At 34.7% G+C, this 262,929-nt stretch overlaps 30 protein-coding genes, 3 long non-coding RNA genes and 4 other non-coding genes across 62 annotated transcripts; 20 read left to right on the top strand and 17 right to left on the bottom strand.

The window, feature by feature from the left end:
- Positions 1-5,056: 5,056 nt before the first annotated feature.
- Positions 5,057-8,269, top strand: LOC130991313 (3-ketoacyl-CoA synthase 11-like). Its single transcript, XM_057915444.1, has 2 exons — positions 5,057-5,957; positions 7,329-8,269. Exons 1-2 carry the CDS (start codon positions 5,232-5,234, stop codon positions 8,109-8,111), a joined length of 1,509 nt encoding a protein of 502 aa, XP_057771427.1. The 5' UTR covers positions 5,057-5,231; the 3' UTR covers positions 8,112-8,269.
- Positions 8,270-13,545: 5,276 nt separating this feature from the next.
- Positions 13,546-16,705, top strand: LOC130991312 (GDP-mannose 3,5-epimerase 2). The gene is made up of 7 exons (XM_057915443.1): positions 13,546-13,858; positions 14,613-15,023; positions 15,305-15,398; positions 15,484-15,613; positions 15,693-15,825; positions 16,025-16,232; positions 16,329-16,705. The coding sequence occupies exons 2-7, from the start codon at positions 14,614-14,616 to the stop codon at positions 16,482-16,484; spliced, it is 1,131 nt and encodes a 376-aa protein (XP_057771426.1). The 5' UTR covers positions 13,546-13,858; position 14,613; the 3' UTR covers positions 16,485-16,705.
- Positions 16,706-27,124: 10,419 nt separating this feature from the next.
- Positions 27,125-29,280, bottom strand: LOC130991311 (uncharacterized). Its single transcript, XM_057915442.1, has 3 exons — positions 28,309-29,280; positions 28,013-28,205; positions 27,125-27,879 (listed from the first exon to the last, which is right to left on the bottom strand). The coding sequence occupies exons 1-3, from the start codon at positions 28,687-28,689 to the stop codon at positions 27,353-27,355; spliced, it is 1,101 nt and encodes a 366-aa protein (XP_057771425.1). The 5' UTR covers positions 28,690-29,280; the 3' UTR covers positions 27,125-27,352.
- Positions 29,281-37,961: 8,681 nt separating this feature from the next.
- Positions 37,962-43,884, bottom strand: LOC130991310 (pyruvate kinase isozyme A, chloroplastic). Its single transcript, XM_057915441.1, has 6 exons — positions 43,131-43,884; positions 41,032-41,122; positions 40,725-40,918; positions 39,801-39,922; positions 38,973-39,451; positions 37,962-38,573 (listed from the first exon to the last, which is right to left on the bottom strand). Exons 1-6 carry the CDS (start codon positions 43,659-43,661, stop codon positions 38,272-38,274), a joined length of 1,719 nt encoding a protein of 572 aa, XP_057771424.1. The 5' UTR covers positions 43,662-43,884; the 3' UTR covers positions 37,962-38,271.
- Positions 43,885-46,424: 2,540 nt separating this feature from the next.
- On the top strand, positions 46,425-46,544 carry LOC130996460 (U5 spliceosomal RNA). Its single transcript, XR_009092633.1, has one exon. It is a non-coding gene; the product is annotated as a U5 spliceosomal RNA (small nuclear RNA).
- A 986-nt stretch (positions 46,545-47,530) lies between these two features.
- Positions 47,531-47,691, top strand: LOC130996473 (U1 spliceosomal RNA). Its single transcript, XR_009092643.1, has one exon. It is a non-coding gene; the product is annotated as a U1 spliceosomal RNA (small nuclear RNA).
- A 6,116-nt stretch (positions 47,692-53,807) lies between these two features.
- On the top strand, positions 53,808-55,747 carry LOC130991309 (carnosic acid synthase-like). Its single transcript, XM_057915440.1, has 2 exons — positions 53,808-54,796; positions 54,941-55,747. The coding sequence occupies exons 1-2, from the start codon at positions 53,927-53,929 to the stop codon at positions 55,544-55,546; spliced, it is 1,476 nt and encodes a 491-aa protein (XP_057771423.1). The 5' UTR covers positions 53,808-53,926; the 3' UTR covers positions 55,547-55,747.
- Positions 55,748-56,538: 791 nt separating this feature from the next.
- LOC130996485 (U1 spliceosomal RNA) lies at positions 56,539-56,699 on the top strand. Its single transcript, XR_009092654.1, has one exon. It is a non-coding gene; the product is annotated as a U1 spliceosomal RNA (small nuclear RNA).
- Positions 56,700-66,128: 9,429 nt separating this feature from the next.
- LOC130991308 (carnosic acid synthase-like) lies at positions 66,129-69,558 on the top strand. The gene is made up of 2 exons (XM_057915439.1): positions 66,129-67,027; positions 68,621-69,558. The coding sequence occupies exons 1-2, from the start codon at positions 66,158-66,160 to the stop codon at positions 69,224-69,226; spliced, it is 1,476 nt and encodes a 491-aa protein (XP_057771422.1). The 5' UTR covers positions 66,129-66,157; the 3' UTR covers positions 69,227-69,558.
- Positions 69,559-70,758: 1,200 nt separating this feature from the next.
- Positions 70,759-75,338, bottom strand: LOC130991307 (mRNA export factor GLE1-like). The gene is made up of 13 exons (XM_057915438.1): positions 74,635-75,338; positions 74,411-74,531; positions 74,111-74,259; positions 73,781-73,940; positions 73,492-73,648; positions 73,314-73,414; positions 72,688-72,758; positions 72,496-72,577; positions 72,331-72,411; positions 71,746-71,829; positions 71,492-71,623; positions 71,280-71,402; positions 70,759-71,180 (listed from the first exon to the last, which is right to left on the bottom strand). The coding sequence occupies exons 1-13, from the start codon at positions 74,730-74,732 to the stop codon at positions 70,950-70,952; spliced, it is 1,590 nt and encodes a 529-aa protein (XP_057771421.1). The 5' UTR covers positions 74,733-75,338; the 3' UTR covers positions 70,759-70,949.
- A 71-nt stretch (positions 75,339-75,409) lies between these two features.
- On the bottom strand, positions 75,410-78,619 carry LOC130991305 (exportin-2-like). The gene has a single exon (XM_057915436.1). It carries the CDS (start codon positions 78,438-78,440, stop codon positions 75,513-75,515), a length of 2,928 nt encoding a protein of 975 aa, XP_057771419.1. The 5' UTR covers positions 78,441-78,619; the 3' UTR covers positions 75,410-75,512.
- A 1,983-nt stretch (positions 78,620-80,602) lies between these two features.
- Positions 80,603-88,267, top strand: LOC130991306 (alpha-mannosidase I MNS4). Its single transcript, XM_057915437.1, has 17 exons — positions 80,603-80,788; positions 81,701-81,820; positions 81,921-82,013; positions 82,769-82,855; positions 83,800-83,890; positions 84,374-84,429; positions 85,036-85,108; positions 85,201-85,310; positions 85,493-85,543; positions 85,999-86,087; positions 86,179-86,260; positions 86,359-86,472; positions 86,570-86,649; positions 86,732-86,867; positions 87,127-87,197; positions 87,286-87,526; positions 87,602-88,267. Exons 1-17 carry the CDS (start codon positions 80,672-80,674, stop codon positions 87,881-87,883), a joined length of 1,893 nt encoding a protein of 630 aa, XP_057771420.1. The 5' UTR covers positions 80,603-80,671; the 3' UTR covers positions 87,884-88,267.
- A 3,841-nt stretch (positions 88,268-92,108) lies between these two features.
- Positions 92,109-93,710, bottom strand: LOC130991304 (auxin-induced protein 22B). Its single transcript, XM_057915434.1, has 4 exons — positions 93,460-93,710; positions 93,178-93,374; positions 92,968-93,067; positions 92,109-92,638 (listed from the first exon to the last, which is right to left on the bottom strand). Exons 1-4 carry the CDS (start codon positions 93,591-93,593, stop codon positions 92,563-92,565), a joined length of 507 nt encoding a protein of 168 aa, XP_057771417.1. The 5' UTR covers positions 93,594-93,710; the 3' UTR covers positions 92,109-92,562.
- An 8,252-nt stretch (positions 93,711-101,962) lies between these two features.
- LOC130991303 (uncharacterized) lies at positions 101,963-105,571 on the bottom strand. The gene is made up of 2 exons (XR_009091121.1): positions 105,477-105,571; positions 101,963-105,201 (listed from the first exon to the last, which is right to left on the bottom strand). It is a non-coding gene; the product is annotated as an uncharacterized LOC130991303 (long non-coding RNA).
- A 1,402-nt stretch (positions 105,572-106,973) lies between these two features.
- Positions 106,974-111,079, top strand: LOC130991301 (protein transport protein SEC23 G). Its single transcript, XM_057915432.1, has 2 exons — positions 106,974-107,930; positions 109,188-111,079. Exons 1-2 carry the CDS (start codon positions 107,214-107,216, stop codon positions 110,841-110,843), a joined length of 2,373 nt encoding a protein of 790 aa, XP_057771415.1. The 5' UTR covers positions 106,974-107,213; the 3' UTR covers positions 110,844-111,079.
- Positions 111,080-113,644: 2,565 nt separating this feature from the next.
- On the bottom strand, positions 113,645-116,093 carry LOC130991302 (auxin-responsive protein IAA14-like). The gene is made up of 5 exons (XM_057915433.1): positions 115,433-116,093; positions 115,124-115,347; positions 114,703-114,838; positions 114,541-114,602; positions 113,645-113,959 (listed from the first exon to the last, which is right to left on the bottom strand). Exons 1-5 carry the CDS (start codon positions 115,657-115,659, stop codon positions 113,922-113,924), a joined length of 687 nt encoding a protein of 228 aa, XP_057771416.1. The 5' UTR covers positions 115,660-116,093; the 3' UTR covers positions 113,645-113,921.
- Positions 116,094-127,343: 11,250 nt separating this feature from the next.
- On the top strand, positions 127,344-132,037 carry LOC130991299 (uncharacterized). The gene is made up of 15 exons (XM_057915431.1): positions 127,344-127,815; positions 128,176-128,352; positions 128,435-128,559; positions 128,638-128,773; positions 129,093-129,242; positions 129,323-129,379; positions 129,469-129,564; positions 129,640-129,699; positions 129,804-129,878; positions 129,958-130,011; positions 130,104-130,205; positions 130,318-130,917; positions 131,001-131,099; positions 131,358-131,465; positions 131,618-132,037. The coding sequence occupies exons 1-15, from the start codon at positions 127,420-127,422 to the stop codon at positions 131,765-131,767; spliced, it is 2,385 nt and encodes a 794-aa protein (XP_057771414.1). The 5' UTR covers positions 127,344-127,419; the 3' UTR covers positions 131,768-132,037.
- Positions 132,038-136,101: 4,064 nt separating this feature from the next.
- Positions 136,102-142,300, top strand: LOC130991298 (phosphatidate cytidylyltransferase 1). Of its 3 annotated transcripts, none has more exons than XM_057915429.1 (12): positions 136,102-136,356; positions 137,308-137,505; positions 138,400-138,650; positions 138,856-139,007; positions 139,318-139,459; positions 139,547-139,703; positions 139,974-140,021; positions 140,112-140,198; positions 141,447-141,575; positions 141,641-141,697; positions 141,793-141,876; positions 141,952-142,300. In XM_057915429.1, exons 2-12 carry the CDS (start codon positions 137,407-137,409, stop codon positions 142,039-142,041), a joined length of 1,296 nt encoding a protein of 431 aa, XP_057771412.1. In that variant the 5' UTR covers positions 136,102-136,356; positions 137,308-137,406; the 3' UTR covers positions 142,042-142,300. The 3 variants fall into 3 exon arrangements, with proteins under 3 accessions (XP_057771412.1, XP_057771411.1, XP_057771413.1); XM_057915428.1 differs by having other exon boundaries at positions 136,351-136,682; XM_057915430.1 differs by lacking the exon at positions 136,102-136,356 and adding an exon at positions 136,419-136,633.
- A 286-nt stretch (positions 142,301-142,586) lies between these two features.
- LOC130991297 (DNA-directed RNA polymerase V subunit 7-like) lies at positions 142,587-144,376 on the bottom strand. 2 transcript variants are annotated; one of them, XM_057915426.1, is made up of 2 exons: positions 144,058-144,376; positions 142,587-143,262 (listed from the first exon to the last, which is right to left on the bottom strand). In XM_057915426.1, exon 2 carries the CDS (start codon positions 143,242-143,244, stop codon positions 142,702-142,704), a length of 543 nt encoding a protein of 180 aa, XP_057771409.1. In that variant the 5' UTR covers positions 143,245-143,262; positions 144,058-144,376; the 3' UTR covers positions 142,587-142,701. The 2 variants fall into 2 exon arrangements, with proteins under 2 accessions (XP_057771409.1, XP_057771410.1); XM_057915427.1 differs by having other exon boundaries at positions 144,062-144,255.
- Positions 144,377-144,701: 325 nt separating this feature from the next.
- Positions 144,702-146,711, bottom strand: LOC130991296 (DNA-directed RNA polymerase V subunit 7-like). Of its 4 annotated transcripts, none has more exons than XM_057915422.1 (3): positions 146,560-146,711; positions 145,835-146,011; positions 144,702-145,715 (listed from the first exon to the last, which is right to left on the bottom strand). In XM_057915422.1, exon 3 carries the CDS (start codon positions 145,704-145,706, stop codon positions 145,149-145,151), a length of 558 nt encoding a protein of 185 aa, XP_057771405.1. In that variant the 5' UTR covers positions 145,707-145,715; positions 145,835-146,011; positions 146,560-146,711; the 3' UTR covers positions 144,702-145,148. The 4 variants fall into 4 exon arrangements, with proteins under 4 accessions (XP_057771405.1, XP_057771406.1, XP_057771408.1 ...); XM_057915423.1 differs by having other exon boundaries at positions 145,882-146,011; XM_057915425.1 differs by having other exon boundaries at positions 144,702-146,011.
- A 311-nt stretch (positions 146,712-147,022) lies between these two features.
- LOC130991295 (uncharacterized) lies at positions 147,023-148,469 on the bottom strand. Its single transcript, XR_009091118.1, has 2 exons — positions 147,709-148,469; positions 147,023-147,196 (listed from the first exon to the last, which is right to left on the bottom strand). It is a non-coding gene; the product is annotated as an uncharacterized LOC130991295 (long non-coding RNA).
- LOC130991294 (CRM-domain containing factor CFM3A, chloroplastic/mitochondrial-like) lies at positions 148,467-152,751 on the top strand. The gene is made up of 9 exons (XM_057915421.1): positions 148,467-149,587; positions 149,978-150,458; positions 150,537-150,667; positions 150,864-151,214; positions 151,332-151,488; positions 151,563-151,855; positions 152,063-152,122; positions 152,224-152,310; positions 152,423-152,751. Exons 1-9 carry the CDS (start codon positions 148,664-148,666, stop codon positions 152,561-152,563), a joined length of 2,625 nt encoding a protein of 874 aa, XP_057771404.1. The 5' UTR covers positions 148,467-148,663; the 3' UTR covers positions 152,564-152,751.
- Positions 152,752-153,357: 606 nt separating this feature from the next.
- LOC130991293 (40S ribosomal protein S15-4) lies at positions 153,358-155,127 on the bottom strand. Its single transcript, XM_057915420.1, has 4 exons — positions 154,974-155,127; positions 154,743-154,888; positions 154,262-154,319; positions 153,358-153,894 (listed from the first exon to the last, which is right to left on the bottom strand). Exons 1-4 carry the CDS (start codon positions 154,974-154,976, stop codon positions 153,646-153,648), a joined length of 456 nt encoding a protein of 151 aa, XP_057771403.1. The 5' UTR covers positions 154,977-155,127; the 3' UTR covers positions 153,358-153,645.
- Positions 155,128-156,532: 1,405 nt separating this feature from the next.
- LOC130991292 (calmodulin calcium-dependent NAD kinase) lies at positions 156,533-163,914 on the bottom strand. Its single transcript, XM_057915419.1, has 10 exons — positions 163,738-163,914; positions 161,829-162,050; positions 161,506-161,685; positions 161,197-161,420; positions 161,032-161,090; positions 158,924-159,148; positions 158,327-158,456; positions 157,919-158,244; positions 157,678-157,822; positions 156,533-156,919 (listed from the first exon to the last, which is right to left on the bottom strand). The coding sequence occupies exons 2-10, from the start codon at positions 161,836-161,838 to the stop codon at positions 156,677-156,679; spliced, it is 1,542 nt and encodes a 513-aa protein (XP_057771402.1). The 5' UTR covers positions 161,839-162,050; positions 163,738-163,914; the 3' UTR covers positions 156,533-156,676.
- Positions 163,915-166,416: 2,502 nt separating this feature from the next.
- On the top strand, positions 166,417-175,481 carry LOC130991291 (F-box/LRR-repeat protein 4-like). 5 transcript variants are annotated; one of them, XM_057915417.1, is made up of 4 exons: positions 166,501-166,701; positions 170,980-171,062; positions 171,249-173,079; positions 173,354-175,481. In XM_057915417.1, the coding sequence occupies exon 4, from the start codon at positions 173,973-173,975 to the stop codon at positions 175,392-175,394; it is 1,422 nt and encodes a 473-aa protein (XP_057771400.1). In that variant the 5' UTR covers positions 166,501-166,701; positions 170,980-171,062; positions 171,249-173,079; positions 173,354-173,972; the 3' UTR covers positions 175,395-175,481. The 5 variants fall into 5 exon arrangements, with proteins under 5 accessions (XP_057771397.1, XP_057771398.1, XP_057771401.1 ...); XM_057915414.1 differs by having other exon boundaries at positions 166,417-166,701; positions 170,980-173,079; XM_057915415.1 differs by having other exon boundaries at positions 166,417-167,003; positions 170,339-175,481.
- Positions 175,482-176,180: 699 nt separating this feature from the next.
- On the top strand, positions 176,181-176,251 carry TRNAG-GCC (transfer RNA glycine (anticodon GCC)). The gene has a single exon. It is a non-coding gene; the product is annotated as a tRNA-Gly (tRNA).
- Positions 176,252-176,367: 116 nt separating this feature from the next.
- Positions 176,368-178,605, bottom strand: LOC130991290 (upstream activation factor subunit UAF30-like). 2 transcript variants are annotated; one of them, XM_057915411.1, is made up of 3 exons: positions 178,426-178,605; positions 177,292-177,497; positions 176,368-176,702 (listed from the first exon to the last, which is right to left on the bottom strand). In XM_057915411.1, exons 2-3 carry the CDS (start codon positions 177,463-177,465, stop codon positions 176,574-176,576), a joined length of 303 nt encoding a protein of 100 aa, XP_057771394.1. In that variant the 5' UTR covers positions 177,466-177,497; positions 178,426-178,605; the 3' UTR covers positions 176,368-176,573. The 2 variants fall into 2 exon arrangements, with proteins under 2 accessions (XP_057771394.1, XP_057771395.1); XM_057915412.1 differs by having other exon boundaries at positions 177,292-178,591.
- Positions 178,606-181,226: 2,621 nt separating this feature from the next.
- Positions 181,227-187,371, top strand: LOC130991288 (uncharacterized). 5 transcript variants are annotated; one of them, XM_057915406.1, is made up of 8 exons: positions 181,227-181,586; positions 182,541-182,637; positions 182,869-183,243; positions 183,345-183,434; positions 183,525-185,493; positions 185,585-185,700; positions 185,809-185,921; positions 186,926-187,371. In XM_057915406.1, the coding sequence occupies exons 3-8, from the start codon at positions 182,895-182,897 to the stop codon at positions 187,031-187,033; spliced, it is 2,745 nt and encodes a 914-aa protein (XP_057771389.1). In that variant the 5' UTR covers positions 181,227-181,586; positions 182,541-182,637; positions 182,869-182,894; the 3' UTR covers positions 187,034-187,371. The 5 variants fall into 5 exon arrangements, with proteins under 5 accessions (XP_057771389.1, XP_057771388.1, XP_057771392.1 ...); XM_057915405.1 differs by having other exon boundaries at positions 182,541-182,727; XM_057915409.1 differs by lacking the exon at positions 182,541-182,637.
- Positions 187,372-189,951: 2,580 nt separating this feature from the next.
- LOC130991289 (uncharacterized) lies at positions 189,952-190,659 on the bottom strand. Its single transcript, XR_009091117.1, has 2 exons — positions 190,365-190,659; positions 189,952-190,191 (listed from the first exon to the last, which is right to left on the bottom strand). It is a non-coding gene; the product is annotated as an uncharacterized LOC130991289 (long non-coding RNA).
- Positions 190,660-195,268: 4,609 nt separating this feature from the next.
- On the top strand, positions 195,269-197,814 carry LOC130991287 (DNA repair protein XRCC4-like). The gene is made up of 5 exons (XM_057915404.1): positions 195,269-195,518; positions 195,600-195,742; positions 196,618-196,746; positions 197,015-197,137; positions 197,205-197,814. The coding sequence occupies exons 1-5, from the start codon at positions 195,374-195,376 to the stop codon at positions 197,661-197,663; spliced, it is 999 nt and encodes a 332-aa protein (XP_057771387.1). The 5' UTR covers positions 195,269-195,373; the 3' UTR covers positions 197,664-197,814.
- Positions 197,815-208,369: 10,555 nt separating this feature from the next.
- On the bottom strand, positions 208,370-210,097 carry LOC130991286 (syntaxin-111). Its single transcript, XM_057915403.1, has 2 exons — positions 209,237-210,097; positions 208,370-208,830 (listed from the first exon to the last, which is right to left on the bottom strand). Exons 1-2 carry the CDS (start codon positions 209,840-209,842, stop codon positions 208,501-208,503), a joined length of 936 nt encoding a protein of 311 aa, XP_057771386.1. The 5' UTR covers positions 209,843-210,097; the 3' UTR covers positions 208,370-208,500.
- A 575-nt stretch (positions 210,098-210,672) lies between these two features.
- On the bottom strand, positions 210,673-216,456 carry LOC130991285 (uncharacterized). The gene is given in 12 exon segments (XM_057915402.1): positions 210,673-211,223; positions 211,435-211,647; positions 211,798-212,161; positions 212,264-212,343; positions 212,840-213,223; positions 213,448-213,612; positions 213,686-213,877; positions 214,560-214,698; positions 214,800-215,188; positions 215,190-215,279; positions 215,565-215,631; positions 216,305-216,456. Coding segments are annotated over 11 exon segments (2,391 nt in total). The 5' UTR covers positions 215,610-215,631; positions 216,305-216,456; the 3' UTR covers positions 210,673-210,893.
- A 5,816-nt stretch (positions 216,457-222,272) lies between these two features.
- On the bottom strand, positions 222,273-231,235 carry LOC130991284 (TNF receptor-associated factor homolog 1a-like). Of its 6 annotated transcripts, none has more exons than XM_057915396.1 (13): positions 231,099-231,235; positions 230,163-230,395; positions 229,267-229,378; positions 228,678-228,766; positions 228,530-228,598; positions 228,284-228,413; positions 227,832-227,990; positions 226,953-227,301; positions 225,717-225,829; positions 225,033-225,183; positions 224,409-224,878; positions 224,129-224,327; positions 222,273-223,922 (listed from the first exon to the last, which is right to left on the bottom strand). In XM_057915396.1, exons 2-13 carry the CDS (start codon positions 230,350-230,352, stop codon positions 222,546-222,548), a joined length of 3,408 nt encoding a protein of 1,135 aa, XP_057771379.1. In that variant the 5' UTR covers positions 230,353-230,395; positions 231,099-231,235; the 3' UTR covers positions 222,273-222,545. The 6 variants fall into 6 exon arrangements, with proteins under 6 accessions (XP_057771379.1, XP_057771382.1, XP_057771378.1 ...); XM_057915399.1 differs by having other exon boundaries at positions 225,033-225,180; XM_057915395.1 differs by having other exon boundaries at positions 230,163-230,433; positions 231,099-231,200.
- Positions 231,236-232,058: 823 nt separating this feature from the next.
- Positions 232,059-239,383, top strand: LOC130991283 (uncharacterized). The gene is made up of 6 exons (XM_057915394.1): positions 232,059-232,349; positions 232,921-232,990; positions 233,742-233,989; positions 234,973-235,086; positions 236,265-236,316; positions 238,361-239,383. The coding sequence occupies exons 1-6, from the start codon at positions 232,263-232,265 to the stop codon at positions 238,840-238,842; spliced, it is 1,053 nt and encodes a 350-aa protein (XP_057771377.1). The 5' UTR covers positions 232,059-232,262; the 3' UTR covers positions 238,843-239,383.
- A 931-nt stretch (positions 239,384-240,314) lies between these two features.
- On the top strand, positions 240,315-245,946 carry LOC130991282 (uncharacterized). Of its 6 annotated transcripts, XM_057915389.1 has the most exons (7): positions 240,315-240,612; positions 240,830-240,887; positions 241,754-241,995; positions 242,331-242,444; positions 243,007-243,058; positions 243,323-243,412; positions 244,698-245,946. In XM_057915389.1, exons 1-7 carry the CDS (start codon positions 240,517-240,519, stop codon positions 245,765-245,767), a joined length of 1,722 nt encoding a protein of 573 aa, XP_057771372.1. In that variant the 5' UTR covers positions 240,315-240,516; the 3' UTR covers positions 245,768-245,946. The 6 variants fall into 6 exon arrangements, with proteins under 6 accessions (XP_057771372.1, XP_057771374.1, XP_057771375.1 ...); XM_057915391.1 differs by lacking the exon at positions 243,323-243,412; XM_057915392.1 differs by lacking the exons at positions 240,830-240,887; positions 241,754-241,995 and having other exon boundaries at positions 240,436-240,612.
- A 1,197-nt stretch (positions 245,947-247,143) lies between these two features.
- On the top strand, positions 247,144-252,469 carry LOC130991281 (cellulose synthase-like protein G3). The gene is made up of 8 exons (XM_057915386.1): positions 247,144-247,851; positions 248,929-249,015; positions 249,199-249,327; positions 249,739-249,951; positions 250,282-250,381; positions 250,576-250,772; positions 250,865-251,212; positions 251,857-252,469. The coding sequence occupies exons 1-8, from the start codon at positions 247,216-247,218 to the stop codon at positions 252,319-252,321; spliced, it is 2,175 nt and encodes a 724-aa protein (XP_057771369.1). The 5' UTR covers positions 247,144-247,215; the 3' UTR covers positions 252,322-252,469.
- A 1,397-nt stretch (positions 252,470-253,866) lies between these two features.
- On the top strand, positions 253,867-262,372 carry LOC130991280 (cellulose synthase-like protein G2). Its single transcript, XM_057915385.1, has 8 exons — positions 253,867-254,866; positions 256,315-256,404; positions 257,699-257,818; positions 258,405-258,614; positions 258,990-259,092; positions 259,181-259,347; positions 260,269-260,616; positions 261,684-262,372. The coding sequence occupies exons 1-8, from the start codon at positions 254,279-254,281 to the stop codon at positions 262,230-262,232; spliced, it is 2,175 nt and encodes a 724-aa protein (XP_057771368.1). The 5' UTR covers positions 253,867-254,278; the 3' UTR covers positions 262,233-262,372.
- Positions 262,373-262,929: the final 557 nt, after the last annotated feature.

The following is a 262,929-nucleotide window of genomic DNA, read 5'->3' as shown; positions in this document are numbered from 1 at the left end:
TCAAATTGCAAATTGAGTGGTAATTAATAATTATAGAAGGCAATTAAGTTGTCATTAACCCACAAATTGAGTAACCTAGATTTTTCAATCTTAAATAAAAATTATTATTTCTTAATGAGACCGTGACACCTAACGATTACTCAATTTTGTAGTCTCATGTTTACATTATTAGATCGGAAATGCAAAGTAATTTGAAAGATCACTGTGTTTGTTCCTTATATTTTTTCTGTCTCTTTTGTCTATAACTATAAGTGAATAAATATGTAAATTCAAATTCAATTTTTCTTGTTGGACTGCGACGTCTAACAGCCATTAAATGTGAAGAGTCCCATTTCTTCAAGATTTCGAAAATGTAAAGTAAAATTAAGAAATAGCCTCTTTTGTTCCTATTATTTCGCAGTGCTTTTTCTTTAAAATTAAATACCTTTATATAGTTTGCCGACCAAATTCTAGTAGTCAACTATAGGTGCAGAGAATTAAATGTTTTTCTTACATATACAGATAAACAGTTGATCAAAGATTTAAAGAAATCGCATTCATCACATATATATATATATATATATATATATATATATATATATATACTACAAAGATATGTCAAAGCTAGGGCTGTCGATCGGTTCGGGTTCGGTTACCCATACCCGAATTTTCGGTTACCCGAATCCGAAATTGCCATATTTCACTAACCGTTCCCGAACCGTTTTAGGTGTTCGGTTATCCAATAACCGCTTCGGTTACCCGATTCGGTTATTTGGGTATCCGAAATACCCATTTAAAAAATTAAAATTCAAATAATTTGCTAGATAGAAGATTTGAACCTTAGTCTCTAGAAAATACACAAAACAACTTATCCACTAGACTAAAGTTTATTCTTATACTTTAAACATATCATAATTTTATTTTAGCTAAGACTCGATTTAAAAAAAATAAAAAAATTAATGAATTAATAATTAAAATATATATAATATATATATTAAATAATTTATTAAATAATTTTCGGTTATTTCGGTTAGCCCGTTTCGGTTATTGGGTTAACCGATACCCGAAATTTTTCTAAAAATGATACCCGAAACCTAACTGATAACCAAAAAATTCGGTTATTGGATACCCAAACCCGGAAATTTCGGTTCGATTAACGGATTATCCAAAACCCGATAACCAATTAGACAGCCCTAGTCAAAGCCATAAACATGGAGTAGCTACCATAAATTTACATACATGCATATAATTAAATTAATTATGGGGCGTGTTCTTCCTCGCGCTTGTAAGAACTGTCACTTTTATTCATAATTGTTAATTTTATTTAGAATAATTGTCACTTTTATTTATAAGAATATGCTGTCACATTTTCCTGAGAATATAATAAAAATGGATATTTATCGTAAAATACACGAATTTTCAACAAATTTTGATTTTCCCCATGATCTTTTAGTTTTTTTTTTTTTTTAAGAAAAAAACAAACTTTGACTTAGATTATTTCATAGCGAGAGAGAGAGGGATTATAAATCATAGGAAATGAAATCGTGTCATTTCAAATCAAGCCTGTACGATGTCATTTCATTTGTGATCCACAGCGACGACACGTTGACATTTTTATGCCACCTTAGCTTTAATTCCATAGGAAAGAGTCGACGTGGAAAACATCAGAAAAAATTAGAAAAGTGTATCTTTTTTCAAAATTAAAATATTATAGAAAAAACCAAAATTTATTGAAAATTCGTGTATTTTACGGAAAATATATATCTGTAATGAAAAATAACTCATGCAAGTTTTTGTGTTAAATAATTGATAAAACACTCTGTAATAAGCAAGTGCGACAATACATCGATAGGACCATTCCGAATTTATTCCACAACGAACTCGAATAAATTCACCTACATATATAACAAGGGGTAGCTCCTATATTTAAATACATACATACATACATATACATAAGTATTATTTTATTTATATTAAAGAGAAACCTTTTACAGAGGGACCATGTGATCTCTGAGAAACATTTACTAGTATTGGTGAAGTGTTTCATTTTAGAAAGGTACAATAACCTACCTAGCTTCAGGTATTAAATTCAATGTCTATTGCATTCAGGAAAACTTATACTAGACATTTTCATAGGGGAGATATTAATTTAAACATATTCTAAATTGGCACTCATTATTAAATTATATCACATGTTATCGATTAGTATTCAAATTAATACTCCATCCGTCCCGGTTTTTGGTATCCAGTTGAGAACGGCACGGGTTTTAATAAAGTCATTGATGTGTTGTGAGTGGAATAAGGGTCTCATATTATATGTGAGAGTTAAAATAATTAAAGTGGAGTAAGGGCCCCACCTATTTTTACTAAAAATAGAAGTAGATACCAAAATGTGGGACGGCCAAAAAAGGAAAGTTGAATACTAAAAGCGGGAACGGATGGAGTACATAAAACATATTTATCGGTATCTAAAGGCCAAAAAAGATTGTTAGGATTGTTTTGTTTGTACTTGTGGTACCTTTAGCTTTGTTAATATATTTGCAGTACATGCTGCATGAATAGTTGGATTAGGGTTTAATTCAACTTTCATATCTAGCCATCTAGAATAGTCCATGCACTAGTATATATAGCTTATACCCGTTTCCTTGTGTGGGTAAGTTTTCTGAAAATTATAATGAATACATAAGAGTTCTGCTTCAGGAGTAGATCCTTAGCATGTTTACTTTCACTACAAGAAAACACGCAATTAACGATCGAAATTTTCGGTCGTTAATTTTGCGGCCTTAACGACTGATTTACGACCGTTGTACGACCGATTTTATTTTTTATTATTTTTTAATTTTTTAACGATCGAAAATTTGGTCACTAATTATTTTTTTACTAATATTTAATTTTTCTTAACGACCGAATTTTTTATCGTAAAAATTATTTTTTTATATTTTAATTATTTTTTACGTTAATATATATTTTTTTATTTTTAATTTTTTTTTTAAAATTAATTTTTTTTAACGACCGAATTATTCGGTCGTTAATATTATTTTTTTAAATTTTTTATTTTTTTAAATAAAAAAATATTTTTTTATTATTTTTTTTAAAGACCGAATTTTTCGGTCGTTAAAATTAATTTTATTTATTTTTGATTTTTTTATTTAATTTTTTTATATTATTTTTTTTATTTTATTTATTAACGACCGAATAATCGGTCGTTAATATTAATTTTTCAATTTTTAAAATTTTTAAATTTTGTTTTTGTTTTTATTGATTTTTACTTTTATTTTTATTTTTTGATTATATATATATAAATATTTAATTATTTTTTTATTAATTTTCTATTTAATTATTATTTTTAAATTATAGAGAATATTTTAAAAATGATTGTTATTTTCATAATATTATTCAAAAAAAATAGATAATATTGATTGTTAATAAAAATGTGATATTATTTGCAAATAGTAATAAATTATTAGATTTATGAGATTTATATTATAATAAATTATTAGACTTATTAGATTTTCAAAATTATTAGATTCATTATTTTCAAAATATTAATATTATTTTTCAAATATTAATTTTATTAATATTGATTATTTGATTTAATATTGATTTTGTTGTATATTTGATTGTTATTTTTCATACTCATATTTTCTTATCTTTTTTTAATTACGATAATATTATTTTTTTTATTATTTTAAATTCGATCGTATATTTACCTTCAATGTTTTGCCGGCACCACAAATCTTAGTTATTATCTCGACATATTATAAGGTTATGAATGATTAATGATATTTTATATTGAATTAGAGTTTAAATGAATTAATAGGTACTATATATATCAATAATACGAGTGTTCTGTACTGGTGACTACTCGAAAGGAACTTTAAGGTTAAGCGTGCTTGACTTAGAGCACAAGTAAGATGGGTGACCTACTGGAAAATTCGTCAAATGGTATGCAATTAAGGTCAAAATACATTAGAAATACACTAAAAATACTTGTGGGATACAAAGATATTAAATATATATATATATATATATTATTAATTTTTAACGACCAAAAATTCGGTCGTTAAAAAAAATCGATCGTTATTTAAAAAAATAAAAAAATATTTTTTTTTATTTATATTTTTTATTTTTTTTCTCTTTTTAACGACCGAAATTTCGGTCGTTAAAAATAAAAAAATCGGTCGTTAAATTTAACGATAGAAAAGACGGTCGTTAAAACTCGGGCGACGATGCAAACAACGACCGAAATTTCGGTCGTTACAGCCGCATTTTCTTGTAGTGTTTCATGTGGCATTAGAAGAAAGGTATGTCTTTACACATACATCAACAATGGCGGAGCCAAGAATTTTGTTTGGGGAAGGGGGCTGAATTTCTAAGGGGGTGATAGCCCCAAGATTTATGTTTGAGGCATTCAATATATTTTAGACATTTTTTTACTAAAATACAAATATAATAGTACGTAATAATCGAACAATATTTTCATAGATAACATAGTTCCAATACATTACAAATAACATATCCCATTCTATTTACATTTATTATTTATGAATAATAAAAATAATTTTTTTTTTAATTGGGGGTGGGTTTCAGCTCAGTCGAAGCCCGCCCTAGCCCATGAAGAGCTAGCTCTGCCACTATACATCAAACATGAGCAGATGCAGGCAAAAAAATATTGGTAGGGGCTCCATTGTTAGGAATACAAATGTATTTTATAGTCCATTCGTCCACAATATCGTTGCTATTTTGGTCTATCTACAATATTTTTTTCCAATAAGCCACTACACATCGCATGCAGACGGAATTGAACTCAAAACCTCACAGAAAAGAGTCTTTTAATTTGTCTTTTGTTGCCGCAACCTTGCCACTTAAACTAAGCCTGAACGGGTGGTATATGATAATACGAATACACATTTAAATGTGTATTTATGATATATATATATAATCCAAAATACAATTATACCATACCCAACAAACGTGTCATGCATCGTTGATAGTGGAAACATATACTACATACTATATAAGACCACATTAATGTGTACATCAACTCAAAATTTCATCACCCTCTACTTCACGAGTATTGAATATGTGCAGGTGACAATTACTATAAATTATACTAAATTAATACACAAAAATGCCCACCCAATTAATATAAATCGCCACTGTCTCAACCGTTACCTCTCTCACTCCCTCTCCTCCCTCTCTCTCTCTCTCTCTCTCTGCGAAGAAGAAGAAGAAGAAGAAAAGAAGCAGACATGGGAGAAGAGAAAATGGCGCCGGAGGGGAAATTCCGGCGGTCAATCCGCCTGAAATACGTGAAGCTGGGCTACCACTACCTCATCTCCAACGCCATGTACCTCCTCACGATCCCGCTCCTCCTCGCCGCCGCGGCGAAGCTGTCGACGACGCAGGTGGAGGCGATGCAGCAGCTCTTCAGCTACCACCTCCGCTACAACGTGCTCGGCGTGGTGGCGTGCACCTCCCTCATGGCGGTGCTCGCCACCATCTACCTCATGAGCCGCCCCCGGAAGGTCTACCTCCTCGACTTCGCGTGCTACAAGCCCGACGCGGCCCTCGAGTGCACGCGCCACACGGTGGCGGAGAAGGTCTCCGCCATCGTGAGCGAGGACAGCGCCGCCTTCATCCGGAAGGTTCTGGAACGTTCCGGGCTGGGCGACCGCACCTACGCCCTCGGGCTCAAGGACTTCCCGCCGCAGCGGCCCTTCGAGTGCGCCATGGAGGAGGCCGAGATGGTCATCTTCGGCGCCATCGACGCGCTCTTCGCCAAGACCGCCGCCGTCAACGTCAGGGACATCGGCATCCTCGTCGTCAACATCTCCTCCTTCAACCCCATCCCCTCCCTCGCCTCCATGATCGTCAACCGCTACAAGCTCAGGGGCGACGTCGTCAGCTGCAACCTCGGCGGCATGGGCTGCAGCGCCGGCCTCATCTCCATCGACCTCGCCAAGCGCCTTCTCCAGGTATTAACCAACGAACTTTCAGCTCAGATCAAATTCTAAAAAAATAGTATAAAAAATACGTTTATGTTTTTTTCGAATATTAGACCTGTTCATAGACATAGACAGAAGTTCGCACCTGATGTCCTTTTATTAAAAATTAAAATATTATTATAGTTTGTATATCTATATGGAATTAACCTAAATTTTTAATGCAAATACGAAGAAGCACGTAGCTTGGCGCTTTCATTATAGCTATAGCTAGGATTAATTAGGCCCATTTTGGAATATTGTAAATTAATTTCAGATGTGTTGACTTGATTCAGAACAACAACTTTTAGTTAATTAATTAATTGGAAGTGTAATGCGTCTGCAAAAAATAAATATCGTGGGGTATAGTATGGTGAGAGACTCGTGAGTCAAGATCCAAATTGAAACACAAGTAAACGTCAATAGATTTATAGATATCTCTGGAGATGATTTGGATTCAGATCTTGACCTTTTTCACAATTTACTTTTTGTGAGACATACACAATATATATAGGAGCAGATCTAGAGGATGAGAATATTTTTACGACAATAACTTAGACTGATTTGGAAATTATGATGAGGATATTTTTAGGACAATAATTTAGATTGATTTGAAAATTAAGATAAAAAAATTTCAGGGTTGCAAAAGTAGGACATTAATTCATAAGTACTGCATTCACAGAGTACAATTCTCGTTCCATTTTAAGAGTTCCGAGCTTACTGGAAACTAAAATAAATAGAAAATTAAATTTCCGGGCTTGCAAAAGTAGGACGCTAATTAAAATGTGCCGAGAATTATTCAGTAGGTGCATTGCTTATTAATTAATGTTCTACTTAATTTTGCAATCCCAAGAATTTTTATCCTAATTTTCAAATCAATAAGTTATTGTCCTAGAAAATCATCCAACTCCGATGGGGACATCATCTAACACCCCTAAATCAATTTTTCTTTTACCTTAATATTCAAGTATTTTAAAAATAATACTATATACAAAGAGACATTCGATACCAGCCGAGCCAACCAAATTAAATACTCTCTTCGTTCCTCAAATTTATACCCCTTTTGTCATTTTAATCAATTTTATAAATTATCATTCGTTTCTATTTTTTTAATAAAATTATTCCACACAGTTCCATAATAAAAGTGGTTTCTTATTCGAATTTTATTTACAACACGTTCAATCATTTTATTAAAACACGCGATATTTTCAAAGATTGGGGAGACTAGTATACTTGAAATTTTTAATGATATGCTAGCTTGCATTTGAAGATGCACCAATATCAAAACCAAAAAATTACTTAGAAAAATAATCCCATTCATTCAAACTAATTAAATCTCATTAATTTGACCTAATTCTAAAACAGGTGCAACCCAACACATACGCCCTAGTGATGAGCATGGAATGCAACACCCACATCTACTACGCCGGCAAGGAGCGGTCGAAGCTCCTCCCCAACTGCCTCTTCCGCATGGGCGGCGCCGCCGTGCTCCTCTGCAACAAGCCCTCCGACCGGCGGCGCTCCAAGTACGAGCTCTCCCACACGCTCCGCACCCACAAGGGCGCGGACGACCGCGCCTACAAGTGCGTGGTCCAGGAGGAGGACCCCGAGGGCCACCTCGGGATCTCCCTCTCCCGCGACCTCATGGCCGTCGCGGGGGAGGCCCTCCAGACCAACATCACCACCCTCGGCCCCCTCGTCCTCCCCATGTCGGAGCAGCTCCTCTTCCTCGCCACCCTCGTCGCCCGGAAGCTCCTCAAGATGAAGGTGAAACCCTACGTCCCCGACTTCAAGCTCGCCTTCGAGCACTTCTGCATCCACACGGGGGGCCGAGGGGTGCTCGACGAGCTCGAGAAGAACCTCAACCTCACCAAGTGGGACATGGAACCTTCGCGTATGACCCTGTATAGGTTCGGGAATACCTCGAGCAGCTCGCTCTGGTATGTCCTGGCCTATGCAGAGGCCAAGGGGCGGATCAAGAAGGGCGACCGGGTCTGGCAGATCGCGTTCGGGTCGGGTTTCAAGTGCAACAGCGGCGTGTGGCGGGCGCTCCGGACCATCGACCCGGCCCACGAGAAGAACCCGTGGGTCGATGAGATCGATGAGTTTCCGGTTCATGTGCCCGCAACACTGCCGCTTCGACCTTGATATATATTATATATATATATTATAATCGAATTAATTTACACCAATACTTTTGTTTTTAATAATCAAAGATTGTTAATTAACAAACAGAATAGGTGTAGGTTGTGTTGCTTAATTTCGATCTTTTTAATTAATCTGCATGTGTTTGATTTGATTTTTCATGCACTTTTTTGTTTGATTTTAGGAGGTGATCTTAGGATAGGGGTGGTTGCAGGTTCTTGGAGAATTTGATTCTATATAAGGGTGGCATTTTTTATTTTTATTCCTTAGTTTCGGAAATGATTATTAAGAATTTAATTATATACTATACAGGTTTGAGTTATTAAAGAATTAGGGTTGATAGTGTTTTTATGTCTCGAACTTTCAGCGTTTTTCATAAAATGTCCCGTTATACAATATTCAGTGACGGAAAGATGACATATTTCACCTGATGTAATATTTTGGAAACCGCCATTGTTGGAAAATGGTATTAGGGACCACCATTGTTGGAAAACGCTGAAAGTTCGAAGTTTTTTGGTTATCGAATTTTGTATAGCGAGTCATATTATGGAAAACGCTGAAAGTTCGAGATTTTTTAGAAAAAGATAAAAGTTCGAGGCATTTTACAGAAAATGCTAAAAGTTCGAGATATAAAACACTATTAATCCTTAAATAAATTAGATCTATTGTACATAAAATGTGTTCCGATGAAACATTATGAATTTATTGTAAAAATGATAGAGTAGAAGACAAAATAGAATTCAAACCCTAAACCACATATTCCCTTAGCAAAGTGATGAATCCACCATAAATTTTTACAATTTAAGACCTAAAAATAATTCATAATTTATCCATGTACATGTGAAGAATGCATTTCGAAGGAGTTGGGAAATGATGCATTAGATATGTGGGCCATCCAACCTTCTAGCATTGGCTTTATTTTCCAACACCACTTAATTTTTTGATCCAATATTGTGTGAATTTATTCATCCATCATACTTTTGTTTCATTAATTGTATTAATAATCTCGACATACTTCTTGCTCTTTGTAGGCACACGATTTTTGTAAAATTTGTGTTTACACTCTTACCAAACTTGTGTGTTTGTAGCCATCATTGTGAAAATATCTGTTGGTTTGGGCCATTTATATGAACTCCAAATGAAAAAATATTCCTAGGTTATTAATTATGTATCTAACAGTTTTGAAAGACCTTCAAACATTAGCTGATGTGGCTGTTTAATAACCAAATGAAATGACAAATATGTAAAGAAATGAGATTGTGATTCTTCATTTCATCATGGGCTTGTGAGAGATATAGATTGGGCTAGCATTTCATCATTTCTAAACTTGAAAATATTGGACTTTATTTTTGTGCTGAATAATAAGATTGGGCTCACATAAATCATCACAAAAAATTGGGCTCAATTTATACACGGGCCCAAATTGGGCTCAATTTATCTAGTTACGCTATTTCTTATATACGTTTTTTAATATTACGAAACAAAATCTTAGAAGCAAATCTAAAACCCCAAAATTTCCCCCAATCATACTTCCCCAATCCTATAGTCACTTATTATTATTATTATTATTATTATTATTATTATTATTATTATTATTATTATTATTATTATTATTAAACATTGCGCCTACAAAGAATAAAACTAAATACTTTCAACAATATTGGATGAGGTGAAAGATTCTAACAAAAATGATTAAAGATGCGATCACGTGAGTGATGTTAAACAGTCATGTTGTGGCTGCCCATACACGAGAAAATTTTAATTTATTAAATTTATTTTATAAATAAAAAATGAATTTAATTATTTTATTGTATTGTTCACATTATAGTAATTTTTTGTACTTTTATAAAAATAAAAACTTTTTAATAAATAGTAATATAGTAAAATAATTAAATCTATTTTTTATTTATAAAAGTAAATTAAAACAAATAAAAAATTCATATTAAACTAGTGCATATGTGGGCATCCACGATATGCTACATAGATTTAATGATTTATTCTATCAACAATTCCATGAATCATTGTCACGACCTCGTGTACAAAATTTGCATTACGAGATCTCACCATCAATGTGGCAAGCCAGATTGTCCTTTCACTTTCGTGATGTATTAAAATTTGCAAATTTTCTAAATTTGATAAAATAATCCCAACAACTATGCTGTCATTGGAAAGCAATGCAAGACCTACGACAATATAAAAATATTCATAATTAAAAATCAAAATCACCCTTAGTTTATTATATTATGAAGAAAATGTGACAATTTCTTTGGTAGAGGAAAGAGGCACGATGAGAATTATAAACTTTTAATCTCACTCTTAACACGGATAAATCTCCTTTATTCTGGTAAAGTTGAGATACTCAAAGACTCTCATTCGTTACATGTCTTGGGTTCAATCCCGCCTGCGTGCGGTGATATTTTCCCACTTTAGGTGGTGTTGTATTGTCGCCTACGTGCGATGTTGTATTGTTTGGTGTTGAGGTCTCACACGCAGGGCGTTTTTCGGCTGCGTGCGATGATTTTTTTTCCACCGTTTGGGTGGTGGTGGTGAGGTCTCGTCTACGTGCGGATTGCATAATTAATTATATTCAGATACATCTTATAATTTCAAAAAACACGGAGCAATCTCACTTTAAACCCTTTTTAGCTGCTCAATTATTCAAATATATACGACTTTATTAAAAACCATATGTTGCATTAGGTTTTATGAATTTGTATGACATTTTGAATCATCCTTTTTGGCACATTATTTACTCATTATAATCATGAAATCAATATGGAAGCCCTTTGCGATGATCTAATATGTGGCGTTCTCTCATGCTAAGAAAATGTCTGTCACTGATTTTCGATATGTCCGAAAGGAAGCTAATTATGTACTTTATAGTTTAGCGGATTTTTCTATATCTTGTAATGATGTTATGATTTAGAAGTCGGGCTTCTCAAATTGAATTTCAGATCTGACTAATCGAGATTTAATATAAGCGTCGTTATTGAATCTATCTCAATCTTTTTATTTTGTATCAATTTTATCAATTCTACCTAAATGCATTTCATGCGAAACACTTGTCAGCCCATAAATTAAACTTTATTCTATATTTTGTATTTCCTGAATTATATAAGGTACACTATTTAGTTCTTAGATTCAAGATTTCGAAAAAGATTCAAGATTTTAATTAAATAATTAAATAGACTTTCGCACTCGTACAAAAAGTTACAATATTAATACATCCACTGCAATGGACCCAACTCAAACACATTTTCTTTTTCTTTTTCTTTTTTTTAAGGGGGCAGCATTTTAATATTATATATTGTCACGTCACGATTAATTAGTTATTTCATTTTCAAAGTCGGTTGCACAAGGAAAAAAATATTTGTCATCATTTCTGAAGGACAATTATTTCTGTCTTTAATTATTTATGTAGGACAATTATCTGCCTCACCTAAACTTTGAATTTTTAAAAGTTATAAATTATAATATTAGCTTAGTTTAGTTGATATAACTACTGATATATTGAAGCGCGCGACCTATATAACTACTGATATATCAAATTATAATAAATCCAAATTATTATCAACTTAATTGTCAATCGTTTTGCTAGTTTATCATAAGATTAATTTGAATGATTTATTCTCGAGTGTTGGAAGGGAAATATTATAATTAACAAAAATTGCATAATCATATTCATATGCTTCAATTCGTCATTTTATTTTGGTGACGTAATGGTGATATTGTAGAATATACGTAGAATCTTTTATCTTGAAAATGTTTGACGACAGTGGGTGCAATAATTCACAAATTGATATATAAGATTATTCAATATATAATTTAACTCATGATCTAAAAAGTAAGATTAAACATATTTCAGGTACCACTTAGCTATTACAAATAAAAAAAAAGTATACTTCCACTATCTTGAAACATCTTCCTAATAAGAGGTGGTACGACTTTTAGTAAAAATTAATTGTGTATTTAATAATAAAGAAGGGGTTCCACGAGTTAATGAAAGTGTGAAGATAATAATTAGTAAAATTATTTCTAAAAATATATTAAAAAGATGTTTTGGGGACAGATAAAAAAAAACATATTTCATTAAAATAAATTAAATTCGTGATTTTATCAAATTTAAGGCTAATATAACATATAGGATTTTTATGAAGACAAGTATTAAAAAAAATTGGCCGCCAAGTGACTCCGAGCCCACTTATAAATCAAATATTGTATTAATTTGACTCATCGTATTTACTTATATGAAATAGTTGACATGAATCTCTTGTTTGTGGTATTAGTTGGCTCATCGCAGAGTCGACTTGAGCTAGGCTCATTCATACGAGTCACGCCTCGAGTTGCCCATGCCTACATTGGGATTTTTCGCCAATGTCGACGATCGACGATGAGCCAGCACCGATGCAAGTGCTCTTAGTCTTAGACATTCATATAAGTTTAATTAGATCAAGGGTGGAAACCACTAATTGGCATTCATTCCACAATATTTTAGCACTAATTAATTACCATAAAGCAGGGAAACTCCCCAATAAAGATTACCATTAACGATTAGTATGTTAATTGCAATTTCGAAAAAGATTACCATTAACACACTAATCGTTATCACATTCGTCAATGATGTAACGCTAGAAGGTAAAAGGTCTACGTCCACTCATCTTTATCTAGTGATAAAGGAAAATAAAATAAAATTGCCATAGTACATATTTAGTTTAAAGAAAAAAAAATCATAGTTCATATTCTAAAGCTATTGGTGATTTAATAAAAGTAATCTAAACATTTGACAATTACAATATACATGAACTATTTGAAGATTAACATGGGTTAATTGATTTCTATGGTCCAAATTTTGGAGTCATTTATAAACATAGTTTGTATTAAAAAAATATATATATATATGAACTTTAAAGTTATATATAAAAATGACTTGAATAAAAAAATTCGAAAAAATTACGTGAACTCTGGAGTCATTTGTAAAAACAATCTAAACTTTTGTGTTTTTTCATAATGACATAAACTTTAAAAGATATAAAAATGACATGGGCTTCGAATTATGACAGCATGGAAGGTCTGAAGTTAAAGTGAAAATTACGTGAAAATTGAAAATTGACTTGAATTAGTTTCAATAAAATATAAAAATTCTCTTCTCTTACAAATCCTAAGCTTGCACATACAATTTTTCTCTTGTAATATTTTGGACATCATCCGCGATCATAACAATAGGGATTTTTTAAATTTCAAACTTGTAAAATCTTAATTCGGCATGTGAGTGGAGAAATGATCTCACGTTCATTCATTCTGAAGTTCAGTGAATGAATTATTATTATAAATAGGCTATTTATATTTTTATGGCATAGATAAAAAAGAAAATTTATGCATATTTTTATGGAACGGGGGTATTTATTAATAAGGGAATTCAACCAGAATTTCATAGATTATTAATTGGATTTTCACAAACATATCAATACGATTTTTTTGTGAGAAAATATAAAATTATAGTATGTTCGAAGTTAGGGTTCAAGAATCAAGAAAGTGAAATTATTGGTTATTTATCTTTAGTGAAATTCTTATTTTACTCAAACCAAACATATCCATATAGGGACCCATTCTCTTTCTGTCCTCACAATTTGGAAAAAAAAGCTTCTTGTGTATATAATGCTCACTCACATAGCAGAGATCTATTCAAACTTATAGAGAATTCTTTGCATCAATTCTCCTATATCTGCATCTCCACTCTAATTTATCTTGAGGTAATTTTGATTCTTGCCCCCTTTAAATTTATATTGTTAAATTTTTGTTTTTGTTGATTGTTTTAGAAATTCATGCCTTTTACGTGGTAATCTATTTCTTGTTTTGGATAAGACCCTTAATTTCCGAGTTAGGTTTTGTAAAATTCATGTCTTGTAAGCGGCTGTTTCTCTCTTTTGATTGATGGGTGAAGCAATGGCTTAGAATTCTAGTAGTATTTGTTTTCTTCATACCGGTTTAAATGAATTTGAAATTTGAGCTGCATTTTTGTATGTGTTTATGCTGTGTTTCTGGGAAAAAGGGGCAATTTTTTCTAAACTAGCCTTGTATTGAAAGAAGTTGTGTAAGCTGTTATGAGTGTGTTGTTTTGCATTGTCTATGTAAAAAGAGTAATGCTTTAATTTGCATCAACGTGTAAAGTTGAATGCTAAAGCTTTCATCATTTATCAGCTCCTTTTTCTTAATCATATTGGTGCATATGTCTTAGGTTTGTATTTTAGTGACTTTGAGTTCTAGCATGGTAACAAACTTTCAATGATTTTAATGTTTCTTGTTATGTATTTCCGGTCTCATAAAGTTCGATTTTTCCGAGGGTTCAGTTGTGTGACATTCTTATGTTTATGATTTGGTGACTTATTCGATCCGAGTTTGGTGTTAGCTTGTGTTTTCTCATCAATAGATTTGGTTGTGTGGATGTTTCTATCTTGCTTTGTTTACTTCATTTGGTGGGTAAATATTTGCCCGTTGTGATTGCAGAATGGGAACTGCTGGTGAAACCATATATGGGGCTTACACCTACCAAGAGCTGGAGAGGGAGCCCTACTGGCCCTCGGAGAAGCTCCGGATTTCCATAACAGGAGCTGGTGGGTTTATTGCTTCTCATATTGCTAGGCGTTTGAAGAGCGAGGGCCATTACATCATTGCTTCCGACTGGAAGAAGAATGAGCATATGCCCGAGGACATGTTCTGTCACGAGTTCCATCTCGTGGATCTGAGGGTGATGGATAACTGTTTGAAAGTTACTGAAGGAGTTGATCATGTGTTCAATCTTGCTGCTGATATGGGTGGGATGGGATTCATCCAGTCGAACCACTCGGTCATCATGTACAACAACACAATGATCAGCTTTAACATGATTGAGGCTGCAAGGATTAATGGGATTAAAAGGTTTGCCTTCTTAAAACTGCTATCCTTTATCTAGAACGTAATTTTTAAGTGAAGAATCACCATATGATGCAAAACATGTTACTGAGTTACTGAGATGCCAATGAGTTTAACATTTTAATTTCTGCTATGTAGTTCAAGATTGATTCGTTTAGACAAAATGCTTGCACATTTACAGTGTTCCCTTCTTTGACTTTTGATGTTCCGTTCATATGCCAAAATTGACACACTAAGGCACACATTTGAAGTGAAGAACTGAAACGGACTTTAATTTTGTGGTATAGGTTTTTCTATGCCTCGAGTGCTTGTATCTATCCTGAATTTAAGCAGTTGGAGACCAATGTGAGCTTGAAGGAGGCTGATGCATGGCCCGCTGAGGTTTTCATCTCCTATCTCGATGAATTCGTTTTTTACTTCTTATTTTACATGACTGACATGAGCTGCATTTTGGTTATTGGCATAGCCTCAAGATGCTTATGGGCTAGAGAAGCTGGCTACGGAGGAGTTGTGTAAACACTACAACAAGGACTTTGGCATTGAGTGCCGGATAGGAAGGTTTCATAATATTTATGGTCCATTCGGGACATGGAAGGGTAAACTCGAACACTAGTTATTGTTGTTCAAATGAAAAAGGAAAAAGTTGTGTAATAACTATATCATCTGTTGGCATAGGTGGAAGGGAGAAAGCGCCAGCTGCTTTCTGTAGGAAAGCCCTTACCGCTACTGACAAATTCGAGATGTGGGGAGATGGCAAGCAAACACGATCGTTTACCTTTATTGATGAATGTGTTGAAGGTGTTTTGAGGTATCTTACCTAATAACCGGAGCTTTGTTGCATTAAAATTTCATTGCTGAATAAAAGTGTGGTTTTTTTATACCATAAAGAGTGCCGCATGTAGAGAATATTATTTGTTCTTTTTAATTACTTGAAGGAGAGATCTATATCTTTAAAATGCCTCAGGTAGGTGGTAAGCTTATCATATGAACTTTTGTCCCATTTTCAGATTAACGAAATCCGACTTTCGGGAGCCTGTAAATATTGGAAGTGATGAGATGGTGAGCATGAACGAAATGGCGGAGATTGTCCTGAGCTTCGATAATAAGAAGCTTCCAATCCATCACATTCCAGGACCAGAGGGTGTGCGTGGTCGAAATTCAGACAACACTCTAATTAAAGAAAAACTCGGTTGGGCACCTTCTATGAAACTTAAGGTACCTCGATTCCACATTTTCTTGCTCGTCAACTTTCATTTTATCTCAAACCCGACTCGTCACTCATATGCCCAACTCCCTTCTGCATCTTCACAGGATGGATTGAGAATCACTTACTTCTGGATCAAGGAGCAGCTCGAGAAAGAGAAAGCTAAGGGCATCGACCTCTCCACCTATGGTTCGTCCAAAGTAGTGGGGACGCAAGCTCCTGTTCAGCTCGGTTCTCTCCGTGCTGCTGATGGCAAAGAATGAAGCAAGAGTCGCGAAAAAGCCTTCCCCCCCTCCATGCGTGTGAGCCGCGTTTCATATATTGTACTATTTCGTTACCTGTCTTCCGGGCTCTGAATTCGTTTTGAGTTCGAGCACACAGTGCATTTCTATCCAATAACCATGATATGATGCCTTGTATTATGAATTTGCTGCTGCTTCATTCTTTGCTGTTCAATGTTATTATTATTAATACATTCCTCCCATCTCTTGTTATTACATGATTGATTCAATTGGATTGTGTTGTGTAAGAGTGGCTTTCTTGATTTGTGCACATGGTGCCTAAATGTTCATCATTTTTTAAGAGGTTTTTAGCAGTTAGATGTCAAAGTCTAAGAAATATTGCACTTTTATGTTGATTGTGAAGTGGATGATTAGGGGTGTAAATGAGCCGAGTCGAGTCGAGTATTGACATACTCGAGCTCGAGCTCGGTCTATATGTATCAAGCTCGAGCTCGAGCTCGACTCGCTCGAGTTTGAGATTTTTGAGCTCGAGCTCGACTCGATTGCATATTCGATGAGCTCGAGCTCGACTCGGTTCGACTCGATTATTGAATCTTAATCGAACTCGAGCTCGTTTAGGCTCGGTGAGCTCGAGCTCGTTTAAGCTCGTCTCATACATGCTTCAACAAATTGTATATATTATGAGCTATATTAGTAATTAAGCTATAATATAGGGATAAAATCGTAATTTGTTTGAAAGCTCGATTAGGCTCGCGAGCCTAACGAGTCGAGTATGGTGAAACTCGAACTCGGGCTCGATACCTAGTCGAGTAGCTCGAGCTCGAGTTCGACTCGACTTATACCGAGTCGATTTCGAGTAATTTTCGAGTCGATCCCGAGTAGCTCGCGAGCTAGCTCGACTCACTTACACCCCTATGGATGATGTAGCAAGATAAAATCCCATAAACATTGTTGCCTTTTGAGGTGGTTGATGAGCCATTCAGTTGAGATAAGGGTTTCAAGATCTTGATGAGCATCTTTTATGGAATATGGACATATGCTTCTCATTTGTGAGCATTTTCTGTGCATATTGAGGACATATTTAGTCCACGTCAGTGTATTTTTTCTTTTCTTTTTTCAGTAAGAGAGTATCACTCGGGGGATGTTATAGGTTTTAAGAAATACTTGGTAGATAATACGTTGAGTAGAGAAGTGGACCCACTATTTTTAAAAAAAATTGATAATGTGTAGTAGATAATGTGTGGGGTCATGTTTCAAAAAAAATTATATTTTTATTGCTTATTATAAGCTTTTTAGGAGCTTATTTTATCAAACACTTTGAAGGAGTTTATAAGCTCCTAAACAACTTATAAGCTGTTTTAAAGGACTTATAAGCTCAGTCAAACACCCACTAAGCGTCTCAATTGCTAATAATTATTGAATTGCTATTTTATTAAAAAGGAAAAAAAATAAAAACCTGTTCAAAGCACAAAACGCAGACTAAGGGTCGGCCCTCATAAAATAACAAAACTCTTATGATATTATGTATATATGATGTAATTTTATTCACTACCAAAACCCTTATATCAATTAGGTATGTATGAAAGTCATCATGAAAACTTGAGGTTTTGGTTCACATTTTTCATAAACTCTTTTGAACTACACTTGTAAGCCCAAAGCATGTTTTTGTCTAAACCTTTTCAAGATTAGCCCATTTAATGCTCTACTTTAGTGGATATAATATTAATGAATTCATCCTTGTAAAAAAATCCATGTTTTTGTCTAGACTTTTTTTAAGATTAGTCCATTTAATGCTCTACTTTAGTGGATACAATATTAATGAATTCTACCTTCTAAACAAATCTATATCTATATTGTGTCACGAATTCAACACACCACGTTAATTTATATGCTTATATAACAATTTTTTATTTATCTTAAATCCCTATTCTCACAAGCTTATATATTTTTTATTCTTATTTATCTTAAATAATTTTAAAGACCGCGTGATGATAAACTTAAAAAATAAAACATTTGACTCAAGACATTAACCGCTCTACTATCAGATCAACACACATCTTAACTACTCCCTCCGTCCATGATTTAATGCCCTATTTGGGTGTGAGCACGGAGACTAAGAAAGCTGAAAAAGGTGATGTGGATTGAATATAAAGGTAGTTGACTAAAATGATAAAAGTGGTGTGAGTGGGTCCACTAATGATAAAGTTTAGTAATTATAGAATATAAAAATGATAAATGTGTTTTAAGGTTGGTCCATTAGTGACAAATGATAGGAGTAGTAAATATAGAAAAAGAAGAAGAGTAAAAGGGTACAAAAAGCAGAATATGACATTAAATTGTGGACATATTTTTAAAGGCAAGTAGGGCATTAAATGTGGACGGAGGGAGTAATTATTTACTCTATTTAAAAGAAGAAAGAAAATAGAAAAAATAAAATATTAGCAATCATTGATTGATCAAACATTATTTAAATCAAAGCAACATCTTGCTGGCTTATTAAATTATAATCCCATTTATTAATTTGCACTTATATGATTGCTGATGATCTACTGGCTTAATTAAATTGGTACATTTAATAACTATTTAGTTCCTTCAGAGTTGGTGAAAGATATCGAACCTAAATATACCTTCCTTTTATCTAGTTTTCTCAACCACCCCAAGAAAAGTATAAATTAATTTGTTAACCTCAATTAGTTCAGTTAATTATAGAAGCAGCCAGGTCGATTAGGGGTTTTGGCAAATAAAATCACGAACTACTTCGAGGTTACAATTTTAACGTGACTTTTGTAGTGTGGCAAATTAAATCACCATCTTTTCAATTTTTTGCAATTCCGTCCCTTTTTATCAGGTCGTCGGATTGTTGAGTTGGAGTTTACGTTGATTAATTCGCCGCGTAATATTCATGTTACAACATCGTTTTCCATAAAATTGCTGAATATTGAAAATTATGGTGCAAATATCGGATGCAATCCCTTTATAATTTGGAGAAATTTTTAATTGAAATAATATGAAACGACGTCGTTTAAGCCTCACAAAAACGACACCGTCTTTACTAATTCACATAAGCTCCAATTGAACTGGCGAGCGAAATAAAAAATTTGGGGGGACGGAATTACAAAAATTGAAAAGATGGTGATTTAATTCGCCACACTTTAAAATCGCGTTAAAATTACAAAAATTTCAAAATAGCTCGTGATTTTATTTGCTAAAACCCATAAAGATTATCCTTAAAACTAGCTTGGGATATCTCATACGGCCAAGTTAAAATTATTATCCTATCTCATTATTATTTATATATTATCTTCAAACAAGTTAATCATCTCTTACACTTCACCGTGGATTTCGGCTTAATTTATTAAGACACCTACCGATTATTCTCCTAATGTACTTTACCTAGAGATGCTTGCTTGATATAAATTTGATTATTTTGAAATTTAGCATTATATATTTATATATCTTAATTAATCAACTTGTCTCTATTTTATCAATAAATCAATCAAGGTCTAATCAAAATACCAAATAATTAACTTAACGACTACGACTAAAGCTTGATTTTAGGGGGTTTTAATTAGATTGGTGAGGCTTATTGAACTAAAAAATAAAAACTTATTACATGCAAAACGAAATTGAGTTACGTAAGTTTGAACTCTTTATCGTCTAATTAATAACAATACCCCATTTTAATATAATCAAAACACATAATTATTTAACTTGAAAAGGTCCGTTTAAGAAAAGCCAAAAGCAAGTATTTGTGGCGTAGCCTACTATTTTGTCACGTTGAAAAGTTATAATAATAATAATAATAATAATAATAATAATAATAATAATAATAATAATAATAATAATAATAATAATAATAATAATAATAATAATAATAAAATAGAAAAGACGAGAAATGTTATGTTACATAATCTTATGTGAGCACCGCTCATGTTCAGTTCTCGTTAACGTTATTTTTTTTATATATTTATTTTTATTCTAATACTTCATAAATTATTATTGAGATCATTAATTTTATAAATTATATAAAAATTAAAATTTGTTTTTTTATTAATTATTTGAAATTAAAAGGAATATGAAATTTCCAAGTGACTATCTTGAATAACTAAGAGATGAAATTGTGACCATTAATTGGACCAATTATGAAATGGGACCTAAATTGCCAAGGTGAAGTTTAAATTCATGGTCCCATAAAATCCAAAATTTCATCTTTATGTAGTAAGTGGTAAGTAAATTTTTGGTGGTTTTTCTGTAGATGGGGTCAGTTGAGATTATTTAGTAATTATTCTGCATCTCTATAGATTTCATAAATGGTACCAAGAATATATAATTATGTTCTGCACTGTTTGAGATTCCCATTCTTAATTCACAAGTGCATCATATTTCTAAATTAATTTGCTATTTCATCAATTTATTCACCTATGCAAATTTCAAATGCAGTAATATGCCAATAGTGGTTCAATTATTGTACTTTATTTCATACTGAAAATTGCATTTACGAATTCCCATTTGAAAAATACGTAATCAACTATAAGTATGATTGATAAAATAATTCAATTTAGTTAAATGTTTAATTTGCATAAGAGAGAGATATGAAAGTGAGAGTTAGTGATTTCTTTTAGAGAGAGAGAGAGAAAGAATCAAAGGGTGAAATAAAGAGAAGAAGACCAAAATAAATGTGGGAGAGCAAAGAAAAAAAAAGATTTTAATAGACTAATAAATTGGGTTTGGTTTGGTTATTTAATATTTAATTGGGGGTTTTTTTTATTGGGCTTATTTATATTAATTTTAATAAAATATTGGGCCTTAGTGTGTATATATTATTATTATTTTAGTATAATCTAAATTATAGTTTGGTGATTTAGTTAAATATTTAAATATAATATATAGTTTGAATCTTATATAAAAAATAAATTTAATAGACACATATTAGGATTTTTATTGTTCTTATTTTTCTACTATTAAGGGGTTCCGTTACCCCTAATCATTAATTAATTTTTAATGTGAGAACTTCAATTATGCTTTCGAGAAATATAGATCATTATAATGAACTTTATAGTGGAATCAAATTGGCTATTATAAGACTCAGTATGATGATAAAAATTATACGTCAATTTGTATCTCAAGAAGTTTTCAAAATTTATGACAGCAAGACATTTTCATAAGTTGTATATTAAAATATTGCTCTTTATTTTTATAATTAGATTTTATATGTATATAAAAATCTACAAATTTTAATATCGTGTATAGCACGGGCCAACTGCTAGTTTTATGATAAGTATCTCAATATTAGCTTATTAATTAAACTATACAAAATATCATTTCTTCAGCTGACCCATTCAACAAAACACAATGAAAACAATAATATAAGTGAATTTTTTGACAAAAACAAGAAAGAATATAAGTGAAGTGATTATTAAAACAAAATAAATATGGAAGGACTTGGTCAAATATAATTAAAATATGAAGCTAGAGCTTAGTCAAATAACATTAACAATTTGGGGACCGGATTAAAGTTATTTAAATTCAATAAAAAAAAGTTAAAGTTATTTAAATGTATATAAGGACCGGAAATTAATTTTGCATATAATTCATTTTAAAAAAAAATCGCATTTAAATCATTTAACGACTGCAATGATATGAATCATGAGAATTCGAATTTGAAACAACAATTTGAATAAAAGTGAGAAAAAAGCAAGAAAATAAAGATGAAATTGAAATTGAAATTGAATTTGGGGAAACATAGTGACCAAGATTTGGACCACTTGTCATCCAACGGTAGATAACTTTAGGCTTCACTGTAACGGATAAAAATGAAGCAAACATCTTATAATATAGTAGTATTATATTATTATGATTTGATTTAATAGGATGAAGATACCCCACAAAGTTTTTTAAAAAAGGTGTTTGATTTAGTAGATGAGAGTATAAGATTACATGATAGAATAGTAATGAATTATTTAAATTATTTATAATAAATTAAAAGATTATGATTTAGTCTAAATTGACAAAAATCACAAAATAGCCTGAATTAATCTTCATTATTCTGTTTATAGCCCAAATCAAAACTTCAGTCAACTGAAAGTGACGTATTTAGTCGGAGGCTGGCAATTAAAAAAAATTACATTAGTTTTTTTTTTTTTTTGTCTTCATATTAGCTTCCCCCAATGCCATCGTTTCATATGAGATTTTACGACTTAGCGAGAATCTTAATATTTAACATGGTAGAATTTTGAGGTAAATATGAGATACGAGTTTATATGCATATAATAATTTTTAAAAGAGTGCGACAACTTCCGATGATTCAATGCTTTATCGCGAGATGCTTTAAATTTATGATGTCACACATAAATCCAATTCCAAATTAAAATGCACATGAGCCTTGAGTTCAAGTTGTTTAACTACTAGCTAATTATAAAGAAAGTCATTAAGTCAAACATTAATAACATAACAAAATATAATTTGCAAGTTTCTTCTTTAAGTTCCCTACAGTTGAAATCCATGTGGTTACTTGTGGCCTTGGCAAACCCTCTCTTAATAGTATGAAATTTATACTGCACAATCACAAGCAACCTTGTAATTAAAATAAAAAATAAAAAAAAATTAAAATTAAAATTAAGAAATCCATAACCATGAGAGAGATAGTAGGTGGAGGGTTGCTTTCCTAAAGACATTATTATTGTCAAACTTTGGGGGATTGCTTTTATTATTTGCTTTGGTAACATAGAGAAAAAGGGGGACCCACAACCACTAAATTATAAAGAGAAAAAAAAAACTTAAGAGAAAGTGACCCCACAATTCCTAATTTAGCCCTGAGTTCTTGGGGCCCACCCAACTTTGTCTATGACAACAAAATGGATTAATCAAGCCCCCACACACAAATCATTATGGCTCATTTATAAATCTTAAATAAAAAAGGAGAATACTATTACCAAATAATGGCTTAATTAAATGAATGAATGTATGATTGGACAATTCCAATTACTTAAACAGAATGATTAGCAACTTGTGAGGAACTCTGGCAGTAGCAAATTTAATTTTATTCTGAATTTTTGGAATCTTTTTAGATTTGAGACATATTATTTTTCTTATTAATTGTTTGGGATAAGGGAAAAAAGAAGAAGAAGTAAAAGTATGGATATATAAGTGGCGTAAAGTAGTTTCAGCGTCACGATAAAATGCAGTCTGTTAGTAAGACGCTTCTCTTTATAAAAAGTTAGCGTGTGAGTGTATTTTTTCTTTTTAAAGTAATACAGTAAGGGGCCGTTTGATTTGCAGTTTAGGATTGATTAGGATTAAAATTATCTTGAGAAATTAGTGTGGATTAGTGTGGATTTATATTATTTCATGGGTGTTTGATATCATGGCTACTTAATCCTATATTATGTTTGATATCCATAGGATTATGTTGGATTATATTATCTAATACCAAAACTATCCTCACATAATTTTAAAAATATCATGTGTGTCCACCATTACTTGGGCATTTGCATCGATATACGTGAGGAATGGTAGCAGAATTTTTATCCAACTTCTCAGTATTAAATTTATCCGAGGGGGGGGTGGGCGGATTATTAGTATGGGTTAATCCCACAAAATAGCATGGAGAAGTAGGATTAAGTAGGAGTTGACTATATTAACTGCACATGATATCAAACATCACACTAATCAGTATTAATTTAATTTATCCTATCTATAAACTCATATGAAACAGGCCCTAACATTTTTTTCAAAGGTGGTTTCAACATATGCCCTGATTGGATGAATTTAATTTGGTGGATTATTAGGGTTAAAAATTATCCAAGGAATATGCTATTTTGGAGATGTAGCCAAACAGAGGCATATACGTATTGGGGGACAAAAAAGTTGCAGGATGGGAATAAATAGTGATTAATGTTCAAAATAAGCAGCTTTATTGTGAGTATAGAGTGGCATGAAATTGAAAAGATTCATAACTTTTATGTTGGGGTTTTTAATTGATGTGAGATCTGTGAATGATGTTTCATATTTATTTCATTTTGATATTGTAGGTTTCAAATAAATATATTATTCATGAATATCGGTCTCATTATTGATGTTATTAATTTTATAAATTACATAAAAAAAATAAACTCGATTAACTCATTTTTTTATAATTTTAAATAAATAAATAAATAAATAAAATAATAAAATATGCTTTAATTTTTATACTTCCTCCTATCCATCCTTCAAATATCTTTTATTTCCATTTCGATTTGTCCCCAATACATCCTCTTAACTTATACTCTCTCTGTCCATGAAAGAACTTTCTAGAAGGGAGTAGCACGGATTTTAAGAAAAAATATTGTTGAGTATATTGAGAGTGAATAAAAGGTAGTTGAGTGTATTGGGAGTTGTGAAAAAGTGTTATAATTAATATTGGGAGTTGTGAAAAGTGAAAAGTGAAAAGTGAAAAGTAAGAGGATTATAAGTGGTGGGGTATAGTCCAAAAATAAGTAGGAAGTTCTTTTGTGGACGTCCCAAAAAGGAAAGATAGAAAGTTCTTTCGTGGACGGATGGAGTATTTGGAAATAATCTCACTAACAATTACTCTTACAATCCTCTCTTTCCGTGGAATCCATTTTTCACTTATCTACAAAATTAATTTTTATTAAAACTTGTGTCATCTTCTCTAAAAGAAGCTGTTTGAGGGACGAAAAGAGTATAATTTATAAAATTAATAAAGTAAATAATAATCTTTAAAATATTAAAATTGAAATAAAATTATAAAAGAAATACTAACATATTCTCCTTTGTGAGAGGTCTTGGGTTCAATCTAAGTTTTCCCACTTTAGGTGGTGTTGTATTCTCTGCTTGCGTGCGATGTAATTTTCTCATAATTGGGTGGTGTTTAGGTTTCACCTGCGTGCAGATTGCATAATTAATTATATTCAGATATCTCTTATAATTCTAAATTAAAAAAAAAATGAAACTCAATAGTAAAGGTAAAATTGCAAAATATTTTGTCAGTGATTACAATGATTAAATACCTGCAATCTTTAACTTCTTTTGTACCCAATAAAGAAAAGCTGACAGTACCTGGCTCAACTTTGATAATGTAATAATGTTAGGTAATTTTCCAGTTATAATTATTTAAATTCATAAGATAGATTAATATTAAAATGGGTCTTCACCTGATTAAATTCTTTTCCTGTGACTGCAAGCCAACAAACAGTCAATAGATACAAACCCAAGAAAGTCAATATTCTTTGCTTGGGACCTCTAAATTTTTAAACTTTTATTTTGTTTATTTAATTTTTACCCAAACCAATGAAGCAAATGCTTACGTACTAGGTTGAAAGCTTCTTTAAATAACTTTTCCCAATACATATTATCTACATTATAATTTTACCGCCCATTCTCTCTTGTCTGGTCAAAGTAAAAGGCTCACAGGAAAAAGTATTAATAAAAAGAAAAAAAGTAAAATAAAATTGAGAGAGAGTTGAGCAAATAATACACAAATTTTAAAAAATATTTAACAAAAACATTGAATAGAGAAAGAGATCGCTATTTTTTTAAAATTAGTAATGTGTGATAGATTACGTGTGAGATCATGTCAAAATAAAAGTGATAGTATTTTTTATGAGATAGACGAAAATGAAAAAAATGCGGATCTGTCACATATTGTAATAAGACACTTAAGTATTTGATAAGGGAGTTGTTTGGTTTTGTGGATGAATTTTAGGTTGATGAACACTTTATTCGTCCACAAAAAAATTATCATTATTTCATTTTCGGTGTCCGTTCATAAAAAATTGTCATTTTCATCTACAATAGTAGCGCATCTAAAGTGAAACCCTTACTTAACTAATGACTCCACTCATGTTTTATTAAAATATTCGTGCCATCCACAATATGTCATTTTTTTATGAACGGAGGAAGTAATCACTTAATTGAATTGTTAGGATGCAAACCGAATTATACAAACCAAACACTCAATTAAGTTGATTTATTTTATCAATCATGCATTATCACTCAAATCAAATGTTTCTTTAAAGTCTCTAATAAAATTATAAAATATATGAGTGATATACACGATACGAATGTCGACACGAAAGAACTCCGCTTTACGAATTACTACCGGACACGTATATTAAACATGGACGATAGATTACGACGTTCTTAAAAGCAAAAGAGAAGGGAATTCTCTCCACAAGATGAGAGTTGTTGCATCGCACCAAATACGCCCCACGTAACGTCTCACAAACTCCTTAACAAACTAGTAGTATTTCTTTCGTCTCACTTAATTTGAACTGTTTTTCTTTTCCAGTTGTTCCATTTAATTGGATATATATATATTTTTTAAATAATTAATTTCACTAAAATAAATATAAACCCACATAATTTTACACATTTTTTACAATATAAAGTAATTAAAAAAAAAACTGACAGTAGCAAACACCCAGAAAAAGAGAATATCACGTTATTCAAGTGAAGCCACGCCTTCCGAGATGGCACGACCTTCTTCATCATCCCTCACCCCCACGCCCTCCTCACTCTTTACAATCAATTTTAATCCAAAAACCAATAAATATTTCAATATATATATATATATATATATATATATTCCTTCTGTTTCCTCCCCAGGAAACAATCGGATTATCATTGCATAATATCAACAAAATAAATCGAAATTTGCGACATTATAGTAATAGTACTTAATTTCTATTTTTCGGTTTATTACAAAATGGCCTTTTTTGGGATTTTTTTTACATAGCCCTTCTGCATAAAAAAGAAGGGAGAGAGAAGTCCGAGCTTACATATATATATATATATATACGAAGATTTTTATATTTGAAATTTTGTAAATCCAAAAAAGAAAAGAAAAAAAGAAGTTAGATAATTCTAGGTGACAACAAAATTTCTCTTCATTAGAATTTCTCTTTGAGGAGAGAAGCTAATCCGGTGACCACCATTTTATTCCCTCTCTCTAAACTCTTCGGCTTCACCGCCGGCAGCTGCCACGTCGCCGGCGGCGGAGCTTCCTTGGCCGGTGGCGACAAGGTCTCCTCCGTCATATCCTCACCGAAGATCAGGTCTAATTCTCCGCCCTCGCACTCCAACACCTCGCGATCATCGGGCCGGGCCTCCTCGCAGGTGTCGGTTTTGGGCGGCGTGAGGCGGGCGTGAGGGCTGAGCCATTTCGATTTCATGTAATCGGCTTTCCGCCACGGCGCGATGTGCATCCCTTTCTTCTTCAGGCTCTGCCGCGCCGCCTCCGACGCGATCGCGACGATCTGAATCAGCCGGTCGGTTTTTCCGACGAAAATGTAGGGCAAGTTCTGCAGCACCGCCTTGTAACTACTGGTTGATCGGGCGATCTCGAACTCCGATCGGAAATCCACGTCGATTATCACTCTCTCGCCTTCCACCACCACATCTATGTATTCATACTCGCCTGCACATTCCGAGAATCAACAGGAAGAGGATGAGTTTCATGACTATTGAATTGATTATCTAAAATTAGCTGAATTTAGGAGAAATTGGAGTATTGAAAAGGAAAAAGGGGGGAAAGTGGAATTGAGAATTACCAGATGGAATAGAGGGAGATTTATCCCATTTGGATTTGCAAAGAGAGGCGTTATAACCAAGAGAGATTAGATCATCGGTGACTATTTTCCTCAAATCGTCTTTTCTTTTGTAAGTTTTGTTGTTTTTTTCGACGATTTTCGAAGTGTCTGCCAATAGATTTCTCTCCGCCACAGTCGCGCACGGCGTCAAACTCTGCAACAACAAAACGCGAACTTCAGATTGATGACCAATTAGGAAAAACCGCAAAGAAATTAACAGAAAAAAAAAAAAAAAATCGAATAGAAGAATTCTGTACCCTGAGAGTATCGGAGGGGTCGCCGAAGGAAGAATTAGCGGAAATCGAATCGGAGAAGAAATCGAGCTCGTCATCGGAGCTATCGTTGCTGTTGCCGTTGAAGCAATTGCAGCGGTTGCGGGCGCATTTCGCGGCGGCGGAGGAAGGCTTCTCGTTGTTATCCTCCATGAAATTCTGAACCATTTTATCCAAACAGACCGAGCTCGGCTCGAACTCGGCGGCGCCACCGCCATCTTTGTCTCCTCCGGCGACCGGCTTCTCAGCGGATGAAATCCGCAGGACGCCGTTGAACGGACGGTCAAAAAGCCGCTTGAGCCGAGACTTAAGCACCGGCGGCTTGACGGCGTCGCTCGGGATCGAATCGATCGGCTGGATTCTCATCGGAGAAGTTGGATTTCTCAAAACCAAGCCTCTACTGTTAGACCTAATAATCCTCTGTCACTCAAAAAAACTGCTCCACTCACAAAATTTTACAAAATATTCCTCCAAAACTTTCAATTCCGGCAAACGAAAGGCTAAACAAAATTATTTCAATCTCAAACTCCTCTCAACATTATTTCAGCTTCACAACACCCGATCATCAAGCACCAAAGCATCACAACAAAATATCCACACTAATATTTACTCGACGAGAAAATTAAACAAAAAAGAAGTAGAAAATCTCTCTCTTTCTCCTTCCACCGAGAGTAAAATGAGGTATCAGCAGCTTTCGGTTATTGCTTTTCGTGAAAAACGTGACGGCGATGGAAGGAGAGGCGAGCATTATGAGTGTAGCGGGGGGAATCGGAATCAGATGCCGGAAAAGTAATTTTCCGGCGGAACTCCATCGGCGGAGGTCGGATGTTGAAATCACGAGTGTTTTTGTTGTGTGAAGTTTCTAGTTTTTCTCTTTTTTTTTTTTTTTTCCTTTTGTTTTTCCTTTTTGAGGTTGCTGTTTCCTTTTTCTTTGTTTCGTGTATTTTTGGGCTATTTGGGTGATAAAAATGGGAGGGTTTATATAGGCACCTGGACTTGCTGACTTGGACACACTGCCACGTGGAGTGTGGCGTGGCGTAGATTTACCCTGAAATCCGGGCTACAATCTGCTATGACGACGTTGTTGCGGGGTGATCTTAACCTGCTTTGATCTCGACACGTGTCCATCATCTTGTCAGATCTCTGCACCCCCAATTTGTATTTTCTACAATAAAAATATTTTCAAACAAAATAGTTTGAGTTTAAATGCTACACTAAAATTGAACTACGAAAACACAACACAACAAATAATTTAACATGGATACTTCACTAATATCCAGATCAAATGACAAATGACGAGATTATCTATATCTAGACAAATAGTTAATAAAAGAAAATAAAAGAATCACATAAAAATTAAGAAGAAAATACTAACTAAACGCATGTATTAAGCCTATTACGTAATTGCAAATGAAATGATGGCTTCTAAAAAAATACTCCCTCCGTCCACGAAATGAGTACTCATGTTTCCTTTTTCGTCCGTCCACGAAATGAGTACCCATTTTCCTTTTTGGCAAGTGTACCCCACACAACCCTTTAATTAATACTCTCAAAAAGTGGGACCCTTAAACTATTCACACTACACTCCATACATTTCTTAAAACTCGTGCCATCCACAAATGGGTACTCATTTCGTGGACGGAGGGAGTAGTATACAAAGCAAAGGAATAGAATGTAATAAATCACTATTTCATTCCATCATACCAAACATCATCTAAGGGTTTAAAATAAGGACGAAGAACCATTCTCAACACTCGGATCATAAAGATTTACGGTGGATAAATGCACCACCTGGATTCGAATCCATAAAGGGATGAAAATTTTAGTTTATTTTCATTTTCTCCGAGTGCAATTATTTTCACAGCGTATGAAGTATGAACTAACTTTATACGTCAGTGCAGACTCTGAAGTAAGAATCTAAAATGCGCCAACGTGGCTCTAAAATTGAACTCCAAATACCCAAAATCCGAATCAATTCTCATAGAGTCTTATAAATTGTACTTCTCAATCAAAATTCATCAACACAAAACTTCATGATCTTCTCCTTTTACTATTCTCGACTTAGGCAACATTGTTTTGAGGATTATATATAACAACAATATATATACTATTCTAATTTAGGCAATCTTTTTTAGATCAAATTTCGAAGTCATGAGCCGTTTTTAGAATGATCCACATGCAAATTAATTAGTAGCCTTCTATGTTGTAGTATTAAATTTTAATGTATACCTCAAAAATCTAAACCAATCAAAATGAAGGCTATCAAGTGCCTACCACTCACATCCCATTAGGGTTTGTTTCCTTCAAAATATAGGCAACATATTTTAGTTATATCTAATTCTTTTTTTAATTTGGGCAATCAACACCCACATGCATATTATTTTTCATATGCATTTTTCATGGATATTATGGTAATATGCAATGAGATACTTTCCATATGATTTCAGTAGACAAAATTACTTGCAAATAAAAATTCATGAAAACCTAACTATATATCAACATATTGCAAGAAAAAGAAGAAGAAGCTAACATATAAAACTAAAGTTAACCATGTAAGAATAAGATATACTCAAAAAATGCGAGTATATACTACTTCCTCCGTCTCCACTGAGTAGCTATATAGACTCTCTTTTTTCTGGAATAATTGGGGCCCATACTAATTTATCAAGGATATTTATCACATTTAATAGCAAAAATAGATAGAAAACTAATTTTTTTAATGTGGCTGTTTTTTTTTTTTGGAAAATAAATTGGCTATTTAGAAACCACACAAATCTCTCTAAAATAGGCTTTATATATAATTGTATATAATTATGTGCATGCATGTTGTTGTAAGAGGATATGACTCAAAACAAATATATGCACATATATGTGAATAATGGCTACGGATAGTTCTTAAAAAATAATTCTAGATGTGAATTTGGACAAGTGCCCCTATGCATGCGAGATTTATTTAATTTTATACTAAAAATAACGATTTATTTTATTATTAGTATTATTATCTAGGACAAAGCTTAAATGCAATACAAATGCGTTCTCTTTAATTAAATTTATTATGAAAAATTAAATTATAATTAAGAAAATATGAATAAATATTATCACACTTTAGTAGTATTTTTTTAATCTCATGTTGTTTTAGATTGGAAAAGAAAACGCTTATTTCATCTTTTTCTAACGTTGGGAATGAGAAAATATTATAACATCAATATCCAATGATAATATTAGTATGAATTGAAATGGAAACGAAGGAAAATAGATCGTTCGAAAAAAAATTATGTATTTTATCAAATATATAAAAGAAAATGAAAATATATATTTTTCAGAATGAACTTTAAAAGGGTTATCACAAAATTTTGGGTACACCTGGGTGTACCGTACAACCGAGTTGACCCGTACCCAAAATAGTTATTTATATGGGTTAGGTTAAGATATGCGTTCAAATCAGGGTGCAGGTCAAAGTTTAAGTGAAGGTATAATCCGGTTGTACGGTACGCCCGGACGTACCCAAGACCCCATCAAAAGTTATTTAATCGATTTCCCTTTCAAAAGATTGGCTTGACACATGGCGATTAATTATATGCTTAATTTGTTACAAATAATAGACATTTTAGTTAAATTATTTGGAAAATAAGGCCAAGAAAGAGTCAATTTTATGAAAAGGCTATCCTAATCGTAGGCATTATGGGGTCCCCCTATATTTTAATTATTGCATTAACAGTTTCTCATAAATGGACAGCCAAGTTTACTTATTGTTCTTTATTTATTTCTACCTAAACGCGTATTTAATCAAAATGTATGGTAATTTATTTAAAATTGAATCATTATGAGTTTGAAAATTCAAAATCGTCATTTAATATATCTAAAAGAATTTTCAGGAAAATTTATTTTTGAAAAACAAGAAAAGTTTTAATTTGCATAATTTTTGGAGGATCAAAACGTGACGCGGCTAGCTTTTTTTTTTTTTTTTGATCGGACAAAGTCATGTTAGATGTTAGTAATTAGTTCCCCATCCACTCCAAGAACCACCTTATCTCTCCATTCACCAAATCCACCTTATATCTCCAATCTCCAATTCGCTCCCAAGAGGGATCGAACCCGGGTCACTTCACTTAAGTGAGGACCCGGTGGCCAGTGGGCTAAGCCCCCTGGTTAGCTTGACACCTCTATTTAACAATATCCAATGATGGAATTATTGACACCTCTATTTAACAATATCCAATGAAGGAATTATTAATTCCATTTTGATGGGATTACTAATTGTTGCTAAATCGATGATTTTTAATTACTCCCACCGTCCCGGCTTTTGGTATCCAGTTGAGAACGACACGGGTTTTAATAAAGTGATTGATGTGTTGTGAGTGAAATAAGGGTCCCACATTTTATGTGAGAGTTAAAATAATTAAAGTGGAGTAAGGGCCTCACCTACTTTTACTAAAAATAGAAATGGATACCAAAATGTGGGACGACCAAAAAAGGAAAGTTTGATATTAAAAGCTGGGACGGAGGGAGTATAAGATTATAACAATCATGAAATGATGTAGGTATTGACATTTCATTTTCACCTCATTGCAGCATATATTAACTAACATTTTCAATTATATTCTTATACCCGCTGAGAATCAATGCTATCTTTCGTGAGAAATGATAATAACTTAGCTAATATAAATCTACGAATAAACTATTTGTAATGCATAAATAGCCGGAATTCGGTTAATGTGATGAATTTTTCATCCTCTCTAGGATTCAATCTCATGTTTGAATTTCTATTCATGCATTACAAGAAGCTTATTCGCAGATTTTCTTAACTTATTCGTTATCAATTCTTATTCTCACGAAAGCTTGCCGAATCCCTTCTATGTGTGTGTGTAGGGTATAGATATCAAACCCAACCTAATTTTAAACAAATTTATTCGTTATGGCAATTCCTTAGGACCAATGGTTGGTAGTTTAACAAATGTTTCATCTTCCCCAATTGAAGTTGTAATTAGCTACAACTTTTTTATACCTCAATGCATGCATGTGATCAATTAATCAATTGTTGGTTACCTCAAAACACACAAATTATAGATCGTTTTTAGTTTTGCTCAGTGCTATTTATTTTTTAAAATATTTAATCATATTTGTTTTGGACATATTTTGTCTAAATAGTATTATTATTAATGTATTTTAAAATTTGTCCCCAAAATACACGTTTTTTACTTTAGAAAAGGTTCATTTCCTATAAATGCATGTAATATACTCCCTCCGTCCCATGAAGCATGACACACTTCTTTTCGGCACGAGAATTAAGAAATTAGTATTTTGTGTGTTAAGTGTGGTAGGTGAAAAAGTGAAAATGTGAATAAAGGGTAAATTTTTTGCCATTTTTAGAAACGTGTCATGTTTCGTGGGACAGCCCAAAAAGGAAACTGTGTCATGCTTCGTGGGACGGAGTCACGGAGGGAGTACTTAAATTCTGGTTTTTGACCAATGCTATTTTTTGATTGATTAATACATAAACTTTAAATTTTTGAAATTTGATCAGAATTACAATTCCGGCCAAATTCAACCCTACGTGAACGCCGAAATTCTATTACGTGGGTTGGCTATGACGCTGAAATCAGAGTGACAATTTGAATTGATACCACATAATAAGATATATTCTGGTAACCAGGGGGCTTAGCCCACTGGCCACCGGGTCCTCACTTAAGTGAAGTGACCCGGGTTCGATCCCTCTTGGGAGCGAATTGGAGATTGGAGATATAAGGTGGATTTGGTGAATGGAGAGATAAGGTGGTTCTTGGAGTGGATGGGGAATTAATTACTAACATCTAACATGACTTTGCCCGATCAAAAAAAAAAAAAAAAAGATATATTCTGGTGCCCATATAAGATTAAATATGGTCGGAATTTTATAGTGATGCTTCTTTTTTTATAACTGTAAATAAAAAAAAATGTGACCCTCCTCTCTCAAAAAATTTATGATCAATTACAGCCTTCACCACCGAAACATATATATTTGTCAAAAACCCTAATTTTTGGATGCCCCCAAAATAAAAATTCCCCAATTCTCTCGTCCTACTCTCAAAGCACCAAAAACTTTCCGATTTTGATATATCAAGATAGAGTGGGATTCAAAAAAATCAATGTCATTTTCCCATCAAAGTTGAATTGAATTGTGAGTAGTAGGTTTTGTTAATGGGTGCAGTTGTGATGTGGGGCATGTGTTTGTTTATCTTTATATAAAGGCAAACGATGCATCCAAATCCCACTTGACATTTCTGATAGTACTTCTTAAACCACATTTCCCATCACATTGATAAATCCACCATGGTCCCTATACATCTCAATTATTGCATGCCCACCAATAATGTCTATTCTAATTAATTTTTCCCAATTTTAATTATATATTATGCTTTTTTTTCATCTAAAAAGAATAATACTTTGTTGGTTAGAAACTTAGAATAGATTTTCTGAGCTTGGAAAAATTAAGAGATGATTTGGAAATGGGTATGTAAGTGTTGCTATATATAGGGTTCTATTTAGAAATTTAGGGTTCCCATTTTAACAAATTAGTGGACCTATTGTGATTAGGGATGAAAGGGACTTTGAAAGGTTCATCTTTGTAGGGACCAGAGGTAATTGGGATTTTTGCAGTTAATTAATCCCAAAATTAAATTTGGAATAATATCTATAATTGAGTACTCGAAGAAGAAATGATACTATTGCAGAGAATCTAACATAGCTTGGTGATTTACTTCATACAAATTCTCTTGCGCAAACGTTTGCACCATTTCCGTACTCCAACAGGACACTTGTAACTTCGTATTTTTTATAAATTACATAAAACTTAATTCTAATTTACGCGTTTCTCCGTTTACTTTAAATGGAAGAATAAATTATTCAATAGGCAAGACTTTTTTTTTTAGAAGCAATAGACAAGACTTTGATTTGTAAGTATGATAGATCCTAATATCTAAGATGAAAAAGAAAAAAAAAGGGGCAAAAAAATGCTAGTATGCTCACGAATGTAGTTCTTTAGTTAATCTCTTGAAATTTCATTCAATAAAATCTCACTGAGTTATTTAATTAATTTTAGTTAGAGACATCTGAGAATATTGATTCAAATTATTTTGATTTAAATAAGGGAAATATAGTGTGTTAATTTATGTGTAATTCATTGATACATTTTGAGTGGGAAATAAAGTAGTTTAGGATCAAACATAAGCAAATTAGATCTCTTTCTTTCTTTGCCCCCTAAATCAAAGCAACAATAACCAAGATAATTTTTTATGTTACGATTAGATTGGAGTAAAAATAAATTTTAGAAATGAAGTAACAATTAAGTCGCAATAATACTATAATATTTGTCTTTTACAAAGGTCTCTATAACATAATGTAGGAGTATTAAATTAATGGCTTCCGACAATGCGTTGTTTCGCCTCGTAATTGTCTATAAATGTGCCATGGAACATAGGAATTTCCCCTATATAAAGTTATTTTTATTTCTTTTAGTAATTCTTTTTTAACTTTACATTGTCATGCTTTTGATTCTTACCGATTGCAATATTAAATTATTGTCAATACTTCATTCGTCTCTCGATTTCATGCCCCTTTAAAAATATAAGAATTTTAATAAAATAATTGAGTGTGTTATAAATAAAATAAAGATTCCAACTTTGCGAGAGTGTTAGTTAAAATGGGAATAAGATCCCACTTTTATGAGATCGTATAGAGTAATTTTACTAAAAAGGTGTATAAAATTGGTGGACGGAGGAAACAATAATAAAAATTCATAATGTGAACACGCGTACTAAATTGTACAGATACAGTTTCATTTACGATTTAGACCATAATGTGAATACTCGTACTCCTAACTCCTTACTTCAACTAACCAATAGCGCACATATGAATAAATGTTGTGGATTTAAAAAGGAGATAATTGCAAATAAATACTGAACTTTCAAAAAATTCTCATTTTATACATCAGTTTTAAAATTCTCATCAAAATTATTGAAATATTATTTATTTTTTTCTCTCATTTTGCATACTCCTCCATTTTTGAGTCAAACTTTGAGTCTGAAACGACGCCGTATCCATCCAACTATATAATACGATGTTAGTTCTTAGAAATAATTGAGTATATTTATGTTATATCACCACGTTGAAAAACGAGCAAGTATGCAAGTATTACAGATTTTAATAATGTCGGCGTGCAAAGTGAAAATTTGTTGAAAATTCAGTGATTTACAATCAACCCTTTACAAAAAAAATTATATTTCTAAGAAATTCTTGTTTGGAGCGCCTTCTATCTTCAAATTGGTCGATCACACTCCTAGACTACTAGTAGAGAAATTATAATCCGTGATTCAACATGTTAATAACGATTATTTGTCAATCTTCACTTAATTGATATCATAATCTTCATATCATAGTTTTCAATTTATAATCTTGTGTGTGTGTGTGTGTTATTTCTCATTATTATTGGAATGTAACAAGAGAGATAAGTAGCCAAAGCTAGTGGTTTGGCAGGTGGGAGAGGTCAGTTTTCTGTATTTATTTTCTTTATGAGATTGTTTTTAATGTACAGAAAAGCGATGAAGAAAATTAGGACCCATCACCCATATAGCATTATGAAATTTTTGGTACAAGTTTAGATGCCATTTTCATCATTACTATTCTTGTTTTGTTGTGAAATATTTGTATACAGACATAGTGTGACGTCCAATTAAATATCTATGAAGCCTCATCTTCTCCCCACCACAAAGTCAAGATGTGCATGTTGCTAAATTAATTTGAGAAAATATGTAAAATATTTGGTAATTATATAAGTCTAATAATAGATCTGCATTGTGTCTGAGTGACCATAAATAAATTCCACGTTTGAAGTATCCAAAAAAAAAAAACTAATAAAAAAACTGCAATTCTACATTCTATATTTTAACAAAAGGAAAAAAAATCCCAAGTTCTTCCACAAATTATGTGAAAATCACAAAAAAAATCAGATAAACATGCTCTGATTTCTAGCAATTAACCAAAAATAACTTAAAAAGTTAAAACAGTAGCAACTTGGTCTGAAACAAGATATAATTATGCACATGCTGGAACTGAATTACTGAACCCAGAAAACAAAATACAAAGCATATAACAGTGACACAAGATCCAAATAATACAAGAAGCCAATCCTTATCTACTATTTTTAGGGGGAAAACATTCTCCATTACTTAGCCGAATTCGAGCGTACAATATCTAGAAGTCAAGACGGATAATCCTTATCTACTACTTCCATACGAAGCTATTCGTATACGTATACTTGATGAAATATATGGTTGAAAAAGTCAAATTGATGTCACTACCAGTAGGCCTAAGGAATCAGAAATTGACATTAAATAAACCACATAAATATTGCCGTATTGAGAAATGCAAAGAGGTAAACGCCAAACCTGTCTGATTCACCTTCCTCAAGCAAATTTCACTTCTTCTACACCTGGGATTCATGACTTTATCAGATTGCTGTTACCTCAATAAATGGTGGCTCTTTGTCAAACTGCAAGATTATATCACCAAAATCAGTTATGGAGAAAGAGCCAAATGTGGAGTATATGTTAGAACAGACCAACATCGACAGTTGTTCGTAGATATGTGTTACTTGGTCCAGATAACAAAACAAAGCTTCTAATTTAAAAGTCGATTAACATATATCCCGATTCTAGACCTTCAGAAGCATGAAAACAAATGGAAAATACAAGAGCCTAGCAAGGCATCACTCGATATTTTCTATAATTAAAAGCTCTCCTTCAAGGCTGAGTTGCCTTCTGGCTGACAAACATCCGGCAAAGGGAGTCGCGAGTTCTCATTCTTCGAGAAACAACAGTCGAAGTCTTGTAAATGCTAAGGCCACAAACACCAGTCAAGATATGGAGATGATGACGTTGAAGCAAGCCGTCCCCTCTATGGAAATGGGATGTCTCATGGGACATTCATAACTTGAATAGATTGCAACATGTCAGAGACAGCAATAACCAGGTCTCCTGAATTTATCATTCCCCGGGATTTTAGTAAAGAGAAAGTCTTGTTGAGGTTGCTATCCATATCCTCCGAAAAGCTCAAGCGGAAAGGTATAAGACCCCATTGCAGGTTCAGGCGTCTGCGCACAGATGTTGTTGTAGTAAATGCGAAAATGGGGCAGTCTGGACGGCAGCGTGACAGAAGAGATGCCATGTGACCTGCTTTAGTGTACACGAAAATGGCATCCACACCCAGATTGTTGGCTGCAGTATAAGATCGCATATCAACACGTTGCACTATGAATATACAAGTTCATGTACAATATGTGTAGGTACAGCTCCAGATATGTATTGCTAACCAGAAATCATAAATTGTGAGACATAATAAATGTTAGATTAACGAGCACCAAGTTGTTGACACACCAAAACACCTAAACGCTTGAGCTGTTTACACATTTATAAATCTGAGAAGTGAGCACAAGAAGTAAATTATTAGGAGTTCAATTCAACAGCATTGTGCTAGAGCAATTATGTCATGATTCCCTCATTCAATACGTCAGGGACTCGTTGTTAACAGCAACTAGTCACTGTGGCCTCCTTAGTTGAGGCAAGAATTATAAAACAAATTATATTATATTAAATAAAAAATTAAATACTTCTTACCCATCTTAGCAGTAGAGTTGCAAATCTCTTCTGAAATTCTGTCTCCAAAAGAAGATGCTATGCCAGGGAGTTCCATAGCTTCATGGCGTTTCTCATCTCTCCACCATTTCTCTATTCTTAGACTAACACTTCTGAGAACAGTCAATGCTTTGTCAGGGAACTGGCCCATGGCAGACTCACCAGAGAGCATTAAGGCATCCGATCGCTGGCGAACTGCTTCAGAAACGTCAGCTACTTCAGCTCTGGTAGGTGTTGGGTATTCTATCATCGACTCAAGCAGCTGGCTGGCAACAATAACTGGCTTGTTTAACTGCCTGCAGAGCTGTACAATTTTTTGTTGTTCTGATGGGACCTGCTCCAACGGGATCTGTGCCCCAAGGTCTCCTCTTGCCACCATAGCTCCATCTGATGCCAAAATGATTTCCTCCAAGTTCTTTAATGAGTCAATACTTTCTATTTTTGCAATCACAGAAATGTCACTGCATCATAGGATCGCTTAATTACTTTGGCGTCGATATATTTACGCATCTTAAAATGAGAAAAATAATATAAATTAGGAATACAGTTTCAAAGATTCAGAAGAACACGTATGAATTTCCATATTTTTTTTATGGATATGTCACATTTGGGTGCACGAACAAAATGGGAGCAATGTAAAAGCATGAGCATCATTTTCAGATGGTTATCACATCTGAGAACAAATTTAATGAATTGAGGACTTATAAACCAAGAGGCACGCCGATAATTCCGGCTAAAGAAGATTGACAGATATTACTTACCTCTACAACATAAACTAAAAACCCGAAATAAATTGAGAATGTCTCTCACCTATCACGAGCCCGTGCTTGAATATAGCTCCTGAGATGCTTTATAACTTCCGCAGACTTAACAAATGATATAGCAATAAAATCAACACCCTCAGCGATCCCAAAATCAATGTCCAGCCAATCCTAAGAGTCAGACCAATTAATCAAACATAAGTGTTGGCACTCAAAGTAAATTATTCTCCAAGACTCCAACAACAGACAAATTGCACGAAAAATAAGGATTATGACAATGACAAATAAATGTATATCAGCACAATGGCCAACCATATATCCTTTGTCCACCGCTCATAAACAATAGGTCCAAATCACCCCAACATGTGTTTCATGCAAGCCCCAAAACACCGACCATCTTAGATATGATTATATGAATTAATATTTAGATGTAGACTCTTCCTATAACATCATTTGACGGAATTGAGAAACTATTACCTGCCTATATAAGCAGTGACGTAGCCATAGAAACTTGTCATGAGGCCCAAATAATAATATTAAAAGCAATAACTAGAAGTTTCAAATGACGACGAAGCGTATGTCAGTTGATAAGACGCTTCCCCTCCGATCAATAGGTCGGGAGTTCGAGCCATCACGGGGAATGGGGAACCATTATGATTCTCTTATAAAAGGAAAAATAAAAACTAAAACTTTCAAATAAAGTTAAAAGTTAATTATAACTATAAAAATATTGACTGATGACCGAAGCATCCACAACATGAGACATTTTTTATAAAATCAATCCATCAAAGAAAAAATAAAACAAATTAAATATTGAACAAGGTATGCATAACTTAAGCTAGAAAAATTTTGTGGAAGGTATAACTAATTCAACATCCAGCAAAGTTATATGATCAAGTCTTTTACATAAATAGATAGTTTAATAGCACAAAAGTTGGCTGGTTCAAACTTTAAGAAAGCAAGTTGAAAGAACCTTTGAGGATATTGTGGGGAGCATTGCATTACGTTCTCGCACTAAGCTCCCATCTCTCCAGAATGTGAGATTAGCACGAGGTAATAAAAGTCCAGGATCTGTACAGCGACACTTGACATCTGGACCGATTTTCTCAATCACCTCAAACCTCACCATTCCACCATCTACTAGAAGTTCATCGCCTATGTTTACATCTGCCATGCGAGAATCAGACATTTATTAGCACAAGATAAATAAATTTTGTACACTACAAATCAGGTAAAAAGCAGTAGTTTAATATAATAATGTATGAAACTGGGTCTTTAACCTTCGGCAAAGCCACCATAGTTCACGATAATTGTGTGCTCAGGAAGACCAGAATCAAATGCTCGAACACTGAAAGTCCAAATTTCACCATCCTGCAAAAGATTAGAGAATCTTAGATTCAGCTTTAGATATATCATGTGCTTGAAACGCTTAAGGTCAAATCATTACTTTTTTCTACAAAATGCAAGGTTCCATGCAAGTTCCCAATACTTGATGGAGAAAGAGAGTTCTTGCTTATTGAAAATCTCATAAATGATGGAGCTTCTGAGTTATCCATCAGTTTAAAAGATGGTATATGCTATCTTCACTACAATCTCAAGGTGTGTAGATAAATTTAAGGTCTGGGCTTATATTGTACTCCCTTCGTCCCACTAGAATTGGCACACTTGCCTTTTTTGTTTGTCCCACTAGAATTGACACTTTCCTAAAATGGTATGTGGTCCGTACATTCTCTACACACATAAAATAAGTGGACCCTACCTACTTTACACTCTTAACCCTTTGTTCTTAATCTTCGTGCCCAACTCAAAAGTGTCAATTCTAGTGGGACGGAGGGAGTATATGATACTTTATTCCGATTTTGAAATTACAATCTACAACTGCAAATAAAGTGCAACCAAGAAGCATGAAGTTTGATTCCTCCTCCGAAGGATCATGTTCATAATATCTCAGTGAAGGACCGGTGGTTTGGAGCATATAAAAGAATGCCATCATTGAGATCTCAAGACTGGCCCCAACCAATTATTCATCAGTTGAATTTCTATAATTATTACCACAACATTTAAAAATTTGATTCTGAACGCAAGTATTACACTTCCAATGAAACATCTTTTTTACTTCAACATTTATTACTTCATTGTGTACAATTTCCATTCCCCCCCCCTCCCCATTATCACTTCAATTATATAAAACATCACTAATTAAAGAGAGTGGGAGGAGCTGGGTGAAGATCCCTATGAGAACAACTGGTGGTATTTATTCTAAAGCCAGAAAAGACCAATCTATTTCATTCTTACAAGAACAATGCTTTGTGTAACGTGTCTGGAACTTATGAATAAGCCAGAGTTACTTGTATAAATCTTGAGAATCTATGAATCAAAACTAATCAAATGCATAGCTATTGTCCCATGAATCATACAATAAATCATAGTATTCCATCAACCTCAATGACCCATCTTTTCAATCAAGGATGAGAAGTCAAAGAGTTCATTTTGTTGGAAAAGTGACATCATTAGCACAAATGCCGTGGTATGGAAAAGAGACATCATTAGCACAATAATATTCCTCAAGTGAGATGTAATTTCAAGAAAGACATTTCTAATTTCTAGGAAACAATATATTTGTTCCTGACAATGAGAAAAAAAGACCCATCTTTGGCCAGAGATAGACTGAACAATTTATATATCACTAAACATAAGAAGATTGAAGGATATTTTTTCCAGACAGTAACTCAAAACATATCGAATGCCATGTAAAAGAAAAGTTGACATCAATTTCCAGTCTGCTTCAGTAAAACCCTCACCACTGGTTCAAACAAATATGCTAGTTCATTGCCAACGACAACATCATTTGGTAAAATATATATTATCCTTTTGATTCTTCCTTTTTCCCAATATACAACTTCCTTTCCCAAAATTTTGCTCTGGTATTTTGCTACAACAAAACCAAATTCACACAAAAGTATGAAGGATACCTAAAATTTCTTTTTTGGAGCTAGTCATCTTTCTATATATAAGTAACTGGCTAATTGTTCTGAAAAAACAAGTAAAACTTCACAGCCTCGTTGAGAAGTATTGCATCCTTCCACCAACTATACCTTCTTATATCAAGTGATAGCTCAAGCTTAACCAAGAACAAATATTTCTAAGTTCTATTTATCAGCACTAACCCTATTGCATGGCAAAGTAGTCCCATAATAACAGCATTGTTCCCAAACCTCTAACAAAATCTCCTACTTACAACTACCTGTAAAAAAACCTCGTCTTTAGCATCTACAGTCTACAATTAATCCTCCCACCGAATTCTCTGTCTTTGAGAAATAATAATTAACCCAATGTCAGTTCAAAAGAAAATCAATGTTCATCAAATATCTATTAGTACCTCAGCTTTGGCCGACGAAGCGCCGCCAAGATCCCCCATGTGAATCTCGCTCCCCTCAGTATCCATCATAATGGCAACCGCATACCCCTTCTCCTCATTCAATCTCCTCACACGCTGAATCACCTCCCGATGCCACTCCCTCGTGCCGTGGCACATGTTAATCCTCGCGACATTCATCCCCCCGACGGCCAGCGCCTCCAGCTGCTCCGGCTTGCACGTGGCGGGGCCGATCGTGCAGATGAGCTTCGTGCGCCGCGTGCTCCGGAACCCGTTCTCCTTGAGCTCCGCCTCCGTCACCGCATCCACCTCGATCGAGCTGGAATCGGCGGCCGCGGCGAGGGAGACGTGGTCCTGCACGCCGGTGCCCGCGCCGTTGTCGGACGCAGATGCTCTGATGAACAGCGAGGTTTTTCTAGGGTTTTTGACGAGGGCGAGGCGAGAAATGGAGTGAGAAAATTGCTGCGAGCGGTGGGGGATTAGGGGTTTGGCGGAATGTGAGGTGGAAATGAAGAAATTCAGTGCCTGCGCCATTGCCGACCGATTGAATTGCTGCAAATTCTCCTAGAAGCAGAGCGCCGCCGTTGAAAGATGGCGGAGAGAGAAGAGAGGAGTTGAGCTGGATGAAGAATTTTGATGTAATAAAGGAAGAAGGCGGAGAAAGCGAAGTTAGAAGAAGACTCACTTAGGAAATCTCGTTGGATATGGCGATTTATTTCTCACACGAATATTCCATTTCTGCATATTTATTTCTTTTTATGTTATTTTATAATTTTATAAGGAAAAAAAAAAAGTGAATATACCATTTTATATTGGGGTATTGGCCCGTAAATAATCGAACTGTTTCAATTTTTCAGTTTTGCACCATAATTTTAGGGTTAATAGCCGAAAAATACACGAACTTTCACCGGATTTGCATATTGACCTTCAAAAATAGCCCCAAAATACATCACCTTTTAATTTAATCGCAAATTGCACCCGCGTTGACTAACACCTTGATCGGTGATGACGTGGCTGTCGGATTTTGTTGACGTGGACTATTTTCCGATGTAGTAAAACGACGCCGTTTTGTCAAGCTCTTTTAAATTAAAAAAAAATCAAAAAATGGAAAAATCATTTTGTTCCAGTTTTTCCAGATCCAGCCGCGTCGTCTGCGTCAACCAATCTCTGTTCTCCACCGTCTCCAGCCAGCGCGTGGTCCGTTGACCACCGCGCACCGCCTCTTCGCCCACCCCTCTCATCACTCCAGCGCCACCTTTTTCCCCAGCCCAGTCGTGAAAGGCGCGGCCTTGATTTTCGACGCCAAGCAACTCCACCGCCACTACTGCTCCACCGCCATTCACCACCACCCTCCGCCTTGATTTCACGAACATCATCGGACCTGTCAGGAATAATTGTAACTTAGCTTCTGCTACGATTTCATCATTTGTGAATTTTGCTTTCGATTCCGCATCGTATTCCTTTACAACCAACGGCGTTACAAGATCGAATTTTTCGACTGTAGACGCCATTGTTTTTTTCTCTCTCTCAATTTCTCTCCCTCCTTACTACCTCGGTTTGACACTCTTTAGTGTAGTGGGCAAGCAATAAAATCAACATCTCACTTTTTATACTAAAGCTGCTCGCTAGGTTCCAGTTTGCAATGAGGGGAGTTTTTCAGCGAGATTCCTCCAATTTTTCTTGGCACATTTCCTTGATTTTCGTTCAATTTCCTGCGAGATTCGAGGTGGGCTGGGGATGAGAAGGGAGGGCGAGGAGAGGATGATGGTTGTGAATCGCGCCGCCTAGGGTTTCATTCAGGCTGCGAATCGTGCCGCCTATGGGAGACGATGGAGCAATTGAGGGAAATCTTCTTTGGGCTGTGCGGAGTCCGCCGGGGAAGGGTGCAGAGGAGTCGGATCTGGAGGCGCTGCTGCCGGAGGGGTTCCTGGAGAGGTGGCGTTGCCGGTTGAGATGGTGCTGCCGGGAGAAGATGAACCATATTACTTTGTTTAATTAATTAATCAGGCTTTGTGTAATTAAAATCACCTTTTAATTTAATTTCTGGGCAAAACGACGTCGTTTTGCCCACGTGGCTTGCCAGCATGTAAAAAAAGCCACGAGTAATGCCATGTCATCGCCGGTCAAACTTAAGAGCTGCCGGAATTTTCGCCGTGTGCAATTTACAACTAAATTAAAATGTGATGTATTCTAGGGCTATTTTTGAAGGTCATGTGCAATATGCAAATTCGGTGAAAGTTCGTGTATTTTTCGGCTATGAACCCATAATTTTAAAATATGTTTATAAATACTTAAATTTTATATTCTTTCTAATTTTGCATCAGATGAATTTTTACTTCAAAATTGTTGCTAACATGGCAACAGAATTAACATCTCAAAATCTATAATTACATGTTTTATATCCCACATTGATAACAAATTTATCGGCTTCATTACGCACTTCAAACTTCTCTCTCAATCCGACTGTCATGTAGTAACAATCTGAAAGGTAAAAATTCATCTAGTGTAAAATCAGAAAAATACAAAATTCAAGTATTTATATGCAGATTTTAAAATTGAAATGCAAAAATCAGAAAATGAAAAAAAGTTTGAGTATTTACATGTCAATGACCCTTTTATACTCAAACATCTGAACTTCTTCATGAAGAAAAGGTTAATTTAAAATCTTCAAACCTTTTGGAACTTAACATAGGGCTTAATTACAAGAACAATTTTCTCTTTAATTTTTTATTAAGTGACTACTTTAGCTGAAATTGAATTAACCTATTTTTATTGATGAAAAATTAGTGTGATTTTAACATGTCATTTATTATTTTCCACATTGTGAATAACGACCAAATTTGATTATATGTGGTTTGAACAATTGAACTGGCCTATGCCGATTGCCGAGTGGTAGGAAATTGTGTTCTTGTATAAATTGCAAAGTTGCAAACTGTCATATTTTAAGGGAATTTTTTATTTTTTTTTTTATTTTTAGAATGACTTACTTATATTTATAATTTAAGGTAGTAGCTAAAAAACAAGAAGAAAAAAATAAACAGACTAGTTGTCTACTACCATAAATTAGGTAGGATTTCATCTACATAACTTATACTACTAAGTATATTGCTTTTTATTTTTTTGTGTGACAAGCTTTCTATTTTAATTTTTTTCACACCTTCCACTATTTTACATGAATTGAATATAAGAGAAAGAAATAGTACGAAAAAGAATAAGAGGTGTCCCACACCGAAAAATATCAAAAGAGTTGAGCTTCGCAGCTATAAATTGGATGAGAAAGTGCTGAGTTACATACGCAGCTGCGCGTCGAGCACATAGCGAACTATTCTTTCGCCTTTTACTAAAGAATACCGTGTGCTCGTCGCAATTCAAGCAGCATACGCCATTTTTTGGAGGGTTTTTTCTCTTTTGGAGAAACCCAACAATTCTTATCATCAAATTTTGTTACTTGTTTGGAGCAGTCTTGTAATATGCTACGTTTGTTTATATTATATGAAACAATAAATTGCTAATCGACGTGTAATAAACCCAGTTTCTCTTTATTATTGAGTGTGTGAAAGATAGTAAATATTCAAGCCAATACATTCTTTCACAAACAAAATGTAAACAAATAACTCTCTAGGTATGAACATCAACCTTAATAATTTTCATTTATTTATATGTATTCAAACACAAAATCTCCTGTGCACTCGGGTCGTACCCGACCCGGATACTGACCCGAATCTAACCCAATTAGACTATCCTACTCAAATGTCAAGTGTTACTGTTATTTCGATATAATGTTAGTGTCATTTACACGTAGTGTTAGTTTCATTTCTTATTTTTGAAATAGTGTCATTTATAAATCAAAATAGTGTTAGTGTCATTCCAAGATCGTGTTACTGTTAGTGTCATTTCGTGTTAGTGTTAGTGTCATTTCAAGAAAAATGGGTCAGGATAGTCCAACTGAGTCAGGATCCGGGTCGGATACAACTCGGGTGTACGGTACACCCTGGTGTACAGGAGACCACCTCGTATTCAAAAGGTAGGCTTAGTTGTATGAGTGGTGACAAAATTCCGTTAAGCACGATTTTTTAAGGTTTCCTCATTTAAATTACATATAATTTTTCTCATGTTCTTAGTCCAAAAACGAATGTCAAAGAATGAGATGTTGACAATCGCGTGCCTTTAGCAAATTATTCATTTCAATAGCCTATATTGATGACCCAAATGCAGTGGTTTGCAATGATACATTCTTGTCTAATGTTGGTGTAATCGTAGTTGGATACACACTTTTATATATTCATATCATATGTAGAACAATAGGGCATAATATATTTATTTAGCATATCCCACATCGATATGTTGGTATAAGGAGGGTGGGAGGAATACATACATAAAATGAAGAAAAAAAATGAGAATCCATACTTACCTGGATGGGGTCGATGGGTGATCCATAAGGCCCATGGCCTAGATTGGTGACCTTCATTGCACTTTGAAGGGGTGCCCGTCTAAGGTCGGCCCAAGTGGTCGAGCCTACATCATAATTTGTGATAGTGGGGGCTTGCGTTCGCGTAGCCCCTTCCCAATTTTAAATACAAAATTTATACTAACTTGTTTGTATTGTTTTTTCTTTTGATAGGATTAATTTATCAGATTGTTTATACTAGAAATGATTTTCAATTTTAAATATAATTTTTTTATTAATTACTAGTAATATTTAACACAATAGGGCATAAGGGCCTTTATATATTTAGCAAAACAATAGGGCATAAGGGGCCTGCCAAGAGATGGGCTTGGTGTGTGGGCTTTTTAGAGTTGGGCCAAATAAGATTTAGGACTTCTATATATTTTCCTTTATCAAAATAATGAAGAAAATCAAAATGATGTCGTTTTGATATTGAAGTGGAAAAGTATATATTTCCCGACATAACTTATAAATAAATCAAAATATCAATGTTGTATTTGAGTCTTCCACGTCAGAATTTTCAATCCAAAAATATAGGCTTGGACCATATTTGCCACTCAAAGGTCACACCATTTTTGCAATATTTTTCAAAAATACTCGGCCCCAAAGTCAAGCTATAAATTACTCCTACACAAGAAAATCATATTTTTATTACTTCCTCCGCCGTCCCAACTTAAATGGTGCACTTCTTTTCGACACATGATTTAAAGATAATAAGATTATAGTGTAAAATTGTGTGTGGTCACATTGTTTGTAGCATAAAATTATTACCAAAAAGAGAAATGCAACATTTTAATCGAGACGGCTCAAAAACGAATACACATCATTTAAGTTGGGGCGCAAGGAGTACTATTTTAGTTTGTTTACAAAAATTGTAATATATTTTTTTTGAAAATTATCCCTTATATTTTAAATTGTATTTACACTTACAAAGAGTCTAATCATTTAACACATCAATTTTGATAGATCTATTTCTTTACTCAACTTTAATTAATCACTTTCTCCATTTTATACACATCTCTTTCGATTGTAATTAAAATTTGTACTTAGATTTTGGTCTAGGTTTGTTGAAAGGGAAATAAAAAGGGTACGGCTGAAGTTTCTAAGTAGTCTATCATTCATTAAACCAGGGGGCTTAGCCCACTGGCCACCGGGTCCTCACTTAAGTGAAGTGACCCGGGTTCGATCCCTCTTGGGAGCGAATTGGAGATTGGAGATATAAGGTGGATTTGATGAATGGAGAGATAAGGTGGTTCTTGGAGTGGATGGGGGAACTAATTACTAACATCTAACATGACTTTGCCCGATCAAAAAAAAAAAAAAAAGTCTATCATTCATTAATCCAAAAATTAATATTTATATCAATCGGCAGAAACTAAGAGCTCCATTTTTCCTATATGTTTAGAAACTGATTCGTAAAAAATAATTAAGAGCTCTATTTAATTTGTTGTATGTTTAGGAGCTGACGTGATGTAGGGTAGGGCAATCAAAATCGAAAAGTATATAGAGAATTATTTATTTAGTTTTTTCGAATTGGAAGTTGTCTTATGTTTTGGAGTGAGACTGCACCCTAATTTTTCTATTAACACATAAGATCTTCACTATTTGAATATCATCGGAGATAATAAGACACATACAAAATGAATTAAGTTGTATAATTAAGGGTTAATTGTCCACAAAATACCGAACGTTCATCCAATTCTGATTTTGCATACAAACTTTAAACTGTAGCGTGATAATTACTAAACTTTTGATTTCATTTGATTTTGTTACTAATCTAAATTCCGGCCAAATTTCGTCCAAATTCCATGCCAATATTTGACGTGTCGTATTTATTCTTGTGTGCCAAGTAGTTCGACTCATTTACTTTATTTAAATATTTTATTGCAAATAACATGTACAAATCAAATTAGTCGAATATTGGCATGAAATTTGGACGAAATTTGGCCGGAATTTAGATTAGTAGCAAAATCAGATAAAATCAAAATTTTAGTAATTATCACGCCACAATTTAAAGTTTGTATGCAAAATCAGAATTGGATGAAAGTTCAGTATTTTATGGGCAATTAACCATATAATTAATGGTTTGGGTTTGCTACTTCGTAGTAGCAAATTTCATTCTGACATATGTCAATTGTAGATGTTTTGTGTATGTTATAAAATATAATAAAACGATGAGCAACAAATATAAAATAATAAATTTTATTTTAATTTTATTTTGTGTGTATCAAGATCTTAAGTTCAACTTTTGTTTATACACATTTAACTATTTATTATAATTAAGTTACTAGAAATCAAGTCACAATTATAAAACTAAGTTAACATGTATCATATGCTTGTCCATTTTCCCGATTTCTCTATCAAAATGTAAATATGCCAAACATATAGTATTATTTAACAATAAAAAAACTACATATCACATAAATCTAAAGATGGCACTTTATTTCCTTTGTCTTTATAGTTTGGAGTTAGGATCTGAAGGCGTCTTTATGCTATCAATGGGTTTATAGAATTTTTTTTTCAATAAAATTTAATTCGATAGAGAAGTGGTCGTCTTTAATGCAATATGTTGCACCATGCAACGTAATGATGTAAAAGGTATGGGTCGGAGCTTCATGTCGGATCGATTATGTTGCACGATGCAACTTGTTGCACTCAAGTTTTTGTCTTCGACAGATAATTTGGAGTTATGATCAGTTTACGGCTTTTAAAATAAAATATAAATTGTCATATATATCACCCAATTGTGAAGTCTAAATTTCATTAATTGAGATTGACTAAAAAGGTAAGAACAACGAAAAAAGTTCCCAAGAAAAAATATGGGACAAGAGTAATGGCCAAAGTAAACACATGAATAGAAAATCTCGAGAGTTCCCTATTTGAAGACGCCACTATGAAAATATTTGAAAAATAATTATGAACCCTAATAGGATTAGTAAACCTTAGTCCTTAGTTAATTAATCTTAAAATTATACTAATATATAATAAAGTAAACAATTATAGAAAAAATTTAAAACTTAAAAAAAAAATTAAAAGCGTGACACCTAAAATTCGATACAAGATCTCATGTGACATGTCGAAATATTATTCTTCTTAACTTAGGGATATTGTAACTGATGATAATTTTTAATGAAATTACTCCTTTTTACCTAAAAAAAAAAAAAAAAAAAAACTCCTACGTAAACTACCTGTTCAAAAGGGAATCCATGACATAATCTTTTTGTTTGACCAACTAAATTTTTTCTAATTTATAGTGCTTGCCAGTAAAGAAACTCTGCAGTGGAGTGTGGTGTTGGTCGTTGATCATCATATGCATTAAATTTCTTCGTTAATAGTGTTTTATGTCTCGAACTTTTGGCGTTCTCCTTAAAAATCTCGAATTTTCATTTTCTCCTAATTTTTTTTGAAACTTTTAGTTTTTTTTTTTTCATAAAGTGTCCCGTTATACAAAATTCAATAACGAAAAGATGACAGAAAACCTCGAACTTTCAGCGTTTTAACAATAGTGGTTCCTAATATAATTTTTCAATCATGACGGTCTCCAAAATATTTCTTTCGGCGAGATAATTCATCTTTTTGTCACCGAATTTTGTATAGCGGGACATTTTATGAAAAAACCCGAAAGTTCGGAGTTTTTTAGGAGAAAATGAAAGTTCGAAATATTTTATGGAAAACGCTGGAAGTTCAGTACATAAAACATTATTAACCCATGATTAAAAGTCAAGGAAAATGAGAGATATCATATTATTTGATAATTATTTAACAATTTTTATACGTCATCTATCTTAATTAATACAATAAAATCATTATGCAATTTTATTTCAAACCCTTTGACCAGCCTTTCATTTTAGTGGAACTTCATTTGACGGGCCTTTCATTTTAGTGGAGCAAGAAGTTCCACGTTATTCGAAAGAAATAGACGATATAATTATTACTCCATTATTTTGAAGGAGTGGACTATATAATTATTATTAATTAATCGCCATCGTATTTCTAGAATGTCTATTTTTGTTGTGTTTGCAATTGTATTAGGGATAATTGTACTTGATCATCACAAGTGAGATGTAGTGATTATCACAATTAGGAATAATAGTTATTTGTGATGGACACATGGATGTTTTTTCAGAGAATTGGTATATATATATATATATATATATAAACTACTTGGTTTTAGGGTATGTGATGATCTTTTTTTTTTTTGATCAAATGTGTGGTGATCTTTTGTCTAGAGGTCATATAACATTTTATTTTTAGAGGTGATCTTTGACCAAGACCAAAGCTTGTCTCACTATATATATACGGGGAACGTTTCAATGAAATCTTCTATATGTGATGATCTTAGATTGATTTATAGGTATTGATTTCATATATCTTATAGTTGATATTTATCTAGATGACGGATTTTTTTATCAGGATTCGAATTCTAGAGAGAGCGGAGATTTTACCAATTTTTTTTAATATCGTTATTAATCAGTATATAGTTTCTTATTCAGCACTATATACTGTCTTATTCATTGTACTCATGATCTCACGAAAAATAACAATCTCACTTGAGTGCACCCCCTATATATATATATATATATATATATATATATATATATAGGGGTGGGCTACCGTGAGAGCACATCTTAAAATAAGAAATAAGAGCAATTTTTAATGTATGAATTTTATGTACAACACGTATGAATTTGTTGTATAAAGGTATGAATTGTGAAAAATAAATATTTGCTACATTTGGGATTCGAACTCAGGACCATAAATTCATCCAATAGGATTACGAATCAACCGTAGATTTTGATGATCTAAAGGCTGAAAATGTTCTTATTTTATATCTTAAGAAATGCTCTTATTTTAGCCATTCCCTATACATATATATATAGGGTGCGGTTATAGTGAGAACCACACTTATCGTGAGAACATAAGAACCATTAAAATCAATGCATCTACTATATAAATTAATGCATTCGCTATTAAATTTAATGCATCCGAAAATAATAAATTTTTTGCTCCCTTCAAGATTCGAACCCAGGATCTGCATTCATCCACCAAGATGATACATCCACCGTAGATCTTGATGATCGAATGGTTTAAAATGGTTCTCTGTTCTAATTTTATTTAGTGGTTCTTATTTGAACCTATCCCTATATATATATATATATATAATTAATGGTTTTTAATTTGAATATAATTCAGTTTGATTTTAGTAATAAAGAATAAGATTCTGTCCCATAGTTTTTGATATATATGTTTTATCATGTCCCACTATTTATTTTATTATTTTATAAAATATTATTATAAGAATAAAAAATATTATTATATAATAAATCATAGTTAATATTTATAAAAAATAAAATTTAAAAGAAAAAAAAAACTATATAATCTCACATGGAACCTTTTCCCTAAATGGTTACATGTGAATGCATGGCTCAAAATTATAAGATTGTAATTGCGAACTCTAAATTCAATGTTTTATTTAAATTCTTCTAAATAATGTATGAGACGGAACATAATTTCTATGAGCATGTCATCCACGCCACGCGAATAACGTGGTCCCAAAAAATTTAGATATTTTTTGTGAAGTAGTAGTAGGATGTAATAGTTGACGATGAATTACAATCTATTGGCAAGAGTCGGGGCGATCAGTCGAATTTCAGATTGAATTTTTGCTCAGTTCAATTGATATAATCTGAAAATTTGAAATTTCCCTAAAACTGATTTAATCCAAATTATATTATCCAAAAATAATTTTCGAATAAAATTTGATTCGAACCGAAAATTTTGAAATGTGAAAAAAAATATGAAATACATATCAACTTAACCAATTAAATAATTACGATTGAAGTAAGGTCCTAATTAACAAACCATTATATTAATTATAATCAACTAAAATGAGAATGTATGGTTAGAATTTAGAAATATTTAACTATTTAAAAACTAATATATATATATATATATATATATATAATAATATTATTATTATTTATATCATAAATATAAATTTTGAATTTCTAAAGTATCATTCCGATCCGGTTCGAAAAACAAAATTTACATAAAATTTAATTCGATCTGATCTGATCTGATCTAATTCGATCCAAAATTTCAAAAAATCTAAACTTCATCTCAAATTTTGGTTTGATTCAGATCGAATATTCGAATTTCGAATATTTTGCTCGTATCTAAGTAAGACGCTTCCCTTTTGATCTATAAATAAAAAATTTAAGTCAACTAAAAAGTTAGAGTTTATTTCTTTATTTTATTATGTCAACGTAATAACACACTACACTACTTAAAAAACTCATGTTATAAATAGCGAGATATTAGCCTTAAAGGCATCTAAGTAAAAACTACAAACATGCAAATTTTTATTTTTCTTTCGCTAGCCCTCGTGGCCGCATGGGCCACCTACTCACGGTGGTTGGAGCCGAGGCGGCGGAGAGTCCCTCCGGGGCCGCCTCGTCTCCCAATCGTCGGCAACATCCTCCAGCTCGGTCCAAACCCCCACAAGTCGTTCGCCCACCTCGCCAAAACCTACGGCCCCTTGATGTCCCTCCATCTCGGGAACCAATTCGCCGTCGTCGTCTCCTCCCCGGAGATGGCGACGGAGGTGCTCCAGAGGCAAGGCCTCACCTTCGCCAACCCGTTCAACCCGGTCGCGCTGCGCGTGCTCGGCCACGACGAGAACTCCGTCGCCATGCTGCCGTCGAGCTCCGCCACGTGGAAGAAGCTCCGGCGGGTGGCGAGGGAGAAGCTCTTCTCCCACCAAGCCCTTCAGGCCAGCCAGGGCCTCCGCCACGAGCGGCTGCGGAGGCTGATCGACCGCGTCGGAGAGTGCCGCGGCGCCATGAACGTGGGAGAAGTCACCTTCGCCACCATGGCCAACATCACGTTCGCGACGCTTTTCTCGGCGGATTACGGCGGCGGCGCGGCGGCGAGCAAGGTGTTGAGGGAGCATGTGAACTCTTACACGAGGTATATAGGGCTTCCGAATATCTCGGATTTCTTCCCCATTTTTGCTCGTTTTGATCCACAAGGAATCAAGAAGAAGGTGATTCATCACCTCGGGGGATTGCTGGAGATCGTGAGCGGCATGATCGAGCAACGGCTGCAAGCAAGAAAGGAATCAAATTACCAGAAAAAGAATGATTTTCTGGAAACGCTGCTGGATCTCATCCAAGGACATGAATATGATTTGAGCATTGAAGAAATTAAGCACTTGTGTGTGGTGAGTGAGCACTCTTTCCTTCTTCTTTTTTTTTTTTTTTTCTCTTTCTATTTAGAAATTGATTGAATTCAGTAGTAGCTATTTTGATGTATTAACTCGTTAAAAATGAATGAGTTGTAACTCAATCTACTTCACCTTGTTTAGGACCTACTCATTGCAGGATCAGATACAAGCGCAGCCACAACGGAATGGGCAATGGTGGAGCTCCTCCTCCACCCCGACAAACTCGCGAAGCTGAAAGCAGAGCTGAAGAGCGTCATCGGAGATCAAACAATGGTGGAAGAATCCGACATCTCGAGGCTCCCATACCTGCAAGCCACCATCAAAGAAGTGCTGCGCTACCACCCCGTCGCGCCTCTGCTCGCGCCTCACGCCGCCGAGGAGGAGACGCAGGTCAACGGATACCTAATCCCCAAAAACACAAAAATGTTCGTCAACGTCTGGGCGATCGCCAGAGATCCCACCATATGGAAGGATCCCGAGCGCTTTGAGCCCGAGCGATTTTTGGATAAGGACATTGATTTTTCAGGGCAGCATTTCGAGCTGATTCCGTTCGGCTCGGGGCGGAGAATCTGCCCCGGGCTGCCGCTGGCTAGCCGGATGCTGCATTGTATGGTGGCGGCGCTGTGTCACAACTTCGATTGGGAGCTTGAGAGAGGGAATGAATGCAAAGCGTTGCAGAGAGAGGATGTGTTTGGGCTGGCGCTGCAGAAGAAAACCCCTCTTTGGGCGATTCCCATTAAGATTTGATAGTGGTTTGTGTGATTGATTTCGAGTATTAATAAGAAATGTATATATCCGTTGGTTAATGTATTTGGAGAACTGCGCAGAAGGTGTTTGTGAAAATGCCTCGCAGAGATATTAGCAAAGAGTTGTCATTAAAATGAACTGCAGAAAAGGTGAAGGAGAGAGTTGCTCAATTTTATTTTAACTACAAAATTACCCCTTTAATTTCTAAGGTTTTAAGATTTGGAGTCCAAATCCCCAGTTTCCCTTTTAGTGAAACTTAGCCCGTTTCTAAAAATAACAAAAAAATTGGGGTTGGACTTTTAAATAATTTGGGGTTTCTAGTGGATAGGACTTGTGGGCTTAGCCTTTAACAATAAGTGGGTTAGGATAATTTTAATTAGTATAGATTTCTTTTCTTTTTGGCAAATCAAATTGTATAGATTTCAATTAGGCAATAAATTACATACTTCCTCCGTTCGCGATATCGTTTCCACATTGTGGACGGCGCGAGTTTTATAAAAAGTTGTGGATAGTATTGGATATGTAGTGAGTGGAGTTTGAGTCCCACTATTGTTGTGAGTGAAAGTTTGTGGACCCTATTTCTATAAATGAAAGTGGAAACGATATCGCGGACGGACCGAAAAGACAAATGTGGAAACGATATCGCGGAGTATAATTTTTCTCAAGTTCTTTGTCCAAAAACGAATGTCAAAAGAATGAGATGTTGACAATTGCGTCTCTTAGCAAATTATTGATTCTCTCTCAAAAAAAAGAAGAAGCAAATTATTGATTTCAATAGCCTATATTGATGACCCAAATGCAGTGGTATGCAATGATACATTCTTGTCTAATGTTGGTGTAATCGTAGTTGGATACACACTTTTATATATGTTCATATCATATGTAGAACAATAGGGCATATTATGGTTATTTAGCATATCCCACATCGATATGTTAGTATATGGAGGGTGGGAGGAATACGTACATAAAATGAAGAAAGAAAATGAGAATCCATACTTACCTGGATGGGGTCGATGGGTGATCCATAAGGCCCATGGCCTAGATTGGTGACCTTCATTGCACTTTGAAGGGGTGCCCGTCTAAGGTCGGCCCAAGTGGTCGAGCCTACATCATAATTTGTGATAGTGGGGGCTTGCGTTCGCGCAGCTCCTTCCCAATTTCAAATACAAAATTCTTATTAACTTGTTGAATTGTTTAATTTTTTTTATATTTTTTGAGAATATTAACTTAATTGATTATTTATATTAGAAATGATTTCCAATTTTAAGTATAGATTTTTTATTTATTAAATATATATTTTACAATATATTTAGCAAAACAATAGGGCATAGGGGGCCTGCCAAAAGGTGGGCTTGGTGTGTGGGTTTCTCCAAGGAGTTGGGCCCAATAAGATTTAGGACTTCTATTGAGATTTGCTTGTCGTTTTATTTGGGCCTAATGTTGAAGTTGAAAATATATATTTCCATAAATACCTTACAAATAAATCAAAATATCAATGTTGTATTTGAGTCTTCCACGTCAGATTTTTCAATAAAAAAAATATATAGTCTCGAATCATATTTGCAACTCGCATTCAAACGTCACACCATTTTTTCAATATTTCAAAATTTGAATTATTTTGCAACTTGGCCCAAAATCAAGCCATAAAGTCATTTATAATTAACCTGATTTATAATCATTTCTCTTTCCAAAAAAAAAATTGTAGTTTTATTATTATTTTGATCTATCTACAAAATTGTTAGTAGTATTTTTTTAAAAAAAACTATCACTTATATTTTAGAATATAAACTGTATTTGCACTTAATATTTATAAAAAGCCCAACTATTTAATACTATATTACTTTTGACGAGTCTATTTCTTTACTCAACTTTAATGAATCACTTTCTCTATTTTATACATATCTCTCGATAATTTATTAAAATCTGTAGGCTATCATTCATTAGTCCAAAAACTAATAATTTATATCAATCGGCAGAAATTAAGAGCTCCATTTGTCCTATGTTTAGGAACTTACGTGTTAATTTTTATACCAATTCGTATACTTTTTTGACAGAATCAATGCGTAAAAATTTAAGAGCTCTATTTGTTGTATGTTTAGGAGCTGACGCGATGTAGGTAAGGTCAATTAAAATTAAAATTTAAAAATAGATAGAGAATGATTTTTTTATTTTATTTTTTTTAATTGGAAGTTGTCGTATGTTTAGGAGTGAGATTGAACCCTAATTTTTCTATTAATACAGAAGATCTTCACTATTTGAATATTATCAGAGATTTTTTTTTTTTTTTATCAAGAAGACAGGAAGGGCGATGGATTGGATCCAAATGAAGTCTCTCTTCATGATTTATTGTTGAAAGATTGACGAAAGAAGTTAGGATTTAATTAATGACATGTTTATTATATTTATTTATTTTTATTTTTAAATTCCAAGTGTACTGCTGACATGGCACTTGGCCGAAACCCGTCATTTACCGATGGCGGAATATTTTTGCATGCCATAAACGAGAAAAAATGAAACGATGGGTATTATTTTATAATTATGCTTAGGGTGAGATATATTTGAGAAAACACCCAAACGATAGACCAAAAACTGATATTTACCCAATAATTAAGAAAAAATATGGGAAAGAGTAATGACCAAAGTAAAAACATGAATAGAAAATTTCGAAATTCCATGCTTGATGTCTGCACCATGAGAATATTGGCCCAGAATAAAAGTCCAAGTCAATTACCGTGAATAAGAAGATTAATGACATATAAATTACTCAATTTTCAATAAATTCTCGTTTTGCATACGAACTTTAAATTTTTTATTAAAATTACTCAGCTATTAATTTTTTTTTCTCATCTTGCATATTTGCTCATTTTTCATCGTGGTGACATGACATAAATATACTCGCTTGACATGAATATGCTTGCGTGGCATAAATATGACCACATGAAAAAATAGAACTGACGTTGTAATGTATAGTTGGATGAAAACGACATCATTTTAGGTCCAAAGTTTGGTCGGAAAATAGATAAATATGTAAAATGACAAGAAATTAATAGTTGAGTAATTTTAATAAAGATTTTAAAGTTCATGTGCAAAATGAGAATTTATTGAAAATTCGATAATTTACACGTAATTAACCCTAAATTTTAATAACCTCTTAAGTCTTAATGCACCGACCAAATATCCACTAATCCAAGATAAATCGAGGAAATTATCGTTTCTATTTTCCGATTACAAATGATAAAATCCCCTCCTTCTAGTAGATATCTCCCATGCATGGCTCTTAAATATATCCTTAATTATAGTATTTTCTAATTTTAAGATTGCAAGTCCCTCTCCATTCTCTATTTTTGTCTATCAAGAGTATATTTACTTTGACGTATAAAGAAGAAATAAACTCCATTTACAATCTTATACAACGTAATAAAAAATTCGGGCAGATAGTATAAATTTTCGGACAACACCTTTTCCCTTAGAAAATAGATAATTTTATATCTGAGGGTAGATATGTGGTATAACTTTATACCATCTTATGTGGAGTGAATAAATATATTATCATTCAAATCAAATAAGATATAAAAGATATGATCTCCACTTTAATTAATAGATTTATATATATATATATACTTTATTATATCATCCCTCCATTTATAGGGATAAAAAGAAAACACACCCAAGTAGAGAAGAAAATGAAGAGAATGCATTTAATCTTAACATTAAGATATGAGTAGAGTTGAAATTTTAACTTAATTTTATGAAATCATGTGATCTGAAGATGATGAGAAATTATTCTTCTTAACTTATATTTTTTAAAGGAAATTACTCCTTTTCCACCTAAAAAACAAACTTCTGGGTAAACTACCTGTTCAAAAGGGAATCTATAACATAATCTTTTTGTTTGACCAACTAATTTTTTTCTAATTTATAGTGCCAGTAAAGAAACTCTGCAGTGGAGTGTGGTGTTGGTCATCATATGCATTAAATTTCTTCAACCTAAATGAAATGATTAAAAGGTTAACAGTGTTTTCCGTCTCGAACTTTAAGCGTTTTTTATAAAATGTTATGAATTTTTATTTTATTTTTTAAAAAAAATTAAACTTTTAATTTTTTTTCATAAAGTGTCCCGTTATACAAAAATCGATGACAAAAAACCTCAAACTTTCAGTATTTTCTAACAACGGTGGTTCCTAATATAGTTTTTCAATAATGACGGACCCCAAAATATTTCTTTCGACGAGATAATTCATCTTTTTGTCACCGAATTTTGTATAGCAGGACATTTTATGAAAAAAAAAATCGAAAGTCCGGAGTTTTTTAGGAGAAAATGGAAGCTCGAAACATTTTGTGGAAAACACTGAAAGTTTAGGACATAAAACATTATTAACCCATGATTAAAAGTAATAATAAATTTGACTACTTTAAAAATTAATTAATATATTATAGTATTTTGAGTTTTTGACGATGAAGCACGAGTTAATTGTATCTTTTAGGCAAATTACTAATTAAACTATTGTGTTTGAAAAGCATAATAAGAAAGTAAATATATCTGGGGCCGGCATTCGTACATTCGTCTGTACATGATATATATGATGCTAATGTTTTCGCTAATTTAAATGAATAAAATGAACAATCAATTTGAATTATTTTATAGTTAATTTTAATTATAGTGATTTATAATTATAATTATCTAATTAAGACTAGCAGCAGTAAAGTCAAGGATATCATATTATTTGATAATTATTTAACAATTTTTATACGCCGTCTATCTTAATTAATACAGTAAAATCATTATGCAATTTTATTTCAAAACTTTTGACCGGCCTTTCATTTTAGTGGAGCAAGAATTATTATTATTTTGAAGGAGTGGACTATATAATTATTATATTAATTAATCGCCATCGTATTTCTAGAATGTCTATTTTTGTATATTCTGATTTTTTCATACACAATATAATAATTTAATAGTTTCTGTGAAGAGAGGCGTGCAGCAAAGGTACAAACGAGAAATGCATCTTTTTGTTGTGTTTGCAATTGTATTAGGGATAATTGTACTTGATCATCACAAAGTGAGATGTAGTTATTATCACAATTAGGAATAATAGTTAGTATTTGTGACTTCATATAGTCAAATCGAACGAGAGGTATGAAACGAGCATTTTTGTGTACAGACACTGGCCGGGATCCCGAGGATAGGAATCGGGCAAAGGCATTCCGGGGGCAGGCTCTCTCTAAGCATTTCTTTTCCACCTCGTTTTCTAGAGCTTCAGGCTGGTTCAGTATCCGCGAAAACTCTATGCATGCCGGTTGTAGCTTATCTTTGGACACATGGATGTTCTTCTAGAGAATTGGTATATATATATAGGGGGCCGCTCCAATGAGACCCCTTAATTTTAGTGAGATCTAGGGCACGATTTCATGCGTTTATTTTATCAATCTTATGACTGATATTGTATCTGGAGGAAGAATTTTTTTCGCAGGGTTCGAATCCTGGAGGGAGCAAAATATTTTAAATTTTGCGATTCATCTGTATATATTGTATTGTTCATCAGTATATATGTCTTGTTCATTACCAATTTTTTAAATTTTATTTTTCATCAGTATATACATCTTGTTCGTTAGATATACATATTGTTCATTAGTATTATATGTCTTATTCATTGTCCTCAGTGTTACACGAAAAATAGGAGATCTCACTGGAGCGCCCCCTATATATATATATATATATATATATATATATATATATATATATATATATATATATAGTGAGAACCACAATTATCGTGAGAACATAAGAACCAATAAAATTACTGCATCTGCTATACAAATTAATGCATCCAAAAAAAATATTTTTTTTGCTCCCTTCAAGATTCGAACCCAGCATCTGCATCCATCCACCAAGATGATGCATCCACCGTAGATCTTGATGATCGAATGGCTTAAAATGGTTCTCTGTTCTTATTTTATTAGTGGTTCTTATTTGAACCTCTCCCTATATATATATATATATATATATATATATATATATATATAGGAATTGGTTCAATTGAGATTTATATATATTTTGAGATTTTGAGATAAATGAACATATAAGTACATTTTGATGAACTTGTCAATTAATTTTTATGAACGCGCGTTGGTCTGAGGTTCAATCCCTACAAGTGGCGTGTTTTTTAAATAAATTAAATAGATTCATATGTTCATGAGTTATATTGGTTATGTTCAAAGAATTTATTGATATGTTCATTTATCTCAAAATTTCAAAATATTTAAAATCTCAATATAAGCTAACCCTATATATATATATATATATATATATATATATATATATATATATATATATATATATATATATATAAACTACTTGGTTTTAGGGTATGTGGTGATCTTTTTTTTTTTGATCAAATGTGGTGATCTTTTGTCTAGAGGTCATATAACATTTTATTTTTAGAGGTGATCTTTGACCAAGACCAAAGCTTGTCTCACTATATATATATGGGGAACGTTTCAATGAGATCTTCTATATGTAATGATCTTAGATTGATTTATAGGTATTGATTTCATATATCTTATGGCTGATATTTATCTAGATGACGATTTTTTTTTTACCAGGATTCGAATTCTAGAGAGAGCGGAAATTTTACCAATTTTTTTTAACATCGTTATTAATCAGTATATAGTTTCTTATTCATCACTATATACTGTCTTATTTATTGTACTCATGATCTCACGAAAAATAGCAATCTCACTTGAGTGCACCCCCATTATATATATATAATGGTTTTTAATTTGAATATAATTCAGTTTGATTTTAGTAATAAAGAATAAGATTCTGTTCCATAGTTTTTGATATATATGTTTTATCATGTCCCACAATTTATTTTATTATTTTATAAAATATTATTATAAGAATAAAAAACATTATTATATAATAAATCATAGTTAATATTTATAAAAAAATAAAATTTAAAAGAAAAAAAACTATATAATCTCACATGGAACCTTTTCCCCAAATGGTTACATACTTACATGTGAATGCATGGCTCAAAATTATAAGATTGTAATTGCGAACTCTAAATTAGTAAATCCAATGTTTTATTTAAGTTCTTCTAGAGAATGTATGAGACGGAACATAATTTCTATGAGCATGTCATCCACGCCACGCGAATAACTGACAAACATGGTTTTCGTACCTCAATTCCACATGTTTTGTTGTCATTTCCCTTCATGTTTTGCTTGTGAATGCTTGTTTGTGCCCGAATATTTAGTTTTATGAAGATTTGATATCTTGGTGTAGTTTTGGAGTAATTTCAGGAACCATCAATGATTAATTGGAGGATTTTGAAGATATGAGATTGAAGTACGTCTCGAGAGGAATCCGTGAGCGCAAACGGCGACCAAATCCGAGTTCGGACGAGGGAGAACGGAGCAAAACGAGCGGCCTGCGCAATACGCCCAGTACCCCCGCGGTCACCACCCGCGGCCGCGGGGTGGGACCGCGGGTCAGCTGCCCCGACTCCAGTAGACACCCGCGGTCACCACCCGCGGCCGCGGGGCGGGACCGCGGGTCCCCTGACTCTCCCCCACGTTTGCCGGCCGCGGGCGCGGGCCAGGACCGCGGGAAAAGGGCGGAGCCTCCCCAAGTGGGCCCCAGTCGGGTTTTTCACCCCTTAAACCCCTTTCTCCCCCTTTTCCTCACATTATTCATCTTCCCCAACCTCATACTCACCCATTTCCATCTTCCCCAATTCATTCACACCAAACCCTAGCCTCCATTACCACATCTTTTTACCAAGATTGAAGGCATTGAAGAGGAGAGAAGATTGAAGAAAGCTCATTAATAGGATTTGTCACTTCTTACTCTCTCTTTCATTTATGTATTTCTTTGATTTTGGTTTGTTGTTTGTGAACATGTTTGGATAAAATGCCCCATTGGTTTGGGGATTAGGCTAGTTGATTATGTGATGGATTGATTATTATGCTTAATATATGTCTTGATTATTTCCTTGTTATTATCTTTTCAAGCCCTAGCTTTAATTCTTGTATGGATTGTTGGCCACTTTCTCTGCATTTCTAATTTGTGATTTGAATCGGGAGAGGATAATCACAATAGATTAGGAGCTTGAAACATATTGACTCAATAAACCGGGAGGCTGAGAGTTGGGTGAGAGTTTACCGATCCTTTGTGCTTTTGGGAGTTATAGGTTAGAAGTTGACCGGGGACGGCAACTATGACCCGTAATCTACCGTTTTAGTCGTCCGGGAGGGGGCTAGAACTAGTGGGGAGATCACTCTAGATAAATAGGAATATCAAGACTAATATTGAGCTAATTTGAAGTCCATTGCTAATCCATCGATGCCTAATCCCTAAACCACCTTCATCACTTAATTAATCCACTTTGTTTGATTGTTCTTATTTTGTCTTTGAATTTGTTAGTTAATCAAACCACTCACCTCCTTGTTTAGTCTAAATAGCTCTAGCATAATGAATTAGGATAATCACTAGATTGAACTACTAATCCTTGTGGGATACGACCTTGCTTCCATATATTACAACTACCCGTATACTTGCGGCGTGGTGAAAATATTAGCGAACAATAACGTGGTCCAAAAAAATACTATATGTAAAGTAGTAGTAGGATGTAATAGTTGACGATGAATTATAATCTATTGGCAAGAGTCGGGGCGAGCAATCGAATTTCAGATTGAATTTTTGCTCAATTCAATTGATATAATCTGAAAATTTGAAATTTCCCTAAAACTGAATTTAATCCAAATTATATTATCCAAAAATTTGAATTCAAAAATAATTTTCGAATAAAATTTTATCCGAACCGAAAATTTTGAAATGTGAAAAAAAATATGAAATACATATCAACTTAACCAATTAAATAATTACGATCGAAGTAAGGTCCTAATTAACAAATCATCATATTAATTATAATCAACTAAAATGAGAGTGTATGGTTAGAATTTAGAAATATTTAACTATTTAAAAACTAATTTATATATATATATAGGCCAAGGTTCAATGAAGAAGGGCTAAATGTAAGAAAGAAAAGAGAAGTAATCTTATTCGTTGATCTTATCTAATCTAACGGACATGATTTATTCACGCTATGTTCAACGGATTTTTTCGTTGAACATATGGGGGCTCAAAACCCAGAACCCCCAAAAATATTGTATATGTTCATGAATGTTCAACGAAAAAATTCGTTGAACATGGTGTGAATAAATCATGTCCGTTAGATTAGATAAGATCAACGGATGAGATTACTTTTCTCTTCTTTCTTACATTTAGGCCTTTTTCATTGAACCTAACCCTATATATATATATATATATATATATATATATATAGGGTTGCGCTAAAATAAAACCAAAGCTTAACCTATAAAATAAGACTAAATATAGACCATTAGATTTTCTTAATTCAACGGTCTGATCTTGATCATAAAAGTAACGCTAGATTTGTATTAGGATATAAAAGTAATTTCAATATTTTAATAACTAATCTTTCCTTAATTAATGGATTGTGTTTCAACCACTATCCCACATTCCATAATTCATACAAAATAATTCATACATAGACCAAAAATAATTCATGCAATCAGATTATTCCAAAAAGTAAAAATTCATACATAAACCAAAAATAATTCATCCAACAAATAAAAATTCATACATAAACAAAAAAAATTAATGCAATCAGATTATCCAAAAAATGTAAAAATTCATACATAACCAAAAATAATTCATGCAACAGATAAAAATTCATACATAAACCAAAAATAATTCATGCAACAAATATAGATTCGTGCATATTTTTGGTTAAGAAGGTTTGATGTACTTCTAATAGAAGTATTAAATCATAATCGTAATCCCCTGTATATCTTCAAATTGATTGCGTTCAATTTTTGTTTCAATTCATTTAATTTTCACTAGCGTCAATTGCGTGCAGAAACTGAGCGTAAATCATTTTAAATCTTAAATTCCATAATTAATAGGCGTGAAAATTGGAATTATGTAGTTGTAGATATGGAAGGTCAAAATCATTTCTCAATTATACCCTCCAGCTGTGAATGTGTACGAATTATATGAATTTGTATCATGAACTACATATTATTCAAAATTTTGATCACAACCGTTAACTCCCTTATGATCTATGATCAGAAATTAGTCTTATTTTATAGACTAAGGGCAGTTTACTGAATAGCGGCCCTCTATATATATATAATATTATTATTTATATCATAAATATAAATTTTGAATTTTTAAAGTATCATTCCGATCCGGTTCGAAAAACAAAATTTGCTTAAAATTTAATTCGACCTGATCTGATTCAATCCAAAATTTCAAAAAATCTGAATTTTATCTCAAATTTCGGTTTGGTTCAGATCGGATATTCGAATTTCGAATATTAGATATGATTCGAATATTCTGCTCATATCTATGTAAGACGCTTCCCTTTTGATCTATAAATAAAAAATTTGAGTCACCTAAAAAGTAAGAGTTTACTATTTCTTTATTTTTTTATGTCAACGTAATAACACACACTACTTGAAACTCATGTTATAAATAGCTGAGATATTAGCCTTAAAGGCATCCAAGTAAAAACTACAAAGATGCAAATTTTTATTCTTCTTTCGCTAGCCCTCGTGGCCGCATGGGCCACCTACTCACGGTGGTCGGAGCCGAGGAGGCGGAGCGTCCCTCCGGGGCCGCCTCGTCTCCCGATCGTCGGCAACATCCTCCAGCTCGGTCCAAACCCCCACAAGTCGTTCGCCCACCTCGCCAAAACCTACGGCCCCCTGATGTCCCTCCATCTCGGGAACCAATTCGCCGTCGTCGTCTCCTCCCCGGAGATGGCGACGGAGGTGCTCCAGAAGCAGGGCCTCGTCTTCGCGAACCCGTTCAACCCGGTCGCGCTGCGCGTGCTCGGCCACGACGAGAACTCCGTCGCCATGCTGCCGTCGAGCTCCGCCACGTGGAAGAAGCTCCGGCGGGTGGCGAGGGAGAGGCTCTTCTCCCACCAAGCCCTTCAGGCCAGCCAGGGCCTCCGGCACGAGCGGCTGCGGCGGCTGATCGACCGCGTCGGCGAGTGCCGCGGCGCCATGAACGTCGGGGAAGCCACCTTCACCACCATGTCCAACATCATGTTCGCGACGCTTTTCTCGGCGGATTTCGGCGGCGGCGCGGCGGCGAGCAAGGTGTTGAGGGAGCACGTGAACTCTTTCACGAGGTATATAGGGCTTCCGAATATCTCGGATTTCTTCCCCATTTTTGCTCCCTTTGATCCACAAGGAATCAAGAAGAAGGTGATTCATCACCTCGGGGGATTGCTGGAGATCGTGAGCGGCATGATCGAGCAACGGCTGCAAGCAAGAAAGGAATCAAATTACCAGAAAAAGAATGATTTTCTGGAAACGCTGCTGGATCTCATCCAAGGGCATGAATATGATTTGAGCATTGAAGAAATTAAGCACTTGTGTGTGGTGAGTGAGCACTCTTTCTTGTTCTTTTTTTGTTTTTCTCTCTTTTTCTTTTCTTTCTATATTTAGAAATTGATTGAATTAATAAGATAGTAGGAGGTTTAAGATATTATATATATAAAAAATAAAATAGCCGCTCTTATTATTTTAGAAAGAATTAACGATTAAGAGCACTCCGAGTACAAATCCCAAAATTATGCTCCTATATTCCTCTCTAAAGCTTTCTTATTTAATTTTAGGATCTCGATTTTATAAATGCTTACACCAGATCTCCTATTTTCTAAATAAAAATAATAATTATGTGTGGACCCTACTAATTATAAGCTTAAAATAAATTTTGGGTGAGTGTAAATTTAAGATTGAATTTAGGTAAGTGTAAATTTTTTTCTGGATGTGTTTTTTTTTTCTCATTTTTAATTATTTTAGCCTAAATTTAAATTTAGTGATGCATTTAGGTGATCTACTGGGAGTGCTCTAAGTGGCCATGAATGGACTCTATTTTATCTACGATTCACTAACCAACACCTTCCGAAGCTGTGAATAACACAGATTTTAAGAAATTAATTATGTGTGGGTAGATTATGTGGAGTACACTTATCAAAACAAAGAAAAAAAGTAGACGAACCAAAAAAGAAATATATATATTCATTTGGTGGATAGATGGAATATTTCCTTATCTCAGAATATTAAAATAGACATTTTTGCTTATATAAAAATTTATAACAAGCATAAAAATAATAATATACTCATTTCGTCCCCCATAGTTATCCCTATAGTTATGCTTTCCTTTCCTTTTTGATACACCCCCTAAATTTATGCACACCATATTTTTTAACACTACACAATTTTCACTATTTTAACTTTGTAACTTACACTATTTACCCATAATTTATTTAATAATAACTTTAATGTGAAATCATTTCTCCATTATCAATACTTTAAACAACTTTTCATTAAAACTCGCCCCAGAAGCATGCACCTACTCATATTTATGGGGGACTAATGAAGTATTAATTATAAACCTATTTCTAAAATACCATTTTTTAAAAAAAAATATATAAATAGTTTAAAATTTTAAATTTTAATTAAAATTAATATAATTTTTATACCAAAAAAAATTAGTTATTTCTAATATACTCCCTCCGTCCCAATAAAAGTGGCCACATTTCCTTTTTGGGTGTCCCATTAAAAGTGGCTACTTTCTAAAAATGGCAAAAGTTTACTTTAATTAAGTCAACAATTACTCACTAATTTGGTCAACAATTGTAGACCACTTTCTAAAAATGTCAAAATTACTTACTAATTTGGTCAACAATTGTAGACCACTTTCTAAAAATTACTCACTAATTTTGGTGGGTCACACTCAATTAAAACATAACAATCCCCTTCTTAATCTCCGTGCCCAAAAAAAAAGTGGCCACTTTTATTGGGACGGAGGGAGTAATAGTTTAAAATACCTATTTCATTTTGTTATTAAAGTTAAAATAGTCAATTTATACCAAAAAAAATTTAATTAAAATTAGTAGCTATTTTTATGTATTAACTCGTTATAAATGAATTACTAGTTTCTAACTCAATCTACTTCACCTTGTTTAGGACCTACTCATTTCAGGATCAGACACAAGCGCAGCCACAACGGAATGGGCAATGGTGGAGCTCCTCCTCCACCCCGACAAACTCGCGAAGCTGAAAGCAGAGCTGAAGAGCGTCATCGGAGATCAAACATTGGTGGAAGAATCCGACATCTCGAGGCTCCCATACCTGCAAGCCACCATCAAAGAAGTGCTGCGCTACCACCCCGCCGCGCCTCTGCTAGCTCCTCACGTCGCCGAGGAGGAGACGCAGCTCGACGGATACCTAATCCCCAAAAACACCAAAATGTTCGTCAACGTCTGGGCGATCACCAGAGATCCCACCATATGGAAGGATCCCGAGCGCTTTGAGCCCGAGCGGTTTTTGGATAAGGACATTGATTTTTCGGGGCAGCATTTCGAGCTGATTCCGTTCAGCTCGGGGCGGAGAATCTGCCCCGGGATGGCGCTGGCTAGCCGGATGCTGCCTTGTATGGTGGCGGCGCTGTGTCACAACTTCGATTGGGAGCTTGAGAGAGGGAATGAAAGCAAAAGGTTGCAGAGAGAGGATGTGTTTGGGCTGGCGCTGCAGAAGAAAACCCCTCTTTGGGCGATTCCCATCAAGGTTTGATGGTGGTTTGTGTGATTGATTTCGAGTAGTAATAAGAGATTAGAATGTGAAACGTGTTTGTATAATTCAATCAAAACCAATGCTTTGTAGAAAAAGAACAATAAACAAGATATGTATGCGTTGGTCAATGTATTTGGAGAACTGCGCAGAAGGTGTTTGTGAAAATGCCTCGCAGAGATATTATTAGCAAAGAGTTGTCATTAAAATGAAGTGCAGAAATTTGGAGAACTGCGCAGAAGATGTTTGTGAAAATGCCTCGCAGAGATATTATTTGTAACACCCCGATAATTTAGATTTATTATAGTATAAGCTTAATTATTAGTATTTTCTTATATAGCGAATTATTGTTTAGATTGAGGATGTGGTTCCAGAAGTTGGCAACAACTTTGGTTGATCAAATTTGTTTATTCAAATTCAAGAGGCTTGAGAGAGATATACACCCAAGAGTGGTCTCACGAAACATGACCGAGTTTCATTTTTAGTGAAGCTTAACCCGTTTATAAAAATGGCAAAAAAATTATCCTTTATTCACATTTTTACCTTTACACCTACTACATTTAACACACAAAAATACATTCATTCACAATAACTTTTTTTTTGGGTTATTAGCCTGTAAATACACGAACTTTTTATATTTTCTGAAATTTAACATGATTTTTAATTTTAGCCCACAAATACAAGAACTTAGCATTTTTTCTGATTTTTTACATTGACAAGAAAAAAATTCTAATTTACTATTAACGTGAAGGCTAGTATACCATGTCATTTACTCTCTAATCGAAATAATGAATCAAATTACTCTATTCAAGTGCATATTTCGTAGTCCACGTCATGTATTCCGGCCTCCACCTTAATAATAAATAGAGTTTTTCTTGTCGATGTCAAAAAAAAAATAATAATAATAATAAAAAATAAAAAAAATGCTAGTTTCGTGTATTTGTGATCTAAAAATAAAAATCATGTTAAATTTCAGAAAATATAAAAAATTCGTGTATTTACATGATAATAACCCTTTTTTTTTGCATCTTTTCAGTAAGTATATATGTTTTGCATCCACATTGATAAAATTAGATTCTTCTATTGATCATTTTGAATATTTAGTATTTAAAAAAATGGGCCCCATTATTATTTAAGCATTTCGAATATTTTGAAGGCGGCGGTCTCGTGTGTGTCAAATTTTGTACTTGAAAATTTCTAAACTTTATTCTTAAAAGGATATCTCATTAATACACGATAAATTATGCCGATGATGTCTTGCTTTAGTGGTAAAGTTGAGACACCCAAAGACTCTCTTCTGTAAAAGGTCTTCAATTCGATCCCGATTGGCGGCAATATTTTCCCACTTTAAGGTGGTGATGTATTATTATTTGTTTGATTGTTTGTTGATCCCACACGCAGAGCATTCTCGCCTTCGTGCAGCTCACCTGCGTGCGGTGATATTTTCCCACCGTTGTGTGGTGTTAAAATCCCGTCTGCGTACGAGTTACATTACTGATTGTGTATTTAGATACCTTTTGTAGCTTGTAACTTCAAAAAAAAAATTACACGATAAATTATACTAGTAGAGAAGCCGCGGGCAATGGGTGATACAAAATTGGCTAAAACTCTAATATATGCCTAATTTTCCTGAGATAACATAAACAAGCTCTATAGGGTGACCAAACCAATTAGGCAGAAAAACTGCATATATACATAAATGGATGATCAGCAAACAACCAAAGCATCAACAATGGACATGTGAGTCTAGATGGCTTCTCAATTGCAATCCTTCAGGTTCTTTCATGTACTGCTTCGACTCGATATAATTTCGAATCGACATCTTCACCTTGCTGACCTTGGCGCTCCTCGACTCTCCACCACCTTCTTGTAACGCACTCAGATAGTCGCGGGCAATGGTGCTCAGCAGCTTCTCAAATTGATTTTTGTATCGACAGTACATTCCGTATCCAGCCATCTGGGCGGGCGCAACAAAATCATCATGCTTGTTCGATATTAAAGAGGCAGAGGATTATCATATTTCGAGTAATAAAAGATGTGTGCGTTGTTAACTTACACCCAGAAAGGAATCCAGGGCAACTGCAGTAAACAGATTCGCGGGAATCGTGTTCAAGAATCTTGCAAGCCATGCCCAACCTTCCTTGGTTCCATGCAGGTTGTGGAAGCCTCCAACTTCAGCCTGCCATACCAAGACAGAATGTAAAACTAGTGTACGGCATATTGCAATGGCAGCGAATAGGATAGCTCGTATTAGTAGGAGCAACGAACCTGCACTAGAGCTCCGTATAGTTTCATATAAGAGCTCAACCTTTCTACATACTCATCGAGGCCCTCAATCTTGCCATCTACTTCCATGTAACCAATAGCTTTGAAGTAATCATCTTTGGTTCTGAATGCTTCCTGAATGAACGAAACGAAGGCAGATCTTTATATTAATGCAAAAATAAGCACTATATGCATCAAAGATTAGAAAAATATACTCCGTATCAAATAAGCACGAGAAAAAATTGCAGAAAAATCACCTCTGAGTAACTTATGTGCTTTGGAACTGTGTAGGTGCAAGCTCTGTTCAACTCAGCAATGACAATATCCATGGCTAATGGGATCTGTTTTCACAAAAGACAGACATGTATCAAAATTTATAGCACAATCGGCAGAAAACTATATTTTACAAGCATACACTAAAAGCAAACTCCCCCAACCACTAAATCCAAGAAATATTTATTCACATGTATTATAATATTTTTTTGTCAAATATGTAGAACAAGGTAAACTCTTGAATAAATACATTCAATTAAAAATTAATTTCCTTTATAGACATGTCACAAACAGATATGAGAGGCGAAATTGTGAGGTGGGAAAGAACACTGACAGACATGCACCATATAGGTTTAAAATATAAAATGGTCATTCCTGCAGTACCAATTGTACGTTGTAAGATATAAACACTAGTTGTATCTTATTTATTGTCAAATAGCAAACCACAAACCTCATAGTAATAAAGACTTTCATTTGCAAAGTGAAGTTAATTTACCTCTTGATACTGCAATAACGATTAAAAGTTGAAGTAGCAAGAGGAATAGGAGATTACTTCGATTATATTGTACCTTAGATGTCACAATAACAACAACACGACTGGCGGCGAATATGGCATTAGAGCTCCTTTGATTTGTGCAGTTGGAGACAATCTGAAATAATAATGTGCTCCGTAAGTATGAGTAACTTCAAGATTATAATCAGTAACAAGTTCCACTAGATAAAATAATAAAAACCTTTTCTGCAAATAATTTTATACTGATGGACTGCGGATATTGTGGACTATTAATCAGCTTCACTATTTCTTCTGCCCTTGTCCTGAATCATAACAAGACCAATATATCAAGTGAATTCATGGATGAGAAGATTAAAAAAAATAGTTTGACAGCATATGATTTTAAATGGTACAAATGAATAAAACATTCTACCAGATATTTTCCATGGTAGCTGAGATTGTTCTAATTAGTCTGCCTATAAGTTTTCCAAGGCTGTGATAATCCTGCAAACAACAAACAGAAGTTAGATGAACTGATAGAATAAGGGTTTATATGGTATCTTCTTCAAACTGGACAATACCATTTCTGGATGTGTGGATAATCCATTAAAAAACAAAATGTAAACATGGTTAAAACAATATATATATTATCTTCTTCATCGAGAACGTGGAGTTCTCAATATATATTATCTTGTATGTAGTTATTTTATTTGAACATTAAAAAAAATGTAAACATGGTTAAAACAATAGATTCACCCTACATAAAATAACTAAAACAGAGATTGTAGAAGGTCCCTGTGACCCATTTTTCTAACAACTCCACCAAATATCTCAAGATAAAGATTGCAGAAGATCCTGTAATCGATCTCTAACATGAACTCGAACACTAATCATAGGTTATAGGAAAAAGGCAAAATAGATCATTTTAACATATAAAAAATCATCTGCTCATAAATCATCTGTTAACTTATTTTGTATATCAGTTGACCGGCAGTTTTGATAACTTTTAAAGCAGAGGCTGCAGTTTCAACTTAAAATCAAATGTTTATAATGATATACCTGATTTAGGGCCTTGTTTTTTGTAGACAATTCTTCATAAATTTGCTGCCTCCTCTTTTCCAATTCAAGAGCATTTTCTGAAGCTCTAATTATGTTTCTTACTGCCAAAGACAAGTCAACACAACATGAGAATCAATCAGCAAATAATGTATTCTTTTTTGCAGAAAGTAAAGAGAACCTGAGGGCCTGGGGGCTTCCTTGGAATCTTTCCCTGCATTAGGAGCAGTGTCTAAGCTTTCAGAAGCGAGTTTGGCTGCAGCCTCTTCAGCAGCTTTCTTCTCAGCCTCTAGAGCCCCTACTTTAGCTATCTCAGCCATTTCAAATTTTAGTTTGGCCTGCTTTTATGCAATACAACTTTGTTAAAGCTAGAAAACACATAATGTAAGTAGCAAAGGATGGAAAGCGTGATATCAATGTGTTGTGACAAAAACATAAAGATGAACCAGATAACGTGAACAAAGACAGACCTCCTCTTGTGCTTTGATCCTATCTTGCCGTATCTTTTCTTCCTGGATTGCCTTTTCTTTTCTTTGAGCAATATCATCTCTAATTCTTCTTTCTTCTACTTGGGAAATGTACTCATAATCCCTCTGTACAGATCCCAAGTAATTATCCAGGGCTTGTGCACTGTAATAGTTAAGGCCAGAGAGACGTTAACAACATTGAGGAAAATAGACATCACATTTTGCAAGAATGTTACAGAACTCTCAGAATGGATGGAATCATGGAATCAACAAGAGCCCACATCTCAATTCTATCAGCAATTGAGATTTGAGACACAAAATTAAATAACTTACATTGTGCGTTGATACTGCAAGTCTAATTTTGTCTCCCTCTCCTGCTGTAGTTCTGTGTATTTCTCAATTTCAGTTGTCACTGAGCAAAATTGTTCATTTTCATTCAGCAGCTCGATCTCCAAAGATGAGATTTTGGATCTCACTGCATCCTGTTATCAAGGCAACGATGACCTTAAAAAGTTGCTACCACAAATAAATAAATAAATGCTAAATCATAAACTGTTCAAAACTTAAAATGTCCAACATAAGTTGGACTAGCAATTCTAGATGAACAGCAATTCTAGATGAACTTCTTCATACCGTGATACTAAGTCGAAGCTCATTTGTTAGCTCATAGACCGCACCTTCAGCTAATCCGGCTTTATCCATCAGTTGGTGGCATTGCATCCCAAGAGTTACACCACCATCTTCAGAATCATCACTGCCAAGAGATAGAGAAAGATGATGTTAGGGTGGGTTCAATTTGTTAAATTTTTTTGTGTTCTATGCCTAAAAAATCATGTGTAGAAGTGAATGGGATTGACCATGGGAAGACCACCACCGGCGGCGCCGACCATACAGAAGAGTCTTCGGAGTACGGAATCTCCTCGTCCTCCAGATACAGAGCCAATTTCAATTTCATCGATGGAAACGGCGGCGGCGGCGGCGCGATGGGTATCACGGCGGTGGAGAGGGACGATGGAAACGGCGGCGGCGGCGGCGCGATGGGTGGAAGAGTGAAGGGAGGGTCGGCGCTAGTGTTTCAATGGAGGAGAGCCGATTGGAGTGGTGGAAAACAGGAACAGCAACTCGGGCCAAGTAAATATGAAAATTTATAGCGGGCCGGCCCGCATTTTTGGGTGGGCTTTTTGCATTGCCCAACAAAAACAAGAGTGCTGAATGATTGGCGGAGAAGATGCCGTAAGCTCGAGGAAGAGCTGAATTGGCGAAGGAGGTAAAGTTGAATTTGAGATGCTTCAACGCTCAACACCAACTGAAAACCCTTTTCTTTTTATTGTTAATTTGTTGTTTCTTTCTCTATATATTCAACAAGATTTGTGTTTCAGTAATTTTATGAATTGGGTTTGTTGTAAGTAGTAATTGAGGTTGAAATGGAGCTGATCTTATTAGAAGATGACCGTTTCATATGTGTTTTGGCGCTTTGTTTTGTATGCATATTACCTGTTCGATAAAATGCCTAGCTGATCATGCTATCAGAAACTGCAGAAATCCATAAAGAAAACCCATTGTTTCCTGTTTCCGATTATTTAGCATACAGATTTAATATATTGAACATCAAAGAGTAACATATAATCAAGAAATCTCAACTGTTCCAAATAATATAGGCAATAAACAATTCTCAATCTGTAAAGGGGAAAATGAGTGTTTCAAATGGTAAGACTTGCACAAGGTAAATTACTCCTCAAACTATGGTAAAATTGTAGGAGCTGCAAAGTTGAAGCAAAGCAGTTTGATTAGCCGGATCAAGATTTCCGGCAATGATCCGAGGCAACGTTCCAGGGGAGCGAGCAGCAAGATTTGCTAAAGACGCGACCAAAAACTGCCTCGGATCTTTGATGTCCGGCACAGGGTCCTCGTCTTTCCTCCCAGCATTGCGCAGCAGGAAACGTGCAGCATTAGAACCAATAGTTTCACTAAAATCCGGATCCTCGGGCTCCTCCTCGTCCACTCTCTCCTCCTCTGGCCGCGAAACGAGTGTAACAATGCTGTCGAGCAATTTTCCCCAACATTCTGAATGCAATGGTGACAGACACTCACATAAGATCCTGGTTGAAGCCACTGAAGTTAACTTCAGCTCCATTGGACCTGTGATTGACTTGACGTCGCGTATCCAAACTTTCTCCAGGATTTGGATGAAAACATCAGCCTGCACAGCATTCATCGAACCAGCAAGTTTCTCAGGACCATGTTTCACCAGAAAAAGTGACATAAACACGATAAGAGACGTGACAATCTTCGTTGTCTTGTTGCTCTGCAGCCGCTGAAACAGGGTAAGCCATATATGGCTAATGTAGGCAGACACAACATCATAACCAAGATTTTCAATCACGGTGTTGAGCACATAAAAACCTTGCTCAGCAGTAGTCCGTGACGAAACTAAACTTTCAAATATTCCAAGGATGTTGGATAAACACCCCTGCTGATTTAGCTCGTGTGGAGCCTTCCTAAGGAAGGCCTGAAGCAAGCGAACAAGAGAAGGTACGTTCGCAGACTTTTTCCACGAATCTTGAAGAAGAAGTATTTCAAAAAATTTCATATAATTCTCTGGTAAAGGAGATCGAGTGAAGTCCACAAGCAGAGCTAGCAGCTGGAATGCATAAGGAAAGAACTCAGTAACATCTTTCCATAAGATCTCCTGCAGGATGGGCAGTAGCCTTGTTTCAAAAGCTGAAGCAATAGACGGGTCTTGCTCACAAGCCCTCCTGATTAAAAGAGCCACCGAATCAAACAGATGATGATTAAAGTCGGGGTTCTTTGGGTTTCCACAAACTCTGTTTAGAACAGTTGCCAGCTCGTTGATGCAAGTTACTGCATCCTCATGTGAAATATTAGCAACTCCAAGAACCCGAACGATGCACTTCATCACGTAACGATTCTCCTCAGATTCTGGCCTTTGTAAGGCAACAAAAAGATTGGTCATTAATGTTTCCAGAAATTTGCTGCTGATATCTTCAGCTGAATATCTAGCCCTCCCCCCCTCATCCTTGACTAGAAGGAGCTTCTCAATGCAGCTGGCTGCATATGAATGAACCACATTCTTCTCAGTGACCAGAAAGCGGGCAACATCGTGGAGCAGTGAGACTGCAACAGCTTTGGGGATCTGGTTCCTGAACATTGTGAAGAACTTTAATGCACCAGCTTTCAACATCGGAAATCCATCAACATCTTGCAGCTCTGGCACAATAACAGACCCAAAGAAGCTCTCGACATCAACAAGATCAGTGGAAATCGAGGTGCCACTAGCTTTCTTTGTGGCAAGGGACACAACCAAATAAATAGCACAATCCTTGTGCTTCCAGTTAGCGGCCGGATTCTGTGAAAATGAGACGAGAAGACTCTTAATCTGAGCAGAAGCCTTTTGAGCCACCCTCTCCTTATAGTTCAAAGCAATTCCCTTGAGGAGTTCACAAGCTATCCTCCTCCTAGTTTCTAAGTCACTGCCTTCCATATCTCTTCTAATGAACTCAATGTAATTCATCTCAAAAAGCTCCTCGTCCTCATCCCTGAGCATCACATTAGGAATCACTATACTCTGACAAATCTTCTGCAAAATATCATCCCTTGCAAACAAAGTATGATGAACACTTGTGCTAACCGTAGTCAAAAACTTAATAGCAGTCACGGTGAGACTCTCCCGACTAGAAGAATTAGAGGCAGCCACTAAGAGTCCCCACACAGCTTCCACAAACCCCTTCAAGTAATACTTGTGAAATGTCTCCTCATCTCTCTTCATATACAGGCTAATATTCTCACAAACCACAGCTCTCAAGTCATCAACTACAGCAAGCCCATCACTTCCACTATCTTCCAAGGCAGAATATTTCACTGTCAAATATTTGTTGAACTCAACCATCCATTCATTCATATGATCCTCAAAAAACTCAGGCAAATCCATATAATTGAATGAATAAAAGATCCAACAACATAACGTCTGTGACTCTATATAACCCTTTAGAACAACAGCATTCGCAGCCCCAGAACCCACAGCATGGTCTAGATAACAAGCAGTCCGCTGAAACACTTGTAACAGTGGCCGCGCAAAGCTATCAAGACAATACTTGAGATCAAGTAAGAGGTCATTTGTCTTATACTCGTATCTAAACTTCTTCAGCAATGAATCAACCGCAGCTAAAATCCCATTCACAGAAACATAATCATTTGCCTGACTCAATTCATCCAATTTCACAACTAACTCAGGCAACAAAGCCCGCCATTGTCTTGGGAAATCATGGTTCCCAATGACGGTCAAAGCTTCACCAAGCTGAGGTTGAATTTTCGGCGTGGCAGTAACCATCACCCTAACTATCGAACCTTTGATCTGCTCCTTCTCAGTGTCCGGCATAACAATCCGGTCCGGGTCATCGGGATTCTGCGCCGCCCAGCGAGCTTTGAGGTGGTTTTTGAAGTTAACAGCCGCGGATTGGCGGATCTGCTCATCCACAGCGGGCTCCGCGACGAGCCGGAGAACCGCCAGCCCATAGTTGGCCCGATCGGCGGCCTCCGCCAATGCCGCTTCCGCGCGGCGGCGAGGCTCGGGGAGCGGCGACAGCGTGTTGATGAAACACTGGGACAGGACTTGTAGGGCATCGTCGTTCCACTCCATTGCCATCTATATCTATAACAATTTCAAGAGTTCAAACGTGATTTCAACAACGGTTTTACTCAAAAATATGGATTTGAGCAATCAAAATAGCAAAATTCACGGGGGTCTGCCTAGTGGTGGCTCCTAGGGTTAACAGACAGCGCGGCGGAGCGCGGCTGGTGGCAGGCGGCGGGATTTGTGTGAAGAGAGAATTAGGCGCGAGTTTATAGGGATAGGTTAGGGATATTTCAAATCATTTTTTATATTTTTAATTATGTAATTAAATTAATTAAATAATATAGGAGTAAATATGAAAAACATTAATCAAGTAGATGATTTGGGCTGTCCAAATTTAATAAATATAGGCCCATTCTTGAGTCGAAAGTATGATGTGCAAACTCAAATACAAGAATTTCTTTTTACGAGTTTAAACTAACAAATAAATTTCGAAACTTATTCATTTTCATTGACAATTTGTTTATGAATGAATTGAAGAACAAATTCACTAATACGAAATTATCTTAATATGCAAGGTGCCCAGTGAGGTTCAAGACATTCTTCGTAAAAAGTTACGTTATCATCTGAGCTACGTCAAGAGACACAATGACGAAGGACTGGATGACAAGTGGCTCTGCCGCAACCGCAGGCAACGCATATGTCGTTGGAATTACAGTTGCTGCATTTGTTGCTACATGAATCCACTAACTTCCTTGCCTGCGATACTGCACCTCCTTCGACTTGCGGCATTCCAATGTCCAATCCTGAATTCCACGAGAGAGAGATGTTAAACTGTATTTTAATTTATCGTAAAATTAACACCATTATTTTTTTCAATTATTAAAAAGTTGATGGTTGCATACATCGATATTTTCAACTTGATATGTCAACTTTCGCTTAACTAAAAAAAAAATGTTAATTTTGCAACGAGTATAAGATGGTGATGTTATCGCAACATTCATATATCGTATAAAAATAGTAAAAATATGAGTGAAAAATCATGCATTCAATGTCAATTAACCCAAAAAATTAACATACAAGTTCTTGAATATGAGAGTAGTTGAAGGAATATTACCTGATGATGTGAGCACAAGGAGAGTGAATAAAATAATCTTAGGAGAAATGCTTCCCATTTTACTCTTTGATAGAATTTGATGTGTTTCCTAATATTTGTGAAGTGATTAAGAAATACTCGTATAATTTATAACGTGGCAATCTATGGGCAAGCATGAATGTTTTTTTCCTTTTGTCCAATTATTTTCCTCAATTTAAAATTAGGTTAATTACATATATAAAGGAATCCAATTGATACTTGTGAAGTTGATTCCAATACACTCATACACTAGCATACATGTATTATTACAAACAAATTCAAGCTAATTAATATTGTAGGCCTATATGCAAAAACACTAATAAGATACAAATTACACACAACAAAAGCAAAATTCCAACATAATAATAAACAATTCTCAAGGTGCGCGTGTGTTGGTCAAACGACAAGGGGTAATATCACTTCAGAAACATCTAAACGATGAATACCTTCTGTATTAATAGAGAGTTCTACGATTCAATCTCCACACCGTTGCCATTCCCTCAACTTAAAAATAATTACTCTAATTCCATTAATTGTTATTGTGCAATAGTTTTCCCACCTAGGTTTTCGTATTAAGATTAAACTGAAATCGTTAAAATTGTGCTAATCAACATTTGTGATCGAAATTTAATTTACATAAAGGGCCGACTTTAATTTGAATTTGATATGAGTGAGCATTCGGATTTTGGTTCAATTTTTCTGAAATTGAATCGAATTAAAAAAAAAATCGATCGGAACCGAATTGTTCGAAAACTAAATCGAATTGAAAATTGAGAATAAAAGTAAAAAAAGAAAATTGAAATCGTTTTTTTTTTCTTGTGATTTTATTTTAGCTTTTTTTTAATCCCATTTCCAACAAAAATACTATATACAACCTAATTAATTACAAGCTTCATAAAAAGCTTACCAAATCCTTTATTACAATAAATCAAAATTTCAATTTCAAAAGTGGAAAATTTTAAACGGTGAATTTGTACATATTTACTATTAATGCAGTGCTTACCAAAATACTTTAAAAAAAATGCTTAACCAAAATAGCCCACTTGTTTTTGAAAAACCCAATTCAGCCCACAAAAACTACATATTTACGATTTCTGCCCACTTAGCCAAATTACAGAGTCATCTTCTCCCTCCTCAATTCACACACAGTCACACACACTAGAGATCTATGGGTGCTGCAAACAAGACTCTATTGCTAATTCTCCTACTATTTTCTGATCTTTTTGTATGCGAGATTCTCGCTGAAGGCGTCACTAAGGAGGAAGCCAAGCAGCTCAGAGATGAGGTCACACATTTATTCATTTCGGATTCAGTTTTAATTTCTGAGATAGTTGGATGACTAGCTGCCAAAAGAAGCTAATTTTTACAATGCGAAACTGTTTTGGGGCTGAATTGCTTGTTTGTCTGTTTGAATTGTTGTGGTTTGAGTTCTGGATTATTGTAAAAGACGGCAGTAAAGTGAGGAGTAAAGGTTTAGGTTACTATAATGTAAATTTCTTGATCGGTGGCCTTTGTTTAATTTTGTTGTGGACTTTGTTAATTTTTGAATGATGATGTTTGATTTATTGATTATGTGAGGGATTAAATGAGGCTTAAAGGACTGGAGGGGTGCAGCTATTTTTATTTCTCAACAAAGTTAAACTTATAATTTTCAATATAAATTCAAGTTACATTTTTCTTGAGAAAATTTTATTTCCGGGATGAACTTTTTGTTTTCTTTTGTGGGATATGGCAGTGTTCTTCAGTTTTGGATCATTGTATCAAGCAATAATACTACACAGTTTGATGTTTATTATTGGTTTTATTTTTATTCTAGACGTTGTTAATCTTTGAGTAATTGATTAAGTGTGGGATTAAATGAGGTTTAAAAGTTTGGAAAAGAGAAGGAAATGGGTGGTGCACTGGGTGGGAGAAAGGTGTGATCTTTTTATGCCTTTGGTGAAAGAGAATCCATCGGATGGTATATTATCTTCTATTGTTCACTTCTGAATTTTTGATTGCACCTGGTTTGATCCAAAGAATCAACCACATTTGATCCTGTATGCATGTATCTCCAAAGGATGAAATTGAATGAAATTTGTTGTTGATTCTGCGGCAGTCTTCCTGCTTTTCTATGTTTAGTACAAGTGCATCCTTTTCACTTTCAGTAAATTTGGTGTGGTCTCGGTCACTAATCCAGTAAATCTGGATGATTTAGGTGCGCGAAATGTTTTATCATGCCTTTGATGGATACATGAAGCATGCATTTCCACATGATGAACTGAAGCCTTTATCGTGTGGAGGGGAAGATACACTCGGAGGATATGCATTAACATTGGTGAATGCGATGACTGAATGACTCTTTTTTAGCGTAATGATTATGATGTTGTATTTTTAATGTATGTGTACTTTTTGGAATCTCTTGTTTCCTACCTCAGATTGATTCATTGGACACACTGGCTTTGCTTGGTGATCGAGAGCGCTTTTCTACATCTGTTGAATGGATTGGTAAAAATCTTCGATTTGATATTGTGAGTACAGGTTTTGTGTTTGTTTTGCATGAAATTGAACTAATCAATAATCTCTTTTCCACCTGTCCTCTAAAACTTCAATTCGTTCATATAACTGAGCATGATTTTGTCTGTGAAATTTTGTTCTTAGCTAACTGGGTGACTGGTCAATATGGTAATCTGTGTTGCATATGATGCACTGATATGAATTCTGTCTATCTGGAAATTCTTTCATTTTTCCATGTACATCTGAAATGATAAATATGTACTTGCAACTTCATTGGAGTATTCTTCTACTTCTTCATTCCCTTTCCTTTTTTTCTTCAGTTGGGGTGCGTGTTTTGTTTCGTGTAGGTGTAATTAACTGTATTGGCTTATCGTTTATTGGTTTTAATTATATTTTCTATTTTCACCCTCTTTAAGGCCATATAGTGGTAGTGACTTTATAATAATGATCATGATATTGTAATTAGAATTCTTTTTTATTGTCTTTTACTAGATTAGTCTCTCATTTATGTTAGGAGAGAAGTTATATGGGAATGCCTGGCAGCTCCCAAATTATAACTATTAGTTGTCCAGTCACTTGAAGGTTGACTTCTAAGATATGTTGATCTCGTCACATATTAGGTTCTTGAAAAGTAAGTTCCTGACTACTATTTGGAGTCAATTTTAGCAGTCATTTCAAAGCTGACTGCTAAATATGTTGATCTCCTTGGCATATCTGTTTCCTAAAAAGGTTCCTAGCTAAAATTTGGTGTTAATTTATTGTTTTGCAGAATAAAACAGTATCCATCTTTGAGACTACAATAAGGATACTTGGAGGCCTTCTTTCTGCTCATCTTATTGCAAGTGATTATAACACGGTATATTCATCGATATATTATCTTTATTGTTGTTCTTGTTTCTAGTGCATATCTTTGCTGGATATATATTAATTGTCATGGTGGCTAAATTTTGGAAGCATTAATTCAAAGGTAGAAACTGGTTTCAACTTTGTGCATCATATGATATCCTCATGTAATGGATGAACACAGCTTTAGTATGGATATCTTAGCATGTTCCATTGCATTTCTTATTGGAAAGTGTGATTAGATAGTGTGGTCCACTTTCTAATCCCAAACAATTTTCAACATGAGACCTGTGAAATGGTATGTAACCATTTCGACATGATTTTTTTATAGTATATTATGCTTCATATATACATCCGGATATTCTGCTATATGCCAACAAGTATATAAACAAGCACAAATTCATTGATTTTTCCCTATTTTGATATTCTAATTATGGTTGGATGCCTTGCTGTTTATTGCAAGTGGCAGATATTGTCACTTGCAGTCTTTGTGTTGATATTCTTATATCCTTGTTCTTACTTGTGCGAAGGAATGAATGTGCATCCTGGGATTTCTTTCCCTAGATAAGAGTTGTATTGTAGTCTCCAGTCAACTGCTTCAAATGTACTCCCTCCGTCCCTGAAATGGCTTCCTCTTTGGGGACGGCACGGGTTTTAATAAAAAGTTGTAAGGTGTATTGATAGTGGAGAAAAAGTGATATAATTATTATTGGAAGTTGCGAAAAGTGTTATAATTAGTATTGGGAGTGGTGAAAAGTGAAAAGTAAGAATAAATAAATTATTATTAGTGGTGGGGTAGGTTTCCAAAAATGGAAAGAAAGAAAGAGGAAGTTATTTGGGGGACGTCCAAAAATGGAAAAAGAGGAAGTTATTTTAGGGACGGAGGGAGTATTAGTATGATAGATGCTTCATTAGTATCTAAAAGCTGCAAATGATATTAATAGATTCTTCTTACAGGGCATGAGAATACCCTCATATGAGGATGAGTTGCTTCATTTGGCTGAGGATTTAGCTCGTAGAATGTTGCCTGCGTTTGATACTCCTACAGGTATTATCAGTGGATGTTGTTGGCTTTTAATACCAGCTAAGTAAATCCCCCATTTAACTTGACTTATATATATTAAGCATATCACACATGCTCCTTCATTTAACGTGCTGGATGCATAAGATCCAATATAGCTGATCCCCTATGAAATGCTAACAAATTTACATACTTGTATAATTCTAACTGGTACATATTGAAGCTAGATCGATCAATTTGTTCCATTTTTGTTTAATAATACGGCTGCTTGGTGTAATTTTCATCGCTGGGAAGATTATTACAGTTTCTTTCTGGTCCATGTTGTTTGTTGTTCTTCAATGATTTAGTAATTTAATTAATAAATGTGTTATGTGTAATTTTCATTGCTGAGAAGTTTTTTTAGATCTAACTTTATTTGCTTTATGATGTAACAATCTATGATAACCTTCATCTTTTTGCATGTGTATTGTGTAGGAATTATCTGATGTTCATGAATAATATTTGCTGCAGGAATCCCTTTTGGGTCAGTAAATCTAATGCACGGTGTAGATGAGAATGAAAGCAAGGCAAATCCTCTTTGTATTCTCTTCACCCTTTCAATGTGCTATCTTTTTACTTCACTAGTAGATCAGTATAAGAGAACAGTAATGGGTTTGGTAACTAGGGAACTAGTTCTCAACCAACCTTTCTTATGTTGCTTTCATGTTTTGGTTTCTTCAAAATGCAACTGTTGTAATTTTGACGGGGACATAAAAAATGACTGTTGGTGATTTATTTTGATATCTTAGAGTTTAGATTTTGATGTTATTCTGATGTTTGTATTTAAGCGTGTCGTGTGTATCTCTTTAGTAAACTATGTGGATTTTAATTATTAATTAAAATAATTTTTATTTGTATATAAATTGATATGACCTTAGTTTTATGATTCTACCGTGATTTAATTGACCGTCCAATAGTCCTAGTTGAAGAACTTATTTTAAAGACCTTCATAGTTTAGACACTTTACGCATAAAAAAATGAATTCAGGCCATGTAGTATCGATCAGAAGTCGAATTGTCTGCTTGTAAGAGATTTTCTGGTTTTTATCTTATATAATCATTTTGTAATGATAGTCTAGAAATATTTTTGTCTGCATCAGGATTTGAATGATATAAAAGATCTCTTCTGTGTAGATCACATCAACAGCTGGTGGTGGGACCCTGACATTGGAATTTGGGATGCTTAGCCGTCTGACAAATGATCCGAGTAAGAGATTAAGTCAGACAGACCTGGATCTCAGGATTTTACCTTGTTTCTATGTGGTGCTAAATTTTTCAATGTTTGGCTTGTTGGGGCAGTTTTTGAGGAAGTCACAAAGAATGCAGTTCTAGGACTATGGGCTCGTCGTTCAAGAATCAACTTAGTTGGTGCTCATATCGATGTTTTTTCTGGAGAATGGACTCAAAAGGTCATTTCTCAACCCAGTACCTTTCTGACAGGAGAAAAACATATGTAGTTAAAGGATTGTATACATATATATTATGTGTAGGTTGTTTGCAAGTATATCTGATGAATGGATTCGTTTGGCAATTTTTGTTTATCATTGGGAAGAGAGCTAATTTGCCTCTTCTTTTCTCCGTTGAGTTGCAGGATGCTGGAATAGGAACCAGTATAGACTCTTTCTATGAGTATCTACTCAAGGTGAGTTGTTTTCTGCTGGAACTGTGAAGCTGTATTGCAATAACTGTTGTTTTATGTAAGCCACTTCAAAATTCTGCATTCTTTCTCCCTGGCTCTTACGGCATGTTGAAAATCACTGTGAACTCCGAAACTTCTGCAAGAGAAATCTATGACTTAACACCTTTTATTTAAGAAAGAGTCTTCTATCCCATTAAGGCGACACAATTGGCTGCAGTCTGGAATTTATTTTATCTGATCTTTCGACAAAATATCTTTATTTATTTTTTGTTATGATCATTAAACCTCGTGATAAACTTATGATAACATTTCTCTTTCATATTTATTGTTACTCAAGCTCATTTGTTTTGAATTTGCACAATTTTGGGCATTATTGAAAATTTCAATAAACCGAGAAAAATGTGTGTGATGAAGTGTTTAGTCCTGCCATTTTCTAACCACTGTGTAATGAATTTCAGGCTTATATATTGTTTGGAGATGAAGAGTACCTTTTCATCTTCCAAGAAGCTTATAGGGCTGCAATGTTATATCTTCATAATGATCCTTGGTCAGTAAATTCATTCAACCGATCCACGCTTCTTTTCACCTCCTTAATTCATCGAAAATAATACCTTATTGATGTCATCAATTATCTCTAGGTATGTGGAGGTGAATATGAATTCTGCTGCCCTCGTTTGGCCATTATTTAATAGCCTGCAGGCGTTTTGGCCTGGCCTTCAGGTGGGTTTTGTTTTATTTTCCAAGTTGGTTTTATCTCAGTACCAAGACTTAATTTTTTTAATCTTATATATGTAAACTGCTTGTGATGATTGCGTAAGGTTCTAGCTGGGGATATCGAGCCTGCCATAAGAACTCATGCGGCCTTCTTCAGTGTCTGGAAGCGATACGGTTTCACTCCAGAAGGTTTCAATTTGGCCACTTTTAAAGTTCAGGTAGTTTACTTTATGCCTTCGTTTCGTTTCTGCACATTGATTTATACGCTTATTCAGTTTGTCGATTCAAGGATATTTCTGTTTGTTGATCACCCAGCAAGGTCAGAAAAGTTATCCTTTGCGTCCCGAATTGATAGAAAGCACGTATTGGCTATACAAAGCTACTCGAAACCCCAGGTTTGCTTTTATGTTTCTTAAACTAACTGTTGATCCTTAGGAACTTCTTTTACTAAAACGCGATCATCCGATTATGGCTTAGATTTCTTGATGCCGGAAGGGACATGCTTGCTAGCTTGCAATACGCTGCTCGATGCACTTGTGGATATTGTCATATTTCAGATGTAGAGTTTCACCAGCAAGAAGATCACATGGAAAGCTTCTTCTTGGCCGAGACTGTAAGTCGTCAGAAATCCAATCAAAACACGGCGTGGCTTCGCTAAGCCAGTGAATTAAGCATTTAAAGAGTAGAGAAACTAGTTAAATGAAATATCATTTCATTGTGGAAACTTCAATTGTGATTTTTACCCCACCAACTCTGCTTTGCATGTGAAAAACCAGCTTTCATTTTCTGCATTATGTTTTATTGAAAAATGACAGCATTTTTGCTCAATAGATATGCTCCCTCACTTTCATCTTTTTCATTAACAATTTTAGGTCAAATACCTGTGGTTGCTATTTGATTTAGCTGCTGGTCCAGACAACTTGGTTGAGAATGGCCCATACCAGTAACTCTCTCTCTCTCTCTCTCTCTCTCTCTCTCTCTCTCTCTCTCTCTCTTTTAGAGTATTCATGTTAAGTTATCTCCATTTACAGGTACATCTTTAGCACTGAAGGCCACTTGCTTCCGGTGACTCCACAGGTATCGTTAGTAAGCGAACATTGTAGCTATCTCGGAGCATACTGTAGAAGCAGCAGCTCGAGACACGAAACGTACTTTTCAGACGCTGCAAGGGACTCTGCAGCCACAAATACCTCAGAATCTTTCACAAACACAAATTCAAACACTCTATCACGCTCCGATTCCCGAAAGTCGCGCTCCTCAGGATTGATCAAGGTCGGTCTAGATTGCCATATGCATCTCTATACACAGATTCTACTTATATGTTAAGCCACCATACATTCATGACAGGGATACTGTCCCGGACTAACTCACGGGCAAAGGTACGGTATATCATACGTTGCTTCGGATGATAGTCCCGAGGAGGAGTCATCGAGCACAAAGCAGGCCGCTGTGGTTCAAAATTCTTCGACGATCTTGGTGGTCTCAAACCAAAGTTCGGATTCTCCATCGTCAGATGCTGATGGGGATCATCATGATAATCATCATGAACCCGGGGAGGATCAGAGCGCGCCCCAGCTGGACAACGAAACATCACAAATCATCGATGTAACAAACGAGGAGGAGGTATGATTTTCAGTGGGTTTATTGTCAACTTCGAAGATGCTAACTTAAGCCAGCATGCACGTCGATTTGCGTTTGGAGAGCTTCACAGAGTCGACTCGTTCGAGAGCTGGAAAAGCTGACGAGGGTCGAGGAATACGCCTCTATCTCGCCGGTGAAAGATACTGACCTTCAAACACTTATCAAGAACCTGCTATATATACCATGTATGTATGATATATGTTATTTAAAATTGATAGTGAAATGCAAATTGCAGATAGGAGTTAAGCTTCAACTGTACAAGATAGGCAGACATAGTTAAAAGGCGATTGATTTTACCCCCATTTTTTGTTTTTTTGCTGTGTTTATCTAAATTCAAAATGGCTTAAGGCTAATATAGTTTAATTAATGTCATTCTTTGTCCAGTTTTCTAGTTGAATTGTGTATTTGCTTAATATCTACCAATGAAATCTAATGATCATCAATCAGCTGGGTTGAATCTTTTAATTTTATGCTATATCATATTTGCCTTGTTTCTTGAAATATTTCAAAAATCAAATCCAGATACTTTGTAACGGCAAAAAACGTAAATAAAAATATAATCTTTCAAATTCATAGTATTTGCTTTTTCTTGAGTTATTGTATGAGTATTTTAATTATTTCAAAAATTAAAACTTTTGAGTTGATTCTGTAATACTTTGAGAAAAATTGATATTGGTAACTAAAACTATTTCACCATAGAGATACTTTATAATTAAGGACATATAATGACATAAATTCATTAATTAGAGTTACTAATTCAAACTCTAATTGCTATAGTGATACTTTGTAATTAAATAGTACTAACTAATACTATGTAATTAAATGGTAGCTAATACTATTTCACAATAGTGTTACTAATTCAAAATCTAATTAATAACAAACACTATATAATTTATTAAAGTATTATGGGCCTGGTAAAATTCGAATCCAATTAATTAGAGCTCGAATTAATTTAGATATATTCCCTTGTTATGAATTGACCCTCATTGTTCTTATAAGTGTTAATAATTACAAATTTAATTCTCTAATGAAAATCTACTTGACAACCCCCTTAGACGTAGCCACAAATTTTCATAGGGGGCTGAACTTATACGAGGTTTAGGGGTGGTAGTCCTCGAACCAAATTTTTTTTTGGGCATTTCGTATAATTCACGTTTTTTTTTTCTTGTTTAAAAAATAAGGTGTGATAATAATAATAATAATAATAATAATAATAATAATAATAATAATAATAATAATAATAATAATAACAACGAACAACTGTTTTTTATTATATTTTCTCTTGAAGTACGATTTATCTCGACGTTTTTTTAATCAATGGATTATGTACAGTCCACCTCTAATAATAATAACGAACAACATTTTTTCGTTCCATTTTCTATAGAAGTACAATCTACCTCTACATTTTTATAATCAATGCATTATGTACAGTCTACCTCGTTGCTTTTTTTTTTTTTTTTTTGGAAAAAACAATTTACTTATATATCCTACATCTAGTGAAAACAAAAGTCCAGATACATACACCCAAATAAAGATTGAATGCCAAGAAATTTTAGAATCATAATCTATTATTCTGTAGCTTTGTGTCGGATTGTTTTCCAAAGTTGAAACATCAATACTATTACACTGTATACTCCTAACATGTGTAATGTTCTCAAATTCGATGAATCTCTAATTAACAAATTTAATTGTGACACATATCTCAAAGATAAATTAAAATATTTTAATTTATATAATAAATTAATAATACATCTTTTCATGAAAAAAAAAGATAGCTTTTTTGTAGCACAGGGCTCCAAATATGTACTCCAAATCTTATACTATCTGCACCATGATTTTAATATTCAAAACTCCACAAAGCACAAAATATTTTCTACTTTGCTCAAAAAGATTCTTAATAGTGAAAACTATTTCTCATGCTTGCCAATAACCTAGCATGATTGTTTTTTCATTTGGAACTACTTTGGATTCTCTCTCAACCACAAACATTATATAATACTATTAAATCACATTCTCATCACATGAAATTTAATGGACATGGAATCTTTTTTTTCTTGATCTTGTTCTTCTTTTTATTACTTTGTTTTTTGTTTTCCACAAATAAAATTAAAGTTCCATTAATCTATGCTAGACCTAACAGGCTAGGACCGACCTGTAGATCTAATTTATTTATTTTATCACATTTATAAAGCATTTCCACTATTATATGTGCAATATGTAATTAGGTGGGGAAGAGATATTAAATATTTAAAGAATAATATTTTGATACTTAATGTTTAATTAGTGTGAAAAAATTAACATCGATCAAAATTTCTTCGTGGGGGAAAATCTAAATATTATGTGCATGTATTTTCTTCGTGTTTTGTCGTGCGGTCTTCAAATTTTTTTATTTTTTTTATAGTATAATTTATCAAAAAAATTTAAATTGACAAATAATAATCGCAAAAAAAGTCAACTTTCGACTTGACACGTTAAATTTTCAAGATCAATTTTTTTTTAAAGGGTAGTACCAAAATAAAATACTTATGTTTTCAACAATTGAACATTTTTGATAAGACACTTCAAAACATTTGGACAATATAGATATTTTCCTAATTGGGTATATGCTTAACTCATAATTATGAATCAAAACACTGTAACTATTTGCACATGACTTTTTCATTTATGCACGATTTTTTTTTTTTTGCTTTTTGTCACGAGGAGAAACTAACTATTGGCGAATGTATTTTAGAAATACCTTCAAATTTAATCTTTCAACCATATATTAATTGGCTTACTAATTCCACCAAATAGAACTATCAAAAAAGCCACCTGTCAACCTTGATGATATATAATAATTGCCTCATAATGAGTTAATGGGCTCAATTAGCACTTCTTGGATAAGAAAAGGAAAAAATGTCCACCCAAATAAAAATATGGAAAAACTAGCCTTTTTTAATGTAAATGTACAATTATACCCTTAATACTGTTACACACTTTTTCGGAAAAGTGTGTAACAGGGGCGGGGCTAACCTACGGAAGGCCCGGTGCGAAATTTAAAATCGGGCCCTTTTTATAGCTAAAAATGTATCAAAAATATAAAACAAAAAAATATATATTACCGAGCGATAGTTTTTTTTTTTATTATTATTATTATTATATTATTACACAATAAGCATGTAAAAACTAAATCATTTACTTGAGAAGTGTTGCTCTCCTTGTAAATTTTGAAACAAAATCACTAATAACACTTTGATCATCAATTTCACATGCCACTTAATGAAGGAAAAGAGCCCCAAAGCAATAAAAATATAAAATTATAAGTAAACAAAATCACTAATAACACTTTCATCATCAATTTCACACACCACTTAATGAAGGAAAAGGGCCCCAAAGCAATAAAAATGTAAAATTGTAACTCTCAAGAATCGAACCTACATCAACAAGATTCCACATAACTTGAAGAGATCATCTTTCCATTGAACTAGTTAATAAAGTTATTTATTTTTTAATTATTTAAATATATATAAATATATAGACCTATATATAATCGGGGGCCCTCAATTTTTCGGGGCCCTGTGCGGTCGCCCACCCCGCACACCCTCAGAACCGCCACTGGTGTGTAATAACGTAAAAGTGTGTAATTGCAAAAAAGTGTGTAACAGTGTAAAATACACTGTTACACACTTTTTCAAAAATCGTGTAATAGTGTATTTTACAATGTTACACACTTTTTCTCAAAAATGTGTAATTACGTAAAAGTGTGTGATTGCGAAAAAGTGTGTAACAGTGTATTTTACACTGTTACACACTTTTTCGCTTATAAAATGTGTGTAATAGAGTATTTTATACTGTTACACACTAAAAGGGTATTTCAGTCAAAAATGCTATTATTTCCATATTTTTATTTGTATGACTTAGAATTTCCTATAACTAAAAGGTTTTGACTAGAGTAGGGTGCTGCCTCATAATTTAACTTAACTTATAGTAATTCTTTGTAGTCCATTTTTGCAGATGAATGAGCTGGAACAATGATTAACACATCTATGCTTAAGATCCTCAAATCATGAGATACTGTTAGGTATACAACATTAGATTTTGAAGATTTTTAATCTAGGTAAAATTCAACTGCTCCAATTAATTCAACTAAATAATAATAATAATAATAATAATATCAAAATCAACTATTGCATAAGAATACGATCGAAAAACACAAAAATTTTGAAACAATGAAGATATATAATACGTATATCTCTATATTCCACTACGCCTAAGTATATGATTTTTTTTCTTTTGGCTTTGACAGATTTATTACAAGTAAGCAATTCAAAAAACACAAACATTACATTGATCCGAAAACCGCCGAGGTTTTTCACACTCTAAAATGAAAACTGTAATTTAATTTTACTATATATATATATATATATATATTCCAGTTCGACCTCTCAAACGAGGTATATATTGGAACCAAAAAAAAAAAAAACTACTGTTTTGAACGAATACATGCAAATCAATCAATCTCAAAATCTAGATCAATTTCGACAACCCAAGCTGCAGCAATCGATGATTATCTCTTCCCCTCCCATCATCATCTTCCTCTTTCATTTCTTCACACATACCTCTCTCTCTCTCTCTCTCTCTCTCTCTCTCTCTATATATATATATATATATATATATATATATATATATTACTGAGCACAGCCCAATCCCCTTGCGTCTGCTCCTCTCATGATTCTCAGTCTCTTGCAAGACGACATGAACATTCTGCAACACAAGCAATCCTCATCTTGATTAGCATGCATATATATGTCTCATTAATTCATCAATATATTTAGATAATATATATAGATAAAAATATGGAAATAGTAGTCATTTCGACCTATTATGCCTTACACAGTTACACGATTTACACGAATTTTGTGTGTAACGAAAAACAATTTTCGTTAGATATATACAAAAATCCGTGTAAATCGTGTAAGGGCGTAATAGTTCAAAATAGCTACTATTTCTATATTTTTTTTTACATATATATAGGCATAATTTCCTATTATTATGTATCTATATATCTAGAGAGAGAGAGAGAGAGAGCTTACTCCCATGGAACATCTCCAACGAGCATCAAATCGCCATCTTTGTCTTCGTAAGCTGGCGCATATTCCGATCCTTTGTAGCCTTCCCTCTCTGAATATTCACCTGATAAAAAAACATAATGCAAAGGTATTAATATTAAATCGTGAAAAAAATGAAATAAATTTGAAGAATCTGTACATATAGGTATATATGTATGTATAATGTATGTATACCTATGGAGAGCTTGAACATGTCTTCCAAAGCAGTAAGGAGGTGAGAATATCCATCGTAAAGCTTGATATCAATCTTCCTGAGATAAGGCGCTCCATCCATGCTCACTTTCACATACATCCCGCTCTCCGCCTCCGCCTTCCTCGCCGCCGTGCTCTTCCGGTACGACTTCACCGGCGGCCACCCCACTATCTGCGCTCTGCACATCCGATCCGCATCAAATCAATACAGATTCGGCGAATTAATCAAGCGAATTCGACGAATCAATCGAGTAATTAACTTACTTCGGCGCAGGCGCGGACTTCGCGGCGGCGTCCTCCGCCGTCTCCGGCGAGGCTCTCTTGTTGCTGGACTGGTCGGAGCCGGGGAGGCCCAACCGGAGCTCGGTCGCCTCCAGATTTAGATCGGAAGTAGGCATGATTGATTGTTGAGATGTTTGTTGAGGTTGAAGATTTGAGTGTTGATGAATGATGATTGAGTAGAGATGAGAGAAGGAGAAGATGGAGAAATATATAAGAGAAAAGAGGTAAAGGTGGTTGTGGGTGCATGAATATGGATGTCGAGGGAAAAGGGGACAAGCGCAGCCACCGAGATGGAAGACTTTTTTGGGAAACCCACGGTGGAGATGCGTTTTCGGGGTGGAGCTGCACCCCATGTGAACATTCCCCTTTTTATTTTTATATATTTTTTTTATATTTTTAATTATGCTGAAGCAATCACTAATACGAGTTAAAGGAAGTTGTTTAGGTGCTTGTAAGTTTCTTCAATTGGTAAAGTAAACTCGTAAAGAGCTTATAAGTTGTAAAAATAAGTTCTGAGAGCTTAAAAGCTTTCCAAAAAATAAGTTTATCTACCTTAATTTATTTTCTCACTATCTTATGAGCAATATTTATTTTACAAAAATAACTCAACTATGATTTTTATTTTCATCATATGTCATTTTAATTTCATCTATCTTCGATTTTTTCTCTCTCTAACTAAAATGTTTATATATAGCTTATAAGCTCAATGATCCAAATATTTTGATAATTTATAAGTTCTTATAAAAACTGTATCTTATAAACTATTGAAGCATTTTATAAGCTTCAAGAGCTTGTAAGCTCTTTAAGATTAGCTTAGTCAAATACCTTCTTACATGCCCAAGTTTCGTTGCTTGATTTTGTCGCCTTCATTTGGAATGGAATTGTATATCCAACGGTCGTTCGATTGCTTGAGACTGAATTCTCTCGAGATTAATTTTGTGTTGGATGAACTTTTGGAGAAGAAGTTTGCATTAGGACCAAATGCTAATTGTGCAATACAATTGTGGGAGATTTTTAGATGATATATGCAAGAAAAGATTTTGAAATTTAAGAAAGAAATAAATTAATGATTTATTGGGATAAAATTATTAAAATGTTATATTATGAGGTTACACTTATGATGTATTCACCTCAACGAGAAATATCATATCATATTATTTGTGTCTTCAGACGCTGGAAATTACTTTTGAGCTTAATATTATATTCCCTCCGTCTCACGAATCTTGACATGTTTAATTTCGACACGGGAATTAAAGAGTTGTAGATTAGTGTTGTAAGTGTGTAATTAATAAAAGGGGAAGAATTTAAAGTACCCACTTTGGTTAGTTATCTTACAAAATTACCCACCCATATAAGATGTCTTATAAAACTACCCACTTTGCAATTTAAAATATAAAAGTGATAAAGCAGGAGAGAGAATGTAATAATTATTACCTTATTTGAAAATGTGTCAAGATTCGTGGGACGGAGGGAGTACATATTTAATGATGTTATATCAAGCAAACTCAGTATATTTTGACGAAGAAGCATAACTCAGTTAATAAGACATATATAATACCCTCAATCTAATAAGTCGAGAGGTTCTTATCACCTAATATATGCGAGCATGAATTGTAACTCTGTAACTTAAAGAAATTAATGTAATTTTCATTTAATATCTTATGTTATTAAGGATGAATTTGATTTTTTTTTTCTTTTTTGAAAGATGAAAGACGATCAATTTTATTCAAATAATATCAGTTATTACAAAATCTCTAGATCATGTAAGAAAATCATATTTTCAACTCATCGATTGCACAAGAGTCCTAGCAAACTGAGCTAGACTATAAACGATTTTGACTTCAAATAATGAGAGAAAAAAATTAAATAAATGAATAACTTTTTTTTAGAGACCAATGCCCTTACATTATGCACAAATGCAACGCATTGGTTCTTAATCCAAATACTAATTCAAATACATTCTAATAAACGACTCAAATTAATGCGATTAACGCTAATTACGCTTCTATAATTTATATGCGTACCATGATGATCTGTTAATATAATAATATATCTATATAGAATTTCACCTATTCTGACTATTTTTGTTGACTTTAAGTTCTTATTTTTATTTTTTTATGTTCTCCCATTTCATATATATAAATATCGGTGATTAATTTTATCTTATTATAGCCTTTTTTTAATTTATTTTGTTATTATAGCCTGGTAGCACAATTAATACAAGAATCTCCATAATTAAACGCGGTGCAAAGGAAATGTTGTTCACCATGAATATAATAAATTAATTAAACCAGCAACATGCAAATATTATTCCCCAACATAATTATTTCGCAAACACTTCTTTAATTGTGAATTAGATTAAATTAATCACGAAATAACTTTGGTAGCACGGAATAACTTTGACTAATTATAAAAGGCATTTTCTTCGGCAATTCAGAAAAATAAAGATGATTAATTTATGAAGATACCATTTTGTGTCTCATCTTTGAGGAACAATTACTACTCTTTTAAATTATTTATTCTCTCTCCTTGTCAGGTTAAAAATGATTACTACAATTTATATACAAGAGCGCGGAGAATCTATCTTTCTTTTTTATTGCAAACGATTAAACGAAATAAATTATAGGTCGAAATTAATATTGAAAAAAATAAACACCTTATTACTTTATCTAAAGTATCTATGATCATTTTTATTTTTGTAAAATAATATAGTTATGGCCCACAATGCTACCACTTACATTAATAAACATCGGATTAGATTGAGTTAATTATATGATAGACATGGAATATAATTAGATACATAATTGAATCAAGATTATTAATTTCTTATCGTTTACTAATAAAAAAATTTATTATTAGGTAAGTCGCTTTAAAGTATACATTATAAACATCTTATGAAGAAACTCAAATAAAGACCCGTTTTCGAAAAATATATCGTAGCTTCTTTACCATATAGTATTTCGAGATTCATGAGTCTATTTGAATTTAATCATGCCTAAATTAAATAAGCTTTATAATTTTGAATTTACGTTTAATTAATTATTTTTATGATATATTATTTTCATTAATTATTTTTCTATATCAAATAAGGTTAGTCAGCGATGTATAAAAATATAGTAATTAATTAATTCGTATGGTTACAAGCTCAGACAAACTTTTATTGAGTCATGTCAAGATCCAAGTGTTTTGAAATTGATTCTTTTAAATCACTATATATGTCTACGTCTCCATTCAACAAATCCTAATTTTAGGACTTTCTAGTTATTAATGAAGGAATTGTCATTAATTATATGTGCTTATATTCTTATATTTTGTATTTTACTATATATCCTCCCAAAATCTCATTAATCTATTTATAAGCACATCATCAAGAACTTTAACATGCATGCATGACAAGACATTAGTTTAAGCATGATTTTTAGAGGAGACAAAAGGGCCCATCACGTCCAATCAAGATTTGAATTTAATTTATGGTATATACTACAAATTAGCAAAATTATAGGTTATTTATAAAGGTTGATTATTGTGAATTATTATTTTTTTTTCAAATCATTAAAATATTGCACTTAATATATTTATATATAGAGAGAGAAATGATCCAGTGAAAATATTATCTTTCAAGAGAACAAGAACTGATATAAGCATGTAAAATCTATGAATAAGCTTCTTGTAATTTACGAATAACCATTCAAATTTGAGTTCAAATTCTTAAGGGGTCGAAAATTTTATTATATTATTTGAATACGTTATTCATGCATTGTAAATAGCTTATTCGTAAATTTGTGCTAGTTTATTCGTTATTCTTATTTCTAATAAAAAATAGCATTATCATTATAGTGTGTGTGTCAGTGTGTGTGTGTGAGAGAGAGAGAGAGAGAGAGATTTGTTTGATGAAGATAGTGATGCACAACAAACAAATTTAAAGCATGCATGGCATGGAGCTTCATTTTGTGGTTTAGGATGCTACATTTTTTCCCCAAATTTTAATTGCGCGACAAAAAAGAAAGGCTACATAAATGCACCTGCTGATATAGACCTCTATATTTGGAATTTTCTTGCCACATTAATTACTCCATGCACTATTAAAACATTATGAAAATAATTGGTTAATTGCATTTTTGCAAATAAAACTAGAATTTTGAAATATTGATGAAGCAACGAGCTGGCATTGCCGTACGGCAGCAGGATTTTAAAAAATGAATAGCTGCAAGAATTGAAGCGCCAATTCATTCTAAATCCTAGGATTTTTTTTAATGTAACCCAACGAGCTAACCCGTAACCCGATCGTTGACCGGACCAGACAGATTAAACCGATTGACCCGATATTTTATATATGAGTTATGATTTTACAGTCCTAATCCTCTAATTTTATTGGTGATGTAAAGATGAGAAATTTTAATCAAATATCAAAGAGATTGTAGTTTAATTAGTAGGTAGTTGGTTGGTACGTTATATATTGTTAAACATGGTCTAATGTTTCAACCTTTTGTTTTGTTGTAAATTCACCCATTTCAAGAATTTTGCACGTCCAATAATAAAATTGACAACACCATAGAATAATTTAGATAATAGACTTTGAAAGTTCTCGACAAATTTTAAGTTTCGACATAGTATAGATATCTAGATATATCTCAACTTGAAATTCATGCAAAATTTTAGGAGTGAGTGCTATGAATCGAAAATTGAGACTTTATTGCAATGTTTTTTTTTTTTTAAACGAGTTTAATTTGTAAAAATGCTGAAAAAAAAAAGATTTAATTTGTAAAAACGCTGAAAAAAGATTAAGATTTACTAATTTGCAATTTATAACTTTATAACCCTTTAAAATATACTTTGTCCGTTGTTAATCTACGTACTTCCCTTTTTAATTATCTTAACAACTTACGATTTAATTACTACTTAATTTTCGACCAAATTTTATTCACAAAAAAGAAAAGAAAAGGAAATACCCGTGGCCTTCTTTTGTCTGTTGTCAGCACATAGACAAATCCAAGAAGAAAAATAGTATCTGGTTTAAACTTGAGGTGACATGAAAATCTCCCATAATTGATATATCAAGTAATATACTCCTTTAAGGAGAGATTTAGATCCATGTTATTAAGGAGAGATTTGGAGGACCAAAAACCCCTTTAATTATTTAGATCCAACACCTTCAAATTTAGTGAATATTAAGGAGAGATTTTACGTCTTACCGTTAGTTTTCAGCCCATTTTAGCTTCGAGTAAGTCCGAAACTCTTAAATAGGCCGAGAATTATCCAGCGAATGCAGTACTTATTAATTAATTTTTTATTTTTACAAACGGAGAGAGTATATATTCAAGAATTAGTACTTAAATAAAATAGGCGGAAATTTTTTCTTGACTATTTATTCTATTTATATTATGTGAAGCACTAATTCTTGAATATACTCTCTCCATTTATTAAAAATTATAGTCTTTATGTCTAGACCTTTATATCATAACTCTTAATTTGTTGTTCTAACTTCTTGTCCAATTTTAATAAATTCCTTTCACTATTCAACTTTGATCGATCTATTTCATCACTTTATAGAAAGAATGAGTATATAACACTATTCTTCTGCAGTGAAATTAATCAATGCATATATTTGGACAAAGCAAATAGTCAAAGACTGGCAATTATCATATAGGATGAGACAAACATATATAAATTGCCATTTTTGTTGCAATAAATCCGTGGGTATTCCCTACGCAGACCCTTAATATATTTACACATTTGTATCTATTATTTATGGGCCACATAAATCCCACTTTAATTTATTTTGCTGCGTGCAATTTACCAAGTCCATGTAATAAGATATTATTCTCAAAATCAACTCATGTGTTCTCAATTCAGTCACACCCCACGCACTAATTCACTCACCAACCCTACATTCATTGTTCACTTACACCCCTAACTCAACCCTACCTCGTGTTCAACCACGTGTTGATTCTCCCAAATCATATATTCCCTCCATCCCGACTAGGGCCGTAAACGAGCCAAGCTATTCGTGAGCTATTCGACGTTTGACTCGATAAAAGCTCGATCGGTAATTTAATGAACAACTCGTTTAGCTAAACAAGTCAAGCTTTGAGCATGACGATGCTCGACTCATTAGCTCGTGTACAAGCTCATTAAGTGATTGCAATTTTACTGTGGCTTTCAAAGCGCATCGAATTACAATTACTGTCTTTTTAATTTTTGCAATTACGTCCCCCCAATTATTTTCGATTGTCAGATTGTTGAATTGGAGCTTACGTGAATTAGTTCGCCGCGTGATATATAATTAAATACTCCCTCCATCCCATGAAGTATGACCTAGTTCTTTTCGGCACGAGAATTAAGAAATTGATATTTTGTGTGTTAAGTGTGGTAGATGAAAATGTGAATAAAGGGTAAATTTTTTTGCTATTTTTAGAAACAGGTCAAACTTCGTGGGACAAACCTAAAAGGAAACTGAGTCATGCTTCATGGGACGAAGGGAGTAAATCATACTCTTGATAATAAAAGTACTTAATTAATCAGGCGTTTTATCAATCATATAAAGTAAACGCCCCTTAATTGCCTATAATATCACGATATCGGAAGTGATCTCGATCGGAGTATAGAGACAGTATGACACAAGTTTTTGCAGAAGACGGCAACCCCACGGGACATGGGCAGGCACCATCGGTGTCGAGAGAGGGCCGGGCCGTGGGTGCGATCGCGGGCCCTAAATGTGATATCTGGGAACACAAGAGAAGCAGACGAAATTGGCTTGTAATCTGGTTGTCATCATAATTTAAATACAACCATACTTTTTTCTCAGTTGCAACTTCGGCCACGTCCACTTTCCTCACACCATTCAAATTTTCAATCAAAATAATCAAATAATTTTTTTTCCATTTTTGATAATTTGACCTTCAAATGTTCATCAATTCCTATCTACTTTGTGATAGTTGCTTGCAAGTATAGTTTATGTGAGTCGAATTTTGCAGCTAATTTAAAGAAATTAGTTATTATTAATTATATAAGCAATTACTGCATGCATTTATATTAGTATAGATTATCTGTTTATTTATTTATTTTTTAAAAATATGAAATTTTGTAGAAAGGTTCAATTTTCACCCGAGACTGAGAATTCGGTGTTGGAAATTAAGTTGAATCAGCTCGCATGAGATAATAATATGAGTAAATCCTAATACATGTTTGATTAAACCATATGTAAATCGGTAATTTATTGTATGTTCTATTATTCTATATATAATTCAGCAAGCTGATTCAGCTTTTCTACATTGAATTTCCAATCGCGAATAAAAACTAGTGAAACTTTATGTAAGTTCTAGATTTTAAAGAATAAGCGAATTTTGAAGTCGTATTTAAAATATGATCCAAAGTTCAACTTATAAATTATAGGGTTAATAATAGTTTATGACCTTAACTTTGATGTTTTTTTTATTTATAACCTTAATTTTGATTTATTTTTAAATAATATGAATATTACTCTCTTCGTCCCATGAAGCATGACCCATTTCTTTTCGGCACGGGAATTAAGAAATTGATATTTTGTGTGTTAAGTGTGGTAGGTGAAAAAGTGAAAAGGTGAATAAAGGGTAAATTTTTTGTCATTTTTAGAAACAGATCAAGTTTCGTGGAACAAACTAAAAAGGAAACTGCGTCATGCTTCGTGGGACGGAGGGAGTAATAAACTTGTTCAATAATGTCCCACATCCAAAATTCGAATACCATTTGATTAAGTTAAGTTCAGTCAATGATAAAATGAGGTGAAAACAAACATCAAACAAATTTCAAAAATTAAGGTCGTTTTAATCTGATATATACCCCAATGTTAGAATCTTTGGATATAGAACACAATCAAACAAATTTGAAAAAAACAAGGTTATATAAAAATAAATTAGAATTGAAGTAAAAAAAAATGTCAAAATTAAGGTCATAAACTACTCATCCCAAATTATACTTGATTTTTTTTTTATGAATTTATGTATGTGAATGAACTTGGAATTAATTTGAACTCTTACATGTGTTATTACTCCCTTAGCCCACCCCACCCCACCCCACCCCACCCCACCGTCATCTCTTTCTACATATTAATTTTTTTAAGAACTATAGCTCATAAATATTAAAGAACTATGACTAGAAAAATAATTATATGGATACGATTAAATTTCCAAGGAATAATAGCCCAGAAAGATTATTATCAATGTTGCATGAGAAGTTGATATGATAAAATTGGGCCATCAAAGCCCAAGAATTTATGTAATCGAGCTAATTAATGGGCTTTAGATTGGTTCATTAAAACTCCTATGGATTTTAGTTTGAATCCAAGAAGTATATTACATAGTATTTTATTTAAATAAAATAAAATGTGAGTGATCAATCCACAAAGTGAAAAAATTCAATAACGATTAATTTAAATTTTATATACATTACTATTATATTAAATTCTCCTTAATTTAGAGTAATTGCTATTGAATCTACTGCTGTATGTAACGAACTTTTATTGAAAATCTTATTTCGAGCTGTTTTTTTATTCCGTAGTCAGCTCTGACAAAATCAACGACCCACGAAATGTCTTCACCGGCGGCGCCACCGGTCACCACCACCAGCTCCGCCGCGCTCCGACCGTGGCCGCAGTTCCTCGACTTCTCCGCCCTCAGCCTCCCCATCTCCCTCTCCGAATCCACCTACCGCGTCAACCAAAACCTCCGTTATTTCCTCCCAAACTACGTCGTTCTGACGCTGATCATCTTCCTCCTAACCCTAATCACCCGCCCCCTCACCTTAGTCTTCTTCCTCTGCCTCTTCGCCGCCTGGGTGTACCTGGTCCTCGCCCGCGACGAGCCTCTCTCCGTCTTGGATTACGACATCGATCAGAGATTCGTCGTCGGATTTCTCGCCGTGAGCACTTTGGGCGCGCTCTTCTGGGCGCACGTCTGGATGAAATTGTTCGTTTCCTTGGTAATTGGGGCCGCCGTCGTGCTCGTGCACGGCGTTCTGAGGGCGCCGGAGGATTCGCTGGAGGACTCGCCGTACGGCTCCTTGCTCAACGTCGTGGATAGTCCGAGAGGGGGATACGCCAGCGTTTGAGAGGTGAATTGTAGTTCAGTGTTGCAATTGAATTCTGTGTTTACTACTGTTGCCACTGTTCTGATTATCAGACCTTTGATTAATGGAAGTTGCATTCATTCAACCTTTGTGGCTAAAATAGTTTGATTTTGTTGTGAGCGACTGAATCGCCTGTTGTTTGATGAAATTTGAATGATTTTGCAAGCTGGGATTGTGTTGATCACTGTATAACTGTGTTATTGTTGCTTGCTACATTGGTATTTGGAGCTTATTCTTTGCGTTGGGCATGATGTTCTACGCGAGCGTTTCAACTGATCAGGAACTTAGAATAAGTAGAGTTCAACTGATCAGGAACTTAGAATAAGTAGAGTACGGATAAGTGTGTGCGAACGAGCTTCTGTCGTTTAGAGTAACATGTGTAGGAGGATAGCACTCTTGATATGGCATTTGAAGATTTTGGTGATTGCATTAGATATTTAGATTACATCATATGATTTCGTTGGTCGTGCCTTGCATCCAGTTTCACTAACAAATGTGTTCATTTGTTTCATGATCTAAATCAAGATGCACGCATAAACTGTTGATCACAGTCTGCAACTTTATATGAACTGTGTATCGAGTTGGGACTCGAGCTGCCTTTATGTTTGTTTATGATTTTCCTGTCACATTACCTGAGTTTAATGCGAATGCATGAATATTGGGTATGCAGTTGAAATGCAAGAGTTGAGGTTTTGTCGTTTGCAGTAACATGTGTAGGAGATAGATAGCATTCTTGCTGTGGTATTTGAAGGTGTAATGGATGTGTTAGTTTACATTATGTGATTCTCGTAGATCATGCAAGTTGAGACCAGCAAGAGGCGATGATGCTCAATACTTTATCTACAACTAATAGGGCGACGCGTAGATGACATCTTTTTGAAGCATTTGAAGATGTGAATGATATAGCAGCTCTGTTTTCCCTATCTTCATAGATAGATTTCTTCTTTTATGTTGCTGATAAATTTGAGCTATATATCTCCTTGTTGATTCTTGCTGATTTAAGTCATCAAGATTCTTGACTAATAGGAACACTTTAGCAAATGTGAATTATGGAGATTTAGGTGATGTGGCATGGGTTGAGACTGTCACCTTTGTTTACACCTTATGCAAAAAATGACAAATTGATGTGATAATCCAAGACTTCAAAACAGCACTTGAAGCAACATTTTGAAAGATTTAGAAAAAGGTAGCGAAGACGAAGATAGAAACGTTACAAAAAAAAGCTCAAACTGAAGTTCATAAAATTTTTTGTGTAGTTGGTCTAACGGTTGGTGGTTAATGCCCTTTATTTATTCGTGTAATTTATCAAAAGAAAAAAAAAAATGCTTCATATTATTGCTATAAGTGTACTCCCATTGCTGTTAATTTGGTAAGTTTGGCAAATCGTGCTCAATTTTTCATTATTCTTACAGTTGAGATATGTGTGTAAATCTTTATTTATTTATTAGTCATAAAGCGTAGGTTAACTTATAAAAGGCTATAATATGCTCATAAACAAAAAGAAAAAAAATAAAGAAAGGGGAAAAATAATAGATCATCCAAAGCAGGAAAATTGCATTATCTTTAGCCCGAAACAAACTAACATTCGATAACAAATCAAATAATGAAATATGAACATATCAGCTATAGGTCCTCGACAAATAGGCTTCTCCAATACAGTTTTCTAATCTATGACTTGCTCAAGTTAAAGATCCATCAGATCAAACAGACGACTCGGTCTCCCATATAAACATAATCTAATCACTTGTGATTAAAGCAGCAACACAAGTTGCGCCGCTTGCGCTGAAACCAAAATACATGTCCTCGTCGTCTAAGGTATTTAGCGACGAAGATGCAATAACGCTGCTAAAGAGGCTCGCCGATTTCTGGGCTCGTGGAAGAAACAATAAGTGGGCAGAATTCCACCAATTCGTCAAGAACAAACTTTCAAAACCAGATTTCACGCACACTTACATATATTTGAAAGGGCAACATTTTTAAGCTCTAAGCAATGCAGCTGTGCATTGAATTCCCTCCACTCGTATTCAAGTTTCTCTACATTGTCTCTCCCAATCAAAACACATTTCTCCATGGCAATCTTGGAACACCCAAACATGTTAAACGAGACATACAAGTTTGGATATGCAGACTCGAATTCATCAAATGCTGGAATTCTAAGTGGAAACAAGAGATAATTCCAGCATTGGATGAATTTCAGTCTTCATATTGTATGCCTGGTTTAACATGTTTGGATTTCCCAAAATTGCCATGGAAAGATGTGTATTGATTGGGAGAGACAATGCAGAGAAGCTTGAAGTTCGAGTGGAAGGAACTCAATGAACAACTGCATTGTTTAGAGCGTAAAAAGATTACCCTCTCAAAAATATCCAAGTGCGCGTGAAATTTGGTTTTGAAAGATTGTTCTTGACAAATTTGTGGAATTCAGCCCACTTGTTGTTTCTTCCATCAGCCCAGAAATCGGCGAGCCTCTTCAACAGCGGTATTACATCTTCGTCGCTAAATACCTTAGACGATGACGAGACATGTATTTTGGTTTCAACGCATGCGGCACAACTTGTGTTATTGCTCTGCTCTCAGAATCATAATCGCTTCCTTGCTTTCGCACCTCGCTTTCTGCTTTCGCTGTCATCGGAAAACACAGAGAGTCACATATGCAAGCATAAAAAAAAAGTATTAAGAATAAATTAGATCTCAAATAATAATATTGCTAGTACACAGAGAATCACATATGCAAGCATAAAAAAATATAAGAATAAATTAGATCTCACATAATAATATCGCTAGTGCTTTCATATCATAATCGTTGTTGGAACTAAAAGAAATTAACTAGAACTCATAATAAAAATAAACAAAAGAAATAAATAAATGAGTGCGAAGAAAAGATGAAGAGAATATACCTTGAAATATTGCTCCAAGAATTGCGTCCACAATCTGCCTTCAGAGATTGGCGAGAGCCGTGAATGATAATCTAAAGTTATATGATGACTCTAATATATAACCGATGAAATAATAATGACCTAATCTAATAAGGTAAATAAGTAGGGCACAGGCCCATAAAGCAAAGTTAAAGCTTTAGTTAAGCCCAAAAACAAATAAAATAAGTTTAAGCCCATGATTAATGACCTAATCTAATAAGGTAAATAAGTAGGGCACAGGCCCATAAAGCAAAGTTAAAGCTTTAGTTCAGCCCAAAAACAAAAAAAAAAAATAAAGTTTAAGCCCATGATAAAGTCAAACACGGCAGTCCACTATGTATCTAGCAAATTCAGCCTTTAATTTCGGACATGCGAGACAGTATGGGAATCCCGACTAGCGCACGCGCAATCGTTTCAAATTTTATAGTTCTAAGACTTCAAAATTCTTCTCAAAATCAAGTATTTTCTTCAAAATCTATCAAAAACCATCAAAATTCACATAAGAACTGGATTCATGCTAAAATAAGATAAATATCAACAATAAAGCATAAAAATCGCACCAAAATCCCCCAAATAAATGCGTATAAATACGCCAAATCAAAAATATTATCAAATTAAAGCTCTTATCGTGATCTTTAATTTGATATGCATATTAAATATTTTATAATTAGTTAAATTTCATAAATTTAGAAAGAAATAAAAAATAAAAAGGTAAAGAAAATGGAAATAAAAAGAAAAAAAATACAATTTACAAATAATTATTAGAACTACAAAATTGCCATTAAATTTTGAATTTGATTTCCGATTGAAAATTGCTTTTTTAATATAGTACTAGCATTTGTATAAAATCGAAATCAACTCAATTATCATATGTATAAATATAATTAAAAAATTATTTTAACTGAATATAATTAAGCTGAATATTGAAAAATAGAAAATAATTTTTTTTAAAAATCACAACATTAAAAACAGATATTATGAAAAGGCAAAAATAATAAGTCAAAAAATAAAAATAAAAAATAGATTTATTCAAAAACAGATGAGAGAGGAGAGAGAATTGTAAAAAAAATCTTTAAATAAATTTAACTTTTACATTTTAAATTAATTATTTATATAAAATATATCAAATTAAAACTCTTATCGTGATCTTTAATTTGATATGTATATCAAATATTTTATAACTAGTGAATTTTAAAATTTTAGATCAAAATAAAAAAATAAGAAGATAAATAAAAATGGAACAAAAAGAAAAAAAAAATAGTTTATAAATAATCTTTCAATTTTATTATAACTACAAAATTATCACTCAATTTTGAAATTGATTTGAAATTCATTTCAAATTGGAAATTGCCTAGATAGATAAAATATAGAGTAATTCTCTTTCTGTTTCAGCAAAAGAAGACTGATTAATATTTAATAAATGTTTAATATAGTCACTAATTTTATTATTATTAGTAAGTAATTAAAAATTGGATTTTTGTTCACGTGACTCGGCACGTGACTGGACTGCACTTTCCCTCACTTCTGCACTTTCCCTCTCCGGTCGAAAGCCGGCCATCACTTTTTCAATTTTCAAATTTTCAACTATAAAATCATAAATTAAACCCTAATTTTTCACAAATTCCCCAAAATCACAAAACTGCTGGCCCCGATCCCGATTAGGGTTCATCAACTCCTGTTACCCCCGATGAAAATCCCCTAAAGCCTCCTAAATCGTCGATGGATTTCACCGAATTGGAAGCGATCGAGGGTTTGCGTTGGCCGTGGCACTCATGGCCGCTCTCGAAGCCCGAGGTCTCAGCTTTGGTCGTTCCACTATCGATTATGTGCACTCCGCTGATGCCGTTCAGCGAGCTGCCGATCCTAGCTCACGAGCCGGTGAACTGCTTCCAATGCGGCGCGGTTTGGAACCCCTACTCCCGCATCGATTACACCACTAAAATCTGGGTTTGTCCCTTTTGCTACCGGAGGAACCCGTTTCCGAGATCGTATGATCATATCAACGAGAACAATATACCGGCGGAGCTCTTTCCGACTTACAGCACCGTTGAGTATCATCTGGGTCCGGCGCCGAGCTCGGGCCTGGGCCTGGGCATGGATTCGGGCTTAGGGCGGACTGCGAGTGGGCCGTTGAGGTCGAATAGCGGTTCGTTCTCGAATGTTTCTGCTGCTTATTCGGGCACGGGGGAGTGGAGTGGGGTTAGTGGTGGAGTCGGGGTTGGACCGGCATTTGTGTTTGTCGTGGATGGTTGCTCCTCGGAGGAGGATTTAGGGGCTTTGAAGGGTGAGTTGCTGCATATTATTGCACGTTTGCCGGAGAATGCTTTGGTTGGTCTTGTGGTTTTTGATGCAATGGTGAGGGTATATGATTTGGGATTCACAGATTGTTTGAGAGCTGTGGTGTTTCATGGAGGGCGTGAGGTTTCGTCTGAAAAGGTACGGTACGTTCAAAGATATTGAATTTATACGTCTAGATGGATTTTATAGTTATTATCTGAGCTTCATTGGTATATATGATAATTCTCTATATACAAACTATCACGTTTGCTGCCTATGCAAGAGTTGCGCCTTCGATTTTTGTTGCGTAGTTGTGTGTTTCAATGTTGAATAGAATGAGCAGTATCCCATTCTCAAAGATACAGTTCGCATTGCTGTGATAAGCTTACCTGTTCTCAAAGATGAAACAGAGTGTTATATTTTTGGTACATTTCTTGCCTTTTCAGGCTCCATGTCTGATGCTGATCAATTAGGGTTGGCAGCTGAAAACTTATTTCACCTTTTCCACTTTTAATCATGTGATGAAAGGGATAATTTCCGTTTTGTGCTTCAGTTCGTGCTAGGTGATATCTGTACAGTATGTTTGCTTGACTTTAGAATCCATGAACTTGTTATCTTCAACATTATGTGCTTTATTTCCTCCAACGATTTCAAGTAGATGGATGTTAAAATAAATAGTGATGTTTCTCCAGCTGTTCAGCAGTTGACCAATTATTTTTTTCACGAATTGCTTAGCTAGTAAATTCTGAAAATATTGAGATAAAGTGACAAGATGCTTCGGAATTAACATTTTTGTCTTCCCTTATTTGTTGAGAACTTGAGATTAAAATAAATGATGCAATCTCCAATCTTCATATGAGAACGTGATTTGCATGTCCATTAGCTTGTGGTTTATTTTAACGTACCGATTATCATTAGTTACTTTAACTTCTTGTGACAGGAAAAAGTATAGCATAGTTTATCCATGTCTTCAAATATAGTATTCAAAATCTTGATATCCAGTGTCAGATCATGCAGTACCCACATCCATGTCTGAGCCAATGTGTTCGAGTTGTCACCTTTTGCCTCTTGGCTTAAGCTTTTGTTCGAGTAGGCCAACAAAAAAGATTCAGAACGAAGCATAGAAAGTTACTTGATATTTGGATTGACCTTAGGCAGTTGCCTGTGTTACTGCTGAATTGTGTACATAATGGGTTCAGGTTAGGACATGAATACGTCTTTGCTGTTTGGTAGTGGGGGTTGGTCAGAGTTAGATAGTGAGGCCTTTGGGGGTTGCTAGTGTTAGAAGCAAGGATAAACTTATCAGAACTTTAAAACAAAGTGATACTTCCTTTTAAATTTGCATTTGCTTGATATCAAAATGAAAGATTTCTGTAAGTTTATTTTGGTGAAACGCTTATCTACTTATGTTATCAGGCCAAAGAGCTTCTTGGGCTCCATCACATGAAGCAATCTATTGGAAAGACTTCATCAGTACAAAAGCAAGGCTTTCTAGTTCCAGTATCTGAATATGAATTCAATATCATCACAGCAATTGAAGATATCCATTCTTCACCTTTGGTCAAGACAGGACATCGACCTTTACGGTGTACAGGGGTTGCGATCTCAGTAGCTGTTGGATTGTTAGAAGGATGCTTGATAAATACTGGTTCACGTGTGATGGTCTTCACAACTGGACCTGCAACAGTTGGCCCAGGAATGATTGTTGACTCAGATTTTGGCACTGCTATTAGAACTCACCGTGATCTCAACAACGGTTATGCTTCCTACCCTAGAAAATCTTGCGAATATTACAAGCAAATATCTCAAAGATTGTCAGAGTCGTCCATCATTCTTGATCTGTTCGCCTGCTCTCTGGATCAGGTCGGAGCAGCTGAGTTAAAAGTCCCAGTTGAAAGCTCCAATGGTTTCATGATGTTAGGAGAGTCGTTCGAATCAGAGGAATTCAGAAAAAGCTTGCGCCACATGTTTGATCGTGACAGTGATGGAAATTTAGAGATGGCTTTTGATGTGACCATAGAGATAGTGACTACCAAAGACGTGAAAATTTGTGGAGCACTTGGACCTTGCATCTCTCTCCAAAGGAAGAATGATACAGTGAGCGAGAAAGTGATTGGTAAAGGTGGTACCTACATTTGGAAACTGGGTACAATCACCAGCAAAACATGCATTGCTTTCTTCTTTGAAGTTGCAGACGAACAGAAATCTCAACCGAGCTCGGCATTTTTCATTCAGTTCATAACACAATACAGATATAGTAACATGGGAATTCGGAAGAGGGTGACCACTGCTGCAAGAAGATGGGTGGTGAAACACTCCCCAGAAATCGCTTCAGGATTCGACCAGGAAGCTGCTGCTTCAGTTATGGCTAGACTTGCCATCAACAAGACAGAAGAAATGTTCGCTCACGATGTTATCAGATGGCTGGATAAGATGCTGATACGTTTTGCATCTAAATTTGGTGATTATGTGCCGGAAGATCCATCAACCTTCCGCCTTTCCACCAACTTCTCCCTCTTTCCACAATTTATGTATTACTTGAGAAGATCCCAATTCATGGATGTCTTCAACAGCACTCCAGATGAGACGGCTTATTTCCGGCTGATGTTAAACCGTGAAGGGGTGGTGAATTCTCTTATCATGGTGCAGCCAACCCTGTTCCAGTATTCATTTGACGGGCCGCCTATCCCAGTTGTTTTGGATGTGTGCTCCATCTCTCCCGATGTAATCTTACTTTTCGATTCCTTCTTCCATGTCGTCATCCACCATGGCTCTAAGATTGCACAATGGAGAAAGCTCGGGTATGACAAGGATCCGAGCCATGAAAGTTTTAGGGAACTCTTGGAAGCTCCGGAGCTTGATGCCGAGCAACTGGTGGCCGGACGGATCCCAGTCCCAAAATTCATCAAGTGTGACCAGCACAGCAGCCAGGCAAGGTTTCTTCTTGCTAAGCTAAATCCATCCGTCACTCAGAATTCGACGTATTCTGAGGGTTCGGAGTTTATATTCACCGACGACGTGAGCTTGCAAGTTTTCATTGAGCACTTGCAAGCCCTAGCTGTGCAGGGTTAGGGTTGATTGAAAAATCATACACAAAAACGATGATTGTATATGTATTCAAAAAAAGTGTGTCGATAGTTTTGGCCTTTGTTGTAGATTGGTTTTCTTGGATTTTGCTGGTTGTAGCTGTTGCACTTGATGAGATACATTAGAGCCATGATTAGCCATCAATTTGCATGCAAAAGTTTTGTAGAGTGGAAAATCGATTATAAGACAAAAAAGATATGTGAAATATATTTGATTTTTTTGTGGAATCAGGAAAGACAAAGGGCACCACTATACATTTGATTTTTCTGACTTTTAGTATATACTAGTTGAATACTCGCTCTATCTCATAAATCTTGACGCGTTTTCCCTTTTGGGCCGTCCCACGAATCTCGACATGTTTTCATTTTGGGTAATAATTATTTCCTACAACTTTTTAATTCCTGTGCCGAATCCAAACGTGTCAAGATTCGTGGGACGGAGGGACTACATATTATTTTGGGGTTATGGCAAAAAAAATACTAAGAACTTCGAAAAATACGTGAATTTATATTTTTGTTGTAATTTTCACTTAAGTTTGACTTTCGACAAAATTAGAGCTTAATTGACAGTCGAAATTAAGTCAAATAGTATATCGCAGACTATATAGTTGTGTTTTCTCTGTTTTTAGTGAACAAATTTAGTATTTGGCATTATAATGTTGACATATTTAAGGATTTAAACATATGATGTTTTTTTAGTTGAACAAGGAGTTTTCTTTTCCCTTTTTGGACATATTGCATAATTTCAACATTTTCGTGGGGTTCCGTTTTTTCAATAAATATGTGACAATAAAATAATGATCCACTAAAATAGATATTTCTAGCTTTTTCTTGAATAAAATACTAATTATTTATGTGTTGCAAGATCGTCTGGGGATTTCGTAGTTATTGAATTGTCTGATGACTTTGAACTACACTAATTAGCCTTAAAGATTATGTGTCTGCCTACTTGAACTTTAAAAATTATGATTACATTTGAAGTTCGTTGCATCCAATTGAGATAATGGGTGGAACTTAGTATTTAAATATTCACAACTATCATCTTTTCCGATTTCTTAACAAGACAATCATAATCACAAGATCTTACAAGTACACACGCGCAAATTTGTTAAAATAAAAATTTATTTTAAAACATAAAATAAGAATCATTTTCAGTCTTCAGATCATCAAGATCTATGATTGGTTCATCACTTTATTGGATGAGTTTAAGGTACTAGGTTCGAATTCTATAGGGAGTGAATATCTAATTTTCGAATTTCAGACATTTAAATAGCGAATTCAGACGTATTCTACATAGAATTTAGGCATTTAAACATGATTTTTCAAAGATTAAATCTCAACCGTTAGATTATGAGTAGATCAATGGTGTAAATATGTTCCTAATTTATACTCTAAAAGTGGTTTACAACCTAACCACTCCATATATATTGAATAGAAAGGTATTCAAATGGAAACTATAAATTATTATGAGAATAGAGAACTATTTTCATCGCTTCGATCGTCAAGATCTATAATGGATGCATCATTTTGATGTAATATATAGGTTCGAATCTTGTAGGGGCCGAAAATTTCATTTCGCCAAGATCTATGATGGATGTATCATCATGATGCAATATTGAGTTCAAATACTAGTTCGTAAGCAATTTTTTTTTTCGAGTACAGTAAATTTCATACTATACATATAAAATTACTGTATTCGTAACAAATTTTATTACACTTCTGAAAATAATAAAAATTCGCTCTTTTTAGGATTCGAATCCAATAATATGCGTATTTATATGATAATTTAATTGTGATATTTAGAGAACAAGTGGATCCAATTACCTGAAATTGGTTGAGATCCTAATAATAATAATAATAATAATAATAATAATAATAATAAGAAGAAGAAGAAGAAGAAGAAGAAGAAGAAATGAGAGAAAACATAAGTTTTTAAAATAAACGGTCGACAATTTATACTTTAATGCTTCTACTTCACACCACTAATACATATTGAAATTTATGTTTCTTAATTGCCTTGCATATACACAACCATAATATTAATCACATAACATGATCATTAATGTAGCACTAATTGCATTGACTACAAAAATAAGACATACAGTACTAATCAAACACATTGACCAGAAAATGTTATAATTAATACTATTAAACTTCAAATTTACTAGTAAAACTTTAAAATCCATTGACTAAAAATTCATGCTTAGACCACTGCATCTTTTTTTTTTCCAACTTTCTTTGAATATGAAGTTCAAATGCCATTGACCTAAGTTAAAATTCAATAATATCTTCAAGAAAATAAGCTGAAAACTTATAGTAATATCTAGAAAATTTTCCAGCTGTGAACATATGCATATGCTCCCAACCACCATTGCTGTGTATTTTTAAAATAAAAATTCCTTCACATCCAAGTTGACCATGACCAACATTTACCATCTAGACAAACAAATATTAAATTCCAAGAAAAATGAAAATTAAATTTAAAATTGAAAAAGGTGAGTAAATAATTAAGTATTGGTAATGAAAGGAATAGTCCCATGAACATGCACATGGCCTTGTTCCCTACAGGCCTCTAGTTGGGGGACTATAATATTCAAGAAATAGTGGTTTTGCAATAATCAATGAATTTAAAAATTAAATATCAAGATATGGAGAATCTGGTGAAATAATTAATAAACACTGAATTTTATAGTACTATGTGAAAGAGGAAGACATAAACACAACTGTGACAGCAGAGATGTAGCAACAAAATCAAGGGTGTAATTATTAAGCCAGTCAATAATCTAATTAAAAGTCAAGTAGTAATTAATTATAATAATAGCAATAAAGATCACAATAACAAGCCAGACACATATGAGTGTATTTTGCCTTCTTGTCCAATACATATGCTTCTTTTTTCAATATCTATATACTATAACAAAATACAGACACAGTCACAAAAAACCCAGAAATAAAATAGGAAGACACAACAAATTTTAAAAAGAAAAAAGAAAGATTACAAGAAAAACAAATACTGGGCATATATCAAACCAAGTCTCACAAGTAGTAAAATTAACTGATTGCTTCAGCACCTGCTCTTGCATTTCTCCATAGCTCTTGGTGCTGAAATACAAAAAATAAATACAAAAAGATACGATTTAATTATTGTTAAATTTTTATAAAAATGACATCAATTAGTTAAAAATGTCATAAAGAAGCGCTCAACCATATTCATATATACTAATATGAAATATCTTTAGCTACAATAGAAACTTATTATAATGCTAACATGCATGTAAAATAAAGGGTTATTACTGTTTAAATACACCAACACCATTTTCTCTAAACTGAATCTGAGGTGGCATATCTGAAAGATGATTATAGCTCGTAGGCGAGGGCGACAATAATCTTTCAGATATGCCACCTCAGATTCAATTTAGAGGAAATACGGTCGGTGTTAAAAATCAAGTAAGTATTAAAGTGCATGTATTTTAATAAAAAGAATTAAAGTTCGTGTTAAAGTTCAAAATAAAAGAAAAATTGATGTATTTAAATGGTAATAACCTAAAATAAAATACAGACACATAATAATATGGATATATATATCTCATTGCACCAAACCCTAAATTTCAAAAAAGAAAAAAAAAATTAAATCAAAGTAGACATTTAAAGCAAAGGTAGCTAGATTTGATTGAGACACATACCAAGTCCAATGGCTTCAGATCCTTTCATAATGCGGAGGCGCTTACAAGATTCAACAAACATCCTGCAGATTTATAAGTGACATTCCATTAAATTTCAATAATTTTGCTATAATCAAATAAATTAAATATAGTGGATAAATAATAATAATAATAATTTCTTACTCCCATGGAACATCCCCCACGAGCATCCAGTCCCCATCCTTATCCTCATAAGTGGGAACATATTCAGAACTGTTTAACAAATCCATCAATTTCCTCTCATTCATGAAATCTATCATTCCTTGGCTCCCATAGTTACCTATTCAACATACATTTCACAACACCATAATTAAAATAATGAAATAAATTATAGTTTTTATCAAAATTAAGTTAAAAGATAATATCTCATTCTAGCTTCTTCATATAGCAAAAAGAAATTATAGTCACGTAGACAAAAATATGGAAATTCGTGTACATCGCGTATGTGTATAATGATATAATAATCCAAAACCAGTATTATTTTTATATTTTTATTTACATGACTATAATTTTCTGTTATTATACGATATTTTTGGATAGATTAGAGTGTTGACTCGTAACGTACCCATGGTGAAGGAGCTGAACATCTTAGCTAAGGCGTCGGAGAGCTCCTTGTAGGTGGCGTACATTTTGAGGTCCACCTTGCGGAGGTACGGCGCGCCGTCCATCGACACCTTCACGAACGCCGCCCCTCCGCCGCTGCATGCCGCCTCCTCGCCGCCGCTCTTCTGCTTCGCCATCGCGTTCTTCCGGAAGGACCGCACCGGCGGCCATCCCACCACTTGCGCCCTAGAAAAACCAGTAACATCACAAATTTCTCAATTAAATTCACAAATTATTCGTGTTCGCGCTCGTGCTCGTGTATTCTGCTTACTTGGCAGGAGGCTTGACCGGATCCTTAAGAGGAGCGGCGGCGGACGAGTTCTCGGCCGCCTCCTTCAGATCCGCCTCGTCGGAATGGAGATTGAGCTTGAGATCAACCGTCTCGGAGAAGCCTCTCTTGCCGGAGGTCTTGACGGCGTCGCTCTCGCCTCCGCCTCCACCTCCGCCGGGGAGGCCGAGGCACAGCTCAGTTTCCTTGAAATTCAGTCCAACTTCCATGGATCCGCCGCCGTCTTCGTCGTCGTCGTCGATGATTTCTCCTTCTTCGTTTCCGAATTCCTTCTTCAAATTAACGCTCAATCGATTGAAGATTATGAGAAAAAAAAAAGTGTGTGTAGTGTGTGTGATAATATCGATATCAAAAGGGGAGCAATGTGTGTGAGCTTGATGTGCATATATACCATAATGCGTGCATTAGTCTATCATATTCGCACGGATCGCGTGCCGACACGTGGCATGCGTATTACTATATTGATCTTCTAGGATCAAGAGCATGTTACTAAAATAATTAAAGTTAATTAATTTTGTTTAATTTGCTTGCCCGAGATGTAGAATATATTATAATTAGTGTGATGGTGTTAGATTAATGGGTCAAGTGGAAGGTTTATTTCGTATAAAATTGAAAGAAAACAAATTAAATGGGGGAATGGCATGATTAGGGGAACAATTAATGGATGTGGTCCAGAAAAGAACAATCATCGACCTTCTCCTCCAATTAATCATGCCAGACGCCAGATCCTCTTCTATTATTTATATTTCAATATTGTATATTAATACTCCCTCCGTCCACAAAAAATAATCATAAAAGTAGACGACACGAATTTTAACAAAAATATTTATTGTATTATGAGTGGAAAAAGTAGTAATATTTATAATGATAATTAAGTATATTGTGAATGGAGAATATGATCCATTATGTGATAGATAGTAACTAAAAATAAAAAAGGATTAATTTTTGTGGACGGATGGAGTATAATTAACTTTTTTAATATATATATAGGATGCCATGTACCGATGGTAACTAGTACTCCCTCTGTCCCAAACGAAATGTCCTGTTTTCCTTTTTGGGCTGTCCCAAACGAAATGTCTTGTTTTATTTTTTGGCAATACACTCTCTCTATTCTTAATAGTATTTAAATAATTTTCATCAACCCACTTTATCTACTTTATACACATTTCTTAATCTCCGTGCCGAAAAGAAATGGGACATTTCGTTTGGGACGGAGGGAGTAGTAAATAGAAGGGGGATTTTCAAAATTACCGAATTTTGTAAAAATGAGTGCTAAAATTATCCATTTTTTTAATAAAGAGAGAAGATCAAATGAGAATGGATAAATAAGATGAGAGATGAGAGATGAGGGATGAATTAATCTGTAACGTTAATTTTTTAAATCATATGGCTGATATTTATATAAAGGGGCAAGTTTTTATTAGGATTCCAATGAGGGAGCGGAAATTTTATCACTTAATTAAATTTCTGTTATATATGCAATTAACTTTCGGGTTTTATATTTTTTTTTATTCTCCCTTCCACTTGAGTTGCCACATTAATTTTTCACGTGTAAATATAACAATTTCCCGGTCGTAAAAATGAATTTTATGCTCATAAAATCATGAGCGAAAACCTAGTTATGAGTTGAATTTTTTAATTAAAATGTAGTAATTTTAAACCAACTAATAATTTATATTTATGATTGTTTTTATTTTATTTTGCATCCATTACATAAGTTGTTTGTATTTTTTGAGCGGAAAGTTCAAAAATTATTAATCTACTATCTAAATTACAATATTTCGGCGAAAATCTAACTTTCCACTCCCAAAAAACAAAATTCCATTGACAAATCACTTTTGTCTAGCTTGAAATACATGAATTTTATGTATAACACGCATGAATAAACTGTATAAAGGTATGAATTGCGAAAAATAATTTTTTGCTACCTTTGGGATTCGAACTCAGGACCATGAATTTATCCAACAAGGTGATGAATCAACCGTAGATCTTGATGATCTAAGGGCTGAAAATGGTTCCTAATTTATATTTTAAGAAGCGTTCTTATTTTAGCCTTCCCCTATAATAGTGTACAATGAAAATAGTAATTTAAAATTAAAATAAATATGTAGTGAAGCATATTTTAAAAAGTAAATAATTTTGATATAAAATTCCCCCAAATTGGATAGTTTTATATATTTCCATTTGTACATATATATACAGTTTTCCACAATATGTGTTAAGACACTCTTTTGGTAGTATCGCACTAACGAAGAAAATTAGGTAATAGGAATAGGTTGTCTATGGTGATTGATTAATAAGGGCAAAATTAGGGAAAAGTCTATAATTGTGGGAGTGCTTGTTATGGCTAAATGAAGAAGTTGTAGTTCTGATATTAGGCAAGGCTTAAAAGCATTATAAATTGTCTACAATTCAACTATTTGTTAAAGCCACATTTCTGTTGCGTAATGATGTTGCGAATTAAAGAATTCAATAATGCTACTTAGACAAAATATACTATGTTTGGACAAAAATTAGTTAATGTTTAAATATATATATTTATTTAAAAAAGATATTCAAAATAAAATAGGATTTAGTTGTTTTTATGGGTTCCTCCGTATTGTAGTTTTTTCGTTTTTTTTTTGTTTTTTTTTAAGTACAAGAATTACAAAGAAATAGTAAAAATTAAAATAATTAGTATTAAAAAATTACATGAAAAAATCTGTAATGTGGAGAAAACAATAAAACTAACTAAATCCTTTTTAAATTTGAACCAAACTTTTTAAATAATTTTTTAAGTATTTAATTATTTTTTTTGTGCGAACAAATTTTGTCCAAATAACACTACTCTAAAGAATTTTTTGTTAAGTTGCGTTTCGGTAACCGCAATTTACGATTACTGATTTTGACAGTTAATTAAATATGAGAAATTCAAAAGTGAAAACTTTTTGTAAATAGTAGAGAAGTTTAGGGTTCAAATTCCACCGTCCTCCTCGTTCCCCAACTAAAAAAATATATATTTGAAGTTAATTAAGTCGTCACCACCTTTATGTTCAACGTTATGCATCTTTGTCAGTTTGCATGCATCATTTTACTAATATCTTTAGTAATTTTCCTTGAGTGTACATTTAACAATCACATGCACATATCAAAATTCAAGAGCAAAAATGCTATGATATTTCCAGAATTTTTTTAAAGTTTTCAAGAAGAAGAAAAAAATAATTTTGTTGAGAAAATGTGGATGAGTGTGAAAGCAATATAATTTGAGATGGTAAGGGTTGAATTCATCTTCTCCTCAGCTCCCCACCATCAGTAAGATGTTGGAGGGAACATATCATAGCAACTCAAGCAATCACTCTGCATTTTTTGCTATATTAATTATAATATATATATATATATATATATATATATATATATATATATACACACACATATATATACATTTACTTGCATGTGTGTGTGTGTGTGAGAAAAAAGATTCTTCGAAGAAGCTGCCCACCAGCCTTTGTGCCTATGCACACATGAAGAATTAAATATGATACAATCAAATCACTTTTGTCTAGCTTGATATATATAATAGTGTACAATGAAAATAGTAATTTAGAATTAAAATAAATATGTAGTGAAGCATATTCTAAAAAGTAAATAATTTTGATATACAAAATTTCCCCAAATTGGATAGTTTTATATATTTCCATTTGTACATATATATACAGTTTTCCACAATATGTGTTAAGACACTCTTTTGGTAGTATCGCACTAACGAAGAAAATTAGGTAATAGGAATAGGTTGTCTATGGTGATTGATTAATAAGGGCAAAATTAGGGAAAAGTCTATAATTGTGGGAGTGCTTGTTATGGCTAAATGAAGAAGTTGTAGTTCTGATATTAGGCAAGGCTTAAAAGCATTATAAATTGTCTACAATTCAACTATTTGTTAAAGCCACATTTCTGTTGCGTAATGATGTTGGGAATTAAAGAATTCAATAATGCTACTTAGACAAAATATACTATGTTTGGACAAAAAATAGTTAATGTTTAAATATATATATTTATTTAAAAAAATATTCAAAATATAATAGGATTTAGTTATTTTTATGGTTTTCTCTATATTATAATTTTTTCGTAATTTTTTATTATTTTTTTAAGCACTAGAATTACAAAGAAATAGTAAAAATTAAAATAATTAGTATTAAAAAATTACATGAAAAAATCTGTAATGTGGAGAAAACTAACTAAATTTGAACCAAACTTTTTAAATAATTTTTTTTGTGCGAACAAATTTTGTCCAAATAACACTACTCTAAAGAATTTTTGGTTAAGTTACGTTTCGGTAACCGCAATTTACGATTAATGATTTTGACAGTTAATTAAATATGAGAAATTCAAAAGTGAAAACTTTTTGTAAATAGTAGAGAAGTTTAGGGTTCAAATTCCACCGTCCTCCTCGTTCCCCAACTAAAAAAATATTTGAAGTTAATTAAGTCGTCACCGCCTTTATGTTCAACGTTATGCATCTTTGTCAGTATGCATGCATCATTTTACTAATATCTCTAGTAATTTCCCTTGAGTGTACATTTAACAATATCACATGCACATATCAAATTTCAAGAGCAAAAATGCTGTGATATTTCCAGAAGATTTTTAAAGTTTTCAAGAAGAAGAAAAAAATAATTTTGTTGAGAAAATGTGGATGAGTGTGAAAGCAATATAATTTGAGATGGTAAGGGTTGAATTCATCTTCTCCTCAGCTCCCCACCATTAATGGGGTCAGTAAGATGTTGGAGGGAACATATCATAGCAACTCAAGCAATCACTCTGCATTTTTTGCTATATTAATTATAATATATATATATATATATATATATATACACACACATACATATATATATATATATATATATATACAGGGACAGAGCCAGGGGGCTAGGGGGGGCTAGAGCCCCCTCCCAAATTTTGAGTTTTTTTTTTTTTTAAATTAAAATATATATAGATATATATAGATATATGTTTATACCTATTATAAAATAATTTTGTTTTATAAAAAAGTATTTGGTTATTATATTCTGGTTATTATATTCTCTCATATATACTTAATTTAAGGATAATTTTGTTTTTTAAAACTATATGATCTATGAAATATTGTTTGTTATTATTACTATTATACTTGTCTTTTAATAAAAAATGCCTAATATGTATGAAATGCTAAAAAAAATTATAATGTATTTGTAATATATAGAAAATATATAATCTATGGACATGTTGTTTGTTATTAAAGTATTATTATTATTATTATTATGCTTGCCTTTTAATAAAAAATATCTTAAATATACGGAATTTCCAAAAAAAGTTTTGTGATATATTGAAACTATATAATTTATGAAAATATTGTTCGTTATTATTAGTATTATGCTCGTATTTTAATAAAAAAAAAATACCTTAAATATACTGAATGCCCAAAAAAAAATTCTCGGGGGCGATACAGGTTCAGCCCCCCGAACTAAATTCCTGGCTCCGTCCCTGTATATATATATACATACATTTACTTGCATGTGTGTGTGTGTAAGAAAAAAGATTCTTCGAAGAAGCTGCCCACCAGCCTTTGTGCCTATGCACACATGAAGAAATCATTCATTTGCCTTGCACGGATTGTTTCACATCTCTCTCTCTCTCTCATACAGAGAGAGATGATTTCATGCATGACATAAAAGAATTGAACATGCAATAATTCAATGAAATAAAATATATAACATATATATATTAGGGGATATGTAATGTCTATTACATTTGATTATACGAGGGCCCATTAGCTAGATATATTGGTGTCAAGAAACGGTTGAGTCAAGAAAATTTGAATTGATGATACAAACACATGCATAAACACATATAAAATTATTTTACTTATAAATTAAATGGCGTATATATATTTGACTTCATCAAGAATTTCCGAGTTAAGAAAAACACAAAGAAAAGAAGTGGAAGCTGAAAATAGACCGGGAAAAACTAGTGGAATACTACATATAATTAATTAACTTTTATATTTTCCATGTTAATTTGTTTGACGTTAAAGATATGCATGAATATTTGGAAGGAATATATATATATATATGTATATGTAACATTTAATTAGGTATATGTAATGTAACAATGTAACATAGAGATAGAAGGAACCCAAAAAAAGATTAGTATATAAAAATTTGACAGCCTATTTTTAAAATAGTAACCCTCATTTTTAGGTTCAACTAAAAGGGGCCATATAATCTAATTTCATTATTGAATATATGTAAATATAATTTAACAAATATTCGACTCTTGAATCATGATCAAATACAAAATAATTTAATTATAATTTAACGTTTTGTTTTTTCGTTCTCGCAAGTCTTCTTTCTCCTTCAATATACTATCATATTATCATATATTTACATATGCAAATGCTTGAACAATTAATTAAAATCGTTTCTTCTAATATTTATTATGTGTATGGTGTTGTACACATCGTTTGAGTTTTACATAAACTTACATATTTGATTTATTTTATATTAATTATATAAATATTGTGTTTGTTTTCTACTATCAATTTTTGATGATGCGATCGTTTCCATAGTGGGGCATGGCATGCTGATTATACACATGGAAGAAGAGTCAAGTTCCACTTAATTTGGTTTTTAACAACTATTCAAGCCAACAACAAAAAAATAACTACAAAAAAAATAACAGGTATTAGCTATAGATTAAAAAGTACAAATAATAATTACTAGTAGACATAATGATCAACTCTAATTAATAGTATCAACAAAGAAACTAAAAAATAAGTTCAAATTACTCATAATTAAAAGCTACAAATAATAATTAGTAGACACTAATAGTTAATAATGATCAACCCTAATAATTAAGAATCGATCATATTAATAATTTATTATTTAAAAGGTTTATAACGATAAAATAATATTAACCCCTACTGTTAACTAAAAATTAAAAGTGAAAACTAATAACATAATTAATTCTACATCCGAAAAAAAGCATAGCATTACACAATTAATTAAACATCTTTGGATTAACGCAATCAACAACATTGTTTTCTCCCTAACTCCTAAATGAGCTAAACGCCTAATTAAACCTATAAATTAATTAACTTGATGAATAGCGCCACCAATACGGAATACCGTCGCACTCATTAAATAAAATACATTTAAAAAAAATCCCTTTTAAAAATAAAAATAAAAATCATAGCTTTAATAGATTTGAAAAAAGCTATCTTCTGCTAAAAGGAGGATTAGAAATGAGCAATGCTATTGTGTAAATGAGACATTTGTTGGGTTTGTTTTAATGGAACAAGATTAGCTTTATCTTTTTTTTTTTTTGAGATAAGATTTACTTTTTCTCTAGGAAAACTACAATTAATTAAGGCCCTCAGTGAGAGAGAGAGAGATGGGAGCTATTCGAGGAAATTAGGTTTAATTATAGCCATATTTGGGAGCCATTACATGATCATGTTTAGATCGTTTGTGCACACAATTTTATTTTATTTTTCAATCTCCAAATTATGGGTCCAAACTAATGGATTGAATTATTTGGAATTTTTGTATTACTTATTTATGTTATTTATTTATATCAATTCATTGACTTGAGTGTCGGAGACCCTTCCATCCACTGGCGAATCTACATGAGAACAAGGGGGTACAGTTGCACCCCCAAAAAATGACAAAAAGAATTAGTATATATATACAATATTGGTAATGGGTGTTTTGACACTGTGTGTATGTGTTTCTTGGTTAACTGGGATATTTATTTTGTTGTGGGGTTGAACTAAGCGTGTGTCTTTAATTTGCTCAATGAATTTATGCGGTGGATTTGTGAATTGATAATTTGATTGAGCGCATGCAAATTGTTGTTTAATTTTAATTATATATTTGTAAATTATAGATCGTTTTTTGAATGATTTTTTGGTCACCTTAATTGAAAATTAAAGATGTGTTTCTACAAATTTCTAGTGATGAGGTTGTCAATGGCTTTCAACAAACGAAGACTCGTCAAAAAAATATATAATTATGTTATTTTTTTTTGTATTTTGAAGTATATATATAACTTTAAAAGTGAAAAATGTTATGGAATGTACTATTTTTATTATTAAGTATATATTTTATATGTTTATGATTATGTCAATATGTAATTATTTGACGCACCCCCAAATGCAAAATCCTGGGTCCGCCACTGCTTCCATCGACACCTCCACCCGTGCTCATCGGAAGAATCTAACGTTGCTTGTGGTTTTAGGTTGCTGGTGTCCGTCGATCCAGACGTAACTGCCGCCACTTCCGTAATTATTGGATTCACCCCTGAACACATCATGATCACGATCATCATTCATTCAAATTTCAAAAGCTTTATTAGCATGGTGGTAACTTCGAGACAAGTCACATCCTCAAGAGAAGGAAACATCCCCAACCCTAGCTGTGCCCTTGCCCCATCACTATCCCCCTCCCCTAAAACACCAAATTCCCGATTCTTCTACTCCATAACTCAACAAATAAATCCCTCCCATCCACATTTTCCTATTCTAAAAAATATAAGGCCCCCCCAAAAGATAAACACCTCTTCTTTCATTTTCATTATTATTATTGTTATTTGTATTTGGAACTAGGTGCAGTCAAAATCACATAACATTACAATCTTGGGTTCTTGCAAAGCTTTTGAGTTTGGAGAATTCAAAAGATTCGATACATAACGTATAACTAATTATTGTAACAATTTTTTATTTATATAAGTTTGAATATATTCAGATATTTAGTGGCTAGCTATACGAGCTTGTGACGAGAAAATATAGTAAAATTTATTTTTAATCGTGTTCGCGACGAGTATTGGTATGATACATAAATTTTTGAACATATAAGTTGTAAAAAAAATCAAAGAAATGTGATCTCTTTTACCTCATTTTCTATTATAATTTTATTTGACTTTTAAAATATTGATTTACTTTAAGTTCACACTTATAATTTATATAGATATTCATATATTTAGCAAATATTACTATATGAATTTGAGACAAGAATAAGAAATAAAATCACTTTTTAATCGAATTTGTAACGAGTACTGATATATAGATTAAAAAAAAAGTAAACATATAAATTCAAAAAAAATCAAAGAAACGTGACCTTTAACCTATTTTTTTAATATAATTTTATTTTTACTTTTAAAACTTTATTCGATGAATTACCGAATATTGTTGTATTAAAATAATATATTAATTTATTTTTTAAATTCATAAACATAAAATAATTATTCCTCGAATTTTAATTATTCATTTAATTTGCAATAAAGGCAATGAAAGATAGCGACCCATACTTGAGTTTACTTTTGGAGTCTTGTATAAATTTTTTATAATTTATTTACATATTTGAACCCAGTTTTTGAGTTGAGTGGTATTTTTAATGTGGTCCAAACAATCCCCACTGAAATATATATAAGTATTGTGTAGAAATCATCAGGTACATGTCCTGGACCACAGCGGATTTCAAATACAATTAACGCGTGTTTGGCTTGGTTTTATTAATGTGAAAATTGGAAAAATAAAAATAAAAACTATGCATCATATATATATTGGTTTTTTTTTAGGGATGCATCATATATTGTATGATCATAAATTTGCGTTTTCTAACTAACCATAATTTATAAAGAGGTTCCCACTATGTTATGTGATTCATCTTTTTTTTTTTTTCTGAGATTTATGTTATATATTTCATTAAATCCCTATACCACAATATTTTATCTCGTAAGGTCATTGCCTATTTCACATTTTCCAATTGAAATGAAATGAAGATCCAAAATATTTTTATCAAATTGCTAGTGGATAATTTGTTTTGTCACAATAACAAATTATATTATGGGTTAAGGTTGTAGAATGATCTATATAATCGATAAAATATTTAAATTCCTGGTTAATTGTCATAATAAATGTAAGGAGAGAGTATAAATGAAATATTTCATTGGTACGTGTATATATTCAATCATTCGATATCTGATGATGAAATTGACGACACAAGATAATTGCCCGGACATGAGCTTTGAAAACCCTCGAGTTTTTATGTAACACGAGTGACTAAATGTAATTTAATATTGCACAAAACATTGAATAGGTCTAAATTACAAACATGTTGAGGGTAAAATATAAATAACCCTAAAAATCGAATAGCAAATAACCCTAATTGAAATTATGCAAATGCAATTGACTTCATTCACCCATCAAGTTAGAAAATTTTGCATTTAATCATTTGTTTTGGACATGAACTTGATTATTCTTATATATGCAAAATAAATTTTACATTCAATACCAGTCTTTCTCATCTTAAAGAGTTTTTCCTATTGAATTTTCTTCGAATTTTTTTTAACAAGACTCAACCCTTGTTTTCAAAGGATGACTGGGTTTTTTTTTTTTCTTTCTTTCTTTGTTTTCAATAATATTGTAATTTCATTATATAAAATAAAAAAATAAAAAATAGAAACATAAAAGGAGAAACAAGAAAAACTCTTTAATAGTCAACTGATCCAGATCTAGTGATGCATGATTTTCGTTTTGATTACCCCATTTTGAGGGGACATCTTACATTAATTGAGCAAATATAAAATTAGATCAAGCTAATAAAATGGTTGCCATAAACTTTATTTTATATCTTAATTAATTTTGTGGGCACCCACCCCTGCAATATATGAGAATCTTGGGGCACAATAATAATTATTCCATATGTTGGTTGAAGTTGGGACAATGGATCCCCCGTGGTAGGGACTAATCATCCCACTTATTGCTTTCGAATATCATATTTAATCAAATTAATTATCATCATTTATTTATAATTTTTGTATTGTTTAATTAGTTTTGTACACCATATATATGAGAATTGAAAAAAAACACCTCCTCTATTTTTCAGCATCTAAACGCGGTTTTTTGGTACCATATCAATTAAATAATCAACTCACTCTAATTATCACCACATATCAAATAACTCAATTAATAGGGGGGAATAACGAAATATTAGAATTGGAATCCAAACTAGTAATACATTTTCAAATGAAAGTGTCTATCAATATGTTTAATTTAGTTGCCGAGTGATAAAGATCGAGGGATATTGAAAGGGTTAACACCAAGTACATATGTTTTTGTGGCTAATTGGATATTTTTTAATTAATTATCGATTTTAGTAATTAATATTCGAAATATAACAAATTATGCAAATTTAATCCAGATAAAAATGATCGATAATTGAAGAAATGAACTAGTGAGATAATGACAACAAATTAAAATCGTCACTACAACGTGACAAATAATCTAGTCGCTATAAATATAAGTTAGCGGTGGAACATTGAACCATGCATAATGCTCGTCGCTATAGTTCATTTCTTTACTAACATGAAAAAATTGTCACTAAAACTCAATAATTTAGTCGTCAATAAGGTCAAGCTCGAGTGGTAAAATTGAGGCACCACAAAACTCTAATTTGTTAGAGATTTTGGATTCAATTTCGTCTGCGTGCAATATTTTTCACTTTTGTGCGGCGTTGAAGTCTCGTGTTGTATAGTGATTTAATTTGATTCTCATAGTCGCATAATGGTTGACAAAGATCAGTTTTCTTATAAAATGAAAATATTTTTTCAAAATCAATTATAAACTCAGGCAAAAATCATGCATATTATAAGATATAATTAATAATAATAAAAAATAGATAGTGTTTAGAATTGTTGAAAGTTAAATGTATGGCCCAACCCCCTCAAAAAGGAAAAAATATATGGCCCAATAAGCAAACTAACATAATCCAATTAGGTTTATTATCAGCGGTGGGCCTTTTCCAAATAATAATGCAACAGCCCATACTTCCAAAATTCATGAAGTCTTTTAGAAATAATAAATAAATAAAAAAGGAAAACAACAAAAACAGAACCCTCAACTCTAACCGCAGCTGCCGCAGCTGCTTCTTCTTCTTCACTTCTACTTCTCGGCCATGGCGGCGCCACCGGCCAATGAGATATCTGCGTCGGGACGGACCTCAGAAAAGTTCAACCTCACATCACTGCAATCCATGATGAAAGTTGACCCCGAAGGATATGGTTCCGAGCTGTTGCTTGTTTACGATCAATTTAAATCGTCTCTCGACCTATTTCAGCAGCAATCGGCGTTGAATTACACTTCTATTAGTGGAATCTCCGTCGACTCGTCCGTCGCCAAGGACTTGGGCGACCGGGCAATGTTTTTGGCTCATGTTACGCCGTTTTACCCCAAGGAATTGGCCCAATTTCCGGCTGAATTGGTCCGCTTTCTGGAAGCTTCCGCGCGGAGTCTGCTCTCGGGTCTCAGGGTGCAAGTGACGCAAGCGTTGATACTTTTGATGAATCGGAAGGTTAACTCTTTTCTGGTTTGATGGAATGCATTTATCGAGATTTATGTGAAAAGTGAAAACTGCAGGAAGATTGCTTTGTTGCATTTTTAGTGTTTTTTTTCATTGTGTTATGTGCATTGCCTTATACTTAGGGGTACACTGCGGCATTGCTCTTGTTCTGTAGTATTAATTTATAATATTATTAGAATTTAGTAAATTAAATGCCATATTGTGCCATTTGCCACTTGGTGTTTGCTGTGCTATTTGGCCATAGTTTTGCAAAATGTAAATGATACAGGAGAAAGTGATGGAATATGGTGTTATGATCAATGTTTCTACTATGTGTGTCTAAGTTCTTGGTGTCGATTTCTTGTATTCCAGATCATAGATATTGCTGAGACACTAGAAGTATTCATGGTGCTCCAGACACTGGGGGATAAAGTGCTACAGCAATTGGCATTTTCCCATGTTATTCAAAGCATTAGGCGCATGAATCAGAAACATAAGAACGATCCGAAAAATAAGGCACTTCAGAACATTTTGTTTGGAATGCTGCAGGTATATTGTTTACATGTTTGGCTGTCTCACCTCCGTTTTTCATTTTTGAAGTGTGATGTAAATTATTTTTGTGGGAAATCAGCAAGAGGATGAAGCAAAAGCTAAGCGAGCACTAATTACCCTGTGTGATCTCCATCGGAGGAAAGTTTGGGCTGATGATAGGACGGCAAATGCTATATGTATGGCATGTTTTCATCCATCGACAAGGTTGTAGTTGTCTAGTTATTTTTTTTTGTGCTGCTTGATAAGTTTCTAATTTTTTCTCTATATATTTTAACTTTGCAGGATCATGATTGCTGCCTTGTCGTTTCTTCTTGATTTTGAGAAGATTGAAGATGATGATAGCGATGATTCTGACAGTGAAGATGACCCAGCAACCCCACAGCCTCAAGTATTACTGAATAAAGAAGCTATGTACAAGGTGTGTGTCATTCTTTCAACTCTTTTATAGGAATATTGCTTCAAATGATTAGGGAAACTGACTGATCATAACAGATTAGCTAGTAATACATTTACATCCTTGAGCACTTGACTCATGTTTTGCTGATTATGGTTTTTGAGCTCAGTGGCTTTCTCCAAAATTTGTTTGTCTAATATATTTGGCTGGTGCTTGATTATGTGCTCCTTCAATTTCGTTTATGAACTCTCTAGAATTAATTGTTTGAGATATCCTTGATCTGTACTATTTCTACATTTTTGTATGCATACCAAATGTTTAAAATTTATTTTGAGCAATGTAGGCAAACCATAAAGGCACAACATCAAGCAAAAAAAAGAAGAAGGCAAAACTGCAGCGTATTGCCCGAAGTATGAAGAAGCAGCAGCGTTTATCATCCGAGAAAAGTAACACAAATTACTCCTCACCACTAAACCATTTGAAAGATGCACAGGTATGCTTAATACTTTGTATCTTCTCTAATTTATTATTTCTTGAAATGGTTGGGAGACTCTCATCAAATTTTGCCCACAGGGTTTTTCCGAGAAGCTGTTTTCTCGCCTGCAGTCTAGCAACAGTGAAAGGTTTGAGGTAGTTCATTTTGGAACTTCCAGCTCAGGCAATGGTTGTAAAATATGTGCTTTACTGACATGTTCAATATTTTGTTTGTTTTCTCGTAGGTTAAAATGATGATGCTTAAAGTAATTGCACGAACTGTTGGCCTTCACCACCTGATTTTGTTGAACTTCTACCCGTATCTTCAAAAATATGTCCAGGTATGCTGATGCACTACTAACTTGAGGAGGCTATTCATCCTGATATTTATCCAGGTCTGCTTGTATTCACTGTAGCCACATCAACGTGATGTTATAACTCTACTTGCAGCAGCTGTTCAAGCCTGCCACGAAATGGTAACCTCTATTTGATCATGTATTCTTGTTCTTGACACCTCATGAGCTTGTCTGATTTCCTGGATAGATATTCTTATCGACACATTTTGGATTCTTTTTACTAGGTACCACCTGATGCAGTTGAACCATTGTTTAAGCAAATAGTAAACCAATTTGTACATGATCGATCACGACCGGAGGTACCACTGTGCTTTGATAAGAGGAACCTCTTGTTTATTGTATATTGAGCATGTGAAAATTTCATCTTTTATTTTCCAGGCCATCACTGTTGGGCTGAATGTAGTTCGCGAAATATGTCTTCGCATGCCTTTGGTATGTTCAGAATAGTTTTGAAGTATGTTCTTGGCCTTCTTTTTTCTTCTTAGTCACATAGACTGACTATGCATTTGTATCCTTATTTTCAGTTGATGACTGAAGAACTGCTCCAAGACCTTGTCTTATATAGAAAGTCACATGAGAAAGCAGTTTCTGCTTCTGCTCGATCGCTTCTTACACTATTTAGAGAGGTATATCTCTCCCCTCCTCGTGTTTGTGTTTACTCAAGTAGGCACCTTTATTAGAAAATCATTTGTGCTGTGTTGGGATTTATTGCTTGGAATCTGAAATTTTGTTTTATAGGTTTGCCCATCATTATTAGTCAAGAAGGATAGAGGGAGGCCTGCTGAACTGAAAGCTAAACCTAAAGCCTATGGTGAGGTCCATGTTCCTAGCAATATTCCAGGCGTTGAGCTATTGGAAGAAGAAGATCAAGGGAGTAGTGATGAGGACATTGATGGGGAGACCTATGATGATTCTATAGCTGATGATAGTCAAGAAGATGATTCTGTTGATCTTGTTGAAGAGGATGGAGAAGGTGAAAGTAATGGTGGGGGCTCCATCGGTTCTGATCATGAACCGGATGATGGCAGTGACGAAGATGAAGTCTCTGATGGAGATGATTCTAATTACAGTGTTGATGGTGCTAGTGAAATCGGTGATGAAGAAGAGAGTGAAGATGATGATGATGATGAGCATAGTATTGGGAAGGATGCCGATGTTGATAGCAATAAATCAAAACAAAAGAAAAGGAAGTTCTCTGATTTTGAGGGACAGTTGAATGCTGCCAATAGCAGTCTTCGTGCTTTGAAGAAATTAGCAGGAACGACCGAGAACGTCTCTTCATCCACAAATGATGGAATTCTTTCTAATGAGGACTTCCAAAAAATCAGAGAGCTGAAGGTTTGTGCTGCTTAATGCTGAATGTAACAAAGGGTTGTATGTTTTCTATATGAATTTAACATGTCATTGACTTTGATTATTAGGCTAAGAAGGACGCAAGGACTGCTTTGACACAACACGGTTTCAAGCTTCCTAGCTCAGACCGACTTAGCCTCAAGAGGGTAGATGCTGCTACACTCGAGGTGAGCTCTCCTGTGCAGTATTTTCCTTACCATCATATCAATCATGCGAAACATGATCTTGGTCTCAAGTACATGATAGGAGAAAAGCAGTTTTGTTTAGATATCCACCTTTAAAAAATTCAAACATTATTAATTTGTATGGTAATGCAGTTATGCTGAAATTGAATATTCAAGTTAGAGCTTTATATTCTTGATTCTTTATTGGTCTTCTCTTATTCTAGTGAAGACAAATCTAATGCAATTGCTACTTCACATCAGGCACACATAAAGAAAAAGTTAACAAAGGAAGAGAAATTGGCTTTGATAAGAGAAGGAAGGGAGGACAGAGGGAAATATCAGGCTCGCAGCGCTCTAAAAAAGAAAAAGGTATGTTTCCGGCACTGCAAGAACTTCATTTTTAGAGAGGCCTCTTGGTTCCACACTGTGCTCATTTTTTAATCTTGTGGAGCAGAATTAGAGTGTAGTTTGCATTTGTCATTATATACTATAGTGTTTTTATACGTATCGTTGTTGGACAGACTGGTGGGTTGAGCAATCGGCAAAAGGAGCACAAAAAGCTCATGCCCGATGCTGCAAGAAAAGCCAGGATAACAAGAACTCGGCAACAGAAGAAGATAAAACAAAAGCATTCTGGCAAACAATTCCGCGGAAGGAAAGCATGGAAATGATTTCTGCAGTCTGGCAATAGGTTCGTGTTTTACTCGTTACCTTTTCTTCCAAATCTTGACATGGAGGGTATCTGGAGACGAGTATCGTGTCGTGTAGAAGTAACAAGATCTTTTAAATTTGGCTTCAAATTTTGTTCTTCATATAAAGGAAGATATCTAACTTGCCTTCAGATTGAAAATGAAGGCTTGTTGAAGTTTTGTTGAGATTTTTTAGGTTTAGGGTATTGAATTTTGTTTATTGATTAATGATAGAAGTATTTTGTTTTGGAATTTTGGGAGATGAGACTGGTTTATAAATATTTGCAAGTATTTCCATAATTGGGTAGAACTAATTGAAAAGTACTAAAATTGGGTATTTATTGCTAAGTCTTGATAATTGAGTCTATAAATTACAAATGTTCTCATAAATTAGGTATTAAATTGCAAATATCCCATAAGAGTATCTGATTGATTGGAGCATAAAGTTAAAAGATGGTATCAAGCTATCATATACTCCCTCCGTCCCAGCTTTTAGTATCCAACTTTCCTTTTTTGGCCGTCCCACATTTTGGTATCCATTTCTATTTTTAGTAAAAGTAGGTGGGGTCCTTACTCCACTTTAATTATTTTAACTCTCACATAAAATGTGGGACCCTTATTCCACTCACAACACATCAATCACTTTATTAAAACCCGTGTCGTTCTCAATTGGATACCAAAAGCCGGGACGAAGGGAGTACTTATTTATTGGTATCAATTCTCCACCACGTAAATAAAAAATTATGTACTCCCTCCGTCCACCAATCAACTACCCATTTGCCTCTAAAATTTTGTCCACCAATTAACTACCTACTCTGCTTTTTGGACTTATATACCCTCCCTTACTTTTTAAATTACTACACTTTACAAATTGGACCCACCACACTCTACCATTACTTGTCTACTTAATCCAATTTTGATGTTAATTAAATGGAGTAGGATATTTTAAATTTCCAATTTATTTATGTCCTGAAAATTTTATTTCCAATTTATTTATTTTCGAATTGTTCAGTATATTTATTTTCTAAAAAATTTATTTTCCAGTTTTCAGTTGATTTATTTATTTATTTTCTGAAAATTTTAATTCCAGTTTATTTATTTTTCAATTTCCAATTTATTTATTTTCGAATTGTTCAGTATATTTATTTTCTAAATTTTCAGTTTATTTATTTTTGAATTTTCAGTTTATTTATTTATTTCAAGTTTATTTATTTTTCAGTATTCACTTTATTTATTTATTTATTTTCTGAAAATTTTAATTCTAGTTTATTTATTCATTTATTTATTTCCAGTTTATTTATTTTCTGAATTTTCTGTTTATTTATTTATTTTTCAGTTTTCAGTTTATTTATTCATTTATTTATTTATCTTCTAAAAAATTTAATTCCAGTTTATTTATTCTTTTATTTATTTCCAGTTTATTTATTTTTTATTTATTTTCAAATTTTCAGTTTATTTATTTATTTATTTCCAGTTTATTTATTTTCGAATTTTTAGTTTATTTATTTATTTAATTCCGTTTTATTTATTTTCTGAAGTTTCAGTTTATCTATTTATTTTCTGATTTTTCAGTTTATTTATTTATTTTCGAACTTTAAGTTTATTTATTTTCTAAAAAAAATATTTTTTCAGATTTTAATTAATTTATTTATTTATTTTCGAATTTTCAGTTTATTTATTTATTTAATTCCAGTTTATTTATTTTTATTTATTTTCAAATTTTCAGTTTATTTATTTATTTATTTATTTCCAATTTATTTATTTTCGAATTTTAAGTTTATTTATTTATTTTCTGAATTTTCAGTTTATTTATTTATTTTGAAATTTTCAGTTTATTTATTTATTTAATTCCATTTTATTTATTTTCTGAATTTTCAGTTTATTTATTTATTTATTTTCAAATTTTCAGTTTATTTATTAATTTCTGGTTTATTTATTTTCAGAATTTTCAGTTTATTTATCCATTTTCGAACTTTAAGTTTATTTATTTTCTAAAAATAATAATTTTTCAGATTTTTATTTATTTATTTATTTTTGATTTTTCAGTTTAATTATTTATTTAATTCCAGTTTATTTATTTTCTAAAAAAATAATTTTTCAGATTTTAATTAATTTATTTATTTTTGAATTTTCAGTTTATTTATTTATTTAATTCCAGTTTATTTATTTTCTGAATTTTCAGTTTATTTATTTATTTATTTCCAGTTTATTTATTTTCTGAGTTTTTAGTTTATTTAATTAAAGAGTAAAAAAAGAAAGAAAGAAATAGTTTATTAAAAAAAGGAACACTTTAATAAGTCAAGGCATTAAAATAATGTTCTAGTGAAAGATTAGTAAAAGTAATCAAAATATATTAACACTACCCTTTTAGTCATTTACACCATTTTTACACCACCTTTTTCAGCTTTCTTAGTTTCCGTGCCGACCATCAAATGGGTAGTTGATTGGTGGACGGAGGGAGTAATATTTTAAAATGCATGATTGCAAAATAAAAAATAAAAAAAAAATTGTAATTTCTATAAGGGGGCATCGAATCAATTTGAGGGTTTCATGTTAATATATATTTTCTCTTATTTTAACTTTCCCTATTTAACTAACTTTCCAAGATTCCCAAAGTATAAAGGTGGCAAGGAACCTGAATAACTTTGCACGTGATTACCATGTGTTGCACACCATTTTTAGGGATTAAAAATTGTGTGGTCAAAAATTTAATTTCATCGAACATGCGGGTCTTTTTTGCAAAAGAAAAGTTATAAATTTGCAATTCATGTACCATCTACACATTAATGCACACGTCTAGATTTGGTATTTAATATTGTGTGCTGAAATTTTGAAAATTCAGTTTTCATTGTTCGATTCATCAATGATAAGAGATTTACAAAATAGTTCACATAAATTATTAGTAATTATACTTTTTTATAAATAAAAAGGTAAAATAAAAAAATTGTTTGGTAGCACATGGTCATTTCAAAGTAGATATATTTATTTTCAAAGACCATAAATTTAGATTCTACTAATAATTAGGTTCGATTTACAATGAGATAAATTTGAGATGTATCATTGCAATCCACTGAATTAAGATATATTGATAAACTATTTGTTTGATATATATAAATCTTTATTCTATCTTGGCCGGTGGTATTATTTTATTTAATCATTTTTTAACGATAAAAGGTGAGGTTGTAATTACAAAGGAGTGAGTATGAAAAAATAAAAATAAATAAATGAGCCTACATTAAATTTATTTTAGTATTGTGACTTTTTGCTTAGATACGTCTTATGACTCTTATCAACCATACTTCTCATAAATATATGAAAATTTGATAGCTTATGGACATAGTAATAAATAGCACAAATACCCTCATGGTCTATTTAATTCGTATATAAAGTGAAAGTTGTAAATAGTTATGATATTGGCCCCTACAAGTACAACCTAATCATGCATTTACTTGAATTTAAATGCCTACAATGTGACAATTTAATTTAGCTAATAATTATGGTGTCCTTTAGCTTACAAGAAGATTTGATGTAAGTGCTGGTCAAATTAAAATTAGCATTTGCACTCTGTGCACCGCACGAGAAATATTTCTATATTTTATATTTTATATAAAATTGATATTAAATCAATTATTATATTTATAAATATAATAAAAAAGTTAACTAAATATATTTCAGTTGAATATTGAAAAAAAAGAATTCACAATAACAAAAAGTGATATTATGAAAGGCAAAAAAAATTTAAAATAAATAAAAAAATAGATTTATTCGAAAAAAATGAGAAAGAAGAGAGATTTTTTTTAAAAAAAATTAACTTTTAAATAAATAGTAACTTTTACATTTAAAATCAAATATCTACATAAAATATATCAAATCAAAGCTCATATTGTGATATTTATATTAAATATTTTATAATTAGTAAAATTTCACAAATTTAGAAGGAAATAAAATTAAAAAAATATAAGTTACAAATAAACCATCAATTTTATTATAACTACAAAATTGCAATCAATTTTAAAATTGCTTTGAAAGTGATTTCAAAATTGGAAGTTATCTCTTTAATATATTATCGATTATTTATTATAGGTTGTAGATTTATTCAATGAAATTTGGTTTGATTTGCATGAAACGAATTCAAATGTAAAAAAAGTAGTGCACCTTTTTCCAAAATCATGAAACTCGTGGACTAATTAGTCTAATATAGCGTTAATTTATCTCAAAAATATACAATACATAATTAAATTAATAGTAGTTCTTTATACTGCAATTGTAAATCATACAATTAGACACCTGTCACACCTCACACTCTCACTTGAATAATCACGTTTGATTAATGTAATTAAGTTTGATTTAATCAACACCTACGACAAAACTTCACATAAGGCCCTCTTATTTATAGTTAATCACATTTTCAACCCCAAATCTCTTTTAGCGAAGAATCCCACCAATCCTCACGCATTTCCCCACTCCGTTGGACTTCTCCTTCTCCCTCTCTAGAGAGTAGAGAGAGAGGCGAAGGTCAGATCTCCCTCGCTCTTCAATCTCACTCAACGCGTCACCTTTTTATTGCTCAGGTTTCGCTTTCTCTTCTCTATTCTCTGCTGCTACTTTTTTATTGTACGATTATGTGTCCATTTTTTTTGGAGCAATGCAACGTAGTTGCTGTTAATGGCGGCTGAAATTTCTTTAGCTCCGTGTTGTGAAGTTATTGCATATGTTCCGCCATTAATTTAAATTTAATTTTTCGAAATAAAAAAATTGGGTTTAAGTCGTGAAGATTTGTTGTTTGTCAGTTTTGATTTATGTTTTGCTATATATAACTGTGGTGAAGTGGCTCCGGTGTTTGTGGCGGTATGAATTCTTCGATTGTATGAAACATGTAGAGGCATAATGAAGATATGTTAAGTTTCAGAAAGCTTCTTGAGTTTTTTTGGCAGTGCATTTATTGCTTGTATAAGCCGAGATTCTGTTTCTGGTTGTTGAAGTGTGTTTATTATGAGAATGTTTTGTTGCTTTTCACTTGATTAACATTTTCTTTTTCCAGTAGTTGCAAAAGTGTGCTTCTGCTGAATTTGGTTGCTTAAATAGGACTGGGAGGTTTAGAATCAGGATGAGTGATTGAGAGAAGTTTGCGCACTATCTGCTATGTTTCGTTTACTTTGGTCATTATGGAGAGACTGCTTTGGAGAATATGTCATGATAGTAAGATTGGAGAATTGTAGATAGTACATGTGTTGCAAGCATAAATATGATAGATCATAGATGCCTCTTGGGGAAACTCTCCACATGCTGTTTTATTTTGGCTTTAGAATTGTTTAAATTTTTATAATGAGTAGCTGGAAATATGCAGATATGTATCCTAAAAGTATTAAAAGCAAAGGAATTTTTGTTGCTGGATAAGGGAACTAAACATAGTCACTGAAACTAAGTTGATGTTTTATTTTCCTTAATCTGTTGAGAAGCTTCTGTATTTGTGGGTTGATATTGACTGTACAATGATAAGGACTTTGTTTTGTTTATTCCAGCTACTTGGAGATTCAAGTGGGTTTTAACGTTCCAAATTCCCAATGCTAGCTCTCAGTTCTTGAGACTTTTGATTCTAAAGTGAATATATTCTAGTGGGCATGCATAGAGAAACAATGGACAGGGATAATGGTTCTGGTGGTCCATCCACACCTAGTGGGCCTACTGCACGGTTACGTCGGCGGAAAGGCTCAAATGAGGTTAGTCCGGGCTTGTTTGGTTATGTTTTCAGTGTCAATTTCTGATATTTAGTATTGACAGCTGAATATATGAGGCTGTATTGATTTATGTATGAGAATGACAATATATTTCGATCAGTGATTTTGAAATTTCAAAGTTATAACTTTGAAAATGAAAATATGTTTGGTTATTTTATATTTTATGTTGGGTCCACTTTAAATTTGTAGTTTGAAATGAATAAGAATATGTAAAGAGGCAGCCCATTGAAATGATTGCTTATGATTGTGGATTGATGATATAGGGTTGCAAAAATTTTAGTAGGTCCAACATAGTGATTCATTGGAATTTCTAAACATAGTAACATTAATATGATTTTAATGTTTGACACAGTAGAACACTGAAAGGTTCCTCTGGAGAATAGGAGATATAAATAAACATGGCCTTTTTGTTAGATATAATGTGATGTTGCTTAGTCTTATGATATCCATCAATAATTCATAAAATTTAGTTTCCATCTCAATGCAGTGTTTATAAAGAAAATCAATATACTGCGTACTTCTTAGTGTGAGAAGAACCTATGTTCAAGCACTTAAATTGCCACTAATATTGTACATCAGCGGTATCAATCACCCCACTGTATAGGTGAGATTTGGGATCCAGTGCCCAGTCACCCCCTCCCCCGCTCTTGCTTCTTAAGAACGGCCCTCAGAGGAATAAAACTGTAGCAATGCAGATTCAAGAAACTAAAATAACTCTAAGAAAAACTGTACATCCATATTGCATTTTTTTCCTTTTGCTTACGCAATCTGCATTCTGCAATTATCCTTAAGCTATTTTAGCTTTTGACTTCTACTAATTGCTTTAGAACTGTTTTCAAAAGTCTCATATAATTGCCTTTTATGTTACAACTCCAGGTTCCTCCAGAAGTAGAAACAAACAGTGATCGTTTACTTTTCAATGACCGTAACAAGTACAAGTCAATGTTAATCCGCACATATTCAACTGTTTGGATGATTGGAGGATTTATCTCGATAATATACTTGGGTCACCTTTATATTTGGGCCATGGTAGTGGTTATTCAAATATTTATGGCTAAGGAGCTGTTCAATTTACTTAGGAAGGCACATGAAGACAAGCAACTCCCTGGTTTTAGGCTCTTAAATTGGTGAGTATCTTAGCTTTTTGCCAACTCTGCCATATTTATGTTAATGGCATTATCTTTTATGTATTTCAGATTTCATCAACCCCATAAATTTGGATTGACTGAGCTTGTTCTATGTCACTAATTCTGATCTCCCTCTCTTTCTCTCTGTCTTTTTTTTTTCTCATCTCTTTCTTTCTCTTACATGACATCACTCCATACTCTTCAGGCACTTCTTCTTCACAGTCATGCTTTTCGTATACGGTCGAATTCTCAGTCAAAGGCTTGTGAATACTGTGACTATGGACAAATTTTTATATAAGCTGGTGGGCAGACTTATAAAGTATCATATGGTTACCTGTTATTTCTTGTATATCGCAGGTTGGTAAATGGTAGTTGGTACTACATTTTTCTTCTGTTATAGTTTCTTGAATGCATTATTAGGCTGTATTTAACTATTAATCTTCCTTTTTCAGTATGTTGTATGTCTGTTCATGGATTCCCCTTCATGCCCTATGTTTTGTCTGTTTTTTTTTTTTTTTTTTTCATGCATAATGGTGTAATCAACACTTCATGATTTGTACAGTTTCCGATGTACTTGCTTATATATTATCATTTAGAAGGAGTAATGTAAGATGTCCTGTACATATTTGAATAAGAAACTGAGTATTACTACTCTTGGTCGGTTCAGGTTTTATGTGGTTCATTCTTACATTAAAGAAGAAGATGTACAAGTATCAGTTTAGCCAATATGCTTGGACACATATGATTTTGATTGTGGTCTTTACACAATCAGCCTTCACAGTGGCTAATATTTTTGAAGGAATATTCTGGTAAGAGAACTTTGCTTTTTCCTGATTGTATCATATAAATTTGAAGTAGTATGAACAACCTAAAGCACAAATTAATGACAATTGCAGGTTCCTTCTTCCAGCATCACTTATTGTCATCAATGACATTGCTGCTTACATTTTTGGGTTCTTCTTTGGGAGAACTCCTTTGATCAAGCTCTCACCAAAGAAAACATGGGAAGGCTTTATTGGAGCGTCTTTTGCTACTATGATCTCAGCCTTTGTGGTGAGTAAACCATCCATTCGTCAATAAAAACCTGATACAATAAAAAAAAATGTTTTGCTATCAAGGTCTGTTTTTGTTCTTCAAATTTATATATCATTTCGGATTTCCAAAGTCTTCATGGATAGTGATTAATCTGTTTATTACATGTCTCTTTTCTATGTTAGAGTAAATTCATCTTTAAACCAAATATCTAAATCTACCTTTAATTGTGATAGGCGAGTTAGTTCTAAAAAATTTGGTGGTAAATTTATTTCTCATTTTTTTCTTCAGCTGGCAAATATATTGGGTCGCTTTCAGTGGTTAACATGCCCAAGAAAGGTAATCGTGGTGTTTCTTAGTGGAAGATTTTTTATTATTTTTTTGTTGTTGTAATTGGAAAACTTGAAACTTTCTATTTGAATTTTATAGGATTTGTCTACTGGGTGGCTTGAATGTGATCCTGGTTCATTGTTTAAGCCTGAATATTTTACTGTGCCACAGTGGTTTCCTGGATGGGTAAGCACTTAAGCTATTGTTTGTGCTTCGATAGCTCTTATCATCTAATATTTTTACTTTTATCAAGATTTAACTTTATATGCTTGGAAACTTGAGTTATTAGTTGCTTGAAACTGTCTACTTTGCATCAATTGTATATCCAATGTAGGGATAAGTTCCAATTTATCATTTCTATTTCTTAACAGCTCAGTGGGAGGGCTGTTCCTGTACCTTCCTACTTTTTAAAGTAACTTGAGTATCTATTCTACATAGGATAAATAAGAAGTGCGTTCATGTCTTTAATTTAATTCTATTCTCCTTCCATTTTGAAAAAAAATACCATTTAGGGTAAAAAGTAGTTTAAACATTAGTACATTACCATTAAGCAACATAACAAAGCCATGCTGAGCATTCTCATTTTGTTAGGGATAAAAAAACTAATTCAGGACCAAACTCGTGCTAACTTTGCTACTCCTCGACTCCTTTTCTTATGATTCCAACCTCCTTTATGATAAAATCATCGAAGTTGAATTTGAAGTAAATAACAAACTCTCAAAACTCTCTTCACGTGGAAAAGTGCACTAGACAGCCCTTAATTTAACATTTGTATTTTCAAGTGGTGGCCAGTAGAAGTGGTGTTTAAACACAAGACAAATCCACTTCTCTTGGCCACCACTTGAAAATGGAAAATGGAAGAAGAATGCAAAACTTTAAAACAGGGTCAGCACGAGTATGTAGCTTTTTCACACCTTCAGAATTAATTTGCTTGATATACTGAATTTTGAGCTGTAACTGTGCAAGTCGATATTCTGATTATAAAATGGGATGTTAGTGGGGTTTCTTGTTAGACACATAATAATCCACCATTTATTACTATTATTTCTTGTCCTTTTGTTTAGTTGATGTCCATGAACTCTTACATCTGGCAATTTGGGAATGAGGATCATGACCACTGTTAGTTTAACTGGAGGTAGTTGTTGTCGGGGAAATAATAGATGGCCTTTGTTTTCTGATTCGAAGATTTTGGCACCAGTACCACCCAGGACACCTTTATTATACTAGCAGCCCATTGTCAATGACAAGCCAGAATCCTTACACATCCCTTTACCTACTCTTAATTGCTTAATGTTAATCCTTTTGCTGTTAAATGGCCATTCAAATTTTGATTGAAGATCAGCTGTTTGCCGAACTTTTGTCATCTTTATACTCTAGCTGGTGATTTCCCAGTTTAATGTTGGCTAATTATGAGCTACAATACACTTCTTGCAGTTTCCTTGGAGAGAGATTTCTATTTTACCTGTGCAGTGGCATGCATTATGTCTTGGTCTTTTCGCATCAATTATAGCACCTTTTGGAGGCTTTTTTGCCAGTGGCTTTAAACGGGCATTCAACATCAAGGTTCGGACATCATTCTTCTCTAATCCAAGTTTTGGTCAAACTCATGCTGTACATGTTTGTTCCAGGATTTCGGAGACAGCATTCCTGGACACGGTGGTATCACGGATAGAATGGATTGCCAGGTGGGTTCGAAGAAGTTTGTGATTTATGAACTGCAAGTTAACATTATACCATTTTCTGCTCGTTAACACCATGGTTAACCGTCACCAATATGCAGATGGTGATGGCCGTCTTTGCATACATCTATCACCAATCGTTCATTGTACCACAGAGCCTTTCAATCGAGATGATCATGGACCAGGTACGTACCTGTGATCGTCTACAGAGAAATACGACTATTCAGTGCTTATAACTGAAAGCTATATCGATGTTGTAGATACTAATGAACCTCACGTTCGAGGAGCAGCGAGCCCTGTACACGAAACTTGGGCAGATAATCATGGAGAAGCAGTTCGGAGAATCCTAAATCTCAAGTTTGAAGAAGCTGTTGCTTTCACTAGCCATGTATTATTAGTTTATATTTTGCTTTTTCGTGAAACTCGCGTGGCCATGTACATGTCTTGTTTTCTTTTTCTTTCTTTTTTCCCTTCATTTCTATATGCTTTGTGATGATATTGATTTTAGCCATTTAGGTGCCGGCATCCAAACTTCTTCGTTGCAGTGTATAGCACTTTGATAGTTGATTTAACTACGATGCATTCTAATAGTTAAAAACGTTTCAACGATGTTGGCCTCCGTCGATTCCTTTGAGTTTCATTCTTGCGAACGCACTTGTTAAGTGGTATATTTCTTATCAATCTTATCTATCTTATTCATCAAATTAAGTGGCGAAGTATGCAAGTGTAGCATATGTATCTTTTTGGTTTTTTTATTTTCTTCTGATAATTAAAATGGCGATAAGTTCGAGATATTTTATGAAAAAGGTTATAAGATGGGGGGTTTTAGAAGAGAAACGAAAGTTGAGGACGTATCGTAGAAAACGCTGAAAGTTGATGACATAAAACATGAACCGGAACTCCAACCTCTTACTATTCACCTAGAAATGTCATCAGTTTCCACATTCTAAGTGGACACATACAAATATACATGCTAAGAAGTTGCAGATAACAACACTATGGTGAGAGACCTAAACGGGAGAAGAAGAGACAGGCCCGAGATAGTCACCTTCCAAGCTGACAAGGGCTCGAAAATCTTTCTCAGCCTCATCGTACCTCTCAGCAAGCACCGTGACCCGCACCAACGAGCCATTCTCAATCTTCGACAGCTTCTCGTTCATGAAGCACGGGTTCTCTCCGGGGACATACTCGTACCCGGCCATCTTGTGGTGAGAGATGTACACCTTCTCAGCAGGCCCGCATCTCAAGAAGATGCCGTGCTTCAGAATCTTGTGGACAACGCCTTCCAGGGTCTCGCCCGGGAGCATCTTGAACGTTATGCAACTGAAGTCCACCGGGAATAGGAGATCCCCGGACTGTTGCCGGACTAAACCCTCCCCAACGCGGTCCAGAGTGGTTACGGCAATGAAGTAACCTATGTCTTTGAAAGCCTTCTTCATCGCGAAGTCATCAAGGAGGCGAGTCAATATGGCCCTCTGAAGCATCAGCCCTTCAGCATCGAGGTTCTCAGCAGGAATCAATACATTCCAAGACAACTGCGTTTTAAGAAACATTTTCTCCCCTCAAAGCACCTGCCATCAACAGATTCTTTGCAGTTTAGCTTTAGAATTATTACCAATGAAACCAAAATTGTAGGCCCTTTATATAATAAGCTTATCATCACCAAGAAAAAAGGTAATAGCAGCATGTGTGAGAATATAGACTGACATGAATGATGAATCTAATCAAGAGATATTTACTTTGCATGATTGAGTATTGTTATCCTCGATACTAAGATTTCTTCAATTCCATCATTTCAATGAGACATGAATCAAGCAAAACTAGTATTTTTATCCTCAATACTAGGATTTCTTCAATTCCATCATTGCAATGAGATATGAATCAACCAAAACTAGCTCAAATGGTAGAAATTATCAAGAGAATTGGAATATCCCAAAGTTTCAATCCATCAAAGTAAACAAGAGATTAGCCTTACTATTATCTATCAAGATCAATCCTACTTCTGAGAGCTTGCTGTTGCAGAATCGGGTAAGATATTCCTAAAGTAGTAGATGATGATCAAAAGCTCACTACAGCTATCACAGTTCAACAATCAATTATTCAGTGAAAAGGCTTACTAGAGCAATCGATATTCATCAGAAAAGGATAATCATTTCTGATTCTAGGGTTGAAAGAATCTGAGATTTCTTAGGATTTCTCAACTCTTGGTAATTTCTTTCTTTCCAAATTCCAATAATAAAAGAAATTCAGTTGCAGAAAAAGAATTTCGCTCTTTTTATACATTACTTTCACGAAAATACAGAATACTAAGATTAAAAACATAGCAAGCTACATTAATAGAAAATGGAAGTCAGAAAGAAATTCACCGACAAAGTGCGCCCCGGCGGCGAAAGGCGGCCGCCTCGACGCGCGGAGGCGCTGAGGCGATGCGAGAATGTAGATTTTCAGTAGAAGAATGCAACAATCAATTTCTTGCGAAGCAGATTTTCACCTTCTCTGTAAACCTTCACCCTTATTTGGAGTTCAAACAATCAGTGAGCTTTTATGTTTCCTTCTTTTTCCTTGAAGCTCCTTTGAGATTTAGGATATTCTGTTATTTACCCACAAAATAATCGAGGTATTTGCACTTCGACCCCCCAAAATAGTTGAATTTCAATTTTCGCTAACCCCTCTTTTAATCAAACTTTTTTGGGGGATTAATTGCTTATTAAGTCACCATTTTGGGTATAAATTTGATTTGCAACTTAGACTTTATGATCAATAATTCATAAACCATTTTTAATGAATCATTATGTTTTTATTAAATTAAAAATAGTTTAAAATTTAAAATAATATTTCCCTCTAAACAAAAGTGGGCATTTAAAATTCTCAACTTTTATACATTTTCTTTTTTTTTCAAACTACTACACCACTACTCTTACAACTACATAACACAACCTAGGAAGATTGAAAATTTTCAACAAGAAAGGAAACATTACATAGTTGCTTCCTACAATGGCACACAACAAAATTGTCATAAAAGGGAGCTTTGTTCCTAATTTAAAGAGAAAATAATACATATGCACAAATATAGATACTTGTAGTCTTGTAGATTTTCATCATAATTCCTAATTAAAAATATAAGAAAACCATCTCAAATGACAAGATAATTAAAAATATAAGATACTTCCTAATTAATCTTTGCAGTTTCTCTGAAGAGCTTCTTCACTTTCTGTGTTTCTTCTTCAATGACAAGATAACCTCATCTCTAAGTAAAGCTTCATATTTTTCTCTCCCACATTCCCATTCCAATCTTCCAGTCGCAGCCGCGGCCGCGGCCACTTGCCGTAGCAGTCGATTTTCCACATAGTCGAAGGATGAATCAAAGCAATATCATCAGCACCCACAAATGGTTCACAGAGAACTTGTAAGCATATACACACTCCCCTTTCTCCCCTTTACAGTATCTCTTGCATTTTCAGATATCTACGCCGTCTAATCCGTTCAAAGCAACTGGCCCGAGGCCATCGGAGTCAATAGTTGCAAGAACCCTAAATTCCCTCCGTTTATCCTCAATCCATCTAACAGCAAAGATCGAGTAACGGACCACCACGCCAATCTCAATCTTGGATCCATCGTCCCGAACAAAGGTTGGACTTTCCCCCAGAACATAAAAGTAATCTGGCATCTTCCGGGCCGACAGATAAACCATGTTCATCGGTCCAGATTTGAGAATGACACCACGTTCGAATACTTTATGCACTATCCCGGTGAAGACCTCCCCAACCACAGGTGTGAAGGTTCGGCAGCAAATGTCCACCGGAAAAAGAATGTGTTCTGAACTGAACTCGGTATTACCGTGCCCTATACTGATCAATTTGGTCACTGCAAGAAAGTAACCATATTCACAGGCCTTTGTGAAGGATAACTGCTTTAGAAGGCGTTCAGTTATATAGCTTGTTAGGACCTCTTTGTTTTCGCCCATGTTTTTAACAGAAATCAACACATGTTTGGTAATCACTATTTTTCGCAGCATATCCGTAGCCTGCATATAACAAGCAAGTACATAATCAACAAGCTTTCCAAGAATCTCCAATGATAACTTAGCACCAAAATTAAGTAAAAGACTATCACAGATTAAACAACTTTCACATAAAGAGCCACCTTAAGTTCATGAAACGATTGGATTCACGAAGGGTTAGATTCAATACTCGGTAAAACCTTGCACACGATAACACAACGAAGAAAAGGGTGTCGTATCATTGCTTCCGAAACTCAATCTGGATCCCTCAGATATGATGCACATTCATCCGAGTTTGGAAGTCCATTCTTCCAAAGCTTCTATTGGAGAACAAAAACACAACCTTTCAGTCTTCCAAAATGGAAAAATGCTCAATCATTTTGTGCTTGAAAATTCATAGAAATGCAAACACATGTGGTAACTGTGAAGCACAATCTCCATTGCATACAAATTATAACACAAATTTTTATTATAGTTGAAGCATTTCCAGTGGATTACAGAAAAATAAGGTATATACGCAAATCGCCATGGACAATAAGCATGTTTTTACACAGATTAACAATTTTACAACGAATTTTTATTTTTATTTTTAAAAATCTACTAACTGCACATAATCGCAATGCTGCGACACGCAAACCTAATCAATCCACTGAGCTACATCTCTCGAGGGGGGAAAGCGGGAATTTACCAATATTGATGAATTTAAACCTCAAATAAACTGAAATCCAAGATAAAATACACATTACACAGTTTAGAAGCACTAGGAAATTAGCTCTAGCATAGAAATTGATATGGCAGTCGGAGCTCATTCATTTCTGTATTTCATACATTTGTACATGGATAGGATGAGAGAAAGCGAAATTCTTACTTGATCGAAACTTGAAAACGCGCTGCTTGGATTGAAATCAAAGCTGATACTCTGCTTCGAAGGAAATTTCAGACCAAGTTTTAGAGAGAGAGAGAGAGACCCTTTTTTTTGAGAAAGAGAGAGAGAGAGAGGCCCTTTGCCTACATACGTTGTGGGAGTTTGATTTTGTATTTATATTCACCACAGATTCATTAATTTAATTAAATAAAAATGAAAAAACTGAAAATAATTTTTTGTATAATAGTAATTTTTTATTCTTAAAAAATGGAGTGTGAGATATCTTGATTAGGGATGTCAATCGGGCCAGCCCATCGGGTTTTCGGGCTAGCCCTATCGGGTTCCGGGTTAATCGAGTGCGGGCTAATCGGGTTGGAGGTTTTTTCGGGTTGTAAATCTCCAACCCTAACCCTAAACGTTCGGGTTTCGGGCTAGCCCATCGGGTTGGAGGTTTTAAAGGTGTAAAAATAAAATTATTATTTGTATTACATTATTCCTAATGATCTAATGTATAATGTATAAAATATACATAAATATTAAATATATAAAGTCTAAATGTTTGAGTAACACTCTTCTTCAACGTTAATAACATTCGGTGCTCCAACTTGATCCATGTTTTCTTGCTCATCATCTTCACCATCTATTAAAAGAAAATAATATAATTAAAGCATAATATAGTTCGTTTTCATGATAGGGAATTCAAAATGGTGAACAGACCTAAGTGGAATTACAGTTAACCTCTAGTTCCAACAGCATCACTTGAATTCAAATCTAAAGTAATCGAGATGACTAAGATGAGTTATAAACAAGCTGTACATGAGAGAAAATTGATGAAAGCAATCTACAACAGCCACATAGAAAACAGAGATGACATATATATTCCTAGTTTCTATGACCTTTTATGAAGCAGTTGATATTGGTGGACCTGAAACATACCATCCATACAAAATGATGGGCCAGAAACGAGGAGAAAGAGACAAAGCCACACAAAAAGAGAAACACTCAGTAAATTAAAACATCTGATTCCATTAAGTCCAAAGAATCTCTCTAAACCATTAAAACCAGAAGCAATAACCGTGTAACTAATCCCAGAAAAGCAGGTGCAGAATTCAAACAAGAAAAACACAATAGAACCAAAGGTAAAATTAGTACCCAGATCTACGAAATTCAAGGCAGCGGTCCTCCAAATCTTTCACGAACACCAATTAAACGCAACCATGCTAAATCCCGGCTGCCAATTCGAAGCTGAGGAGCCCAAACTCGTCGGGAAAAATATCAAATTGAGTGGACAATGATGGATTATATAATTAGGCGGATTGCAAGCTATGCAATGAATGAAGACTGGAATTGAGGAGTAGTGAGCAGCAGTTGCCGCAGACTAGAAGCAGCAGACGGCGACGAGCCGGCGATGGCCGCTCAGCGCAGGTGGGAAGAGGCGCGGCGGTGGCAGAGGAGTGGAGGCGCGATGGCGCTGGGCAGGCTCAGGTTGGAAGCAGCGTGCTTCTCCGGTGGGAGACAGATTGGAATGGATGCGCCGGAGGGGGAGGCGCGGCGCGGCGGCGCGGCGGCGTGGCTGGAAGTGGTGCGGCAGAGCAGTGGCTGAAGGAATGGAAGAGACGAAGAGAAGAGTGGAGGTGGTGCGGCAGAGCAGTTTCTATTTTCTAACTTTGAAATTGAAACAAACCCTAAAATTTAATATTTTTAATTTCATTTTTTTTAAAAAAAAAATCATCAACCCGACGGGCTGGCCCGACAACCCGACGGGCTGGCCCGCTTCAACCCGCCAGCCCGAACGGGCTAGCCCGATAAGCCCGATTTGTTATCGGGTTGCAATTTTCCAGCCCTAACCCTCTACTTTTGTCGGGTTATTCGGGTCGGCCCACGGGTTTCGGGCTGGATTGACATCCCTAATCTTGATGAATACAAGATGATATTTGAAGAGGAGACAAAAGCCCACCATTAAACCTCCCCAAAAACCTTCAAAAATCGTCTTGTTTATTTCTTTTTGCAATTCTTCATCAATCTCTTTCTAAAATATCTGCTTCAGCAAACTTCTGTTCAAAAACAAGCTCAATTTTTCATGTCTAGTTTTAAATGTGCGTAGAATATGAGAATTGCTGTTGTGCCCAGCTACCAATTCTATCCACAAAATACCTTCTTGATGGATTCATTGCAGAGCTCAGCGTGCAGATTCCATGTAAGAAAAACCCTAACCTTTTCGAATTCCACTTCTTACATTCCTGCCAAGAAACAGTTTTTTTCTGCAATTCATCACAGTGGCAACTCAGATTTCAGACCTAGGAAAAACCCTCGTAAAAGATTCAATCTTTTGCAGAAGAACAATGGTGGGGTCGGTTTTCCATGTGAAGGTAGTATTAGTAGTAGAAGTAGAGTGATTTCGTCTCGTGGTTCTTGGTTGGATAGTTGGAATGTAAGTGGTGGGGGGAGGCCTCAGGCAGTGGTGAATTATAGGCATAGAGGGGATGTTTCGAGCTCGGATGCCGAAGAGGGTACGAGTACTAGTAGTGGTGGTAGCACAATGGAGAGGATTGTTGAGAAGTTGAAGAAGTTTGGTTACATTGATGATGTTAGTGAGGAGAGTGATGATAATAAGAATGTGATTGAAAAGGGATCTGTAGAGGATATATTCCATGTTGAGGAAGGATTGTTGCCTAATACGAGGGGTGGATTTTCGAAAGAGTTCCCTTTTGGGGATGAGAATGCATCTGTGGGTGGTAATGGGGAGGTGAGTTTCCCTTGGGAGAAAAGTAGCACTCCAAATGTACCAAGGAGGAGTGTGGATAGTCGACAGAACCGTAGTTTGGCAGAATTGACTCTTCCTCAATCGGAGCTAAGTAGGCTGAGGAATTTGGCTCTTAAGGTAAAGAATAAAACAAGGGTTGGTGGAGCAGGGGTGACAGAGCAGGTTGTGGAGATGATTCGTGAGAAGTGGAAAACGTCTGAGGTCGTAAGGTTGAAGATTGAAGGGCCTCCTGCACTCAATATGAGACGTGTGCACGAGATTTTGGAGGTGAGGCTTTTCTTGCTTTACAGTTTTCAGTATCCTTTGTCTTTTATTGTTGATGGTGTCTCTATTTTACTGTGTTCTGAAGTTGCTACGCGTTGGGCGATAACTGCTTGAAGTGTAGTTCATACCAAGGTTGTAATTGGTGAATTGATTTATTGATTGTCATTTCTTATTTTGAAAAACATATCTCTTGATCATCAACTCACTATGGATTGATTTTGGATAGTTTTCTGTAATTTCTTAGGATATGTAGAGACTCTAGATTTTGAAAGTAAATATGATAATAGTCTGCAATGTGAAAACCCTTATTTCTACCTTTTATAGAGTTCTTTCGGAGTTGTTAAGTAAATCAATACTAATCGTTCTAGTCGACACTGTATTTCTTCTGCTTAGAGAAAAACCGGTGGATTGGTTATCTGGAGATCTGGGACTTCCGTTTCACTCTATAGAGGCGTGACTTATGAGGATCCCGCGCAAAAGATGAAGAAAAAGATATATAAAAGACATGAATTGCCTCAAAAGTCTCTACCTACCACTGAGAAGACAAGTTGGGATTCTTCCAACGTGAGTCCTTCAGCTAATGAGGACGCTGCTGAAGCTGAATCAGCGAGCATCATGAAGCCGGATGATACAACGTCTGAAGTGAGATATGAAGATGAAGTGGACAAGTTATTAGATAGCCTCGGTCCAAGGTATGAAGATTGGCCAGGTGAGGGTCCACTTCCGGTAGATGCTGATTTGCTCCCAGGTGTCGTCCCTGGTTACCAGCCCCCGTTTAGATTACTTCCCTATGGTGTGAGATCAACACTTACAATGAGGGAGGCAACTGGTTTACGAAGGCTTGCTAGAGTGCTGCCACCACATTTTGCATTAGGTATGCAACTTTATTATGTCAAGTAGACGTTCTATAAAAAAGAGTATTGTTATACTGTCGATGATTCACAATCTGCAGGAAGAAGCAGGCAGCAACAAGGATTAGCTGCAGCCATGGTAAAGCTATGGGAGAGAAGTTCGATAGCGAAAGTTGCGCTTAAACGTGGGGTTCAGCTAACAACGAGTGAGAGAATGGCGGAAGATCTCAAGGTAACCAAAATAGGCCGATTTAGTTAGTTTCCCTTAAAATGAAATTTGAAGTAACAAGCTAAACAATTAACTGATGGTTATGAATGTTGAGAAACCAACTCAGCATATGATCATGTTAATGGCTGAAGCCAAATTTTATTTTGAGAAATCGACAAAAATAAAGGCAGATGAAGTAACAACGTCCTACCTGTTACAGAGATTAACTGGGGGTATGCTGCTCTCGAGAAACAAGGACTTCCTCGTCTATTATAGAGGGAAGGACTTTTTGGCACCGGACATCGCTGAAGCATTGCTGGAACAGGAGAGGTTAGCCAAGGCTTTACAGGATGAAGAAGAACAAGCACGGTTGCGAGCCTCGCCCTTTGCCACACCACGTTTTGAACGGACTGATGAATCTGGATTCGCGGGTACACTTAAAGAAACTCTAGATGCAGACAATAGATGGGGCAAACAACTGGGTGATAACGAAAAGGATAAGATGATGAGAGAAGCAGAATTGTTGCGACATGCCAGCCTTGTGAGGAAGCTCGATAATAAGCTTGCTTATGTAAGTCTCTCATAGTCTTGGTTTCAAGTGGGTGTTTTTCACCAATACCATTATATTCTCATACTGCTTCAAGTTCAACTTATTCCCTAGTAAATAACTTGAAGCTACTCTAAACAGGCTGAAAGAAGGCTAACGAGAGCCGAACGAGCCTTGTCAAAGGTGGAGGAGTCATTATATCCAGCTGATCAAGCAGAAGACCCAGAAAGTCTCACTGATGAAGAAAGGTTTATGTTCCGGAAGCTTGGTTTAAGGATGAAGGCATTTTTACTTCTCGGTAAAAACATGTCTACTACACTATGCATTTTGGGTTTTATCTATTGGCATCTTTGTCAAGAAGTCTCGTTTCAGGGAGGCGTGGAGTTTTTGGCGGCACAGTAGAGAACATGCACTTGCACTGGAAATATCGAGAATTAGTCAAGATCATTGTTAAGGCTCAAAACTTTGAGGAGGTCAAGAATATTGCACTAGCTCTTGAAGCCGAGAGCGGTGGTGTCTTGGTTTCAGTAGATAAAATATCCAAAGGATATGCAGTAGTTGTTTTCCGGGGCCGGGAGTATAAAAGGCCACCATTGCTGCGGCCTAAGAACCTGTTGACGAAAAGGAAAGCATTGGCGCGTTCAATTGAACTTCAAAGGAGTCAGGTACCGTGCTGTTTCTTTTTTTTCGTTTCCACAATGTAAAATATTAATGGCTAAATACTCGACGAATATGACCTAAACTATCTCCAATTTTTTATTATGACAACATTATGTACTCCAAAAAGATTCCTAAATGTTCGTGTTCGTGCTTACCCTCACGGTGTTCTGACATATATTGCAACTGACGTGTTACGTTGCATTTTCTTGCAGGCCCTCTTAAACCATATTGCAACCTTGCAAACAAGAGTGAGCCAACTAAGAAGTGAAATTGTATGTGGCCTTTTTGCTCATTATGATCCAACAATCAAATTGGATTACTATGCTTTTTTTTTCTTGATTGCAATCTCAAAATCATTATTTGGTAATTGTAGGAACAAATGGCAGCTGTTAAAGAACAAGGCGACGAAGAACTTTACAATAAACTGGAATTAGCTTACCCTTCTGAAGATGACAGTGAGGTTGGTAGTTTATTTTTTAGACTTTCATAAATGAAAGTTTTTTTCTTGTTATTGTATAAAAATGTTTTCTGCAATTTGTATTTTCTCACCATTTCTACTCGAATTTTGACAGGAGGAAGGAGATGACAGTTATCTTGACACCTCAGACAGCGTGGTTGAAGGTAGTAGCAATTCAATTGAAGACGCGTATTCAGAAACAAGTTTTCCTTACGACTTTCAACAGGAAGTCGAAACAGAATCTGCAGAGGTGTGAGAGATGGACGCCACAGCACTGTTGGGACGGCGCTTGTGGCCGGAATACGCCGTTAAGATGCAAGAAAACCTCACCTCGTTCTAGTTAGATATTTTATTCGATCGAGGGTAAGAGCATGGCTAGGCTGTGTGAATGTATAGAAATTTTTTACTAATGAAATTATAGTGCATTTTGTTGTGCTTTCATCATTTTGAAGAGTGAATTTCTGGTGGTTTTCTGCTTGAGATTGAAGAACACAACAGTCTTGATTGATTCCCTGCCAGCAGATGTTCATCTCAGGTTGTGGGAGCAAAACTTTGAGTGAGATTATATACATCTCTCTGTCTACGATCAAATTTTCTAAATTTTTTTCTTGGAGCATCCACAAAAAAAATTCGTTTTTACATTTGAATTATACTCCACCACTAATATAATACTTCATTTACCCTTTTATTTTTTCATTTTCACCAACACAACACTAATTACTACACTTTTTCATCACACCTGATACACTCAACAAGTATTAATTAATAATTAAATAATACATGTATTTTATATTTCTTTTTCTTAATTTACGTAGAGTTGTAGGAGCAACACATTGAGTGAGATTATAGAAAATGAACATGTCCTACTCGTTTGTTATAATTAACTACAACTTCAAGAATAATGAAAGTAATTTACAATAAGACTTACAAATCAACATCCAACAATATATAGGAACAATAAATTGGAGCAAAGACTTTGATTTTCATACATCAGATAGCAAACCAAAGAAGCAATATAGACAGATATGTCAAAACGGAAGAAGACACACGTAATTGAAATGTAAACTTCTTTCAACAAAAGTCGAACAAAATAATTATCCAATATGCAAAAATCTGCATAAAGATCCAGTAGATAAAGAGTCTTTTACTAGATTTGTAGCAGAGCTAAGAAAAGTAACTAATAGAACCACAACACCAAAACTTCAGAAATGCAAATATTTTTCCTTTCCAACATGAAGACGACTTCCCTCATAGACCTCTTAACAGGGACCCAAGTAGCTAACCTAGCCAATGCACAAGCACTCGAGTCTCTGGTTGCCCGTCCACCATGCAGAGTTCTTACTTCAGAGGAATGAAACGGGAGGAGTGGGTGGCACCAATACCAGGCCTACCATGCTTGACTGGTTTGTATGAGATAGAGAACTCAGCAAGGTAATGCCCAATCATTTCGGGCTTAATTTCAACAGGGTTGAAGGTCTTTCCATTGTACACTCCGAGAACACTTCCTATCATCTCAGGAACAATGATCATGTTCCTCAGGTGGGTTCGGACTAGAGCGGGCTTCTCACCTGCTGGGGCTTCACGTTTCTGCAGAAGTTAGTATCCCACCAATTAGAATAGAGAATACTAATCAATGGTCAGTAAACAAGCATGTATGCAAAGGAACATCACAATAGAAAGGAAATTATTCTAATAGCAGAATTCATGGGCATGATAAATCATAATGCAGTAATCCCTTCTCCCAATAAGCCTAAATTTGTGGATCATAACACAGACATAGTGTAACTACTACAAAGAACACCAGAAAAACTTGATGGGCTCAAGGAGATTTAAAAAAGAATTTCTGTAAGTAAGTATAGATTTACAAAAACAGAGGCACAAGCAAAACATGCAATTAAAATAATGGCAAAGGCAGCAATAGGTGTTATATATAGTTCAAACAATGAACACTTACAGCCTTGCGCAACTTCTTGATCAAGGCCATGGGCTTCCTCTTCAAACCTCTCTGGAAGCTGCTCATTCAACATTCAAATGAAAGAAGTACAAAATTTTATTCCAGATGAATCACAACTAAAATTATTTAACAAACAGAATAACATGATAACTTATACTCTTGTATGATATTAATTTTTTGACATCGTAATCTATTAGCTGGGCAGTTATATAATTTCTACACTGATTAAACAAATTCAATAGACGAAAACCAACTCGAAACTTAACAGTCTAATAAACAAGTGACTGTGCATGTTACAAACTAGCTAAATGCCGGGGCAATTTACAGAAAAATCTAAATTCCTGTCATCACAAGCGACATAATTCCAAATTCGAAAAAGCAAACATACTTCTACACGAAAAGAACCAATTAAACCAACAATTTGAGTACATCAAACAACCATCATCAAAGCGGAACGGAATTACGAAATAAGAAATTCTACCGTCTTCTGGCGCGGGCATTGAAAAGCTTGACGAGCTCATCAGTCGACATATCAAGCAGAGCATCGAGATCAACGCCGCGGAAGCTGAACTTCTTGAATGTTCTCTTCTTCGGCTGCCCAGCCGCTACCTCGGGGTCGACGTCCGCCTGCAAATTGCAACATAAACATACAGTAAGCGAAGGTCGCACACACTGAATGTGATGGAGAGGGAGACAGAGATAGGGCAGTCACCATGGTTGCCGGTGGAGATTGCTGAACTACGGCGTGAAGGTGTGTGCTAGTGTGAGCTCCGCAGCTAGGGTTTCTGACAGTAATTGGGAGAGAGAATGGTGGGAGAGTGATATTTATATGTGAGGGTTAGGGCGGAATACTGATAATGGGCTTTGGGTTAGTATAGAGCGGGCCCAAAAGCCCATAGGCATTTTTTAGTTTTTACGATAAGCCCAATTAATATATTTCTTAGTTAAGTTCGATATGTCATATGTTTATAAATACCTCACTCTTTAGATAAAAAATAAGAATTTTTTTAATTCCATAAATGTACATTGAAATTACAAGTAGTATCTGAATATAATCAATTATGCAACTCTCACGCAAACGAGATCTCATCACCACCCAAACGATGGAAAACATCACCACATGCAGACGAGAAACGTCGTACGTGTGGAACCACAATACAATCATTTACTATATATATACATGATACATCTAATATTTTATCTTTATGCCTTTATTCTTTTATAGGACAAAGAGAACATCAAATAGGTTGCTTTCACTAACCATTTCATCGATAGAATTGATAAATTATTATTTTGAAAAAAAACTAGTCCATGGCTATTTATATTTGTATTATACTTAATTGTGTGATTTTGTTGCAGTTACATTAGTGATGCTTTGTTAGCTTAATTAGAGTGAATCTACAAGATCAATACTTGTCTTATAGAGTAGTTTTTGGTTCATGTGTTGTTTGGATTTTGTAATGCTCTTCAAGCTACACAAAACTTTTTAATCACGTTTGAATTGTTGTTTGAATTATGCTATTTTGGAATGCTTGTATGATTAGAATTGTTTTGTATTCATATTGATGCTCGAGGCTTGTTTTGGACAATTAATTAGAAAAGTTGGAAACTAGTTTTTCTACGAGCTCAAGCACTTAAATAAGTCTAAGTTCAAGTTCAAGTAACATGTTAATTAAGAGTGGATTTCGAGCCTGTAACGAGCTCCAAATCGAATATCTAACCAAAGCATATTTCAATTCTACACGAACCTTAAAATACAAATCACACGAGTTGAGCTTGAGTTCAATATTAATGAATAAAACATTAGGCGAACTCGGAATCGAGCTCGATAATTAGATATCAAGATTAACTCGATCATGAATATAAAAGGTTTATCCTTTGTTGAATTTGTTGCTAATCATCTTTCTAGGCATCATATTACCTTTTTTTATTATTATGTCGTTTTTATGTTAGATTCTTAATTTCCTATTTATTTTTTTTTAAATTTGTTCAACCCTTCACCCTTATATTCGGACAAGTATAAAGAATTGCCGCTATATATTACTCCCTCCGTCCTATTGATAATTTATCACTTTTCTTTTTCGTCTGTCCCATTAATAATAGTCTGTTCCAGAAAAGAAGATTATATTCTCTTACAAAAAGTCGTGGGTTTCACCAATTTTTATCACTTTTATGCTTTAATTCATCTTCTTTTTAATAACCGTACCGAACAGTAATGAGTCATGCATTATCAATGGGACAATTTCTTACATCTTAATGTAAATCTACAAGTTTTAGATAAAAAACCCCTATTATTGTTGAAAATTGATTTCTTTCCCAAAGAAGTAGAAAATGGTAGTATTTTCAAACAGATTTGGTCTGCAACTCGCACCTATACAGTTAAAACAATGCAACTTACAAACAGACACAAAAATGTTACGAAGAAACATGAGTTTCGATTTTCTTGACAGCAGTTCTGAGCTGCAGCTGAAGACTAGATCTAGTAGAGTGCATCACTATCTCATTCCACACTGAGCCAGGCTCGTACATTGTGCTCGGATTCTTGTACAGCTCGTATATCGACTCTGCTTCATCGTTCAACTCTTTCACTGATGTCAAACATTTTATTTCATCTGTATCCACCAACAGGTTGCTCACTCCATCTTTCCATGCTATCAACTGCACAAAAATGGCTCATATTAAGATCCTCTATCGTAAATTTGTGCGACATTATCTATTACATACATAGACGAAGAGTTAGAGAATTTTTTAGGACAATATCTTAGAGGGTGTTTGGTTGAACTTATTTTAAAAAGCTTATATTGAGCTTATAAACTAGATCGAGAATTTTTAGGTAGAGTGGAAAATCAAAGAGAGAAGAACTTGAGAGATTATAGGATGAAAATAACAAATTATGATTGAATAATATTTATAAAATAATTACTATTTCATATAGGATTATGAAAAAAATAAATTGAGGTAGATGAATTTATTTTTTGAGGAGCTTATTTTTACAGATTATAAGCTCAGCCAAACATCCTCTTAATTAAATTGATTTGGAAACTATGACAAAAAAAATCGGACTTGCAATGGTAGTACACTAATTAATAAGCAATGCGCCCGCAGGACAATTCTGTACCCATTTTAATTATTACTCTACTTTTGCAAGCCCAAAAATTTAGTTTTCGGCTCATCTTAATTTTGAGTGAGCCTAAAACTCTTGAAATGGGCCGATAATTATCGTGTGGGTGCATTTACTTACTGTATTAATTAACGTCTTACTTTTACAAGTCCGGAAATTTTGTCTTAATTTCTAAATCAATTTAATTTAGTGTTCTAGAAAATCTTTTAACTACATAGATGAATGACGTGTATATTTTTCCTTATATTAACACACGTCAATCATCCACGAATGCAATAGAAGTATATCAACGTACCCTCGGAGGGCCTCCGGGTGCGTTGGTGCAGTAGAGCCTAGCATTATCAACAAGATGAGTGTATCTTGGAAATGCATTAGCAAATCTCTTATGTGATTTCAGCTGTGATTGCACCCTCACTGCTCTCCCTACTTGTATTGCCCTCCTGCAACAAGAATTGAGACATGAAATCATGTTTAAAATCACATGAAAATGAGGTGAAATTGTCAAAAAAAAATATATGCAAATCAATCAAACACACCTTATGCCTCTAACAACAGCAAGATATGGATCACAAACAACTCCCACCAACTCAATCCTATACGGCTTCCTGTTCCTCATCGTCTCCTCGTCCCCCTCGCCCTCGCCCTCGACACGAGCCCAATAGTTCTCCGTGATGGAGCCGTCCTCTTCGACCTTGTAGCCCACCCCCATCCTGTACCGGTGCCTGTGCACGTTCCTCGCCATTGCAATCGTCTCCTCCACGAAGGGCTCCCACGACAGGGTGCCGTCCATGATCACATCCCGCCCCTCGTTCAACGCGGTCACTAGGAGCGACGACGCAGCATCCGTTGAGGATTGGTGCACCTGTGTTTGCATCAAAATTGTGAGCTAGGGTTTCATTTCATCCCAAGTGATAATCAATCTCGGAAAATGGAGGGAAAATTACGAGTTCAGCTGTTTGAAGCATGTCTTGATGATGCCCTCTTGAGCTCAAGGCGCGGTAGATGACGTCTGTCTCCTTGAAAGCATCGGCCTCCACAACCACAGCATTTGTGGCGGCTCCCGACCAGAATGATCTGCAAGATTTCACCAAGCGTCCAACGTTAGAGGAATCGAATATAGGTCATAAACTCATGCTTCAATACATTCTTCTAAAAAACCCCGAACTTTTAACATTTTTCATAAAATTTCCCGATACACAAAATTTAGTGATGAGAAGATGACAAAACTCTAGAAATTTCAACGTTTTTCAATAATGACGGTTCCCAAAATAAATTATCTTTCTGTTACGCTGAAAGTTCAAAGTTTTTTTAGGAGAAGACTGAAAGTTCGGAACATTTCATGAAAAATGCTGAAAGTTCAGACATAAGACATTATTAATCCTAGAAAATAAGAAATTTACCGCTAGGCCAACACACGCACACATACTTAATTTATATACTTGAGCTACAATAATACTGATCACATTTCAAAATATCATAATCATCAATTAATCTAGACGAATAAAAAAGAAATGGTAATTAAAAGAGGTGAGGTAGATTACTCTTTCATGATATCCTTAAGGACGGTGCTCTTGCCGGCGCCCATGCCGCCGCCCATAAGGAGGAGGACGGGGCTCCGTTGGCTCAGGGCCACCGGAGCCATCACATCGGAATTATTCAATGCATTGTTTGATGATATTGTTCCGATTGCTTTCAGCTCCTCCACTAATGTAGAAAATACCCTCGTCACTTTCAGGTCCTTCGTCATCTTGTCGAACCTTAGCTTCCTGCAACATTTCACGAAAACATCTTCCTCGATGAAATGGACGCGAATTTTAAGAAAAGTTAACTGTGTATTTGGTGAGTGAAAAAAAGATCGCGCAAATTAGAAAAAGTGGTGATAGTCGTGGTTTTAAAATGTTGCATTTGTGTATTTGGAGGAGAAAAATGACTCCCATGAGCTATTAAACAAATACAAATATATTACAATTTATTCTTAATTTGTTAATTTGTTATAATCCCATAAGGTATCAAAAATAATCTCATGACTGCAATTAGGTGGATTTAGAGCATCTGCAACGAGGCTCGCGGAGCGTGCGCGCCCAGCTCACTCGAGCCCTCTGTCACTGAGAAGCCCGATTGGTGTAAGCAGTGCCTACAAATGAGCTTCGGGTGCACGAGTGAGAAGAGCGTGGGGGACGGCCCAAAGAAAAATAAAAAATATGAGAAAAATCTTGAGTTATGAGATGGGACTCGTTGTTACAGAGCCGGTGGCTAGACGTATGGGGCCCACCTACGAGCCCGAAAGTTTGGCTCGCGACCGTGGATGCTCTTGCATATAATGACTTCAGAATAGGATACTTTGATGAAAGTGAGAGCTGAACTTATCTTATATTATCTTCTTCCAAAATTAATTGCTTACAGCCAAGATGTGGGGCATTGAGTAATTTCAATTTCAATATTTGTTTCGTCTAAAAATGGAAACCAATGTGTCCTTCTCATTGATGAAAACTACATATGGGACCAGTTTCTTGAATTTCATTTTCAAAATTGAATTGAATACTAAATTAAATTTGTTACTTTTGTCCCTCAAAACAAATGATTGTGACTGTTGTCAATTTTTGGATACTACTTTTTTTTACCCTAGGTCTTCGTCTAGCCTCGACTACTCTATTTTTAGACTTACGGTTTATTCCAAACTTTCATGGAAAAATCATTTAATTTTATAGTTGGATAAGAGTTTATTTTCAAGTCTTTCTACCAATATCCGAATTCGATAGTAAGTTCAATCTGATAAATGCCAACAATATCTCACCGTTGGCAATAAATATTTTGTTGGTTATTAAAAATTAGTACTACTACGTAGGAAATGATCCTAGGAAATGATCCCATATAATACATACAATATCACTAGAATGCTTATGTATTTGGAATATTCAAAAAAGAGTCTATATATATAATTGGGAAGGATGTAGTACATAAGCACAATATATACTAGTATAATTATTACTCTCTCTGTCTCATTATTAATGGCACGTATTCTATGTTGGGGTGTCCCAAGTTAAATGGCTCAATTCTATTTTTGGTAATAATTTTACATTACAATCATATGGGTCCACACACTTTTATACTACAAATCATATGGGCTCACACACATTTACGTACTTTTACACTAATATCTTACTTTTTTTAATCTCCGTACCAAAAATATATGTGCCATAAATAATATGACGGAGGTAATATTAAGCAGGGAAATAACAATATCTGATTTTATTTAGTTTATGGCTAGCCAGTGATTCAATAATACTTAGGTATTTATTTTGCTTGGGTTACAACTTACAACTAACAATGGACCAACTTATAAGATTATCTATCCTCTCCCAAAAAAAAAAAAAAAAAACTTATATGATTATCTAGTTGTGGTCCATCTGGCAACCAACTCCAAATATGACCTTTAATAAAAAAATGAATAAAAATCTGTATTTTATCACGATGAATACAAAAATATTATTATCATACAAAATGTCTACTTCAATATTTCGTGCTAAAAGTCTAATCTCTTTATCAAACGTGTATCCAATTCAAAGTCCGACACCTAACCCGAATTATTTATTCATGCCTTTAATAATTGATGATTAAAAAAGTTAATTAATTAAACAGTTAAAGTCACCTTGTAGCTGCCATCACGAGCTCCTTCAGCCTTTTCTGCTCAGAATCAACGCTCAGTATCTGCAAATTCATCTCCACACCATTATTAAAAATAAAAAAATAAATAAAAATTGATGAAAATTTTCATAAAAACTATTTTTATTTTTTTAAAAAAAAGAAGAAAAACCTGGCTAATTAAGAGAGGGGCGTGGCTCCAATGAAAAGCCAAGTATCCGAGAATGCATCTCTCGAATTCTTCAACCAAATTCACATACAAATCCTCTGCAGTTGGCTGTTTTGCGAAATATTCATATATTTTATCATCAACTCCTTTGGATCTCTTGAGATATTCATACGCCAATTTTATTAGCTGCGGGCAGTCGCTTTCATCCTCAAATCCCATTTGCCTTGCTGCGAAATCAACCATAATATATGTTTCATTATAATCTATATATCTATAGATATTAATTAAATATATATATGTATATATATATACCGAGATAATGGGAAAATCTCTCGATTTTTCCGAGGCGGCCGGACTCGGTGCGGTGGAGGAGCGGAGCGAGGTCGTCGGAGGGTTTGGAGTGGCGGCGGTGGAAATGCATGACTGCGGCGGAGGCGAGGCCGACGACCGTAGCAGCTGCCACGTGCGCAGCAACGATTTTACCCAAACCGTCTATATGCAGAGAAAAAAAAATAGATTTGAGATGAAATGAAGATGATCTCTATGATTATATGTTTGTATGTGCAGAAATCGAATGTTTATAATCTCGAGAAATTGAGTGGAAATTGAGTGGGGGTCAAACAAGGGGGGCTTACCTCGATGCATCGCCACTTCGACTTGGACTTAGACTTTAGTGGGAAGGAAAAGTCTTTTAAAAATGGAAAGCGGCTTTAGACGTGGGCGGAATTATGTGCTATATATAGAGAACTCGATCGACTCAACGTGTTGTCAGCTTCATGTACGATGAATTACAAATATATCCACTTCGGCTCAAGTGACAAAGTCGAGGCATTTAAATGCTCTTCTTTGTGGGAGGTCTGGATTCAATAATACTTTTTTCGTCCTTATAAAAAGTATATGTTTGTAAACGACACGAGTTTTAATAAAATAGTTGAATGTGTTGTGAGTAGAGTAAGGGTCTCACTTTATTATGAGTGGAAAACTTATTATAAATAGACTGGATACATTTCATGAGGACGAACAAAAATGATAAATTGAATACATTTTATGAGGACGAATGAAGTACTTCATTCCTTCCAGCTAAGTAATCAATTTCTTTTCCAACGTTGGATTTAAGAAACTAGAGTTTTTTGATAATAAAGTGAATAAGTAATTACATGTTTCATTGTTTATATTTATTCATTATAAGGAAATCGATCAGCTTAATTGGGACGACTCAAGAAAAAATTGATCAAGTTAATTGAGATGGAGAAAATATTTGTATAATGAGATAAATATAATATAATGCACTTTTTTTAATGTATAATATGATCATTGGTTAAATTTTACAATTATATATACAAGCATTTACAATCATTTATATAAATGGTTCATAGTGAAATCAATAAATCAATCAATTATGATTATATTTGTTAAATTTCATGTAGCTATGAAGTTCATTCCATCAAACAAATTTATTAATGGTATCACCACGCATTGCATGAGGATTATTTTATGTTATTAACAGTGGTGGAAAAAGTATGCTTTTTTTCATTTTATTTATTTGAACGTGAGGACAAAAATAGATAATAAATTTGTTATCTCTTGTATTATTATATTTTGCGCAGTAATTATGGTGATGACCATTGACCAAAATTATAATACGAACGAATGAGACGAAAAAATAATTCTGATGGATAAAAAATGATTTATGATTCTTCGCCCAAAAAAACACGACATTTTATGAGGACGAATGAAGTACTTCATTCCTTCCAGCTAAGTAATCAATTTCTTTTCCAACGTTGGATTTAAGAAACTAGAGTTTTTTGATAATAAAGTGAATAAGTAATTACATGTTTCATTGTTTATATTTATTCATTATAAGGAAATCGATCAGCTTAATTGGGACGACTCAAGAAAAAATTGATCAAGTTAATTGAGATGGAGAAAATATTTGTATAATGAGATAAATATAATATAATGCACTTTTTTTAATGTATAATATGATCATTGGTTAAATTTTACAATTATATATACAAGCATTTACAATCATTTATATAAATGGTTCATAGTGAAATCAATAAATCAATCAATTATGATTATATTTGTTAAATTTCATGTAGCTATGAAGTTCATTCCATCAAACAAATTTATTAATGGTATCACCACGCATTGCATGAGGATTATTTTATGTTATTAACAGTGGTGGAAAAAGTATGCTTTTTTTCATTTTATTTATTTGAACGTGAGGACAAAAATAGATAATAAATTTGTTATCTCTTGTATTATTATATTTTGCGCAGTAATTATGGTGATGACCATTGACCAAAATTATAATACGAACGAATGAGACGAAAAAATAATTCTGATGGATAAAAAATGATTTATGATTCTTCGCCCAAAAAAACACGACATGCGATTAATTTGTCTTTGCAGCTATATATGTTAGGTTTGGGTTTATGCGTGTTAAAATAACTAAATATAACTTGTCAAAATAAATCATACTCCTATAATTATTAAATTTCACATAATATGATCATCTTGACAAGCTGCGTTGGCATATACTATAATTAATTTTTTTTATATAAATTAATAATATTAAATAAAAAAAATTTAAAGACCTTGCCACGATGGACTCGAACCTAAACTTTTGGCCTTAAACATTAACTACTCTAACATTTGACTAATACTAACAAATCAAGATTTAGATCGATTCAAATTTATTGTTTACCGGCATGCATGCATGTATGTGGTGTCAAGATTTACATTGATTTAAATTTATTCTTTACCTGCATGTATGTGAACGAACGACATGCGATAATCTAGAGATTAAAATTTAAAGGTATTAATTTGATGGTGTTAATCAATTATAAAAAGTCTTAATTTACCTAATTAGACTATTGTATAATGGAAAAGATCGACACAAAAATGATTTTTTAAATATGAATATTATCCTATTGCCTTTTTTTAAAAAAAAAGTTAAAAAAATATGAGTGGGAGTATTTTAATTGAAATTGACCCGGTCACTAGAATTGACCGATTAAATTTCCTTTAATTTGCTTTCTTCGCTTCTATTTCATTTCGATACAAAGTCAACAAGACTTCGTTATAATCAAGGTCGTGTGGTTCAATCAGATGCTACGCACCAAAAAAGGAAAATAAATAAATATTGAATATACTAAGCCAACCACACAATCAAAATTAAAAAAATTAATTCAGTTATATTACAAATTTACTTTGGAATTATTTATTTCAATTTGATTCTATTTAACATTTAGTTTTGTTTAGGAGAATTTAAGTGAAAAATGAATATAGTCATCGACGGATAATGCACTAGATAAGGTGATTTTAGGCATGAAAATTTAACTAATGATTCACATGTGACAAAATGTTAGCTTACCCACACATTTAATTCATGTGCATACTATGATAAATATGAGACAAAATCTACTTTTCTTTTCGAAATATACTAGATAAATACTTAATAATTAATACGTCATAACTTAAAAAGTGTTTGACTAAGCTTACAAGCTCTTTAAAAGTGTTTGACAAAATAAGTTTTAAATCATAAAAATAAGTTTCAACTAATTATAAGCTTTCCATAAAATCAGATCCTCAACCCAATTTATTTTGTCATAATCTTACAAATAACAATCATTTTACAAAAGTAATCAACTATACATGGATGGTTATTCTACAATATAAACCTTCTAATTGTCTCTTTCTAGTTGTGATTTCATCTCTTTAACACACAATTCTCTTGAGAAATTATTTGAACTTATAAATTATTTAAAAATAAGCTTGGCCAAACACTATGTTAAAAAACTAGTAATTTTTCAGTTCACATGTTGAGTGCTTTTGTTACAACTCGTATAGTAATTTTATAATATCAACATGCTCTTAAATAATTAATGTGCTGTTCAATTCCCTTGATGAGTATCTTATGGCGTGAATCATGCCAAATAATATAATAATGTGCAATGAATCTCTTTAATTATTATTATTCTTAATAATTACCGAGAATGATAGAGCAAGTGGGGGTGGAGTGGATAAAGGCCACAAAATGTGATGACACATTTCAATTCCACTTGTGGGGAGAGCCCATCATTTTTAAAGTTGATTCTATTTTATGATTTGATATTCAATTCGAATTTTACAAATGGCATGGTTTATAAAAGATGTAAAAACTTTCCACCTTTCATTTAATATTCTAAAATAATATAAAAATGACTTTTAATGAATAATTACATTTTAAAATCGTATGATTTGAACTCGAGATTTTTTTTTTCAAAGAAATTCTTAGACTACTATTATTAGCCACCATCCTAAGCATTCAATTTATGTTATATTTAATTAATATATCTTTCTCCTATTTTATCTATGATTACTTCAATCACCTTAACCACAACATAAGGAGAAGTTCAAATGAGAATGAATATTGGAGGAAGCATGTTATCATTTTTTTCCCGAATGTAGTTAATTTCACAGAGAATACAGTAACTTTGCACGTCAATGCAATGTTTTTAATTATAATTATAAATTGTGATTTTTTACAAATATGAAATCTAACCGCAATAATTAAAGTTGATAATGATAGATAGTTGAATGAATACAATCTTTTATAATTAATAATGTGGAATAACCAAAGGCAATAAAATGAACTAGCTAGTGATATCCAATCACAATAACTAAAGCTGAAAATGAGAGATAGTTAAATGAACAAAAGCTTTTGCAGTCTCAATAATGTAGAATGACCAACAACAAAAATGAGATAGCTTGTGAAATCCAACCACAATTACTAAAGCTGACAATGATAGCTAGTTGAATGAACATATACTTTTGCATTCAATAATACTCCCTCCGTCCACGAAAGAACTTCCTACTTTTTCCTATTTTGGGACAATACCCCACCACTTAAAAAATACTCCCCTTTTAAGACAATTCCCACCACTCAAATAACATTAATTAAAACAACACAATAAATTATTAATACTTTTTCACAATTCCCAATACACTTTACAACTTTTTCTCCACTCTCAATACACTATACAACATTTTATTAAAACCCGTGCCACTCCCTCCTAGGAAGTTCTTTCATGGACGGAGGGAGTATGAAATAACCAATTAACAAAAAATTGAAATAGATAATGGGATACATAATGATAGAAATTAAAATCATTTTAATTAAAATAAAAATACATAAATTAAAAGTTTATAAAAGTGAAATTACATGAATTGAAAGCTGAATTACATAATTTCAAAGTACTAAAATTACAATATACTATAAAATAAATATAAATAATATTTCAAACATAAATTATAAATATATTTTTATTTTGTTTCAAATTAGTGGTTAAAATTATGAGCTAAATCGAGTGTCATCACACACACTGTATCAGAGGTTGGCAAAAGCTCAACGCCGAGCGGCGATGGCGGAAGTTTTATCCGTCGTTGGATCGAAGCCGCGACCTATTAATACGATTACTATCACGCCGGCCTTCTTCTCATTTCTCAGCCTCTTTTTGTCAGGTATGTTATGCTATGTAGATTTCGAGAATTGATGGAAGATGATTAATTCCTTACCATGGAAGAGTTGGATTGAACTTTCAGCAATTGTGTTGCATAGCTGGTGTTTGCGTTAATGCCTGGCAGAATTTTACCTCTCTCTATATATTATTTTTCACATTAGGACGAGTATTTGCTTGTGAGAATTTACAGTGGCTACTGCACGATTAAGTAAGAAATACTCAAATAATTTATACTGTGTGTGATGCAGATATGCAGCGAAAATGCATAATAGGAAAATGAATATGAAATTGCGTTGCATACATGTCACAGCCCGCAATCCGTAAGGATGGCTTAACCGGGGTTATGACTCGGGAAGGGGATTAAGAAGCGGGGAAAGAAAGGGGCATTTACTTAACAATCAAACATTTTACGAAAAGAGACATTTATTATATAACACTAGGATCATAACTGATCACTTGGGCAAATACAAGACGTTTGTTCGGGAAGGCCCGTCGAAGTGGATTATCAACAAAAGAGTATCATAATTAAAATAAAAACCTTAACATAATCAGAGTATCTTGCAGCGGAAATACGTGTGAGATATACATATGAAGATGTATACTCAAGGTTACATTATTATTTTATGTCAAAAGGTACTTCCGCTCAACTCCACTCCATTCCATCACCCGCTCAACCTGCACATTAGGGAAAACAACATGCAGGGCTGAGTAAAAATACTCAGTGAACATATGCCGAAAACATAACATTTTATATCTTTTATTGAACTGCCAACAGTAACACACAGGGTTTTACTTGAAGGACCCGTGCTTACTAAACATTTTCTTTCATTTCATAAGGTTGGATGCGCATCCCATTTTCAGTCTATATGATCCTTATCTGTTCCTTTTACGCGCCGGGAAGGAGGCCTCCTTCCACGGACGCCAAGACCGGTCGCAAGCGACACACAGTCTCCATGAGTGTACACGTTAACCCTTACTAGCAAACCTTCGTCTAGCGTAGGGTCCGAATTCGATTTCCTTTATAGTTGGCGAACCAACACAGATAGGATGCATACATAAAACATAAACATTTTTGGCAGACAATCATTTCATAAACATTTCCTTTCCTTTCATAAGAACCATTCATCAATTAATCATTTCCATAAACATTTCATTTCATAAGAACCATTCACCATTTGAAATAATACAGTCATATCATGTCATTCATTTCATTTCGTATAAGAGGCCTGTATGCAGGGGATCTCTATATACGTGTTTTAAGAAAGCCCACCTTATTCGTTCCCACAACGGGCGTAGAGTTACTTCCCTCTTTAGCTATCACTTCCCGTCTGGACCTTTATTGACGAAGAATCGATAAATTCGAGGAGAAGTCGTGAAAGAAAGGAAGATAGGTCTCTAAACTAAACTATCTCCTTTAATGATTTTAGGGTTCTAACATCCATATTAATCTTATCTCGTCAAAACCTTAAACTCAAAACATTATCACATAACTATCATTTAGGTTCGAAACTATTTATTCGAACATCAACATGCGCATTAATCATAACTCGTTCTATTTATGTCATCAAGTCAAATATTCCGTCATTTAAAAACAAATCCTATAATATCACATAGATAAATTATATCATCATAGATCATGCTTTCTTATATTTAAAATCATTTAATCATTTTCAAATAATCCATATTAATAAGTCATTTGAAAAGAATTAATTTAAATGAGAGTTTAACTCAAAATATTTTATTTTATAATCCATTTATAAATACTTGAAATAAAGAACTCCATTTAAATAATTAATTTAAAGGTCAATATATAATTAAATTAATCAAGCTCAATTTAAATTAATAATTAAGAGCTCAAATAATTTAAATAGATATAAGCCCAAATTAATTAGATAAATTAAGTCTATCATGTTTTTCTTTGAATAAGGCCCAAACAATTAAATTAAAGAAGCCCAAATATTTAAATCTAAGCTCATCAATTAATTAAATAAGGGCCCAAGTCTCGGCCCAACAACAATTAATAAAATGGCCCAAGTCTCGGCCCAACAACAATTAAATTTCAGCCCAAACATATTGAAGCCCAAGCCCACTTCTCACACTAACCCTAAATAAACACACACTTAAACACATTTTCAGCACACACACATGCGCCTCTCATCTCTCTCTCGGACCTCTCCCGACTCTCTCTGCTCTCTCTCTGATCGGTCGAGTGCGGCGCCGCCTCGCCGGACGTCTCGCCTCTCCCTCTCACCCCCTCGGTCTCCTCTTCTCACTGACTCACACACACACGCACGCAGACACGGCGAAAGCCGCGCCGCCGCGTCGTCCTCCCCTTCGCCGGTGGACAGACGGCCAGGAGCCGCCACCGTCGCCGGAGAGCCCAGGTAAAACCCTAACTTCTTTCATTTTCCCCTTCTTTCCTTTTTAGATTAAAACTGAAAACTCCTCTCTCTCTCTTTTGATTTGGCTGAATCGGAGCAACGGCGACGTCACGGCTGTCACGTTACCGCCGCCGCCGCCGACGACGAGCCACCATGGCTCCGCCGCTGACCGCCGTCTGAAAACAGGTAACTCTAATTTCCTTTCTCTCCTTTTCTTTTTCCTTCCCTCATCCTTTCCCTTTTCTAAATTAAAATCTGAAAACTTATCTCCCTTCCCCCTCTTTGGCAGATCGGAAGCCACCGCGGCTCCGTCGCCGTCCGTTGACCGCCGGCGACGAAGAGTCACCATGGCTGCCCTCTCCCTCTCTCGACTCACACATACAAAACAGGGGTCCAAGCCTCATTTTCAGTTCAAAAAATATAGGATTGTTCTCATACTGTAACTACTCAATTGTAAAGTGTACTCAAGCATATATTCATGTAAATATGAATTTCTTTTCTTCCAATATAAGCTCTCTCTAATTTCAGTTCATATATAGCATATCTTGTAAACACATAAAGAAATATTCAGTAATTGTATGTGGCTTTGGTGGTTCTCTGCACAGGTTTAATGAAATAAGCTTAAGGAGAAAAACCTTAAGATTCTGGTGTATGTTGTTGTCTGAACTTGCTGCAGGAATTTAGAAATGGTGAAGTGGTGAGGTTTGGGTGAAGAATGGTGTAGATTATAAAAGAAAAATGGGGTGGTGAGGATCGTGGAAATGTTGGTATGAACATGAAATTCTTTTTCGGCATATTTAGTATGACTGAAGAATTTCTTCAGCATGCGTAGTAAATTCTTCAGCATGCGTAGGATTTATTCAAATTTAATCATTAAAATATCTAAGAGATTAATATATTATATGATTCCAAACTCTGACACATACAAGACTAATTTTTATTTGAAGTATAAAATCCATTTGGGCTTGTCAATTTAATAAATTAACTAACCACATGGATCAACCTTAGAAATAAATAAAAATTCATTTTTAACACTTCAAGGTTAAATCCTCATTAATAAATTAATGGACTCAAAATATATTTTGAGTGTCACTCATTAAAAATAAAATAAAAATAAATCATCACGTATATAAATCATCAATTTCATATAAGTGTATTTTATTAATGGATGCCGAACCCTAATTATCATAATAAATCCTTAAATCAGTTATTAGAAGATTTTAATCCTCAATTAAAAGTCGGGTCATTACAATACAGATCCAGTTGAAATTTGGATTTAGTTTTTGTTTGCAATTTAACTAGTTTTGCTTGATTCGTATCCCATTGAAATGGTGAAACTGAAGAAATCCTACTCGTGAGAATAAAAATGCCCAATCATACGTCTTATCAATCATGTAAAGTAAATGCCCCTGACGACATGAAATATTTTTCGAAGAACATCAGCATAATATCTGAAAGATGAGTTGGTGTAGTTGTTTTTTAGCAAACAACAAGCAGATGGGGGGCTATGCTATATTATATGGTTGTTCCTCCATTTCTTCTTCAAAAATTTCTCCATAGTGGATGCTCTAATATCGTTAAACCAAGTGATCACTAGCTTGATCCTAATGGTATTTATATGCTCTTTCTCCATTTTCTTGTGCTAGTTGCTTTATTAATATCTATGTTTTGATTTTTAGTTCATGAGTTCTGAATAATCTTCTTGAGAAGTTTCATTTGTCCTTTTTTCTGTAATGCTGCTGCTCTTTTTACAGCATGGAACTGTCTTTATGCTGCAAAAACTGCTCTCATTATCTATTTGTGGGGTGCAATTGTAACATTAGTTCGTTATTTCCTCTGCCATTTTCCTAATTCCTCACCATCGATCAGCCTTTTAATGTGGATCACTTCTTCTCTAGTTGGCCTCTTCTTCACATGTGCAGCATCGCGTGTTTTACCTTTCATAGGGGCTTTGTCTCACCCTGATTGCAACATGTTATTGGTATTCCTCCAGCTGCATTTCTTTTGTTCAAAGGTGCATTTAGATTAGATGACTTGTGGAATTGGATTGAGTGCCTTAGGTTATGGAGCAGTGCTACTTACATCTTCATTTGCATGAATCATGATTAATCTTCTCCCCTGCTGGCTTCTCTGTGTTCACATTCATCCCTCGTTGTCTCGGTTCAAGACGGAAGACATTCGTCTCGCTTAAGCTTTGCAATGGTCTTGGCTTGGAAGCTTTGTTAGGCAATTGGGATTGTGGTTTTAATTAGAATATATTCCCAGAGGTGGAGCTTGAAGCACAACAAAATCTCCATTGCTTTGTGTCCAAGTGCCCCATTCTCGACAAGGTACGAAATCATTTCTTGAGTATGCTACTTAACTATGTCATCAAAAAGATTCATTTTTTTTTCTGATCCTTCGAAAAAAAGATTCATTATCTTCACAAAAAGATTGGAGGCTTTGATTCGATTGTAGGACTTGATGAAAATCAATGGTGCTCTTGTGTGTGGGTGTGTTAAATAATACTGTAGTAACTTCTAAGGAATGATTGCTTATCAACGATGATTATGCTGAAGATAGGAAGAAAATGTTGAAAGACATGGGATGTGACCTGGTGTTACATCTCCTCTTTTTGTTCCACTAATGCAAGTTATGTGAAATAGAATAATATAGACACAAATATGCTGGTGCGCTTAAATGGGGACCTTCTAAATCTTTTGAAATGAAATGTTGTTTTGCTTTAAAAGATTTAGCAAGTGAGTGTCAAGTCATGTTGATGTTTTATCCAAGTTGAGTTACAACTCACAACTCATTTTATTTACCCTGCACGCTATGTGTTGCGCGTCATCTTGACTATAACCAAAATATACATTTGAAGGGATAATTGATCTAGTTTGTCTCATTTATAATACTCCCTCCGTCCCGTGAAACTTGAGTAATTTTTTTTAGGCGCGAATTTTAAGAAGTGAAGTAGTATTTTGTGTGTTAAGTGTAGTAGTGAAAAGGTGAATAAAATGAAAAATTTTTGCCATATAAAGAAAGTGCTCAAGCTTTGCGGAACAACCCGAAAAAAACTACTGCTCAAGCTTCGCGGAACGGATGGAGTAATACTTTCTATAAATAATATGTGGTCCTTAAACACATACTCTTACCATCTTATTTTTAAATCTATGTGTCAATTTCTACTGTGCCATTTAAAGTGGGACGGAAGGAGTAATACTTTTAGGTAGCGTTGCAATAGACAGACAACTTTAGGATGCATTCTCTATGACTATGATGGAAAACAAGTGATTAATGTTTGAGGTCAAACGTCTCAGATTCGAGTTCACTATAATATGATCTTTAAAATCTATGTTTATACAACGAAGAAAAAGAGATGGAATATATATTTTTACAATTTTTCGTTCTTCTCACATTCCATAAGGTGGATAATTTTTCTCAAATACGATGATTTAATTTCGAGTTCCAGTGGATTCAAATCTGAAATCTTTGACCTTAAACATTAATTATTCTATCATTAAACCAACACACGATGCCAGCATCTCCTTTCTCTCTCTTTCATTTTAATTCACTACAATATCTCGTTCAAAAAAAAAAAATCATTACAATATGATCAAGGTTAGTAACATGGATATCAAAGGAGCACCAGTGATGACTGATGGTTTTAGCGTTTCTTAGATTTTTATATCTATGATTGATTTCCTAAAACCTGTCTGAGCACCTTATTTTTTGTATTTGATCTAATTAAATTTTTGGTTTAAATCAAATACCCCAAGTCAACGTATATATATCTACTTTAAAATATCAAATTATGGCAAATCACCCGTCACAGTTAATACAAAATTTTCTCATTCAAAAATCAAAATCAACAATTACTCACAATAATTAAATTTCCTTTTTTTTTTTAAAAAAAAAGAACAATAATTAAATTTCCTGTTGACTTATAATACTATTACCATAAAATAATTCCAATTACCAAAGAGGATAAACACTTAATTATTTTGGTATTAGGAAATGTATTACTCCCTCTGTCCGCCAAAAGTATTCCACAATTACTATATTTGGCGTCCGCAAAAAGTATTCCACTTTCCTTTTTAAGTCATGGTCCCACCATCCACCTTTATATTTTATTCTTACAAACACTCTTTATTTACAAAAAACTCACTCCAAATTCAATCTCAACCACACATCTCATAAAGTGATGGGACCCTTTCTCCACTACATCAACATCATCTCCAATTTTATTAAACTCCGTGCCCAACTAAAGTGGAATACTTTTGGCGGACGGAGGGAGTACTATTTACCTTGCTACTCTATTTCCTAGTTTGGAGATTTTAAATTTTTAATCATGACACTTTTTCGAGGCAAAAGATGTAATATGTGAGTAGATTCATATATTAGAAATGTTTTTAGTTTTGACCCCTTTTTAATGCACTTTTACTTATCCAAATGAACAATAATATTATTTGGACAAAATATATTTAAATAAAAAATAATCAAATATATAAAAAATTAATTTACTTAAATCTTTTGGTTTTAAAAAAATAAATTATTGTATTATCCACTTTTTTTATTTTTAATGTACAAAAATTACACAAAAAATTACAACAAATTTAAATAAGTATAAAATTTAGAAAAATAACTACAAATGTGAACAAAGCAGTAAAATTAACTAAATCTTCTTTTATTTTAAATAAAAAATTAAATAAATTCATTTTTATCATGTTTTTTTGTCTAGATATATTTGATCTAAATAGCGCTACTAAAAAATGCAAAATGTTAGGTAAAATGTAGACTTGTTGTATTGAATAGTCAAATTCAACGTCATAACATCAAATCCTCAATTATAAAAAAAGACTAAAACTACAAAATCAATCCCAAAAAAAAGAAAGACACAAAAATCTTCAAAATGGACACGCATCTCTGCGATGAGCTCCTCGAAGAAATCTTCCGCCGCCTCCCTCCGCCGTCCTCCGCCGCGGTCTCCCTCGTCTCCAAGCGGTGGCGCCGCCTCCTCCACTCCTCCACCACCTCCCTCTCCCTCAATTTCCCCCCTCCCTACAACCCCACCACCATCACATCCTTATCCACTTTCCTCTCCCACCATCCTTATCTCTCCTCAATCTCTCTCTCCGGCGGCGGCGACCCGCTCCTCCTCGCCGTGGCCGATTCCTGCCCCAACCTCCGGCAGCTCCGCCACCCGAGCGATCCCGTTTCCCCCTTCGCCCTCTACACGCTTTCAGCTTCTTGCGTCCATCTCTCCTCCATCTCAGTTTCTCTCTCTAGACCTCTCTCTTTCCACTGGCTGCCCTCTTTCGGTTCATTGAAATCGCTGTCTCTTTCCTTCACCGGCACATCGACGGAAGCTGATAATCTTGAAATTGAAGAAAACAGAGACGCTTTTGATTTGGAATTGGATTTGGAGAGCCTCTCCCTGCGTGGGATTTTGGCCGGAGACAGCGGGCTGAGCTGTTTGTGGAGAAACTGCAAGAATGTGAAGAAATTGCAGCTCAAGAGCTGCGAAAGCGTCGGAGATTCCGCTTCGTTTTCGAATTTTCTGAAATTCTTGAACGGTATTCAAGAACTCGAGCTAAGAACTTGCAGAAGCATCGTCGATTCGGTGCTGCTGAAATTAGCCGCCGACTGCATCTCTCTGCAATCGCTGCTGGTCTACGACGGCGGCAGCAAAGAGGGCCTCCTCCGCTTCATCAATCAGAGCAAATGCAGCTTGAAGAAACTCGATCTGAGGTTGCCCCTCGATCTCGACAACTCACATTTAATAGCCTTATCCGAAAACCCCAATTTCAAAAATCTGAAAACCCTAAGATTGGAGAGCTGCTGCCTCGTCAGCGGCGAAGGGCTGAAGGCGGTGGCGAGGGCGATCGGCGATGCGGTGGAGGAGCTGGCTCTGATAAACTGCGACGTGGTGGAGAGGGAGGCCGGGCTGCTGGCGGCGCTGGGGCAGGAATTGGGGAAATTGCGGAGGCTCGATCTGTCGCACAACGAGATGATGGCGGATAAGGATCTGGTGTCGATGGTGGTGTCGTGTGATGGATTGGAGGAGGTGCGGCTGAGGGGCTGCGGCAGATTGAGCGACGCGGCGGTGGTTGCGATGGTGAGGAGTTGCCGGAATTTGGGGGGAGTTGATGTGAGTTGCTGCGGTGGGATCGGAGGGGAAGGGGTGGAGGCGCTGGTGGTGGAGGCGGCGGCGGCTTTGAGGAGAGTGGCGGTGGAGGAGAGTAAAGTTACTGGGCTTGCGAAGATGGTGGCGCCAAAGAAATGTATACACTTTGTTTCTTCATCGATTGGTTTCTCTTCGAATTTTTTGTGATTTTGTGTGAATTTATTATGTGGAGAATTAATCTGTTTGGAAATTGTGGATACACTCGTTTTAATTAATTTTACAGTATTTTATTTCTTTGATTTTTTACATACTTAGATGGATTTGGATGCGGTGGCATGACATAAATATGATCACGTGAAAAAATTGAAACGTCATCGTTTTAGGTTGCTAACCAATTAGAGGACCTAAAATTCTTTTATCCCAATTTCGTTTCCTCCCAATCCCTGATTATCTAATTGAAATTATGGTAACAAAAGTGTTTTCATCGATTCTTTTTTGTCGCATTTTCTTGTCAGCTTCAATCCTCTTGCTTTCTCCGATTCAATGCATTAATCCTTGATTTATGACATAATTTAGTTATATGATAATTTTAAACTCAAATGAGACGCGTAGGATTTCTGATGATCATTTCAACACCAAGTTTGGCCGGAAAACGATGAAGTATGCATATTCAATTTTAATTTCATTTAATTGGTGAATTACGTAGCAAAAAAGAAATAAAATTGTTCCAATAACAAGTCTAAGGAAGCGTTTGGTTTGAGCGATAAGGCATGATTGATAAAATAATTCACCTTAATCAAGTGTTTGGTTTGCATAATTGAGCCTGTGATTGATAACTCGGTCCGTATCTAATCGCTTAAATGAGTGATTATTTATCACCCTAAAATTGAGTGAATTATTTAATCACCCCTCCAATTCTATTAATCTTATTTATCTCATCCACCAAATCGAACACCTATTAATAATATTACAATAGTGAATGGTGAATAAGAAGCACCAGTGGTCTAGTGGTAGAATAGTACCCTGCCACGGTACAGACCCGGGTTCGATTCCCGGCTGGTGCATATATTTATTTTTTTATTTTGTTGATTTTTCCTTTTTCTTACTCTGTAAAAAATGCTATACTAAATTTCTTGCTACTTAACAAACACTGATCATTAGCAAACACTGATGCCAAAGGTTTCACAATCTTTGAAATTATTTGCTCATCAATAAAAGAAGAGAACTACAAGAACATATATAAATATAATGCTTTCTGCCAGCCAATATTTTTAAAGGGCAAAAAAGAAAAACAGATGTGATATTACTAAAACTGAAATCCAACACTCCAACCAATATGGAAACAGATTCTAATGAATCTTGAAAGAAAATCTCAACTTCCAGGAATCACTTAGGCTGCTTTGGAAAATGCAGCTTGATCAACGGGGGAAGTTCGGTGAGATCGATCGTGGACTTGCCCAACAGAATGCTCTTCAGCTTCGGATCGCAGTTGACTACGTTTCTATTGACTGGATCCTGTAGGAAAGGAAAAGCATTGGCTATCGAGGCAAAGATCGCAATGTGATTAAATTTTGCAAGAAACTCAAGCAGTTTATTACTACAGCCAACAAAGGAATCGTGCTGATTTTTATGATTTCTCTATCACAAACAAAGACAGCAATGTATCTGACACCATCATTTGAATTGAACAGTTGCTAATCAACACATCAAAGTCATGTTAAGACGATGCTCGTGCTATCATTGGCTATTTTTGTGGACATATCTAAAGATGGAAGTTGGATTTCACTATATGAAGAATTTCAACGCGTTGTGAAAGAGAGGTATTATTTAGGAACAGAGACCTTTCGAGAAATAACGCTTGGAATTTCATTCTAAAACTCCCCTTTCACCCAACCTGATAGTAGAACTAATAACTACAAGCACAAGGGATCTTTCCTATATCATACCCTCAGAAAACGAGACAGAACGAATATGAAAACACAACAGTAGAAGAGCACAAACTTCATATTATAAACGTTGGATAATAAGTGGACACAACCAATAACAGTTATCATAAAAAATAGGCGAGTACGAATGTTATGATGATGTGGATTTGGGAGCTGACCTGGAGATTGTTGTCCCTGATATAACCCCAAACGCGCTTAAAGCAACCGAGCTGTGAACTCTGAGACTGGCCCATGAAATCTCTAAGCACGGTGGGCAAATTCACAATGTCAATCAAATTTGCAACTTTCTTGGGATTGTCTGCAACAGCCTTTTTCAACCTTTGTGGAAGCATTTTCCCCAAGTTTACTAGTATATTTCAAGCACCTGCAGCCCCCAAACAGTTGCAATAAAACCATCAACATCATCTATTGTTATACAGCACGGTCGATCCATGCGTAACTGATATTATGTGCTCCATACTTGGTCACTCAAACTACCATATCCCAAAATGATTTGCTTGAATTTGTAGAAAAAAGAGTCGTAATCAAATCAAAGCATCTTGATATAATCGAAGCAAAAAGGTCATAACTGTCTCATTTCAAACTCCTTCAATTCAACTGACCATTTTCTTAGGACGACATTCAATTGCAGTCCAGTATATAAATCAATCGTCAATCAAAACTATGCACGCGCGCGCACACACACACACACATAACTCAATTAAAAACTAGCAGCCTAAGCCATTCCACAAATTAAATCTTAGGTGACTTAGAGAGTAGCTAAATCTAGCAACGTATTCGAGAGTTTCATCACAGAAACCCAATAGGAAGGAGAGCAGCTTGAAAGCTTCACCTAGCAAGATGTTTACTGACACACATCAATTGCAGTAGCAAATGTATATAGAGTCATCAAATCCAAACTTTTAAGGGCCATCACAGTATACAACCAACACAAATCAACATCACATCTTATAGGCTCTTTTCACCAAAAGATCAAAACTTAAACAATTAGAATCCACAACTAACTAAGAGTTGCATTATTGAATATAAAGATGAAAAATATGAAAAGTAAGTTAATCCCAAATCCGATTCCCCCTCCCCTCAATTTCTTAATTTTTTTTTGCAGCCCTTCAATTAATTCCCTCAAAACCCTATCTTTCTGCAACTCTTCTTGACAAACACTGCTTTGAATCGGTCGAGAGAGGGAGATGGGCATTTGCAAATTGGGTTTTTGTTGGATTATTGGAGCTGTTAAAGAATTGATAAAGCATGATTGATTGGCAATAAGAGATGAGCTGTGAAATGGGTATTACCTGAACTCACAGCAGCTGCCTGATTCTGATTGTGAAATGATTGATTGTGAATTTTTAACAATTCAACCGTGAAAAGTGAAAATGAAAGTTCGAATTTACTTCCCTCAAAAAAAAAAAAAAAAAAGAAAGTTCGAATTTACAATTCATCACACAGGGCCAGCCCTTCTGCGCAGGAAGGGGCAAAGGCTTGGGCTCTAAATTTGTGGGTCCTAAATTTCAAAAAAAATCCTAATTTTTTAAACATGAACTTTTAATAATAATATAGTTTGAAATTTTAAGACTCCAAAATTATTATATTAAATGATGGTCATTTATATCGATGATTTAATATTATTTGTTCAAACTAAATTTAATTATTATTATTGCTATATAGTACTCCCTCCGTCCCACTCCAATAGGCTCGCTTTCCTTTTTGGGACGTCCCACTCCAATAGGCCCAGTCTAAAATTGGAAATAATTAGGGCTTTAATAAAATTCAATAGTTACTTAATTAAAGGAGATATACCCCTTAATCTACTCATTCAAAATAATTTCACTTCAGATTTTTCCCCTCTCTCTCTCCGGGAACCTTCCCCTTCCCCTTCCCCCTTGCCCTTTCCGTCAACTTCCCCACCGCCGCCGTTCTCAGTCACCGCCGCCCCCTCCCCCTTCTCTATCTCAACCGCTGACTCTCCAGAGCTCCTCCGCTTCGCCGTCGTCTTCCTCCTCCTCATCCTCCAGCGGCTCCTCCTCCGCGGCATCTTCTTCGTCCTCCTTCTCGGCCAGCAGCAGCGCCGACGAAGATGAAGAAAACGACGCCAATCGCGGCGAAGTGAGGTCCGGCCACACAGATCCGCCGCCGCCTCAAGCCGCCTCCTCTCCACCCTTTTCTTCTACCTCTGCCGCCGTCTCTAGCGGCGAGCGCCTCCACCGCGTGTACCGCCTTCACCGCCTCTACCCTCCACCGCATCTTCGGTCTCCACCGCCTCCATCAGCCTCGTACACCGGGATCCCCAGATCTGGTGAGGGAGACGATGATTTCTTAGAGTGGGTTGCAGATCTGGGTTCTTGATTTGTTGCTATAAATGAGTTCTTAGAAATTTTCATGAAATGGGTAATTATCAATTGATTTTCGTTGATTTTTGTGAAATGAGTTATTGTTTCTTGATTAGTTGGAGCAATTTTCTGTTCTTGAATTTTTTGGAATTTTCTCTCATAATTTGCTGAATTGTTCCCTGCTCAATTTGATCTTCCGTTTTGCCCTAACGCCGGAGAAGCACCTTCTGGCTTTGATCGGAGATGGTTTCACCTGAGAACACGAATTGGCTCTACGATTATGGCTTCGAGGATATCACTGTTCCAGATGCCAATTTCGCAGGCTTTTCTTGGCATGTTCAAGCCCTAACTGGCTCGACGAATGCTAGTGTCGAATTGATGGATCATTTGGAGAATTTGACTCGCAGAAAGAAAATTTGCTGAATGATTTTTGTGAAATGGGTTCTTGATTAGTTGTTGCTTGAAAAACTTGAAGAATAATGAATTTCGGCAGTATATGATGAAGAAAGGAAGAAAGGATTTCTGCATTTAAATGATGAAAGTAATCAAATGAGATTAAGGAAAAATAAGGGAACAGTTAAATCCTTAATTATTGGTGGACCACATCATTTACCTACTAAAAATTGAGTTTCTTAATCTCCGTGCCGAAATGAACTGGGCCTATTGGCCTGGGACGGAGGGAGTACTCATTAAGTTGATAATATTGTTATGATACATTGTTTTAAATAAAATACTAGTATTCGAATTAACATATTTTTTTTTGTTATCAATTTATATAACTCATAAATAATGATATTTTCATATTTTCATATGATTTAAGATTTTTAAAATAACTAAATATATCGTGACCCGTGCATCGCACGGGAGAACACAATAGTTGATTTTAAAGATTTATTTTTTAAATTGTAAGTGCTATTAATGTGTTATAATTAGAATAAAATGGTTAGGTGACATTGTTGATTTTGTTAAAACTACGAATTATTTTTTTAAACCTTTTTATTATATATAGTATCCAATTATTGTAGCCTCAACAAAATGATTTTTCCCATTAAAATTGAGGTATTAAAAATACTTGATGAAGATGTTATTAATGATTTTCACCTAAGAATCTAAATTTTTATAACTATTTAATAATAATTTTTTGATTTATTACCCTTTATAGATTAAAGTTATATAATCACATCAGAGGATTACCCACTATCTCTAATAAATAACAAAAAAAAAAATCAATTTCATTTCTTAAATAATTCAATTTTTCGTTTTGGCCTAAACCCTCTGAAACGCCACTACAAAAAAGTTTCTATTAGTGACATGAGAATGGGGCTTGGTAGTTAATACACGTCTCATAAAAAATAGTGGAGTTTGAAAATGTAATTATTAGTGATTAACTATATCATCAAATATTACTAATTTTTATGACACGCATAATAACTACCAAATCTCGTGTTATAGGTGATTTTTTTTTGTAGTGCGTACATAATTAGAACCTACACAATCCCATCAAGAGGACCACAATATTCTAATCTTTCTAAACACCTCGTGTTAGGAGTTTTTAAAATTTAATAAAGCTCTTAATCATTGATTAAGGGATGAAGAATCATTCCGATAGAGACTACCAAGTCCCACTACTTTATTATACTACAAATAAAGTCCTCTTAAAAATTACCAAAATCAGATGAATATAGTTAATTAATAGCACCATGTACACATCTCCTAACTGCAGAATCACAAAACTGTTAGGCAAAGTACAAAACATCTTTAAACTCTGCACTTTTTTATTATGATTAAATTAAATAATGTTGTTTGATCATTGCATACACCAACTATTTAATACTCCTATATAGACGACTGGGATACCGTTATCCACGTGGCAGCCTCTCAGCCACTTGCCCTTTGGCTCCCAAACAGTTCTGGCAGACTTCTTTCAATGGGTTGAGAATCTTTTAGATCCAAAGCGACTGCCTTCATGATTCTTGATTTCTGCTTCTTTGTCTCCCACTATCTGTGTTTGAGATAAATGCTTTATCTTTCTGATTTGGGCTCTCTGCGTTTATGGTAAGAGAGAGAGAGAGAGAGAGAGAGAGAGATGGTGTGATTCAACTGCAATGAGTTGTGGAGAGAGAAAGGTATTGTATCTGCTTGATATATACTGATAATAATTCTTGCTTTTTTTGGCATGAAAGCACATGTATGGAATATTGATATTTTGCAGAAAAAAGTCATTCTTGATTGTTGAGGTTTTATGGATAACTCTTTGACAAGACAAGATTTTTTTTGAGATGCATGTCTGTAATTTAAGAACCCAGTATTCCCCATATTTTGGTTTTTTTTTTAGGTCTTAATATGTTAGGTTTTCACTTCAAGCATATAGAGTATATTTATTCAAAATCCCTACATGATTATCAGATCTTGCTGGTTGAATTGTTTTAGTGTCTATTGTTGGTTTTTTCATGCTGCTAGTGCTCAAGCTTAGTTATGAGCTGTGTATGTGTGTGTGTGTGTGTGTATTTAGTTATTGAGAACATAATAGTAAGAAGAAAATAATAATCAGGGATGTTTTGGGATTAGAACTGATCATGATATGCTTGCCCCTTTTTACAAAAATTTTGTGGGATACTGTTTTTTTAAGTTCATCTAGCTCCAGAAGCAATGATAATAATTTACTGAATGATTTTTTGTGGTGATTATTGGAGTTGAAATAATGCTCTCATTTTAATGTAATATAATAGATTTAGGGAGTATTTACTTTCGAGGATTAGTCTTGATAGATAAAAACAGTAAGGATAATCCTTTGTTTACTTTGATGGATCGAAACTTTGGGATATCCAAGGCCCTTGATTGTTTATACTCATTTTAAGCTAGTTTTACTTGATTCTTATCCCACTGAAAGGGTGGGATTGTAGAAATCGTAAATGCCCCCTTTAGAAGAATGTTAGTTCCAAGCATTATATATAGGCCATACGGTTAATCTAAAGTTAATGATTTCATGTGTGATGCTAATTTCTTGTTGAGTATAGTTTTTAAGCTTCCCTATAAGGATTGCTGATGAGTTTGTCACCATGAATATAAACGCGTTGCAGGATTTTGTGGTGAGACGAAGCTGAGAATGAATAGAAGTGATGAAGATATTGATTTGAGGCTTGCTTTGGGTTCTAGAAACTACAGTGTAGACACGAGGTTGAATAGCAGTTTAAGCTAGTTTTGCCTGATTCTTATCCCACTGAAAGGGTGGGATTGTAGAAATCGTAAATGCCCCCTTAGAAGAATGTTAGTTAAGCATTATATCCATACGGTTAATCTAAAGTTAATGATTTCATGTGTGATGCTAATTTCTTGTTGAGTATAGTTTTTAAGCTTCCCTATAAGCACGGCCATGAGTTTGTCACCATGAATACAAACGCGTTGCAGGATTTTGTGGTGAGACGAAGCTGAGAATGAATAGAAGCGATGAAGATATTGATTTGAGGCTTGCTTTGGGTTCTAGAAACTACAGTGTCGACACGAGGTTGAATAGCAGCTCGGGTGCAGGTGTAAATGCAGACTCACCAGTGGACATGCCATTTGCAGCATCCGACCCCTTGTCCGAATTAGTATGGTCGCCACACAGGGGTTTGTCTCTCAAATGTGCTGATCCGGGCTTCCCCGGTAACAGAGCTTTTCTGACTTGGAGGGAAAACGCAGACGAGAATTTAACATCACGGGATATTAGGCTAGGTAGTGCAGGGGAGGCAATGCTCGACGAGGCTACTGGATTGAGGTCTTCCGGAGGCAGTGCTAGCTACGGTATACTTAGTCGTTTCTTGCATCCTTACCTGCATCTTTTCTATTGATTGCTGATTAAGAGCTTCTTTGCAAAAAAAAAAAATGTGATGGCTATTGTTTAGGTGGAAGCAAGGGTGGTTTAGCCGATAAAGCGATCACTGCTGATGCTACTATTCAGCAGGGTATTGCTGAAAGCAGCAAGATGAATGCAGGTGAATTTTGCTGATGTATCACTTTGTTCGTTTAGTTGATCATCGTGTTTTCGTGTCGTTTCATCCAATGGGGCTCTTGGTTGTTTTCAGAACTTCATACTGATCTAGTGGAGGCAGGGCACGATAGGAAATCAGAGACGGCGATAAACTGGAAGTTCCCTAGTAATCTTCTTAGAGGTAGACTCGAAAGGGATGCTTCTAGAAGTGGCGTTAGGGGCTCGGCTGTCCCTATCCGTTCCGAGCCTCTGACAGCCAAGGTGTCTGAAGCTCTGGTTTGCTCGCTTCCGAACTTGCAAGCACGTTATCAGGTAGACGATGAGGTCACATCAGCCTCCTCAGATGTGCACAAGACTAAAACTGATGCAGCAGCTCTGTTGATCCCTTCTCCCACTTTGGTGAACGTGGAGTCGTCTGCTGAAAATGACTTGGGCCATCTGGCTGCAAACGAGGCTCGGAGTTTAGGAGAGGCGGAGCTGCCACGAGAGGATCCTCTTCCTGTCGACATAGCTCCTACGAGTAGCAGGATCTGCTTGTACCAAGGGAAAGGGAAAGGGAAAGGGAAAGGGAAAGGGAAAGCCTCATCTGATGGAGATAAGTATGGAAGATCGTCGTCTAATGATGATGACGACAGCCACAAGACCGTGGAGAGTTGTAGTAGTGCCGGATTGTTCCCAAAAGGCGTAAAGAGACGGCATGATGATGATCAAGAGCAGGAATTAGGAAGCAAAAGGGTGAAAAACTATCTTCAAGATAGCTCTTTCATGAAATGGATATCAAACATGGTCAAGGGTCTCTCAGATTCTAACAAAGAAGAGCCTTCTCTGCTCTCTCTCACGCTTGCTCGTTCCAACAATGTCTGCAGTTACGATCTTCAGGAGAGTTTCGTATGCAACAAAGCAACCGAGTTTGCAAAGCCGAGGACGGGTTTCCAAAATGTATTTCAGTCCTTGTACTGCCAAACCAGCAGGAAACCAATCTCCGGAGCAGAGAAGGATGGCCAGTTCGTGGCAGAGTCTCGCGAGCTTATGGTTGCTGATAGGAAGTTACTCGACAAAAGTCCGGAGCCGTGTAACAGAAACAGCGACAGCCCTTGCAAGCAGATTATTCTTTCTGATCAAGAAGCTACTCCACATGTATCCAAGAGTCCAGTTAAACCATGGATATTTTCAGCAGATTATCTTACTCGAAATCCTTCTGAATATAGTAGGAAAGTAATCGAGGGCAAGCCGTCTGGTTCATTGTGTAGAAAGGCAGACATCCCTTTGCCAATGAGTAGTGTTCCTGAAAAAAGTAGGCCTCTTCCTAGTTTGTGGATTACGCGTCTTTATACCAAAACTGCTCAGTTTGAAAACTCCAACTCTGAAAACGACGTTTCCTCCTCTGGTAAGAAGGCTTCGGAGGCGAGGGATGATTGTGGTCGAGACCAGGGTCATGCTTCAGAATCTGTTGATCTCGAGTTCAGTCATAAACAGAGCACTATGCAGCCTTTCGAGGAACTGAGAAGCTCGGAGGCGATGGCATCGGTGTTTGCCAAGCGACTGGATGCCCTCAGACACATTATGCACCCTTCGGGAAGGAGAAGCCCTCCAACGTTCCCACTAACGTGTTTCTTCTGTGGTAGCGTCGGCCATGATCTACGTAGATGCCCAGAGTTAACCGATGCTGAGCTCGAGAATCTCCTTGTGAACACCAGCTCATTTAACAGGGTGGATGGATCCCCTAGCTTTTGCATTAGATGCTTCCAGCTTGATCATTGGGCAATCTCGTGCCCCTCGGCACCCTCACCAGCTAATAGACGATCACAGCAGAAGGCTGCTGCTGTCGAGCTACAAACTAGTAGCCGTCTGCAGCCTTCTGCTGATGATCGTACGAGAAAATTTGCTGGTGAGGTAGATTGCAGCAGGAAACCAGTCTTTGGTTCCTTTCTCCAAAAGAGAAATTTGTCGATTTCAGGAAACATTCTAAAGGACAAACAAATATGTAAACTTTTCGACGCTCAACAGGAGGAGGTGTTTCGTGTAATAAGGAGATTGCGCTTGTCTCGTGCCGACGTTCTCAGGTATCAAAATCTTCAGACAACACCTTCTGATAAAGCAACTGTTTTATGAAGATAGGAGTCTTGAAAATATTTGGAATGTTGTTTGTCTCAGATGGATGGATTCTGACGTCTCTTTGTCGCATTTAAACGGTTTTTTCTTGCGTCTGCGCCTCGGAAAGATGGAAGGGGAGCTAGATGGGACTGGATATTATGTTGCTTGTATTACAGGTATGTAATCTCTGTTAAATATGAGACCATAACACACAGTTATGTCCAAAAAAGTTTGTAGTTGTAATAATTTTCTTGATATTTCTTGTTTGTGTTTCTCCCAAATAGGAGACTCAATAGAGAATATTGGTTGCAAATCCAAGAAATCTGTGTTGGTAGATGTTGGAGGGCTGAAATCATCTGTTGGGAGTCAGTATATCTCCAATCATGATTTTCTTGAGGTTAGTTCATTTACTAAGATTTTTTTGATAATTTATTGAGATGATGTTATTTACTTATAAAGTGTGTATTCTTACAAATTTTGATATACTTACGATGAGGATCGATATGTTGCTCACTATTCGTGAGAACCTTTCATGAGCACCGCTTACATTTAGGTCCACACGAACATTTTTCTTTTTAAATTGTTATCGGGATTGATTTGTTCTTCGTAATAGTTGTTTGGGGGAGTATAATAAAAGTCGATATAAGACGATGAAGCGCAGTCTGTTGGTAAGACGCTTCCCCTCCAACCAATAGGTCGGGGATTCGAGTCACCCTAGGAGCTAGAGTGTGAGTGAGTTTTTTCCTTTCTTTGGTTGTAATAAATTTTAAAAAAATAAAAATAAAAGTCGATATAAAAAATAAGAATGCTGACGTGGACTAAACGTGAGCGGTGTTCACATATGACAGAGGACATACCCGTCCTCTTCTAATGATATTCTTATTTATTTTTAATTTATGATGATAGTTTTGTAAAATTTAATGTATACATATATATAGGTCTAAGTTATTGGATATAAGATATGAGTAGAAGACCTTTCGTGAGCACAGATCATGTTTAGTCCACTTTAATTGCTATAGGTTTAAGTTGTTGTTTTATACATTTATTTTGATTCTAATACCTCAAAAATTGCTATAATTAGCATCGTTATTTTTATAAATTACATAAAAATCAAAAATCGATTTGTTGCTTTTATTCATTTATTTGAAGTTAGTTTGTATAATTGATGACATCAACAATCTCTAATGCATTGGAATTCAAATAAATGTATTTGAAACAAAAGAGAACGATGTTAAAGTGAATTAAACCTGACCGGTGCTCATGGAAGGCGAGCGCGTATAACTTCTTTATAAGATAAGGATCTTTTTATGTACAAGTTCTTCAAAATTGTACCAAAATTTGTCTATTTTTTATTATTGAATCTAGAACTTTTACTTACTATTTTGGTGGTCTATTTTGCAGGAAGAGATCAAGGGTTGGTGGAGCAGAATAGTGAAAACTGGTGGGAAGATTCCTTGTTTAGATGAGTTGAAGTCAAAATTTGAAAGTAGAGAATGTTTAGGTTTGTAATTAATAATTATTAGTCCCTTAAGAAAATTTTGACAGTGGAAGTAAATAGGCTTTGATCACTTTACTTATGTGAAGCACTTGTGTTGTAAGAAAATAAAAAATTAGGGTATTTTTGGATGTGTTTATACTGCTGGAAAACATTACTACTTTGTTTGCTTGTAATAGTGCTTGTAAGCCTCATTGATTTGAAAATCATAGTGTCAATCTTTCTTTCTTCTCCTCGATTGAAGCTTCGAGGAAATCCATGTATCTTCTCGAACTGTACCCATCGATTGAAAATGTTGTAATTTCTTTTCGTTATTAATGGTTGAAAAAAATATTATCATCCTCGATATACACGATCAAAGTATCATTCATTCACTTATTTTTAATATGATTTCGTGAATCACTCTTGACAATCTTTCATGCAATTCTGTCGAAATGGGGAAGAAGAAAGAGGCGGGCCCCTCTGTCCTAAATGTTAAGTGTGAAGACATGAACTTCTTTCTTTTTTAGTCTCTCTTTCTCTTTTCATACATATAAAAAAAGTGAAAAAATTGGGGGTGGACTCCAGCCCACCCAAGCCCGTGTGTAGCTCCGCCCCTGCATGCACGTGTGTGTTGACTTAACGCTATTTAAATTTAATGTTGTATCATTACTAAGGAAAATTACTTCATGCATTTGCATTATTGTTTTTAGCAAAATATTGTGTACATCTAGGTACAATATAATTAGCTCAATTCAATGAAATATAATTATATCAAATAAAATTAGCTCAAATGTTAAAAATTGAAATATCCCAAAATTTGAGTTAATCTTAATAAATAATGAATTAGTCTATACTATTTTTATTTTTATTTTTATGGTAAACCTCAAATTAATAGAGAAAGATGACGTATAAAACCAATAAGTATAAGTGCAAATGATGCAAATGAAACTGATCTATCTTGTCAATAACCAACTTTCTTAAACATTTTGGGTCACAACTCACAACAAAAATTATCTTTTATGTATCCAATAAACTTTCGTTATCTTTTGAGAAATTTCTTTTGGCTGCTTTTTATGATTTTTAGTCAAGTCACAAAAAGCAAAACAAAGCCCATTTTGAACACACAAAACCAATTTCTTTTTTCCAAATTGTGAAGCCTTTATTGATCATAACACTGCCTTTTCTCATTCAGGATACTCAAGTAGTCTCTTCTCCTCTTTTGACTATTATTATTATTATTATTATTATTATTATTATAGGAGTAATATAATATTTGTATGATGGTTTCAATAATGGACTTCAAATTGATAGGTAAGAAAAGCTGCTAAAATAAAATAGACGGCTAATTAAACGGGATTTTCTTGTGATTAGACGTTTAATTTGTAAAATTAAATGAATCTACGTTTTGAATATATGATCTTCGTATATCTACTTTCTCAAATTCGATTTTCGATCAATAGAAATAGTAGTGAGTTGGTCACTTGAAAGTGAAGTTATAGATAAGTGGATAAATATCATCAGAGCATTGGCAACGCCCTTACTCGAGTGCCTACTCGAGTAGGGCGTTGCAGGGGGCACCTACTCGAGGGATACTCGAGTCTTCGAGTATGCACAAACGGGGGGAGAGGGAAGGCGTGTGCAATGCACGCGCCTTAATTTAATAAAAAAAATAGAGAAATTCGAATTTTGATTGTTTTCCTCGATATGCGTGCTTTGACCGACCGTTTCCATTTTTTTTTTAAATTTTATGTAATTTTTTATGATGTTTTAGGTGTTTTTAAATTTTATGTTTAATGGCGTATTTAACTATTAGAAAAATATGTTATTTAAATTTGAGCAATTAAATTTAAATGAAAAACATAAAAATCAAAACTAATGTTATCAAGTAGGCTATCAAGTAACCCTAACGCAGCACTACTTACTCAATAAACAACTCACTATCAAGTAGGCTATCAAGTAAGTCCATTGTGGATGCTCTAAGCATTTAATTAAAATTCGAAGACATGATTAATAAAATAAACCAATTTAATCAAATGATTGATTTGTATGATTCTATCAATGATGAATAACTTGATTTGCGCTTTAATCACCCCCATCAGATGATTTTATCACTCTAAAATTAGATTGATTATTAAACCATCCTTCAATCATATTCTATCCAATTTTGAAAATGATTAATGGTTATACCATATGGATTAGTTAACATTAAATAATTTCGTGGGACATTTATTTTGTATGATTAATCAAATATATATATTTTTATCTTCAAAACTAATTTATTCAATTTTGATACGAATCAAGTAAACTAGCTCAAATGATAAAAAATTATCAAAGATATTAAGGGATATGGGTTCTGATAGAAATTATTTCTTGAGTTATTGCTTTACAATCAACCCCTCACTTTAAGTCAATTTTTTTGAAAGTTCAAAATCAACAACCACAAAAAAAGGCTTTAGAAACTTTATTGATTCCATAGTGTGATGAAATATGGGTTCTGATATTTTTCTTTGAAATTGTTAGATGATATTTTCAATCAATACTCGTAATTCACTAATTTATTTTATTAACGATAAATACATACTCCATATTTTTCATTTGTTTGCTTTACTTTAAAAGTTATCATACTTTATTCATTAAAGTTGGATTTTATGCAGTTTATTTGCATTAAATAGGAGTGGCCACTACACTATTTTTTTTACCATATTTGTTTGACTACATATATTTTGCATATTAACTTTATTTCTTTTCTTATCATTGTAATTACAACGAGTGCTCTTTTTTCTCATACAAAGTTTATCCTAATGAATTTTCTCTAGTGAGATTTTAACCAGGCTCGACCCTTATAAGTGTCCCCTTTCTCTTCAAGGGTTAATTGTTTTTTTTTTTAAATAATAAAATCGTATTTCATCATATATTTTGCATATTAAATCCGAAGCACAACTCCAAGAAATAAAATCTCTACAAACTCACTTTATAATAGTAAAAGCTCCAATAACAAAGGAATGCTATCATGGCTGTCAATAAGGTGTAAATACAGTTAAAAAAAATAATTTAACAAACTAAAGTAATAAAGTTACACATTTATATTCCTTGCCAATATCTACAAGCAAAGTCCAATAGAGAGAATCAACCACAAAAAAAGTGTCAAAACCTAACCTAATTAGTCACATTTTCACACCATCTCCTTCCCCTGTTTTTCAAAGAATTTGGTGTAAACGTTGAAACATAAACTAAACAACAAAAATCTAAAGCAAATGGGATACAGGAGAAAAGGAATTTTTTGGCTATTTCTTCCACATATTAACAAGAAAATTCAGTCTAATTAATGGCTATTTCTTCAAAATCACAAAATCATATCATTACCTTATAATTCCCAGAGTAGCTTGAGCTCCAACAGCAAATCTTTTGAACAAATTGATAACAAAAAAAAAAAAAAATCAGAAAAATCTGTTTCTCCAAAAACATCATAGTTTTAAGTTTCAGAAGAGCTGAGGGGAATGAAGCCTGGTCCGAGATCATTCGACAGAATTAATGTGTGCAGAAATCGAAGCTAGAATGGTCTCGAACCAGACAGCATTCCCCTCAACATCTCATCACAATATGCTTGGGGGTGGGGGGTGGGGTGGGGGTGGTTGAAGAAGTTAAACTTGATGTGGCCATGCATTGATTTTTCATGGGGTCTTATATATATACGTGAAGGAGAGAAGGAGGCTTTCTTTTTTGACAAGTATTTCCACTTTCTACATCATGCTTTTCACACACTACAATTTTCAATCAAAACACCATTTTTGCCACACTCCTCACTCACGCAACCTTAATCATGGTATAACTAACTATCAATCGAATAGAAATATATTTTGTGGGAGTGCGTTGGCCCAGCGGTAGGAGATTAATGCCCAAGATCTGAAGTCCTGGGTTCGAGTTCTCCGTCGCGCACGTCTTTGAATTTCTTTATTTACTTATGTAATTTATCAAAATATATTTTCACATAATTTATAAAATAAATCAGAACATCCGTGTTTCGTGTCTTCACATATTAGAATTTCGAACGCGGAAAATGTGATTGTAAAATTTTCATTGAAAAATGATAGATACAAAATATTAACTTTTTCTCCTTTTTTTGTCATATGTTTATTAGAAATTAAAACAAAAATGAGAAAATGAAAAATATTTTCACACCACTACCCAAAGATAATACTCCTTATCCAATATTGGAGAGTAAATGAGTGAAAATGATGATTTTTTTTTTTTTTTCTGATTTTCCATCAAAATAAACGGACCCTTAACAATATAGTTTGGTGAGGGAAATTAAGGCCACTTTCCAACAAAAATTATTATAGCCTATGAGTTCAATGAATTGCCATTTTGAGCTCAATATGGAGCATTACACAGATCAAAATCTCATTTTTTTTTGGAAATATTACTCCATGATCTCAATGCAGTCTGGTCAACAAAAAATAGAAGTTATTATTACTAAAGACTGTGGCTTAGCATTTAATCAGTCATTAATTGAAATTATTGTGTGAGGAGTGTTTCTTCTGCATTCCCCCAATAGGAAAAAGCAGTCAGTTAAGGCAGCGGTAGACGACTTTCATAAATGAAGCCGTTATTTACCAGATTCGAGGGATTCCAAGCTTAAAGATAAAGCAACAATTAAATGGTGTGGTGATTAAAAATAAATTAATTAGTAGGAGGTGATTATATTTAGGGTGTAATTGAGTCAAGTCGAGTCGAGCCGAATGCTGCTGGAAGTCATTTATTGTTGAGACGAATATTTATCGAATATATTTTGGTGGTCAAGATAAACCCATAATATACTCCCTCCGTCCACAAAAAGTAGACCATTTTTGTCATTTTGAGATGTCCATAAAAATTAGTCTCTTTCTATTTTAAGAAACTATCTATCACATGGTGAGTCATATTCTCTACTCACAATACAATTAATTATCATTATTAACATTATCTTTTAAGTGTGACCTTTTCTCCACTTACAATAAACTTAACCATTTTTGTATTAAAATGAGATGGTTGTGATTATGGCCAAAAGGAATCAGCGTTGACCATGCAGTGATATCAGAATATCCATGCATTATACGCGGGATATAAATATTTACCTTTTTATCATAATATATTTATTAATCTAATTTGTATTAATAAACTTGGCTGACGGTTTAACAAGTCGAATACTGCTAAACTCAAGTTTGAATCGTGCAGCTAACTTTCTATGTGGAAAATCACAAAAATTAATCTACAAATCTCATTGTAATGAAAGGGGGTTTGACAAGCTCATGTGGGCAAGTAAAGATCAATGTGTTGCCCAAACTGTTAAGAAAGTTAATTTGAAATTAAAGTGGTCCCAAACATGTCACAACCCAATGTCTACCTACATAGAGAACATGAATATCTCATCCCCACATGTAATATAAATGCTTTTTCTTGAGATGCTTGGCAAAACAATAACATGCAAGTCCCCACCTAATGCTAAAAAGGGAAATATTTTAAGCAACTTGCCAATGGGGACAAGGAACAAAGTCTCAAATGTGGAAGTTAAGCAACTACTCTATGTGGAGACAGTTAAAACTTCATAGGATAAAACTGAAACTCTGATCATTGTGTACCTTAACTGAGTTGAACCCGGTTCAAGTTCGCCGTCGTCGACCTCACTATTCCGTCGTAAATTCCTGAAATTTCGTCGCTGACAGCAACGAATCGGATCTTAATCCAAATCGCTTGTTGCCAACAATTTTAGGAGTGAAATATTAGTTAGTCATTGGTTTTGGCGACGGATTATCGACAGAAAATGTCGTGGCTCGATTATCATACACTAAGAGGGTGTTTGGCTGAGTTTATAAATTACTTCAATGTGTTTGGCAAAATAAGTTTCCTAAGCTAACTCAAAGGCCTTATAAGCTTCTAAAAAATAAGTTCATGTACCCCAATTTAGTTTTGGGTTATTATCATTTAAATACATCAACTTTGGGGGTGATTTAGTTTTGCACATGAACTATGAAAATGATTTAAAAAAACCATAAACTTTAATACTAATGTAGCAATTTTACTGCAAATTCAATTTTCGCTCATATTAAAGCTAATTTGAGAAGTCGAAATGTCGATGTGTACTCATCAAACATTTTAAAAACGATATCGTATAGGTCGTCTCTAAATGATATCGTTTTGTGAGGATTTACAAATCACTAACCTACAAATCGTAGGGTTTTTATAGAGTTTGAATGTATAGAAATTGACTTTGTGGTAAAATTACTTCTATGACATTAGAGTTCATGTATTTTTTTTACTCTTTTCAAAATTAATGTGCAAAATTAGACTACCCAAAATTGATGTATTTATACGCCAAAGTTGACGTATTTTCTCTCTCTAACTTCAGTAACAAAAAGATGCTGATTTACATTTTCTTGTTCTTGCAAATATATGAATAAGGCAGTGCACATGATAGAAACCCCTGCATTTATTATTAGTCGGATTAAATTAGTATCTTTCCACCATTAATTCAATGAGCAAAATCCCCACATGTTTCTCTTCGATTTTAGGTTGTATTTTTCCTAATTTTGTATATACAAAAATGTGATTTCTCCTATCTAATTTATTCATAAATACAAAAATGTAATTGATTAAATTCAATTGAAAAAAATTTAGATTATTACTTGCAACCAATTGATTAAATTCAATTGAAAGTAAAATAGATAGCATCTCAAAAATTTACAGCAGAATATGATCCTTGAATACAGTTCGCGAGCCTTAGAAAAATAAAATTACAAATTTTTATTATTAATTATTGGGATATTTGCCGTAAAATACACTAACTTTCAACAAATTTTAGTTTTTCCCACGGATATGAAATACTCCTAAATAGAAGTTAATTTTAGTGCTTTGACTTAGATTTTTTGATACCTAAGCGTGTATATCGGCTTTATTATAACACCTTTATTATCCTTCACGCTTAGGTATAAAAAAATTTTAAATCAAAAGCCCCTAAAATCGGCTCCTATTTGAGAGCACTTCATACTCGTGGGAAAAATCAGAAACAATCGAAAGGTTGTGTACTCCCTCCGTCCCCAAAATAAGTTCCTCTTTGGGGACGGCACGGGTTTTAAGGAAAATGGTAAAGTGTATTGATAGTGGAAAAAAATATGTTATAATTAGTATTGGGAGTGGTGAAAAGGTAAAAAAATGTTATAATTAGTATTGAAAGTGGTGAAAAAGTGAAAAGTAAGAATAAATAAAGTATTATTAGTGGTGAGGTAGTTGTCCAAAAATAGAAAGAAAGAAAGAGGAACTTATTTGGGGGACGTCCCAAAATGGAAAAAGATGAACTTATTTCAGGGACGGAGGGAGTATTTTTTTTTCAAATTTTAAAGGTAACGGGAAAAACCAGAATTTGTTGAAAGTTCGTGTATTTTATGGCAAATATCCCTTAATTATTTGCATCAATAATATTTACCAACATTAAGTTATATTAGATGTGGATAATATATAAACACACATTTATGATCATAGTAAAGGTTGCAATTAGACGAGCTACGAGTTGAGCTCGACAAATATATTATCAATTTTTAATTAACTCAAAAATCAAAGTTTTTAACTAATTGTGTTTGAACTCAAATTCGAATACAATATTATCGAATAATTCACGAGGCAAACTTGAGTCTGCAAATATCTGAACGATTTGAATTCAAGCATGGTGTTATTCGAGTCGACTCATTTAAAGCATCCACAATGGCGAGCCAACTTTAGGAGCTCGCAAGTGGGCCTCTCCATAAGAGCCACCACTCACCAAGCTTGGCAATGGTGAGCCCATCTCTACCGAGCTCACATCATCTGTAAATGCTTCATTATCTTTTTTTTTTTTTTAATTCGCTGTAATATTTTGATTGGACGGTACTATGCACACGACCCTTTCTCTCTCCTTCTGAATCGGGCTCGGCGATGGAAGTTCAGAGCAAGTCAAGCCGCGACAATGGGGTTGGCTCTCGCGAACTCGGTGCGCTTCGCTCGCGAGCCCGCCACTGTGGATGCTCTTAGAAACGTAATTAGAAATCTATAAGACAAAAAAAGATTGCATTTTGAGTATACAATCATATGATTTTATTTTTATTTTGTTGCAATTTTGTCTTTAATAAAAGAAATGAACCATGTTGGGCTTAATGGATTAACAAATGGGTGACCCGTTTTGATGGGCTGTCAAAATTTTGGGCTTGTAAAAAATTTGGGCTTTTTATACAAATTGAAATTGTGAATTACACAACACAAAGCGGGAACTCTCCTCTCTCTCTCTCTCTCTCTCTCTCTCTAAAAGCTTCCTCCACACACCGCGCGCAGTGAGCTCAGCTCGCAGAAATTCATCGTCGAGGAAAATGGAAGCGCCGAAGCACACATGCTTGAAACTCGAAATAGCGATGGGCGGCGGCGAACCCGTACCCATTTTTGTGAAGGGTACATGGTACCCGACCCGCTTCGACCTTGCCATCACCGACGGCCACCGAGCTTGGACTTGCAACGGTAGGGCACATTAATGGTAACTGAATTTTTTTGATTAATAGTGTTAATTATTTTTTTAATTTTTTTTGGTATATGGTGAAGCTACTGAGGAAGCGGTGGAGGAGAGAGCGTCGTATTGGGATCAAACGGCGTCGTACTACATTGACTTGGCCGAGAGGTATCTCGGATTTCAGCAACCCGGGTCGGTTTACGGGTTCTCGGATGCTGGAGACGGTTGCAAACGGGTTTGTTTGAGTTTTCATTTTGATTGTTTCGAAACTGTTGGTTCGAGTATTTAATGGACGTTTATGGATTCAATTTTTATGTAATTTGTAGGGATTTGTTGTGATTTATGCTCGATTTGGGTGAATCCGATGCTTTTTTTGTAGTGATGATTTGTGAAAAGACTGATTAAATTGAAGCCTTTGGTTGTGATTTGAAAAAGTTTGTAGCAAATTATTCATGGTTTTAATGTGATGATTCAATCTCAAAGCTTATGAAACATAGTGGTCATTCATAACGAATGCTTAGAACATTGAACTGAAAAAGAAAAAAAAAATGTATTTTTCTGGTTAGAGTTATAGCTTTCTATGGCTGAGTTACTCTATTGATTCTGAAATGATAAGAGAATGATCAATTATATATCTGTGAAGCTTTCTATGTGCATTCATTCGCGTCGCGTATCTTGATTGAGCATATTTGTGTAAGTTTTTTGTGTGAATTTCTTGGACGAACAAAATCTATGTAGATAGAGTTGCTTGTGTTGTTTACTACAAGAATTAAGTGAGGTTTCGCTACAATACGAACACAAAAACAGATGAAAAGTTTGGAGCTTTTGTGTTCTTCACACGAATGATTTATAATGGAGTTAGACTACTTGTGTAATATTTCATCATATGATGCATTGATCAATTGAATGCAATTTTGTTTGTGCAAAGTTGTAGACTACTCTGATACATGCATTACATTAGCATATGTTTTCTGGCTGGCAATCAAGTTTTTTCATTCTCTGAAATATTTCTTCTCACCAAATTTGAGGATAGTAATAAGTGGAAACAAGGTTCCTACTGAAGGGCTATAGGAAAAATATCCATTGATTGCTTTGTTTCTCGTTTTGCAGTTATCGTGGACGTTTGAGAAGGAAGGTATGAAACTGGAATGGCGGTGGAAATGCCAGCCTTCGCCCAATAGCAAGGCAACCACAGTGGAAGTGTTGGACTTTCTTATGGATGCTAACATAAAGCTGAGTGTAAGAGACGAGATTCTGCATCATATATTACACTCTTACCGCATTATTTTCCTTGTGACCGTGCTTAGATTTATTTCCTAATTGTCAAGAATGAGTTCATATTTGTGCAAAATTGCCACTTGCTTAGTTTTTTTAGAATGAGGAACTAACTGCAGACTATGATAAGATGATCTAAGTGACGTTTAAACGAATCTATCACGCTTGGAGCATGCGTTTCAGTAGACCGTATGATGTTTGTGTTGACAAGTTGGTTCTCTTGTTTGAATAGGAGGAAGTTGTATGGAAATCGCAATCGTTCGACAAGCTCAAACTGGAGGCTGAAAAATGCCTAGCACAAAGTGAGAAACTCAGCAGTGACAAATCAGAGTTTGAATCTGAAATCTATGGAAAGGTAATTCCAGTCTCTTACAATGTAATCAGAATTTTTCTATAACATGTCTTTTTTTTTTTCCTTTCAGTTTGTTCAGGTCTTGAACTCCAAGAAAGCGAAACTGAGAGCGCTACGCGATAGGCTCTCGAGACAACCCTCGGCTGAAAATTTTCCTCAAGAAGATGAAGTGTCCTCAGACAGGACTGAGAGCTTAGACGAAGAAAGTGATGAAGAGCGCGACAGGCACTCCAGACGACCCCCAGCTGTCAAAAAAACCGATAAAGAAGAAGTGTCCTCAGACAGGACCGAGAGCTTTGACGAAGAAGGTGAAGACACGGCAAAGAATGGCGGTGTTTCCTCCTCTAAAAAGGCCGATAAGCTCTCCAGACCACGCCCGGCTGTCAAAAAACCCGAAAACGAGGAAGTGTCCTCAGACAGGACTGAGAGCTTTGGCGGAGAAGATGAAGACGACGCGGCAAAGAATGGCGGCGTTTCCTCCTCTAAAAACGCCCCAACCATTAATTCCCGTGGTAGAAAAAGGAAGTAAGCCTCCATTTTAAACAACTGAAGCTGCTTCTTACTTTAGGGAAATGTATGTAGTGAGGCAAAAAAATATTATAGCCGTATTAAGCTTAGTAATAACATAAATAGTAGCCACTAATTTAAAAATTTATAAATGCTAGCCATTCTTACCAAAATGTGAAAATATTTCAAGTTTCATGGTTAAGCGATAATCGAAGGTATATTATACTGATTGCATGAACCTTTGATTTTTGCGGATGCATTATCAAATCCAACAAAAAATATCTTATTTAACACGCGATACTAATTTAAAACAGAAATAATCAATTGAGCAATATTAGTAGCATTATATATTTCATTAAAATCTCTAAATGCAATTAAACGATTTTGAATTAACCAATTTTCATCAATTCAATTACAAGTAACACTCATATAAGAATTTTTTTTGGTAAGAATCACTCAATATGTCGAAATATATAGAAAAAATTTGATTTAAAATTTTAAAATATTTTCTTAAATCACATTTTTTTCTTCGGCTTGTCGCTTAATAACCTTGCTCATAGTAGTTCAACCAATTTTTTTGGCGGCCTGATTATAAGCATTTTTCATAGTATGTTCAAAAGACATTTTATCGGCAACATAAAAGGCAAATGCTCCATTAAAATAAAACGAGCCATGTAATTTTGAGTATTTTGTGGATCAAATTTTCATAAAACATTACCTTATTCATTACCTTCGCCTTGGAAAACTTTGGGATGTAGTTGAGTTTGAGTTATATGGATTCCATACTCGACGAGGTGCTTACTCTCCATGTGCCTTGAGAGGGTGCCATAAGCCCCTCCTGCTTGTCATTGGTAAGTGGTAACTAGCGTTGCAATAGTTGCAATTGGCAATGAACCTCTCGGGAGCATTTGGACCATCCTTTGGTTTTTTAGGAGCGGGTTCCCCCCTAAAATATTTTGTGAAAATGTTATAAGTAAGTTATTTACCCTTACCATTACCTCTAGTGGGAGGGATTTCCTCTTCCACGCTGTGACGTGCTTGCTCGGCTTCCTCCCCCGCTTCTTCGCTATGCAAAGTACGTGCATAGGCTTCATATATATTTCACCCGTCAAATCAGCAGCCTCTCAGCGTGCGTCGTAAGGTCTTCGTTCAACAGACACTTTCCACCCACTTTTAGAGGATGATGATGAAACTTGAACATTTTGAGTAAAAGCGAGAGAAGTGGGAGTGCTATCAATATCTTCTCCAACTGAGCTGCCCGATCCACCATCTTCTCCAGAGTCGCAGTATTCAAGTGATCCCCGTTAGCCCAAACACCGCACTTAAATCCTCACTCGTCAATCAAGTAACTTACCGTCTCCACATCTCTAAACGAGCGGACCTCCAAGCGCTCCAAAGACATGTGAGGGGCCAGCAACAGATGCACCTCGTCGGCCAGCTCAGCAGCTTTCTCACCCGCCACATCCAGTTTAAGCCTCAGCCGCGTCTCCTTTCTAGACAAAATTCGATTTTTTTTAGTTAATTTAAAATTTATAAATGTTTTAAAAGAGTAAAAAGTATGGATCTGGATCTGGACCCGAGACCCTGTGGATCTAATGGATCTGGGTCTGGATCTTATTTTTTTAGATCCAATGGATCTGGATCGGATCTGGACCTAAGTAAGAAAATTCGGATCTGGATCTGGACCAAGCAGGATCCGGTCCAGATCCGGCCCATTGCCATCCCTACCAGCAACTGCTCCATCTCCCTGTTCAGCTCAGTAGCTTCGTGATTCGCCGCCTCCAATTTAAGATTCAGTCGCGTATTTCTTCCACCAGCCATCAGCGACTTCTGCGCCAGACGCTCTCGCTCCTTGAGGTTCCACTTGATGCGGCGCCGGAGGTCACGAACCCGTGACAGCGATAGCATTTTGAGTGAAGTGTGAGGGTGTGAAGTAAGGCTGCCATAGGCCAACCTGGGCTCGGCGGTTCGGCCCGATGGTCAACGGCCAAAATTTCAATTTTTTTAAAAATTCAAATCCTACATTTTTCAATGTGAGATAATTTCAACTAAATGTAGATTCACTATTTATATTGTACTGCACATGGTAGAGCTCCAAACAATGCACTTTCTTTATAGGTGATTCGACTGCATGTGGTAATTGTCATTTGTATAAAAAACCATATTAGTTAGCATAAATGGCCTCTACGAACATTTCACCGAAAAATTTACGGAGAGGAAATTCAATTCTGACCATACCTTGTCGTAGGCATTTGGATATATTTTTCAACAACGTTGGATTCATCCAAATCAGACAAGTAACCTAAGAGATATGATCCACGACATAAACGACACGTATTTGTTCGTTTAAACTATTGCAACTTCGTTACAAGTCTGATTGAGTTAATTTTTGGGGCATTGGTCTTCATTAATGATGGGAAATAGGTGATGGAATTCTCAAGACATTCCGTCACGGGTCAAAAAATAGGAATTTTGCTTCAAAAACCATATTAGTTAGCATAAATGGCCTCTACGAACATTTCACTGAAAAATTTACGGAGAGCGAAATTCAATTCTGACCATACCTTGTCGTAGGCATTTGGATATATTTTTCAACAACGTTGGATTCATCCAAATCAGACAAGTAACCTAAGAGATATGATCCACGACATAAACGACACGTATTTGTCGGTTTAAACTATAGCAACTTCGTTACAAGTCTGATTGAGCTAATTTTTGGGCATTGGTCTTATTAATGATGGGAAATAGGTGATGGAATTCTCAAGACATTTCGTCACGGGTCAAAAAATGAAATTTGCTTTAAAAACCATATTAGTTAGCATAAATGGCCTCTACGAACATTTCCCCGAAAAATTTACGGAGAGAAAATTCAATTCTGACCATACCTTGTCGTAGGCATTTGGATATATTTTTCAACAACGTTGGATTCATTCAAATCAGACAAGTAACCTAAGAGATATGATCCACGACATAAGCGACACGTATTTGTCCGTTTAAGCTATTGCAATAGCATACGTGTTCGGATTTACTTTATTTTTTGCAGATTGAATTCTCACACGTATTTGTCCGTTTAAGCTATAGCAATAGCAAAATATATTCTTCATAAAACTCAAAGCACAGGCAGCAGTCCGAAATCTGACATACAAACACAGCAGTGTCGAGAAACAACAAGAAGTTGATACACACTCAACAATTCCTACATTGCAGCTGAAAAGATACAATCTAATGAACGAAACAGAGCATCTTAAAACCAAACGGCCACACTACAATTAGACAAGGAAACCATATCCATACCAATACTAAGCACAATCATTCCTTAAGCTAAACTTGAGGCGTAAAAACATATCGTCACCGGAAAAAGGCTATATAATAATGCCAACCAGAAAATACCTAAACAAAACATCAAACTATACACACTGTGTCAATGTGCTATTCAATATTTCAATAGGAGAAACCACAACTTATTACATAACAAGCCCAATCGAAGGAAATAATTGTTTGACAAACCCAATCGACGGCAAAATTCAAAACATAACACCTAAACAATGATTACAAACTCAATTTGCAATTGAGCTGCCCAATCGGCCATTTTTTCCAGAGTCGCAGCCTTCAGCTCATTGCCGCTAGCCCAAACACCGCCCTTGCACTTGAATTCTCGTTGTTCCATCAGGTAGCTGACTGTCTCCACGTCTCTGAAGGAGAAAACCTCCAAGCACTCCACGGATGCATGAGGGGCCAGCAAGGCAGCAACTGCTCCATCTCCCTGTTAAGCTCAGTAGCTTTGTGATTCGCCGCCTCCAGTTTAAGATTCAGTCGCGTATTTCTTCCACCAGCCATCAGCGACTTCTGCGCCAGACGCTCTCGCTCCCTGAGGTTCCACTTGATGCGGCGCCGGAGGTCACGAACCCGCGACAGCGATAGCATTTTGAGTGAAGTGTGATGGGTGTGAAGTAAGGCTGCCATAGGCCAACCTGGGCTCGGCGGTTCGGCCCGATGGTCAACGGCCAAAATTTCATTTTTTTTAAGAAAAAGGCTATATAATAATGCCAACCAGAAAATACCTAAACAAAACATCAAACTATACACACTGTGTCAATGTGCTATTCAATATTTCAATAGGAGAAACCACAACTTATTACATAACAAGCCCAATCGAAGGAAGTAATTGTTTGACAAACCTAATCGACGGCAAAATTCAAAACATAACACCTAAACAATGATTACAAACTCAATTTGCAATTGAGCTGCCCAATCGGCCATTTTTTCCAGAGTCGCAGCCTTCAGCTCATTGCCGCTAGCCCAAACACCGCCCTTGCACTTGAATTCTCGTTGTTCCATCAGGTAGCTGACTGTCTCCACGTCTCTGAAGGAGCAAACCTCCAAGCGCTCCACGGATGCATGAGGGGCCAGCAAGGCAGCAACTGCTCCATCTCCCTGTTAAGCTCAGTAGCTTTGTGATTCGCCGCCTCCAGTTTAAGATTCAGTCGCGTATTTTTTCCACCAGCCATCAGCGACTTCTGCGCCAGACGCTCTCGCTCCCTGAGGTTCCACTTGATGCGGCGCCGGAGGTCACGAACCCGCGACAGCGATAGCATTTTGAGTGAAGTGTGAGGGGTGTGAAGTAAGGCTGCCATAGGCCAACCTGGGCTCGGCGGTTCGGCCCGATGGTCAACGGCCAAAATTTCATTTTTTTAAGAAAAAGGCTATATAATAATGCCAACCAGAAAATACCTAAACAAAACATCAAACTATACACATTGTGTCAATGTGCTATTCAATATTTCAATAGGAGAAACCACAACTTATTACATAACAAGCCCAATCGAAGGAAGTAATTGTTTGACAAACCCAATCGACGGCAAAATTCAAAACATAACACCTAAACAATGATTACAAACTCAATTTGCAATTGAGCTGCCCAATCGGCCATTTTTTCCAGAGTCGCAGCCTTCAGCTCATTGCCGCTAGCCCAAACACCGCCCTTGCACTTGAATTCTCGTTGTTCCATCAGGTAGCTGACTGTCTCCACGTCTCTGAAGGAGCAAACCTCCAAGCGCTCCACGGATGCATGAGGGGCCAGCAAGGCAGCAACTGCTCCATCTCCCTGTTCAGCTCAGTAGCTTTGTGATTCGCCGCCTCCAGTTTAAGATTCAGTCGCGTATTTCTTCCACCAGCCATCAGCGACTTCTGCGTCAGACGCTCTCGCTCCCTGAGGTTCCACTTGATGCGGCGCCGGAGGTCACGAACCCGCGACAGCGATAACATTTTGAGTGAAGTGTGAGGGGTGTGAAGTAAGGCTGCCATAGGCCAACCTGGGCTCGGCGGTTCGGCCCGATGGTCAACGGCCAAAATTTCATTCTCTTTGTCCTACAAGATTAGTTGTAGATTTTTTTTTTTTTGCAAAATTCCTATCTTTTTATTTTCCATTGTTATTGCTGCTTACAAAAAAAAGTAAAAAATAGCATATAAATTATTGAAATTTTAAGAAATTCTCACTTTACACACAAATTTTGAAATTTTTATTAAAATTATTAAACTGTTATTTTTTTCTTATTTTGCATACTTACTACTCCCTCCGTCTGCCAAAAGTGGGGCACAATTACTAAATCGGGCGTCCGCAAAGAGTGTACCACTTTCCTTTTAAGGAAATGGTCCCACCATCCACTTTAATCTTTTAGCCTTCCAAACACTCTTTATTTACAAAAAACTCACTCCAAATTCAATCTCAACCACATATCTCATAAAGTGGTGGGGCCCTTACTCCACTACATCAAAATCATCACAAATTTTATTAAATCTCGTGCCCACCTAAAGTGCCCCACTTTTGGCGGACGGAGGGAGTATTTTTTATCCTGGTTACATGTCGTAGATATACCTGTTTGATACAGATATATACTCATGGGATATAGAGATATACCTGTTGATATAGATATATACTCGAAGAGAAAGAGAATGCGGTAAGTGTGAGGGGTGTACATGCCTTTTAAAGGAGTGACGTGTATATGTAGCAGGTAGGCCTGTAACAAATCAAGCCGCTCGCGAATTATTCGAAGCTCGGCTCGAAAAAAGCTCGTTCAAGTTCGTTTAGAGAAGCTCGTAAAATAAATAAACCAAACTTGAGCTTAGTAGCATTCCACTCGTTAGCTCGTGAACATGTTCGTCAAGTGATTTAACTTGAAAAATATAAATTATTAGTAGACATAACTTATATTTATCCACTAAAATTAATAATAATTGTATTAAATCTCTAATTAATTTTATTTTTTATAAGGAAATAATTAATATATTTATTATTTTAAATAAAATAATCAATATTTTGAATATAAATATAAATTTAGAAAGTTAGTATAGGCTCGATTAGGCTCGTGAGCCGCTCATGAGTCTCAAAGTATTCGGTAAGTAAAGTTCGGGATTCGATTCGATACTTAACAAATCAAACTTGAGCACACCACTATTCGATTTGGCTCGGTTCGATTACATCCCTAGTAGCAGGTATGGTAACTAAAATTTGTTGATTAATATTAGTATGGGTTAATTTGTTTTAAATCCACATGCTTTACATAATTTTTGATTTTTCCTAAAACAAATAAAAATATGTTTTAAATACAAAAACTTTCGCACTTTTTGAAATTTCTCACGAAAGTCAATTCAGATAAATTTAAATTTGTTGTGGAGTCGAATTTTGTTGTCGTGAAATATTTTAAAGGTTTAATTTGGTACAATTTATTTCACAGTAATTAAACTATCCAAGTTTTATACTCCCTCTATCCACTAATTCAAGATCTTTTTTCCTTTTTGTTCGTTCACCAACTCAATTCCTATATATTTTTAGTAAGTTTTTATTCATATTTTAATTGGTGGGTCCCAATAAATAATGTTCCGTACATTTTTTCTCCACTCGACTAATAAACAATACACTTTGTGGGTTCCTTTCTCCACTCAACCAATAAACAATACATTTTGTGGGTTCCTTTCTCCACTCAACTAATAAATATACATTTTTTCTTAAAACTCGTATTTTGCCTCTTAGGTCTTGAATTAGTGGATGGAGGGAGTAGTATATAACATCATATATATCTTCTATGTCAGCAAAACTCAGCATCACGCCATATCAGTTTTATCTTAATTGACTTTATGGGAAATTCCAAAAATTATGAAAGTTTATATATTTAGAACAAAATTTTATTTATTTTGGGAAAAACCAAAAATTGTGTAAAGTTTATGAATTTAAAAAATCCTATTAATATTGAACTGGAAAAAAATAAGTCATTTTCTAGTTAGATTTAAAAGATGTTTGACTGAGCTTATAAACTGTTTATGAGCTTATAAGCTCCTTCAAAGTATTTGGCACAATATAAGCTTCCAAAGAATTTATAAGAGCATCCACTATGGAGAGCCAATGTGAGCTCTTAAATGTGGTTCTCACCATTTAAGAGCTCACCCTCCACTATGGGAGAGTTAACCTCTTGGCTCTTTAATTTGTATTTTTATTTTATATTTAATTTTAATGTGATTTTTAATTAGAATTCACATTAAATTTAACAACTTAAAATTCATTAAAATAAAAATCAAACATTAATTTAAATTAAAAAAAAAAGAGAAAAATATTGAAACATTACATTAATTTTGATAAAATTAAATCTACAAATTATGGCTCGACGAGACCAAAGCGTGCCCATATATTCTCCACTAAATCATCTCGGAGATGAGCGTGCAATTGGCATTGGGTTGGGCAAACTATATTGCACGGATTCGCGGAAAAACAAACCATAGCGTGCAGTATCGGATACGCCGTGGGTTGCGGTGTGCGGGTGGATTCGCGTGGATTCGCACGGATTCGCCCAAGTGGGCGACTCCCTCCAAACAAAAAAAAAAAAATGGATACACGAATCGGATTTCGCGAATCGGGAGTGTGGGGCTGCCGCCGGAGGGAAACGAGGGCAGCGGCCGTGGCCTGTGGACCTTCTTGCAGTCGCCGGAGGACAGCAGATGAGGCGGAACGTGGTCTACTGTCGGCGGTCTGTGAGAGAGAGGGAGATAGAGAAAAGAGAGGGTTAGAGGCCGGATGGGATAAGGCGGACGACCCTGTGTGTGGGTGCGTTTTGACTGTGTTGTGTGCGTGTGTTTGGGGTGGGGTGGGGCGAGCGATGGCGCTAAGGAACACGGAACAGATGAGGGGAACAGGAGAGCGGCATGTGACTTTGGGGGCTGGAGGTTCGTTGTGTTGTGTGCGGTGTTTTGACTTTTGAGGTGGAGGTTTGGGTGTTGGGCCATAGCTATTGGGCCTTTTTTAATCCAATTCATTTAATTCGTTGTTAGCCAACTTTATTTAATTGCATTTTTTCTCTTTAAATTATTGAACTTTTGTTAATTTAGGTGAATCATTTGACCTTTGAATTATATTGTGAGTTCATTCTTGTGAATGATCAATTATATATCTATATAATTATATATTATATATAATATATTATATATATATATAACACAGACGTATCCTTCACGAATTCGCACCCTATAATTTTTTTGCAAATTCGTATCCCCGTACCCGAATCGTATCGATCACGCACCCGCCCCCTCGCACTGTTGCCAATCTAGGTTTGGGAAGATAGATGAGAAAGTTGGTGGGTTTGGAACTTCTTCGTCACATGAAGAATTGTTGGTAAGAATTATTTGAAGAATTATTGGATAATGACCTTTTTTGTAGGATGAAGATTAAGGAGAGTAGGTGAATGGAGAATTGAGATATATAGAAGAAAATAATAATAAATAATAATAATAATACTAATAATTAATAATAATAATAATAATAATCATAATAAAATACAAAACAGCAGTTTGAACGGCTATATCAATGTTCAATTCCAACGATAATCTGAAGGAAACAAAGTTATTAATTCGACGAAAACATCAGAGATTGGACGATGCACAACACGCGCCCAACCAAATACACTTTTGAGCCCCGAGAGCATTTTCGGGGAGGGGTGGCGTTGCCCTGGGCGCGGCAATGGGGTGTTCGCGAATTGGGATGCTCGAGCCCAATTTCGGAGCCCCCATAATGAATGCTCTAAGCTGTAAAAATAAGCTCCCCAAAAATAAATTCCTTCATCCCAATTTATTTTCTCATTATTTTATAAGCAACATACATTTTACAAAAATAATTCAACTATAATTTTTTATTTCTATTATATATTATTTTAATTTTATTTTTTTTCGATTATCTCTAACAAAGATTCTCTTGCTAATTAAAAATTCTATCTGCATCTTATAAGATTAATTACCTAAGTTATTTGATAATTTATAAACTCTTAAAAATTATCTTATAAGCTCTTGAAATATTTTATAAATTTATAAATTATTTAAAATAAGCTTAGCCAAACACCCTACCTTTCTATGGCTGAGTTACTCTATTGATTGCGAAATGAGGAGTGATTGATCAATTATATCTGTGAAACTTTCCATGTGTATTCATTAGCGTCGTGCTTGCGAAAGGAGAGCTCCAAACAATGCACTTTCTTTATAGGTGATTCGATTGTATGTGGTAATTGTCATTTGTATCTAGCAGGCACTAATTTTTTTGTTTTTGTTTTTTATTTTATTTTTAGCAGGCACTAATTTATATAAATTCTAGCCATTCTTACCAAAATGTGAAAATAATTCATCATGAATCTTCAATCTCCAACGTTAAAAAACGGGTTGTGCTCACTAGCAATTCATACTCAAAAAACATATACATCCAAAAAGAAAAAAAAAGTTCAAATTTCTATATCATTTTGGTTATCAGAACAATCTAGTATTATTTCAAATTTTATCTTTTATTTTCTTCCTATTTTCGTACGTCTTATTTTCATTCTTTTTGTCCTACAAAAATAGTTGTAATTTTTTTTGCAAAATTCCTATATCTTTTCATTTTCTATTGTTGCTGCTGCATATAAAAAAAGGAGAAAAAAAAAACATATGATTAATTGCATATACGTGGCTGAAATTTCAACAAATTCTCATTTTGCATATTTGATTATTTTTCGTCATGGTGACATGGCATAAATATACTCGTTTGATGTAAATATACTCATGTGACATAAATATGACCATGTTAAAAATCAGAACTGACTTCATATTGTATATTTAGATGTAAATAACATCATTTCAGACCTAAAGTTTTGAGGGAAAATGAGCGAATATGCAAAATGGAAAAAAAAAGTAATTGAGTAATTTTGTTAAAAATTTTAAAGTTTGTGTGCGAAATGAAAATTTATTGAAAGTTCAATAATTTATATACAATTAATCCAAATATATCTGAAAAAAAAAATAAAAAAAAAATCCAAATTTCTATATCATTTGTCAATGGCATCGTCTGAATCGAGCATGAAAGATGAATTTTGTTGCTATGTTTTCAATTCATGCAAAAATCATGTTGATTCAGCATGATAGCGTAGAATATGCACTATCATGTGAAATTGTTCAATTCTCGCGATTACGTTAATATTTTAATATCGATTGTACTGGTTCATAAAATTGAATTATTAGTTTTCACAAATACATTCAGATGTACCGTACAATCAAGTTGATCTGATAGTGTTATTTATACGGTTCGAATCAGGGGTTAGGGTCTAAATATGAGTGTAATCCGATTGTACTCAAGACCACCTCATTAATTTTTATCATTCATAAAATCTTAATAAGAAAAAAGAAAAAAGAAAAAAGAAAAAATACAAAAATTAACACAAAAAGTTTATGCAAAATATATTCTTCATACTTGCAAATATTACACGAAATTATACATTAAACACTAGATTCATCTCACGAGAGTGAAAGCAAAAAAAAACAAAAAAAAATGAATGAATAAACAATTGCGCATGAAATCATGATTTAGTGAAGCTGGTGGCGATGGGGATAACAACCAGAAGAATCAGGGCTAAAAGCAGTATGATTCCGATGCACAAGCACCGCCGGCTGCTCCTCTGGTGATCCTTCGCCACCTTGAGGCTCTTCGTCCCGTCGCCGACGTACTGCGCCGCGTTGACGACGTGGTGCTCGATGTCGTCCATCTGCTCCCCCTGCGCCTCCACCATCACCGCCATGTCCAGGAATATCTGGTGCAGCTCCAGCAAGCTCCTCTCGATCTCCTTCGCCGCGTCGTGCCGGTCCTGTATCTCCGCCACCGTCTCCACCACCTTCCCCCTCCCGTGCTCCTACAACAAAAAACCACAAATTCAATCAATAATCGAGCTCCGATTTACAGATCTGGACTCATCAGCTGACTAATGCGCAATGATTCATTCATTTATTTATTTGTTTTTTTGCTTTCACTCTCGTGAGATGAATAATCTACTTTTTGCTTTCAGCCGATTAATCAGCTGATTAATTTTACCTGAATCTGGACTCATCAGCTGATTAATTGAGCTCCGGCCTGAATCGATGCGCAATGATTCATTCATTCATTTATTTGTTTTTTTGCTTTCACTCTCGTGAGATGAATCTAGTTTTTGCTTTCAGCTGATTAATCTAGTATAATTTCGTGTAATATTTGCAGGTATGAGGAATATAGTAATTGAGCTCCGATTTGCAGATCTGGAGTAATCAGCTGATCAATTTTACCTGAATGGCTCTTGAGAGCAGCTCTTCGCCGCCGTTGCCGTCGCCGCTGTGGATGATCTTGTCGATGACCTCGTCGTCGGGGTGTTCTCCGGTGACGGTGAAGTAGCGCCTCCCGACGGTCTCCTTGTACTCCGTCATCATCCGCTGGCGCAGCACCTGGAAGTCCATCATCAGCTCCTTGAGCTTCTTCCTCAGCCCGTTGGTGACGGCGGACCGGGTCCGGTCCACGGGGGTGCCCTCCTTGCAGCCGGAGAGGCGGCGGTTGGCCGCGTTGGACCGGTCCATCTCCTCGAGGCGGGCCCGTATGCCCCGGGCCCGCTTCAGCACGGACAGGATGTCCGCGTTGACGCGGGCGCGGAGGGACTTGAGGGCCTCGGGCTTGTGGAGGGCCTTGCCCTCCTCGTTGGAGGCGTGCAGGCGGGCCAGGATCTCTCTGATCGAGTTCATCTCCTGCTTCACTTGCTCTGCTTCTTCGAGGAATGCGGTGAGGTTGCGGTCGGGCTGGGCCACGCCCATTTCGAGGTCGCGGCCCGATTCGAGATCTTTCATGGCTTCTTTCTTTAGATCCACGTAGCTGGTGAAAGATTTGGTCATGAGATCGTTCATCTTGATTGAATTGTGTGTGTGTGTGTGTGTGTGAGAGAGAGAGAGAGAGAGAGAGGGAGGGATGATTGGGGGAAAGAGGTGAGAGTGAAGTACTTAAAAAGTGAAGAAATGTGATGGAGCTATTTGTATAAATGGAGATTTAAATTGGAATAGCCGTTGTAGTTCAAAGCCAACGGCTAGTTTGCTGAGTACTAACATGGGGAGCAGACAATAACCTTTGCTAAAAAAAAAAAACACATATACTGACGTGTGAATGTTCCAATAAGTTGTTTTAGTTTTTTAAGTGCATATAAATAAAATCAAGAAAGTGTGACAAATTAAATCACGATATTTTTCAATTTTTGTAATTTCGTTCCTTCAATTATTTTTAATCATCGAATTATTGAGTTGGAGCTCAAGAGAAATTAGTTCATCATGTATTTTCATGTTACGACATAGTTTGCAATGAAATTACTGAATATTGACAATTAGGGGGCATAAACATAATGCACTTTCCTTTATAATTTTATTTTTTAATTGAAATTGTACGAAACAATGTTATTTAGACCTTATAAAAATATCATCTTTACAAATCCACGTAAGCTCCAGCTCAACACTCCAACGACGGAAAAAAATTTAGAGGAACGGAATTACGGAAATTGAAAAGATGATTTAATTTACCATACTTCAAAAGTCACATTAAAATTATAATTTCGAAATAGCTTAGTAATTTTATTTGCCAAAACTACTTAAATTAATTATGCTTTTTTTATGCAACCCTTTAAGATAATGTTGTAATTGATAACAATATTACCCTTGGATTAAGTATGTAATAGTAGAATAAAGCTATCTATCATGAGTAGAATTCTCTATTTTACAGTAAAAATTTACATCCAAACCAATCCACAAAATGGTGATATACAATCTTGCACTCAACCATGAAGCACCATACAAATGAAGTCTTATCTCCCATCTTATTTCCCCAACTAATATTCCATCCCATTTTGAGCATAACACGAGATAACAAGCTTCAAATTGCAGGAAACTCGATACATCTGCAAACTCACCAGATTTAGTCGAGTTGCTTTGTCCAATCAAAGGGTTGCCAGTCCTTTGCAAAACTGGCAACTGCTTGCATTTGTGCATCGACAGACTCATTCCTCCGACGTCGATGCATGTCTTCTGCTGGCAGCTTTAGCATGCCCCGGACTACGTTGAGGCCGAAGCTGCCTTGAAATTCTTTTTCGTCATCTATTACGTGAACAAATCCCCTCTTCAGTCCAAATTCAACATGAAAATATGGGAAGTTTTTGGGGATTGAACCGCGCAAGCCCTTTTCACTCGTGTCAATGAGCTTCTTAGCATTATGCTGGCTCCATTCATCTTCAGCTTCATCGATTGCCTGCAGCATATATACATTTTGAAAATAAGCATTCCTGTAAATTTCAATTATTTGCAAAGCATCAAAATTATCAATAAGATGCAATTGACTATTGGAAAAATAATTCAGATTTCACTTTTCAAATGACAACAGAACATGGGCAAAACAAGCCTCTAATTTCTCTAAATCATTGATACAACATAAGTTTAATGGAAGGAATAGATGAACTGACCTTCTTAAAGTAAAGAGGTGCCTGCTTTGCAATATCCCGGGGCATAGGCACACACTCAACCAAACAATGCCGTCTTTGTCGTGACAACCCCATTACAGTCTCAAAGAAAACTACATCTTTCTCCTGCTTTGCAAACATCATTATCAAGCATTTTTTGAAATTCCGTATTTCATCCCACACATTATCATCAACAGTTCTCGTGGAAGACTCGTGCTGTAGAGGTGAAAAGAACATGGATTAGGTAACAAGTAGTTTTAATGACTGACAGTTGATTCATAAGAGCAAGATATTCTCAAAGTCAAAACCAGAAAAGCTGTGAAACAAAAACGCATACATAAAAAGATTGGAACATTTCCAAGTCACCTGCAAAGTCAAAATGCAACAATGGCCTGGGACGACAGGTTGCTGATGAGGTATCGACAAATAGGTAAAGTTTGCAATGGAAATCACTAGATGCTTGGGCCTTGCCGGATTTTCAAAGCAAAATTGGCAGCGCTCCTGCTGAGTCAAAATGCGATTTGCCGAATTAGTTATCTCAGATGACTTGCGACTGCTATCCCCTCCTTTCTTTCGAGTCTTTTTCCGAGGTCCATCGTCGTAGTCATATTCTTCATCGGCTTGATTAGATATGTTGTACCGTTGATTCTGCGCGATTCTCTGAGCTAGATGCAAATCACCATCATCCTCTTTCCTCTTTTGCCTTGCAGATACATCATGCATAATAAACCTAAGCAAATATATAACCCATTAAGGATATAAGAGGCAGATAAAAAGGACCAAACCAAACATCAACACATCATCAAGAATGAGGCATAAAATGCAAATGCACCTGCTTGTGGTTCCATCAATTTTCGGTCTACTTGATTCATTACCAGCATCCTGTTTTCCTTTGATATTATCAGCTTCCTTCTGAATAAGGGGTTGAAAGGTCAGACAAAAGAAGGGAGGTAAAAGAAGACATTGCTAATTAATTGAAAAAACAAACAGAGAGAGAAAAGCTGAAACTGTCAAATCAAGATTTAAATGTTTACACATTCAAATTGCTCCAACTAAGATAGAAGGAAAAGAAACGTGGACGTATATGCGACCACATATTGGCTACTGTACAAGATTCGCTTGTTAAAGAGTTCTACAAAACTAATTTGCCTCACAAGGTGGAGCAAACTTCGTGCAAGAGTTTCAGAAGTATATCAACATCATTGAAATTACTTGAATCAGTATCAAGAAAACAGTACACCCAACAATTTTTACTTGAGATTAGAATTATTTGCATCTACAAAAGCACATTAACATAACAGGGCATCAAGAGAGAATATCGTGTGCAACTTATCTGAAAACAATAGTAGTAGGAGCAATTAATAGAGATACACAATGACCCAACGAAAAAGAATGAAAAAATTATTACCAGCAGTTTTTCTGCTTCGTCGTGCCTTCCTTTCATACGAAGTTGCAATGCTTTGGCAGCCAACTGATTTGCACTCATGGGAGGCCCGGATGTTCCAACATCTTCTTTATTTTCTCTAAATGCAAAATCAGTTGAAGTAGATTCTGCTCTAGCTTCAGAATTTGAAGAATTACTCTGATCTACATGTTTCTCCTCCTTACTCGTAAAGGCAGCCATGAAATTTCCATCATTAGAAAACTTATTCAAATTAGACATAGCAGCAGAGACAAGAGCACTATCTTCAGCTGATAGTTTGTTCCTCCCACGCTTTCCCCATGATAAAGAATCATGAACTTTGGGCACCTTCATTTTAGAATGCCGAGGGGTTATGTCCTTTCTGCCGATCTGACAAATATCGTTAGACAAACAACATACGAGGTCAGTGTCTAGAGACCATATTGTTTTTTGAACTTTTTTCTCTCTATAAGACAGAAACCTTCCTTGGAAGGAAGATTAATGTGAGAGGGAGGGAAAAAAAATAATTTATACTTATTAGAGTTTGGGTGCAATTCTGTTGCAACAAAATGTATATTACTTTAATGATGTACTGAAAGATGGGGAGCTATTACCTTTTCAATGCTATTGTTTTCTTCATCTAGATTTTGTTTTTCTTCTTTCATCAACCCTTTTCTCCTGTGATTTATGGCTTGAAGATGGGCATGAGTTGAGGCAACATCACGAGAAGCCATAGAAGCTGCAAATTGACCCATAGAACCCCAACGTTCTTCAACAACCTGTTTAAAACTACTGAATTAAAGATTACAACGATAGGATAGAATAGGCAACCTACTGTCGAAATGTTCATACCTGCTGAAGATTCCGCCCCTCACGAGCTGCTTGCTCTTTAGATCTTTTTAAAGCTTTAAGCCTCCAGCTAGCACCTCCATCACCAACAACTGTAGTAGATAAGCCAGCGTTGACACCATCAGACTCTTCAGGATATCCAACCCCATTATCTTTCAGGTATGGATTCAGTTCTCTAGGATTATCCTTCTTTACCTTGAGAGCATAAAACAGTTCAATTAAAAAATCAAGAAGTTCATGAACTGAAGTTAGAAGATATCAATTATCATCAACCACTCCACCTAAGTATTCAATAGTTGAATATGAAGATACACTTGATATTCGCAAGACAAAATAAAAATAATAGGATTCTCATACATATAGGGTATTTGCATTAAAGCTCAATTGACTATAAGAATGTAAAAGACACATTCCTTCTAAAAACAGAAATTAATGCATCACGTGAGAAAACCAAGTGTAAAATTTCCAAATGATTTTTAAGAATCTTACAGAGAATGTCTTCACAGGAAAAGTAATGATTTTAGAACCAAAAACATACTATTTAAAAGCTGCAACAGGAAAAAATGACTCAAAAGCATTAATTTTGAAGCAACATAAGGAACTCTATTAACAATGGTCCTATTGAGCATAACATTAGATCAAATTGGACCATAACCTACTACATTAGATCTTATTATGTAAAGGGGATGGGCTAGTAAAGCAACAATGACAAAAATAACGAGGCCTGATCAAACCTAACACAAAACCTGGAAGGTCCTAGACTTTACTATTAGAGATATTTTTTAAATTTGCTAATCGTAATATTAACAGAACATGAGTGTTTTATGGTTGCATTTTAGTTCTTGTAACAAGAATTAACATAAGTTAGGAAGTATACCTCTTCAACTGAAGCTTCTTCTGGCTCAATAAGAGAGGACTTATTAGAGGTCTCATCAGAATTATTCTTTGGCCGAAGCATCCATCCCAATCCGATTTCTTCTCGTAAAATATCAGAACTTTGTGATTGAGATCCTTTACTACCAGCTGATTTAAAAGGCCAAGGCAGATTTAGATAAGAACACACAGACACACACAAATCATAAAGATATTGTAAGAGTAAATATTAAATAATACGTACTGGTCAAGGTTATTTTCCATTTTGTCACTTTTTATGCCCCATTCTTTTTTGTTCTCCGATTTATTCATTTCCCCTCTCCGATCACCCCTTTCTTCACCAGACCTTTCACTTTCAGAACCATCACTTGATTTATATTCTGACGAATAGTCTCCTCTCCTACTCTTATCCTTCTTCTTTGACCTACTTCTACGTCCATTATCAGAGCTATGATCATGTTTCTTCTTTTCTTCTTTTCGACTCTTATGTCTCTTTTGATCATGTTCTTCACTTTGGCTGTCACTTTCATCAGAAAATGAAGACAAATCCTCATTTGGATCATACCACTTCTTTTTCTTTCTAGATCCACTCTTTATTCTTTCAAGGCCTTCATCATCAGAACTACTATAACAGGGAATGTTTACTTTTCTTTCCAAGTTTTTCCTTGGGACGTCCTGATTTTCTTGTCTTTTTTCTTGAGCTGTAGGATTTTCCATCTTCTTCCTTAAATACAAACCAAGCAACAATGTTAAGCATACAAAATAATAGAGTTTATTATACATGGTGATGACTGTATAAGAAAAGAAGCACTTAATTCTTAACTCACACACAGATAGTACACCATACAAGAGGCAAGAATTTGAAGCGCATTTCATATGAAGCTGATAAAAAGCACAAAAGTGCACAGGCAACAAGGAACGATACTATGGGACCTATTATTTGTTGGGTATTGTGATGTAAACTTATTGAATGCATGCAAGCAATAAAATAGCACTTGATGGCACTTACTTCATCAATATGATCCCGTGGTATGAACTTCAATCCAGAGAACATAGTTTCTTCGAAATTCAGAAAGCTACAGAGCAATAAAGCAAGTTAATTACTAAACCTTAACAAAGAAAGTTAATATATGGAATCTTATACGAAACAAGATTAAACAATAATATCAGCCAACACAAGAAATCAACAACTTCTTTAAGTAAAGAAAAGTCCTTCAGAAAAAAGACAGACAATAGAAACAAGCTAACTAGGAATTGCTGAACCAATAAGGGGCTTGTTAAGCCCTTAAGTGTAGCCTAGTTGGTGGAGATTATGAGCTAGTGACTATAAAAATGAGCTCAATTCCAATAAATTTACATATTAAGCACAATTTCGAAACCTAAATTAAGTTTCTCCAAGCAAAAATCACATATTCGAATAGTTAAGGTTCAAGTGATTGAACAAGAAGTTACATTTCACTCATAATCTTTCAAATTTCAATACAATTATTCTTATTTGCTTCCATCCACACGTCGTCCAGCTCGATTTAAATTGTGTCGCAATAAGATCTTAATTTACAGAGGTAATATAACAAAATGCAGCCAAGAGAATATTATCCACAGCATATAAGCCTCAAATTATCGTCTTCATATCACTTCATTTCAATCCACTGTTGCCGAAACTAAACCGTATCTTTTCAAGTATTCGAAAATCAAATAAAGAAACAGAAGCAGAAACCGCAAACTAGCAAAACATAGAAATAAACTTACAGGAAGGCCGCGGAGTTTCCCTCGCCGACGAGCTGAGAGTGGCCGCGCGTGGTACGCCGGTAGATTCGCGTCGCCGAGGAACGATTTGGGGGAGGGATTTGCAGAGGTTCGCGATTTTGCAGAAACGAAGAGATTTTTCTATTCTTCTCTTTATTTTTAATTTTTTCCTTTTTTGTAGGAGTATGTTTTTTTCATTCTTAGCCCAATGGGCTGGCCCAAAACGATATGGGCCGTCTAGAAATTAACCCAAACCCCTTTCTTTCTTTTACTTTCTTTTTAGTTATTTGGATCGGCCCATGGATAAATATCCGACAGGAAGGATCGTAAAGAATATATTTTGCTCAAAAAAATTACAAGAATATATATAGTTTAAATATCATTTTAACCTCTAAATTATTTTCGTATTAGTAAGTACATTTTTTATTTTGGAAAAAAAAAAACTTTTTATTTAATCTCCACCTATAGTGATTTGTTGACCTCATCAAACTAAAATAGAATAATTTTACGATAGTTCCTAGCTCCTAATAAGTCCTAACATTACCAATTTAGTTACGTAAGTTTGAATTATTAAATAGATTACTTAATTCACGATTAGTCACAACGCATTAAAAATTAATCAACTCTCCAGTTTCCCCACACTATAATTATTTGCCTAACTTTTTATGCTTGAGTATACGTAACAAATGCACAAGATAATATTTATCTAATTTTATGCGTGAGCTATCTGGTTCTATTTTCATAGACTGTATCATTTTAATTTCCAATTGATATATATATGATGGAATGTAATTAAGTTGAGTCGAGCCGAATATTTAAAAATTGGGTGATGCTATTTTAGATCAATTTGACCGGGATCAAATATTATTAATAAATTATCACATATCAACATAAAAACATATTCTTGCCTTTTATGTATTTTCTATTCTATAATTTTAATACATTTTGGGAGCATTAAATTCATTAAATATTTTTGGATTTTCAATGAGAATTTGGACTAGTAGTATGGTGTATTAAATTGGTGATATGAATATTAACATGCACGTACAAATCTTTTCAACATGCATGAATCTTTCTAGTTTTAATACGCATGATCGAAATTTGAGACAAAAAATCATCATTTTTCTTTGTTGGCAGTATTGCAAAAAATCATCACGTTTCTAATTAAGTTGAGTTGAGCTGAATATTTTAAAATTAAAATCTAGCTTATCTATTTGTTGAGTACTCAAAGTCATTAATTTATCTAACATGTATAATATTCTTGAATTTATTCAGCTTGATCAAGCATGAATGATCACTTCCCAATATATTTTTAAGTCACATAAATTATCAATTCTTACTTATTTAATTAATAAGCTTACATATGATTACATTAGAAAATCATAAATAAGTTATATATGAAAATAATTTTATATTTATGATCTAGCTCACCAATTTTTTAAGGATAGTGTGAAACTTAATTTAGATTGGGTTTGTGTTAATAAACCTTATGAAACAAAATCAAATTAACAAACCTTGGGTGAATGAAAAAATAGTAGTCATTTGCAGTCTATTTTGTAGCCATTAATCATTGCTTGTACTAGGTTAATTATTTACAATTAATGTGCATTTATAGTTAAAATTCGACATTTGAAAGCAATCGATGATTTAAAATTTGACATTTAACTACTAATAATAAGTCTTTGCCGTATGCCTTTCTTATTCACCAAAGATATTATAACAATCCTCATATATACCCCTATATTATATTTAGATACAAAATTAAACGTTGAAATTAATTTCAAGTATATTTGCAGAAGTAAATGATTTAGTTGCATTATTGGATTTTCTTAACAAATTAAAATTGGACCATTAATATAATTAATGCTGCTCTGAAATTGATCATATATATATAACAAATTAAATGAACATACAAATATTAATGCATGCATGATTGCATAAATACACACAAATTCATATAATTAACAACTGATCTAATCCGTACAATATGATTTGATATCAAATCAATATATGCACAGAAGGAATTTTTGAACTAATCTGAAAGCAAAAGCAATTGCTGTAAAATAAAACTTTAAAAGAGAAAAAAATAAAATAATTTTCTTCGCCTTTTGCTTAACTTACCCTACTTCTCTATGAAACCATTGAAGGCGGAGAAGCAGGGGCGCGGCCTCCGCGACGAGGCCGCGCACCACCGGCAAAGTGCATTTCCTTGATCGAATTCGGACATCCACCGCCGCCGCTGCCGGGGACTGTAGGTGCAGCTCGACTGGGCCGGAGGGAGGGACGGGGCCCTTTTCGAGTGAATTGACGAAAATACCCTTTGCGTTTAGGGTTTTCGACTCGTCATGCAACAATCTGCTGCCTTTGCCCATTTGGAAACATAAAAGAATGCTTAGAGCTAAAAATAATGCAATATTAAGGTTCCTCATTTGTGAAGAAACTGAAAAGAAATAAAGAATATTTGATGGTAGAGAAGTAGAGATACGTGTGTATTTATATTGTGGAAGACAAAATGGGATTACTAATTTTCTAACTGTTGATAGGTTTTGACTATTACCAAAAAAGATTCTCGCATTGATTATTCAAATGAGTCAATAGTCATTGTAATATACAGTTTTAAATTTGGAAAATTGGATTTAATTCAAACTTAAGCCCATGTTTTTTTTTATTATTGAATGGAGGATAGATTCAGATAATGTAATAATCAATAGCTTATATTTTGGAGTATTAATTTTGACCCTAACAATTAACAAACATGGCATGCATGGATGGATGATTAATTTCTTCTAAATACTTCATTTTTTTAGGGAAAAGACGGAATATTATTAACTCAAATCAGAAAGTACAATATCCGGAAGCTATGAAGAAAATTCAGACTTCCACATCGTAACCTCCTGAGAAACTAAAGCAAAAGAAGCTAATGCATGTGCCGTTCGATTAGCCTATCTCCGAGCATGGCGGAATTCGAAAACTACATGCAATTCAAAGACATTCCAAATATCGCCACACAAAGATTTCGAACCCTTATACTCATCGTGTAGCACATGAATCGCCAAAAGCGAATCAGTAAACAAAATCACGGGCCCAAGATCATATTTCCAAACTAAAACCGATAGATTTCTTCTAAATACTTGTTAATTATTGTTGTAAGTGATCATATGCATACACAAGTTCAATATTTAATTTAAAACTCAAAATTTAATTCTAGAGTTGCTATTTCGAACAATGTATAATCATACAACCAACTATAAAACATAGACGTAGTATAAAATTAATAGAAAATTAGGATATGAATAAACCCTAATAGAAAATTTAATTCCAGAGTTTCTTATGAAAATTAATAATTAAACCCCAATAGAAAATTAAGAAGTTCTAATTAAATATGAATAAATTCACATAATTAAATCAATCATTATTCCGTCGTTAACTGTTTTTTAGCGACGGAATAATCGGCTGATTTTTTGTAGTATAATTAGGAGAGTAGAAACAGTAATCTCGTTTTCATGTTTATTTTTCCAAATCACGTGATTAATTTAAGGTTTTTAATTTTGTTAGTTGATAATATTGTTCGATTGAAAATTGAAATATTGTTCAAAATCCAACTTTTTAGTCAAAGTAAATTTGTGTTTCAGGTTTCCATATTATGGATGACAAATTAGAATTCAAATATCTTATTTGATCGTGCTCTAAAGTAATGAATCTGGCTCAAGGAAAACACCATAGCCCAACAAAGAAAAAATGAAAATACTTGACAATAGGTGGATTTGGGCACCTAGGATTTCAGACGATCACTTCAACATTAAGTATGATCGGAGAATGGGCAAAACAATAAAATGAGAAAAAATTACAATTGAATAATTTTAATATAAATCTTGATCTCGCGCGGTGTACACGATATAAAATTGTTTGAAATATCACTGATTTATATAATTAATTAACCTTTTATTTAACCAGTTAATATATAGTTTGAGATTTTTTAAATTCGTTGCCTTCCAAAAGTAAGGTTGACTGTATATATATATGTGTTTTAATTTTTTTATGGTTTTGTTTTCAATAATTAAATGTGAATAAGCCGACAAATGTGAATCTATGCAGGAATTGACTGTAAAATTCTGTTTGACCACTGCGATTTCTTTGTTAGGAAATAGGAGGTGTCTTCGAACCATCATTATATTATATATCTCTTTCAATTTCTCTACTTAAAAAAAAATGAGTATGAAATTATGTTACACCCAATTAAATGCCATATGAAGTTATAGCGAAAATGATCAATTCGAGCTTTAATTTTTATGCTGTAAGATCAATAACATTAATAATATTTTTTGTAGTATTAAAATTAAAATAAAATGTATAAAATCAAAAAACAATATCAACATGGACTAAACGAGAGCAGTGCTTACAAATTATGCTCACATAAAAAAATATATGAATATATTATGAATTAAGGCTTCAAAATAATTCAATGATGTTACTCACGATCAGAGTCGTAACCCGTGACTAGTAATATATATATGTTGAAACAATCTTATACATGTTACACACCAACAAATTAAGCAATTTAATGGTCAGTCAACTTTTCATATATCACACACACACACACACAATTTTCACGTGTTCTTTAGTTTAGACATTTTGCAGTCGATAAGACGACATATATATTATTGTTGACCAACTAAATTAAGAAAAAAAATGAGAGTTAAGAAAGTGAGATTCAAACCATGAATAATTTCACTAATCATACAATTATTAACTAGTCGGTAATTTAATTATTGTAGAAGAAAAATGTATGAAAAAGAGGTGAAAACAAATAGCATATGGACTAAACTATTCATTTTCATGTTCGAATTTCACAAACATCTCTACAAGCTTGCACTTGGCCTTCCAAATGTGGTTTAACTCTCCTATATGATTTACGTGCTATTGCATAAGAGCGTAAGTTTATTCAGTGCGCATCGAAGATAAAAATTGCACAGATTACGATATAAAAAATATATAGACAAAAAATGCCCACCCTACTATACCACTTTTAATGAGACTAAATCACCCCTAATAAATTATTTAAAAATAAAACAAAGAAGAATATAAAACTTTGGAAAGGTGTAAAAATATGGAATATTCTTTAGTCAAACATGCCCGTCAACGGAGATCTCAGGTGGATCTATTTTGAATTTTTATTTTATTTTTTTATTAGTCAAAACCTCATTATTTTAATTATATTGATTAGATAGAAATATACGTGCACAAAATCGAAAATACTACAGTATATAATTCGTGTGTGTAGAAGTAAATACAATTATGCCATTTACAAAATAAAAAATTTCTTATGTGCATATTTTAATTTAGTTCAATATTGGAGTATCATTCTACTGCATGTGTTTTGAATATACCTTAGAAAAATTAAATAGTTAATTATGCTTTATTTCTCTAATTTTCAACATTTTTTAGAAAATATTCTTAATTTTCATTTTTCATTTTTAAATCTAAAATTTTCACTTTTTAAAAGAAAATGTATTGCTATACAAAACTTAACTTAGAATTGCTTATAAATAACTGATATTTTTATTATTTATGTATAATTTAGTCGTGAAATCTTATAAACACTTCTATAGTGTTCATCGGTTTTTTTTTTTTTTTTTCTACACAATCAACTTTTACCGTCAATTGGAAAGTTTGGACTTCAAAAACTCCCTCTTAATCTCGCTTATTCTTCGACTAGATTCTCATATTCCACCAAATTTCCATCATTTATCTATTAAATTATTAGTTTAATTTGTTGTGATTAAAACCCAACATAGCAAGTCTACTTTTATAAATGATTCCAAAGTTAAAATCATTTTTTTTGTATGATCTAAAAATGATCACATAATAAGTCAAATGAAATAGAGATTAATTCCGATGAACATATGAAGAAATGAAAAATCATTACTAACCCTCCTTTCATAAAAATAAATAAATAAATAAAATTGCAACATGTCCCGAATTACTAGGCTTTGTAACATATAAGTGAGCACGATTCACCTGTTTTTCCAATATTACTATATAAGTGAAGATACTAAAACCAAAACTATAAATAAGTTAAAAGTTAGACAATCCCATGAAAAAATAAACCCAATCTATGGAACTTGAAATTTTTCCAAGAAAACTAAAACCAGAATCACCTTTACAAGATGTTTAACCACAAACTTCATCCCTCCCAATTAGTCTCCCTCCTCTTTGAGGCAAACCATTGGCATATATGTAAAATTCAGAATCCATTTGATGGTCGAAACACCGCGTAGCCATTGACATCGACCGTGAGGTTTTGATAGTCTGCCATGCTGTAAAGACGGCCGTTGTTCTCCGTAGTCCGGGCACTTGGGAAGGGCAGATCAGGACCAGCCACTTGCCACTGGTTCGGAGTCAAACCATCAATCTGCCCATTTAGGTATGGTCGAGAGCTAGCCCGGGGGATCATGTGCCCGAGGGTATCACGAGAAGCTCCTCCATAACTATGTTGTAATACGTCGTCCTGATAGCTCTGCATCATCCTCTCAAACCTACATGAGCTCGTTGACATGGCAGGGTCGCCGGGGAAGCTGAAATGCCGGTTCAAATAGTGAGATCCATTGCTGAAACTTTGATAAGCAGGGCCCGAGGCGGATAAATTTCCAACTCCATGCTCATCATCAAGCAAGTCATTGATGATGTCTAGGTGTGGAAACTCATCTGTCAATACATGGTTCTGACGACCGGTTGTGCAGGCTGAGATCCCAGATTGAAGGTGATCCTGTGATCTGACACGTGATGAACTATATAAATCGTAACTTTGCATACCATCAAGCTGTGAAGCACAATGACCGGGTTGGTTCCTGCTGTTTTCGCTCTGATAGGAGTCTACCCAGAGAGGTCGGTTCTGTAATCTATCGTGGTGACTCATCATTCCAAATGCAAAACTTGGTTTAGATTGATTTGGTTCCATCCAATCAGAGCTATGCGGTGAGAACATGGGCGTAGACACAAGGGGAGGTGTGTGTGAGTACGAAACTGATGCCTTTACCACCGAACTTGCAGAGTGATTCTGAGTAAAAGCAGGCAAACTTCCAGCAGCAGTGCCACCCACAATTGCATTCCGATACGACTGTGGAGCATGGTTGTGAGTTGATGGAGCAGTAGGTTCAAGCCCCAGGCGACCAGCAGCACTTACTGAACGGGCCAATACAGCTGCTGTCGGGACAACGGAAACCAAAGAAACAGCAGTGACAGAATCAGGAATTAGAGGGGCACTCAAGGGTCTTGATATAACTGGCATTGAGGTCGGTGAAGGCTTGTCAGTTGTATCTATCACGGGCCGTATTGCAGGCTTTTCACTCTCGTGCACTCGATGACTGGTTAGATTTTCAGTGAGCTTTGCCGTTGCAAACTTCTGTGTATCTGAAACCAGCATGGCTGATCTCTCAGCTTGGATGAGCCTGTTTGAAGATGATTTCTTGCCTGTCACCTTAGCCTTCAAGTCAAATTTTGGAGGAGCAATAGATGGAATGCTTTTGGAAGGGCTCGTGCGCAGAGAAGCTTCCTTATCCCCAGATACGTCTACATCCACACTTCTGGTGAGAAACTTCCGAGAGGAGTCAGCATCTTCGTCCTATGACAAAAATGCAATCAAGAAAAATGCTACGTCAGCCGATAGCCTAAATAAACTGATAGGAATAGAGAAATTTGATCCCAAAGCAATGGGATTGACATAACCGTAACCAATAATGAAATGGTGACAACAAGATCTGCTCACATAGAGCTGTGATCTTCACACGTTTTCATGCATATATCAAAATCAATGAAGGGAAATAGCACCTTGGCCATTTGGTGCTCAGCCGCAATTACCACCCTAACCGAATGATGAGCCACCTGAGACAGAGATTTAACAGCCTTCGAACTTTGAGATCCATTAACTTTAATCACTCTATCTAGCACAGCTTTAGATGGAGGAGATACTTCTTCTTTAACCCAACCAGCTTGGTTCAAATTTTTTTTGCTTTGGTGGTTTCTCGCCCTATAAAGTTGAAGCTAAGGTTGTCACATTTGCCATAAAATAGTAAGAGTAAATCACAGTCAGCATAAGGTTATTGCTTACCTGCTAGGAGATTTTTTATTTTTCTGGTAATGGGAATTGCCTCTCTGAGGGATACTTATGACAACGGAAGGAACTGAGTCGGACGAACAAGTGGATGAGCTATCATCCACAACAGATGAACTTCTGCCTTCTGTTCCATTTTGCACACTTGAAAGTCCACTAATCCCACTGCTACTGGATTCTGTGGGAGGATGCATTTCCGAAGTATCGGTGTCCCAATTGACAGGACTCACATCTCGGTCTTCTGCATCCGGTGGTAATATTTCTGGAATACATTCCTCTGAATCAGAAATATCTGAAAGATCTTCCACAGCATCGGACTTTTCAAGTAACAATTCGGACTCGGCGACTAATGAGTCTTTTCTCTTGACAATGCGTATATCTTGCTCAATTTTGTCTTGTACAATACTGAGTGACTTGTCATCCTTTCCCTTGTCTTTACTTTTGCAATTATTTCGTTTCTGCTTCGCCTGAAATTTTAATTGTGGACGACATGGTTAAACTTTCTCATGATTCACAGAGAACTGAATGAATTACCCTTCTTAGCTGTAAGTATTTCATCTATAGAAGTCTACTCATATATCACCCAATGACAGGAACTACTAAAAGAATGTTGCAACAAACCTGTTTCTTTTTCGATTTCTTTTCCTTATCGACTGCTCCACGCTTTGCTCTGTGCTCAATCCCAGCAAGCCAAGCTGCCTCCTCTTCACGTATGAGCTCTTCTTGCTTCTTCAGAGCAACAGCCTCCTGGTATGCAACTTCAATTTTACTGCTAGAACAACAAAGAAGAGTTAAGAAGTGATACAATATGATAACATTGAAAAAATTAAAAACACGTGATGTGCATAAACATTATCTATAAACACGTGCATACATGCATATGTATGTGTGTCTGTGTGGAGCGAGCGAGAGCAGAGGTATAACAGTGAAAATAATCCTTACATTATATGTTTTGAGCAGAAAAGAAGCAAAAAGAATAGAAAACAAAAGTAGGATCTAGATTCGAATTGCTAATGGCATTTTTAGAGTAAACAAAATCACCAAATTCCCAGAAAAAAGAGAGCAAAAACCAGAATCTACTGTTTACTAACTGCAAAGTCTACGGAATATGGCTAGAAATTTTGAGAATGGAATCATCACCAACTATAGCATATAGCAGAATACCTTAGAGCAATGTTGCTAGTAGGATTATATGTATGATCCAAACTAGACATAACCAACTGCCCATCCTACTTCTCTACATTCTTCACAGCCCACCTTCGGAAATAGCAAAATGACCAACTATGAACATTTAAACCGACTTACTTGAATACATGGGCTAAAATGAATATCTCAATAGTCCTGCGACCCAGTTCAGTAAGTCTCCTCTCATCACGTTCAATAGAATCTTTGTTAAACTCCTCCCCCAAAGTCCCATCCTGAAAACATGATTGTCAAAACTAATGCGTGCATAACGTGATAATCAAGTTGGATGCAATACATTCCAAAAGCAAAATTGATGAAGAAATATATGCATTAATGCGTACAGATAAAAGCTTGAAGCATGGAGGACTCTCATTTCTTGCATCCCAAATCAAAATACTTATAGTTGAGCAAATTTTAAGCCTCTAGAGAGAATATCACAATTTTGAGGGGAACTCCTCTTATATAACAATTACTTCCAAAATAATAACCACGACTCAAACATAGGCAATACTGCTTAATTCACATTAACTAGGATTGCCTAAGCCTACTTAGGGACACTTCTGTTTTACTTTGATTGGCTCCAAATAGAGCATATTAAACATTTATCCTTAACTGCAACACTAATACCATAAGTGCTCTCTCTCATCCTTCTCTCTTACAGGTGAGACATACTATCTCTATCCACAGAAAAACCAAATATTTTGCTGCTTCTTCTCTCTCCTTCCACCTAATCTTTCGTCGCTGTTTTCCTCTGAACCGTCCCCAACTACCACCACCGGCAAACTCAAGGTCGACATAGATACAAGCCCTTGACCTTTTTAGCCCTCTGATTTGTCACACTTTGATGCGTCGAATAATTGAGATCCCAAATTTCTCAACTCCCAAGAAACACAACAAAGAATAGGAAGGGGGTGGCAGTGCCGCTTGTAGAGATGGGAAGGGGGTGAGGAAGAAGATGAGAGAGGGAAGGGATTTAAATTTACAATGGGAGTTTTTTTTGGGGAGAGGGAGGGGACGATGTCATTTTGTTGATGCTGAAAAATCCACGTAATTCGGTAAAATTGTTAGCCATGTATTTCCATGCCAAAGCCGTGTGCCACGTAGGATTGCAGGCGCTAGAAACATAACTTCGGTCCAAATTTGTTCAAAAGTTTAAAGGTTGGGTATATAAATGTAAATATTTAAAGGTTGGGACATGTACGTTAAAACGCCAAAAACATTGAGATATAAACTGATACTAACCCCCTAAACAATATGCGACATGCTCGGGTTATAGTGGCTGTAGTCAGTACTGTATAAAAAGATAGACTAATATATACTCTCATGTAAGAAAAAGTTGCAAATCAAGATCCTCACCTTTGTACGATTTTGAGGTCCCTTCTCATCCTTTGGAGGCAAAGGTTCCAGAGCAGCCCTCTCAAGCAGTGGCAGCACATCATCCACCAAGACAAACATATCTTTCTCTATTTGAACGATAGGAACAGGTATTTCATCACCCTCCGCATACTTACCCTTGTTCATTTTCCCCTTATACTGGCCCTCAAGAGCTTTCAGACCACTGTACAATGAGTCCATAACAAGGGTAGATGTGACTTCCTTCTCTACAAAGAAATGCTTTACGACCACTTTCAATATTGTCTCTGTTTTCTCTCGGGATATGCGGCGCCTGCAAGTTTGGTCCATACCAATCCAGAAAGAGCAGAAGCTGAAAATTCATTACAAGTGATTAAGTAAATAATTGATATTAGAATGTTATCAATAAATAATACAAAAGGAACTCCATAATGCGGTCACTGAATCATTCATGCAAAAGTCAATTTGACTTGTCTTCTTGTCTAATCAACAAGAGCTTAAAGAAGAAGACTCTAAAATCTTCAGAACTAGCTCTATTTCTGGACTAAGCATACGCAGACGTCCCTGATGATAAGCAACTGCAAAATGTACCTATCTTATGATCAAGATATGGATGAGCAATATCCACTAAGCATTATACCAAATATTCATGCTCTTACATTTGGCTCTCCGTACCATATACTAAATGAACATAGATAAACAGCAGCAAAGTAAGATGATAGTCAATATGAGACCTCTACGACACAAGTTCTACAACCGCCCCACAAGATCATGCAAAACTGAAGCAATACAGTGCTCCGAGATCAGAAAACTTATACATTTCCATGCACTCACTAAAAATAAGTAAAAAAATGGAGAAGATGGGCATTGTACACACTATACCTGGACCATCTAGCTTTCTCTTCTATTAGCTTCCCAAGTTTCCCTCGACGCTCTTCCACAAAACGCCGGCATATTTGTTCTACATTTGTCAAATATACCCGTACAAGTTCCCTCCTGTACAGACAATCAAGACAACGAAATGGCCGTTCTGCCCTCTCCCTGAATCAATATTAATATTAAGGTTTTAGAGAAAACATTACGGGAATCAACTGACCCAATCAATGTATATTATTATCTTAGTGTACACTGATCCAAATTGGTCTTTGGCCTATCTAAACTTTTTGTCAGCAAAATCAACAAAATTGCATAAGGAAATGCTAGTTGGAAAAATCAGCAAAACCATATCGGTCAGAAACTCAAAAGAGGCCGTTTTGTCAACTCTATTAAATTAGCAGTTAGATCCCTAAATTACACACACACACACAAAAGATATACTAAGTTAAGGGGAATACCTTATAACTTGCACTTGAGCTTTAATTATCAAATTATCAGCATCAATAAATCCATCCAACACCTTTGACAGCTCCATAAATTTCTTCCATCCCCAGTCATGCTCCTTTTTCCAGAAACGATGTAATGTATCTTCAGGTTTACAGAAGCATGTCAAGATAGGTAGCTTAGGGATTCGAGTGAAATTCTAGTTAAAAAAAGATGATGAAAACCAATGTTATATAACAGCTATAATAATAGTCACCTACCAGAATATTTTGACTTTTTAGGATCTTTGTTCACCACGGCAATAGTGAACTGTGCAAAATGACTCCAACCTTTCAAAAAAACTCAATAGTAATTACTTCAAGTTATAGGCGTCAGCAAGAATCATGGTTCCATGGACAGTCATCATACCTGGCAGAAGCTTGTCATGATTGGCGACACAGAGAAACAAAGAGAGGTGATTGCAGACATCACAACCTTGAGGGTAAATCAAAATATACCTGCAAACCAACAGATGGCGTTTTGATCAATTGACAAGAAACTTTAAATTGGATGCAAGATGTTACCGGTTGGATTGACAAAATAAATAAAATATTAGGTGGTTCGATAGATCATTATCATTTACTCAAATGGGAAATGGATGCAACCTTCAATGCTTACATGGAAATCTGACCATTTAATTAATCCATTTGCATGCCTAATCCTCTAAGAGTTAACAATTAAATTAGTTCAAGAATGTAGGTATTCCATCCATGAACATATGTTATTACATCTTAGAATTAAGCACTCATTTTGTGCAAAGAAACACAATCAGCAAACATCATTTGTAAAATGTAGACAATAGACAAGCTTTAAGAAATTCTACAGGTACATGAACACGAGAAAACCTCATCGCATGATGATTGTATAGTTATGTAGCGTTATAATAAAGCTGCAATATACATTGTTTATCATGTATACAAATAGAAAATGCAAAACCAAGTCCGAGATCAGATCTTACCATTTATAGCCTCCAACCTCAAACGCATTGCTCCGTAGTTCCCTTTTGTTAATTTGTGAAAACTTTTCAATTTTCCAAGTATACTTTCCATATAAGTCAGATGGTTTAGGACCTGAAATATTAAATTGACCAAAATGAACAATGACTCCAATGGTAATAAAATCGTATATATGTCACCAGTATATGACTCCAATTCATGATAATATTATCATGGGTCTTGGTGTGGTAATATTTTCGCATATTTTCTTATCCGTTCTTTTCTCATGACAACTATACAACCAAATAGAATGCACTATGATAGAACAATCTTATCAATGAGTCCTAAAGCCTACTTTTATGGCAATGATTCTAGTAGCCTTCTTGCTGGTACAGATAAGTCTAAGGAAATATATTTTATATTGTCTACACTGCTACACTCTTTTTTACTCTCAATTTTACATTCTATGTATCCAGTGCTACAATCTTTTGTATTCTTACTTTGACAAAATTCAGCTTTCATTATTCAACTATGCACTCTCATAAGCCATATAGTATAAATAAATTTGTAACTCTAAAACTCGTGAAGCTTATAGCATTGTCCAATGAATGTTTAAGGGTATGATGATAAAGGCAACCACTAATCATATCAACATCACCACTTACTATCCGCATGTGATTTTTCTTCTCTTTCTACATTTCAGTTTTTCTTTCATTTCAATTTTCTTCATTTGCTCATGGGTGGGATGAAGGTTTCCCCATTAGCCGTCTTTCATTATTCAAATGGTGACTACTAAGCTACAAAATACGGACTTGACAAATTTCAAAAGATTAGGCAAAATTCTCAAGGAAGAACAGCACGCCTTTTGAAGGATTCAGACACCGCCTGTTAAGGAATCGTTAAAATATAAATGGCACACCTCCATCATCGTCATCGTCACTATCCCAATAAGGGGGTGAAGTCGACGGAGTTCCATTCTCAACCTGGTCCGAAGACCTCCATTCTGCCAAAGCTTCTCCAGACTCACACCTCTGCTGCTGTAGCTGCTCACTCAAATCTCCTTCAAACGACCTTCCAGCGCCAGGCTCCTCAGCTGCAGGCCCACTCATATTCTCCAGTAATCAACTCTCACCACACCACCCCTCTTTCAGCCTGATCCGACAAAAGTCAAAACTGCACAAGTTACGCACCTACATGCATATAAAATAATGTACAAATACAGTTCAAAAACACATACATTAAATAACCAGATAATAAAATGGAGTAATCTATAAACATAATCCATGCATCAAAATCAATAGGATATGAGAAGTTGAGTCATTTGACTGCATCGTAAAAAACTTGCACTTTTCTGATAGCTCAATTTTCAAAATGTATACATGCTCTGTCAGAGAATCATTATTCAGATTCATAGCTTCAGCAAACTCCATTTCTTCAAAGTCCTCGACTTGAAAAACTCAAAATGCCATTAAACCCTACTTCTCATAACCCCCAGATTGATTTTTCAAAGAAAAATATTGCTAAAAATAAGAACTCAAAGTAAAACTGCCATCCCTTCAAAATAAACACGCATCTAAGATACCCAAACTCTTTCTACACAATCAAGAAAAGTCAATTAATTTATGGACTGAAACTATGAACACAAATCATATACAAAACACATCAAATAAACATCTATATCACAAGACACCGAATTCATCAACCAAAAAACAAAAAACAATAAAAATCAAAGACGAAAATGAAATTAAGCACATCACAAATTAATTAAAAAGTAATGAGAAATAATAACGGTTTAATTCAGATCGAAAGATAGAAGTAGAACACATATAGCACGATCATTTCATATATAAATTACCTAAAAAGAAGTAGCTGGACAGAGAGAGATTGAGAAGTAGCAGAAGAAGAGCAGAGGCGGAAGACATAAAATTACGTATATATTTGTATTTATGTATCACCCGTGTGCCTATCTACATAATACGACGTCATATTGTCATAAATACCTTTAAATTTATTTTTCTATGTAGAATTACCCATGTATATTTACCGTATTTGTGCCTATCTGCAAAGAAAATTTAATAATATGATGTCATGTTATATAAATCCCTTAAATTTTATTTTTATATTCGGTTTGAACCCATGAAAAAACATTATTTGAGAGCATCCGCAGTGGGAGACGGTAAAAGGCAGATGGGATCCTCAGTCGCAGCATATAGTGTGTACGGTGTACCATTATGTGTCATTCTTAATTTTTTTATTTTATAATTGTTTTTTCTAAAAATAAAAATTGTTATTATATTATGAAGTCGAATTAATATTTATCACTAAAAATTAGAATTAAAAAAATTATATATCCTAACTTTGAATTAATGAAGTCAAATAATCTATTATTAATTCAAATAAAAAAAAAATTATAAATCCTAATTGGATGAGTGCACCTTTGTTAATTATTTTTATATTATATTAAAGTATAATACATTAAAATTGAATAACAAGTAATTAAAAATTATAAAGAAATATATTAAGAGTGGTACGCAGTAGTACACACTCCATTTGGGACAGAGAATCCCGTTTGGCTAAAAGGTGGTTTCCGCCTTAGTGCCTCCCTTCTCCTTCTCTAGTACATTGACTTTATAAGAGCATCTATAATCTCTATTTTCATTTAATTTCATTTTTTCTCTTCTATTTTATAATTTAATTATATTAATTAAAATAAAATACAATAAATACAAATATTATAATAATTAAATATTAGGTAAAAAAATTAAGGAATTAAAAAAATTATATCTACCAACTCGCCGCCCCACCCCTTTCTTCTTCTTCTTCTTTTTCTCCTTCTTCCTCACCCCTTTCTTCCTCCGCGGCTCTCCTTCTCTCATCTCTTTCTGTTTTTTTTTTGTTTTTTTATTTTTCACGCGTGTCTGCACGCGAATACATTTCCTCCTCAACCTTCGCGTCCAGCACGAGCAGCTGCAGTACTCCAAGGCGGCGATCTCCATGCACATTATTGGTTTTAACTTCCATGGAGAACATACCGTTTAAGGCTGGACAACTGGCCGAATTAAGGTCTTTTGGTTTTGGTTATCGTGGTGCGTGGTTTCGATGCAAGGTAATGGAGATGCCAAATCTGTAATGTCGTGGAATGTGCAATGTTTGTTAGTTCTATATTTTAGTATGGATTGCAATGTGAAAAAACATTGTTGGGATCAGTTATTCAGTGGTTTGCGAAGATTCTCTGAATAGGATTATTTCCTCGTCATGTTTATCTTGATATGTTATTTTGTTGACATAATAGATTTTCATGTGAATTTGGAAACGTAAGGATTGAGCTAACATAAACCATTATCACAAACACATTAGCATTGTTATTGCACATATCATGTAAGGGAGACTTGGTGTGGTGTGGAAATGATGTCCCCTCCATGTAATGCTGCATGTAAGGGAGACTTTAAAAAAAATAAAATAATAAGCTGCTTGTAATGCACGAGTAGCCGTATTCAGTTAATGTGGTAAAATTTTCGCTCCCTCCTGGATTTGTAACCAGGTGAGAATGGCTATTCATGTGTTACAAGGAGATTATTCATGGATTTTATTGATTTACCACATTCTAGATTAATTCTCATTGGATCATTTCTCTTATTTTTTTGTTACTTATATAACGTCTATATTTCTTGTATCAGATTAAAGAGTTCACAGAGAGAAATGGAATGCTTGGACATATCTCGGAATACTATGACTACGCGGATGAAAGTAAGTTTCTATCGTAGCCTCTATTTGATAGGCAAAAAGACTTAGGTTAGATTTGTGATCCATTTTGTAAGGCACCCCTCTGAATTTTGTTGCATCAGTTGGCTAATAGGTTAGTTTGTGACAGGAGCTGCAGGCTGAAACTTGTAATTTACTTAGATTCACCTGATTTATTAGAAAAATGACATTCTGATTTTCCTTCTACAAATTATTGGTTTTGGCATTTTGTAAACTTTGAAAACTTTTTAAACTTCATATATTTATGGCTGAAGTCTAGAAGTTAGAGTGTACCTACTTTTCCAAAAGTTGAGTAGTACTCTGTTGTGTGATATGGTCATTCTACATTTTTTATAGTTCATAATTGTTTACCTTTAATCAGAATGTATATTCATGTTCGACTCTCTTTCAAGTTGTGTTTCTTATAGGAGTTGTTCATATTGTGAAATGTATACGCTCATCAATTTTTTTCGAGTCATGTTTGGATCATGCTAATGAAATTGCTTCAACCAAATGAATATGAAATTATTTACTAGCTTGACTGTGTTTAATATGTATTGTGGAATACTGTTTGTTTGTAGGATAACTGATCCCTCCCCCCCAGTTTACCTTCTAAAGTCATTCCTGAAGGAGTCTTGTTTTCAAATATTCTTCCATTTTGTCATAGTTATTTGGTGTTTCATCCTTCTCCTTGATTTCATCATTTTAGAAGTTTATATTACCTCTTATTTAAATTTGGATTTTTTTTTTTCTGCAGAATTAACTTGGACTAAGCTATATCAGCTACCCATCGGGAACACAAAAAGGAAACATAGCGAATTGATGATGAGGCCACAGTACCCTCCTATCTGTAATGAAAAGCAAATGCCTCATGTTAGTGAGATCTCAGAAGTTACGGTAATTGTTTGTGATTCCTGGAAGGTGGGTGATTTGGTGGACTTGTTCCATACTGGCTGTTACTGGTGTGGAAGAATAACGCAATTATTTGATGATCAAAAGGCTCAGGTAATAACTCTTGGAGGCCTTTTTGCCCATTAATTAGTCTCAAAATCTTCTAGTTAATGAATGTTCATTTCAAATTATAAACTCGGGCACCCACTTCCACAATAACCTCTCTCTAGTATGGAGAAAGAAAAGAAAATAAGGAAAATATACAACTAGATAGTAATAGGTTCTGGATACTCCTTGTAGGTTATAGTAGCTGTTGGTTTGAATTAGTTACTATTTTCTTAAGAAGAATGTCACCTCCTCCTTGAAAGTAGAAGAACGTCACCTCTAGCAATTTTTTTACATGTTGATCTTCTATAATTTCAATTAACTTGAAGTGATAACAAATTATATAAATGGTGTCCATATACTGAAGTTCGGTTCTACTATTTGTATCCCCTTAGTTGTTCTGTTACCATCAGATCTATTAATATGACAAATATAAGAATTACTACAGATGACCTGCCACTGAACATGAGCCCACCACATATGATGTGAAGGTCATCACAAACTCACATGTGTGTGTGTGTTTATTACTTTTTCAACTTAGATTCAAAGTGAAGGTCATCAAATTTAGTTACATAATATTCTGCTTATAGAATGTTCTCATCTTCTGTTTGCGGGGATGAAACTGGATGTGCTAAATTTACTCTGTCTGAGTGAAATATCATGTCATATAGTTTTTCTTTCTTTCTTTTACTTTTCAATAGAGAAATGTAATTTGTGTTATTTATTAAATGCTAGTTTGAAGTTCATATTCATGATCATCATCAAGTACTTAACTTAGCAATCAGTGCCATATGTTTAACAGAGATGCCGCACATTTGACATGCAAATGAATTTAAATAGAAGGTTTTTTTTTTTTTCTTTTCTTTTCTTTTCTTTTCTTAATTATGGTGGAGATTCAAATATGAAAATGCTAGTTATTTTGGCAGAAATTTTCAACTGTGATACTATGTTGTGAACCTTATATCAACTTATTTCTTTCTTTGTTTTTTCAGATTGAGCTGAGACCACCACCTCTTGGTGAAGGCTCATCTTATAAAGCACTTCTGAAGGATTTACGCCCATCTTTAGACTGGTCTCTTCAACATGGTTGGACATTACCTACTCAGGTTTGTCATTCTCTTATCTTCTATTAGCGTATAATTTCCTCTATAAAACTTATGTCCTAGACAGCTACTTTTTGAATCACATGTCATGGGCGGTTATTTGTAAGTTCACCAAGCATAACTTGAACTCTCAAGGCCCAAGGGACAAGGTTGGTTTTTCCACCAACATTTTTTTTTTGCCCGCACACGTGTTTTTATATGAAAATACTTCATGGAAATAGCAAGTCTTTCTTGCTTCTTTGAGATGTTTGAAGCCCCTTAACAGGAACTTGATCTTAAGATTCCTCTATCCTGAAGTATTTCCGTGAGGTGACTTATAAACTGAAAAAATGATTCTCCTTTGAACTGAATGCATAGCTTCTGTTTTGGGGTGGTTTATCCTGATGTAGTATCAATTCATATTAAGATTGTTTACAAAATTTGATTTCATTTCACGTTTGAGGTCTATATTTAAGGAGGTTGTCAGTGGTATGTAGTTTTGCTTCTAGTTGCCATATTTCTCCTAATATTTAGGTTTATGAAGAAACTACCTATATATCTGTGTAGATTGAGCATGTGCTAATTGCTCTTATAATGCCAGTTATTGTGACATTTGATTGTCAATACAAAAATAAATTGAATAGAAACCAGCGACAACCAGATGTTTGTAATCCATTTGACTTCTATTGTTTCATTTCTGGTAAACTTTTCAATGTTTTAATTTTACCTTTAACATTAAGGTTCAGTTATCCTCTGAATTCGTCTTCGTAAAATATCATCTATTCAATTTCCTTTAAGATCTGAAAGCAAATAAAAGAAAAAAAAGAATTTACAATTTAGAGAATGAGTGCTTCCATTTCTGTGTGGAGTGGTATTTATGCTTCTAGATTGTCCAACCATTTTAAGATGATATAAGGCTGTTGGTATTTGGCGCCTCAGGATCCCTGGACACTGATGCCTTACAATTGTTCATTTTAAGGTTAAGTACTATTTGTGGTTTTAAGTTGTGTTTTTGGTATAAAATATAATGTAGGTAAATATATTAGAATTTTTTAGGCTTTACTGCGCCTCGCCTACGAAAAGCCCGCGCCTGCGCTTAAAGCCCTGCGCCTAGGCTCCGAGGCATGTTTGCGCCTCGTGCGCCTCGGGCTTTTTTAAACCCAGTTTGATATATAGAATAATTTTGTTGTTGCGAATTGCAGGAAGATGGTTTTGGCCACCCTTGTGCTCGCCTTGTGAAACCCATTAATCGAGGTATGAGTTAACAACAAACAGCTCTTGAATATGCTTGGGTCCTTGGGATGCTAATTTGTTTAGAGTAAAGGGGATCACATCAGGAACAACAGAACTATTATTGATCGAAAAACGAACTTACTAAAAATCTCATAGAAGAACCTTATGCTGCAAGCAACAAGCGTTGTTCCTTATCCGTTCAATAATCCTAGACAAAGGAGAACTCTCCTATCTATTATTATGAATCCTTTTCCTTACAAGAATAGGATTCTCTACTAATCTTCCTTTTCCATAGGGGAAAATGAACAAATTTAAAAATTGAATAACCAAAATAACTAAATAAGAAATAAGCATATTGAATCCAAGAATGTTGCAATTTGTTCGCTCATCTCTTCTCTAACATAATTATAGGCATGATCTTCACATGCATGTCCATTTGACCTGAGAATACTCCTTCCATCTGGTGTTTATGGGCGCTGTTACTTTAGGTGCTAGTTTGTCATGCAAGACAAACCTTTGATCTACAACATGAATTTTGAACATGGTGTCAACTTCTTGTTGTTTTACTAAAGCAACCAAGTTTAGATTTCATCTAGGCCTTCCGTTTTCCCTTTTTTTTTTTTTTTTGTAGAAAGTAACAATTAAATAAGCAAATTTAAAGACCATGCTACGGTGGATTCAAACTCAATACCTTTGGCCTTAGGCATTAACCACTCTATCGCTAGGAGTTTTCCCAAAGACTTAATGGTGCTTAATGGAGGTTAAATGAGTTTTATTAGTAGGGTTTAGGTTATTTCAACCCAAAATAAGTTAACTAAACTTAGAATTTTAGGCCTTACCTAAGGCCATTGACTAATTGATAAGTGGTGGTTATTGGTTGCAGTCGTAAACAAAATCGATTTACAGATGATTATTGATCAATATTTTAGATAGTGTAAGGTTTTTCATTTTTTGCTTTTAATCATGAATATTATATATTTTTTACATTTTAAAATGTGTGTTAAGATTGTAAGTACGAGAGTTTTAAGTTATATTTTGTGAGATTATAAATTTGTAACTTATGATCTTAACATTAATTAAAATATTAGATGAACACGAACTTTAAACTTAAGGGCTCGTTTTCTATGCATGGTAAGGGTGGATATATATCCATAACACCCTAATATGTTGCTTGCTTCAAAAATCAAAGCCCTTTATAAATTAATGGTCCGTTATCTACTAACAACATTCCAGTCAAAGATATAACACATTATCTCATACCATGCAACAAACGAGCTCTAAAGGTACATAAGAAAATATTTTTAAAAATGGATAATTGCGTAAGATACTCGAATTTTGAGTAGCTTTTGCAATCAAAACATGATTTGCATTTTAAACCAACTAACATAGATGCACAAAATAGAATATATATATAGATCCACGTGGATGACACCTCAAACAATACATACATCACATGGACATCTCCCATCTCTATCAATTGGTTGAAAACATGATTCATGTTATAATTGTAAAAACTCCAAAGTTCATGTATTTGCAACACAATTCAAAGTTGTGCACAATGCCAATTATCCCTTTGGAAGGTAAGTTAATGGATAGACTTAGGCAGCACAACCATAGAAGTAATTATTGCCAACTCGTTATGGTTGTAATTGTGATCATCGTTTGAGTATTTTAGTTTTAGTTAGGGATTTGGTCATCTCAAATTGTAGAGATTATCAAGGGCCTTAGGGTATCTTAAAATTTCAATCCATCTTACTAAACAATATAGCTTATATTATTTTCATCTATTTAAATTAATCTTACACATCCTTAATAGTAGATGTTACCTCATCGGAGAAAGTGGACTTTGTAAATATCTAGTTTTGCCGGTGAGAAACAATATGAAGCTTTGTTTTTAAATGTGATTCTTGTATGTGATGAACACACACAATTTGAATGCATGTTGTTACCTAGTTCATAACCTTAATTATATCTAGTGTGTACATCTCCTTTGCATCAACAATAGTTGAGATGTCAAAATCATTGTAGTTATTGACATTTCAAGCTGAGGATACCCATAATGCAGGCATTGAGGATGTTTCGATATTTGCTGGATTGCATGCTAGATTGTTGTCCTTTCCCCATGTTTCCTCTAACACATCAACTCCTTTAAGTGAAGTGAAGAGCACAAATACATTAGAGATCAACAAACGATTATGTGGAACAACACTTACGAAGGAACAAAAGAATGATATAGAAAAAAGTGCAAGCCATGGATGTGGAGAAAGCAACATTAGGAAAACAAGTCAAGTGGATACTGCCTATAGGGGTAGCACAATTGAACAAGAAGCTGCAGTTGTTGAGGATGGCATGAATCGCAAAAGGTTGAGGGCTAGTGGAGGAGACATTCTAAATTCAAGACACTCAAATACGCTTGAAGCAACAATCATGGATTTGGAGCAATATATCAACAAAGTTAAATGGCTCAAGAAGATTTTGCAACACGAGATTTCATCTTCTAAGAATCAAAGACCTTCAAGCAACAATCATGGATTTGGAGGAATATAAAAACAAAGTTAAATGGCTTAAGAAGATTTTGCAACATGGGATTTCATCTTGTGAGAATCAAAGAGCTTCAAGCAACAATCATGGATTTGAAGGAATAAATAAACAAAGTTAAGTGGCTCAAGAAGATTTTGCAACATGGGATTTCATCTTCGGAGATCAAACACCTCAATCAAAGTTTATGGAACCCTATGCTACCTTAGAAATTCCAAAGTAAATATGCTCAAGTTTTTGTTAGGAATTGGCAAAGCTAAGAAAGTTTTTGTTATGGTTGACTTGGTGTAGTCTGCCTAGATATACGTAGCGTATCTCTACCATAAATGAGAGATGGTTGGCATCTCCCCCGATAGGAACGTAACAGCCTTCAGGCTTTACTTGTAACCGACACATTCGATTAAGGCTTTCCATAGGCGGCGCTAGTTGACAAGTTCGAGATGAATCGAGCTAAAAACATGAAGAATTTGTAAAGCTTGTGGAAGTAGAAATGATTTCTTCTTTTGTGTTTCTTTTGAATGAAGGAATAGTTAATGCCTTTACATTTGAATATTTATTGCTATTTATAGGCTAAACCTCCTAAACCTAATGCCAATGGCCCATTAATGAATATTCCTTGGCCTAAGTTCATTAAAACCTTTTTGGCAAAAATCCATTGGAAAAAACACGAGTGTTTGGTCTAATAATGAGTTCAAGTTATATGTATTTTGTATCTTTCTGACCTGGCAATAGTGGTTAGCTTTGATCAATCTTCGGGTTTGTTTTCTGTCTTTGTTACTTCTTTAATTTTGGCTTTCGCCTTCAGATCTGACTTATCACTTTCTTCAAACACGTCGCAGCTCTGTTGAATCATATGTCTCAGCTCTGCTGAATGCAAATTTATAGTTTCTTTAGATATGTCAAGTGTGATTTTTAACCTCCGATTGTATCAAAATAATACGAATGTAATAATTTATTTATTGTTGTATATGACTTATACGAATATACATTATAGTTGTGTATGGTTGTGTATACCCAGATCTGACTTATATATTTTTTTTCTTGTTCTTTTTTAATTTTAGGAAATTAAAATTTGAAATAAAGTGTAAGTTGGCGCCTTAAACTGTTTTTTTTTTTTTTAATGTTTGAAGTTGGCGCCAAGGTTGAAAAATGAGAGAGTAATTAGTGAGTTTAAAAAACAATACTAAAAAAATAGCTTAAATTATGTGGGCCACACAACAAATAAAGATTAATTAACTCGGTTTTATACATGATATCTATTTATATTACTATTATTTTTCATTTAACAGAAAAAGGGGACAAGGAAAATAGAACTTGGGAAACTAACACATTAATAATTTTAATTTATACATGATATCTATTTATATTGTATTTTTTATTTAATTAATTTTAATTTAACATGTATAATAAGAAATAATACAAATACTTCTGTAATTATACTTCTACAAAAATCAAACACGAAAAAAGGTGCAAATAAATAAAGAAAAAAAAATCAAAAGAAATAAAGAAAAGAAAACTAAAAAAAATAAATCAAAAGCTCTTTCACAATCACCATGTTACAACCTTCTAGAACTTTCTTCAAGATCATTTCAAAAGCTCTTTCAAAAAAAACATAAAAAATAAAAATAGTACTAGTAATATACCCAAATCGATTTCCGAAGCGGATTCTTGGGTTAATACTCGATGGAGCACGAGATGAATCTACCTTTTGAGGTTGGGCAGCTGGTGGAAGTTAGGAGTTTCGAGGCAGGTTTTCGCGGTGCGTGGTTCCGATGCAAGGTATGATAGAGATGCTGTTGGTTTCGTTTAATGTTCAATTGAATTGTATGAAGCTGTCATCATCAGTGATTTAGTGGTTTGTACAGTTTTTCTGGGAAAAAGAAGTTTTTGCGTGTTTCAATCTTGTTTTGTGCTGAACACGATGTTCTGTTCATGCGAATTTAGTGAAACACCTTAGCTCAGGAAACTTACATGGATATTAATATCCTTCTATCAGATTCGAGAGATCGACAAGAAAAGGCATCTCTTGGAATATATTGACTTCACCGACGAGAGTAAGTCTCTGAGTTGCCTCTAGTTGATATATTCTCTTTGCAGGCCCGTGGTTTAAGATTGTGATTTTGTACTTGAGATCGGTAATTCGTAACCCTAGACGCATAATAAAATCTGTTCTCCTCTCTGCCCGTGAATGTGGCCATATTGGTGGACCACGTAAATTTGCGTCTTCTTTACGGTTTTCTGATTGAATGTGCTCTTTAATCCTATTCCGTCACATCTTTCTAATTTATCCCTCCTTACTTATTGGCATCACTTGGTTGTAAAAAATGTAGCTATTTGTAAGGATAAATGATAGGGGTGGTCTTGGGTGCAACATGTTGCACGGAGCTCCGATTCGGACCCTTTATACCATTACGTTGCGTGGTGCAACATGTTGTACCCAAGTTTTTGTCTAAAATGATAAGGAAAAGATGTGGGATCATATCCATAAAGGAAAGTGACATACTATTTCCGGACGCCCAAAATGACAATTGTGATATACTCTTGGTGGATGGAGGGAGTAGACACCCAAAATGACAATTGTGATATACTCTTGGTCGATGGAGGGAGTAAATGTCGTATAGAGAGTACAATATCATGAAGTCTTTTTGGAGAAGGTAGGATCCCTTGTTCAACCACATATAAGTAAGACAAAAATAAAGCTTCCTATCTTTAAGTGTTATGTACCTAATTGTAGGAAGATAATATTGCAAGTCTATGTGGGCAAATATAAGAACTTCAAGTTGTAGTTATGGGAAGTCGGGTGCTATCTTCTTTTTCTTGTATAGCCTCTGTTGTTCTTCAGAATTCCTTCTATTGCCTTTTGGGAACAAGTCCAAGCACGATACAAATTACTCCCTCCGTCCAATAAATTACTCTGCAGAATTAGCCTGGACAACGCTATATCAGGTAGCCTTTACGAAAGGGAAACATAGAGAATTGATGGTGAGGCCACCCTACCCACCTATCTATAATGAGAAGCAAATGCCTCGTGTCGGTGAGATCACAGAAGTTACAGTAATTGGTGGTGATCTGTGGAGGGTGGGTGACTTGGTGGACTGGTGGACTAGTGACAGTTATTGGTCTGGAAGAATAACACAATTATTAGGCGATGACGAGGCCCAGGTATTTGTTTTGTAACCCATGTTAGCTTGTTCCATTCAAAATTCTATACTTGAATCCTTTCTACCTCCTATAATCATCGACAAGATGAAGAAAGGAAATAGAAAAGCAAAAGAAAAGAGGATAGTGTACAGCTCAATGTTAAATAAGGTGACAGTTACTGCCTGTGAGCCTGTGGTTTGAAGCTGTTGCAATCCTGAAGCATTTTAAGATGCATGGACGAAAACATTAGTTAGTTTTAGCTGAAATTTTCAACTCCAACTGTTATTATCAGGGTACTCATTACTGACCTTTTCTTTTTTTTTTTTGGGGGGGGGGGGGGGGGTTGTTTCTCTTAGATCGATCTGACACCCCCACCTCTTGGCGAAGGTTCATCTTATAAAGGACTTCTCAAGGATTTACGTCCATCGTTAGACTGGTCTCCTGAACATGGTTGGACAGTACCTACTCAGGTTTGTCATAACTTCTCTTCTAATATTGTCTTTGTTCACCTTGAAGAAATGAGTATAGTTTGCTTGGGACGGAACTGTTTTTGGTTATTTTGTTGCGATATAGTATAAGTGCTTGTTTGGTTCAAGTAGAGGAAGGGAAAGATAATTGAATCAAATAAAGGAATGGAATGGTAACAATAACTATTACTTTTATTGAGTGTTTGGTTTAACAATGAAAAAGAATCATTAGTAAGAGATTCCCTTTCTTTTGTTTCCTCTCTATTTTGAGGGGTAACAAATTGGGTGATTGGGTTACCCTCAAGTAAGGGTAATGGTTAACTCATTACCCAAACCAAACAACAAGTAATATATTCACTTAATTGATTCCCTTTCCAACCTCTAAAAAGTAAAAACACCCAACCAAATGTTAAAGCATTATTTATGTTACTATATCATCCACCACCATTTACATATCATTTGAGCCTCACTCATAGGCTTATACATGTACAATATGATGCTCTACATTCTTGATGTCTTCATTTACTAAAATGATAACTTTTCTTTTCTTATTTACAAATTGCAGGAAGATGACACCGGTCATCGTTGTGCTCGCATTATCAAACCTGTAAATCAAGGTACGAAGCAACAAAATACAATCAGCTGGTTAAAAAATTTATGGAGCCATATTGAGTAGGTATGGGATGCTAATTGAAGTCATGAACCCAAAATGCTAAGAGTTGTGTGTAGTTAATTTTTGCTAAGTGAAACAAATTGACTGTTAACTTTGCCAAAAATGTTTCTTAAACTTGTATCCTATGATGTTGCATGATAAAGTCACATTTCACTAGTGTATTCCATGACTAAATGACTTGAAAATCCCCTCCCTAAATGCTACTTAGGTTGTGGTTCAACTCTCCATGGCAGCTACTCCCTCCGTCCCAGGCCCCAGTTCATTTCGGCACGGAGATTAAGAAACTCATTTTTAGTAGGTAAATGGTGTGGTCCACCAATAATTAAAGTTTTAAATGTTCCCTTATTTTTCCCTAATCGCTTTTGCTCCCTTATCTCATTTTAACCTCTCCATTTAAATTAAATGAATTAGAATCTAGGCTGCTGAAATTAAACGAACAAGCACAACAGCACAGAAATCAACCAAAACACATCACTGATGCAAAATGAAAATTTGGAATTACATTAGATCATCTCTTCGAAAAAAATCTTTGATCCTAATCACAAATCTTAAACATTTCCCAACTTAAATTTAATTAGGGGCATTCAGCCACCACCAAATTCATCAGCAACCGAATCAACCAAAAATGAGAAGGGAAAGAAGGCAGAGAGGTGGGTCGTCGAAAATTGAAGGGGAAGGGGGTGGCTTGTGGCTGTTGTCGCCGAAAATTGAGGAGAGAAGGGAGGGAGGTGGCCGCAATTTAGAGATCTGCGAATTTGGGTACCTAGGGCTCGGCGACGGCGGCGGAGGCCTTCCGGTCGTGCAGTCGCTCAAGATATGGGCGACGGCGGCTGACAAAGAACGACGAAGGTACGGCAGGTGACTATGTCGTCGGAGTTCTGGGCTTGTGACCGTTGAAGAGTGGATGGACGGCTAGATAGAGAGATAATGGAAGTCAAAATCAAAATCGGGGTTTCGAATTAAATTGTAGCCTCCCCCTCTCTCTTCCTCCGGTCAGGACGGCGAGCCAGCCACCGCTGGTATATCAAACAGCACCGCCGCTGTGAACCCTAACCCCTAAATCGCCTCCCCCTCTCTCTTCCTTCGGTGAAGACGGCGACGGAGTCACCGCCACCGACCACCTCATCTCTCTCTCTGCCAACAACCACTGGTCCGACTCCCCACTCAGACAACACCCTCTTCAATTGTCCGGCAATCGCGGCGCCATCGCTCATGGCCTTTGATGAGGAAGGGAAAGTAGCGAGAGTGAGAGAGAGAGAGAGAGAGAGAGAGTGCGGTGAGGAATGAAATTAAAAGTTAGAAATGAATTTAGGGTTTTCAAATTAAAGGGTATATCTATCCTTAATTAAGAATTAAGAACTCCCTAATTATTTCTATTTTAAGACTGAGCCTATTGGGCTGGGACGTCCCAAAAAGGAAAACGAGCCTATTGGGCTGGGACGGAGGGAGTAACAAACAATCAAGTCGTAGTTCCGTTTTAAATTACAGTTATTTTACTGATTTAACCACAGCTCCAATTTGTTTTGTTTCTTACTCAACCATTCTATTCTCTGATAGCCCGGCTCACGGCAAACTCGTTGCAGTTATTGACAGGATAAATCAAGTTGAGGATTTGCATAATGCTGGTCAAGAAACTGCTTCTGGTGAAACGTCAGCTAGGCCGTTGTTCTCTTCTCCAGTTTCCTCCAACCCAGCTGTTGCAGATGCAGCGAAGAGCAGAGCAGAAACAGAGATGCCGGCACGTTCTCTGGGGAAGCCAGTTTCTAAGAAATGGAAGAACAAACAAAAAAGAAGCCCTCGCCCGGGACCTAATGATAGCAGCACAAAAAAACCAAGTAGGGTAGAGGGTGATTCTGGGCACAACGGAGCAGATCCTGCAGCAGCTGTTTCAGATGCAGAGAAGAGCAGAACAGAAACAGAGGTGCCGGCATGTTCTCTGGGGAAGCCAGTTTCTAAGAAATGGAAGAACAAACGAAAAAGAAGCCCTCGCCCGGGACCTAATGATAGCAGCACAAGAAAACCAAGTAGGGTAGTGTCTGATTCTGGGCACAACGGAGCAGATCCTGCAGCAGCTGTTTCAGATGCAGAGAAGAGCAGAACAGAAACAGAGGTGCCGGCATGTTCTCTGGGGAAGCCAGTTTCTAAGAAATGGAAGAACAAACGTAAAAGAAGCCCTCGCCCGGGACCTAATGATAGCAGCACAAGAAAACCAAGTAAGGTAGTGGCTGATTCTGGGCACAACGGAGCAGCTGTTTCAGATGCAGCAACAGAGATGCCGGCATGCTCTCTGGGGAAGCCAGTTTCTAAGAAACAGAAGCACAAACGAAAAAGAAGCACTCGCCCGAGACCTGCTGATCACAGCACAAGAAAACCAAGTAAGGTAGTGGCCGATTCTGGGCACGATGGAGCTGATCCTGCAGCAGCTGAAATTGCTGAAGAGGAACTGAATCGCGATAACTGCCAGGAAAAGAACAGTGCCAGTGATCGAAGCGTTGTGCTTCCAAAAGGTTCCGATTCCATTGAAGCAGCAATCTTGGCCTTGGAGGAATATGTGAACAAGGTGAAATGGCTGAAGAAGCTTGTGCGATGTGGAATCTCATCGTCTGATACTCAGGTGCCTCAGTGGGAATTTGTAGAAGAAATCTCATACTAGTAAATATGCAAAGCTAGAAATTCTATTGGCCCAGGTTTGTTTTAGCGCATATATTGTCTTTTTTAGCGTTCATCGAAAGTGTGACATTTTCTTTTTAAGGATATGATTTCACATCTGTATGTAATATGCATATATAATTCAAGATATATTAGTTTCTATGTTTAATTCAAAAAATAAAATTTATTAATTAATAAGCTAGATTATAGTGAAATCTAAACATGAATATATTTTTTATTCTTTTTTTTCTAAATACATAATTATATAAGTAAATATTATAAATTAATCCAAAAAGCCCGAAAACCACAAGCATTTTAGCCTCGAAGCTCAGTGGGCCATTTGGGTGGGTTTTTTAAGCCCATTTTTTTTAGGTCTCTATTTTATCGAGCTCAACCAACCCTAAATACGGGTTGGACTACCTGCGAAGCTTGAACACTTTTCGTATATGATAAAAGTGTTCTTCTTTATTCATATTTTTCATTTAGTCACCTACTACACTTAACGCATATGTTTACTTTGATGGATAAATTTATCCATGAAAAATGATGGATAATAAAAATTTATGCCTTAAAATATCTCATTTGGTAAACATCTCTTTTGTGTCAAATGTTGGAAAAGAAAGAAGACATTTTAAGACATAAATTTTTGTTATCCATTCTTTTACATAGATAAATTTATCCATCAACGTAAATGTAACCTAAAATACTACTAACTTTTTAAAATTTATGTTGAAAAAAAATTATTCAAGCATTGTGGGACGAGGAGTATTAGTAAATGCCCATTGTTTGTGCAGCACCGTACGCGCCGGAACCATACAGCTCAAACGTGCGACGTGCTCACAATTGTTCACGTGGTGTTTCCCACGTGCCCCTTATATTAACAATTTAACACACACCAATCGCTTATCATTACTTTTTTTTATAAACGCTTCTCATTAAGTAAAGATCCCATTTTAAAAAAAATTATAAATGAAAGTGACAAATTTTTTATGAATGAATCGAAAAAAGAAATTATAATAAATTTTTCGTGAACGATCTCACATCTTATTCTATCTTATTTTTCTCTTCTCTCTAATTCATAGCGCTTTTTCATTTTTTTATTGTTTATTTATTTCTTCAAATGCAATTTGGTCCAAACGTAATTAAATTTTGATTGAATATTATTTTATACAAACAAATTAAAAGTGGGTATAATTTTCAATCTTAACATAATTTAAATTAAAAGTATTCTTCTTTTTGTCATTTTTAAGGTTGATTCGGCCAAAATAATCCTCAATCTTATTTTAATTAAAAAGCATGCAATCCCCTAATCCAACCAAATTATCTATCCAATCTCTCAATTCTCAAATGTGCTCTTATTTGTTCTCTACTCTTCACACCATCCCTATATAAACACCAAAACACATTTTTATTAATATGCATTAATCAAATTTCCCTAATTAATTAAACAATATGGCATCAATTTCTCTCCACTCCTCCTACACCCTAGGAGCCACCGCGCCGGAGCCACCTCTCAACACATGCTCCGTGCAGCAGCCACGCGCCGCCCTCAGCCGCCTCCATGCGCTCCTCCACTCCGCGGCCGTCGCCGCCCTCCTCTACTACCGGCTCTCCAACCTCGCCCGCGGCGCCGTGCCGCCTCTCCCGTGGGGCCTCGTCACCCTCGCCGAGCTCGTCCTCGCCTTCGTGTGGCTCCTCGCGCAGTCTTTCCGGTGGCGGCCGGTGGTGCGCACGGCGGCGCCGGAGAATCTCCCCGGCGACGAGAAGCTCCCCGGCGTCGACGTGTTCGTGTGCACCGCGGACCCGAAGAAGGAGCCCGTGGTGGAGGTGATGAACACGGTCTTGTCGGCCATGGCGATGGACTACCCGCCGGAGAAGCTGGCGGTGTACCTGTCGGACGACGGCGGCGCCGCCGCGACGCTGTACGCGATGAAGGAGGCGTGTCGTTTTGCGGAGTCTTGGCTGCCGTTTTGCAGGAAATATGGGATCAAGACTCGATGCCCTGAGGCGTTTTTCTCTTCTTTTGGAGAAGATGAAAGGGAAGCTTTGGCCGGCGACGAATTCAACGCTGAGGCAGACAAAATCGAGGTAAATTTCAATATACAAAATTAGTACTCCCTTCGTCCCGACTTTTGGTATCCAGTTGAGAACGGCACGGGTTTTAATAAAGTGATTGATGTGTTGTGAGTGGAATAAGGGTCCCACATTTTATGTGAGAGTTAAAATAATTAAAGTGGAGTAAGGGCCCCACCTATTTTTACCAAAAATAGAAATGGATACTAAAATGTGGGACGGTCAAAAAAGGAAAGTTGGATACTAAAAGCTGGGACGGAGGGAGTATTAAATTATTTCATCTTAATTAGTATAATGATTAAATTATTTATACTGATATTGCAAAAGATTGTGTTTCTTACAAACTGATATTACAATATTTGATGAAATTCGATGCATGTGGAGGAGTATGTATAAAGTTGACGATCATATTTACTAAAAAGGGTAGAGATTCAAATAAGAATATATCCTATTTAAAATTATTCCCAATCCTCCGATCATGGTGATCTACGATAGATGCATCATTTAAAATCATTAAATGCAGCACTTGAGTTCAAATTTTAGAGGAGCGAAAATTTTATTTTTTCAAGTGCATTAAATTTCACTAGGAATGCAGTAACTTATGTACGTCCAATTCTCACGAGAAAAAAATTAAAAGTAAATAAATTCATCTCTTGGGTTAATAATATAGCTTAACGATCATATATGTTACCCATTTTTCCAAATTAACAATATTCGGAATAGTTAATTATATTTGTGCACCATATACCTTACACTTTAATTATCTTTCAGAATTGTAAAGTATGTCGAATTGTTTTCGAATTATGATAAATTTACTATAAATAATTGCATTAATCAAAATAACATTTTACCTATAATTTATAGAAAACAATTGTCAATTCAATTCCGGGCCCCTTTATATATACGCCATACTAATAATCCAAGCATGATTTCTATATATGTTCAAGTGGCACAATGATATGTTAATATAACTATAATAGTGATTCTACTCAGATAACTATTATAGTGATTATCGAAAATAATGTTTTTTTTTTGTTGGTAAAATTGACTGCTTCTAATGATTACATATTTAATTACACTATATATATGCAGTCAAAATATGACGTTTTCAGGAGAAATGTGGAGAAGGCTGCTGAGCTTGAAGACTCTGTCAACGACGATAGACCTTCTCATGTTGAGGTATTAATATTTTTTTAAAGTAAAAATTAGTAAATTTTATAAATTTTATTTAGTTAATATAAATTATCGTGTAAATGCTTCCTCCATCAAATCAAATTATAGAAAAAATAGCTTATAAAAATCTCAATAATAAGTTTTATTTTGTTTCCCCTTAAATTAATTAATCTCCATGAACTATTGCAGGTAATATATGATAATAAGAAGAATGCAGGAAAGGATCAATCTAATAAACTGCCACTACTTGTTTATGTATCACGTGAAAAACGCCCTTCTCATCCCCATCGCTTCAAAGCTGGAGCTCTCAATTCCCTCGTACGTCTCTCTCTCTCTCTCTAATTAAAAGGAGTCGGAGGGTTTTCTAAGGCAGTAATTCAGACTGATTTGGTCAATTAAGATAAAAATTTTGGGCTCGCAAAAGTAGGACAATAGTCAGTAATTAATTAATAATGCACCAGTAGAAGAATTCTCGGCCAATTTTAATTAATGTCATACTTTTGCAAGCCTGAAAATTTAATTTTCCGCCCATTTTAGTTTTGAGTGAGCCCGAAACTTTTAAAATGGGCCGAGAATTATCTTGCAATTGCAATATTAGTGTCCTACTTTTGCAAGCCTGAAAACTTTTGTCCTAATTTCCAAATCAGTTTAAGTTGTTGTCCTAAAAAATCCTCTAACTCCTTTTAAAAGCATAGAATGATGTCTGAAAATGTGGTATTAACATTGCAGCTTCGAGTATCGGGGATAATGAGCAATGCACCTTATGCACTAGTGTTGGACTGTGACATGTACTGCAATGATCCAACCTCTGCAAAGCAAGCCATGTGCTTCCATCTTGATCCCACACTATCCCACTCTCTCTCATATGTCCAGTTCCCTCAGATCTTCTACAATGTCAGTCAAAATGACATCTATGATGGCCAGGCAAGGGCTGCTTATAAGGTACACCTATCTCTCTCGTTGATTTTTTTTTAAGCTACTATCTTAGGGCGATTTGCAAATATAGGTAATTTTTTTTAGCTTGTAGAATTAGGCCAATTTATTTTAAGTTTCGACGTTCGTGGGTCACATTTGAGCCAATCTTAAGTGCAAAATAGTTCGATTGGGCTCAAATATGTTCCACGGACGCTGAAATTTCAAATAAAATGGCCTAATTCTGCAATTTCGAAAAGAAAAAAAATCAACCCATTTTGACAAACTGACCTAAGATAGTGGTCTGAAAAAATTTTAAACACCTCGATCTCTCAGTCTTGAATTTCATTTCATGGACAGACGAAGTATCAAGGCATGGATGGGCAAGGCGGCACAGTTTGCGCTGGCACTGGCTACTACATTAGGAAGAAAGCTTTGTTTTGCAGCCGTGATCAACAAGGTATACTACATCTTTCAAAGTAGTTGATAGAATAAGCTCCTGAACAGTGTTTTCTCTGATTTAGAGGGTGTTTAATTCTCTTTCTAACTAAGATTTTATATGTCTACCTCACAATTCACACTCTAAGTTATAAGCTCAATTATCCAAACACTTTGACAAAAATTCTTGAGACGTTACATCTTATAATTGATCAGATGAAATCCTCCACGAGCCACAAGAGAACTTCGGTGCCTCCGGAAAGTTGATCGAATCAGTTCAAGCACTCAACACAAAATATGGAATTTTCCCAAAATATGTGACCAGAAAGGAAAATATATCCGATTCAACTCTAGCAGAAGCCCATAAACTCGCATCATGCACATATGAACACAACACCAAATGGGGTAAAGAGGTAAGTCTCATCAAAACTTGCATAAAAACAATATTAACCCTAACCCTAACCCTAACCCTAGCCCTAACCCTAATAAATGTATGATAAAACAGATCGGTTACTCCTACGATTGTTTGTTAGAGAGCACCTTCACCGGCTACCTGATGCACTGCAAGGGGTGGAAGTCGGTCTATCTCTACCCGGACCGGCCATGCTTCCTCGGCTGCACCACAATCGACATGAAAGACGCCCTCGTGCAGCTCATGAAATGGGCTTCCGGCTTAGTACAAGTCGGCCTCTCGAGATTCAGCCCCCTCACCTATGGCGTGTCGAGGATGCCTCTCCTTCAAGCCTCGTGCTACGGATTCTTCGCCTTTTCGCACTTCATATCCGTTGCTTGTTTCTTGTATGGCATTGTTCCTCCGCTCTGCTTCTTCTACGGAATCCCCCTCTATCCCAAGGTATGTATGCTTCAAAATGCACCAATTTTTTGGGCCGTTTTTTATTTTGCACATCAACTTTTAATTTTTTCTCAAAATAAGCAAAATTTTAAAATTTGTCTTGAAGTATAGTAACTTTACTCTCTCTTTTGGATTTTCTTGCGAATTCCAAATTAAAATTGAGTGGAAAATCTAGATTATTGTTTGAATTTAAGGTTTGTGAGTAGAACATGTTTTAAATTTCTTGTGCCAAAACTAGAAAACGAATAAAATTGATGTATTATGGAACCAATATGATAGGTCGAAGGCCCTCAAAGTTTAGGAGCCTCTTTTGTTTTATTTTTTTTAAATAGTTACCCACTACCTCAAGCCTTAATAATGGTTCAATCTAAAAAGGAAATCAATTTCACTCACAAAAAGTTGTGGGCACCATGCAATTTCTATCACTTTTATCCCTTAATCACTCTTCTTCTTGATAATCGTATCAAACAGTAATAAGCCGTTATTAGTGAGTTATCCTTTAATTACTCTTCTTCTTGATAATCATACCAAACAGTAATAAGCCGTTATTGGTGAGACGGAGAGAGTATTAAATTTTTCTCTCCTTGACATATAATCATAGTTTAACAAACTCCTGTGCGATGCACGGTGATATATATTCCCAGGTGACGAGTCCCTGGTTCGCAGCATTCGCAGGCGTGTACGCCTCCTCCGCCGCGCAGCATTTCTACGAGGTGGCGTCGAGCGGCGGCTCGGCCAGGACTATGTGGAACGAGCAGAGGATCTGGATAATCAGAGCGGTGACGGCGTGCTTGTTCGGGTGCCTCGACGTGCTGCTGAAGTATGCCGGCGTGGCGAAGGCGAATTTCCGGCTGACGAACAAGGCCGTCGATCAAGAGAAGCTCGACAGGTACCAGCAAGGGAAGTTCGATTTTCAGGGAGCCAAGATGTTCATGGTGCCGTTGACGATGCTGGTGTTGTTCAACTTGGGCTGCTTCGTCGGCGGCGCGAAGGCGCTCGTCGCCGGAGGGAACGCGGCGGAGATGCTCGGACAGGGGCTGCTGTCTCTATATGTTCTTGTTCTTAGCTTTCCCATTCTTCAAGGGCTTATTCCCAAGATTGGAAAATGAGTTATTTGATTTGAGTTGGTTTTTGTCTTTCAAAATGTATCTTGCTAAATTATTATAAAGATTTCAGTTAAATAACGGAAATTTTATTTGTATAGAAATATGTATGTATATATATGACATTTGAGATTCAGTGTAACTATTTGGTGTCTCAACTTTTATTAGATAATAATAATATGTTGATAAATTCGAAGAAGTTAGGGTATATAATTTTTTAAAAATAAAATTCAGTACAATTCATAATATTATATTATATTTATTTTTATAAAAAAATATTATTCAAATAATAAATGTAATAATGAAACATGGTGACACAAAATTATGCAGCTTCATTCACGCAAACTGTGGATGGTTTTTGAATCCTTTATCCTATTTTTAGAGTCCCACTATTAAGAATATTTTTTATATTTTTTTAATTTTTTTTCTTCAATTTCAAATGATAGTGTTTTATTTTAATTTTATATTTATTAATTACAATTCATTTATTTAAGTATGATTCATAGTTATTTTTATATTTCATTTTTATTGTTCTAGTCTGGAACTTGTGCTACGATACGATCCGAACCCATTAAAAGCCCACGAAAATAAAGATAAGTTGGCCCAGGAAATGCCCAAGCCCATAATAATATGAAATTTATTGAAAATTTCCAAATAATATGAATGAATGTTTTTATCAAAAAAAGAATGAATGCCTCTTAAAGTATGAAGACAACTTCTATTGATGCACAATCGCGATATATACTGCGTTTAATACATTTTTTTTTTGGAGGGGTACTGCATTTAAATTTAATAATAGTATAAATTTGGGCCATACATATATATTAATTTTAGGGAAATTGGGACCATACGTACATTAAGTTACAGACCTGACACCCATTTGAATTTAAGAGACCAACTTGTGACCACCACAGTCTTAAAACTCAAATGAAACACGTATATAAATATGATAAGTATATATTGTCTTTGGATGGTAGTTAGTTTTTGCTTCTAATATTAAATATGATAAGTATATATGTCTTTGGATGGTAGTTTTTGCTTCTAATATTAAGTTCTAGATAGACACTTAAGTGACAGGAGGAATATTCAGTCATGATCAATTTAATTATAATTAAAGCTCTCTATTAATTTATTTTTTCTCATGCTCACGTACAATGATATGAAACTGCATGTTTCTACTATACGATCAACTTTTTTACTATCCTTTTTTCAGTGAGAGTTGGGGTAAATTTAATTTACCTGGTGTTTGCCACAAATTCATTGATTATGAAACCATGAAATTAATGTTAATTTGCTTTAATTAAAATTAAATTATCCACATATTAAAGAGCGCTGTAAACGAGCCCAACCGAGTGGAATACTAATAGGCTCGAGCTCGGCTTGTTTAAATATTCGTTTAGAATCTTACCACTCCCTCTAAGAACAAGTCTATAAAATTTTTATTGTGCATACAAGTCTTGGGGTGGAGCCCCTCGCCAGCACATATTTTAATGATTGAAAATTCGAATGAATTTCACTATTTGATGATTGGAAATTTGAATGAATTTAATGATTGCCAAGTTGCCAATTTAATTTAGATTTCACTATTTTTTTCAAAAGTTGCATGCACGCTATAAATGTTTCTATATATGGGAAATTGCCAAGTTCGAGTAATCTAGATTTAACTGAACCTTACAACAATATCTTGATCGTGAATGTGTGGATACGAGACCCAATTTAAGAGTTTCAGGTTTACTCAAAACTAAAATGGGTCAGAAAACTAAGTATTCTGGCGTATAAATGTAGGACATTAATTAAAATCGGTCGAAGCATTTGCATTTATTTAATTAACGTTCTAGTCCAAAATTTTTTTATCATAATTTTCAAATTAATCTAATTTATTGTCTTAAAAAACCCTCAAATTATCCTCATCGACTATAAATAGAGCATATACCACAAAGTTTCTCCTAAAGAGAAAACAAAAATGGAGAAATCACTTCCTCTCAACGATTGGCATGTGAAGAAAAGTAACAGAGTAATAAACAGGCTCCATGGTTTCATCCATGGCGGCGCTCTAGCTGCCCTATTTTACTACAGAATCACAACCATCGCCGCCGCAGCCAAAAGCAGCAGCCCCATTCTTCCCCACCTTCTCATCTTCGCCGCCGAGTTCACCCTCTCCTTCATCTGGCTTCTCGCGCAGGCCGCCAAGTGGAACCCGGTCAGGCGAAACGCGTACCCGGAGAGGCTGCCCGGAGACGATAATCTGCCCGCGATAGACGTGTTCGTGTGCACCGCCGATCCGGTGAAGGAGCCGAGCTTGGGTGTGATGAACACCGTGATATCGGCCATGGCGCTCGACTACCCGCCGCACAAGCTCCATCTCTATCTCTCCGACGACGGGGGCTCCCCCGTCACGCTTCGTGCCGTTAAAGAGGCCTCGAGATTCGCCGAGGTGTGGATTCCGTTTTGCCGGAAGTTTGGGGTGAAGAACAGGTGCCCTCAGGCTTATTTCTCGAGGGAGTTGCAAAGTGGTGACGATGACTTCTTAGTTGAGAAGAGATATATTGAGGTTTGGAAACATTTTATTTTTTTGTTACTCCCTATCTTCCCCTTCCCTATGTCTCAATTTGATAGGCCACAAAGATTGACACGGATATTAACAAATAAATACTCTCTCCGTCCCACTTCAATTGGCACACTTGCCTTTTTTGTTTGTCCCACTTCAATTGGCACTTTTCAAAAATAACATGTGGTCCCTACCTTCTCTACACACATTAAATAAATAGTCATCACCCACTTTACACATCCAAGTTCCAACCCTTTATTTTTAATCTCCGTGCCCAAAGTAAAAGTGTCAATTGAAGTGGGACGGAGGAAGTAGTTTATAATAAATTATCAGAGATAATTAAATTAGCTTTTTCTTAAAATATATTTGTCCAGAAAATAAGAGAGATAATGATGTGTGGGCCAGAACGACATATGATGTAAATAATGAATTATGTGAAGATATTTGTCATGCTTTAACTTTTCATTTTAGAAAATGACCTATTAAAATAGAAAGTAGAAATAAGGAAATATTTTCATTTGGAGAAGAGAAAATTCTACGTATGAATCAAGATTCAGGTTCAAACTACAAAAAATAGTGACGGATTAGTGACTAAAATAGGATAATTCGTCACTAGTTACATATCAACGGATTAGTGACGGAATTAATTATCCCTAATTTCCCTTCGACGTAGGGTTTTTTAGAATAATAATTTAGATTGATTCGGAAATTAGAACAAAAATCTTCGAACTTGTAAAAGGACACTAATTAATAAGTAATAGTACATTCATAGGACAATTCTCAGTCCATTTTAATTAGTGTCCCATGTTTGCAAGCTCGAAAATTAGTTTTCAATCCATTTTAAGTTTGAGTAAGCCCGAAACTCTTAAAATGGGCCAGAAATTGTCATGGGGGGTGCATTACTTATTAATTAGTATCCTACTTTTGCAAGCTCAAAATTTTTTATCTTAATTTTCAAATCAGTCTAAAATTATTGCCCTAAAAAAACCCTCTAATTCTTGTCTACGTGCGCGTTTATTTTTATATATAATCAAACATCAACAAAAGATAAATATGTTAATCACTAAATATAATTTTGGATTGGAATATGACTTGTATTACTCCCTCCGTCCACGAAATGAGTACCCATATTTCCTTTTTCGTCCGTCCACAAAATGAGTACCCATTTCCCTTTTTAGCAAGTGTACCCCACACATCTCTTTAATTAATACACTCAAAAAGTGGGACCCTTAAACTATTCACGCTACACTCCATACATTTCTTAAAACCCGTGTCGTCCACAAATGGGTACTCATTTCGTGGACGGAGGGAGTATAAATTTTGATTGGTATGACCGTCTCATACTGCAGGTTTGTGTGCAAATTTCATTGCTTGAGTGTAGTAATCACAATGTTAGATTATTAATTAATTGCAATATTGTGTTTGATAATATTGCATTATATATGATGCAGAAAGCATACGAAGATTTCAAGATTTCTTTGGCTAAGATAGCTACGACTACAGATAATCGTGTCAGCAGAGATCACCCACCAATTATTGAGGTACTCACTTTGATTTGTGCTTGTGAAATAATTCGGGATATATACAAATTAATTAAATCCCAAAAAAAAAGATGTGGAATTAATCTTTTAATTGGTAAAATATTTTTCTTTTATCATGTATATATGTACATCTTTCTTTAGTTTTTCCTTTCAAAAATTTCATCTCTTACGAAAGGAGTATGTATAAAGGAAACCGACTTTTTTTTTTTTTTAAAAAAAAAATCTTAATATTTTTATAACGAATTAACCGTTTATGCATTAATATAACATTCTATATATTCACTAATTTGAAAATTAAAATCAACTTTTTAAGTAAAATAAATACAGTACGACATCATAAAAACTTATATCTTATAGAAATACAAAATTAATATATAAAGAGAAGAGATGATTAAATCTAAAAACAAAAGACTAATAAATATACTGATAAAGACTTGATATTCTTTTTACTTTTTTTATTGGAATAAAGAATTATTCTCGTGTATATATATATATATATATATATATATATATATATATATATATATATATATATATATAGGGAGAGGTTCAAATAAGAACCACTAATAAAATAAGAACAGAGAACCATTTTAAGTCATTCGATCATCAAGATCTACGGTGGATGCATCATCTTGGTGGATGGATGCAGATGCTGGGTTCGAATCCTGAAGGGAGCAAAAAAATTATTTTTTTTGGATGCATTAAATTTAATAGCGGATGCATTAATTTGTATAGCAGATGCAGTAATTTTATTGGTTCTTATGTTCTCACGATAATTGTGGTTCTCACTATAACCGCACCATATATATATATATATAGGGTGTTGTTCTAGAGAGAACTACTTGTGAGAATGTGAGAACCATCAAATCTAAGGCATCCACCGTAAAAATTAATTAATGCATTCGCTGTTAAAATTAATGCACTCAGAAAAATAAAAAAAATTGCTTCTTTCAGGATTCGAACCCAGGATCTGCATTCATCCAATAAAATGATACATACTCCGTAGATCTTGATGATCGAATGGCTAAAAATAGTTCTCCGTTCTTTTATTTAGTGGTTCTTTCTTCAACCCCTCTCTATATATATATATATAATCATTTGGAGTCTTGGACAAGATATCCTTGACTAAACCTGTGATGATATCTATCCTCACAAAAGAAAGCCTGTGGTGAAATGTTGCGACAAAATAAACTTGTCTTTTTGCGGTAGGCATATTTAGTTTGAATTTGAGAACTCTGAATCATAATTTGTCTTTTTATATTTATATTTATATTATTTAAATTCTGATTGGCAGGTTATTAACGATGCAAACATAGACAAGGATCCAAAGATGCCTCTTCTTGTCTATCTTGCTCGTGAGAAAAGGCCATCTCACCACCCACACCATTTCAAAGCTGGAGCACTAAACGTTCTTGTAATAAATTTCTCATACAAAAATTCAAATTTTATAATTATTTTTGGGTTAATTATTTATAAATACACGAACTATATCTAAATTTTGATTTTTAATCAAATCTATTTTTTAGTCAAAAAATACATGAACTTTTATTTTTTTGAAATTGGACCTGAGCCCAAAGTTCGCTTGTTAATAACGTGATTGTCTGGACTCCGATGGAGAATCCGAAGGTACCGCTGGAAATCTTTTGGCGTTGTCTTTCTAATGATACTTATATTATTGAATTTTAATCACCGAAAATGGTCAAAAAATGACATGAAAGTTGATGTCATTAAACTCTACATTTTTTTTTCTGACCACTTCCAGTGACCAAAACCCAACAATATAAGTGATCATTCTGATTGCCTATTAGACTCCAAACAATCAAGTTATTGGCTAGCGAACTTTTGGGCTCAGGCTGAATTCCAAATAGTGAAAAGTTTATGTATTTTCTGATAAAAAAATTGATCCGATTAAAAACCAAAATTTGAGTTTAATCTGTATATTTATATGCAATTAACCCATTATTTTTTGTCTAATTAACTAAACTTAATTAGTGTTGCAGCTTCGAGTATCTGCCATGATCAGCAATTCTCCATATATTTTAGTGCTAGACTGTGACATGTATTGCAACGATCCAAAATCGGCTCGTCAAGCAATGTGTTTTCATCTCGATTCGAAGTTGTCTCCTCTTGCATTTGTTCAATTCCCTCAGAAATTTTACAATTTATGTGATAAGGCCGATATCTATGATGGCGGCATAAGATATGCTTGGGTAATTAACACCTGAATTAGTATATTTTAATTAGGATTATATGTTTAGTTGAATTAAAGGGTTTTTTAGGACAGTAAATTAGACTGATTTGAAAACTAAGAAAAATATTTCCGGACTTGCAAAAGTAATAATTAATGCACCCGCAGGACAATTCTCGGTCCATTTTAAGAGTTCCGGGTTTACTCGAATCTAAAATGGGCCGAGAATTGCCCTGTGGATGCATTACTTATTAATTAGTGTCTTATTTTTGCAAGTCTAGTAATTTTTGTCCTAGTTTCCAAATCAGTCTAATTTATTAAACTATACTTTAACATGTATTTTTGTTGAAAGTATTTTATTTTTATTTTATTTACTTTTGGTTGAAATACATTTCAGGAAAAATGGGAAGGTTTGGATGGTCTTAGGGGACCCATTTTATCAGGCACAGGATTTTATATAAAGAGAGAAGCACTCTACGGCACTCCACAACTTCAAAAGAGTAATATAATGTGTCTCTTTAAATATTTGAATTTGTCACAATATTATTTTATTTTATAATAATTCTTGAAATATATATATATGTACAGATGTTGATAGCAATGAATTGATGAAGTGTTTTGGTTCATCAAAGGAGTTCATAAACTCGGTTCACAAACACTATAAACCAAATTATCGGAGTGATAATGTATTACAGAAAGAGGTTAAATTTCTTGCTTCTTGCAGCTACGACGACGGCACCAAATGGGGTGAACAGGCAAGTAATCCTAGACACATTGCTCAATTTAACTCACTTTTTTAATGGCTATTTATTTCGGGTGATAGTCTGATAGATATTAGAGGAATAAGAATTAGGGAAGAGATCAATAGAGAATGTTAAATATAGAGAGAAAGAGAATGACGGTCTGAATAAGTCAATAAATTTACTGAATACGCCAACAATTTTACTGAAGACTGGGGTTCAAATTCTCAAGGTGGCATTTTTATGAATAAATGTTTTGATTTATTCGGTAAAGTTATTAACTTACTAATATAGAATTCTCCATTGATTCTAACCCTAAGAATTAAATTAGTGCAAGACTTTCACTTATTTTATAATTCTAATTCGTCCTTTGAAATAGGAGTTAGAGATTTTTTTAGGACAATAACTTTATTTATTTGGAAATTAGGACAAAATTTTTTAGACTTGCAAAAGTAGGACACTAATTAATCTCTGCCTTAAAATAGAGTTCCGTGCTTACTCGATACTAAAATAGGCCAAAAATTATTTTTGGGATTGCAAAAGTAGGACACTACTAATTAAAATGGGTTGAGAATTGTCCTCCACTACTTACTGATCAGTGTCCTACTTTTACAAGCTTAAAAATTATCTTAATTTTCAAATCATGTCAGTATCCTAAAGAACCCTCTAACTCTTTGAAATACTAGTGTAAGAATGTCACTACCTTTCGCTCATTGATAGCAAGCTGAACGTAAATTACGTGAATACTAACCGGATCGAAAATCTGGAGGCCGTGAAAACAAACACTGACTCTGGCATGCCACGTCAACTCTCCAAGTGACCCGAAAAGGTGGTATCATTTCTTTAAAAAAAAAAAAGTGGTAACATTATTGCAACGTTTCAAAGACTGTATGATATTATAAGGCTAATCCATTGTATACTTTGACGCACGTGCAGGTCGGGTTTAGGTATTTTGCAGTGGTGGAGGACTATTTCACTGGACTGAATCTGCACTGTGAGGGTTGGAAGTCTGTTTACTACGAACCTTCTAGACCATGTTTCTTGGGCACAACCCCAATTAGCCTAGGTGAAGTTCTTGTTCAACTCACACGATGGAGCCTCGGCCTCAACCAGGTTGCTTTCTCCAAGTTCTCTCCACTTGTTTATGGATCACTAAGAATGCCCATTTTGCAAAGCATGGCCTATGCAGAGATTGCATTCTACCCACTTTACTTCTTGCCTGTCTGTATCCTGGCTCTCCTTCCTCAGTTCTGTCTGCTCCGAGGTTTCCATCTCTATCCTCAGGTATGTCTTGTTTCACCAACTTTCATCTGATTTTGATTGGACAAAAAAAAAAAAAAAATTTGGTCGTTGGAAAAATATCTTTATTAGTGATCTTTTGCCTAGGAATTTTGAAAAAACATACGATTGAGGATGCGTTCTGTATGATAGAAAAGGGCGGAAAACATATATTTTTATTGTTTTTTATTATATCTTTGTAGGGTGAATAATTTTCGGTAGGAATATGATATATATATTTTTTCTTCTTTCTGACAGCCTTTTGGCTCGGGACATACTTTCTCCGTCTCATAACAAGTGTCCTAATTTGTTTCGGAACGAGAATTTAGATGAGTATGATTAAAGAGTAAAAAAGATAAAAAGTGTGTGGTAGAGCCCACTTTTATTTTGTGATCAGATGAATAGAATTAATGTGGAGATGATTAAAAGGTAATTAAAAAGGTATAAAATGGTGAAACATACTTTCTTATTTTAGAAATAGGACTCTTGTTGTGGGACAATTCAAAACGGAAATTAAAGCAAGACACTTGTTATGGGACGGAGGTAGTATTTATTTTTGTGAAAATCAAAGAGTAATGCCATTACTACGGATATGATTATCGTTCAGTCCCCACCGGTCACCATGTCTCACTTTTAATTTTTTAAAATTTATTATTATTTTTTCTTCATTTTTAATTTATTATATCTTAATATGATCTTATAATAATTAACTAGGGCTCACTCATTCAATTAGGATAAATAATTATTTTTTATATTTTATTTAAATTAATAATAGATTTTTTGGGTTGATTAATTCGAAGTTAGGATATACTCCCTCTTTTAAATTTTAATTTTTAGTGATAAATATTAATTAGAGTTCTTTATATAAGTAGTTTTTTTTATTTTTATAACAAAAAATCATAAAATAGAGAAATTCAGAGTGGAACACGATGAAACACAATAAATTGTGGAACAGAAGATCTCATCTTTCATTGCCGAAACATTTCATAAAGCGCGACTAGAATCAAAATCGAGCCAAAGTTCGTGATTTTTTTTAACAAACCAAGCCCAATTTGGCTTTGAAATTCTTGCAGGTGTCAAGCCCATTCTTCCCATTGTTCGTGTTTCTTTTCTTCTCATCGCAAGCAAAGCACGTGCAAGATATCTTGATAATGGGGTATCCAATTAGGACTTGGATTACTGAGCAAAGAATGTGGATGATGAGATCCTTCACATCTTACTTCTATGCTAACATATACACTATCATGGATAAAATGGGGTTGAAAAAGGCCAGTTTTTTACCCACAGACAAAGCCGTAGACGAAGGAGCAGCCACGCTTTACGAGAAGGGAGTATACAATTTTGAAGCACCATCTCTTTTCATGGTTCCATTCTGCACTCTTTATATGCTAAATTTGGCATCATTTTTAGTAGGGTTTGTGAGGATTTTGCGTGGTGAAAAGGGGATGTTGATTGAGGCCTTTATCCCACTGTTTGGGTTAGTTTTGCATCTGCCTTTGCTTGAAGGAATGGTGGTGAGAAAGGATAAGGGCAGAGTTCCGACAAAGGATTTTGTTGCTTCGCTGCTGGTTTCGTCGATGCTGTTGGTGTTGGGTTATGCAGCTTTTCCCAGTTACAGTTGAGTTGATGATTTTGAATCTGTGTGTGTTTTGGGAATTTGGGCGTTTCAAGTTGTAAAGTTCGAACTTCAATTATTGCAAGGTTGTAATAATTGTATTTGGATTTAGAGATGATGTATGTAGTAATGCAAAATGTGTTTCTACATTTCACATTCCCGTGAGCTACTAAGTGATGATAATTGACTTTTTTTGTCTTTTTGGAAGAAAAAAAAAACAATAAATTTATATGTGGCCACCCACAAATTAATTTAAAAGGAAAATTTTTGATTTATTGAATTTATCTTTTAAATAAAAATAGGGTTTAATTATTTTATTATTTAACTAACTTGTGGGTAGCCGCAATTAATATGACTGTTTTCTTTTTTTGAGGGGAAAGAAAAGCTTATATATTAAGACATATCAGCAAAAGCAATGTTTAATTTGTAAGCCAAGACGGAAAGTCCGACTTTCAAACCATTACATCGAAAATAGAAAAAGCAAAATCCGCAAGAGCATGCGCCGCTTTATTGGCTTCCCGTCGCCACAATGTGACTGTTTAGCATCACTAATTTTTTTTTTTTTTGGAAGACCATGAAGTGCTAATAGTAATATAATTGCAATTTAATGTCATTATTTATTCCCTCCGTTCTCTAATAAGTAGGAGTATTTCATTTCAAAATTTGAGAGTATAATTATGACATTCTTTCAATTTTATCCTTAT

Source organism: Salvia miltiorrhiza, chromosome 7, assembly GCF_028751815.1.
Source record: "Salvia miltiorrhiza cultivar Shanhuang (shh) chromosome 7, IMPLAD_Smil_shh, whole genome shotgun sequence".
In the NCBI taxonomy this organism is placed as follows: Eukaryota; Viridiplantae; Streptophyta; class Magnoliopsida; order Lamiales; family Lamiaceae; genus Salvia; species Salvia miltiorrhiza.
The sequence above is the reverse complement of the archived record's forward strand: the minus strand, read 5'-3'. Positions and strand labels throughout refer to the sequence as shown.

Bases quoted from the DNA above. Each gene is read 5' to 3' on its own strand.
- LOC130991298 (XM_057915429.1), top strand. From the start codon at position 137,407: ATGCATAGAGAAACAATGGACAGGGATAATGGTTCTGGTGGTCCATCC. The intron at 137,506-138,399 runs GTTAGTCCGGGC...TTACAACTCCAG, and splicing joins GGCGGAAAGGCTCAAATGAG to GTTCCTCCAGAAGTAGAAAC. The intron at 141,877-141,951 runs GTACGTACCTGT...TCGATGTTGTAG, and splicing joins TCGAGATGATCATGGACCAG to ATACTAATGAACCTCACGTT.
- LOC130991305 (XM_057915436.1), bottom strand. From the start codon at position 78,440: ATGGCAATGGAGTGGAACGACGATGCCCTACAAGTCCTGTCCCAGTGT.
- LOC130991304 (XM_057915434.1), bottom strand. From the start codon at position 93,593: ATGCCTACTTCCGATCTAAATCTGGAGGCGACCGAGCTCCGGTTGGGC. The intron at 93,375-93,459 runs GTAAGTTAATTA...TCGGATGTGCAG, and splicing joins AAGTCCGCGCCTGCGCCGAA to AGCGCAGATAGTGGGGTGGC. The intron at 93,068-93,177 runs GTATACATACAT...TTTTTTTATCAG, and splicing joins CATGTTCAAGCTCTCCATAG to GTGAATATTCAGAGAGGGAA.
- LOC130991282 (XM_057915387.1), top strand. From the start codon at position 241,588: ATGTGGGCAAATATAAGAACTTCAAGTTGTAGTTATGGGAAGTCGGGT. The intron at 241,996-242,330 runs GTATTTGTTTTG...TGTTTCTCTTAG, and splicing joins TAGGCGATGACGAGGCCCAG to ATCGATCTGACACCCCCACC. The intron at 243,059-243,322 runs GTACGAAGCAAC...AATGCTACTTAG, and splicing joins TATCAAACCTGTAAATCAAG to GTTGTGGTTCAACTCTCCAT.
- LOC130991281 (XM_057915386.1), top strand. From the start codon at position 247,216: ATGGCATCAATTTCTCTCCACTCCTCCTACACCCTAGGAGCCACCGCG. The intron at 249,016-249,198 runs GTATTAATATTT...GAACTATTGCAG, and splicing joins ATAGACCTTCTCATGTTGAG to GTAATATATGATAATAAGAA. The intron at 250,382-250,575 runs GTATACTACATC...ATAATTGATCAG, and splicing joins TTGCAGCCGTGATCAACAAG to ATGAAATCCTCCACGAGCCA.
- LOC130991302 (XM_057915433.1), bottom strand. From the start codon at position 115,659: ATGGAAGTTGGACTGAATTTCAAGGAAACTGAGCTGTGCCTCGGCCTC. The intron at 114,839-115,123 runs GTACGTTACGAG...TATGTTGAATAG, and splicing joins GTTCAGCTCCTTCACCATGG to GTAACTATGGGAGCCAAGGA. The intron at 114,603-114,702 runs GTAAGAAATTAT...ATAAATCTGCAG, and splicing joins GTGGGGGATGTTCCATGGGA to GATGTTTGTTGAATCTTGTA.
- LOC130991311 (XM_057915442.1), bottom strand. From the start codon at position 28,689: ATGAGAATCCAGCCGATCGATTCGATCCCGAGCGACGCCGTCAAGCCG. The intron at 28,206-28,308 runs GTACAGAATTCT...TTGTTGTTGCAG, and splicing joins ACCCCTCCGATACTCTCAGG to AGTTTGACGCCGTGCGCGAC. The intron at 27,880-28,012 runs GTAATTCTCAAT...CGGAATGTGCAG, and splicing joins ATCTCCCTCTATTCCATCTG to GCGAGTATGAATACATAGAT.
- LOC130991296 (XM_057915425.1), bottom strand. From the start codon at position 145,721: ATGCAGGCTACGGATATGCTGCGAAAAATAGTGATTACCAAACATGTG.
- LOC130991293 (XM_057915420.1), bottom strand. The intron at 154,320-154,742 runs GTAGAATTTCTT...TTGAATGAGCAG, and splicing joins AATGCCCGCGCCAGAAGACG to CTTCCAGAGAGGTTTGAAGA. The intron at 153,895-154,261 runs GTAAGTGTTCAT...TAACTTCTGCAG, and splicing joins TCAAGAAGTTGCGCAAGGCT to AAACGTGAAGCCCCAGCAGG.
- LOC130991297 (XM_057915426.1), bottom strand. From the start codon at position 143,244: ATGTTTCTTAAAACGCAGTTGTCTTGGAATGTATTGATTCCTGCTGAG.
- LOC130991292 (XM_057915419.1), bottom strand. The intron at 158,457-158,923 runs GTAATCTACCTC...GAAATCTTGCAG, and splicing joins CTTAAGGATATCATGAAAGA to ATCATTCTGGTCGGGAGCCG. The intron at 157,823-157,918 runs GTGTGTTTGATT...TTCTTGTTGCAG, and splicing joins GCTGTTGTTAGAGGCATAAG to GAGGGCAATACAAGTAGGGA.
- LOC130991287 (XM_057915404.1), top strand. From the start codon at position 195,374: ATGGAAGCGCCGAAGCACACATGCTTGAAACTCGAAATAGCGATGGGC. The intron at 195,519-195,599 runs GTAGGGCACATT...TATATGGTGAAG, and splicing joins CCGAGCTTGGACTTGCAACG to CTACTGAGGAAGCGGTGGAG. The intron at 195,743-196,617 runs GTTTGTTTGAGT...CTCGTTTTGCAG, and splicing joins CTGGAGACGGTTGCAAACGG to TTATCGTGGACGTTTGAGAA.
- LOC130991310 (XM_057915441.1), bottom strand. From the start codon at position 43,661: ATGGCGCAGGCACTGAATTTCTTCATTTCCACCTCACATTCCGCCAAA. The intron at 39,923-40,724 runs GTTCTTTCAACT...TCTGACTCTTAG, and splicing joins TCCCCACAATATCCTCAAAG to GATTGGCTGGACATTGATTT. The intron at 38,574-38,972 runs GTAAGAAGTATT...CTTATACTGCAG, and splicing joins CAACTCTACTGCTAAGATGG to CCAACAATCTGGGTGTGGAT.
- LOC130991312 (XM_057915443.1), top strand. From the start codon at position 14,614: ATGGGAACTGCTGGTGAAACCATATATGGGGCTTACACCTACCAAGAG. The intron at 15,024-15,304 runs GTTTGCCTTCTT...TTTGTGGTATAG, and splicing joins AGGATTAATGGGATTAAAAG to GTTTTTCTATGCCTCGAGTG. The intron at 15,826-16,024 runs GTATCTTACCTA...TCCCATTTTCAG, and splicing joins TGTGTTGAAGGTGTTTTGAG to ATTAACGAAATCCGACTTTC.
- LOC130991301 (XM_057915432.1), top strand. From the start codon at position 107,214: ATGGATTTCACCGAATTGGAAGCGATCGAGGGTTTGCGTTGGCCGTGG. The intron at 107,931-109,187 runs GTACGGTACGTT...TTATGTTATCAG, and splicing joins GTGAGGTTTCGTCTGAAAAG to GCCAAAGAGCTTCTTGGGCT.
- LOC130991308 (XM_057915439.1), top strand. From the start codon at position 66,158: ATGCAAATTTTTATTCTTCTTTCGCTAGCCCTCGTGGCCGCATGGGCC. The intron at 67,028-68,620 runs GTGAGTGAGCAC...CACCTTGTTTAG, and splicing joins AAATTAAGCACTTGTGTGTG to GACCTACTCATTTCAGGATC.
- LOC130991291 (XM_057915414.1), top strand. From the start codon at position 173,973: ATGGACACGCATCTCTGCGATGAGCTCCTCGAAGAAATCTTCCGCCGC.
- LOC130991286 (XM_057915403.1), bottom strand. From the start codon at position 209,842: ATGAACGATCTCATGACCAAATCTTTCACCAGCTACGTGGATCTAAAG. The intron at 208,831-209,236 runs GTAAAATTGATC...TTTTTGTTGTAG, and splicing joins TGCTCTCAAGAGCCATTCAG to GAGCACGGGAGGGGGAAGGT.
- LOC130991280 (XM_057915385.1), top strand. From the start codon at position 254,279: ATGGAGAAATCACTTCCTCTCAACGATTGGCATGTGAAGAAAAGTAAC. The intron at 256,405-257,698 runs GTACTCACTTTG...TCTGATTGGCAG, and splicing joins ATCACCCACCAATTATTGAG to GTTATTAACGATGCAAACAT. The intron at 258,615-258,989 runs GTAATTAACACC...AATACATTTCAG, and splicing joins GCGGCATAAGATATGCTTGG to GAAAAATGGGAAGGTTTGGA.
- LOC130991290 (XM_057915411.1), bottom strand. From the start codon at position 177,465: ATGCTTCCACAAAGGTTGAAAAAGGCTGTTGCAGACAATCCCAAGAAA. The intron at 176,703-177,291 runs GTCAGCTCCCAA...CCTTTCCTACAG, and splicing joins TCAGGGACAACAATCTCCAG to GATCCAGTCAATAGAAACGT.
- LOC130991313 (XM_057915444.1), top strand. From the start codon at position 5,232: ATGGGAGAAGAGAAAATGGCGCCGGAGGGGAAATTCCGGCGGTCAATC. The intron at 5,958-7,328 runs GTATTAACCAAC...ATTCTAAAACAG, and splicing joins TCGCCAAGCGCCTTCTCCAG to GTGCAACCCAACACATACGC.
- LOC130991307 (XM_057915438.1), bottom strand. From the start codon at position 74,732: ATGAAATTGAAATTGGCTCTGTATCTGGAGGACGAGGAGATTCCGTAC. The intron at 73,941-74,110 runs GTAAGTTATTTA...TAACTATTACAG, and splicing joins TTGCAGTATCAACGCACAAT to TGCACAAGCCCTGGATAATT. The intron at 73,649-73,780 runs GTCTGTCTTTGT...GCATAAAAGCAG, and splicing joins GGATCAAAGCACAAGAGGAG to GCCAAACTAAAATTTGAAAT.
- LOC130991284 (XM_057915396.1), bottom strand. From the start codon at position 230,352: ATGAGTGGGCCTGCAGCTGAGGAGCCTGGCGCTGGAAGGTCGTTTGAA. The intron at 228,414-228,529 runs GTAGGTGACTAT...GTAAACCTGAAG, and splicing joins TAAAAAGTCAAAATATTCTG to ATACATTACATCGTTTCTGG. The intron at 227,991-228,283 runs GTATTCCCCTTA...ATATTGATTCAG, and splicing joins GCTCAAGTGCAAGTTATAAG to GGAGAGGGCAGAACGGCCAT.
- LOC130991306 (XM_057915437.1), top strand. From the start codon at position 80,672: ATGGGTGCTGCAAACAAGACTCTATTGCTAATTCTCCTACTATTTTCT. The intron at 87,198-87,285 runs GTAACTCTCTCT...CTCCATTTACAG, and splicing joins GTTGAGAATGGCCCATACCA to GTACATCTTTAGCACTGAAG. The intron at 87,527-87,601 runs GTCGGTCTAGAT...CATTCATGACAG, and splicing joins GCTCCTCAGGATTGATCAAG to GGATACTGTCCCGGACTAAC.
- LOC130991288 (XM_057915409.1), top strand. From the start codon at position 182,895: ATGAATAGAAGCGATGAAGATATTGATTTGAGGCTTGCTTTGGGTTCT. The intron at 183,244-183,344 runs GTATACTTAGTC...GCTATTGTTTAG, and splicing joins CGGAGGCAGTGCTAGCTACG to GTGGAAGCAAGGGTGGTTTA. The intron at 185,701-185,808 runs GTATGTAATCTC...TCTCCCAAATAG, and splicing joins TTATGTTGCTTGTATTACAG to GAGACTCAATAGAGAATATT.
- LOC130991294 (XM_057915421.1), top strand. From the start codon at position 148,664: ATGAGAATTGCTGTTGTGCCCAGCTACCAATTCTATCCACAAAATACC. The intron at 150,668-150,863 runs GTAACCAAAATA...TACCTGTTACAG, and splicing joins GAATGGCGGAAGATCTCAAG to AGATTAACTGGGGGTATGCT. The intron at 151,489-151,562 runs GTAAAAACATGT...GTCTCGTTTCAG, and splicing joins GAAGGCATTTTTACTTCTCG to GGAGGCGTGGAGTTTTTGGC.
- LOC130991283 (XM_057915394.1), top strand. From the start codon at position 232,263: ATGGAGAACATACCGTTTAAGGCTGGACAACTGGCCGAATTAAGGTCT. The intron at 232,991-233,741 runs GTAAGTTTCTAT...TTTTTTCTGCAG, and splicing joins CTATGACTACGCGGATGAAA to AATTAACTTGGACTAAGCTA. The intron at 235,087-236,264 runs GTTTGTCATTCT...TGCGAATTGCAG, and splicing joins GTTGGACATTACCTACTCAG to GAAGATGGTTTTGGCCACCC.
- LOC130991299 (XM_057915431.1), top strand. From the start codon at position 127,420: ATGGCGGCGCCACCGGCCAATGAGATATCTGCGTCGGGACGGACCTCA. The intron at 128,560-128,637 runs GTTGTAGTTGTC...TTAACTTTGCAG, and splicing joins TGTTTTCATCCATCGACAAG to GATCATGATTGCTGCCTTGT. The intron at 130,918-131,000 runs GTTTGTGCTGCT...TTTGATTATTAG, and splicing joins AAAAAATCAGAGAGCTGAAG to GCTAAGAAGGACGCAAGGAC.
- LOC130991309 (XM_057915440.1), top strand. From the start codon at position 53,927: ATGCAAATTTTTATTTTTCTTTCGCTAGCCCTCGTGGCCGCATGGGCC. The intron at 54,797-54,940 runs GTGAGTGAGCAC...CACCTTGTTTAG, and splicing joins AAATTAAGCACTTGTGTGTG to GACCTACTCATTGCAGGATC.